Source organism: Leptidea sinapis, chromosome 23 (genome assembly GCF_905404315.1).
Source record: "Leptidea sinapis chromosome 23, ilLepSina1.1, whole genome shotgun sequence".
NCBI classification, from domain to species: Eukaryota; Metazoa; Arthropoda; class Insecta; order Lepidoptera; family Pieridae; genus Leptidea; species Leptidea sinapis.
Genome location: NC_066287.1, coordinates 8,484,517 through 8,705,254, shown reverse-complemented (window position 1 = coordinate 8,705,254; position 220,738 = coordinate 8,484,517). Strand labels below are relative to the sequence as shown.

General features: G+C 35.2%; 10 protein-coding genes and 1 long non-coding RNA gene across 41 annotated transcripts; 5 read left to right on the top strand and 6 right to left on the bottom strand.

Moving 5' to 3' along the window:
• The first annotated feature begins 2,697 nt into the window (after positions 1-2,697).
• On the top strand, positions 2,698-19,839 carry LOC126971276 (probable serine incorporator). Of its 9 annotated transcripts, none has more exons than XM_050817488.1 (13): positions 2,698-2,778; positions 2,854-2,948; positions 3,306-3,470; positions 4,865-4,953; positions 5,385-5,480; positions 6,105-6,283; positions 8,532-8,647; positions 10,789-11,007; positions 11,881-11,904; positions 13,045-13,180; positions 14,859-14,885; positions 16,514-16,676; positions 17,304-19,839. In XM_050817488.1, exons 2-13 carry the CDS (start codon positions 2,913-2,915, stop codon positions 17,434-17,436), a joined length of 1,383 nt encoding a protein of 460 aa, XP_050673445.1. In that variant the 5' UTR covers positions 2,698-2,778; positions 2,854-2,912; the 3' UTR covers positions 17,437-19,839. The 9 variants fall into 9 exon arrangements, with proteins under 9 accessions (XP_050673445.1, XP_050673447.1, XP_050673449.1 ...); XM_050817490.1 differs by having other exon boundaries at positions 2,700-2,778; positions 16,529-16,676; XM_050817492.1 differs by lacking the exon at positions 14,859-14,885 and having other exon boundaries at positions 2,700-2,778.
• On the bottom strand, positions 19,836-27,926 carry LOC126971278 (O-glucosyltransferase rumi homolog). Of its 2 annotated transcripts, XM_050817497.1 has the most exons (6): positions 27,576-27,920; positions 27,312-27,496; positions 25,682-25,870; positions 22,900-23,030; positions 21,972-22,119; positions 19,836-21,083 (listed from the first exon to the last, which is right to left on the bottom strand). In XM_050817497.1, exons 1-6 carry the CDS (start codon positions 27,703-27,705, stop codon positions 20,664-20,666), a joined length of 1,203 nt encoding a protein of 400 aa, XP_050673454.1. In that variant the 5' UTR covers positions 27,706-27,920; the 3' UTR covers positions 19,836-20,663. The 2 variants fall into 2 exon arrangements, with proteins under 2 accessions (XP_050673454.1, XP_050673455.1); XM_050817498.1 differs by lacking the exon at positions 27,312-27,496 and having other exon boundaries at positions 27,576-27,926.
• Positions 27,927-34,819: 6,893 nt separating this feature from the next.
• Positions 34,820-36,015, top strand: LOC126971291 (zinc finger BED domain-containing protein 4-like). Its single transcript, XM_050817515.1, has 2 exons — positions 34,820-34,932; positions 35,027-36,015. Exon 2 carries the CDS (start codon positions 35,071-35,073, stop codon positions 36,013-36,015), a length of 945 nt encoding a protein of 314 aa, XP_050673472.1. The 5' UTR covers positions 34,820-34,932; positions 35,027-35,070.
• Positions 36,016-43,066: 7,051 nt separating this feature from the next.
• Positions 43,067-61,644, bottom strand: LOC126971312 (isocitrate dehydrogenase [NADP], mitochondrial-like). The gene is made up of 10 exons (XM_050817532.1): positions 61,438-61,644; positions 61,098-61,175; positions 60,711-60,826; positions 56,173-56,317; positions 53,597-53,796; positions 52,108-52,242; positions 50,469-50,572; positions 49,213-49,363; positions 47,642-47,875; positions 43,067-43,767 (listed from the first exon to the last, which is right to left on the bottom strand). The coding sequence occupies exons 2-10, from the start codon at positions 61,165-61,167 to the stop codon at positions 43,615-43,617; spliced, it is 1,308 nt and encodes a 435-aa protein (XP_050673489.1). The 5' UTR covers positions 61,168-61,175; positions 61,438-61,644; the 3' UTR covers positions 43,067-43,614.
• Positions 61,645-63,378: 1,734 nt separating this feature from the next.
• Positions 63,379-144,305, top strand: LOC126971268 (NAD(P) transhydrogenase, mitochondrial-like). 11 transcript variants are annotated; one of them, XM_050817464.1, is made up of 24 exons: positions 63,379-63,550; positions 64,050-64,227; positions 64,439-64,593; positions 65,063-65,203; positions 65,281-65,403; positions 68,681-68,868; positions 75,183-75,338; positions 76,694-76,898; positions 79,078-79,284; positions 79,669-79,749; positions 81,377-81,522; positions 84,356-84,444; positions 84,928-85,012; positions 86,152-86,265; positions 87,361-87,527; positions 88,595-88,732; positions 89,200-89,417; positions 92,620-92,771; positions 94,354-94,507; positions 95,198-95,302; positions 95,880-95,999; positions 98,539-98,630; positions 100,215-100,416; positions 143,670-144,305. In XM_050817464.1, exons 2-23 carry the CDS (start codon positions 64,073-64,075, stop codon positions 100,359-100,361), a joined length of 3,138 nt encoding a protein of 1,045 aa, XP_050673421.1. In that variant the 5' UTR covers positions 63,379-63,550; positions 64,050-64,072; the 3' UTR covers positions 100,362-100,416; positions 143,670-144,305. The 11 variants fall into 11 exon arrangements, with proteins under 11 accessions (XP_050673421.1, XP_050673431.1, XP_050673422.1 ...); XM_050817474.1 differs by having other exon boundaries at positions 100,215-100,535; positions 143,790-144,305; XM_050817465.1 differs by lacking the exons at positions 81,377-81,522; positions 84,356-84,444; positions 84,928-85,012; ... (8 more) ...; positions 98,539-98,630; positions 100,215-100,416 and adding exons at positions 123,173-123,318; positions 127,559-127,647; positions 128,130-128,214; ... (7 more) ...; positions 139,108-139,227; positions 141,782-141,873 and having other exon boundaries at positions 63,382-63,550; positions 143,458-144,305.
• Positions 105,754-187,229, top strand: LOC126971270 (extended synaptotagmin-1). Of its 10 annotated transcripts, none has more exons than XM_050817480.1 (24): positions 105,754-105,895; positions 106,103-106,204; positions 155,434-155,631; positions 157,423-157,464; positions 158,436-158,576; positions 160,106-160,182; positions 162,417-162,483; positions 163,638-163,783; positions 166,228-166,348; positions 166,790-166,853; positions 167,954-168,060; positions 170,834-170,928; positions 174,198-174,246; positions 174,539-174,628; positions 177,137-177,223; positions 177,723-177,881; positions 179,377-179,529; positions 180,198-180,381; positions 181,508-181,594; positions 182,536-182,614; positions 183,523-183,615; positions 184,851-184,947; positions 185,551-185,691; positions 186,756-187,229. In XM_050817480.1, the coding sequence occupies exons 1-24, from the start codon at positions 105,893-105,895 to the stop codon at positions 186,840-186,842; spliced, it is 2,469 nt and encodes an 822-aa protein (XP_050673437.1). In that variant the 5' UTR covers positions 105,754-105,892; the 3' UTR covers positions 186,843-187,229. The 10 variants fall into 10 exon arrangements, with proteins under 10 accessions (XP_050673437.1, XP_050673436.1, XP_050673435.1 ...); XM_050817479.1 differs by lacking the exon at positions 155,434-155,631 and adding an exon at positions 107,815-108,012; XM_050817478.1 differs by lacking the exons at positions 155,434-155,631; positions 157,423-157,464 and adding exons at positions 107,815-108,012; positions 109,812-109,853.
• LOC126971273 (uncharacterized) lies at positions 117,764-120,670 on the bottom strand. Of its 2 annotated transcripts, XM_050817486.1 has the most exons (2): positions 120,285-120,670; positions 117,764-118,665 (listed from the first exon to the last, which is right to left on the bottom strand). In XM_050817486.1, exons 1-2 carry the CDS (start codon positions 120,457-120,459, stop codon positions 117,815-117,817), a joined length of 1,026 nt encoding a protein of 341 aa, XP_050673443.1. In that variant the 5' UTR covers positions 120,460-120,670; the 3' UTR covers positions 117,764-117,814. The 2 variants fall into 2 exon arrangements, with proteins under 2 accessions (XP_050673443.1, XP_050673444.1); XM_050817487.1 differs by lacking the exon at positions 120,285-120,670 and having other exon boundaries at positions 117,764-119,307.
• On the top strand, positions 144,310-147,059 carry LOC126971272 (putative nuclease HARBI1). Its single transcript, XM_050817485.1, has 6 exons — positions 144,310-144,794; positions 145,276-145,472; positions 145,603-145,735; positions 145,815-145,959; positions 146,239-146,632; positions 146,810-147,059. The coding sequence occupies exons 1-6, from the start codon at positions 144,567-144,569 to the stop codon at positions 146,811-146,813; spliced, it is 1,101 nt and encodes a 366-aa protein (XP_050673442.1). The 5' UTR covers positions 144,310-144,566; the 3' UTR covers positions 146,814-147,059.
• On the bottom strand, positions 146,859-148,278 carry LOC126971275 (uncharacterized). 2 transcript variants are annotated; one of them, XR_007730885.1, is made up of 4 exons: positions 148,142-148,278; positions 147,864-148,056; positions 147,095-147,209; positions 146,859-147,015 (listed from the first exon to the last, which is right to left on the bottom strand). It is a non-coding gene; the product is annotated as an uncharacterized LOC126971275 (long non-coding RNA). The 2 variants fall into 2 exon arrangements; XR_007730884.1 differs by having other exon boundaries at positions 147,864-148,219.
• A 3,169-nt stretch (positions 187,230-190,398) lies between the features above and the next one.
• Positions 190,399-193,047, bottom strand: LOC126971309 (nuclear cap-binding protein subunit 2). Its single transcript, XM_050817529.1, has 4 exons — positions 192,787-193,047; positions 192,490-192,707; positions 192,292-192,394; positions 190,399-190,701 (listed from the first exon to the last, which is right to left on the bottom strand). Exons 1-4 carry the CDS (start codon positions 192,853-192,855, stop codon positions 190,606-190,608), a joined length of 486 nt encoding a protein of 161 aa, XP_050673486.1. The 5' UTR covers positions 192,856-193,047; the 3' UTR covers positions 190,399-190,605.
• A 14,531-nt stretch (positions 193,048-207,578) lies between these two features.
• LOC126971316 (ras-like GTP-binding protein RhoL) lies at positions 207,579-219,986 on the bottom strand. The gene is made up of 5 exons (XM_050817535.1): positions 219,506-219,986; positions 214,206-214,320; positions 212,551-212,668; positions 211,758-211,836; positions 207,579-209,617 (listed from the first exon to the last, which is right to left on the bottom strand). Exons 1-5 carry the CDS (start codon positions 219,619-219,621, stop codon positions 209,494-209,496), a joined length of 552 nt encoding a protein of 183 aa, XP_050673492.1. The 5' UTR covers positions 219,622-219,986; the 3' UTR covers positions 207,579-209,493.
• Between the last annotated feature and the right edge of the window lie 752 nt (positions 219,987-220,738).

Sequence of the window (220,738 nt, the reverse complement as noted above, 5' to 3'; positions counted from 1 at the left end):
TAAATGTACCTATGCAAAAAAGTACAAGCTATAAGAGTATCACTTCTGAGTTTCGTAAGTCTCATGCCGTAATATTGTAAAGAAAAGCGATCGTTCAAAATAGGTCTGGAGTGTTAACTATATCCAACAGCAAATATTGGCAACCTATAAATAAGACTAAAGGGTGTGTCTAACAGTAGTAGTGTTCATACTTCATACCTCCAAATGCTATATTTTCACCATAAAACTTCCCTAAAACTGCCTTGTTTGCATATTTTCTGCTTACCCTTCGCCAACCGAAAACTCAAGCCAAGCGTAGGTACCGGTCGAGAGGCATGGTTGCTAGCAATTGGGCATGATTCTAATTCAGAGCTAATTTAGACATGGCGCATTTTTTACAAAAACACCCATGTCGATTTCTTTATTAATATCGCAGATAATAAGCTTTCAAATCCAGCCACTTAAACAAATTGTAAAAAACAGTCAGCTTGGTGTGAAATTTGACATTAACAAAAATACTTATATTGCAGAAGTCAGCCTACCTGTATGGCTGTTTTTAACAAATTTCAAAATGTTATAGTATGCAGTTTTCAAGTTACGTAAAAAGCAGCTAGTCTATTATGGCTGTTTTCTGTCAAATAGATATTTATTATTAAGGGTAGATGGCTTTTTTCAACACCATCCTGGCTGTTATGTTAAATATTACTTATTTTATAACACGATCTTAATTAATGTTGAGTAGTTCTACTTTATTTTACATGATCAATGTTCAGGCGTCTAAAAACGTGCACGGTGGTACTTCACAACGCGTCAATATATTAGTTATAATAAAATATCTCCTTCGCTAAGTGTATTGTTAAAGTAAGACTGCCGTATCCTTATTCGTTCATTCCGTTTAGTGATTATCTCACCGAACATTCCAGGCTTGTCCGTGGGTCGCTAGCCGTCCGGTACTACTTCAACGATCGATGCAATCAGGTATAAAGCCAAATTACTTCGAATGCTGTAAGCTACAGTTTTTTAAGAAGTTCTTTTCCAGCAAATATAACAACAAACCTAAAATACCAAAGAAAGATACGTGTAATATCTGCGATACATTTCGAATCGAAATAATAAATGCAGGAAGTAGCGATGGGGATGTTAACTCCGTAGAGACATACCCAACATAAATCTTCATCAGGCCGAAAAGAGCAAGATTTCAATTAAAAAAAGATATGAACCTAGATAAAATTTAAAAAAAAATCGAAATTATATATTCGATTTTTGGACTGGAGTACTTATTTAAAATGATAATATCAAACAAATTGTAGAAAACGGTTTAATGTAAGTACTCGTTAATTACAATAGAAGTTTCTTATAAAGAATGAATGCGAGCAACCACCATTACGTGTCTATAAAATCAATGTGACAGATCCAACCACAACATTGTGGGTAATGTTACAAAAATATTGACGCGTGTGAAGTACCGCCGTGCACGTTTTGTAAAATAAAGTAGAACTACGCAACATTCATTAAGATCGTGTTATAAAATAAGTAATATTTCACAAAACAGCTAGGATGCTGTTGAAAAAAGCCAACTACCCTTAATAATAAAAATATCTATTTGACAGAAAACAGCCATAATAGACTGGCTGCTTTTCACGTAACTTGAAAACTGCATACTATAACATTTTGAAATTTGTAAAAACAGCCATACAGGTAGGCTGAATTCTGCAATATAAGTATTTTTGTTAATGTCAAATTTCACACCAAGCTGACTGTTTTTTACAATTTGTTGAAGTGGTGGATTTGACAGCTTATTATCTGCGATATTAATAAAGAAATCGACATGGGTGTTTTTGTAACTCATTTTTTGAAAAAATGTGATATGCCTGTTTTCTGCATAACTAGATCGAATTAATTATCTTAGTTCTACAGAAAAGTATATAGTTATATCTATATATATATATAGCATATCATGTCTATCTAAGAAAAACATAGTGCATCCAAATTATTTCACTAGACATTTTAAAATTATTTAAGTTATAAGACGTGTAACATTACAATTATACCACTCTGAACTTTCGGCTAGAAACCTCGTTGCTATTGTAAGTCACGTGACCTTATTAGAGCCAAAGGTAACGCGGCAAGCAAGAACGCAGTCAGCTGCCGATAAGCTCTCTCTCACACTACGCCTTGCCTATAGCGCTACTCACTCGCACCTATACATAACTTATTAGATCACCTGGCAGGTAGAAAGTCCCACTAAAATGACCTGTCTTTTTGGGAATATTATTATTGTGTCATAAATAATGCCCTATAAAAATTTCAAGTTGCCTCAAATACATTTTTTACATATTTTTGCACGCGCCTAGCAATGTAAAAACCCCGACTAAATTGTCTGGCATATTTTTTTTTTATTTTGTAAACATAAAACTACAATATATATAAATTGCATGTTGGCTCAAAAATATTTTTTGACAAAAAAAAAATATATTTTTAAAAATTTAGGGGTTTATTTAGCCCCACTACTCACCAGCCAGGTCTGCAGTTCTGAGTTGGGGTATATCAGGAGAGGTATAGACCAAGTTTTCAGCTTGCCTCAAATACCTACCCAAAAATTGGTGCCAGCTCTCCTGCTAATGTCAAATTCAATAGTTCATTCTATGACGGCTTAAAGGTCTCGTGACCAGAGCATAAAATCTTATAAAAAAAACCTATCTTGACGTTTGTGACGCAAGTCGGTAAATACTAAAATATTACCTATTTTCTTTGTGAAATGTGAATTGTGATTTTGTTGACTGAAGATTACTTTGCAATGTAATAAAGTATTTTTTCTCAGTCCCTTTAATATTTTAAGACTTAAGTCTACTTATAGTAAAATATTTATTCCAGATTAAATTCCGTGTCAGTTAATCAGAAAACTATTATAAGGAGAAACACTAAAATTGAAAATGGGTGCAGTATTAGGTCTTTGTTCAGCAGCTCAGGTAAATTGGATCGGTAGTTTTATTGTTTTATTAACAAAATTAGTCATACATATCATTTTGAAGTTACAAAATGGTTGCAGATTAAAGCTCAAAGTTCTGAGAAGGCAGTACATAGTTACTGGAACAAGTTTTCATCTGAAAACGTTTCTATCAGTAACAATTCTATTACATATGACACATCCATCTTTTTTATTTTCTCTTAAAATAATTAAAATTTAGGTATATTTATCACAAACTTTATTCATAGTTGAAATAAATAATCTGTTTTATCATTAATCCTTTTTTTAAATCAAGGCAAAGCAGACTGCATAATATAATGTATCCTCTTTAATGCCTAAATAAATATTTGGATTACAGCTTGCATGCTGTTGTGGGAGCTCAGCTTGTTCCCTCTGTTGCTCAGCTGTGCCATCATGTTCCAACTCAGTATCTACAAGGATCATGTACACAGTAATGTTGCTGCTTGCAATGGTTGCAGCCTGTATTACATTGGCTCCAGGATTACATGAGGAAATGAAGAAGGTACCCTTAATATTGATCATTTATTTTATGTATAAAAGGCATTTATTTTCTCAAAATTGATTCCTTTAGAATTCTTTTTCATGTCATTTCTAATAATTACTAGATACTACTACCGCTTCAGAAACAAATGGCGCTCTGAGAGAGAAGAAGCGGTGCAAGAAACTCTCCCAGCATTATTTTACTGCGCTCTTTATAATAAAAATATACAATATTGTACAGTCATTTCTATCGCTATAAAATAATCACTATCTAGTCCCAGGCTGTCCGATCATTTAGATATTCAGCAGTGGAGTAATAGGATTTACGACAGAGCCATTTTTTTATAAAATATTTAAATTTATTTATAGATAATGCCTGAAAAGTGGCTGGGACTTTATTATAGAAGTGTATACATTTACCCTTAAAGCTATTATGTATCTTATGAAGCCTACTAGAATTAGTTACAAGCAATCCCTTATTTCTAGTGTTATTTATTTATTTATTTATTATATACGGGTGAACCCTTTTTACAATATTAAAACTATGAAACTGATACAATATTTACTTAACTAACAAATAATAATATTTAACTAACTAATCAACACATCTTAATTTCTAATTATAAATAAACATGGTTTTAGTGTGTCTTGCCACAGATAGTAAACTAGTATTATATAAATCAATCCAGTTTATCTTGTTGTTAGTAGCTTCGCTGAGCCTAAAAATAGGAGAGTGATGATACACACCTGTTAATAATAATAATGAAAATCACTATTAAGAGCAAAAAGGTGACGATTTTTGTGTTATATATACCAGTAGTAACCTGTTTGTAGTTAAGGCAGTGTTAGTAAGAAAGGTTTTGATTTGCAAATTCCACTACCATGAAAGTCTTAATTTTTTTGGGTTAACATATGTGACAACCTGTGACACACACAAATAAATGGTTTTCTATCCTAACAGAATTTTCAAAATTGGATTAGTATGTTACCCCCTAGAAGGTCACAAATTTTACCTCTATATAATATGAGCATAGATTATACCTAATATCTAGATGTTTGTTAGTGTTGAAGGTGTCCATGAAGGGTTTAATGAAAAATGAAGAACTACTTTAACTGTAAATTAACTATTTATTAAATGACTCTAAATAAAATTATATCTTAGATTGTGAAACACTGTAGTATAGAGAGTGTAGAAAACGGTGGTCTGTCAAACATACTGTCGAATATGGCTATTTTTTTTTAAATTGTGTTCTGTTTAATTGTCTATTCGCAACAGTTTAATGTCTCTATTTCTTGCCTGAAAAAGGGTGAAGCCTGAAGGTGCTGGTTTAATTTGGCACATTCCTTCTTTATATTTAAAACTTTGTCGTTACATCAAAATAATTCATATTTAAAGTTAGTGAAATAATTTTTCAGGTCCCATTTTGTGCCAATTCAACAGGATTGATTCCGGGAAGTTTAAAAGTTGATTGCGATAATGCCGTTGGATACTTAGCTGTTTATAGGTAATTATTTCCTCCGCTAGGTATCAATTCATATGTCAACTTTCACCACCATAACCAATAGTCTTATCTTTGAATTGTTAAAAATATAATAAAGTTTAAAGACTAAAATTATTTTATTGTTACATATTCTTATGTTACTAGACTATCACAGCACAATCGCATTCCTGAACTCTGCATTCAACTCTCGAGATATCTGTAGTTAAGTTTTGGTTATGATTAGTACTTAGTAGTCAATTAATATTATGATTAATGTGATTTTGCCCTCAAGTATTGTTACTGTCTCACCAATCTTGCTGTATCAATAATGTTCAAATTAATGCTCACTTTCATGTTGCAGCCTTTATCACACTTGCCCTGCAAGCCTAAAATAAGTAATAGTAATGATGTGTATTTTGATAATATGTATAAAACTAATATTGTGTTTCTTCTAGGATTTGTTTTGCAACATGCCTTTTCTTTATATTAATGGCGCTTATTACTATTGGTGTGAAGTCTTCTAAGGATCCACGAGCTGGAATACAAAATGGGTAATGTTGAGTTGTATTTTTAGACTGGATTGCATCAACTAAATTTAACAATAAATATCTTGCACCATTTGTCAATTTTTAGGTAACATCCTAACTTTCACTGTTAATGATAACTATCCAATCTTTGCCGGTTAAAGCTATGGCTTTATTTTTTATTTATTTATATAACCACACTACATTCATCATTACAGGTTTAACCTAATGTGACAGAGTAATGAACAAATAAAGTTAAGAAAGAAAAACATATTTCGTAAAAGAAACTTAATTAACTAGATAATATTACTCTAATTGAATACAAACTACACAATATGCAGCTCTAGTGAGTTCAATCATTGAACACGAGAATAGGTCTAAGTGTTCGGACATCGCATTTAGCACCTGCATTGTTGTTAATGTTGAATAACACATAAATATTTCACTCTTTTTTTGTTAAACTTTAACTACGCTATGGTAATCAATGGTGCAACACAATTCGCAGTCTATGTTAAAGTCAGCGTAACTGCTAATGTTAAATTTGACTTAAACCTTAACTATTACAGCTAATATGATGCAACCCTGCCTTAGTTTATGAATTTTATTCATTCAACAACATATTACATTTCTTTATATTTATGTGTGTTATAGATTTTGGGGTATCAAGTACCTCTTAATAATTGGTGGAATCATTGGAGCCTTCTTTATACCCGAAGGTCAATTTGCATCAACTTGGATGGTGTTCGGAATGATTGGTGGTTTTATGTTTATAATAATACAGCTCATCTTGATCATAGACTTTGCACATTCTTGGGCTGACAGGTGGGTTGGTAAGTATTGTTTAATATCTTAAACTATCAACACAATCAAAACAGAATCGTTTTTGAAGAACAGAATTTGTTGCATCATTTTACATATTATATTGTAATTGAAATGATTTGTAAATCGATGTAAATGTAAATCTTGAAATAAAAGAGTGGCATTGAGTTTCTTGCTATTTCTTCTCATTAGCTCAACCCTTTACGAAGTAGCGGTAGATTCTATAAGATTTTTTTTTTTGACAATCATAATTAGTGTCATTTCCGTGACCTACGTAAATAAACTGATTTTGATTTGATTTATCTTAAACTATCAACACAATCAAAACAGGATCAATAAAATGTGAACAAAGTCCAAATTTATATCTGATCATGTAAATTGTGTTATAACTTAAATTGTATAGACTTTTAACATCTTATGTCTCAAGGTGACGAGCGCAGTTGTAGTGCCGCCCAGAATTTTTGGAGTTTTTCAAGAATCCTGGGCGGCACTGCATTGCAATGGGTAGGGTGTATCAATTACTATCAGCTGAACGTCCTGATCGTCTCGTCCCTTATATTCATAAACAAGGCAGATTTAGTTGCTTAGTTTGGTATTTCTGAACTGATAATGTGTTATTGATGAACGCGAAGTAAAATTATTCTAAATTTAAAACGTTTAGTATAACATGGAGTAACTTTACAATGCGTTTTATTAATAAAGAGAGATTGTGTTTCTCTTACCTTTGTCACTACAGAGTACAGAATTACATGACAGGGGAAGTAATTTTAAACTTGGAGTAACTTTACATTCCGTTTTATTAATAAGACAGATTGTGTTTCTCTTACATTTGTCACTACAGAGTACAGAATTACATGACAGGGGAAGTAATTTTAAACTTGGAGTAACTTTACATTCCGTTTTATTAATAAGACAGATTGTGTTTCTCTTACATTTGTCACTACAGAGTACAGAATTACATGACAGGGGAAGTAATTTTAAACTTGGAGTAACTTTACATTCCGTTTTATTAATAAGACAGATTGTGTTTATCTTACCTTTGTCACTACAGAGTACAGAATTACATGACAGGGGAAGTAATTTTAAACATGGAGTAACTTTACAATACGTTTTATTAATAGGACAGATTGTGTTTATCTTACCTTTGTCACTACAGTATTACATGACACATAGAAGTAATTTTAAACTTGGAGTAACTTTACAATGCGTTTTATTAATAAGACAGATTGTGTTTCTCTTACATTTGTCACTACAGAGTACAGAATTACATGACAGGGGAAGTAATTTTAAACTTGGAGTAACTTTACATTCCATTTTATTAATAAGACAGATTGTGTTTATCTTACCTTTGTCACTACAGAGTACAGAATTACATGACAGGGGAAGTAATTTTAAACTTGGAGTAACTTTACATTCCGTTTTATTAATAAGACAGATTGTGTTTCTCTTACATTTGTCACTACAGAGTACAGAATTACATGACAGGGGAAGTAATTTTAAACTTGGAGTAACTTTACATTCCATTTTATTAATAAGACAGATTGTGTTTATCTTACCTTTGTCACTACAGAGTACAGAATTACATGACAGGGGAAGTAATTTTAAACTTGGAGTAACTTTACAATGCGTTTTATTAATAAGAAAGATTGTGTTTCTCTTACATTTGTCACTACAGAGTACAGAATTACATGACAGGGGAAGTAATTTTAAACTTGGAGTAACTTTACATTCCATTTTATTAATAAGACAGATTGTGTTTCTCTTACATTTGTCACTACAGAGTACAGAATTACATGACAGGGGAAGTAATTTTAAACATGGAGGAACTTTACAATACGTTTTATTAATAGGACAGATTGTGTTTATCTTACCCTTGTCACTACAGTATTACATGACACATAGAAGTAATTTTAAACTTGGAGTAACTTTACAATACGTTTTATTAATAGGACAGATTGTGTTTATCTTACCTTTGTCGCTACAGTATTACATGACACATAGAAGTAATTTTAAACATGGAGTAACTTTACATTGCGTTTTATTAATAAGACAGATTGTGTTTATCTTACCTTTGTCACTACAGTATTACTTGACAGGGGAAGTAATTTTAAACTTGGAGTAACTTTACATTACGTTTATTAATGATAAGATGGGATCTTTAAGCTGCAAAGTATATACTTTTACGTCTAAAGATTGTTAATGTGTCTCACTTTATTACGTGTATTAGGCATACTGAAATTAATTGTATATTTGTTTCAGAAAAATATGAAGAAACTCAGTCTCGTGGATGGTACTCAGCCTTGCTACTTGCTATGCTATCATGTTATGGCCTAGCCATCACCGGTATTACACTGCTCTATGTCTTCTATACAAAGGTAAATTTAATAGAATTATATTCAAATTCAAATAATTTTATTCAGAATAGGATATGACGTCACTTATTGAACCTCAAAAACTACAACCCATTCGAAAATCAACGCCTCAGACCTGAGAAGAACGGAGACAAGAAACTCAGTGTGCTTCTTCTTTTTTATACATAGTTCATTAATATATCTAGATAGACTATTACAGCTTTGAAAACATCGAAAAAAATTGAGTTTAGAGTTAACCTAACACAAAGTGATATACAAATCAAGCAGTATGTTATGTTTTTAAAGTGATAACCCTCACTTCTAGGATTAATACACAAATAAAATTTGAAAAACAAAATTTTATGAACGGTGCGGGATTCGAACCCACGACCTCCGGCGTTCCGTGCCGGTGCTCTAACCAATTGTGGTAACTCTCAGGTTGTGGCTTCATCTACAGGATTTACTTTACAGTTGATAACCTGCTCAACCCCGATATTTGCATATTAGGAAAATGACTTGAGATGTCGCTCTTGTAACTCTAAACAATATGTTATGTTACAATATGTTGGGTTATCAACTGTAAAGTAGATGAAGCTACAACCTGAGAGTTGAAACAAAGCAAACAGAATTTTATAGCGAGGCGGTACTCGAACGGTTAGCTCAATTGGTTAGAGCACTGGCACGGAACGCCGGAGGTCGTGGGTTCGAATCCCGCATCGTTCATTAAATTTTGTTTTTCAAATTTTATTTGTGTATACAAATCAAGACAAAGCTTGCGACACACACTAAAGTATTAAACCTGGCCTGTTTTCATCGGTTGTCTAACAGAGAATCCATCTATAGAGAAATGTAAACTATCTAGACTAAAATATATTAAGCACAGTTTTCAAAGTAGTTTATAAATTGAGAGCCTGAATTGATTAGAAGTCCTCCTTAGTCATTCACTGTAATGGCCTTTATATTATCCTTTCTAATGTTTGGATGATGGACCCAGTGCTCTGTGAATGGCTAGAAAATCTGGCTTTCCGTAACGACGTCACTTCATTGTCTTCTATCGCATTTAACGCGGGGCGTGTTCCGATGAACTTTTTCACCTGATTCCTGCCGCCGACATCAACCTTCGCACGACACGCCACAAATTAGGATATCATCCCTACCATCTGGCTCTGTAGTGTTCCTCCATGGTGCGGTTTTCAAGGAACTTTTTCCGCGTGCAACAAACCTGTGGAATGAGCTTCCTCTTGCGGTGTTTCCGGGATGTTTCGACATGGATACCTTAAAAAAAGCGTCTACACCTTCCTTAAAGGCTGGCAACGCTCCAGTGATTCCTCTGATGTTACAAGATAATGTGGGCGGCGGTGATCATTTAACACCAGTTGACCCGTACGCTCGTATGTCGTCCTCCTTTTCCATAAAAAAAATGTTACCTAATCACTTTACACTACACATTACATGAAGTAGGTCGAGGAATTGACACTCACGAATGTCAAGTTTTCTTTTTTTTTTTAAATATTTACCGCCACATCGTAAAGGGTTAATGAGAAGAAGTGCAAGAAACTCATTGCCACTCTTTTAAATCAACATTTACGGCTTCATCTTTTCACAAATCATTTAAGTTACCGTAAATGTAAAGTGACGCAACAAAAATATGTAAATTAATACGTAACCACAAGAGTTATTGAGAGTACAATAGATGCATCAATCCACACACACCGTAAATAAATAAAAAGTATTTTGCGAGCATTTTATTAGTGACTAGCTGACCCGACAGACGTTGTTCTGTATATAATAAATAAAATAATGTTTTTATATGAATTTGTCAATAATATATCATAACATCAAAAATTACTTCGTAAAATAGGGTGCATATTTGCTGTCGTAATGAAATTGTTTACAGCAGAACTGTCAAACCGTGCGTCAATAAATTCTCTCATAGAAATTATGAATGGACACATCAAAGGAAAAACAAATTTGTTGTTTTCATTTAATTTAGCAGCATTATCCTATTTATTCACCTTTTAAACCTTCTCTAGACTCCCACAAATAATTCAAGACCTAAATTAGCCAAATCGGTCCAGCCGTTCTCGAGTTTAAGCGAGACTAACGAACAGCAATACATTTTTATATATATAGATAGATTATTAATGTAATATTATTCCAAACAGCCGGACAGTTGTGACCTCTCGAAGTTCTTCATCTCAATCAACCTGATACTGATGGTAGGCGCCAGCGCTATATCGATCCTTCCGTCAGTTCAAGAGCACCAACCTCGCTCTGGTCTGCTGCAGTCCTCAGTGGTCTCGCTATACGTCGTGTACCTCACTTGGTCGGCGCTCTCCAACTCCGCCGCGGAATGTAATGCCAGTGTCACGGGAACTAATCAGGTACAATTTAAGCATTGTCATGTCAGCCATTGCCAACTTCTACTGTTTTTTTTATGAAAATACGGGACGAGAGAGAGATGATGATAATTGTTACGCCCTGCCCATTATATTGCAGTGCCGCTTAGGATTATTGAAAAGCCCAAAAATTCTGAGCGGCACTACAATTGCGCTCGTCACCTTGAGACAAAAGGTGTTAAGTCTCATTTGCCTAGTAATTTTACTAGCTACCGCCCTTCAGACCGAAACACAGTAATGTTTACGCATTACTGCTTCACGGCAGAAATAGGCGCCGCCGTTGTGGTACACATAATCCAGCTGGCATCCTGTGTAAAGGAGCCTCCCACTGTTGTTTTTTTGATGAGAAAAATATCACGATTTTAGCGTGACATACTCTTTGTTGTACGTAATTAGAAAAGCATTTAACATAATCACAAAAAACTTGTTTTGCGCTCGTTGATCCAAGATGCTGACTTTCAAAGCAACAAAAAGTAGACAACGAAAGTTGACCTGGGTTAAAACGTGTTGCCAGACAGGATAAGTATCCACACATCCCTGTTGCGTAGAGTCCGGGCTAGACCCAATTGTATTCTGAAATCTGAAGGCATTTTCGCATAGATTCGACTGTCAGCACCAGAACAACTACTGTATGATACATGTGCTGACAAGTTAGTTAGGAAGGTTTAGATTTTAAAATATCTTGTAATAACACAAGGTTTTAAGTTATTTTGTTACTAACACATTAATGGTTTTGGTTAAAATAAATATAGTTTTATTTATAAGTGATCCGCAGACATATTGTCTGTCTGTGTTCCAATATAATTATAATATGTATATTTTATAAGTTGGGTTTCATAATAAAACTTGTACAAGCAGGAGACACAAGAAGATTCTTATTGGGTATGTACTCATAGTGCAAAGTGTAATTCCCATTTTGTTTAGTTCACAATTCTAAATTCATCATCCATTTCACACAATTATGCTTATATTACGAGTACCGTTTTTATATCTGATAAGTATTTTTTTGTTTTATAAATGGTACACATATCTAATATTTCACTTTTCATAGTCATTGTGTTAAATAATGTTTTTGTATTGTTTTTGTGTAGAAACACATTTAATGCATTGAAAACACCAATTCATATATTATGTTCAATCATAAAATAATACTATTTAATTAATGTAGTCGTTATAGTTTATTAATTTTTATATTATTTTTGTTTTTTCTAATAAATATAATTTTGACAGGATAAAAATATGTAGAGAGTAGTAAATTCTGCATACAAAAAATTATGAAGCAATCGATTTTGAAAAAATTAATTACATTGAATAGAGCTAACTAACAACTTAACGTGTGAAACATAGTAATGAAGTCTTTGTTGTATAAAAATCGTTATAATATGTAAGTAGGTGCGTACCTACATATTACTGAGTGTTAAAAATGATAACAAATTGGGCTTGGTTCATTGCTTGCAAAAAATTAAAGCAATTTATCCAAAAGTTTTCGAGGCACTTCGTTGTATTGAGGACTCGATGACAATTGACAAGATGTCGTTTGCGGGGGAAAAGCGCATTGTTCATACAATTCGTCTCACGAAAGAATACTCGCAGGCGCGGCGCTGCAGTCACGCGAAAACCTATTTCCAGCCTTGTGATTAGATACTCTTTGGTCTTTGCAGATGTCTAATTCCATAAAATTTAAATAGTCATAATTCTTATCATTTATTTTTATTGTTTAAATTAATTTATACACATTTTAAAATATGTAGTGTATATATTTGTATATACAATTTCCGAGCAATTTGAAAGAATTTTTTAATGCCATTTAATTAAAACGGTTTAAATTCTTTCAATTGATTTTTTTTTGTGATGGAAGTATCGCGTTACGTAACGAAGCGATTTCCCCTTCCACAAGAAGTTGTCACTTCAATAATTAGTTCCATTTAATGCCGCAAGACCTTAGTGAGACGGAATCTAGGCGGCGATTTATAATGTAATGACCATAGACAATTGTTATAATTACATACAACCTCCGTGCAGAACTCATTCGACAAGCAACGCATCATCGCCGTGGTAATCTGGGGTTGCAGCGTGCTATACTCCAGCATCAGAACAGCCTCCAACTCCTCCAAGATAACCATGTCCGAGCATATACTGGCCAAGGAAGGAAATGCAGGTGATTGATTTATTTAACAATATTTTGAGACAAATGTGTTTTTTTTTTTCAAGTACCTATTAATAATCTCGAATTTGTATTACAATGTTGTGTTGTCACATTTATAATTATGTTATTTTTACCTTAAAAATAAATCCTACATTGTTTTTAGAATTCTCCCACAATACATACTAACAAACGCGCGATGCCATAGACTATGGGCTCGCTAGGGTCAGCCCTGTCGCACTGGTCAAATTTTATAAATTTACAGTTGCAATAATATTGAATAATTTATTTAATTTGGGTCAAACAATTTTCTATATAATATTATATAAATCTATTCACCTATTTCTCAATTTGAATACTAGATTCCCCAAATTGGAAGGCCTTATACAATAAAGGTTCACTGTCCCATTTATAATATTCCATGTTAAAGGCTCAAATTCAAATAAATTTAGTAATCTATTTGTTGCGCTAAAGCTGAGTACAGACTAGTTTAAACATATTTTATTGGTGCAGACAACGTTTTATTTGAGGATTATAACAAGTTATATGTAATAAACTTCTTGGAGTTATCTTACCTATAATTCTTCTTATTTCCAAATTCAGCAGTTAAGCAAAGCATTATTAACTTAGTAATAATAAACATCAATTATTGAAGTCATGTAAAAGTATAGTACATTGTTAACCGAGGGTCGAAAGAATCTATTCCCGAGGTATTTAGGCTATAGTCCGAGTAGGAATTGAATTTTTTACCCGTGTTAAACACTCTACTTTTCATTTCGAATATGAGGAAAATAAAACTATTTGTTTATCTAAACTATTCATAGATAATATGTAATAATATTAGTAGTACCTATTTAAAATTAATTGTCAAATTAGGACAATATATGTCGACTTTTTGAATTTTAAATATGGAACTCACCGCGTAATTGTTGCGGCTTATTCCGCTCAAAGAATTTGCGCTAAGTTCACACTGGCTGTTTAAAAAGTCACATGGCTGCAGCATTTTTTTTATTAGTTTTTCTTTTACATAAAACTCTTCACAGCTGACAACAGTTCTATTTTTAAAGTTCATTCCGGCCCTTAAGTGGAAAGTAATTTGAGTTTTGCCCTCTCTGTGTAGGGAAGCAGCATTTTCTACCCAATAATCAGATTAAAACAACAATACTTTCCGAGTATGAGAAATGAAAAGTTTACAGACATCATATTTATACGAGTGATTTTTTAAGTTGCAGTCCCATTATATGTTACAATTTTCAAATAATCTTAATGGTATAATAACCAATGTTTTTAAACACATCTGTTAATCTGGACTCACCTTAATCGAAAAAGTATGATTACTTAATAACATCTTGTCATCAGTTTTGGCCTTATTTTTCTACTTAATATTATAATTATATTGTATATAAATTGTGACGATGTAGATAACATGAAAATAAATAAATAATCTTATGTCTCAAGGTGACGAGCGCAATTGTAGTGCCGCTCAGAATTTTTGGGTTTTTCAATCCTTAAGGGGCACTGCATTGTAATGGGCAGGGCATATCAATTACCATCAGCTGAACGTCCTGCTCTTCTCGTCCTTGTCATTATAAATACAATCAGTGCGCTGGACTTGCCAATTTTATTAAATTGAAACTTTAATGATTACTAACACAAACTTATTTATTTCGGTCGATCACCCCCGGGGCGTAAGGAAATGGAGGTCTTATTGCTAATGAAGGTAATTTTACAAACGAAACGGGATCTGGAGATGGGTCATGCTTGATAATGAATGTCGCTTAATTTTAATGTAGATTCTATCATTTAATAACATTAGTAAACCTGAGAACACTACTTTATTTATATCGTTTTTAAAGTTATACTTCTTTTGGCGCGTCACACCGTCACGCAAATTCGACACCCCGATATTGGTTGATCGACTACAACATCATACTTCAACTACCATAAGCATATTTAATCTCATATGTCTACTGAACAATAACTAAATAAATTTAATTTAAAATTAAATAAATTTCAATATGTTTAAATTGCAAAATAGAAAAAAAATATTATTTCTATTTGTATTACAATAATTTAAAGAATATTTAAAACAAACTTTATTTTACTAAATTATGCGGTATAATATTATTTTCATTCGTTGTTTGTAATATAATATATCTTAATTACAATATTGTTCTTTCGACATTAATAAAATTGTCTTTTATTTCTTACGTTAAAGAAGTATAACTTTTGCGGGCGTACGTAATGTTCACACCCCCTTTTTTTTTTTCAATTTCATGTAGAAAACCTGGTATTTTGTGTCATAGCCTATACAACTTTTAATTAAATACAATATTTAATTAGATTATTTTCTCTCAGCTATTATTACATAGATGATTTTCATTTTGTAAATATCCTACTCTGCTTTTTTAGAAAATATCAAAATATTTTGTAGAAGTCTTTGCATCAGGAATTATTAGAGCTGTTGATAGCTAAAACTAAACGTTATATGAAAAGGATCAATCATTTACGCTTTACTATAAACAAACACAATAAAACCAAACACATAAAAATCACTACGCTAAATTAATTAAAAAACTATTAATAATATCTTCCAAGATAAACAGAGTTTATTATATATTTACAGACATATAAAAGTGGCAGATAAAACATTAATCTAAGTTGGGCATGATTTTTATCCTTTTTTTGCGACTAGTAAATGTATCTCTTTAGATAGTTTATACGTCTTGATAGACTGTGACAGCTGTGAACACTTCTACAAAAAAAAGTAATAAATTGGGCTTGTTGTCATACGTTTCCTAACAGCAAAAGGCACTATTTAGACTTATAAATTGTCTATGTCGTTCTATTAGCTTGTTTATCCCGCAACGCCATATTGATAGGCAACAGACGTCTACTTCATATACCCCGTGTAATTAACCAGGGACGGATTTGGCAACAAAGACGAAATTTTTCGTTGTATGTAAAGTTTTTATAAATTTTCGATTTAAAAAAAGTAATTATTAAAAAAAAACACTTTCGGTAATTATATCGGGTGATTTATCTTTAATATCTTTAAATAATAACGGATAACCGGTCCTGTGATACCTAGGCTCCTTATGTCTGCGCCACTAGGGCTACTCAGTTTTTAACGAATGTGTAATCTGTTACTCTATATATGTCTGTGTGTGTGTTTGGGTTGTCAAAATTTTTTCCAAGATGGCGGCAATCATTCTAATTTCACGTTCACGCTTGGGATTGTTCTAGCTTGAAGTAAATATGCTTGATCCTTTACGTATATCGTTACTTTAGTATCCATTGCTTGTGGTGAGGCTAATGCTTGCATGTGGTTTCGCTCACTGAGCGCAGGTTATGATTGTATAGAGGGCGACGGCGGTGAGGCGGGCAAAGACGACGGGGCGAAGGTGTTCGACAACGAGGGTGACGGCGTCGCCTACTCCTGGAGCTTTTTCCACGTAGTCTTCGCTCTGGCGACCCTCTACATCATGATGACGCTCACCAACTGGTATAAGTACGTATTACGTCTGAACTATTTTACAACAGTTGCCGATTGATGCCAAAAAAAATTGATGAAAACTTGTCTGATTAAAAAAGGACGTGGGCTTTTTAATGGAGTTTAATTTATATTTAGGAAAGTAGGTGAATAATTATTTTGCTATATTATAGTTGGGATATAATTATTATTAGCTAGGTTTTCTCGTTAATGCTATCCATTTAAAAACAGAAGATTTTTCAGTGCTTCCCCGTAGCATAAAAAGAATAGGGAAGTCCCAGGCCCACGGATGGCGAAGGAGGCGACTAAGGGCATTAACCAGTAGGAAGCTCCTTTGCACAGGATGCTGGCTAGGTTACGGGTACCACGACGCCTTTTCTGCCGTAAAGTAGTAATGTGTAAGATAATTGTTTCGGTCTGAAGGGTGTCGTAGCTAGTGAAATTACTGGGCAAATGAGACTTAACGTATTATGACTTAACGTGACGAGCGCAATTGTAGTGCCGCTCAGAATTTTTGGGTTTTTCAAGAATCAACAACAAGGAAAGGGGTATCAATTACCATCAACTGAACGTGCTGCTCGTCTCGTCCCTTATTGTCTCTATTATTAAGGTGGACCAGGAAACTGTACCTAATATATTTTGCAGCCCTAGCTCGCAGCTGTCCCAGGTGAACGAGGCGTCAATGTGGATCAAGATCACGTCATCGTGGCTGTGCGTCGGCCTCTATGTGTGGTCCCTGGTCGCACCCGCCATCTTCCCCGACCGAGACTTCAGCTAAGCTTACCCGTTATACTCAATACTTCTCTACCGCGTTCATTTGAATAAGCTTGTAATATAGACTATCGTGTATGTCCTAATACGTAGGCAACTGGAGACGATCACGCACATAATATTCAAACGATACACTATACATAACAAAATTAAAACGCTTCATCTAGTCACATAGACACGCGAAAGCAAACCGAAAGGAAACAAAAGAAAACGTGGCGAACTGAAAAGCGTGTCATGCCAGGACAAACCAAAGGCGAGGCGTGAGCGAGATAGATGTATTAGCTGGCTTTGTAGGCACAATGTCAAACAGAGCGATGCGAAGCAAGAAGCGAAGCGCGGAGTTTGTGTTTATTAACAAAACTTTTGACACGAGTGGCGTAACGCAACGCATCGCTTTCGGTTTGCTGTGCCTACTTTATAGTTTGACGTCTTCGCTTCTGTTCGCATTATCCATGCTTCCAGTTCGTTTCGGTTTGCATTTATGTTTGACAATACCGTTAAACTTCATAAAATGAAGACACGTGTCAAAGTAATTAAATCACAATAGCTTATATAATGTACAAAATAAAAGATTAAGGCTGGGTTGCACCAAATTACCTGTTGTAGTTAAGATTAAAGACAAATTTAAAGTTAACATAACACTGACCGTATCATAGATTGGGGAATGTGTTGCACCACGCATGGCATGGTTAAACTTATCATTTTCTTTTTCTAGACCTGATATTGGTCATTATATTATTACTTTCGTCTTCAAAACTAGTAGATTCCTCTATTAATTCTCGAAGTAGGGACATGATGTTATTTTAGAGCTAAACACATTAACGGCCTTACAAATAAAATTGGCATAAAGTTATAAGTAAGCATAAACCAAGAATATGTAAAATGTAAAATTAGACATTTTGCTCACGAATGGTTTGTTCGGACGTATAATGTTTCCCGCGTTTATTTGCAAGGCAGCTTGTCATTCGAAAAACTTCAGAATTATCGTGTTGTCAACGATATTGTAAACATTTTGCATTTTCTTTGTTTATCATCAGTTATATCTGTATACCAAGATTTGTAAGGCCGATAGGCTTTAGAATATTTTAGTTTGTCAAACTTTATACATCTGGCAGCTACTTAACATTAACAATAGCTTAACCGGCGAAATTTGGACGGTTAAGGTTAACAGATATAACGTCATCTAAAATCTCTTGTCAATTGGTGCAACTCATTTTTTGTTTAACCGGTACTTTAACATGTTTGTTGTGCAAAACCCAGCCTTAAAAGCCGATTTGCAACATATGCCGTAAATATTAAACTATGTAGATTCTGGAATCAGCGTGGTCACGAGAAAAAACTAAGCAAATATAAATTATTATCTATTAACTTTCAAATGTCGTAATCCTTCCTAATGAAACAGGCCAACCGCGGTCATAATTCTTCTTTTCTTATCTCTAATCTGTCTGTCTACAAAGTACATTTACTCTGTCGAAATATATAGGGTGTCCCAGAATGTAATGATAACCTGGCATCGGGGAAAAGGTCCTCTTATGATGAGCCAGATGCTGTTGCGGTCTCGTAAGAATCCAAAGTAGTTGTTGGGAAATTGTTACAATAGGGAAACTTTTTTTTTTTTAAGAAAAATATCATTGTTTAATGTGCGAAGAGTTAACGACTACTAGTACTAAAAAAATAATACAATATTTTGCGAGCAAGAATGACATCCTGTATATTACAGTATTTTCATCTCATTTCAAATTTATTGAGGCTATATAAGGTCACGGTTTTGACCATAGTTGATTATGTAAGAACCTGGTATCCATTAAAATTAACTTCTTTCACATTATAAATAATGAATTATGTGCCAGATAAATGATAACACTAGCTTATGTGTGTCGTCTCCTATATGTTATATACTGAATAATTATAGAGCTGCGATTAATTCAAGTTATAGGGCTATGAACAGTTTCAACTATTAATTTAGGCATGTAAGTTTTAGAGTAATAGAGGTTTTGAAGAAACTAAAATCTACATGTTCTTCGAAATACAATGCAATTCCAAATTGTTTAATGGATGAAACACCATTATTTGCATTAAATTCAGAAGTTAAAAATATTATGAGTCTTAAAACCACCTATCATATAATCTTTGTGTAGTAGTAGTATTGATATAACTCAATCTAATATAAGTAAAATAATTGAATATATTATGTGGAAGATATTTAATTGTACTACAAATTATAATCACATATTTTGATCTCATGTATACAACATTTATATTTAGCTTATATCTATGTGTCAGTCGTCATTTTCTGTAATTTAAATAGCTTCTGAAAATTTACATATTATTATATAAATCTAGTATCCATGAGTAGATTTTAGTTTAAATAATTATATTGTGTTAAAAATAAATGAAATGTTAAGATTCATTATGTCATGTTTATTTTAGAATTATGGCCTAACAATATCTACAGATATCGCGCGAGTTGAATGCAGTGGGGGCCTGAGGTAAAGAGCGGGAGCATCTCCCCCCCACTGTCCGCAAACCTCGCCTCGTGCACCTGCATTGTAGTGCTGTGCCGTCCTTGTCAGTTATCCTACGCTTACCGTGTTATCGCGTTAATACTAAAGTTGCGATCTCCTGTTATTTTTTTTTTTTTCATTTAATTTTAAAGAGTTTTTATTCATCGCCAAGCACGAGAAATGGCGAAAAATGTTAGACATGTGTGTTGAAGGCAGAACAAAAATTTGAGATATTATTATTAGTTTAAAATGATGAAAATGGTAAATTAAAAATATTTAAATTATTAAAACTCTCGTGAGACATTGTTATTAATACGTCTTTACTCACGATTTATCGGTTTAGGTACCGACCAGTTTCGGACCATTCGGAGGTTCTTCATCAGGGTGAGTGTAGTCGGTTAGCGATAACGTCCCGTCTCTTACTGGGGACTTGTGCTCGTAGTGCGCTATTGTGTGTGTGTGTATAATGAGCACGGTATCACTGACAAGTGTCAGCGAACGTTCACTATTGGTGTCCACAGGTGCTCAAAAGGCAATTAGTCATTACCAACACCGATAAATCATAAGTAAACCCGTATTTATTAATAAATTAAAAGCATTGTTTAAATTTATCAACACACTCATGATTATGGTCTTCAACTATAATTAGCTCACAGCACTATCGGCATTCCTGGTATCTGCATTCAACTCGCGCGTTATATGTACCTATGTAAGTACAAGGTGTATAATATTATAATCTTTTTACATCATCACTTTTTATAACTTCATATCTTAGTAGTTTGGCGTAATTCTTTAACAATCTTCTCCAATAACATAAAACGTCATTATCAGTCAGATTATCCCAGATATGGTTATAGCCCCTCTCCGCAATTTCCTTTGCCAACTCATTGTTTTCTTTAAAATAGTTAATGGAATTTGCTATTTCTTTTTCTGTAGCTTTTGGATTTATTGGCACATAATGCACCCAAGGCTTCAATGAAGGATAGAAGAATTCTATCCATTCATCACCAACATGAAACACTAGAGATTTACACAAGAAAAGATGTTTAAATCTAAAACTTGCAGCGACACCTCTGTAGTTGAAAAGATATTTATACTTGCAGTGGTCCTCAAATGACACTTCTTTGGCTGGTGCAGCGTGTAGAGTATCCTAAAAAAAGAGTGACAACTCAAGACAATTTCCTAATATGAAAATTATTTGGATTAAGTAGGTTTGGTTAGTTTTTTAGTTTAGTATACAACTTGTTAGTTTAAAAATTAACCTGTGACTGAATTTCAAACTCTCTCCTTGACGAAAATATGAATGAAATGGGAATTAAAAGTGTAAGTTATAATTACCACAACTTCGGAAATTTTGGTTTTTAATTAGAATTGGCAAGAAACTCAGTTTCACACTTTATTTATTTTTTATCAATATTTACAGCTTCATCATTTTTAATACACAAGTGCCCAAAGTGATGAATGTAAGTAAATTATAAAAAAAATGCAGTTATTGCATCCTCTGGGTAAAAATCAATTGTAAAGTAGATCATATAGTTACAAGTCACAACTAGGGAGTTAAATTCTCATTCTCATTATCAAAAACTCATTAGTAAATTTTTCCTTTGGTTGGTTTTATTTTTCACATTTTATTTGTGTATTAATCCTAGAAGTGAGGGTTATCACTTTGAAAAAACATAACAAATTACTTAGTAAGTACCTAACTTAACCTAAAGTTAGATAATTAATTACGCAAAGCATGGACACTACGTGGTCACACGAATTACCTTTCAAACTAATATAATTATAATACATAAAATTTGAACTTTGATAAAAAAAAACAACATGGCGCGTAACCGAAAATCGTGACGACATTGCTATAAAATTTCTCTCATACGTCGATAAAAAAGTTTCACTTCGAAGGTACTTTATACCTAATTCTATTAGAACGAGTACCGAGTGCTCTCTTATATATAATGTCCCACCAATCATAATGTATAATGAATTGTTCAAAGCAATTTTTATAAATAATAACATGTAATAATATTTAAACACTTACTGCGTCTGATTTCCAAGCTTGGTTTTTCGTGTATTGAGCATCAACAAGATCTGGCTGAGATCTCGATAGCAATACTAGTGCATCTCTCTCCTCACTTGTTCTTGATCCACGAAAGAATGCTTTGTCTTTCTTTGATTCCCATGGATATCTATAGATTATATCAATAAATAATAATCTAATATATAAAATTCTCGGGTCATGGTGTTAAACTTTGAACTCCTCCGAAATGGCTTGACCGATTCTCATGAAATTTTTAGTGCATATTGGGTAGGTCTGAGAATCGGACAACATCTATTTTCCATCCCTCTAAATGTTAAGGGTGGTCCACACGATTTTTTTTTTAAATTTGTTTAATTATGAGTAGGCATAAAAATACATACAACTTCAAATTTTCACCCATCTACGATCAACAGTTACTTTTGTATCGCGATTTTAATATCGGCAATACAACGTTTGCTGGGTCAGCAAGTATATCTATAGATATTAATATCAATGAATAATAATATATCTATAGATTATAATATCAATGATTACAATATCTGGTATTAAGAAATTTAGTGTTTATTGAGTGATTGAAGTGAAAATATTTATTTTGATAAGCTGATCAAATAGTGACACTACTGTTCTTATTCATGTAATTCTTAGAATTATTCCATATAAATAGTTTAGTTAAGACTATTTATATGGAATAATTCTTGACCGTGACCAGTATGGTGGATTTTTCACGCGTCATACTTAATTTGAACAATATTTTAACCATGAAAATAGTTTATCTATTTATTTAGATATCTTCAAATCAGTTGTTGCGCGTCTAGGGTGTCACAGGAGGGCAAGCCGAAATATACTAAGCTTGGTAGCTGTTGCAATAACAGAAACCTTTCTGTTTTTATTTTTGAGGTTTGAGAGTGTTAGAAATTAATGAACTTACTTATTAGCAGCTGCTGTTATAGATAATCTATGCTGGTCCCAACGACCAATGCCCGTTGGATATAAAGATATTGCTGGACCTCCTTCCCAAAAACTCCATGCTGGGTACATTATATCAATATATTCCTTCGTCTGTAATATAATACAAATTTGTATTATTGTGCGGATAGAGCAATAAAAATATTAAAAGTAAATGTTAACATTGTCTAAATTTTTCCATCTCAAACTCTTTCGAATACGAAGCAACTCGACGGATAAGTGATTAATGGCAAACTTATTATGCTAAAAAACTGAGTGGTTTATCTGAAAAATTTCTGTCAAGCCTATAATTTATTAAAAAATCAACCAAAATTAAAAACATACATTTAAAATATACCACGCTACGTGACCATGTATTAAATTAATGGAACATAAAATAGATTTTTTTTTCAGACAACCCACTTATGTTATAATATATTGATTTACTAATAAGATTGGTGAACGTCAATTCCTATTCGAATGGTATATTGCATGAAGAGTGGCGTGGTAGTAAGTACATAATAGTAACTGAAAGTTTTTAGAACTGGCCACTTGTATACAATATAACGACATTGTATAACCCTTAAATTTTGAAAATGGAACTATTCCCAATATTATTGAGTACCTATATATTATATTCATTTGTTTTACAATTTGGCAAATTGAAAAAGGTTTGTGTCACGTCATGAATTACCGCGAGAAAATTTTCGTGCAATGATTTTTTATGACTTTGTATATCATTTTAGTAACAAGAGAGGTATGATAGACTACGATTTGCCATTCGATAAAGCTCCATCTCGTACCACTGTTTACAACTGGTTTAATGAGTTTAGACGTGGTTGCACTAATCTCGCCGATGATCTGCGTGAGTGGATGAAATGATACAGCGTCGATTGGAGATAACATAATATGTGTTGTTCGGCGTATAACTGATGAAAGAGTGACCTTTCAGTACATTCAGACAAGCTAAGGCATCTGTGTGAGTCCAGTGCACAAAATAAACATTTAGCAGTCTCATAATTTGACCGACGAGCAAAAACTTCATAACGTTAATTGGTTGGTGAAATGGTTATAAGATTCATTGGGATGTAGGATGTTACTTCGTTTTCACTTCAACTTACTGTTTTTTTAAATAAGGTTTGCTCATTATTGGGGATGATAGGAGTATAGAACATCTTAACATTCTGTTGTCTGATGAGAAGTTCACATTACTAAGTATATTGGTTATTCTTTTTGGGATGTTCCTCAATATTTCGTCCTTTCTTTGTTCACTCGATATGGACTGGTGAAATCCATGCCCATTTGCAAGGTTCTTGTTCAAGAGTGTGTTCATCTTCTTAATCAACAATCTTCATATTCTTCAATTTTCTACCTTTTTATTCCTGCAAACCTCATGATCCCAATCTGTTTTGTGTGTGCATAATTTTAGTTGATTAGAGAAAAGTCTTTGACATGTTGTTTTTTTTGTGTTGTACTTTTTTTTTGTACTGATTTCCTTTGCCTTGTTTGTTGTTTCATATTTAATGGAGGATGGTGGTAGCTTTCTCCTTCGGGACTTCGCGGATCGGCGAGTATTGTGTTTTACAAGAAAACGCGACAGTAAAAAGAATTAGTATGCTGTTTAGTTTGTTAGTTACTAGATTATGTGATAGAAGTGATTGAATTTACTATAGGCCAGAAAAAATTGTATTTATGTTTTATCTTTGTTTGAGCATTGTTGTTCTCCATAAGGTGATTTTAACAGTGATCTCTTCTTTTAGATTTTGTTACTCACTTTTCATCCACTATGTTTTTCATGCCTCATAAGGCAATTTTTCTACTTTCTTTCTCTAGGTCTTTCTTTTGTTTTTGTTTTTTTTTACAAAAGTACATCCTTAGGATATTTTTCAGTGACATAGATATTTGAGGGAAAGTTATTATTTTTTAAAGTGTATCGTATTTACGCCATGTTCGTGAAATATTAATAAGGATCGGATTTTTTTTGTACTAACCTTCTAGCCAAGTCTCATCTTACTGATTATCCATTAATTCCACTTATGCATAATTTCAATTTTTCTCATGGTTTCGTTTAATACCTGTGCTATTCCTTTCCTGAGCTCGGCGGTGTACTTTTCATTTCGAACTCTTGTTTCCCTTTCTAGGTAATACACTCATGTTTGAAAGTTTTCGTAACTTTATTTTATAAATTTTGAATATAAATATATTAATTAATATATAATATATTAACATATAGATTATATAATATATATTATTTTCCTATACTTAGTTTTTTGTTTTCGGCTACCAATGGGCTCAGTTTTTGTTCAAATTTTCAGCTAGTTCAGAAGAACTTTCTTTTGAACAGAAGTTTGTTTTTTAAAACATTTCAGTTCATCCATTTTTTCCAAAATAAGTTACAATTGGGTTTCCATTTTCACTATTCATTGGAGTTTTCTTGCTGCTTGCTTTAAAGTGCAGAAGCTTTTTGTGGTTCTATTTTTATTCTATTAAAACAAGCCTTGGGCTCACTCTTATATCTAAATCCCATATTATTTAAGACTCAAACTGCACAAAATTTCATTCTGATTTTCCCTCACTTCTGTAATTATATACATAAAATTTTATTGGTTTGTATTTGTGTCAGATATGCTTAATATTCCAATTATTGAACCTTGGAATTACTGAATTTTGTTTGCCATTGATTTGAAATAATCTTGTGATTACAAAATATACTGCTAATCCTGAAATTTACACAAACCTTGTCAAAAACAAAATTTGACACCAACCTTGCTGAATGAAAATACTGGCATGGCATCATGACCCCATGTAGGATTGACTTGGGGCCAGTCTCTAGTGTTAATAGATAATTCCATATTTGGTAATTTGGGTGCCAATAATTTCAAATAGTGTTCAACTCCTGAACATCTTGCTGGAAAATGGCACTCAACTTCACGATAGAGTTTTCCTTCTATAATCTGAAATATGCCAAAAAGTTTTATAACAATACAAATATACATAATGTTTCTAATTTTATAGTTAACTAGTGGACCCAACAGACGTTGACCTGTACACATGTTTTAAATTTGAAAAATCGGTCCAGCCGTTAGGAGCAGTTCACTAACATGTATGTTAGTGAACTGGTTGCTGTACATGTGTACATGAGCAGGAGAATTATATTATATGGGCGGAATTGAGAATCTAAACCAATCTCAAATTCACTAAAACAAACAAAAAAGTCATCAAAATCAGTCCAGCCGTTTAGAAGGTAGTTTAATTGTGAATCTAAACCATTTTCGAATCCACCTGAAGACACACACCAATCTCAAATTCACTGGAACACACAAAAATATCATCAAAATCGGTCCAGCCGTTTAGGATTTAGTTCAATTGTGAATCTAAACCATTCTCGAATCCACCTGAATACACACAGAAAGTTTCATTAGAATCGGTCCAGCCGTCTACGAGGAGTTCAGTGACATACACATGCACACAAGAATTATATATATAAAGATAGTAAAAGTTTGGGGCTCAGTACCAATTGTGGCTGACAGATTAAAACAATATAGCAAAGAAAATATATCATCTTATTGCTGATAAGTAAATTAAACTATTTTTGTATAAGCTGTAATTTGCTATATTGCAATTATCAACCCAAAATGGTTTGATTATTAAATTTTAATGTTTAAAAATTATTTTACATTATTCTATTCAAAAAACAGGTTTGGTCATTGCACATTCCTATTTTCCATTTCTTTTAATTTTACAATTGTAAAGGTTTGTAATTGTGTTGATAGTTTAACTTATAATATCAAATTTAACACCAAAATATGTTGGTTTGATATCATTTCAACTTAAATTGACTGAGTGAGATAAAGGGGTACATAAATATTAAAGTTTCATGTGACATCTATGATTTAGGACCAAGAAAAGTTAGAATCACTTTGTACATACAAAAGTCTGATTAGCCTGTACTGCTTTATTATATTATACTAGCTGACCCAGCAAACATTGTATTGCCGATATTAAAATCGCGATACAAAAGTAACTGTTGATCGTAGATGGGTGAAAAGTTGAAGTTGTATGTATTTTTTAATGCTGACTCATAATCAAATAAATTTAAAAGAAATGTCAGAAAAAATTAAAAAACAAAATTTCGTGTGGACCACCCTTAACATTTAGGGGTATGAAAAATAGATGTTGGCTGGTTCTCAGACCTACTCAATATGCTCACAAAATTTCATGAGAATCGGTCAAGCCGTTTCGGAGGAGTACGGGAACGAACATTGTGACACGAGAATTTTATATATAAGACATTGCTTGATTAAATTATGTTTTACTTAGAACAATTTGATTGGGGTTAGATATTTTCAAATAAGATAAAATAATAAGTGTCTAATTCAGCTAATTCCAATTTACCTGATACTTGGTACCTTTCTTCATAGCATGTTCAACCATTTCCTTTGTTATGCCTCCTTTGAATGGTTGTAAATCATTTTTTATGACATTTTTATAACAAGAACAATTCACATTTCTACATGGCATATGTTCGTCATTTGCTTTTCTAATTAAATTATTAATTTTTGATGTCCATTCATTTATCTCTAAACAAATTATTAATTAAAGTTTAAACTTAAAACGCAGATAAACTTAAGTAATAAAGTAAATTAATTTGTTACAAACCTTTATTGTACATATTGTGTTTTGTTTTGGAACAGGAAGATTCACTAGCACATTGGTGGAAATCATCATCAGATGTTGTTACTGAAATTCCTATCAAAAGTAGAATAATGAACCTAAAATAAATATTCATGGCTCGATTTTTAAAATGTTTTCATAGTAACAGATTCCAAAAAGAAAAGAGGTTCAATTTGTTGCAGTAAAAGTAGTTTATATTTTAAAAATAATAAATGTAAACAAAAATAATAAAAGTGTAGACATTTTTTTTTTGGTTCTGTTCGTCCATCTGGACAGGCAAAGGGGTCAAAAGCCCATACAGCCAAGTCTTCATTTTTATTTTTCTATTCTTCACGTTACACAGCTTGTTCAAAGTCTAGCTAAGTATTTATATAATCTTCATCTTCATAAAAGTAGTATTTCGTGTTCTTCATGTTTCATTTTCTTCATATACATATAGGTTCGCATGAAAGGCCGAAGCCAAGTCTTTTATTGATAATATTCTTGTTTCAATTAAGATCAAGCTTAGCCCCTTATTTTTAATAATAAAATTTTATGATATAATACTAAAATATAAATCTCATATACGTTATAAGAAATATATACATGAATTATAAATAATAATGATGAATATTAGTTGAATATAATTATAAGATAATATAATACTAATTTAAGGTGTAACTACAAATATAATATTTACATTTATACATTAAAATTTACATTAAAGTTAAAGTCCAATAATAATTTATGGACGAATATGTTTTAAGTCTGTGTAAGGGATTGTGTCAAAAGCCAAGACGTATTTTCAAATTTCGCCTACCGTTGAAACTATAAATTTGTAAAGCGGCACGAAGCAGTTATAAGTTTTCAATAACTGCTGAAGTGAGCGCGGGATGTCTTCAGCATTCTTATAAATATCCAAGAGGCAGTCTATCAATGTAAATCTTTGAAGATTATATTGGGGACAGTCAAAGAAAATCTGATCAAGAGTTTGGATGGATAAATTACCGAATTGACAAGTTGGAGAATCTAAAACACCAATCCTAAATAAATGAGCACCACTACGAGGATGTCCCAGACGTAACCGACAAATTGTGGTGTAAAATTTTCTGTGTAAGTATTTTTTCTTTTTAACAAACCAGGGAGGAGAGATTTCGTTTTTAATGTCGGCTAACCATTTACCCTTTGTTTGAACAATTTGTTGCCAATAATTCTGAAAGTCTTGCAAGAATGTACCTTTAAAATGAGACAGTGCATCTGTGTGTGGTATGGGAATGTTCAAAGCAGTATGTATCTGATTACTATTCACAATAGATTTAGCAAGATAATCAGCTTGTTCATTTCCTTCCACGCCTATGTGTGAAGGAGTCCAGAATAAAACAATATCTTTTGTTAGGGATAAGCATTGATATTTGTCTCTAATATTGTAAATGATGAAATTAGTTGTTACATTACATTTAGGATATTGTAAAGCTTTTAAAACACTCATGCTATCTGTTATAACGATCCAATTATTATATGACTGTTCTCCAATATATTCTAGAGCAGCATATATGGCAGCGCATTCTGCTGTGTATATACTAGCCAAGGTATTTAACCTATGACCAAACCCACTCCGCAGTTGTATGTCATAAACTGCCATAGAGACAGCAGTATTACTTTTAGATCCATCAGTATAAAGTTGGTTATAATTTTGCCACTCTGACAGCATACTATATACATCTTCCTTATATTTTAATGATTCATTAATAATTATTTTAACAGGTGTATATTTTGAATTAAATAACATGGCCAAAGAATACTAGAAAATAGATTATGATCACAAGAAAAATGTAACAAATCAGAGATGCCTTCTACTTGATAGTAGGAATTATTGTCAGTTCGGTTAATATAGTCCTGTATCTTTAATAAGAGTGGATGATTATTAATAGAAGTTAATTTGAGAAAGAATTTTGTTTGTAGATATTTGAATCTAAGAGCTAGTGGGGGAATATTACATTCTACTTGTAATGATATAATAGGAGTAGACCTAAAAGCGCCTGTTATGATCCTTAAGCATTTATTTTGTATTTTTTCTAATTTATTCACTAATGTAATTACTCCACCATAACAAAAGAAGGCATACTCAAAATGGCTACGGACTAATGACTTATATAGTGTTAGCAAGATGTGTGGGTCTGCACCCCACTATGTACCAGCTAATGATTTCAGAATATTGCAGGCCTTTAATGCCGATTTTCTAATATTTCAACATATTTGTGCCATCCAAAATTACTTAAAAACATAACTCCTAAAAACTTTATTGAATTATCTATTCAAATTTCCTGAGTACCATAATATATTTTTGCATCTTTTATTCTTATAGAATGCTTTGAAAATATTACTACTTTGCTTTTGTCAATACTGACCTCAAGACTAAGATATTGAAAATAAGGCTCCAATTTTTTGAGTGCTACATTAAGATCTAACACAACATTTGATAAATTAAGTCCTGAACTATACACTACTAGATCATCAGCAAATTGGAGGTTAATTATATTATAAGGAGAAACTCTATTACCCAAAACAATATTTATTTGATTTATGTAGATTATAAAGAGCAATGGACTCAAAATTCCGCCCTGCGATACGCCTCTGTATGAATATCGAGGACCTATTAATTGGTTGACTCTAACAAAGTTTACGACCATGCAAGAAATTGAAAATCCAACTAACAATTTTTTCAGGGACATTTAAGGATAGAAGAATGGATGATAATTGTTCTAAATCAACATTATTAAATGCTCCTACAACATCCAAAAAAATACCAGCCAATATCTTATTGTCAATCTGGGCACTATGGATGTCAAGACATAAATGCTGTATACTCTCACAAGCAGAACGACCACATCGAAATCCAAATTGATTATTAGGTAAGAGGTTGTTACTTTCAATATAAAATATTAATCTCTGTTTTATTAATTGTTCAAAAATTTTACCAACACACGAGCTTAGTGTGATAGGATGATATGAATCAGCTGAACTAGAATCTTTCCCATGCTTTAAAATTGGAATTAGACAGTCTGTTTTCCATTCTTCTGGAATAGTGGAGTTCTTCCATAGGAGATTTAATATTTTTAGAAACTTATTTAAGTTAGAAGATTTTAGGAGTTTAAACATTTTATAGGAGAGCCAATCCAAACCGCATGCAGAGTCCTTTCTTGATGATAGATCGGCTTTTAATTCTTCAATAGTAAAAGGGTCAATCATAAAAGAGTTGGTGCTATTTAAAGGATTATTGTGAATAATTGTCAAATTTGGTACTGTATCTGGAGTATATTTGTGTAAAAATTTGGATATCCAATTATTGCTAGAGAAACAATTATTGGTGTTAACCTATTTATGGTGGAGCAAAAATCTGTCCAGGATTTACGACATTCAAGTCTTAATATACATTTTTTCTTTGCTTGAGCTTGCTTAAAATGAATGTAGTTTTGGATATTACAATTTGATTTGAATAACAGATAAGCCTGTTTGCAATCTTCTACCACTTAAGTACATTGCCCATTCCACCAGGGAAGTTGTCGCTTTCTTTTAGGTACATTAGTAATATTGTTACAGTGGTAGTTGGTTTTAGGTACTGAATTTTTTACCGCTCTAAGAATTATGGAACAGAAGTTATTGTAAGACTTCTGTAGATTACAATTATTTATATCAAATTGTTTTAACAAGTCATTTACTAAGTTCTCATATTGGTCCCAATTTACTATTTTCAGATTACTGTGTGGAGGAATGTTGGATGGAATTGAAGAAGATTCAGTTTCCGACACTACCATGGAAAATTTTGTGATTGTAGGCAAGTGATAGCTGCCCAAAGAGTCCTGATGAACTTGCCATTCACAGCACAGGAATAATGAAGATGATACTATTGTTAGATCTAGTCCATTTGGTCTCCAAGAATTAGTACCCACTGTAGTTGGTTGATCATTATTTAAGAGCATTAAGTCATTATCGTCCATTACATCCATGATGTCTCTACCTCTAGAATTGGTTCTATTACAACCCCAAATGGTATGGTGAGCATTAAAATCACCAGCAATTATTAGTGGTTTTGGAATACTATGTAACAGTCTATTAAATTTAGATTTGTCAAAGTTAGGTACACTGTTGCCAGGACTATAAAAGCTAACAATTGAGATGTTTGTTTGTATTTAATTTTGATTGCTACATTTTGCAAGGAGTTATCAGAAAATGTTTCTAACTTTTGAAAATAAATGCCATTTCTAACAAAAATTGCTACACCATTGTGGTCATAACCACAATCATTTCTTATTATTGTATAACCTCTGCTAGAAAACTGTATATTTGGTTTGAGCCAAGTTTCTGATATAAGTGCTATGTGTATGTCCTGCTCATAAAGTAGGTTTTGAAGCTCAAGTCTGTTACTCAACAGACTTTGAGCATTCCACTGTACTATGTTAAGTTTGTGACAGTTGAATGTGACGTTTTATTTTTAATTTGTATGGTATCTTTAATAGCTGAACTAATTGCGTGTAAGCTAATGCTTTGATTCTGTGTTTTATTTAGTGTAATGACTTTTATTATTGATTCTGTGATTAGGTTCATTGCTCCTGGATTGGATAAAATTAAATTAATGATGTCTTGTGTGTTCTGTGTCTTATTGAGTGATGGAAAGTTTGTTGGATGTTTAAATAAATCTGATAATGGTGTTTTACTTTTATTTTTACTATCCAATATCTTTTTTGGTTTTATAGGGCATTGACCTGATACTGCAAGATGGTTACCTTTACAGCGCACACATACTGCTTTGTCAATAGGTATAGTACATTCTTTATATGAATGATTTTCAGTGCAGATTGAGCAACGCTGAGCATTCTTACAGAATTTAGCCAAGTGGTCAAACCAAGGCATCGGAAACACTGCTTAACTGGCGGCACATAAGGTCGCACTGGTAGAGGCCACATCTTTAAGTGAACGTAATCTGCGAGTGAAGTAGATGACGCAAAAGTAATAATGACTGCCTGTGTAGGTTGTAATATAACAAAACCACTATCGGATTTGTTTTTTTTTCATTATACGCCGAACAGAAATAATTTTTTTTGTACCTGACAAAGATTTGAAAATTATTTTGTTGGACATATCAATGGGTACGGAGGAAATCACTCCAGACAATTCAGTGGCACCAGCTGGGATGGACGGCTTAATATTTTGTTCCCTTAAAAATGTCGTGTTGTCTAGGAATGTATTAGCCAAATTGGGTCGTTCAAACACTACTCCTATCTTATATTTGTTGAGTTTCTTAAGATATTTAATGCCTTTAATGAAGCGCGATAAGTAGCTACTAAGAGTTAGCATGTCACGACTACCAAGTGGCTGTTCAGTGACACTCTCTATGAAGACTATAAATTCATTACCGGCACCTGCGTCTTCCGGATATCGGCGACAATAGTCGGACACCCTATATGGCAAATAAAAGTCCTAGTGGTCTTCCAAAACTATACGCGAATCTGAGTATTCGCTACTTTCAGAGGTGGAATCTAAAATAGACTCACCTTTATCTCGTTCCGGCTTGGTTTTTTTCCGCCTTTTCGACATCTCTTAGCACAAACCTAAATCACTAAATATATAGACTTTTACTGATACTAAACAAATTAAATGATAAACATATACAAATACTTATATACTTTACAAAAATATGAGGATTATATACAATATAATAGAAATATTTAATTTTATAGTTAAAAAGACCGCCCTAAGCAATCAAGAGTTCCGCGCTTTTTCAAAAGTGTAGACACTAGAATAGGGATGGCGATCTGAGATCGATTAATCGAAGAATCGATTTTTCGAGCAGAAAATATCGATTTTTTAAATCGATATGAAGTACTGTGTCGATTCACTGAATCGATATATCACCCTTGAAAATCGACATTCGATTTTTTCTGTTTTGGTATAAACCATACAATTATTTGCATTTAGTTGAATGTGCCTGAATTATAAGAGTGCTGCCGGTTAAAGAGTTAACTACTCATAAACTCGCGAGATGGCTGTATGTTTAGTATCCTTTACTCGCCTCTCTTTAATAAAAAAGTTACGTTTGTAGTCTTTGACTTTATGTATTTATAATCTGTGACGATTGATATTGCATTATTCATTTGTTGTTGTCGTTTAATGAATACTGTTATTAGCGTAATATAAGTATTTTCATGATTGATTTTCATCAGATTTTCATGTAGTGTTTGTTGCGATATAATAACTAATTGAGAGTAGGTAAGTAAATAAGTAAAGCGCTTCTTATTTTTTACTTTGACGCTATTATTTTCAGTTTGTTCTGTTAGTTGTGATTATCATTTAAATTTACTTTTACACAGGAATAATCAGCATTGAAATAACTAATAAGTAATATGTGGAATTCTTATTGATGGAAGTGTTCATACTTCATTCACGATTACTTTATGTCCAATTATCTATTTAACGTCAAAGCATCAAATTATTCATCTTGTTTACAGAAAAAATAGTAAAGCTCCCATTATCATTTTAAAAATAAACTATCGCTTTTACTCTAATTTTATTTTAATCAAGTAATCGCCAGGCTAGGGATGGCGATTCTTTCCGAAAAATATCAATTTTTAAAGCAATTCGTATCTTAATTAATCGATTCACATTTGGTGCTATTTTTATATAAAGGTTACTTTTTTATAAAATGTTAAACTATTCTTTCATATAAAATATTCTTTTAAATTCATTAAGAAATTATGCTAACTAATCCTAATAGGATTTTGAATATTACTCGAAACTAGTGACTAATTACTTAAAATACCATTGTTTATCAAGTTTAATACATATAATAAATGAGGAATAAATATATTTTTTCAGCATGTCGGGTAGAAGTGATTTATGGAATCATTTTATTAAAAAAGACTTCGGAGGCACATGCAAATATTGTCACCAGGACGTAAAAACTAAGGGAAACACAACAAACTTGCGCAATCATTTATTAAGACGTCATCCAACAATTCAGACCGTAAGTCTCAAAAAGAAGAGTGAAAGTGGTGGTGGTAAATGTGGTAATGCACGAAATGATAATGGAAATGATCAAGTTAGTGAAACCATTTATATGTCACATTATTTGTTTTCCAATGTACTGAGTTCGAAAAAAATAAAAATCGATATTAAATAAATCGACGTAACTATGTTTTTTCGTTTTAGGTTGTTGATGACATGACTTTAGACATCGTTCCAGTTTCAGATTTGCAAAATGTTGATAATTCGGATGCTGAAAGCGTGGCTTCTTCTTCTACCAATGTATCAGTCTTAAAACAGCAAACATTGACATCTTGCTTAACAAATATAAAATCATTTGGAGGTAAGGCATGAAACTAAAATCTTTTGAATATTTTTTTATGAAAGTGAGATGCATACAGGATCAATAATTAAGACTTTATTTTATTTATTTTCAGATACTGGTATTAAGCGTGGTCAAATAACCAATGCAATAGTCTTCATGATCGCAAAAGATGGGTTGCCTTTAAATACTGTGGAAAAAACAGGATTTCGATATTTAATGAAAGTAGTGGCACCACTTTATAAAGTTCCAGCCAGAAAAACAATGACCCACATGATTGACGATAAATATGACATTCTTTCGACACAACTGAAACTAAAAATACAAGAAGTAGAAGCACTATCTTTAACTGCAGATGTTTGGACTGACTCGCATAATAGTCAAAGCTACTTAGGCTTAACTGGTCATTGTATATATAAAAGTAAATTATTGAGCATAGTTTTTGGTGTAACTGCTCTAACAGAACCACACAATGCTGACTACTTAGCACAAGTTATTATCAATATGACGGAAAAATGGGGCATCACAAGTAACAAAGTGGTAGCGTTTATCACGGACAATGGCGCTAATATCGTTAAAGCTGTCACAAATGTTTATGGCAAAAATAAACACATGCCATGTTTTGCCCATACATTAAACCTAGTAGCATCAAAACCATTTGACAATAAGGATGGACTGGAAGAAGCCAAGAATTTACTAACAGCTGTCAAAGATATTACCACATATTTTAAACATAATACAAATGCTGCTGATTCTTTAAAGAAAGCTCAGGGTCATCAAACAAAGCCTTTGGGGCTTGTTCAGTCTGTGTGTACCAGATGGAATTCTGTTTTTTATCAATTGGAACGATTTGTTGAGTTATCCGAAATAATTGCACCAATATTACTCAAGTATCCTAAAGCGCCAACAATGCTAACTGCACAGCAGTTAGAATTTATAAAAGATCTTATAAATATATTGAGACCATTAGAAGTAATAACTAAAGAAATATCGGGAGAAGACTACGTTACAGCCAGTAAAATTATACCCATCGTGTCTTGTCTGACTGAAACATATAATACAATGAAAATTCAACGGATATTGGTGTTAAAACAAGGACTTTAATTGTGGACGGCTTGAAGAAAAGATTTGGAAATGTTGAACAAGTTCATTTGTTAGCTGCTGCGACCATTTTAGATCCTAGATTTAAAAAAATTCATTTTACTGACCATGTAGCCTGTTCTCGAGCGATAAATAAAATAAACACTTCAATTTTGGATATTACACGACAATCACTTCCACAAAATAATAGTGAGGATGTCGACGCAATAGAAAGCGCTGATAAGGATATGAAAAACGGAATATGGGATTTTCATAAGTTGCTTGTGAAAAAGCAACTCTCTTTATGCAATGCACTTGCACAGGAAAATCAAGGCTTAAATGAAGAATTCAAACATTATTTATCGCAGGCAGTTGTGCACCTGAAGTATGATCCTGTACTTTACTGGCAAGAACAAAAGAGCTCCATTTATCATCACGTTCACCCAATCGCCATGATGTATATGAGTATCGTTGGATCATCCGTTCCTTGTGAGCGCCTGTTTTCAATTGCTGGAAACATCGCAAGTGATGAGCGTAACCGCTTGGATCCCAAAAGGCTTGACAGACTGTTGTTTTTAAAAAGTTTAGATATTGAGCATTGGGAACTATAGTTCCCAGTTATAATTCCCAATGCTTAATATTTAAACTTTTAACTCTTACCTTATTTTTTACTTTTTTGCAATCAATAAAAACATTCAGTATATAAATACTTATTTTTTTTATAGTTGATCTTATAGTTTGATACGGTAATAAAAATAATTGTTATTTTTGAATTCCCTGATTTTATTGATAAGATATCGTTAATTGCAATATTAATCTTGTTTTTAGTAAAATTGATACAAATTTACATTGTAAACGCAAACTTGAAAAAAAGATCGATTTTTTAAGAATCGATTTTAAAGGCCTCGATTTTTTCGTGAATCGATTCATTAGACTACGATTCGAATCGATTTAAAAATCGATCTTTTTCGTAAAGAATCGCCATCCCTACACTAGAACATCAACGTGAGGGTGACACTTTGACAGCAAATGTCAAATAGTAATTGCCGGGAATGCTGTCAATTAGCGTGGTCACTTCTTCTTCTTCTTGTTTTGTTGGCTCCGCGCGATAAGCGACTGAGCCATTGTCAAGAATTTTTTTCTTTATTTCTTTAACGGAGGAAACTTATTTACTTAGAAAAAAATTTAAAAATCTGACGAAATTTTTGATAGGAACAGGAAAGGATAGAAAATAATATATAATGGAAGTTTAATAGGATAAATGAGGAAAGAAGTTTATATACACAAGGTTTATCAAAGGTTAAGCGGATGTCAACAGAAGTAGGAAGTGGGATATGACACTGAATAAGACCCGGGTATAATGATTCCCGGTTATGTTTTGGGCATGATAAAAATATATGGTTCAGGTCACCCAACTCACCATATTCACACAGATCACTATTCACAATTCCAAATTTCGCCAGTTGAACAGGAGAGCAAACATGGCCCAAACGTATACGTGTCAAGATACATGTCCCTCTTCTGCTCAACACCAAACCTGAGATGGCTTTAACGGAATACAGTTTTGAATCAAATTTTCTTCCCTTTAACTTGCTAGAGATCAACCATACCAATCTCCAAGATTCCTGAAGGAAATGCTTTGGCAACGCACACAAATCATAGGCATTGTTATAATAATCTGCCATATCTCCGCATGAAATAGCTTCGTTGGCAAGCTGGCCAGATCGTTCGTTTCCAAAAATGCCAGAGTAAGCTGGTACTCAGAAAAACACCACTTTATAGCCTTTTTCATTACATGCCACTAGCAGGTTTCTAATTTTTAAAAGAACATGGTTAATCTGGGCAGGCTTGAATGGAAACCTAGTTTAAGCTTGTAGGGCACTCATACAGTCTGTAAATATAATGGATTTCTTAAGTTTGGCAAGAAGAATATATTCAATAGATTTAAACAGACGAAGACATTCTCCAGTAAATACAGATGATTCAGGTGGAAGTTTTGTTTTCTGGACAATATTATACTGAAAATGGAAAACTCCAACCCCAACTATACCATCTGGTGAGTGCTTAGAAGCATCACTATATATGTAATGAAAGTCCGTAAACACATTTTCTTTTAATATGTGTACATATTGAGGAGCTTGCAATTGATTTCTTGGAATTATTAGTGCTTTATATTTAGTATCAAAAGTAGGATAACAATAATATGTGCTAAACATCGGCGCTTGTATGGAGCAAAATGTTTGATAGCTTGTGACAAGGCACGGGGGAGATTAATGGGACCAGTATGAACAAGTATCTAAATTCTAAAAGGAGCTGAAGTTTATCACTTAAAGGATGATGAGAAAATTGCATTGCTCTAAATAAATATCTATCAGATAAAAATTGACGTCTTAAGTATAAAGGTGGTTCGGTTCAACACACTCTATTTGCATAGCGATGACAGGGCTAGATTTCATAGCTCCAAGGATGATCCTTAAAGCTTTGGCCTGCACACAATCTAATTGAATCTAATAAACTGCACTACAGAGCTCTAAAATGAAAGTGGCATAATCAAATAAGCTACGATAAGGTCGTTGTAAATAAGGCGGAAGGAAAAAGAATGGGCACCCCACCAGACACCGGTTAGACAGCTGATCATATTTAAGTTTCTGTCACATTTTGTAAAAATATTATCACAGTGAGGTACTCCAGTTAGTTTGGAATCTAAAAGACCTCCTAGGAATTTTGATTCAGACTTTACGGATAATTTCTATAAAGTACATTGAAATCGGACATGATTCTCCGTCTAGAAAATAGATAACCGCAGTGCTTTTACTAACAGACAATTCCAATCCATTGACATCGAACCAGTACCTTACTAGGAGTACCTAGTAGTTAAGCGATTACTAGCATTTACTACAGAACTGTCCTAGTCGTATAAAAGAAGATCATCAGCATATTGCAAAACAGATATATCTGAATTTAAGGATGCCTCTAAATCATAGGTATACACATTTTACAGCAATGGACTGATCCCTGGGTCAGGCCTCTCCATACAAGCCCTGATAGTTGAGTACCATAGTTTAGGTCTAATTTAATACATCTCTCAGAAAGCATATTGATGATAAATGTAATTTATAATTGGGGAACGTGCAGGTCATGTTATTTTTTATGCAGTACTAAAATCAGTACATTATCATACGCTGAGCTGATATCAAGAAAGGCCGCAAGAACTGGCTCATTATTTGAGAAAGCTAATCGAATATCCGACAGAAATATACCTATATTGTCTATAGCGCTCCGGCCCTTTCTAAATCCCAGCGGGTTGGCTGTCAAAATGTTATTATTTTCAATAAAAAATTCTAACCAATTTTTAACAAGATGCTCAGATATATTGGCAAGGACAGACGATAGCGCTACTGGAAGAAAAGATGAAATATTAGAAGCTGGTTTGTTTGATAATTTGGGGTCCCTAAAACAATCCGATTGGTGAAGAATTTTCCCAAGGAAAGAGTACGTGCTTCTCTTAACTTGCCTCAACGTTTAAAGGGACTGTATTGCAGCCAATAGAGACTACTTCGAATGAGCTTTTTATATTTATGTATTAAACTAATACACTGTAAAAGTAATCAATGCTGCAATAGAATTTTTTTTCTTTGTTTCTGTGTTAATGACAAGACTAGGTATTGACTAGTATGCGCAATTGGAAACTAGATACTATTTCGATGAAATTTTCAAAATAAACTAAGCTACCATTATTCATAGTTCTGTAGTACTTCTTCTCATATAAAAAAAGTATGAATAATGATAGCTTAAATTGTAAAAAGTATCTTCATAGATCTCGCTACATAGATCCATGATCCTAAGGCTGGTCCGGTCTTCATTTTCTTAATATTATATATAACTATCTTCTGCCCGCGACTTCGTCCGCGTGGAACTCGTTTATATCGTAGCTCTTTACAACGATGAAACGATTCGCTTGACAGACTAGCAGACAGGTTAATGAATAAGGTTTATTCGCTATTTTCGCTATGGTGGTAGAATTGGGCTGAGGTTTACCAACAAAGTGATATAACAAATTACAATGCATTATTGTAAATGCATGATATTACTGTTGTTTAAACAACAATATTGTTATTATTGTTGCATTAGCTATAGTACTTCCTTATCCACTACATTAGTGGTTCTGCCTTGAGGTGCTAGTATGACCAAACTGCTCGGCGAACTTACTCTAGAACAAGACACGTAAAGCTGCCCTTGTAAGAAGCAGTCCCCCCTTAGGTCAATCCCTGCCGTTTTTAACGACTTACCCTGTGATTTATTAATGGTCATTGCAAAACAGACCTTAAGGGGGAACTGCAACCTTTTAAATTCAAACGGGTAGTCAGATGGTATTAGAGGTATGCGTGGTATATACATGGATTCACCTCTAGCGCAACCAGTAATGACAGTGGCCTCTACCACATTGTTATGTAAAGCTTTTATACGCAACCTGGTCCCGTTGTACAACTTGGGAGGGTTCAGATTACGCAGTAACATTACTGGAGCACCCACTTTAAGGTCAGGTTTATGAGTTGGTAGTCCAGGCGGGTTGAGTGCATTCAAGAATTCCACAGGATACTGAACAGAATCATCCGTATTTTCTACAGAGTCCACAGAGTTGTATTGAAGTTCTGTGCTTTCAAACGCCTTCAATAAAGTGTCATTAATGACAGAAGCTTGGTCACTCTTAGGACTCAGAATAGCACGATCACGCAACCACTCCATGGGTTTATTGGGCAGGTTTTGGACAACTGGGTAAATTCGGGCTATTAGATCTTGAACGGTGTGCACAACTGACGCAAGTCCTGGTGGAATTACAATTTTGCCCTCAGTTTTCGGATATTCTCCATTTAGGTACTATTTTAAGCAAAAGATTGGAGAATTCCCCGGCGCACACGTCGCCCTTACGATGCACTCGCATGTTTTTTGTAATGTTTAGTTTTTTAATTAAGGGCCAATTATTTGACGCCTTAATGCATGCTTTGACTTCGTCAGCTCGAGTTCCCCTCGGCACTACGGGCAGAGTCTGACGAAAGTCTCCAGCTAATTAAACTGTGACCCTCCCATCGTGAAGTTGTTCCCTAGGATGTTTTTAAGGGTTTTATTTAACGCTTCAAAGGCCCCCTTATGCGACATAGTGCTTTCGTCCCAAACTAATAATTAATTTCGCAATCGCGCAACGCTGCGTTGCTTTGTTTTGGGATATTTCATAATGGAGTTTCAGTATAATTAAGATTTAATAAGTCTGTAAGTAAAGAAAGTAATTTAAGAGGCAGCCTGAAAGCCGTGTGAGCAGTTTTGCCTCCCTCCAGTAGTATGGCAGCGATTCCTGATGACGCGATAGCCAAAGCGATACCCCGGTTATTTCTTATGTTTGCTAATATTAAATTTATAAGAAAAGTTTTTCCAGTGCCACCAGGAAAGACATGTTCCCAATATCTTTTTCAATGCTGGCTAGAATTTGTTGATAAACTGTCTGCCTGTTCGTCTGTCAATAATTCCTCGTGATGCGATACTAACTACCTCTCCCAGGGCGCAAGGGTAATAATTTGTCTCTCGTAGATATTTGCAATTATCCAGGTTTACTGCGGATCTTTTTGGTTTAGGTAAACCGAATTGATCCAAATGTTTTCCAGCTTGTGCTAAAACTACATCTTCGATCAATATCAAGCATCTGTGAAACACCTCATTCATGAATAACTCCGCGCCATTTTGCAATTCTCTTTCAAGTTTCCGTTTAATGTCGTCCGAAAAACTGTCCGTATATTTTTCCCAAAGGATTAAGGGATCAGTAAGTTGACAAAAACCTATCATTATTGTGAACAGTTCGCGCAGCTTGAAAGGAGAATCGCACAATGCAGCTTTTTCTAAACTTGTGTACCAATGTTTATCGTCCTCTAGCAGTCCAAGGGTGTTACACGCTAATTGAAATGTTGGATGGAGGATACCGTTTTTAAATATTCGAAGGCCCTCTAACCTCATGTAGTAATAAGCGTAGGTGGTAGCACTCGGTGTTATTTGGATGTATCGTATAGACCCTACCGAGAAAAAAGGCAAAAAAACACGTTTGTTTTAATGGAAGCCACCTTAAATTGTTATTTTATTCTGTTTTTAGTATTTATTGATATAGCGGCAAAAGGATCTGTGAAAATTTTAACTTTCTATCACGGTTCATGAGCCTGGTTACGGACAATCAGATAGACAGACAGACAGATAGGCAGACGGACGGACAGCGGAGTCTTAGTAATACTGTCCCGTTTTTGCCCTTTGGATACGGAACCCTAAAAAAAATTGAGATACATACATATAACCAACTGTCAAAAAAATCTATCTAACCCCCTATTTTTATAGCTCAAAAAAAGTTTCCCCATACACACTTTGCACCCCTATTTAGCTTCTGCCTGCGACTCCGTCCGCGTGGGTCTTGTTTAAATATTGTAGCGCCATACAAAGCTCCAAACCCCCCATTTCATCCCCTCAGAGGATGATTTCCGGGATAAAAACTATCCTATGACCTTCCCCGGGTCACAAACTATCTCTATACCAAATTTCATCTAAATCGGTTCATACAAACTTTGCACCCCTTTTTAACCCGTTTAGGGGTGAATTTTTTCAAAACGCTGAAAGTCATTTTTGTAATAAGGAGTCCATACGCAAAGTTTCAAATCTCTCACTAATAATTTTACTCCATCCCCATACAAACTTTCAACCCCCATTTCACCCCTTTAAATGTGGAATTTTCAAAAATCCCTTCTTAGTGGATACTTGCGTTATGTAAATTACCTGTTATGAAAAGTAGAAAACAGCTTTCTAGGTTCAACGGTTTGGGCTGGGCGTTGATTTAAGTGAGTGAATCAGTCAGTCAGTCAGGACTTTTACGTTTATATATTATATAGATAAAGGCAGTACTTAATTATTTACATTGTTGCGGAAAGGAATGGGACGGGAGCCTCATATTCACCAATTTCCAATGATTAATTATGTATTTTTTCTTCTTTTTATATTAATTTATTGTGCAGGCATAAGTATTGTCTCTTAAATAAAACAATAAAAATAAAATAGAAAATTTATTCACTTTATCTTATGATCATCAAACATGATTTTGCATAATAAAATAAATTATAAAGACAAGGATTACTTAAAAAGCACTTAAGTAACATTTCTCTTAATATGTAAGTAGGTATGTTCACAATGCCTAATAATAAGCACCTTTGTATAGCACCTGATTATATTACAACTATCTCTTTGTATAGGAGTAAAAATTAATAATGATTTTAGCTGTATTTTCAATATGGAATTTATTACTACCTCTTCGAAACCATATTTTGTTTTTCTAAACCTACACCTGCACCACATTCGTAAAATAGGTGCAGATACACATGTTACTTATCCATATTCAGTCAAATAACTCATTGGAATCTTTTCGTTACCGTTCCTTGTAGGTACGTAACCGTACCTAGTAGTAGGTTACGGTATTAACACTTCGAATGAATACAATAATATAAAAAGAAGGTACCTAAATTAATATTCATTCCTAACTTTACAAATCTCGTTTAATATCAAAGATAGAATCTCACGGTTTATAGTGGCAAACATTATTTATTACTTAGATAATTTCCGCTCCAGTTGATCAGCGATCGCTTGCAGAAAATCTTCAGTGTGCAAAAACATTCCGTCTTTCGTGTTCTTTACGCCATGAATGCAAATCACTAAGTCCTTGGTCATCTTACCGCTGTCGATGCATTCCACGCACGCCTAAAATGATAATATTATTAAATTTCAATTAAATCACAATTAATTAAGTGACGTATTTATACATCCGCTTTGAAGTCATTGATCTTATCGACGTGTTAATGCAAACAAACGTTAAGTAATAGCTATACAGGGCTTATATCAAGCATCATCGTTTATAAAAAAAAACTGTACACTAAAGACTGCGATTTTGATAGATCACAAGCTATCTAAGTGGTTGTACCAACACGGAAGAAAGTTGCTTGAAAACCGCACTACAGTGGTTCCGCCACATATCTAGATGGTGGTGATGGAATCAGGTCAAACCAAGGTCAACAGCTCTTCGGAAGACACCCCATGATAAATGAGGTAGAAGACACACAATGAAACGACGTCTCTATGCAACGCCAAGTAATCTATCTTTCATTAATCACCGGATTCTCGACAAGTAGAGCAACTCTTGCCAATTGGTTCGAGCTGATACTGGGATGCGCCAGACTTGAGATGACAGCAGTACGCCATATGTGGAATTCCGATACTAAAGGCATTAAGGGAGGAGTTGTCGAAGAGTAGTGATACGACAAATGGTTTTTTAATGGCGCAAACTTGAGTCTTCTAGGGGTTAAATTGGTCAAGGTTCATTAAAGGCATAAAGGCATTTATTTTCTCAAAATTGATTCCTTTAGAATTCTTTTTGATGTCATTTCTTATGCTACTAGATACTACTACCGCTTCGGAAACAAATGGCGCTCTGAGAGAGAAGAAGCGGCGCAAGAAACTCTCCCAGCATTGTTTTTTATGCGCTCTTTTCAATAAAAATATACAACATTGTACAGTCGCTATAAAATAATCACAATCTAGTCCCAGGCTGTCCGATCATTTAGATATTCAGCAGTGGAGTAATAGGATTTACGACAGAGGCATTTTTTTAATAAAACCCCATTTTACCCCATTTCGCGACCTTCTGAATAGCGGACTCGATAGAAGACACAAATTTCTTCAGGCACCGGTCGACGATTTCCCGAATGAGACCGGCATGGACCGTGTATACGGCATCGCCAGTAGGTACCTACTGTCATCTGTATTGCAATGCAACATAGAACAATATACTTTCATTGCTATTACTTTTTTTTAATTATGATATGTTGGAAGTTCGTAAGTCAATCTTTTGTATTAATTTACAGATAAACTAGCTGACCCGACAGACGTTGTTCTGTGCATAATAAAGTCAGTAATATTTCATAACACCAAGAATTATTTTATAAAATATGCTCCCTGTTAATGACGTTCTATATTATGTATAGAACGTCATTGCTCCCTGTTGTTAACTATAATGAAATTGTTTCACAGCAGAACTGTCAAACCGTGCGTCATTAAATTCACTCACAGAAAATATGTCCATACAAAACAAATATTGGAAATAAAAATAATTATGGGTCCCAAATCGAAATAAAAACTATCCTATCTCTCAAATTGGACTAAACTGCACATGGTGTGCGAATTTTATTATAATCGGTTAAGTGGTTTAGGAGTCCATTGAGGACAAACATTGTGACACGAGCTTTATATATATTAAGAAGATTAATACCTGCATAATACTTTTGTTTTGGAAGATTGTGTGCGGTAGATTGCAAATATTAATATCTTATCGCTATCTATGATTTTAATGCTTTCAAAACAAAGTTATGTATACAATGCTATCATATCAGTGCATTTACATTTTAGTGCGAATTTATATAAATATTCATGTATTTAGCATAAATTTTGTCGACCTCCGCTGATAATCAAATTTAAAATGATTCAAAGTTCGTTTAATTCCTCTGAATCCTTTCGTCGCGGGAGCCGTTTTATAAATAAAATTATATTTAGATTTGTTGCTGTGACGTACCATCGCGGTATTTGCCTAATTTATCAAGACAGTGAAATAAAATATTTTGAGTAATACAATAAATTTCACAATAGCGAAACTTACAATAAGTTCTTTCCACTTTTTTTAAGATGACGCCATTTTGTTTTTTTCATTCGTGTGAATTGAACCGTGTCCCGAGAGGTCACCCCAGAACACTCGGACAGTAAAAACTGCTTTGCTTGCAGTACACTGCTTTGGTGTCCATTAGATACAAAGCATAAAGCTTAGATAATTTATACGTGTTGAGAGAGCCTCTTGCTGCTCGACAACCGATGAAAAGGCCAGGCACTTACTTACTACTTTAGTGTGTGTGACAAGCTACGTCTTACACTCACGTTTTGAATGTCACTTTGTGTTAGCGTGTGTGCATTGCTCAAGAAGAGGTTAACTAATAACCTGTGAGGCTCCTTTGCACAGGATGCCGGCTAGATTATGGGTACCACCTTTTTCTGTCGTGAAGTAGTGATGTGTAAGAATTAGCACGTAACTAGTGAAATTACTGCGTGAGGAGACTTCACATCTTCTATACCAAGGTGATGAGCGTAATTCTAGTGCCGCTAAGAATTTTTGGGTTTGTCAAGAATTCTGATACTGTATTGTAAATCCACACTAAAAAAAACCTAAATTTCTTTCGACGTATTCATAGCAGTCACCGTGGATCTAGACGTATAATGGTATATTATTCTTAAATCTAAAAATAAATGCTTCTAATATTACTAATCCTAGAATAAGTTAATACCAACAATATATAGGCAATGTTGCCTGAAATAAATAAATTTATTATTATAGTGATACCAACTTACTAGTGATACCAACTAGTACAAAAAATAAGGACTCCGTGTCACCTTACATAACAGTGTAGCACCAAAACAAGCCGATTAAAGTGTAAATACATAGCCCCCACGCACACACACTACTACAGGCCGATAGGCGGCCATTATGAAAATTGTCATCGTCCGTGACAGATCAGTTTGCGTCTAAATAAAATATTTTAAAATGCCGTCGTGCGTTGCGAAAAAGTGTTAAAACGATACTTTTTAAGTATTTGTGGCCATATATGATTATTTAAGGGAGAAAAAATTGTGTAACTTGTATCCCCGTAACCGCACACACACTAGCATAACGATGCTTCACTTGCTAATATCACGGCGCGGAGTCCTTCTTTTTTTACTCGTCCGTGCGTTATATACTTATGCCCCGACTTTAGTGTACATTGGAACAAATTAGCAACACTGAAACGACGATGGCGACACCCATCTGTATATTATTATAAATGACTAGCTGACCCGACAGACGATGTGTTCTGTATATAATAAATAAAATAATGTTTTTTTTATGAATTTGTCAATAATATATCACAAAATCAAGAATTGCTTCGTAATTGAATTAAATTGAAGAATTGCTTGTTTCACAGCATAACTGTCAAACCGTTGCGTCAATAAATTCGACGGGGTACGCATCAAAGGAAAAACAAATTTGTTGTTTTTATTTATTCCGAGCATTTTCCTATTTATTCACCTTTTAAACCTTCCCTGGACTTCCACAAATAATTCAAGACCAAAATTAGAGAAATCGGTCCAGCCGTTCTCGAGTTTTAGCGAGACTAACAAACAGCAATTATTTTTTATATATATAGACTAGTTGACCCGACAGAGTTTGTTCTGTATATAATAAATAAAATAATGTTTTTATATGATTTTGTCAATAATATATCATAACATCAAAAATTACTTCGTAAAATATGCACCCTGCTGTCGTAATGAAATTGTTTCACAGCAGAACTGTCAAACCGTGCATCAATAAATTCTATCATAAAAATTATGTATGGACACATCAAAGGATAAACAAATTTGTTGTTTTTATTTAATTTTGCAGCTTTTCCTATTTATTCACCTTTTAAACCTTCCCTGTACTTCCATCAACAAAATAATTCAAGACTAACGAACAGCAATTAATTTTTATATATATAGATGTAAGATATTGAGGTACCTCCTCGAGTGCGAGCGCGAACCGCGCCAGGTCGGGCGAGTCGTCGAGCTTGGCGCGATGCAGCAGGCCGCGGGTCCAGGCGTAGATGGAGGCCACGGGGTTGGTGGAGGTGGGCCGGCCTTGCTGGTGCAGGCGGTAGTGCCGCGTCACGGTGCCGTGAGCCGCCTCCGACTCCACCGTGCGTCCGTCGGGGCACATCAGCACTGACGTCATCATGCCCAGGGAACCGTAGCCCTGCCGTCAATCATTTCAATGTAGATGATTGTAGATCATACGAGTGATCAAATTTACCAATGAGAGGCTCCTTTGCACAGGAAGCCGGCTAGATTATGGGTACCACAACGGCTTCTATTTCTGCCGTAAAGCAGTAATGTGTAAACATTACTGTGTTTAAGTCTGATGGGCGTTGTAGCTAGTGAAATTACTGGGCAAATGAGACTTAACATCTAATGTCTCAAGGTGACGGGCGCAATTGTAGTGCCACTCAGAATTTTTGGTAGCGGCACTGCATTGTTATGGGTAGGGCGTATCAATTACCATCAGCTGAACGTCCTGCTCGTCTCGTCCCTTATTTAAAAAAAACGATATTTTTTATTTAATATTGAAGTGAAAACTTCTTTAGCAGAATGGAGCACTTTTTCTTGGGATAGGTATAAAATATTAAACTCGCGTCAGGACACGTGACCTGATCGAAAATTCCTCCTAATAAATCATAATAATAAATCCTCTATAATGTATGTGTGTATGTTGTCTGTTATACAAGTAGTAGTGTGTGATATATTTATTTTAATGTATTAAAGTCATTATATAATTAACAGCTTTAAGCACATCTTCTCTATATAACTGTGTTAAATTTCACGTTCATCTGTTCGCGAAATTTAAGAAATAGATTAAATAAAACACTTTTAAAGGATTCAGGTGTAACTCTATTTTTACATTAGTTTTTTGCGTAAAAGTTACATTTTATTTGTTCCGACGTTCTGTGACTTTTTCAGGGCGACTGAACCTATTAAAAGTTTTTTATTTAATGAGTAACTCTTGTGTTAGTCAAAATATTTACAGTTATCATTTTTTACCTGATGAGGTACGTTATCCAACTACGTTACAGTTTTAGGGCTCCGTAGCCAAATGGAAAAAAAGGAACCCTTATAGATTCATCATGTCTGTCTGTCTGTCTATCCGTCCGTATGTCACAGCCACTTTTTGCCGAAACTATAAGAATTATACTGTTGCAACTTGGTAAGTAGATGTATTCTGTGTATCGCATTAAGATTTTCACATAAAAAAAGTAAAGTTTTGGGGGTTCCCTATACTTAGAATTAAAACTCAGAAATTTTCAATGGTCTTCTTCAATGATTGAGGATTCAAATATCATTTTTTTCTAAACTGAATACTTTGCGCCGAGACATTTCCAAAGTAGTTAAATGTGTCCCCCCCCCCTTTATTTTCTAAAATAAGACAATGATAAAATTTCACGACCTCGATACCTACGCGGGGAGTGGGACAGGCCTGCCAATAAATAGGTAAATATCCTAAAATGTCTCAGTGTTGCGTTATAACCAGTAGGTTACCTGCGCGACGACGTCGGACTGTACGTCACCGTCGTAGTTCTTGCAGGCCCACACGAAGCCACCGGAGCTCTTGACACACTGCGCCACCATGTCGTCGATCAGCCGGTGCTCGTACCAGATCTTGGCGTCTTCAAACTGCTTCTTGTATTCACTGGTAATCATTTATAATAATTATTAAACGACAAACAATTAAAAGAAAACTATTATAACATGGGGCCAACCTTAACACAATAGATACATCAATTATATTGTTTATCTATATTCATTCTTTAAATCGTCTATTAAAGATTCTAAAATAGTTATCCTATTGCCAACATTAAAACACCCAATGTCCTAATAACCATTACATCATCCAAACGAGTGTTGTAATGAAATTCAGTACAACATTATATCATCCGTTTTCATAATAAAACTCCTTTGGATGATAATATTATGGTTACCAGAGGGTCTACTATCAACTTTTAATAAGCGATGCGATTCCGATGCAGTTATGAACGCACCTCCATTGATGTTTGATTTGACAGGAGCACAGAGTACATTTTTTTTAATTCGTTCTTGCGAACAGATTATAGCCCGGGCTTCTTTCTTATTCAGTATTTTGTTTTACAAAAAAGTCCAATAAAGTATGCTCATCTCATCTTTTATCAATAAAATTTTCCTTTTCTGTATGTTTTCACTATTTTTTAAAAGTTATTAACACGATTCACTTTCCTCTAAGGAAGTAGCAACTTTTTTTGAATCGCTCACTTTGAGACATAAGCTATCCAGTTTAGGTTGAAATATTATCTCATGGTACGAATGAATGAACGAACTAAATCAGTTTGCGATTATCAACTGAATCATTTTTGACATTCAATTGACATCATTGCGATTTAATCAGTTGATTTGTCGTCAACCTAAATTAGATAGCTCTAATCACGTCGTGGTACGAAATAGCAAAGCAGTTCATTTTAGGTTGTCAAATGAATCGCAATAAGAGTTCATGGTAAGCCCACAGGACTGGCTTTAAAGTTAGCAGTAAGCTATCTGTTTCAGAATCTTTTATAGAGGATTCCTATTATGGGTGTAGATAAAGACTTGTATGCAACTGTTGATAATTAGGTATAACATTATGTAATTGTTAGATCTGGACACAAAAAACTATTAGAAAAGAAATGAGTAACAAAAAAATTCTAAGCGACAATGTATACTTAACTGTCAGTTAACAGAACGACTATAATTTGACAGCAAAAGACCATAACTTATTATTTACTTACCCGTCGTAAATTTCTTGGAAGATATCCTTAAAGCGACCGTCATAAAATTTAAGGATGGTGTTCTTTGTTGACAAGTACAATGGCCATTTTTTCTGTAGAGCAACCTGAAAGTCGGATGTATAAGTTAATATGTATCCGCCATTATTGCTCGTACGAAGGTTATTTAATATCAATAGACATTGTAAATACAGTTCCAAGTTGTACAGCTGTTTTGTTTTATTTTTTTGAATGAGGTTATAATGAGAATTAAAGTAGATAAATACTACAAAAGATAATCAAATTCAGTTAATGAAATTTCATTATGTGGAGTACTTAATTTATATGGCAAAACAACATTTGCCGAGTCAGCACTTGTTTTTAAATATACATTCTTTAAAAATTACAATAGCGTATAAGCTTTTAAAAATATTATACCCAACAAAAATGTTGAGTAGCAAACCTATTCGGGACAAAACACTGCAAACACCAACTAATTAATCACACATACCAAAATAAACATAATAAATTAATATTACACCTCCTCTTTTTTATGTACGATACGTAGAACTTTAGCTGTCTTACGGCCGCTCCCAATATACTATCTACAGATAGAGATAAAATACTACCTTCTACTGTCAGTAATGAGCTATCAATAATCTGAAGCTGTCCCAATATACCCGATAAGTTATTCTTATCGCCTTATATTGGGACGCGTGAATTGCAATTTCCATACAAACTTGTAGAAGTTTGTATGGAAATTGCAAAACGAATGGCTTACCAGCAGTAGTGCTGGTAAGCCATTCGTCCTCCCATTGACAGACAGCGTATACGGATAAGGTGAATTACCGTCGATAAGTTTATTGGAACAGAATAGTCAACGATAGTTATGATATTTATCTCAAGTAGGCCACAACCGGAGATAGACTGAATATTGGGAACGGCAGTTATTAATAAACGCAATGTTAAGTACTCCAAGTTTATTACTTCTCTCTGTCATGTAATTCTGTAGTAACAAAGGTAAGATAGGACACAAAAAGTTTTAAAGGAATAACTTTAGTTCGCGTTTATTAATAACTAGCCGTTCCCGATTCGCTGGCCGTATTTTAAAAGGAAATAAATTAAACAATAAAAAATTAAGCAGTCATAAACCATTAAGGATAAATTTCGCATCGAATGATGGTAGATTCATGTCGATACGATGAGTGGTTTAGACGTGAAAGAGCCTCAAAGACCATTTTCATTATATATATTCTATATCTTAATATATATAAATTACGTGACACGTTGTTTGTCCGCAATGGACTCCTTTATGTCGATCTGGGAGCCATAATTAATTTATTTTCAATAATTGTTTTGTATGGACATATTTTCTATGAGAGAATTGAGTGACGCACGGTTTGACAGTTTCGCTGTGAAACAATTTCATTATAACAGGGAGCATTTTTTACGGAATAATTCTTGATGTTATGAAGTATTATTGGTAAATTCATAAAGTATAGTATTTTTTTATTATGTGCAGAACAACGTCTGTTGAGTCAGCTAGTATATATATATATATATTGATAACACAGTTTAACTCGCCAGATCGCCAAGGAAGGTCGACAACTTTTCACGTAATTATATGTAGGTAGTTATAGAGTAGATTATTATCCAAACTCACCTGGAAACTGGAATGTGCAAAGGCGCGAATAGACTCGTCTGTGTTGTACATGCCCATGGCGACGCCGGGTGACTTAAACTGGTACAGCAACTTGTTGGTCACGGCGCCGTCGTCTGCCGTGTATATCATCTCCACCTGTATGGAATTCAAGTGTAATGACCTAAACACATGGTCGGATTTGGTACAGTGGACCCAGCGCCGGATTTAAACTTAATGCTGCCCATGGGCACCGGGAAAAAATCCGCCCCAATACTGGAATTTTACATAAACTAATAGTTTATGTATTTTATTTTTCAAAACTAAAATAAATAATTTATTGCAGAAACTTTATTATATGTTATATATTCTAAAAACATGAATAATTATTCTTTTTTTTAACAATTATAAATTTGGCATTGAGGGTGACTCATAATTATATAACATCAATTTTTTCACAGGCAAACACGTCTGACTTTTTGAATTGCGATTTGGTCGATTAAATCTTCGCAATCTAAACGTTGAAGTACGTGGGATTGGATGCATAGAAAAGCTAAGCAATATTGAGCAATATTGATAAGACTAAAAAGAAATTAATCACTTTCAAAATTTTGCCGCCCTGGGCACTTGCTCCAACTGCCCCTAGTGGAAATCCACCGCTGGGCGCCTCGCCCCAGTAGATCTGGCGTCGTACTCGTATATTTTTCACGATGGCAATGCGACATACCTATCATCGAATATGGTCCGGTACCGAACCGCGTCCGTAGGTTCGGCCGGACCAAATCCGAACATGTGTTTATGCTATAAGAAAAGAGCTTGATGACAATACATAAAACGAAATACTTAATTGTCGTCTCCAATTTTGAATCACTGCCATGATACATCCATTTAAATATTCTTCACAAGACCGAGTCACTATTTTTATTTTATTTATTTATTATAATTAAATAAATTGTTCTACATGCCTAATAAAAATTTACAGTCTCAATCTCAAAAACAGAAACAAAGAGGCACCTTTAAATTAAATTCCTCTGGATGGCTCACTAGGAAACCCTGTGCAGAGCCAACCAGTGGTTACCGCCTGCTATGTAATTTTATTTAATGTTAATAATTTATGAAATAGAACTAAGACTGACACTTAAACAATATTTATCTAACTTTAAAGCATACCTATCTTATAATAAGAACTGTATAAAATTAAATAATAATAGATTAATTAATTAATATTATTTACACTACCTACCTGCTCGGGTCCTACTTTTTTTGACCCTTTAAGGGCCGGCAACGTTCAAATTAGGGTTTTTTTTTAAACTTGTGAACAAAATTTAATTTGGGTAATTAATCCCAAAAGTGAGGGATATCACTTTAAAAACAAATTGTTTGTTTTTAAAATCATTTAATTAGTTATTATGTTCATTTAAGGCATGTCAATTTTTTTTAACCATTTTTGTGTTCTAATTACATAGTAAAATTTTACTTTAAACTAAAACTGAATGGTGACAACTAAACTTACCTTTCCAGGTTTGGAGATGATGAAGTCTTGAGCCTTGTACTGATCACCGTGCGCGTGTCGTCCAATCACTATCCCGTGGGTCCATCCGGGAACAACTCGAGGTATGCTCTTGCAGAGAATGGGCTCCCGAAACACGGTACCGCCCAATATATTACGAATCGTACCATTTGGGCTAAGCCACATCTTTTTCAATTTGAACTCTAAACAACAAAACAAACATGCATGCAAACATAGTATATAGTTTTCCATAGTTACCCATATTTGAATGTTTTAAATATATAACAATTAACAACACAATTGAGACTGGGCAAAGGATAGCATTCCACAAGATAACAGCATCAGTTCGACTTTCAAATCTGAATCTCAGTCCATTTTATGTCAATAAGGGACGATACGAGCAGAACGTTCCGCTGATGGTAATTGATACGCCCTGCCCATTACGATGCAGTGCCACTCAGGATTCCTGAAGAATCCTAAAATTGCACTCGTCACCTTGAGACATAAGATTTTAAGTCTCATTTGCCCAGTAATTTCACTAGCTACGGCGCCCTTAAGACTGTAACTCAATAATGCTTACACATTACTGCTTCACGGCAGAAATAAGCGCTGCTGTGGTACCCATAATCTAGCCGGAATCCTGTGTAAAAAACCTTCCAATGGTGAAGGGGAACCAAAAAAACTATTACAAGCATTTTATTAAATAATATAATATATATCAATGGAAAATTTCTTACAGTAAATTGGTCGTCTACGAAGAAGCCTCATGACGATATTATTTCCTATTTAATTAAATACATTGGTTTCGTCTAGACTCTAGTCGCCACCGGTATTACAAATAAGGATTGCTTTATTTCTAATTTAATATTAAATGCAGATAATAATAAAAGTAATAAAAATAATTTAATAATTAAAAATTTTGGGGTATAAAAAATAGATGCAACCGATTCTCAGATCTACCAAATAATATATCGTACTACAATTATTATTGTATTCGATTGCCATCTTGCAACCCTATAGCGGTTTTGTGGATGGAACAGAATAATAATAAAATCGCGATACATAAATAGTTGTAGTTCGAAGAAAGGCTAAAATTTGAAGTTGCATGTATTTTTTAATGCAGAATCACAATAAAATAAATATAAACGAAATTGACAAAAAAATAAAAAATATATATTTTCACCCTTAGATATCATTTAAATGGTATGAAAATGGCCGATTCTTAGACCTACCCGATTTGCACACAAAAATTTCATATAGTTTTGTAACAAACACCGGGACACGAGAATTTTATATAATAATAATACGCCTTTATGGATTCCAATTATCTTTTAATACATATTTACCTAAAGACTACGCGTAGAGTCGAAGATATAAAAGTTATATTATTGGAACCCCTCTCTGGATAGGCATTCTCCAGCTCAGTCCATGTACTCGTATCTATCCCTTTTCTGTGCTTTACCTCCCCTTTATTTTCCTGCCGTTTTTATTATTTCGTCAACCCATCTGTTTCTTGGGCGGTCTCTTTTTCTTTTGCCAGATGGTCCTTCCCAAATTGTCGTTTCAACTGTCCATCTATTGTCTGTCTGAATCTTACCACATGTCCTGCCCACCGCACTTTTGTGTTAGAGCGTACTTAAGAGCATCTATTAGTTTTGTACTTTTGCTAATGTTTGCACTTCTAACCTTTTGAATTTTTCTTCTATTAAATGTAGATAAAAGATAAAAATTGGAAATGCCTTAATGTATGTAAACTGAGTTAGTAAGTCTTTTGTAGGGCGATGTATATGCTTATACAACAAGATCCCAGAAAATGTTCAAAACAAACCCATTACGAAATTTAAAAGAATTCTTAAAGCACGTTTATGTGGTAAAGGTACTTTATTTAACATAAATTACTTATGCAAATTTGATTATTTATTGAGTCTATATACCTCAATTGTGTTCAACCAATTCAACACGTGTACACGAGGCATCCTCAGAAGATGTTGATTCACCAAATTACAAAACAGCGGAATTTATCTATATATATATAAAAACGAATTGCTGTTCATTAGTCTCGCTAAAACTCGAGAACGTATGGACCGATTTGGCTAATTTTGGTCTTGAATTATTTGTGGAAGTCCAGAGAAGGTTTAAAAGGTCAATAAATATGAAAATGCTCGCAATTAAATAAAAACAACATTTTCATTTTTCCTTTGATGTATGTTTCCTTCAGAAATCAAATTGAAAGAATAGTTTAAAATGAATAACTAATATTTTTTTTATATTATATAAAAAGGAAACTTAATTTTAGCTAACTATAGTGGTAGATTACTTACAGTTGTAACTATCTATTATATTATAATATTATTTTTATATAAATTGATAAAATGTGGCGAAACCTTCATTTAATATAGATAGTCATGTGTATACGCGAACGAAGTCGTGGGTATCAGCTAGTACTTAATAACAATCACAACTTTGGATAATTATGTTATTATTTATACCTTTGTCACTACAGAATTACATGACAGGAAGAAGTGATTTTAAACTTGGAGTAACTTTACACTGCGTTAGTAAATGTTTTATTTGTCTACCTTCAACCCTTTGTTCATCAGGTGTTATCGTTGCACATTTGATGCCGACATTGTGTTTGAGGATGGCGTGCGCCGCGTCGATGGTGACCTGATCATCCGTGGCATCCCGGTGGGGGAGTCCCAAGTCGTAGTACAGGCACTCGAGCTGTTGGAAATTAACCCTGGTTATCCTTTCAAATTTGAAAAAATGTCATAAAGGATCATCTCGCATCAACTCACAAAATCCTCGATATGACCGGTCTGAGAAATTCAATTTTGAAGCAACCTACAATAAATCGAAATAAATCTGCAGATCAAACGACACAAATGGAGCTGGCGAAGCCACATACCAAAGGCAAACCTAAACTGAAACTCCCAAGAAAAATGCTGCCGTCACAAGTGAACTGCAAAACAAAGTCTTCAAACGACTGAGCGAAATTAAAAAAGATATAAAGAATCGAAAGGGATTGACATACACATTATACTCCCGCCGCAGCTAAGGGACATAGAAGCAAAAGTAAAGTCAAATAAACACAGGAAGTAGAAACGAATGTTTTACCGCTAAAATATCTTAACCGACAGGGGCTACCATCCGTCCGACTTTTACACTCCAAGATCTAAATTGAAAGGAATAACATTACGATTGATGATCTCAGTTAGGATGTGAAAAAGAATATCTTAAGAGGAAACAAGTGGCCATTTCTCCATACAAACGTTCTCGACTCTATTGTCCTTAGTTTTTAACCCTAGATTAAATTTATTTTTAAGTACGATCACTATCTGTGTCCTATCTGTTTTTATTGATATTTTTGTACTCCGAAATGTGCCTTATACATAAAGGCCGCAAAGAAAAGCCTACTATTAATAATACAAATCCGAGAATATAAGCGGAAAAATTTAAACAGTCCCGAATGTTTGCTTCCTGTTCTGTTTTCTAAATTTTGTTAGTATTTTTGGAATGATTTTTGAGAATTTTACTGTTTTACTTTTATTTATTTTACCACGAGCTAACGCACATATTGATAAATAAAAAATGGTCATGCAATTACCGGCTGTCGGGTATCTATTATTATTGTTTTATAATTCTAAGACTGACATCTATACTTAGAACGTACTTACACTTTACTTAGCTTAGCATTATCTTTGATTTCTTTTTATAGTCATTTGACAGCTGAAATCATACCGAGCTTAAGCTAAGACAGCCCAATGCAAATGTCAAGTTCGTATTTTATCACACTCATTTTACGTAAGTAAAGTCTAAGTAAGTTATCCCACTTACCTCAGTCTTGCCCGCGTTAGCGCGACGATACTTATATTGTTTTAGAAGTCATAAATGTGATAAAGGATCCATTTTATGTATACTATAATATATACTATATAATGGATACAAAACGACATAGCTGCCACCAGCATGATTGCTAACAGTAGAACCTCCATTCCTACTCTGTGTTAGAACTGATCGCAGATAAATCGCAAACTACGCAGGAGCATAATGAATAATTTCGGTTCAATGTTTTTTAATCAAAACATATTTACGACGCACCTGATAAAATAATTATCCTAGTTAAATTATTTATTGCCAATAAATATTGTACTAGTAATATGCGGTTTTAATATTTCGCACAGGCTTCTGTCGAGTAAGGAACCGGGTTATGGGCGGCCATATTCACTTACCAATTACAGTTCCCGTTTGGTTGTTTGTCCTCGTATTCCATACATTATTTTATTGTGAATTTTGAATCATTTGTGTGAATGTCGTTTCCTCTATGTCAAAAAACAAATTACCGTCCTATATGGGCAACATTTTTTCGATTATTAAATATATTATTATCTCTACTGAAAAATAAACTTGAAATAGCTACTGTTATCTACCTATCTCCCTCTCTCTAATATTATGTGCTGTATATTATTGGCCTAATTTTTTTTTAAATATGTTTGTCACTGTTTTGTGTTAGGCATTCTATTATTGTTCTTTTGTATGTAGGACAGATTGGATACGTTTTCTAACATGCCCCAGTAAACTGTTGATAAGTGCGCCATAATACCATTTGATAAGAAATGCGAATACGATAAGAATTATTACACAAACAAATGTTTATTACGCAGAAGTGCATAATACTTAAAAAGAATTATATAAGTATATATTACAACTGAAATTTTATCCGCGTTGACATTACAACAAAAATATATACATACCTAGGTACTTATTATGTGATAATCCAGCTAATAATCTATATTTGTTTACAAATTTCATAGACCCATTCAGCCGTTTTAGTGTGTTTTAATAAATCATCGAAACACGCAAACTTTCACATGTATAATAATAGTAAGTAAAAATATAAAAAAACGTGCATATCTTATCAAATAATATTCTCGGACTTTGTGAGTAATTTATATATTGCGTTAAATGACATTTAAAAATATGGACCGATAAGCGGGTTGGGTTCGCGACTTTTTAATTTAAGATAAGAACTTGTCCAGCCAGTTCCAGTTTACGTGTACCGTTACAACTTTTTTTGATTTAAATTTCGAATACTGAACATGTATATACTCATTCTGCGAGTGAACTTTATGGGGCTGTCGAACCTTTGTTCAATCATACATACCTACTATTAAACAGAAACGTATTAGTATAAATAGTACCTAGTCGGTAAAGCATCACAAACTTATTCTTACGCGAACGAATTCTATCTCATTAAATACTCAGTAAATATTGTGCTTAGTCATTTATACAGTAACAATACTTTTAAGGATGACTTGGATTTGGGTTATGTCATTATGTTATAGCTAAATAACGGTTTTTAGTAAGTAAAATTGTGGAATTGCGTGAATAATGAGGAAATTAGGGTAGAAAAAAATAGGGTACACGTTAGAATAAAAATAATTCAACAAGATATTTTTAAAAAACGCATTTTAACAATATGATGGGGGAGGATTTAATCCAAAGTGTAACAAGTCTAAAATTTAGTAACTCAAAGGTAAATATGAGTAGGTAATTGTTCCAGAAACTATAACCCACCATTACCACAGAGAAATAAAATCAATAAGTGAAAGTAGTTGTTGCTTCCAATATTTTTTCATAATTTACTCTTTGGAACTGAGGTATGGGAATAATCGCCAAAGAGTAGTGTATGTAAATGTAGTAAATTGAGGCCTGTTATGACATAGAAACTTATACCACTGTTATGGGCAGTTGATTCCACTTACAATATGATAGACCTAGACAATTCCATAAAAAAATACCCTCAAAAACAAATCAATATCTACATAGGTATATTATTTCTGAAGTACCTATGTTATTTGATAAAATGTATATAATAATTGATTCATCAATGGTTGCATCATTTTGTTTTGTTTAAAATGCCCGGATAACAAGCCTGTCTTGTTCAATGACCAATTAATGATTATTATCTTCAATGATACAGTTTGAATCTTTGTCCTACTTATGTCATAATAATCTTTGGATGTATTTATTGTCTTCTTAACAGTCACACTATATTGTTTGATTAGTATTTTGACTTAGAAATTTGATTTACTACTCTCTTGATTATAATTAATTAAAATATAACATAAAATCTAAGTTTATAAAGTACAATGAGTATGATATGTCACAATTTTAATTATATGCTGATGAAACTTTTGGCCAAAGCAAATCTTTTATTGGTTTTTTTTTTCGCTGAGAACATTGCAATTACTCATACTTACTAAAGAACTTTAGATTAACCATCTAACATCAGTGTCCTCCAAAGGCCATAAAACATTATATTGAGTTTTATTTAAACTGTCTTATTAATAAACACAATGTAAAGTTACTCCACATTTAAAATTACTTCTCCATGTCATGTAATTCTGTAGTGACAAAGGTAGGTAAAGGAAAAAGTTGGAATAACTTTACAAATAACACAGAAGGTATGCTGTGGATTGTTACTAAAGCTGAAATACATGACCACCTAGGTAGAACACAATCAAAGATAAGAAATAAAACTATCAGAGAGATACAAAAGCAAGTCTTGGGGCTCGTCAAAATGATTTAGTCACAGCCCTTATAGACATCATCTCCGGAAACACCTGATGTGCAAACACTTGGCTACAGAGTCGAGAGTGAGTAAGCAGGATGAATGGAATCTTCCACTGTGAAGCATACTCTGCATGTGTGAACTGATAATATATCTGATTATTTTCTAAGACGGATTGCAGATAGCTTCTAACCCATTTGAATAGCCTATGGAGGTGATTGTTGGATGACAGAAGTAATATTTTGAGTTAGTTAGTATTGGTAACAAGACCATCAACTCAAACCAAAATACAATATAATAAGAATATTTAATAACTTTTCAATTTACTCGAATACAAGAAAACCCCTGTTAGGTTTATGGGCACAAAATCTTGATTTAATTTTTAGTAATATTTCAAATTCCTCCAATTCAATGATGGCTTTAGAAGAAATGAGTTTGGTGAATGCCTCTAAGAATTATAGTAAAATATGAGATTAATTTAATAATTGTATCTCTTCTGTGCATGAATATCTGCCTGACTTAACTGCCGTTTATATTGCATACCTTAACATATGGAAATATTAGTTTTTCCTTAATTTTTTCCCAGATTATGCGTGTCATCTCATCTCCATCCATTTCAACCACCGGCTTAGAAGCCACAACTCTTTTGACAGTTCCATCTAAAATATTTAAAAACCAATGAATGTCGATTATACAAAAATTTAAAATGTGAAGATTTAACTTTAAAAAAAAATAAAAAAATATTGTAAAAATTTATTTCTCATTCGAATTGAATATAGATTGAATATTGATTTTTACATTGATACATTGCCGAAAATAACGTGTTTTGTTTTTAAACTAATAAAAATTTAAAATATGAACAAAAAGTTAGTGCCCTTTACTTTAATATGTATTCAATTAGAAAATATGTATTAAAAAATAAGTACTTACAGTTTCTTGTAGATGCCAACGCTTGTTCCGAAAATACTTTTATAAGTTTCTTACTACTGTTTAACGCCATAATATTTCCTAAAATTACATAAGTAAAGACGTTTTTTATTACTATTAGTACACTTTGCACACCATATTTAGATAAACTGTTATCAATTATCGTTCTATCGAATAAAGTGACACAAGTTTGTAATCATAGGCCAAAAGTCTACTTTTAAAATGATTAATTAAGCAGCATGAATTAATTCATGCTGCTTAATTAATATCAATGAACTTTTCCTTTATCAATGAAAACATTTGACAGAACAATAATCATTCATTTAAACCTACTTGTACCTACTTGAAAAAATAAAGGACCCCAAATATTGGTATTAGGTAAACTGTATAATAATAATTAGGCCACACCAACAACGGGCACGGCGCAACAAGTTGAAATTCGATATAATTAATATTTAAATTAAATAATAAATTCGCTATGTATGTCGTTGTTGGGCGTACTGACTACTGGGGCATACGAACTTGCCAGTCAGTAAACTAAAAACCGAATGAAAAGGGTATATTTTACTTTATCAGTATAACAAGTTCTCAAAGAGTAAACCAAAGCAAGCTTACACTTTACAAAGAGGGTATTATACAGTTAGTCTGCACAAATATTATGTTTCAATTTCGTAGAAAACCTGGAATGAAATTATTTCGTTTGTATTCTTAGACCTGAAACTATTTGTTTTGATTTGAAAATTGTAAAGGTAAATTTTGAATTCAGAGAGAAAGTCTCTAAATTAAGTTCATGTTCAAGTGTCGGTATTTTTGCCAGTCTTTATAACTGCGCTTAAAGGAGACAATACATTAGATCACACACTTATTGAGACACGTTTTGGAATACAGACTTAAGACAAAAAAAAAATCGCCTCCTAATATCGTTACTCTATTTATATTTTTCCAATCGAAAATGTGTTTTTTTAAAGTTATAGTTACATAAGTATGTAACTATAACTTTTTGCTAAATATTGTATTATTACATACACGTACTATGGAAAGTTCAGACATAGTGATACCTAGGTTTGCATAGCTGGAATTCAACAAAACATATCTAGGCCAGTAATGTAAGAAATGTCTTAGATCACGTAATTAACAGATAAAAAGAATTTAAGAAACACAATAAAATTAATTGATTTTTTAATTACCTATTAAATACTATTTTCTACTTGACGGAGGCGGAAGCGTCAAGTTTTCATTCCGTTGATTTATTTTTTGAACTGTAAACTTATTTAACGGCGTTGAGCACTTTTCTTGGGACGGGTATAAAATGTTAAACTCGTGTCTGGACACGTGACCACATCGAAAATTCGTAAGACAGTCGTTGAATTGATGAATGAAAGTTGATTTTTCTGAGAGATAAACTTTTTAACGTAAAATAATTGTAAAAGTTCTGAAGTGTTAATTTTTTTATGTAATATAAATTGTTATTTTTGTGTACGATAGCGCAATAAATGAATATTGTATTTACCCACATAAATGCTAGTAAGTACTTTTATACCGATAAATAAAGCAATTCGTGCCTGAAATTATTCCCTAACCAATCCAAACAATTCAAAAATGTACAACGTTAATGTTCAAGTTTTCACTGCTGCCGGAACTCCCGGATTGCAACCCATTATTTTTTATTTCACTAATTCCTAAAGCATGGAACTACAATATTCACCGACACACGTTCACGCCGAAAGAATAATCAACAAGTAAGCTAGGTTGGTGCATTGTGTAAGGTTTTTTTTTGCATATGCATCAACAATTTCATAGGATGGAAAAGTAATAATGCATGCGTAATAACAATACGTCAACAAATTCCACTTTCAAATAGGTAGGTATCCATCCGTATTCTGTGCTAATATAGACTATTCCAGATTCGCTCCCATGCCTTCGTAGATTAAAACTCATGCATGCATGCATTCTTTGATACAACGCTAAGCCAACCGTCCGATACCTGCATCGTTCACAAATATTAGTTCTACTCTCCAGTCGTGGCTTCGTCTACATTCTCTATGAGCCTATTCTATACACCACACGGCAGATCCGTCGGGTGTTACCGCTTATTAGTCCGGTAGCTACATCATTTAATTTGTATTAGGAATATTGGGTAGATTATGTTAAAAAGAATTCCTATTTAAGAAATTTGCAAAAGCATTTCTACCATAAAATTTGTCTTTATAGTGACTGGTTTAATCTTTGCCCATGAGAAGCCGCGGACCGCGGTGGCCTACGAGGATCAACGCCCCGCGCGTGGCCCACGCGCATTAAGAGAGGCGCGCCGTGCGGGGTGCCTGAGCGCCACGTTCGAATCTAGATTCTAGAGTAGGGTAATTATAAAATTATTTTATTTGTGCAGAGTGCCGGATAAGGTGCTGTCAGAACTCAGAAGTATTGCTTCGCAACGCTGGATGTGGATAGTGGTTCTGGTTGGTAATTTATGTGATGAATTAAAATAGTAATGTTGAGTTCAAACGTTTTATTTAAACATAAATACCTAGTCTCGCAATAAATAGGTACGTACGAACATACTCAAGAACTTTTTATTTATTGTTATAATTTTTTAGCTTCAGAATTCAGATACTGTGTGTAACTGTCACAGCACATTGTTGTTTGTATTCATATTTCATGTACTGATTTTTTTTTCAATTTATTTCTTTATTATTGTTGATGAATTGATCATGGCATTACGTATTATTTAATTAAAATTTAACGCTTGATGCTAATAATGAGTTATGTACGGAATGTTTTCACTTAAATTACTTTACAATAAGGTGTTATCTGTAAGTGTAATAAATAATGTGACCTCTATTAATAAGTATTACAAATAATAAAACATTATTGCAAATAATAAAAAGAAAAGTTAGTAAGTACCTATTATTAAAATATTTTGATTTGAAAAAAAAAAAAATCTTTGGCACTGCACAGTATGCGCATTGCTTGACTGAATCATGGGCTACACAAGAATTACTCGCGCTGGAGAACCATTAAAGAGAATATGGCAAAGAAGACAATTTTCTTCATCATCTCAGCCACCAGTCCAAGGAGTACCATATACTAAGCTAAGTCTTGGTGTACCAAAAGAGATTTGGGATACAGAAAGAAGGTAAGTAACATTCTATAAAAAATAACTTTTGTTATAATTTGTAAGTATCTAAGTATCACTAGGGTAAATTTCTCAACTCATAAGTACATTCTTCAGCTAGAAATATAAAATTTAGTTTCTTTATTGCAGGCACACTGATTATGGGTCCGAAGTTTGTTTTAAATCTAGCCTGTGACACTGATATTTACAAATATTTTTTGTTTTTTTCTAGGGTGGCAATAGTACCGGCTGTGGTAAATAAATTAGTTAAAAAAGGTTTTACTGTTAACATTGAGGAAAATGCTGGAGTATTGGCTAATTTTCCAAATAAAACATTTGAAGAAGCTGGAGCTCAAATCACAAATTTAAAACAGACATATGAATCAAGTGAGTATTTTCTGATGGTTATAATGTAATAATTACCACATGAGACCGGATATATGTTTCACTCCACTCCTGTGCACCAAATGCCAGATTGCTGGATTAGTGATATCCTGGCTGTTGAAATGCAGCACCTTCCTATGGCATTTTGCTTTTCATCTTGATATTCAATTATTTCTTCAGAAATCTGGGATTTTTTGTTTGATAAATGAAGCCTGTATGGTTAACTTCTTAAATGTAGTGCTTCGCCCCTGCCATGGTGCTGAATGGCTTTTTTCACTCACATTAACCCTTAATACATCCTTAATCATTAAGAAATGGAATCCTGCTAAACTTTTTCGGCACTCCTATCTACATTCTAACAAATTTTTTCTCCAAACAAATAAAAATCTGAAAGCTTTTAATTATGTTAATGCTGCCTCATATATCTAAACAGTTTCTTGACTTGTTGATAATATGTAAATTTTGTTTTCAGATATTGTTCTCAAAGTACGACCCCTAAGTCATGGAGAGGTACCTCATGTCAGAGAGGAGGGTACTCTCATATCTTTCTTATATCCTGCTCAAAATCAAGAGTTATTGCAGAAGCTGGCACAGAAAAGGGTTAATGCTTTTGGTATGCTTCATGTAAATATTTTTATCAGCATTTTAACTTATGATTGTTTTCTAAATTGAATTATTGTTTGATTTCAGCCATGGATTGTATTCCCCGCATAAGCAGGGCTCAAGTGTTTGATGCATTGAGCTCAATGGCAAATGTTGCTGGATACCGAGCAGTTATAGAAGCTGCTGCACACTTCCCAAGATTTTTCTCAGGTATCATTTATTTGTCTGAATAAAATTTTTTTAAAGGATTACAGCACATGATAAAAAAAAAACAAATGGTTCATAAGACAGTTTTTGTTATGTATTCTGGATTAGGATTTGCCCATACTGTCCCTGTTAAAGAAACACTGTATAATGCATGAATCTGTTAATGAAATCTGAGTTAGTTGAGACAAGTATACAAGAACCTTTTGCTGGGCTATATTCACCATTGTTATTTGTGTGTTGACAAGGCCTTCTGCGGATATTCATAAACTGAGGGCAAAATATAGATGCACACTTGAAGGCCTTAATGCATGAGATTTTATTTATAAGGGCTTTACTCACAGTTCGTCGCAGATAGTACCGACTAGCTTCAGACCATTGGGAGGTCTCTTTCTCTATGTGTTGGATCATAAAGATTGTCAAATTTTTATGTATAATTTAGTTATTTGATTTCTATCATTGAGTTCAATGTACTAACACATATTATGGATAACATATTATCGAAAAAATAACACAGCTCACAGTATACATTCTCAAAGTGATAATGTATGTGTTTGTAACATAAACAATTTTTTGTTCATGATTCTGTATGGGTAATTGAGGTCAATGAATTGGATGTGAGTAGTGTCAAGGTCACAATGTCTGTCGTATAAATCACTGATAATGTTTTTATAATATAAGCAGCTATAACTATTTTGATATATACTAATTGATTTGTCTGCCCAACTTATTTTTTTAGGGTTTATAGTGAAATGAAAAAGTGACCGTTACATTATATGTATATACTAGCTGCCCAGACAGACGTTGTTCTGTAGATAATAATAATAAAAAAATACTATTTTATAGGAATTTGCCAATAATATTTCAAAACATCAAGAATTATTTCGTAAAAAATGCTCCCTGTTGTTAAAATGAAATTGTTTCACAGCAGAACTGTCAAACCGTGCGTCACTGACTTCTCTCATAGAAAATATGTCCATACAAAAAAAAATATTTATGGGTCCCAAATCGAAATAAAAACTATCCTATCTCTCAAGTTGGACCAAACTGCACTCCATGAAATAATCCCCATTAAAATCCGTTCATTAGTTTAGGAGTCCATTGAGGACAAACATTGTGACACGAGATTTATATATATTAAGATATGTAATGTTTTATGAGCAATACTCTGTCTACCAGTATGTGAAACCATCGGATCTGTTAATGGTTATTAGTGACTAGTAAATCTGGAATATTTTGAGTAGTAGAGGTATTAGGCTACTGGCCCAAGCCAGGTAAATAAAGAAAAAATGTAAATTAGAATACCTCAATCACATAAAATATTTATATTCCCTCAACTCATATATTTTATAAGCTTTAAATATACTACAATATTAACTTATATTTTACAATACTAAATAAAGAAAATTTATTTTCTTTATTTATCCATATAAACAATTTCATTAACTTTATAGTTACTAATGTGTTCACATTTTACACAAAAAATACTTAGTTGTTATTAAAAATTTGTCAGCCACCCTCTTACTTAACCTCTCAGTAATAAGTAAATAATTTTTGTAAGGTGGACCTTTTCACGGAAAAGAGAGCGCCATAAGATTCCTTTTTAACCAACTTCAAAAAAGGAGGAGGTTCTCAATTTGAGTGTATTTTTTATGTTTGTTACCTAAGAACTTGTACCGATTTTGATGATCCTTTTTTTTATTTGAAAGCTGGTGCCTCCTGTGTGCTCCCATTTCATTTCGATTAAAAAAATAACATTAAGTGTAACTACATTATATATTGATTATTAAGTTGTAGAAGAATACGCAATCATTTGTTTAATTTTATGTGCATATTTAATTGTTTTGGAATAGTTTTTTTTTTGAAGTCGGTTGTTTTTTTTAAATATTTTTTACTGAAAGATTAACAATATTTTTGTTGAATCAGGCTATTTTGTTAATTAGGTTATTTATGGAAATCCATAATTATCCTTGGTTTTTATTGAGAATAAATTCCATGAGATATGGTCTCGTGCCAGAATTTGGCGAGTCAAACTCTCCTGAGGATGCGTCGTGTAGAGGCGAAACACGTGTCGAATTGATTAAAGACAAAACTTTGCGGAATTTACTCTCTATATAAATCACAAAATTTGGATAATCAACGATCTTGTATCTTTGAGTGTCAGAAAGGATATAAAATATGTAATAACTTATTTTTATGAAAATGTTACGAGATGCGCATGACGTGCAACTGATGGAAATTGATACGCCCTGCCCATTACAATGTAGTGCCGCTCAGGATTCTTGAAAAACCCAAAAATTCTGAGCGGCTCAATAATTGCGCTCGTCACCTGTGTTAAGTCTCATTCGTCCAGTAATTTCACTAGCTACGGCGCCCTTCAGACCGAAACACAGTAATGTTTACACATAACTGCTTCACGACAGAAATAGGCGCCGTTGTGGCACCCATAACTTGGCCGGCATCCTGTGCAAAGAAGACTCTAACTGGTCTGTGTATTTATCTACACCCATGCTTTAAATCCTCCATTAAAGATTCTGAAACAGTTAGCTTATAGCCAACATTAAAACACCCAATGTCGTAATAACCATTACATCATCCCAACGAGTGTTGTAATGTTGTACTAAATTTTATAACACAACTCCTTGGTTTTTTTCGATCCCTTCATGTGCAAAGAGTTTCAACAAACAGTCACATTCTTATTGCTCGATGCGTGGTATCTGTATGAATTTCAAAAAAAGAACATTGTCGTTTACGCGCGTTCCACACTACCAGAACGTGGCGTGCCGTAAAAAAAAGTAGGTTATTCGAAACCCCGCCATTTTTCTTGAAAAAATGAGCGATTCAAGTTTTGACAGCACACCGCCGGATATTTTAAACGCTGCAAAAGAACATAATATTCAAGTGAATTTTAATAATTGCACTATATAAAATGTAAATTACTACTAAAATAAATAATTCTTTCATTAATGCTTAGTTTATTTGTATATAATCAGTAATGGGATATTAGGTTACTACTAGGACTTGCTGTTTTAATGTTCAGAGTAAGCTAACTGTTTCAGAATCTTTTCGAGGATTCATATTCTGGGTGTAGATAAAGTCTTGTATACAATTCTTGATAATTAGGTATTAAAACACTCATGTGATACTATTATCAATAAACCCACATTCGTGTTTTAATACCCCTTATTACACAACAGTTGCATAAATAACTATAACCATTCTTGGCTCAATCAAACAACCAATTAGACTGATAAGTGATAGCTGTTACGGTAACTGTGATCAGGTCAAATGACGGCGGCTGGCAGGGTTCCCCCGTGCCGCGTGCTCGTGGTGGGAGGGGGGGTAGCCGGGTTGGCAGCGGCTGCGCAGGCGCGCTGCATGGGAGCAGCCGTGCGAGCCTTTGACACGAGGCCCGCCGTGCGCGAGCAGATCGAGAGTCTGGGCGCACAGTTCATTACAATGGACGTAAAGGTACGATATAATCACAATCTCTTTATTCATGTAGCTCAAGGAAATGACACTTATTATAGTATAATATAATATTGACACACTTTTACACTAATTATCTTGCCCCAAGTTAAGCATGTATAGCCTGTGTTATGGGTTGCAAGACAACGATATATTTAATACAATATACTTACTTTAACATAAAATTCATATAAACATACATAAATACATTTAAACATCCATGACTCGGAAACAAACATCCATATTCATCATATAAATGCTTGCACCTACCGGGATTCGACCTGGGACCTCTAGCTTAGTAGGTAGGCTCGATAACCACTCGGCTATACAGGTCGTCTTACTTATTACGCACGAACTAGTAAAAAAATAAGGACTCCGTGTCACCTTACATAACAGTGTAGCACCAAAACAAGCCGATTAACGTGTAAATACGTAACCCCACGCACACACTTACACTACTACAGGCGGATAGGCGGCCATTATGAGAATTGTCATGTCTGTGACAGATCAGTTTGCGTCTCAATAAAATATTTTAAAAATGACGTCGTGCGTTGTGAAAAAGTGTAAAAACGATACTTTATAAGTATTTGTGGCCATATATGATTATTTAAGGGAGAAAAAATTGTAAACTAGTATCCCCCGTAACCGCACCCACACTAGCATAACGGTGCTTCACTTGCTAATATCACGGCGCGGAGTCCTTTTTTTACTCGTCCGTGTTATTAAGATTAAGATTCATTTTCTTTTGGAACGAAGTTCCTTATAGGACGATGCGGAGGGGTACCCTAACCGGGAAAAACGTCCGGAACTTCTATTTAAGATAATGACTTCCACTTAATAGCAACATTACAAGGGATCCTGCCTAAAATCGACAACCGGTATCAGGCGTCACGCCAGCATTCGTCATAGGCAGGCCATTTGCCGCTCTTAATATACCAAATATCTTGGAGCCAAACGGTATAGTACCCATCGCGATGGCAAGTGTCCTGACGGAGTGACCCTAGTGCCTTAGGCAATGTGAAGGTCGCTGGTGTGGGACGCGACCTGCGTCGTCACTTCGGCTCCTTCTTATGTCCAAGCCACACCAGTTTGTACTGGGGCTGCTGCTTCGACTGCTGAAGACAGTAAACGTCGCAAATATATTGGTCTCAGTGAGTCTTACAATTCGTGCAGTTTGGGTAGAGACACTTGATCCGTGGGGCCCAGAGATGCGAAGAAAGCACAATGTAGTATCTACGCGCCTCGATAGGGCTGCCGAAAAACTGGCAGTTATTTCGGTCAACTGATCAGCCTAGCTATCTAGCTAGGTAGCTAGTAGTAATAGTTTAATTGTAATCATATTAAGAATGGTAAATATAATAATAAGCATTGTTTTACTAAAAAATTATTAACTGTGACTACATTGTAATAGTATGACATTGAATTGAGTTAATGAGAGATAATAGGTGAACGTCAAGGTATTAAATAAGAATACATATTTTATCTGTGACTTAAATTTATACAAAATACTCTCTATTAACCTTAATTTATACAAAGTAAGTTAATTAAAAAATAAATATTACGTATGTTGTCTTGGGTCAGGACGGACCATGGGTTATCAAAAATCCTGGTCAGAGCTTGACCTCTACGTATTATCTTAACAAATCTGAGAGCGTTATCAATTCTCCGCGTTCCTTTAAATTTGTGTCATTCTAATATGAGGAATTGGTTATAGACATGATGAGTTTAAATTTTTGAACTATTTGTCATCAAATTCAAATTTCGAATTGTTTAAGTCACACAATTGTTTGCAGCTTTATAAAGTATATTGTGTGTAAGTTTTATAAAACTCTCTCATTATAAATAATATTAAAAATATTGTATTATTTTCTTTAAATACATTTAATAAAGTTCATGTCACACTTAGATTTATGTACATACATAAATCTAAGAGTTACAGACAACTAAATATGTAATGTTAAAATCAAGCTTTCTGCATATATTTGTTTTATCATTACTAAATTATTTATTTTAACGTGAATAATTTATTTATCATTATTTTATTTATTTTGTTACGTTTCATTATTATTTTCACTCGTTGAATTTTGTCTCCTAGCGACTCACTTGGGCCCATTCCATATATGGCTCTGACAGCCCTCTTCTGCAGCACAAAGATGCAATATCTGCAGCATTACGTATAATTTCAGGCCATATTATGACGTGAAACTGTAACTAAAGTAAACGAGACGTGCGGTTCTCAACGGCTTTTTTGCACAGCGCGGCAAAATAAGATCTATACAAATGATTTGAGTTTTCTTTAGTGTTAATTCGACCACTATTTGTCTTTAAACAATTCGACACGTTCAGTCTCGTGCCAGATTTTGGCGAGACAACACGTCCTGAGGATGCCTCGTGTAGAGGCGAAACACGTGTCGAATTGTTTAAAGACAAATATTGGCGGAATTAACACTAAACAAAACTCAAATCATTTGTATAATTATGAATTTCCGCAAAGTAACGCCTACTTTAATAAATTTTCTAAAATAAGATCTATCCGACAACTTTTTTATTTCAGTTCCTCATTAAAGTTTATAATCTAATGTTTAAACCAGAAAGACTGTATCTCTGGCCCCCTCTTTATTTTACTTTATTCATAACAACAAAACCTGTTTGCGGTTTTACTGTTTTATATCTATGGTCATTAGATATTGGTAACTTAATACTAAATAGTAGTTGGTACCTGGTATTCAAATAACCTTGTTGTTTTATTAGTTTGATGCAACACATGTATCAGTTGGATCAATTTATTTTGCTCCGATATTTACCACGTTATATTTCTTCTCAAATAGTCCAATGTCATTTAATATTTTAGCTCGTGGAACATCTAAATGCAGCGAAAGCGGTAACGAAAGAAAAATAGGTTTGACCTTATCTTAGTTCATAGGTCCTCTTGGTCGTATCCATCATGACACACATATCTTTAGTCACTCAGAAAAAATATGGGAATTTGGCTCGAAGGTGTTGATTCTTCCCCCATACAGCCCCCACCTTGCACCTTCAGATTTCTACCTGTTTCGGTCTCTTAATAATTACTTAAGCCGTGTCAGTCACCAGTCAGTAAGAGAGACGACTGCCAAACGTACATAAAAACTCTTTTGTTCAGAACTCCAATAATTTCTAAAATTGTTGTTAAATGTAAATAAAATTTGAAAAAAAAGGGTTAATCTTCTGTTTCATATAAAATGCAAGGAAACTTTCTTCCCACCCTAATATGACTCAAATACCTACAGGGAACTATTACCTACCTATGCGCCTACAACTTTGTAAAATCAATAAGAAAGGACCTACTCTAGCGAGAGTTATAAGTAGATAAATAATTCAAAATAAACATTTTAATAGGTTACGTTAAAAAGATTTAGCTTAAAGTTCATGTGTAAGTAAAATTTTTAAATGAATTCAATATACGGTATTGTCTTTAAGCTCTCTTCAAACTGAGGCGAATAACGCGCGAGACGCGGGCGGAAGTCGCTCGCGCCGATTGTGCCAGCTAACTTGTATGGACGTGTTCAAATTGACGCGAGTAGTCGCTCAAGTTGAAGCGAAACAAGAGCGCGACGCCCGGCGGGATTGTTTAATCTCACAATGCATGATGTTTCTCTACTGAAGAACTAAAACAGACACGCGGGAAGTCGCGTCAGTTTGAGAGGCTAAGCGAGCGAGCGAATTTTTTTAAAACGCGTCACGCGTCCCGCGCGTTATTCGTCTCAGTTTGAACAGAGCTTTACTGCGTTAATATGATGCATGAAGTATATCTACTTAGTGTAAATACCTAGTTGTGTTTGTGTTGCACATCAAAGCATTTATCGCAATGTTAGTAATGAGTACAGCTATCACTGATATACAAGGCTGCACAGCTCATATCAATTCGTGACTTTTTGTTTATTGCCATTTCTTTTTTTTTGTTAAATACCGGCACTTCGTTGTTATCTTGACATCTTATCATTTATCTAACAATTTATTTTCCTGCTTATCTCTTTTGTTTATATGCAATGTTTGGCAATGGCTTTAAAATAAATATTAATTGCTTCAGTGAGTCAAAGTAATTAAAAAACTATAGAATTAAAGAGTAATTATGATGCAATTAATAAAAGATTAACAATTTAAAATTGTTGTCTAGTTTATTATTCAAACAAAAACAAATCTAATAGGTAACTATATTTACAATACTACTACTTAAAATTTACTTAACTTACTACATAAAATTAAAACTATTATTACGCGGAAGCGTGCCAAGTATACTGGCAGCATTTCCGCGTTGGATAGCAAGGTTGATTCGTTGAGCGAAATAGCTACCAGCGCTTGGATTCCCAGTAGCCTACTTGAGGCGCGAAGATAGTATTTTGAACATTATCCGCGGCTCTGGGCCCCACGGGCCAAGTGTCTTGACACCAAACGGCACAAAGATCTATGACTCACTGAGACCAATATATTTGCGTCCAGTCCAGTACCAACTGACGTCAAGTGGACATGAGAAAGAGCCAGAGTGTCGACGCAATTCGCGTCCCACACCAACGCCCTTCCCCGTGCTCAAACAACTAGGGTAATTCCATCAACATGCTTTTCATCGCAGCGGGTTATAAATACCATTTGGCTCTAATACAGCTGGTATATTAGGAGCGGCAAATGCGCTGCGGATGACTTCATTAATGCTGGCGTGACGACTGATACGGCCTGCCGGTTTTAGGCAGGATAACCCGTGATGCCCAAGAGCATCTACCTGAACGCCACATCTACTTTTATGTGGTTCCTTCAGTTTTATACCTAGCCGAATAAATAAATAAAATTGTTGTCTTAAATGTAATATTGAAATACTTACACCAAAATATTTGAGCTACATGAGCAAATCTATTATATTTGTGAATTTTATGTTAAATCCTAACATAATTAGTATAATAAATAAGTATCGATAACCAATACTATAAAACAGCAATGTTTACTGTTTTATCGATTACGTTGAAGCCCATCTCTTTGGAACATGAGCTAAATGTGGCTAAGTCCGATCTAGAAGATATTGGAAAGATCTAGCAGTTCAGAACAAATGTCCATTTTACATTTTTGGAATAAATAAAAGTGTCCCTAATTAAGACGAAAAAACATGTACATTTATCAATATAAATAAATAAATTATCAAATTATAATGCACAATAATTTGTTATAAAATAATATGCATTTTATCACTAAAATTATAATTTTGAAGTAAACTGTATAATAATAATATAATATTGACACACTTTTACACAAATTATCTTGCCCCAAATTAGGCATACAGCCTGTGTTATGGGTTGCAAGACAACGGTTTATTTAATATAATACATATAAACATCTATGACTCGGAAACAAACATCCATATTCATCATATAAATGCTTGCACCTACCGGGACTCGAACCCGGGACCTCTAGCTTAGTAGATAGGATCGCTAACCACTCGGCTATACAGCTATGTAAATATATGTGTATGGCTATACGTACTTAGGTAATCCATAACCTTAAATTTGGTACGTGCAAAAAAAACTAACTTGCGCGCTTTTTCTAGCTTAGCGAAACTCTAAGAAAAAAGAGATTGTATGAAACGAGCAGTCATTGATAGATTGACAGATGACGGCTATAATCTTATAAAAAACCACTACGTTTTAAGCAAAACTTAGCCGGATTATACTTCGTCCCCATAATATTGTAATAACTATATCAAACTTATGTCAAATCACTGCACGTTTCATACTAAACTATATTTCAATTTTTACTTAGGCAGTTCCGCCTTTTATTACCTACATTTCATATTTTACTTGTATCGCATATGTTGCTGTATGGTACCTGAATAATTGTAAAAATGTCAAGTTTTAGACTTTAGTACAGAAGATGGAGAATTGAAAGATTTAACCCCGCCAGGAATACTAAATGCAGCACAAATTGCAAACGAAAGTCTAAATACCTGCAAAATCTGGAGAAAAGTAATTAGCTGCTTACGATAGTTTGAAAATGTATGCAATACTTACATGTTTGTTTTTCCTCCCAAGTGTGTTGAAAAAGTGCGTATTTTCATACGCACGGTGACTGAATTCGTGAGCCACACTTACCCACTAGACACTCGGCTGATTTACGCCCTCGCTTACGGCTCTGGCAACAATCCACAGCCTCGTGTATAATGAGCAACTTAGCTCACTTGTATCATATTATACTATACTAACAACACTAGTAAACTGCCCTTGCTTCGCTTTTGTTATATATATGTTATATAAACTTATAATAGCATATTTATTTGGATATTTTATGTCGAACAGGAGGAGGGCGCTGGTGAAGGAGGTTACGCCAAGGAGATGAGTGAAGAGTTCCTGCGAGCTGAGCGGGCTCTTCTGGGCAAAGAGGCCCGGACTTCCGATGTCGTTATCACTACAGCCCTCATTCCTGGCAAACCAGCTCCACTGCTCATTTTAGAGGTATTTCTTACTTTAATCATGGACTAGTAAAAAAATAGCCCCACGCATACACTTACACTACTACAGGCCGATAGGCGGCCATTATGAGAATTGTCATCGTCTGTGACAAATCAGTTTGCGTCTCAATAAAATATTTTAAAAATGCCGTGGTGCGTTGTGAAATAGTGTAAAAACGATACTTTATAAGTATTTGTGGCCATATATGATTATTTAAGGGAGAAAAAATTGTGTAACTAGTATCCCTGTAACTGCACACACACTAGCATAACGGTGCTTCACTTGCAAACATGGCGAGGAGTCCTTTTGTTTTACTTGTCCGTGACTTTAATATAATAAATACTAAATATATGTACAGTTTGTTAGGAGGCGTTCTGTGAATCAGTAATGAAAGGATTGAAATAGAAATGTTCTTTGATTTATAGTCGTAACAGTATGTACGCATTTGTTTCAGGTATAAAAGTAAAACTTATTTCAATCTTTAGCACTGATAACTACCATTAAAATTAAAAAACAAATACTCTAAGCACCGAGGCCACCAAGGTCTACTTTAACATGACATTGGCTAACTTGTGGTATACTTCCACAGAAGGCACAGTAGGAAGAATAGAATAGAATCTTCTTTGTAAATGTACATTTAAATAAAATACTTTTTAAAGGATTAACTGTATATTTATATTAGGTTTTAGCGTAATAGTTACATTCAGTACCTCTGAAAACGTGCCCTGCATAGGTCGCCAAACGTGGGGTTGATAAAATAATTATAAAAATGTTACTTTATTTTACCAAATGTGTTAATGTCAAAATACAGTTACACTTAATTACACGCGTTTTAATCCTTAAAAAAGTATGTTATTTCAAATTCAAATATTTTACCTTAACGGAAAGATTTTTATACGCTTATTGTTTCTTATATTTATTATTTTATTTATAAAAAGAATATATATTACTATTATACGAAAGTCTCACTCCGCAAACTCAAATTAAGAAATAGGAACTCTTGCGTTCATACAATAAGGTGTAATTCAGATCGCACAGCGCTATTAACCTACATTTTTATTCACCCAGAAGTTGCCTCTATTTCTATCGCGTGACTCGTACCTCTTCTGTCGACATTAGGGTTGACTTAAAACTGTACCTACCTAGTATAAGGTGCTGGCAAACATGCTGAGCTAGGACCATTTTTGTAACGTATAGTAAAAATGTTTCAGTTTTGTTTTGTTTGTCTCTTTCATCAGTTTATTCTAAGTCTTTTTTGTTTATGTTTACCTACTATACGTTCGAAATAAACATTTTTCTGTCTTTATTTCTTCAAATACATAAATACGTACTCACTGTTGCTATTGTGTATATTTCAGGATGCTGTGCGTGACATGGCACCCGGTAGCGTGATAGTAGACCTGGCAGCCGAGATGGGCGGCAACGTGGAGACGACCAAGAAGGGGGAGATAGTGAAGGTACATGACGTGACCCACGTGGGACTCACCGACCTGCCCAGCCGGATGCCGGCGCACGCCTCCACGCTCTACGCCAATAATATATCCGCGTTCCTGTTGAGCTTAGGTATGTGTCGTGAACCAGCCCTTTCTATGTTCATTCAAGTAGTCTTTATAGGCTTAGAGCGCTTTTGCACTACGTCCGATCCGAACCCGTGAAAACACGGTCCGTAGAACTATTTATATTGTAGTTTACGCACTAGATCCGGCTTCAGGAAGCTATGTCACTATGGCATAAATGGAACTGCGCTCGATCTTCTGATTTCATATCTAAACAATAGAATTCAAAGGGTCGACGTGAATGGCAGGAGATCTCCTGGGACTCCTCTCAGTGTAGGGGTACCACAAGGGTCTATTCTCGGACCTTTCCTCTTCCTTATCTATATAAATGAACTTTCTAATCTTATAGAGAAAAACATAAGGAAGTATTGTTTGCGGACGACACTTCACTGATTTCCAAAGTGAAAAGAAACGAAAGTATGTATGACGAAGTGAACGATATTCTATCTGACATCATGTACTGGTTTAGCGCTAATAACCTATTGTTAAATAGCAAGAAAACGAAATATATAAAATTTACCGAACCAAATGTCAAAAATGTTGATGCAAGTGTTTTGTTAAACGGAGAGGTGATAAAACCGGTGGAATCTGCTATATTTCTTGGCTTACTCTGGATTCCAAATTACAATGGGGCCCCCATATTGAAGGATTGGCGAACATACTTAGTTTTGCAGCATACGTGGTTAAAAAGATTAGACACTTAACTGACATACGCGCGACTAGTATACTTTATTTATTTCCATAGTATTATGTCCTATGGTATATTGCTATGGGGCAACGCTGCCGATATTAATATTATATTTGTGCTGCAGAAAAGGGCTATTCGCGCTATTTATAACCTAGGTCGTAGAGAATCATTGAGAGCAAAATCGAAAGAAATTAACATCTTGACTGTTGCTTCTCAATATATTCTTGATAATGTAATGTATGTTCATAGGCACATAAGTGAATTTGCTAGAAACTGTCATAACCATAATGTTAATACCGGGAACAGACATAAGCTAATAATGCCTACTACTCGGCTAAGTAGAGTTATAAGCATTAGAAGAACCAGATTGGGAATGGAGGGACCACCCTTAGGCTATTAAATTATAAGTTTAATTACAATTAATAAACACAATATTATTTAAAAAAAATCCCGCTGAGTTTGTTGCGCCCATTCTTCCCAGGCCTGAGGCATTCATTTTGGAATGGGTGGTAGGTTATTTGACTTTCAATAAGTGATGTCACATCCTATTTTGAATAAAAAAAATTAAATTTAAATTTCCGTCAATCGTCGAAATAGTTCTACGACTACTTCTTCGGACCGTGTTTTCACGAATACGGATCGGACGTAGCGCTCTTAAGAAATAGACTTGTAAGTATTTTTACTGTATTTTAGGATCACCTGGCGTTGAGTAGAAACGTCGCTTGATTGTGTGTCTTGCAATTATAACGGGGAGTGTTCCGAAGAGCTATTTCACCTGATTCCTGCCGCCGAATTCCACCTTCGCACGATACGCCACAAATTAGCTCTTAGCGTTCGACAGTTCCATATGTACTAATTCGAGAAACGACAAATCGAAACATGACACGGCCGGCACATATGGCCCAAAGACGAAATACACACGACCTCATTCGATTTACAGCCTTATTTCGTTATTTGGAATTGCTATTTTCCTTTGAAATTATAATAGAATAAAAATCCGTTCAATCCTGTACAAATAAGAACAAAGACAATGGGATGTTGGCATACAACAGTTATCTTTACTTTAACGATGTCATAGTGAATTGCGCAGATTGTTTTTGTTTTAATATGTGTTAAGTTGCTATTTTATAATACATCTAGAATTAATATTCATATATTAATATCATATTAAGATATAATTATCTTTAGCATTATTATAATAGTATGATATATAGTTTTTATTGATATAAATTCGACTTGAAAAAGCGTCCATTCAAGTTTTATAAGGACTTTGAAGCGTCGTTTACGTCTGTTTTCATTATTGCTGTTATCATTTATATTGGAATATGTTGAAATATGTTAACTTTACTTGAAAAAATGTATTTAAGTAAATATATTAGTTAAATTGTCCGAGTGACGCATCGATCGTAAATCTTGGTATGTCTTGTTCAACTCTCGGGTTGTATTATGAATTAGATCAGACAACATTATCAACTTGAACTTGAACTTTATATTCCAGGTGCCAATGACCATTTCTACATCAACCTGGAGGACGAGGTCACTCGGGGCGCGATAGTCCTCAAAGCCGGTGAGCTGATGTGGCCCGCGCCGCCGCCGCCGAGCATGGCGCCTTCACCGACACAAGCAAAACCCACGGCTGTCGCCGCACCAGAACCATCGAACCCCTTCAACGACACCCTCAAAGATGCCTTCCTGTACTCCACAGGTACACATTTGCTGTACACAACTTTTTGGTAAAGAAAATGATAATGTAGTGTTGCAGTGGAAGGTTGTTCACATACTCAGGACTTTCATGGTTATTTTTTGTGGGCGTTGAGCACGACAGCAAGTAAAATATTGTATCAATATTAGCAACAAACATTACATTCTTGCTCGATAGTTCTTCCCTGACTGCCAGCTCGCCCGGTGCCCGCTCTCGTCCACACCGTAGCTAAGACGAATACTGAATCATCTTCATACTCACTTCTTGGCTCGACGGTCTTGACTACAAGATATATTTTAAGTGTTATCAAAGCTAAAACGAAACTGATGAATCATTATGTGTAGTATATAGTCTGCTATGATGTACATTTAATAAGGATGTTTTTAGGGCTGGCCAGCTTAATCGGTCTGGGTATTGCTTCGCCGAATCCAGCCTTCACAACGATGACAACTACTCTAGCTTTGTCAGGTAAGATACACGCAGATACATGAAATATAGGTTATTGTAAGAAGTAAATGAATTACACTTGATAATCACAAAAAAAATTATGTGCAAACAAAAATAATAGAGTTCATATTTAATCATTTAGACGAAGTCACATTATTAGCAAAATATAACAATATTAATAGGGTTTTATATAGTATTTACACAAACTAATACTATTCATTAAAATAAACTTGTAAGTTGTAACCTAGCTTTTGAATAAAAAACAAAATATAACAGTATACTATTAAACAAGCTCTGTTGCCTTAACTCCGACGCCGACTTGCCGACGCCGCAAGACGTTTTATCCACTGCGAGCAAGCGAGAAGACTGCACTGTTTTGTAAGCCGTGAACGTTGTTTTCAACAAAGTAACACCAATTTTGTTAATAATGACCACTAAAACATTGTCATTATTATTACATCTGGGTTTGCAAGGCATATTTGACCATGCCTGCTCCCCTCTTTGCCCGTCTGCATGATCCGAAATTGTGACATATTAGTACTCATAGAAGTCTTTCCAAATTAGCATAAATAGTAAACTGTACCGAGATTACAGTCTAAAGAGAAGGTGTACAAGAAACTGACGAAAGGTTTTTTTATGGAAAAGGACAACCTAGCGTACGGGACACCTAGTGTAAAGTGATCACCGCCGCCCACATTCTTTTCTTTAGTGTTAATATATAAGAATATATATTGAGTTGGCTCAGTGACCAACCTAAATAAAATTATATCAATGAAAAGGGAATGGGTCAATTTTTTTTTGTATAGAGAATTTACGACAATGGAGCTTTTTAACCCATAGGGTTTGAGGCCACCAATTACATTCATTTATCACTAATAAATAAAGGACTCGGCTGCCGGTAGATGGCGCTGTCCATGTTGAGTTTCTTTAAAGTTTATCATAATAACATGGTGTCAATAAAATCTGAAGAAATTATTTAGCTTTTTATCCAGCATATTCGATATTTTGAAGAGGAAACTCTTGATTCCGTTCTGATAGGACTCAATAATATTAATCGTGGCAGTTTAACGTAGTAGAATATATAATATATTGAAGTGATTCAATATTCATATTTCATCGTTGTAACCTGTAATTTGCAAAATGATAAATTTGATCTCGGAAATTTACCAGTGGGAGCCGGGACGCACCTTTGCACAGGATGCCGCGGCTAGATTATGGGTACCACAACGGCATTTCTGCCGTGAAGCAGTAATGTGTAAGCATTATTGTGTTTCGGTTTGAAAGGTGCCGTAGCTAGTGCAATTACTGGGCAAATGAGACTTAACATCTTATGTCTCAAGGTGACGAGCGCAATTGAAGTGCCGCTCAGATATTTTGGGTTTTTTCAAGATTCCTGAGCGGCATAAATTGTAATATGCAGGGCCAATCAATTACCATCAGCTGAACGTCCTGCTCGTCTCGTCCCTTATTTTAATTAAAAAAAGGGATATTTCTGAATAAAATATCGTGTGCGACCGTTTGAATGTTTACCAATATTCTTATAAGTTATTGTGGCGTAAAGAATTAATGTTATGTTCCTTCCGTCAAAAACTCTCCCTCGTGTAATGTCTACTTTTAGTTTAAACATTTTTTCTTGTTTTTGTGGCAGGAGTGGTCGGGTACCACACGGTGTGGGGCGTGGTGCCAGCACTGCACTCTCCGCTCATGTCCGTCACCAACGCGGTGTCGGGCATAACAGCAGTTGGAGGACTACTGTTGATGGGCGGTGGATATGTCCCCGAAACCCCTGTGCAGGTATCAACAACATATACTACACGGCCAAATTATCTCTCGACCTCGCTGGAAGGTAAAGCCCCCTCCCTTTCCCCTTTCAACCCCCGCGCTCGTCCTGTTGTGTCAGTACGGTTTGCAGTTTCATTATCGTTTGGTACATGTTGTGATATTTTCGTGCTATCACTGCTTTTGACTTTTGTTGTTAATAGTTCTGTAGTTTCTGTTGTTCTGTATCGCTAAATAAATACTCTTTGTATTATAATAATAATAATCAGCATAACAACACAACACCTTTACATCAATCTATAATACTGAAAAATTAAATCATAGTTTATTTATTAATAATAATATCCTAGTGATGCTTGTTTTGCACACCGTACAGTGACAATGTGACGTCATCGACGTCAGGTCTGCAGATAATGTAACCAGGTACAGCAATAATATTTATTTAAGTTAACATGGGACGAAACAGGTCCGCTTAATGTAAATCTGCCTTGATAATATAATGCTATATCTTTTTTTCGCCATTGTCGGTCGGCAGGTGATCTTCTGGTATACCTAACACATATATGGGCGGCGGCTATTGAAAGCAAGGGGGAAGGCCTAGCAGTTAGCCTGGATATAGCGAAGGCCTTTGATCGTTTATGACACAAGGCGCTCCTCTCAAAACTTCCATCATTTGGGCTTCCTTAGAAATTATGCAAGTGGACCTCCACCTTTCTCACTGGGCGCAGCATACAGGTTGTTATCGGCGGTTATTGCTCGAATTCCCAGGCCCGTGAACGCTGGAGTGCCCCAAGGCTGTGTGCTGTCCCCCACACTGTTTCTTCTGCATATCAATGATATGTGGGACACCTCCAACATACATTGCTATGCAGACGACTTCGAGACGGCCCACATTCTAGCGCTATACAAAGCGCATGTCGGGGACCCAGTGCTCTGTGAACGGCTGGATCACTTGGCGTTGCGTAGAGACGTCGCTTCTATCGCATTTCTCACGGGTCCTTATAAACCGTCGAATAAACATACACAATGGCTTTTATTTATTTGCCTATTAAAATAATAATATTGACACACTCTTACACAAATTAACTTGCCCCAAACTAGGCATAGCCTGTACTGTGGGTGGCAAGACAACGATATAGTTAATACAATATACTTAAACATATATAAATACAAATAAATATCCATGACTCGGAAACAAACATCCAAATTCATAAAATTTATATAATTGCACCTACCGAATCGAATTTCGGATTCGAATCCGGACCTCTAGCTCAATAGGCAGGGTCATTAACCACTGGGCTATGTAGGTCGTCAAATTAGAATGTTAAGTATTATTTTTAAATATTTTACAAAACTTACTATTGTTGTTTAGTTTTTGTTATTTATAATTTTTCTTGTAGTTGTATTCACCACGAAAGAATGGGTTTATTGAACACCTCGGATTCGTCTTGTGCCTACAAATTACTGTCGTTGTTATACGTACCCACGTATAACAACGGGAACAATACTGAAAATGTTTAGAATTGGCCAATTAGAAACATTGCTAATGAAAACGTTTTTTGAATTTCAATTTTAGAACTCTTTGGTAACCTAATGTAGTATTGCATTAATTTGACATTTGTTTTTGTGAATTGGCGGAAAACCTAAAACTCTTGTTACACATGAAAATGAACCTAACGCGAGAAAATTTTGGTCAATGATTTAATATGACTTTCGTTGTAGGCTTACTCAACAACAATGCTATGCTGCGATTAGTATTTCTTAATGAAGCTCCATCTCGTGCCACTATTTACAATTGGTTTAACGAGTTTAAGCGTGAATGTAGCAATCTCAATGATGATCAGCGTGAGGGACGTCCTTTGACAGCGACTACTGAAGATATCATCAGTGCTGTGCGACACATAATAGAGGAAGATAAGTGAGTGACCTATCAGCAGATACGGGCAAGCCTAGGCATTGGTCATATTCATGGGCATGAGTCAAGTTCAAAAAATATTACACGAAGATTTAGTCGTCAGGAAGCTTTGTACCAGATGGATTCCCCATACTTTAACCGACGACCAGAAACACCTTCGCATGGACTGGTGTCGCCAAATGTTAGATAACTTCAACGGCGGTGACTCAAATGCTGTATTTGACATTGTCACAGGTGATGAAAGCTGGATATATTGCTAAGAACCCGAAACCAAAAGACAATCAGCTCAGTGGGTGTTTCCTTTCGAGGATCGGTCAAATAAGGTAAAGAAAGGAAGAAGTCAAGGAAAAAGATGATTGCCTCATTATTTGGTCGGAAAGGTCATTTCGCGACAGTTGTGCTAGAAGATGGAAGGAGAGTTACTGCAGACTGGTATGTCAATCGCTGTTTGCCTGTTGTCTTGGAAAAAATCGACATCCCCCTACAGCCAATCCTCCTTCACCACGACAATGCTTCAGCGCACTCCGCAAAACGGACTGTTGAATATTTGACTATGGCAGGTGTCGAGATAATGAGTCATCCGCCATACAGTCCTGATCTAGCGCCTTGCTACTTTTATTTATTCCCAAGAACTAAAGATAAAATTCGAGGTTTTTTACGAGCAGAGATTCTTTACGAGCCCTGAAAATGCAGTGAAAGCGTACGAAAATGCCATAAAATAGACCCCTAAGGAAGAATGGGCCCACTGCTTTTCTCAGTGGTTCCATCGAATGCGACGATATGTTGAGAGTAACGGAGATTACTTCGAAAAACATTGGCAACTTTCTACATTAAGCCGTTTTTCATTTTCTAAACATTTTCAGTGTTACCTAGGTTGCGTAGTAATCGCTGACTTTGATTTCATTATTAATGTATTCTTTTTCCTCTTTACAGTGGCTCGCCAGTACAGCCGCTCTCATCTCCTTCGTGAACGTGTTTGGCGGATTCTTGGTCACGCAGAGAATGTTAGACATGTTTAAGAGGTAATATAAATCATTTTAAAAGTTTTTATTGAACAAAATGGTTCATTTTTAATGACAAAAAGCGACGAGACGAGCAAGACGTTCACCTGAATGCAGTGCCGCTCTGTATTCTTGGGAAACCCAAAAATCCTGAGCGGCACTACAATTGCGCGAGTCACCTTGAGGCATTAGATGTTAAGTCTTATTTGCCCAGTAATTCCTCTAGCTACGGCGCCCTTCAGACCGTACACAATAATGCTTTCACATTACTGCTTCACGGCAGAAATAGGCTCCATTGTGGTACCCATAATCTAGCCGGCATCCTGTGCAAAGGAGCCCCTCCCCAATTTGAACTCTATTGTATGAGATAAAAGATAAATATTAAGTTTCAATGTGCGATGTGACTGACACCATAGGCCACTCTGAGAAAATAAATTACTTCTATGACTTTTATTTCATTTTTATAACGTTAACATATTTTTTGTATTTTAAACATGTTTTTAGGCCAGGAGACCCGCCTGAATACGGATATTTGTACGCGATCCCCGCCGCAGCATTGCTTGGAGGCTACTTAACTACTGCAATGCAGGTACACATCATATTTAACTTATATAAATTGCATATATATATATATGTGTTATGATATTTAATAGAAAGTATGTACTAAGCAAATAAAAAGCATCGAGACTTCATAGTTTTTTAAAAGGAAAAACCAAAGATCAGGCCAAAACGAAAATATTATTACTCATCACTCATTGAACAAACAGAACAATAAACAATATAATATTTTGCATTACCATTACATTATTTATATTTAAATATATTTGCATATCTTGATTTTTATATTTAACAAATATCAGACCAATATCAAAATCTTGTAGAGAATGACTAATTTGTATATTGGATTTATTTTGTTTATTATTATTTATATTATTTCCTTGTACCTTCAATAAAAGCGCGTAAGACTTCCTTAAAGGCCGGCAATCCTGTGATTCCTCTGGTGTTGCAAGAGATTGTGGGCGGCGGTGAACGCTTAACACCACGTGACCCGTACGCTCGTTTGTCCTCCTATTCCATAAATATATATATCCAAAATATTCTACAGGGATATAACCACATCAATGTCGATATGGCGTTCAGGTAGATGCTCTTGGGTGTCACGGGCTATCTTGCGTAAAATCGGCAGGCAGAACCAGATGTCACGCAGCATTAATGAAGTCATCCGCAGGGCATATGCCGCTCTTAATATACCACCTGTTTTAGAGCCAAATGGTATTACCCGCCGTGTTTATGGCTTGAGCACGGGAAAGGGCGTTGGTGTAGGACGCGGCTTGCGTCGACACTCTGGCTCCTTCTCATGTCCACTTGACGTCAGTTGGTACTGGGGCTGTTGCTTCGACTGCTGAACACAGCAAGTGTCGCAAATATGTCTGTCTCAGTGAGTCTTACATTTTTGTGCCGTTTGGTGACACTTGGCTGGCGGGGCCAAGAGGCACGGAGAATGTACGAAGTAGTATCTTCTTGCCTTAATAGGGCTACTGGAAGCCTAAGCGCTGGCAGCTATATTGGTCAACTGATCAGCCTGGCGATCCAACGTGGCAACACTGCCAGAATTAATGGTACACTTCCCTGTAATGATAGGTTTTAATTTAATGTAATCATAGATAATATTGTAAATATAATTATAAGATTTCTTCTGTTTGAATAAATAAATGAGTATTCCTACAGGGTTATCCAGAAGTCCACCAGATGGCGTACTTAGCCTCTTCTTTGTGCTGTGTCGGAGCTCTTGCAGGCCTCAGTTCACAAACAACAGCTAGAAAGGGAAATTATTTGGGAATGGTACGTATATTGCTGCTATTAAAGGGTATAGGAGGTTTTTTTTCATATTTGTGTGCAATCGATGATTAGAAAAGGCATCCATAAAGAAAAAGACGTAGCTACAGACTCAGCCCAAGCTTAGCCCGCTCATTGTAATCTTGATGACTTAAGCATTAATCTTTTGATCATTGTAAAGGCATTGAGACAAGATGATCATTTAACATAACTCCGCCATCTTTATTTTTCATTTAAAACCTTAAGAAATTATTTTTATTTATGTATTTCAAATAATTGTTAGTTCACATCATAATTAACTATTAAGATCGATGGTGTAGTTATGTTTGGATCATAAAGACAGTTCTATGATCTTTGGTCATTAATCATACACCGCAAAGTATAGGCTGTATGATTTTGAATTGTTTTTATACATTTTCACCTTAACGAGGCAACTTGGGTTTTAGCTCGTCGAAAGTTTTGATGATTCTTTAGTAATATGAGGTTGCACATTGGTAAGCATGTTGCGAATAACCAACGTATATTTTATTATAATAACTTTATTGATGATCATAGGTTTGTAACCCGTAATAGTTTACATACACCAGTGAGAGGCACCTTTGCACAGGATGCCGGTTAGATTATGGTTACAATAATGGCTCCTTTTTGTGTCGTAAAACAGTAATAGCAATATTGTTTCAGTCTGAAGGGCGCCGTAGCTACTGAAATTACTGGGCAAATGAGACTTAATATCTTATGTCTCAAGATGACGAGCGCAATCGTAGTGCCGCCAAGAATTTTTGGGTATTTCAAGAATCCTGAGCGGCACTGAATTTTAATTTGCAGGGCGTATCAATTACCATCAGCTGAACGTCCTACTCATGTCGTCCCTTATTGTCAAAAAAAATCTTGTGAGCTGTATTGAAGTAGAAGGGTATTGGACGACTCGGCTGCATAATTTCATATTTATCTGTAAATCCTGCTTTTTCTCGAAATTATTATTTGTTTATATTCGTATTTTATATGTGTATTCGCAACATGCCTACATAAATCATGGTATTGAAACTACACGACTATTTTTTTGCGATGTGTATTACAAAAATATTTTTGTAATTGTTTAAGATCGGCGTGACCGGAGGGATAGCGGCGACTCTGGGCGCGTTGACCCCGAGCGCGGAGGTGCTGGCTCAAATGGTGGGCGTGGCCGGTATAGGCGGCCTGTTGGGGAGTGTCATAGCGAAGAAGATTGAGATCACTGACCTGCCTCAACTCGTCGCTGGCTTCCATAGGTAACTCACACAGATCAACTTATTCATATCATTCAAATATATATTATATATTTGAAGCATGTAAATTTGTAAAACAAAATAATTATGCATTTATTTAAGAGACCATTGAATTAAATCCTCGTTCTACAGAATTACTAGATAAACTGGTTTATGGCCACTGTCACGGAACAACATAACACTTAAATCGTATCCATGTAATGTGCATAAAGACCATTGAAATAAATCATACTGATTCTTATACTATCATATAAATCTGTAATCTCGTTATGTATGTCCTCTTATAACTCAAGGACAGCTTGAACGACCTAGTAATATTAGTAACTTTTATTATTTAGCCTAGGTTATTATTAGAGTACTCACAAATCTAATAGTACGAGATCCGACTGCAGGATTAGTGCGCTCATCGGTTATTTGCTAAAAACCAAATTTTTATGTATATTTATAATTAGGAGAATATATATCTACCAAGTTGCCTATCAAAATTTGGACATACCTGTTTACACCTGGCTGCGAAGAGGTGCGGTCAGGTGCACAACGGTAACCGTGATTTTTTGAAATCATTATGTAAATTTCCGTGATGTAGACGATATTTTATTTAAAAAACAAGTGAATGAAATTTTTCCCAAAAATCAATTAAAAATAATTTAATTAAAAATACTAGCGGCCAAATTTTGATAGGCAACTCTTTTTCTTCTCTTAAAAAGTATCTCGATACCTACAGATAACGCGCGAGGTGAATGCAGAGTTCAGGAATGCGATAGTGCTGTCATCTAACTATAATTGATGACCATAATTATGAGTGTGTCGATAAATTTAAACAATGCTTCAATTTTACCATTTAATACTAGGTTAAAATGATGAAAAAAATATTTTATTAGCTTTTTCATCATTTTAATCTAAAAATTAAATTTCAAATTTTTGTTGATGAATATGGCACAGCAATAGACTGTAGGCGTGCGGATTGCGGGTGGAGATGTTCCCGCTCTTTACTCCAAGCCCCTACTACGTTCAACTCGCGCGATAACTGTAGATACAGCATAAGTAGATTAATATCTGCGTTTTTATAGTTTAGTTGGTATGGCCGCAGTGTTGACCTGCGTCGCCACATACATGCACGACTTCCCCGCAATGGCGCTCGACCCAACAGCGACAACATTGAAGACTTCACTGTTCCTCGGGACTTACATAGGTGGAATTACTTTTACGTATGTATACCATGTCTGTTTTGATACGTTTAATATCCTTGCATTCATATTCTGATATATAAGCATAATTTTTGAAGTGAAATTTTTATCACATCAATACAAATCGTTTCTTCCATCTGTCGCATGTCACGGTACAGCCCGCCGCGGTGAATTTAAATCATTAATTTCAACAACTACTTTTGAATCTGGATGGCAGAGTATTCAAACACGTCAGATCTAAGCTCTCGTTCCCGAGTTCCGAGATCCTGTACATGAAGCTACAACCTGAGAGTTGAACAAAGCATACAAGATTTTATGACGATACGTCACACGAACGGTTAGCAGTTGGCACGGAACGCCAGAGGTCGGGGGTTCGAGTCCCGCATCGTTCATAAAATTTTGTTTTCTTGTATTATTTGTGTATTAATCATAGGAGGTATCCTATCACTTAAAAAAACATAACAAATTGTTTGGTGGATGTGTTGCAGCGGGTCGCTGGTGGCGTACGGTAAGCTGCAAGGGTCGCTGTCGTCGGCGCCGCTGCTGCTGCCCGGGCGGCACGCCGTCAACGCGGGGCTGCTGGCGGGGGCTCTGGGCTGCGGCGCCGCACTCGTGGCGCTGCCCGACGCGCCCGGCCTGCCGCTGCTGACGGCGGCCGCGCTGCTCAGCGGCGTGCAGGGGCTCACGCTCACGGCTGCCATTGGAGGTACCCACATTCTGCAAACGCCTTTCGTTCTTCGCCTCCTTTCTTTTTTTTTAATACGGGACGAGACGATCAGGACGTTCAGCTGATAGTAATTGAGACGGCCTGCTCATTATAATGCAGTGCCGCTCAGGATTCTTGAAAAGTCTAAAAATTCTGAGCGGCACTACAATTGCGCTCGTCACCTTGAGACATCACTAGCTACGGCGCCCCTCAGACTGAAACGCAGTAATGTATACACATTACTGCTTTAGAAATAGGCGCCGTTGTGGTACCCATAATCTAGCCGGCTTCCTGTTCAAAGAAGCCTCCCACTGGTAATCTTTCTCCGATAACGCCCTGTAAACCGCGCCTTTTAAACAACGCAACCAGTCTTCGCCAATGCCTTCACGGTGCACCCAAGCGTTTTGATACCAAGTAACCCACTCCGTTCACAACTCGCAAATTAACGCGTCGCGAAACGCATTGTGAAAAAGAGGAAAACTGCTTGAACCAATTGAACTACAAACAAGGACCGGATTAAGTTTCGGCAACAGTGCAGATTCATTGGGTCAGTTTCCTAGTCATACAGTAGAACTACTACTACTATTACTATATATGCTTTTACAGCAAGATCATAGCTAATGTTCAAAACAAATTTGTTACGAAATTTAAAATTTTTGCGTGGTAAAGGTTACTATAACATAAATGACTTTCTTAATGATACCACAAATAAGAAATGGACCGACCGCATTCAGACTATTAAATAATAAATTTTGTTATACGACATTACATTGCGCCCATATTTTTTTGAAAAAAAAAGAAGCTCATAAGTTTATTGCTCCCTTTCCTCTCAGTGTGTGGCATACATTTTCGAATGGATTTCAGACATGCGATCTTATTTTATTCATTTATCAAAGAATTATAACTGACATAGCCCAATTACACTAATTTTTTTTTAAATAAACAAGAATATAAAAAAAATATTTGAATAAAATTAAAATTACAATTAAAAATAGTTTTATCATTTAAATAATTAAAACTTTCGTAAGTCATTATTCAGTTATTAATACGGCTTTACTCTCGTTTTTGTCGGTGTCGGTACCGAATAGATTCGAACCGTTCGGAGGTCCTTCATCAGCGTGAGTGTGGCGGGTTCGCGATAACGTCCCACCTCTTACTGCGGACTTGAGCTCGGAGTGCGCGGCTGGACAGGGCGGGGTGCGCCGGTGATGACCAGCACAGTATCACTGGCACTGTATCACTATTGGTGTCCACAGCTGACCAGAATGTACTCACAATGTCCACTCCGTGATCATCAGCACTATGGGTCTTATTGCGAGACGCGTTTTGTAACACAGGTTTCCAAGTTGGTGGCAGAGCCCAACCCTTGTCTCTATAAAAATTAGGTCGACGGTCAATTTCTTTGGCTTCTAGCAACTTGCGAGACGGAAAGTTTTTATTGCGAGCCAATACTTTCACCTTATCGAACCTAATATAATGTGACGTGTCGGAGTTTAGAGCGTGCTCTGCCACTGCCGAGGTATTGCTATCTAACTTACGTACACTGCGTATGTGCTCTATGAGTCTGGTTCATATGTTGCGTCCCGTTTCACCAATGTAGCTTTTGCCGCACTCGCATGAAATTTCATAGACGCCAGAGCTCTCCAGAGGGTCCCGATCCTTAGGAGATCGTAGAAGACTACCAATCTGCGTCAGGGAGCGGAAAATTGTCCTAATGCATATAGCATTAAGACAATTTTCCTACGTTGTAATAGGTGTCCAATTTTATCTGTTACCCCTCTCATGTATGGTAGATATGTCGGGACCCGCTCCACATGTTGAGGCCGCTGTTTGATGGTCGGGTTTGCCAGTCGATAACACTGTGGCCAGTTGTGACCATTGCTCTCCAACACTTGCCGCACGTGTCTCAATTCTGACTCAATGAATTGCTAATCGCACAAACAAAGGGCGCGCGATTAATGAGAGTGCGTGGTACAGACGACAAGAGTGACGGATGGTGATGGGAATCCGCTTGACACACAACCTAATTTTAATAAAGACAACGAAGACACGAGTTGGGCTCTGCCACCAACTTGGAAACCTGTGTTACAAAACGCGTCTCGCAATAAGACCCATAGTGCTGATGATCACGTAGTAGACATTGTGAGTACATTCTGGTCACCCGTGGTGGACACCAATAGGGATACAGTGTCAGTGATACCGTGTTCGTCATCACCGGCGCACCCCGCCCTGTCCAGCCGCGCACTCCGAGCTCAAGTCCCCAGTAAGAGGTGGGACGTTATCGCGAACCCGTCACACTCACCCTGATGAAGGACCTCCGAATGGTTCAAAACTAGTCGGTAACGACACCGACAAAAACGTGAGTAAAGCCGTATTAATAGATAGTTTTGTCATGTCAAAAATCTGAAATAAAAACAATCTTAATCTAAAATTATAAATTTTCACAAAAGTGCAGGATCTGACCCATGAGGTCAGCTCATTTATGTTATGTCTCATTTGTCCACTTATTAAACTATGGTGCCCTTTAAACCAAAACACAATAATGCTTGCAAATTAATTGACGACCAAAAGGTGCCATCGGCTTAAAGTTTTTTTTTATGAAAATAAGGGAGGAGAGGAGCAGGACGTTCAGCTGATGGTAATTGATACGCCCTGCCCATTACTATACCCTAAAAAATCTGATCAGCAACTTCTAATTTCTGTTTTTCACAATATAAACGAAACGGCTCGCTCAGCGCTTGGGTGCGTCGAAAAAAAAATCGGTGCACATCGGAATTCGGAAGTAACAAAATCAATTGCATACTCGTATGAGAGCAAGTAAGATATGCATTCGGGGATTAAAGCCACGACCAGTAATTGGTCCGTAGCTTACTATCGTTATTAAATTGCCAAATTATGTTTTTGTAACATCTAGCCTACCTATTCCTGTGATTGTATAACTTTGACGAATCTTTTTTCTAAGTAAATAGTATGAAATATAGCCGCGGTTCGAACAGGCAGTCTTATGGAGTGCCTATCAGCTTTTAGCGTAAACTTTCTGGTTGGGTGTTCAATAGAAATTTGGTTATAGAATAACGGAATTAAATTAACTTTAACACTAGTGGTATATCTTAATAAAGGTTATTATTAAAGAAGGCATTGCCTTATTGCCTATGTGGAATGCACGCCCCTGAATTCATAATAATGTGATTTTTGATTCCAGGTGCTGACATGCCCGTGGTAATCACGGTCCTCAACAGCTACTCGGGCTGGGCGCTGTGTGCAGAAGGGTTCATGTTGAATAACTCCCTGATGACAATCGTGGGAGCGCTCATTGGGAGTTCCGGAGCCATCCTGTCTTATATTATGTGCAAGGTTATTTATTTAACAATAATTATTAATAATAATTAAAGAATCATTGAGAGCAAAATTCAAAGAAATTAACATCTTGACAGTTGCATCTCAATATATTCTTGATAATGTAATGTATGTTCATAGGCACATAAGTGAATTTGCCAGAAACTGTCATAACCATAATGTTAACACCAGGAACAGACATAAACTGATGATGCCTACTACTCGGCTAAGTCGAGTTAGTAACTCTTTTGTTATGTTTAAAACAAAAGTATTACGTTATTCAAAAGAATTGTTAAAAAACGTTTGTGTGGTAAAGGTTACTATAACATAAATGACTTTCTTAATGATACCACAGATTGGGAATGGAGTGAACGCCCCCAGGCTATTAAATAATAAGTTTAATTGTACAATATTACTTTGTAAACATATTTATTCGATGAAAAAAAAAGCCCGCTGAGTTTGTTGCGCCCGTTCTTTTCAGGTCTGAGGCATTCATTTTGGAATGGGTGGTAGTTTTTTGACTTTCAATAAGTGATGTCACATCCTATTTTGAATAAAAATATTTGAATTTGAATGAGATATTTTTTTAATACTTAGATTACATTTAGTGTTGGAATTCGTACGCGCTGGTTATGTTGCGTTCAGTGCTCAGCTGACAGCGAAGTTGATTGCGCGTGTACAATTATAGTACAATATCGTGATAGCGCGTCAGCGGACCGATGTAACTGTACGCGCGTACCAATTCATCAGCGCTGGACTGTACGCGTTTATATGTTTTCATTGTTTTATAGTAATATAAAGTATTTTATAAATTGGTTATAAACATTCCCATGAACAATCCATGTGAATGCTGCTCAAGGAAACATTTATTTATGAACAAATATATAAATGGTTGAAGCTTTCGTTTCTTCCATTCAAGACTGGATAATTCCTCGTAAGTCGGCAACGCTCCTGTGGTTCCAACTCTGGTGTTATCCAACTCTCACCAGAGTGGGCGGTGGTGATCACTTTACATCAGGTGACCTGTTTGCTCGGTTGTCCTCCTCTTCCATAAACAAAAGAAAAACTTGATCCAAGAACCACACGTGGATATAAGTATGATGGCAGTAATGCCCCGGCTTATATCTTGACACTGCTGTGGTCTTTTTTAATGACAATATATCACCCGGTTACAGTATCTCTGGGTCTGACGTCGATAACGTCACATCGTCTCTTTGGTACGGTGCGCAAAACAAGCATCACTAGAATATTATTATTAATAAAAATAAACTACGATTTATTTTTTCAATATTATAAGATGGATTTAAAATTGGTGTGTTGTGATGCTGATTATTATTATTATTATTATAATACAAAGTAAAAGTATTTATTTTTCTGATAGAACTATTAACAATAAAAGTCAAAAGGTAACAATGAAAACTTAAAAAACAAAGCACGAAAATATCACGACATGTACCTAACGGTAATGAAACTGCAAACCGTACTGACGCAACAGGACGAGCGCGAGGGGTTGTAAGGGGAACGGGAGGAGGCTTCACGTTCCAACGAGGTCCAGATATAATAGTAGAGTAGTGATAATTTATTTTGTCTGTGGACACAGGCTATGAACCGCTCCCTGCCGAACGTGATCCTAGGCGGTTACGGTGTGACGACAGGCGGGTCTGCGCGGCCCGCGGGCGCCACTCACACCGAGATGAACGTTGACTCCGTCGCCGACATCATACACAGAGCTTCATCCATCATCATCACTCCTGGTGGGTATTCATTAACAGTGTGATGAAACACTAAGGCTTAAATCTATAGAGCATACTTAGACTTTGCTCAGTCTTTACTTACGTAAAACTTAGCTGAGTGTAAGTTTAGCTTAATCCTTGTTTTTTTTTTATAGTCGAAATTATACTTTGTATTACTCATGCGGGAAAAGTAGTATCTTGGCGCTGGTTGTTGCGGTTGAAAAAGAGTCGTTTGCCCATTTTAAAATTACGCGTTTTTTCGTAAATGAAACTGTTGTTTGAGTGCGAAAAGTTTACTTATCACACGCAAATTATACTTGGCACACGCAAATTTTGATAAAATTGCTAAAATAAATATAATATAAGTTACAAAAGTTTAAAAACGAATATGTAGTCGGAAATAATACTTAAATCGTCGCATTTGTAACAGTATGTGCAACTCGTGCGACGTTGTCGACAACTTTTCGAACGAGTTGCACAATATACTAGAGTTTAAGCTAAGAGAGCCCAATGCAAATGTCAACTTCGCGTTGTATCACACTCAGCTAAGTAAACTAATTCATACGTTTTTGATTGTAAAAAGTGAGATATATATTATATTGTTAAGGGTAATTTCAATAATGATTACACATCAAATAAACATTAATATTTTAACATGTTTCGTCGCCAACTAACAAAATATTCACCTAATACAAAATATTTTAATTGCAGGTTATGGACTGTGTGTTGCTAAGGCTCAGTACCCCATAGCTGAACTGGTGAATATCCTCAAAGATATGGGCAAGAAAGTGCGCTTCGCTATTCATCCGGTCGCTGGTAAATAACGAATTTCTAGAAACTCCGCTATATAAAAAGATCGCTTTCGACTTGTCATTTTAAAAACTGTTATATTTAAAAAAAACATTACTTTCATTCACTTCAATATTTTGTGTGATTAAATTAGGAAATGTAAGATATATATAATGACAACTCTTTAACACTAACATAAGTATATCTTTGTGCTATTCTCAGAAGTCCAAAAAATAATACTATTGTTTGTCCACCAAACATTACAGTTAAAACTATTAATCGACGCCATACAACTACGTCCAGCCGTTTAGGAGGTAGTTGAATTGTGAATCTAAACCATTCTCGATACCACCTGAAGACACACAATCTCAAAATCACTGGAACACACAAAACAAACATCAAAATCGGTTCAGCCGTTTTGGGGGTAGTTCAATTGTGAATTTAAACCATTCTCGAATCCACCTGAAGACACACAGACAGTTTCATTAAAATCGGTCCAGCCGTTTAGGAGGAGTTCAGTTACAACAGATGCACAAAAGAAATATATATATATATTAAGATAATAATATATATAGCTTTCACTAGATAAAATTCTATCTGACAGGTCGCATGCCGGGACAGTTGAACGTGCTGTTGGCTGAGGCCGGAGTTCCTTATGACGATGTACTGGAAATGGAAGAGATCAACGATGAATTCCCGGAGACTGACCTTGTACTAGTCATTGGTATGTTATTGGTTATCACTTATTTCGCATGAGTATTATAAGAAAGTTTTCCTTTTTGGTTTATATATATTACTTATTGGATATATTATGTACTGTTCATCCATATGTTATCACATCATGTAATCGAACTTTCGTTATAAAAATATTAGCTTAATATTAGGCAAATTTTAATGAACAAAGCGTATTATAATAATAATAATAAATCATTTTATTTCAGGCTACAAGGCCCATAAAATAAATACCTTATAATCCAACATACATAGTTATATAACTTAAATCTACGTCACATTTTCGCGGCGATGTGAGGCGCGGGTTCGGTAACTTCCGGCGGTCGGCGACGTCCGCGATACTTGCGGAACACGATCCCCTTCGGCCACAGCTACACGTCCAGGAAGGTTGATATATGTTCTGTCGGGACGCGAACAACAAAAGAGTTAAAGTCTACTGCGTGACGCGTCACCAACTTTTCGACCCCCAACCGGAACCTTGTCTTCTCCACCAAGTACTGAACAATGTCGGAGGCCTTGGTGGTGTGGTGAAAGCGGGAGACGTAGATATACGTCGCTGGGACTACAGGACGCAGGAGCTGGTTCTGTCCTATCGGTGCTGTGCCACATTGATTATGACTAGGAGGCCTCCTCTTCTTCCGCTCCACCTTAATGAAGCCATCCTTGTCGATCTGACCCTGCGACACAGTTCTACAAGCGGGTTCCTTGCGGGCGTGCCCGCTTCCACTTTCTGTCCTCGGTACTGTCCGCTTTCCGGGTTGCTGGCGGATGGCAGCAGAATAGTCACGTTGAGGTGTTGACGTTACGACCGAATTATAAAGTTTCGAAATATATAGACGATAAAAATGTGTGTATACTTTGAAAACTGTAAAGGGACAATAAATATTGCTGAGTTTCTGTCAGGTTCTTTTTAGAAAAAAGCCTTCGAGTAGTCTCTTTAACTAATGGGCATCGGAATTGACTTTCAAAAGTTTACAATTTCCCAAGTGAAAAAAGAAATTTTATATTCAATATTTTCTTTGTTTAATTATACATATTATGTTCATTTGACATTTTACGCTGTAATCCGTATGTTAACAGAATTATAAGCCAAAATGGCTATCATAATATTTTTATTACATATTTTATCACAATTTCAATGGGTGGCGTTATTTAGGTTTATTACCTGATTTAACTTCACAACTTCTATCTTATCCTTCTCTTACTCTTGTTACACTAAAATTCTCAAAAAATATGTATTTTAATTATTTACCTACAAGCTTAATGAACGATTATTAATGAATATAAACATATTGATTGGTTCCGGAATTGGTAGGATCAGAGTTAGAGAGGTCTCGCACTATGTCCGTTCAGAGTCCAAATGAAAATACATATCTAGAAATCTCGGACAAACGGATATATATTCGATCTCTGATCTAAATGCAATTGAGCATTCACGTCGGTGATTCTGAATCCTTTCAATTGGCATCAATTTCTGACACTGTACGTACGAAGGCGCAGAAGAAGTAAACAATTCTAAGTGCTTCGTCTCTTGTTGGACCGACGTTTAAGGGGAGCTTTTTACAATCAACACGCAGTGTTACGTCAATTTGACGGGAAATTTTATAATTACTACCGAATGAGTGTGTCAATTTTCGATTTTATTTTACATCACATAAAGGATTCAGTTCGGACGCAGTGTGCGAGCGTTCATACAAATAATACTGTAGGTACACATTATCAGTTATGATTTGCCGTGTTTGCATTATGAACGTGTGTGATGCGGACACGCCGCACTTCATATATATGTGCGTATTGCACGGATGCTCGTTCAAGTCTTATGAATAATAAAATTAGTACACAAATAAAATGTGAAAACAAAATTTTATGAACTATCCGGGACTCGAACCCACGACCTCTCGCGTTCCGTGTGAGTGCTCTTCCAACTGAGCTCACCGTTCGAGTGACGTATCGTCATAAAATCTTGTATGCTTTGTTCAACTCTCAGGTTGTGGCTCTACGCTCACGACATTCACGCGAGAGGTCGTGGGTTCGAGTCTCGCATCGTTCATAAAATTTTGTTTTCACATTTTATTTGTGTATTTATCCCAGAAGTGAGGGTTATCACTTTAAAAACATAACATATTGTCAATAAAATAAGTTGACATTGCGCACCGGGTTTGAGCGCTCACCATAATGGTTGTTTCATTTCACAACCCATAAAGGCATTATCTCCAAAATAATAATAGTCTGCTAACTTAAAGCATTGCTAATTCTCACTCTGTCTTCTTCTATTGACTTAAGTCAGCATGAGAAAAAACACTCCTTAGCGACTGTTTAAAGTTAGCGGACCATTATAAATAAGGGGGTAAGGGAACTTCGGTCTGTCAATAATCTTCTCCGGAATGGAGATTCACGGGTGCGAATCAGATTCGGACGTAATGCGAAACCTCTGTAACGCGCGCATTAATGTAGACTTACTGAGAACCAAATATTTGATTTTAATGTATACTATAAGGGATGCAGCTGTCAATATGAAATATTTTGTCCAGGCGCTAACGACACGGTGAACAGTGCAGCGGAGGACGACCCCGAATCTCCCATCGCAGGGATGCCTGTACTCAAAGTGTGGAAAGCGGACCAGGTAACTTGCAACCTTTGTGATTTAATTGTCGAAAACTTAGATAATTTATACGTCTAGATAGAGCCTCTTACTGCTAGACAACCGATGAAAACAGGCCAGGTTTATTGCTTTAGTGTGCGTGACAAGCTACGCCTTACACTCGCGATTTGTATGACACTTTGTGTTAGTGTGCGTGCATTGCTCAAAATAGGGGTTATCTGTCAAGCTCATTTATTTCGACGTTTGTTCGACGTTTTCTCAGTCTATCTAGAAGTATATATAAATGGTATAATTTTCAATATTACATATTTAAATGAAACACTTTTAAAGGATTAAAACGCGTGTAATTGTAACGGTTTTACATTAGATGTTTGCGTAAAAGTTACATTTTTCTCTCTCAGTCCCCCTGAAAACGAGATCTGGAAAGGTCTTGAAACGTCGGGTTTAACTAAAATAAAAATGTAACTTTTACGCAAACATCTAATGTAAAGCCGTTACAATTACACGCGTCTTAATCCTTTTAAAGTGATTTATTTAAATGTGTAACACTCGCGTTAATCAAAGAAAATACAATATTACATATTATTAAAAATTAAATGCACAAAGGAAGAATTACATTTAGTTCATCATCTCTATACTGATACATCTCTTTTAATAAGATCTTATATAATATTTCAACAAACTTATACTAACTGTTTAAGGAGGTCTCGTGCTGACGGAAATATTTTTTAATGACAATAAGGGACTAGACGAGCAGGACGTTCAGCTGATGGTAATTGATACGTCATGCCTATTACAATGCAGTGCCGCTCAGGATTATTCAATTCAATTTTCTTTATTGTGAATTTCGGTAATGTACAGGTGTTGAACATATACGAAAATATATCAGCAGGCAAACTATGCTTGAATTACAGTATGCAACATTAATAAACTATTACAAAATGTTAAAAATCCCATCAGCTAAAATATCTAATGTTCATTATTATTATAATTATTATATGTCAAAAAACAGATGTATAACAGTTAAAAAATATCCGTAAGGTCATCACAGATTGTATAATATGTCTTAAGTATCAAAAACATGTTTAACTTTTTTAAACAACGGGATCTCCTGCGTTTCCATAATATCTCTGGGTAAGTGATTATACAAACGAGGCCCAGCGCAGAAGAAGCTTTTTGGAAAGTGGGCACAACTACTGAAAAACAATTAGACTAAATTCTTCATTCTATTCTCAAAATCAAAGTCTTATAAACTTTATTCAATTAAGGCTTCAAATAAGCGCTTTGGAATCGTCACTATATTGTTTTTTAATTACTGAATCTACCATATGTTCGAAAAAAGTAGAGCTCGTGAGAAGAACATACATGAAACTCAACGGTCACTCTTTTCAATCAATACAGTATTTTACAATGGCTGTAATATACAAAATAAATTAATTTGTAAGGTGCTACATTCAATATATCAATCGTTTTCAAAGTTAAAAAGCTTTATAAATATCAAACTCTAGCGTCCAATATCAATACTTTATGCATTATAGCTAATATTCATTATTTGGCGATCAAAATCAAAACAAATTTACTATTAGTTACTCTTTTTTTTTTCAGGTGGTGGTTATGAAGAGGTCCATGGGCGTTGGCTACGCTGCAGTCGACAATCCGATCTTCTACAATCCTAACACAGCCATGTTGCTCGGAGACGCAAAGAAAACTTGCGACGCGCTGCTCGAAAGAATAAAACACCTAAATCTGTAAATAATACCATTAATTGGATCTTGTAAGCTGAGCGCCGCTAATACTTACAAATACTTACAAATACTCTTGTGTATCAAGGGAGATTGTTAAGTGGAGATCACTATTATTAGGAAAATCTTGGCAATTTTATGCCTTTCATGAGTTAACTGACGTAAACAGGGGCAATAATTGAAAGTTTCATTTAGCCTTAATTTTGTATAAAAATTATACACAGCTCATGGTAGAGAACTGAACTGTAAAAATATTTTCATTACACTTGCTCAAAACGTGGATTAAACGTGGAAAATATATAAGTATAGCCACACATTACAAAACAATGGATAAACCTGCATGTTTATGTTAAATATATGGTGAATATTTATTACCGTTTCTGACTGGATGTTTGATAATTAAATTAATTTTCTCGCAAGTGTGTTGAAAAACGTATGAAACACGTGTGCATCGATCATGACACTCCCGGTTCCCTTATCGCGCTGTTGTCTTGTGTGTACGTATGTGAATTACCAATATAGCACACTAGTTTCATAAAGTAAGTACTATTGTACAATAGAAAAACTTAAGATAGGTAATGTTCTACTTAATATTTTAAGGCTGGATTTAGTGCTCGTCGGTCCGGCGTACGTCGGCCCTATGACGCGCTATGACAATACATTATTATGTTCAATGGGTCGCTAACCGAGCCAACGACCGTACGTTCGTAACATCGAAATAAAAACGTAAACAAAAAATGTTTACCGTCGGTCAAGCACTAAATCCAGCCTTACACTTAACTTTTTATTATATCACTCTATTGATGAATTTGTTCGGAAATCAAGTTTCATTATTATATTTGTATGGTAATAATTATTATTTTTTTAATTAGTTATTTTTAATTATAAAATAATAATTTAGTGCTAACAATTTATAGAGGAATTTATATTCATATGTTAAGAAACAACTTTGTACCACTTTTGCACAGTGTACGTGCAGAATGTGAGATTTTTGCATAATTAATGTTTTGCATAGAGAAGTGCGGAAACTGTGCAATAAATTTCAATAATTGTTTACATTCTTAGCAAGAATTTCAAAAAAAGACACGGAACGTCTCGTTAAAAAGTCATTGTCTGTGCTAAAAATCTATTAAATGCGCAATCTGAAAAGGGCCTACACCAAACTGGTTAAGAATGACTGAAAGAGAGAGAGAGAGACAGAGGTAGAGATCTTTAACTTTTATGAATTTAGGTAAAATTACTACTTATGGACCTCTTGCATGTAAAAGTGTGCTACTTACTACTAAAGAAAACTATAACTAGATGCAAAATTATATCTGGGTATAGGTGCCATTATCTATGAGACTGAAAAGATCAGTTTTACAAAATTTGGATCTTTTGTATATTATATTTTTATTATAATCTTGTGATATTTATCAACTTTTATGTAACTAAGTCACAAATGTACTATGAAATTATTGCGTCTTTATAAAGTGACTTACAAATTAAATTTTTTATATATTTATACCAAATTCTTCAAGTTGTAATAGAAGGTGTTATCTTTCACATATATATTGATGATATAGTGAAACTTATAACAAGATAATTGTGTAATTTATCAACAAACTCATGTAATTTTGAATCAAGGAAGGACTATGAGTTTGTGGGGTCTTGGCCTAAAATACTACTCTGGGTCCTGTCTAATCAATTGCCATTGTGTTATATTTACCTTAACGGTATAGTCGTAGATAATTTATACGTCCAGATAGAGCCTCTTGCTGCTAGACAACCAATGAAAACACTCCATCCAATGTCTTACACTCGCTATTTGTATGTCATTATGTGTTAGTGTGTGTGTGCAATGTTCAAAATAGAGATTAAGTGTGAACCTCACTTTTTTTCGACATTTTCACAACTGTCAAGTCTATTCAGACATAAATAATCTAATAAAAATTAAAAAGGTTTTTACTTATTTATATGACTGAAACGCACAAAAAGCTACTGAAAGACATTATTAGGAATTTCTTAATATTATGCAATTTGGGCGCTGGGATGTAAAGATTATATAACTTGTGCTACAGTTGAATTGGCCTCGTATAACTTACCCCTGGGGTAAATTACGAATGCCAGTTGATTTGGCATAAAATGTTTCATTTTAATATAATGGTTATATTTTATAATAATGTGATACAAACGCATATGCTCATGTTTCACATTAGAAGTATGGTAATTTTAATGTTTAACGATCCATTATTGTAAGCATTTTAAAATAAATTTCATAACTTCTTATAATATTATGTCTATGAGATTTATTTGTAATATGTATCACTTTAAGAATACTTACATTTCAATTCTGTATCTAGTTCTAAGTCTATGTTGAAATAATTGAAATGAAGCTGGAGATAGTATTTTCTTTGCTAAAATCAGTTGCTAAGGCTGAGTCCCTTCCAGAATATTACTCGTGCGTAATAAGGACGGTGTGTGCTCTAAGTTATGTATTCCCTCACAGACTCAATCAATATTTATCTTTTGAGTGGTTGGAGTCTTCACCAGAGTCACAGACTGTACGGACGGTACTTCTTTACTTTATGGTTTTATCGTATGTTGTAGCTTTATTGGCACTGACTTTCCTTGCGACTCTAGCCGGTTCGGCTCTCTGGTTTTATCTTGGTAGCCTGGCGGGTATTCTCAATTTCTTCGGCGTCTATATCAATATCTCTAGCGTTAGTCACTTAGATTAAAGTGGGAAATTTATAAATTAATTAATCTATTGTATTGCTGTTTTGTAATATGGTGCGCTATTTTTAATTGAACTGATTTATAATAAATGTAAAACTATAATGCTAAAAATATACTACATTATCATGAATTTATTGTTAAATTTGTTTCAATAAACAAGAGATTATTATAAAGAATTAAATGTTTTATATAAAATTTAAACTTGTCTTGTTGAAAATTTTACTTTATAGTCTTATAGAAAGTTTCTAGATATTTTATACATATAAACATTCCACACCAACATAATACGTAAAAGCCTATGCTTTAGCTGTGAGTTTATATGCTTCAGTTTCTAAATGAATTTAAAGTTAATATTATTTCTAAGTAGAGCATGAGTAGTTTGCAATAGTCCAAAATATCTATATAATAATATATTATTCCGTATTTAATAAATTTTTGTATTTACATTTCACATTTTGCTATATTTAATATAATGAAGAAAGTGCCTTATACTATATAAACACATTGTGTTAAGTTTTGAATAGTTTTTATGTATGTACTTAAATTTTATTCGTAATTTACACCTAGAAACATAATCTCTGATTGACTATAATAATTTTGGCGTATTTAAAAAAAAAAATTGTGTCGAATCAAATTATTTTCTGTAAAAATTTTCAATAAAATGAGTAATTCTATGGAATAATTTGTTTATTTTACCCACACATATAGAACGAGGTGAAAAGCTCATTATGCATATTGTCATGAATCCAAACTCCTGAGCCGATATTCAGACGAATTTTATTGATGTACTTAAAGAATTGATTAAGCCTCGAAGCCACAAATCATATTTTTTTCGTATATGATAACACCAAATGAAAGTTGAACCACATTGAAAAGCAGGCCTCAGATTGTGTACACTACAAAGATGTTAATCATAAACTCACAAATCTCAGTATATAATCGTATATAAATCACCAGAAACATCTGCAGCGTCAAACGCAGATGGCGTGATGGAATAACCAGCATACGTCGCGTCCACGATGCTCCACGCCTCACGCCAAGCTAAGCAGCAAATACAGTTTCTACTTTGTAGCACCCCAAGCCAGTGACACACTTTTGGATCTATTAAACATGAAAATATAAAATTTCAATAAAACTTTTTTAATAAAATGTAATGACATCGTAAACAGTACGTAGTTTAACATCATTTCATGAACACACAGACTCATATCCCAGGGACATTCGCCAGTGGTCTTCCTAAGGGATGGAAGTTGCTATATTATTTGAATACTGCGCAAAGCATTGCGCGACATCACACGCTGTTGTGCATTACGCATTGCAGCGCACTCGTTCCAGTGTGTGAAGAAAATTGATTAAAAAAAATACAACTGTAAATATAATTAAAGTTTCCCACAATATGCTCAGCATAATGAGTCTTATTACTCGACACTTTCGAGAAACTCACAAGTTATGACATGTCTTAAGGCAACAATTATTATTTATTATGGGATAATTCCAGATGTAAAAACTTATTACACGTTATTAAATTTACTACTATGATTTACAGAAAAGTAAAATCACATGATAGCATCTTAATGAACAATTTAATTCTCAAATTATGTGTGGCTAATAAGTGCTCAGCACTCAAATATTGACAGTAACGTGAACATATCACAAAAATGAATATCTTATAAATTCAAACACTTAATTAAATTTTGTACGTAATGAGGGTGGCGAGAAATAATTTACTCTTAAATATAGTTTTGTTAACAGTAGCTACGAAACTTTCTTGTTATCTACTACTTCTTTCATTCTATTTCGGTTTTAAAAGTAAGTGGATAAATTGAAAATTTATGTAATATTTTAAACCGAGTTTCGGCGTGCAATTAACATCAATGGATATAAAGTAATCATCATCAGGTAAGCTAAAATTCACCTGTATGGCTACAATTAGAAGCAGAAAGACCTTTGCAGATTCTGCCATGGGGCCAACGAGAACCCTAGACACATCCTACTGTAGTATGAGGTCTTAGCTTCCGTGAAAGCAACCTTGTTGTGGCTTTGAGGATGTAATTCAGGAAAAGTAAAACCAAAGAGTAGGGATGGTTACTTACGTATTCAGCAAAACTACGTAATAGCTAGCCTAATCTTTTAACTTTCATACAAGTCAGAGGCTTCTTGGCACAGACTGGCTTCCTACCCACCTGGGTAATATATAGACCTTATTATGCCGTGAAGCAGTAACTGCAGAAATTATTGTATTTGAAAGGCACCGGTGCTGATTATTAGACTTAACATAAGTGTTATCTCAAATTGACGAGCATAATCGCGATGCCACTCTGAATTTTGGGTGTTTCAAGAATTCTAATCCTGGGGCTGGGTATCGCTATCACTTACTATCAGGCATTAAAAATGTGGGAATTGTTAGGACGTGCATGTAGCACATGTAGTGAAATAACATATCTACGGATTAAGTGTTATCTAGAAACGTTACATAAATAAAAATCCATTATTTTGTTATAACTGCGAGAATATATAAGGTGTTTTGAAAGTTGTGAAGTTTCAAGTGTGATCTGTCATGAAGTTGTTTCTAACTCCTCACTATTCTTTGTTCACCCACTACATAACACTGACTCATGTCACCGGACACAATCACGTCACAATCACATTGAGTTCAAAGTGTTCAAATTTCAGTTTAGTTTGATAACGGCGTAAGTTCAGAACGTATGCGTATGTGGTGTGCGTAAATTTTTCTCCAAAAGCTAATTGGAATATTTCTTTCCCTTATTGGCACTGCGCAATGGTTGTTCTGTACTGATACTATCGTTTTTATTTATTTGTATAATGGTATGTATGCATATACCTTATTGAGTTGTACCTATAATGTAAATTATAATTTATTACTGCGATCATTATAAATAAACATGACATAATCAGTTGTTTGTTTACTTTAAACAAGTATTTTGAAGCTTTTACTATATGTATATTTGTTTAATTTTAAAAAATATAGACTTATGCACTCATTTTAGTCTTAATTTATTACGTTTCATTTAGGTAAATCCTGTCGATATGTCAGAAAATAGCAAATTTGCCCTTCCTGTAAGCAGTGATGGCGAAGCGAATGTTCTGTCAATGATATACAGATTTTTTAAAAAGGTAAGTAGGTTCAGAATAAATCACTACAATTAAAAAAAAATTAGATTCAATGCTATAAAATATTATACAGTGAATTCTATTTTTATGTATCATTATTTGTAATCTGTAATGTCTATAAAAGGTTACTGTATTGTAATGTAATTGTTTTGAATTCAATGGAACGAATAGGTTTCAATAGAAACATTGCCTTAATCATTTACAGTTGTCTATGACTCATAGGCAACTCGAAGCCTTGAAAATATAAGTGATCTAATGTGGTTGCTATGAATGTTAACCTCTTTTTTCTGACCAACCTTGTCAGTATTAAAGATACTGATGGGAAAAATTATGAGATAAGTAAGAACTCTATAATTAGCTTGACCTTAATAGGTCATAATGGGTGCCTTAAGAGTTATTATAACTCTTTTTTAACATGCTCATTCATTAAATTTTATATTTAATTGTAAACAAGTACCTAGGTGTGAGCTGGTGTCTTTACATCTGGGGCTATTTTTGTAATATTCTGTTTTAATTTTCTTACCAAATGGAATCATAGTCTGTTGTCAAGTCTATTCCTTTATGTAAGACACACAACATCTTCTGGCAGTTAGATTCAATTATGAACCCTATTACTGAAGAAGTAATGGTTAACTAGTGTGTTAGTGGATGTTTGCATCAATTGTAGATTGTGCCTACCGGATGGTTGTTGGTTATCCATCTGTTTTTCAGACAGACTTTAGTGCTTGGTTAGAATCTTGTGTGTCTGTCTCTATGATGTTGTCACTGAGGTATTTCTTCAATTAGCAAATGTAATCTTATCTTATATTCGTTTTGAGATAGCTTGGTGGCTTTCCACCACTTTCTGGCAAGTTTATATCCTTGAATGAATAGAGCCTCCATGATTGATAATAAATGTGGTAGAAGACACAAAATGAAGCAATGTCTCTATGCAACACCAAGTAATTTAGCCATTCACAGAACACTGGGTCCCCAACATAGTTCTTATCCTGGTACTTTTTTGATAGAGTAGTATGATTTATTTAACCCGATGTTTCATGACCTTTGCAGACTCATGTTTTTAGAGGGACCTGCAACCTAACGCAAAAAACTACAGCTACAATTACACGTATTTTAATCCATTAAATATCCTTAATATATAATATTAAAAATATGCTCATTTATGTTTATGTCTACAAATAAAAATAAAATATATATATTATACCTAAGTACTATTTTTGGATGAGGCTAACTCATCTGCTATATTTTAAATAAGCTCTTTATAATACTAAAGTTGGTATGTTTCCTAATTTGATTTTACTGATTAAACTATACATAATGTATTAAATTATCCAGGACACCGGTTATTTTATTAATTTTTATATTTCTTAAAGAATAAAATTATTTGTAGGAACCTTAGATCCTTACATAGATATATACCTTAGATAGACTGTGAAAACATCAAAAAAAATTGAGGTGGCTGTTATTCTCTATTTTGAGTGATGCACACACAGTAACACAAAGCACAATATTGAATCACTAGTATACAATGTAGCTTGTCATGCACACTAAAGTAACAAACCTGGTCTGTTTTCATCTTTTGTCAAGGGTTTGAACATTGCAACAATTTTCAGGTGACAATTGTAGGTGCTGTATACTTAGTTGGATATATGCAATGGAGTGTTGCTTGGTTGTTTTGTCCAGTCATCCTGTCAGTTCTCCGGGATCAGTGGCGTAAAGAAAATGAGTACAGGCGGAACATAGCCAAGGTTGCTGCAGTATCATCTGAAAGAGATGTTGTCCTAGCTAGGCTGGATGATCTGCCAGCTTGGGTTTGTATTTTATAGTTTTATCAAATTCAAATATTTTAATCAGAATAGGATTTGAAATCACTTATTGAACGTCAAAAACTACTACCCATTCGAAATAATATCCACAGACGTGAAGAAAGGGCGCAAGAAACTCAGAGGGGTTTTATCATCGGTATACATATAATATTGACTTGCAACCAGTAGCATAGTCTATGCCTAGTTTGGGGCAAGATAATTTGTGTTAAAATATGTCAATTTAAAAAAAAATATGGTAATGAAAATGTTTCTTCAGATCCAGATACATGTTCATCAGCTATAAATAAAAAATAGTGTAATATTGATCATATATTATGTCAGATTAAATAATTCTCCGTGCACATTAGTTAATGACTAACACACACGAAAGTATGTAAGAAATAATTGTGGTTAGAAGTTCCGTAGCGCATCGCTCGGTCGGTCTCCAAATAGACGGACTGACGAAGTTAAAGACTCGTCATCCAAATTCTCCACGGTTGTAAAAGACGCGAATGACAAAAATACAGATCATCAGACATGAGGGACCGACCCCAGTGAGAGTACACTGAAATACACTAAGGCTGAGATCTATAGAGCAAACTAAGAATTTGCTCAACCTTTACTCACATGAAACTTAGCTGAGTGTGATAAAACGCACTTGTCTTTTGCATTGGGCTATCTTAGCTTAAGGCGACACTAAATGCCAGCGACCTTGAGCGATATGAGTTCACCGCTGCCGGCCCGCCATCTATGTAACAAACCCAATATTTTCAAAATTCTTGCGTGGAAAACAGTTTATATGCTAATAAATGAACCTACTCAAAAAAGTACAAGCTATAAGAATAACTTTTATGAGAGAAGTGCCAAAAAAATTGTTAAACTTCAAAGAAAAGTGGTAGTTCAAAAAGGCTCGGCAGTGTTAACTATAACCAACAGCAAGCATGAGCAACCTACAAATAAGACGAGGAATAAAAATAGAAGGATATGTGTAACAGGTTTAAGTAGTGTTCATAGCTCCAAATGCTATACTTTCACCACAAAACTTGTCTAAAAACACCATGTTTGCGTGTTTTCTGCATACTCTTCGCCTAAGCTTAGCATAATTTCAATTGACTTTGAAAATGTAATGAAAGATTACGCTTAGCTTAAACTCAGCTAAGTTCTACGTAAGTAAAGTCTGAGTAAATTCTAAGTACGCTCAGCCTAAGGCTTCCAATGGTTGTTTGTAAATAATAATTAGTTAAAGAAAAAATCAGGTTGACTGTGTAAAAATACAAACAGTTCACACATCAACTAGAAGTCCAGTAAATTTATCAATACTCAGTAACAGTATCAAAGGACAAGACAATGAAATTGCACAACAAATAGAAGCTATGTTTGTATGGAGGACCTGTAAAACTTTAAGAAGCACTGTATAAGACATTAGAACCAATAAAACACCTGTTTATAGTGTATGAAGACTGACAGTAGATTAAAAAAATATCTATATAAACAAAAAAACTTTGTACCCCTTTTAAAAAATGCGCGAACGGATTGACGTGAAATTGAAAAGAAGTGCATTAAGCGTATTTTTTATATAAAATGCCTTATAAATACATTTAATTAATTAAATATGACACTGTTTAAATGAAACACCCATAGATATATTATAGAGGGTTTTTGACAAATTGTCTTCTAAAGTTCAAACTTAAAAATAAAATGGATTATGGTCTAATTTCGACCTCTGGGCGACCACTAGTCAAATTAAATTAAAATCATAAAATATATAATCTATCCTAGTTAAATCTAAACAAAATATGTTTCAGGTATTTTTTCCCGATGTGGAACGTGCAGAGTGGCTTAATCGGGTATGTTGTTTTATTTAACTGTAGTTAAGATAAGTGTGAATACGAAAGACCTGCTATTCCGTGTTTTTCTTATAATTTTTTTTTCATGTACCTAATAACTACTTATAATTGTTCCAAATAAGATAAATTTAATTTATATCTAAATATGGCAAATATTAATAGTTAGAACACTCCGTAGCTCCGCGGCTGTAGGTTAGGTAACTATTCGTATGATTTTGCCGCCATTTATTGCTGTAAAAGTCTTTAATTTTTTTTTAAAGTTGTGATAAATTGTACAAGGGATTTAATACTAAAACTTCGCGAGACGTATTAGTGATTTTGTTCTATATACATATATTCTGATCACGTTTGCTTTCTATATTCTGATCATGTGGTTATTTCATAACATAAGTTACTTCAAATTCAAATACTTTTATTGTAAATAGGATATGATATCACTTATTGAACGACTAAAATTACCACCCATTCGAGAAAGTATGCCCCAGACCTGAGAAGAACGGGCGCAAGAAACTCAGCGGGCTTCTTTTTTTCCTTAAAAAAATGGTTAAAATGTAATATCGTACAATAAAATTCATTATTTAATAGCCTGAGGGCGGTCACTCCATTCCCAATTTGTGGTATCATTAAGTCATTTATGTTATAGTAACCCTTACCACACAAACAAAAACTTTTATCAATACTTTTGAATTTTCTAGGATCTTGTTGTTAAAGCATACACATCGCCCCCATAAAAGACTTACTAACTCGACTTAGCCGAGTAGTAGACATTAGAAGTTCACGTTTGTTCATGGTGTTATCATTATGGTTATGACAGTTTCGCTTTAAATCGCCAATTAGCTTACTACACATGATATAATTTAGATTTAAAATTTCTGAAACTTTAAATCGTTCTTTATCATGTGACTACAAGTAGTAGATAGAGCCCAATTGTAATATCTATTTAGCAATAAATAACTGGCGTTGCTTTATAGATACTCCTTCAAGTGTGGCCGAATGTAAATCACTACGCCCGAACAATTCTCAAGGAATCAATTGAACCAGCTGTTGCTGAAAGCCTGGCTAATTACAAGTTACAAGGATTTAAATTTGAGAGAATGATTCTTGGCACTATCGTAAGTATAAACTGGGAATATAAGAAAAATAATAATTGTTTTTTTTTTTATTGGCTTTACAACTCTGGGTTCTAGCCTTTTTAGTCTAAAAATTATAATTGATGAAGTCGTCTAGTCTACGCCTGGTTACTTTTTACGTTTCATTTTACTGTTTTTCATTTATAATGGAATTTTATTTATAATTATTAGCAAGTATTTAGCCTCACGGCGCCATGATAGAGCTCATCTACAGTTTTATTTACGTGATAAAACGGGTAACGTTTTAGGTTAGAATTTTTTTATTATTTTATTGAAAACGGTGTAATTACAGTGGTATCATTATAGCTCTATCAATTACAATTTTTTTAAACTCAATTCGTGCTACGGGTTACCAAGCTTAAACCTATAAACTAATTATAATACTTTCAACACTTGGCATAAAGTTGAGGATAAACTTTCCAATATCGACCATCGATTTTACTGCCCATATTTTTTTTGTAGATAGTACTCACTAAAAGAAAGCGATTTAGAATCCATTGGCACGATTATTGATAAAATAAGATTACTACTATATCTAAAAAAATCAGGGATCCAATGGTGGTATTTATTTTGCGAGGAAATATCTACTTTACGAGATATGAATTTTTAAATATTTCATTGATGATTACCTCTTTATGAAGTTTGACTTTGACGGTTAGTGATTGCGATGAGAAATATTTTATGATTCTGTTCATTCAAAATAATAATAATTAAAGCCCGATCCCTGTATAGTTAAAGTTGAGCATATAAAATCTTTTGCCAGAAACTAAAGGTAGGTTAGGTTAAGTTAGAACGTTAATACATATGAGCCCGGCCGCAGGCCGAACCAAAAACCAGCATATTTTATTGTAATATTTCAGATAACATAATCTAGATGAGATTAAAGATTATCCCCCTTATTCATAATAGTCTGCTAACTCAAAGCATTGCTAATTCTCACTCTTGTCTTCTTCTATTGACCTAAGTCAGAATGAGAGAAAACACTCCTTAGCGGCTGTTTAAAGTTAGCGGACCATTATGAATAAGGGGGTATAAGTATACCAAGCTAAAACTTATCTGAAAACCAAATCCTTTTCCAGAAACTAACTCATATGAGCCTCATATGAATAAGTATTTGTTTTAATTGTTGTAATACAACCAGTATTTGTTGTAATACTTCAGATAACAGAATCTAGATGAGATTAAAGATTATAGGTTTCATCGGACATACGGAAACGAGAATAATATTAAATAATATAATAAAGTAAAACGAGATAATGGTAGGGAATGAAAATATCAGATTAAAATCGTTCTATTAACTAAATAGCGCTATTCGAACCTTAAAAATTTAACCATGAATATCTCCATAAGCATGGGGTTCCGCAGGGTGGGGATGGCACAGGGTCCGTACGGAACGCGAGAGGTCGCGGGTTAGAGTGACGCATCGTTCATAAATTTTGGTTACAGATTTCATTGAAGAAGTGCGGGTTGTCTCTTTAAAAATAACAAATTGTTTTATTCTGACGACCTGTATAGCCGAGTGGTTAGCGATCCAACCTACTAAGCTAGAGGTCCCGGGTTCGAATCCCGGTAAGTGCAAACATTTATATGATGAATATGGATGTTTGTTTCCGAGTCATGGATGTTTAAATGTATTTATGTATGTTTATATGAATTTATGTATGTTTAAGTAAGTATATTGTATTAAATATATCGTTGTGTAACCCATAACACAGGCTATATATGCTTAACTTGGGGCAAGATAATTTGTGTAAAAAGTTTGTCAATATTATTATTATTATTCTAACAGTAATACTTGTAGCTAATATAATATTATGATAACTGTATTATTTCCAGGCACCAAGAGTCGGCGGCGTTAAAGTCTACGATAAGAATCTCTCTAGAAATGAAATCATAATGGATGTTGACTTATTGTGAGTAATCTCTTAGTGAGTTATTAAATCTAGTAATAAGTTTTGTGTCACACTTGTGATAACCGATCACAGAACAAGATTGTGGAATGTTATCTTTGTATTATCATAAAAGTGAGGTAATAACTTGTTATTTGCGAATTATTCTCTCGGCTGAGATAAAAGTGATAGTGGTTTTGTAATCCTTTACTACCAGGTTGAATTCTGGCGCCTTGAGTTTATTTATTTTATACATTCTTTATGAAACTAAAGCTTGGTTACTTGCATTAGTTGCATGTTACAGTGGCAAATCATCCCGACACATAGGTGATATATGTGGGAAGATCTGGTGCAGTGTGCTAAGAAACCTCACACTGGTAAAATTTTATAAATAAACTAATGGAGCCAACAGACGTTTTCCTGTACACACGTCTTAAATTAGAAAAATCGGTCCAGCCGTTAGGAGTTCACTAACATACACGTGAGCAGGAGAATTATATTATATGGACGGAATTGAGAATCTAAACCAATCTCAAATTCACTGAAACAAACAGAAAAATCATCAAAATCGGTCCAGCCGTGTAGAAGGTAGTTTAATTGTGAATCTAAACCATTCTCGAATCCACCCGAAGACACACACCAATCTCAAATTCACTGGAACACACAAAAATATCATCAAAATCGGTCCAGCCTTCTAGGAGGAGTTCAGTGACATACACACGCACACAAGAAATATATATATATATCAATGACGTTCTATACATATAGACAAATACACGCCGTGTAAAAACAAAGCTTAAGTATGGAACATGCCACAAATTACACCATAATATACTACGACTGTTGTATCTAATCTTAGCCGCCTTTACTCTTGAAATGATTTGTAAATTGATGTAAATGTAAATCTCGATATAAAAGAGTGGCAATGAGTTTCTTGCTACTTCTTCTCATTAGCTCAACCCTTTACGAAGTAGCGGTAGATTCAATAAGAAAAATATTTCTTTTTTTTTGACATTCATAAGTGTCCGTGACCTACGTGAATAAACTGATTTTGATTTGATTTTGATTTATTCTTGGTCAATAAGCAGCATTTATTCAGTTTAGGTTCGATTCGGACAGTGACAGTTGACACACTACTAAGTTCTGAAAAGTGTGCTTACATTGTCTTTAAAGACTGTAAGTATATATGATTTTACACCATTATTCCAGAAAATGTACAAAACAAATGTGTTACCAAAAACTATTGTTAAAAAACGTTTGTGTGGTAAGGGTTACTTAAACATAAATTGATTTTCTTAACGATACCACGGATTGGGAATGCAGCGAACGCCCTCGGGCTATTTAATTATAAAATTAATTGTATGATATTATATATTCCAGCAAAATTAAGCGCTCAGGTTTGAGTCATACTATTTCGAATAGGTTGTGATTGTTTTTGACGTTCAATAACTGATTTTAAATCCTATTTTCAAAAAAAGTATTTGAATGGACATCGTGTATCACTTATCGTCACGTTCATATCACATCTTGATCTAAACTTTTGACATTCATAATTGTCATTTCCTTGACTTACATGAATAAAGATTGGATTTGATTTGATCGTCTAATCGCTTAATCTCATAAAAAAATCGCATTAATATTTACATTATAATATAAGAACGCTGAAACTGCCACACTGTATTTTGATTAATAATTATTATTCTTATCATTCTAATAATTATTTTAATGAGCGCATAGAAATATTGACGTTACAAATATATGCCGTTTTAAACCATGCTTTAGCTTATCTGTTGTTCTTTTGTATCACGAATATTTAATTATATCGTATTGTCCACTGCAGGAAGGAAAAACAATCAATACAAAACGAAACTGTATATTATTTTTGTCCCAGTTTAATTATTGAATACTTACTTAAATTTTTGATAACTGATAAGGTTAATTCCGCCAATTTTTGTTTTTAAAACAATTCGACACGTGTTTCGCCTCTACATGAAGCATCCTCAGGACGTGTTGTCTCGCCAAAATCTGGCACGAGACTGAACAGCACTAAAGAGAACTTAGATCACTTGTATAATTATGGATTTCCGCAAAGAAACGCCTAATTCAATAAATTAACTGATAAGGTAATAATTTTCTCAAAATTGATTAGGTACTTTAAAATTATTGACTAAGATGAAACAACGGTATAACTTCCCTTGTATTTTTTTTCTTTTATTTATCAAATGAAACTTAAGTATACCTGAGAAGAACGGGCGCGAACTCAGCAGGCTTCTGTTTTTAAACAAAATTGAGTAACAATAAAATCTATTATTAAATTAAGCCTAAAGGCGGGCGCTGCATTGTTTACCACATCAACATTTTTTAACAATTTATTTTGAATTTCGTAATACAATCAAATCAAAATCGTTTAGGTCAAGGAAATCACTTCTTTTCTTCTTTAACGTATTTCTTTTCCTTTTACATTTACCACAATTTCGGAAAATGTTGAGTTTTAATGAGAAGAAGTGGCAAGAACGTGTTTATTTGTACATATTCTTGGATTTTGTTGTTAAAAATTATTCATCGTCCAGCAAATATGATATGTTTCAAGTACTCATGTCGTGTCTATAATCAACATTTTAATTATTTTTAGTTACGCTGGCGACTGCGATATCTCATTCGTACTGCAACGGGTCAGAGGAGGAATCAAAGACTTACAGGTACCTACCTACTTCCGGCAGAAAAAAGTCAGTTGAAACAATTTTTAACCATTTAATGGTTTAAAAATTTCAAATTGCTCATATTTTCTGGAAATCTCCAAGTGAATTTGTTCATTTATGACTACTTTGTAATAAATAATAAGTAAAAGTTCTCAGTCTGAATGTTTGCGACATTCGTTATTTTTCTTCGTCCATTGGACAGGCAAAAGGTCCATAGAGCCATTTTCGTTAATATTCAATAACAACGTTATATTTATATGTGCGATATTAATAATTTAATTATTTTTATTCATTTATTTATTAATAACACGGCTTTAATTAATGTAAGTATATATTTAATGGTATAAATTAAATCTTCTTGTCTTTAAACTTTTTAGAATATTTGTTATATATATATACTGGATGTCCTAGAATAGGTGGGACAAACAAGGGCAAACGAAAATAACATATTTTACCTTAATAGATATACTATATATATGTATCTGTTCTTTATTCCTAGAGTTAATTATAATTAAGTATTACTTCAAACGCGCGTAAAGATTACACGCACACACTTTTTTTTATTCAGAATTTGCGTCGCATGTGACTTAGTTATTAAACAAATAATTGAAGTACTAAAATATCAAATACAACTCATACGTCATAACAATGACCAGCAGAGGGGCAGACAATTAATTTTTCTTCTTCTAAGTATTAATTAATAGAATAGTATTTTTTTTTAGATATTAATATTGTTACATGTAAACTAATTATTAAGAAAAAAAAAATAATATTAAAATTTAAATGTTCTCTCTTCTATATTTTATTCAGTTGTATTGTTTCATATCACTTATATTTTATTTGGTATTATATTAAATATAAAACCGAAGGCTGACCGTTCTGCCTTCAATTCATGATCGGTCTCCTTTTCCATTGTCCGTTTTTCGTGTCATCTAACGCATCACCTACAACGATCAACAGAAGCAATGAGATCCTATATGAGATTTAGATCACCTTGCTCCAATATATGCAAATCCCACACTAAGGGCGCTTTTAGTGTCACGCGGATTTGCTCACGCACGCGGGATTGGCCCGCATGCGTAAAATTTCACGCTGCGGATCATACGCAGCATGAGTTTCAGTTTTCTACGGGCTGCGTAACGGTATAGACGTGTTCAAAAATGATCAATGTCAGAAGAATATGTGTCGCTTACATACTTTACAAACGACGAAACAAGAAGACAAGAGTACATGTTGATCCCTTTCTTGAAAATAGGCTTCTTGCTGGGGCGTTTGTTACACATTTTGGAAAACTACAAAATAGTGAACGTAAATTTAAAAATTACTTTCGAATGTCCATTCGTTCTTTTGATGAACTGTTGTGTAAAATTGAGAATAAGCTACAAAAAAGCAGTTTACGAAGGATTACAATACAACCGATTGAGAGGCTCGCTATTACATTAAGGTAAGTTTTAAATTTTAAATATTTAATTTCTTGCTATGATTTAGTGGAAAGGGATTTGAACAGGTAGGATAAACGTACCAATCCCAAACCAGTAAAGGACTTTTTTGATTTCAAATTACTGTCATGTGTAAATTTACATGTGCAAAAAAAATATGGTCATGTACTCTGGTCAACTGCAAAAATGTTAAACAGAAAAATCAAATCAATGATATTTTCAGTAGTTGACCATCGTGGTCAATTATTGAGACATCATACAACACATGTTCTAGTAATTATCCAGTCTAAATAAACGGTATAATAATGATTGTTTGTTTGAAATATCGTAAAGTAATGCGTCATTGGTTATTAATTGTTGAAATTTCATAAAATCAGATTATTTCACTCATAAAATGTCGCCTTTAAAGTGGAATCATTCCTACCTTTCATCACACGCGACTTATAAAATTATATAAAGTTATAGGTTTGCACATGACAGTAATTTGAAGTCAAAAAAAGTTCTTAATTGGTTTGGGATTTCAACTACATACACAATCCTTTTTTTATCTGATAAAGTACACATGGCCACAGATCAAGTTACCCAAAACCAGTATAAATGGAACTCGCACCTTGCGCATTATCATACTTAGGTAACCCGTCGGAGTCCCGCTTATACTGGATTTGAGTAACTTGATCTGTGCCGTGTGTACAACCGCACTCATATGAATAAACAAACAATTAGAGAGAAACTGGAGAAAAAAAGTTAATCGTACTCATTTTAATAAAAAGAGTTTTATTCATAAATTAAAAATCAAATTTTACATCATTCATTTCTTTGTAAATTTGTATCCTGAGCGTTGACATTACTTTCGCCAGTAGATGATGTTGTTGCTGGGTTATAAATTATGTCATAAGACGTGATATTAAACAGGCGACTTTCAGTCGAAATAAGAGTTTCATTATCATTCACTGCAGCAGAACTAATAGCATTGTCGTTAAGACTGGAAGTATCCTGGATTATACTATTGGTTTGGTAATCTTGATTTATCGGTGACAAACTGTCAAGCTCAGTAAAAGCACTAGAACTTGTTGTAGGTATGGGGCTGTAGTATGCAGGTTGTGTTTGACTTTCCATTTCCATAACTATATTTAACACTTTTGTTCTGAACATTAGTTTTTGATATCTAGTGAATCTTTTTAATGAAGGCTGCAGAGACTGAAAGAAAGCCAAATCCTCACTTTCCAGCTCCAGTTGCTTAGACTTTAAGCATTCTAATAACTGTGCCTCAAATTCGGATGGTGCTTGCTTTTTAGATTTTACTTGTTTTTGTTTTAATGTTGGGTGAGAACTTTCTTGACGTGAAGTACCTGGTTGCGTGGACTCATTACGTGTTTCTAAATTACGTTGTGATGTTAGTTGAGAACTTTCTTGACGTGAAGTACCTAGTTGCGTGGACTCATTAGGTGTTTCTAAATTACTTTGTTCAGACATTTCTTCACAGAGTGACTCTTCTCCGGCAGTTTCCGTTGTACTGTCTAAGAAAGTCAAAATGTCATAGTAAGAATATTTCTTCTTCTTCTTACTCCCAGAGCCGGATGGCTGATTTTTTTCAGATATCTTGTCTTTCTGGTAAGTGTCCCTTGCTGTTCGCCAGCGTTGTTGTATTTTCTTGTCTGAAATGACAAAATATAATAAGTAGTTGGCAAAAGTACACACAGTTTCAGATCAAGTTACCCAAAACCAGTACCAATAAAATTTGCCATCATCAATATTAAGGTGAAAACTTCCGGAAGTCACTAGCGCTGTAAGTTTTTAATTTGTTTTAACAAAAATTAGCTTCATTAGATTCCTTTCATTTGTCGGAAATTTTACCATAGGGGTTAATTTATACAGAGGAGATTTCTTATAAAATATTAACAGCACAGTTATGTATCTCAAATCTGCTAAAAGTGGCCACTTTTAGCAGATATGAGATACATAACTATACTTCGAACATTTCATATGAAATCATAACTGCATAAATACCCCCCTATGATAAAATTTTCGGCAAATGATAGAAATCTAACGTAGCTACAGTACTGTAGTTAAAACGAATTAAAAACTTCTAGCGCTAGCTACTTCCGTGCCCTTTCACCTTAAGGGTATTTATTTTTCTTCTGAAGTAAAATTCGAGCGGTGCATGCCGTCTTATGTCTGATGTCAGCATTATTAATATATTATATAATCATAATATTATTAATATATTGTTTTTGTTTTCAGATATTTGGCAACTGGTAATACATTCACTGATCTACACTATTCCTACGTGATTGGAATTGCAACAATTAGCGAAATAGTAACACAAGTTTGTTACATAATATGGATTGAACTAAAGTCTGAATGTATTCCACAGCTTAATGGGATCAAATGGAAAGAAATCGCAGAGGGATTTCTCACATATACAAATTTTCCTAATTGCTTGGGTGCTATTGATGGAAAACATATAAGAGTGATTCGACCGCCGCACAGTGGATCACTATATTTTAATTATAAGAAATATTATTCTGTAGTGCTCCTCGCAATGTGTGATGCTGATTATAATTTTACATATATTAATGTCGGTACCAGTGGAAGTAACGCCGATTCAACCATCTTTAGAAGGAGTCATTTGTATACGAAACTGGAAAGTAACACGTTGGGTATCCCTGACCCGCAAGAGTTGCCTATTATTTGCCCCGAAGTAGCTTATCCATCTAGTGTAAGAGCAAAGTTGCCGTTCGTGATAGTGGGAGACGAGGCATTTGGTTTATCATCACATGTGATGCGGCCTTATGCTCGTGATAATTTACCTTACAAAAAGAAAATATTTAATTACCGTCTGTCCAGAGCTAGAAGGTACATAGAATGCACTTTTGGAATTATGTCAAATAAATTTAGAATATTTCACAGATCCATGACTGTCAAGTTAGATCTAGCACAATTAATAGTCAAGACGGCATGTGTACTTCACAATTTCATAAGGAAACGGGATGGATACATGGTCAGCCATACATTTGTCACAAATGGTTTTACGGGACCACTACCCAGGCAGCAGACTGAAAGTAGTAAAACGTCGGCAAGTAATATCAGAGATATATTTGCAGATTACTTTATCAATGAAGGAAAAGTCTCCTGGCAACACCGATATATAATTAATTAACTAAACTCAAAAGGTTTTAGAAGGTTTTTGATGTTATTTGTGAATTAAATAATTATGCTTATATTAATAAAGTAATGATGCTTGTATAAATAAAATAATAAACCAAACACATACCCGCCTCTTTTCTTTCCTCTTCGCTCAAATTTTCGTAGTTAGGTGCCAATTCCTTCAAAATATCTCTCCATGCAGCCTCTCTCGCGTCCCTGTTTTTGTATAATTCATTGCGTTTATCCCACAAAACGGGCCGCAGATGAACTTCAATGATTACTCGCTCTGTATCGATTTTCATTTCGGCAGTACAATACGGCGCGTGCGCCCCGTTCGACTCTAAAATGGGCACTGAAGTTGTAGGCAGTGCTTACGCATGCGGATACCCCGCACCGGGGTGGCGCCCCGCACAGCGCCCCGCGTCCCGCGTGCGTATATCACGCTTTACAATAGATACCTATATGAAATTGTTCTTTGCGGATGCTACGCATGCGGGCCAATCCCGCGTGCGTGAGCAAATCCGCGTGACACTAAAAGCGCCCTAAAGCTCGCGGGCGCGTGCCCTCACCTCCCGCCGGCCCGCTCGACGTCGCCTCACCCCGCGCGGCTCGCAGGGCCCCGCGCAAGTGCACGTTGACGATGTCACGCTCGTCGATGGCTAGACCTATCTTCTGCGCTACGGTGATGACGACATGGAGGAGATTCTCGCCTCCACTTTCCTCTACTCCGGTAATTTCTACGTCGTTCAGTAGTCGCTCTTGTTCGCTATTATTGAGTCGCTTCCGTAACGCATCAAGTGAACTGTTCAGCTGAGCATTTTGTTGTTGGACGTCTTCGAATTTAATTAAATTTGAGGCGTCCTCAAGATTTGACACCCGTTGTTCTATTGTATCTAGCCTTGTATTAAATTCAGATACCAATGATGACAGTTTTGTCATCTCAACTCTAAAGCCCGACAACTCTGAGCGCAACAGTTGAATTTCTCGAATTAGACACGGGGTCTCGCTAGGTTCAGAATCGATGGTGACATCTTCGCCATCCTGAGACCGGTTACAGTCTACCCTTTTATTGTTTGATCTTCCTTTACATGACTTACATACCCATTTATTACTGATTCTCGAATCAGGACTGATATTGTTGCACTGTCGGTGATATAGAATAGAACACTTACTGCACTTAGAACTGTCAGCCACTGCGAAGAATTTCCCACAATCAGGACACTTGTTAGGCATTATTTGTTTTAGAAACTACTTAATATAATAATTATAATATCAGAACGTGTAACACTTTCAAAACAAATGTTGTGGGTACTTTAAAATAATTCGAAGTGCAATATATTTAAATATTAAAATTTAACACAACACAGTTAGAAAACACCAATAATAACACTTTTATTTAATTAATTAAGAAGTATTAACGTTGTACTATACTGTATATATTATATACATGGGTAAATACAAAACATTTAATAAAAGTTTTGTTTTAAATGTCGCTACTACGTGCTCTGTGCAGTTACGCGGTTTTATTTACAATCTAATACTATTCATTTATTATACTATTTATTTACACAAACTAATACTATTCATTAAAATAAACTTGTAAGTTGTAACCTAGCTTTTGAATAAAAAACAAAATATAACAGTATACTATTAAACAAGCTCTGTTGCCTTAACTCCGACGCCGACTTGCCGACGCCGCAAGACGTTTTATCCACTGCGAGCAAGCGAGAAGACTGCACTGTTTTGTAAGCCGTGAACGTTGTTTTCAACAAAGTAACACCAATTTTGTTAATAATGACCACTAAAACATTGTCATTATTATTACATCTGGGTTGGCAAGGCATATTTGACCATGCCTGCTCCCCTCTTTGCCCGTCTGCATGATCCGAAATTGTGACATATAAGTACTCATAGAAGTCTTTCCAAATTAGCATAAATAGTTAACTGTACCGAGATTACAGTCTAAAGAGAAGGTGTACAAGAAACTGACGAAAGGTTTTTTTATGGAAAAGGACAACCTAGCGTACGGGACACCTAGTGTAAAGTGATCACCGCCGCCCACATTCTTTTCTTTAGTGTTAATATATAAGAATATATATTGAGTTGGCTCAGTGACCAACCTAAATAAAATTATATCAATGAAAAGGGAATGGGTCAATTTTTTTTTGTATAGAGAATTTACGACAATGGAGCTTTTTAACCCATAGGGTTTGAGGCCACCAATTACATTCATTTATCACTAATAAATAAAGGACTCGGCTGCCGGTAGATGGCGCTGTCCATGTTGAGTTTCTTTAAAGTTTATCATAATAACATGGTGTCAATAAAATCTGAAGAAATTATTTAGCTGTTTATCCAGCATATTCGATATTTTGAAGAGGAAACTCTTGATTCCGTTCTGATAGGACTCAATAATATTAATCGTGGCAGTTTAACGTAGTAGAATATATAATATATTGAAGTGATTCAATATTCATATTTCATCGTTGTAACCTGTAATTTGCAAAATGATAAATTTGATCTCGGAAATTTACCAGTGGGAGCCGGGACGCACCTTTGCACAGGATGCCGCGGCTAGATTATGGGTACCACAACGGCATTTCTGCCGTGAAGCAGTAATGTGTAAGCATTATTGTGTTTCGGTTTGAAAGGTGCCGTAGCTAGTGCAATTACTGGGCAAATGAGACTTAACATCTTATGTCTCAAGGTGACGAGCGCAATTGAAGTGCCGCTCAGATATTTTGGGTTTTTTCAAGATTCCTGAGCGGCATAAATTGTAATATGCAGGGCCAATCAATTACCATCAGCTGAACGTCCTGCTCGTCTCGTCCCTTATTTTAATTAAAAAAAGGGATATTTCTGAATAAAATATCGTGTGCGACCGTTTGAATGTTTACCAATATTCTTATAAGTTATTGTGGCGTAAAGAATTAATGTTATGTTCCTTCCGTCAAAAACTCTCCCTCGTGTAATGTCTACTTTTAGTTTAAACATTTTTTCTTGTTTTTGTGGCAGGAGTGGTCGGGTACCACACGGTGTGGGGCGTGGTGCCAGCACTGCACTCTCCGCTCATGTCCGTCACCAACGCGGTGTCGGGCATAACAGCAGTTGGAGGACTACTGTTGATGGGCGGTGGATATGTCCCCGAAACCCCTGTGCAGGTATCAACAACATATACTACACGGCCAAATTATCTCTCGACCTCGCTGGAAGGTAAAGCCCCCTCCCTTTCCCCTTTCAACCCCCGCGCTCGTCCTGTTGTGTCAGTACGGTTTGCAGTTTCATTATCGTTTGGTACATGTTGTGATATTTTCGTGCTATCACTGCTTTTGACTTTTGTTGTTAATAGTTCTGTAGTTTCTGTTGTTCTGTATCGCTAAATAAATACTCTTTGTATTATAATAATAATAATCAGCATAACAACACAACACCTTTACATCAATCTATAATACTGAAAAATTAAATCATAGTTTATTTATTAATAATAATATCCTAGTGATGCTTGTTTTGCACACCGTACAGTGACAATGTGACGTCATCGACGTCAGGTCTGCAGATAATGTAACCAGGTACAGCAATAATATTTATTTAAGTTAACATGGGACGAAACAGGTCCGCTTAATGTAAATCTGCCTTGATAATATAATGCTATATCTTTTTTTCGCCATTGTCGGTCGGCAGGTGATCTTCTGGTATACCTAACACATATATGGGCGGCGGCTATTGAAAGCAAGGGGGAAGGCCTAGCAGTTAGCCTGGATATAGCGAAGGCCTTTGATCGTTTATGACACAAGGCGCTCCTCTCAAAACTTCCATCATTTGGGCTTCCTTAGAAATTATGCAAGTGGACCTCCACCTTTCTCACTGGGCGCAGCATACAGGTTGTTATCGGCGGTTATTGCTCGAATTCCCAGGCCCGTGAACGCTGGAGTGCCCCAAGGCTGTGTGCTGTCCCCCACACTGTTTCTTCTGCATATCAATGATATGTGGGACACCTCCAACATACATTGCTATGCAGACGACTTCGAGACGGCCCACATTCTAGCGCTATACAAAGCGCATGTCGGGGACCCAGTGCTCTGTGAACGGCTGGATCACTTGGCGTTGCGTAGAGACGTCGCTTCTATCGCATTTCTCACGGGTCCTTATAAACCGTCGAATAAACATACATAATGGCTTTTATTTATTTGCCTATTAAAATAATAATATTGACACACTCTTACACAAATTAACTTGCCCCAAACTAGGCATAGCCTGTACTGTGGGTGGCAAGACAACGATATAGTTAATACAATATACTTAAACATATATAAATACAAATAAATATCCATGACTCGGAAACAAACATCCAAATTCATAAAATTTATATAATTGTAAGTAAGTAAGTAAGTATATCTTTATTTGGAACAAACACTACAAATACACGAGAACATTTACAAAATTTAATAACAAATAACATGAAAAAACTTATCTTAAAAATTACTATAATATACCTAATCTAAGTAAAACTAACATACATTAAAAAACTAAAGTAAGGCTTATTCTATATCAACATAATAAGGTGGTATTTGCAGTGTTATGTCCCAAAAAGGTTTGCTACTCAGCATATTAGTTGGGTATCACCCAACACTGATTTTCAGTAGCTACCTTCAATAAGCCGGCCGTCGCGATAACAGCCACAAGTGCTTCCATTATTAAATACAATAATTATGTAATAAATAAATGATAGTACTCAAAACATAAGGTAAAAAATAATATTATAGTAGACGGCTAGATCGTTACAGTTATTAATTAGATATATATTGATTATATAATATATAAAATTCTCGTGTCCCGGTGTTTCTTACCAAATTCCTCCGAAACGGCTGTACCAATTTGTATGTAATTTTGTGTGCATACCGGTTTTTTATATTTTTTATTCTATATGCCCAATATATAAATATATATACATACATATATAAACCTATATATCCATATATACATATACACATTAAATATATTCATTCAAACTATGAAAGAGATTTGCGGCGTGATTTTTTTTAAAACTACATATTAAGATGTATTTTGAGAGAGGCCCAACTGAAGTGTAAACAAATACGTTTTATATTTATTTCTAAAGGTATAAACACTATTTATATTACGAAGGGGAGGAGGTAAGTCATTCCATATTTTAGAATAATTATAACAAAAGCCTCCTTCGAATGCCGCTGACCGGTGTGGTGGTACACAGAGCAGGTAAGGAGAAGCTCTAGTGTGATACTTGCAAGTGTCAGCAGACCATCGTAACTTGGTATAAAGATATTGTGGAATTTTGTATTTTATAACCCCAAAAAGAAGAGTAGCGAAATGCAATTGTCGCCGATATTCCATTTTTAGCATTTTAGCATTATTTAGATATGGTGAGACATGTTCACGAGGAGGGATTTTAAAACAATATCTAGCGCAGGCATTTTGTACCCGCTGAATAAGATTTTTAGTTCTTGCTAAGAGCCTGTGACTTATAACTGCATCGGCATAATTGAATTTAGATAGAACTAGACTCTCACAAAGCTTGATACGTGTCCCTACATTCAAGTAATTCCGAATATTGTATAAAATTTTAAGTCGATAGAAACAGTTTCGGACGGTAGTGAGTGTATGCTTCTCAAATCTTAACTGTTCGTCCATTAATAAACCCAAGTTACGTGCTTCATTAACTCTTTCGATACTTTTCTCATTTATTTGAAGTAATGGATGCTGTTGGCCTATAATATCGATCTGATTTCTAGTTCCTAATTGCACCTACCGAATCGAATTTCGGATTCGAATCCGGACCTCTAGCTCAATAGGCAGGGTCATTAACCACTGGGCTATGTAGGTCGTCAAATTAGAATGTTAAGTATTATTTTTAAATATTTTACAAAACTTACTATTGTTGTTTAGTTTTTGTTATTTATAATTTTTCTTGTAGTTGTATTCACCACGAAAGAATGGGTTTATTGAACACCTCGGATTCGTCTTGTGCCTACAAATTACTGTCGTTGTTATACGTACCCACGTATAACAACGGGAACAATACTGAAAATGTTTAGAATTGGCCAATTAGAAACATTGCTAATGAAAACGTTTTTTGAATTTCAATTTTAGAACTCTTTGGTAACCTAATGTAGTATTGCATTAATTTGACATTTGTTTTTGTGAATTGGCGGAAAACCTAAAACTCTTGTTACACATGAAAATGAACCTAACGCGAGAAAATTTTGGTCAATGATTTAATATGACTTTCGTTGTAGGCTTACTCAACAACAATGCTATGCTGCGATTAGTATTTCTTAATGAAGCTCCATCTCGTGCCACTATTTACAATTGGTTTAACGAGTTTAAGCGTGAATGTAGCAATCTCAATGATGATCAGCGTGAGGGACGTCCTTTGACAGCGACTACTGAAGATATCATCAGTGCTGTGCGACACATAATAGAGGAAGATAAGTGAGTGACCTATCAGCAGATACGGGCAAGCCTAGGCATTGGTCATATTCATGGGCATGAGTCAAGTTCAAAAAATATTACACGAAGATTTAGTCGTCAGGAAGCTTTGTACCAGATGGATTCCCCATACTTTAACCGACGACCAGAAACACCTTCGCATGGACTGGTGTCGCCAAATGTTAGATAACTTCAACGGCGGTGACTCAAATGCTGTATTTGACATTGTCACAGGTGATGAAAGCTGGATATATTGCTAAGAACCCGAAACCAAAAGACAATCAGCTCAGTGGGTGTTTCCTTTCGAGGATCGGTCAAATAAGGTAAAGAAAGGAAGAAGTCAAGGAAAAAGATGATTGCCTCATTATTTGGTCGGAAAGGTCATTTCGCGACAGTTGTGCTAGAAGATGGAAGGAGAGTTACTGCAGACTGGTATGTCAATCGCTGTTTGCCTGTTGTCTTGGAAAAAATCGACATCCCCCTACAGCCAATCCTCCTTCACCACGACAATGCTTCAGCGCACTCCGCAAAACGGACTGTTGAATATTTGACTATGGCAGGTGTCGAGATAATGAGTCATCCGCCATACAGTCCTGATCTAGCGCCTTGCGACTTTTATTTATTCCCAAGAACTAAAGATAAAATTCGAGGTTTTTTACGAGCAGAGATTCTTTACGAGCCCTGAAAATGCAGTGAAAGCGTACGAAAATGCCATAAAATAGACCCCTAAGGAAGAATGGGCCCACTGCTTTTCTGAGTGGTTCCATCGAATGCGACGATATGTTGAGAGGAACGGAGATTACTTCGAAAAACATTGGCAACTTTCTACATTAAGCCGTTTTTCATTTTCTAAACATTTTCAGTGTTACCTAGGTTTCGTAGTAATCGCTGACTTCCTCCCCTTCATTATTAATGTATTTTTTTTCCTCTTTACAGTGGCTCGCCAGTACAGCCGCTCTCATCTCCTTCGTGAACGTGTTCGGCGGATTCTTAGTCACGCAGAGAATGTTAGACATGTTTAAGAGGTAATATAAATCATTTTAAAAGTTTTTATTGAACAAAATGGTTCATTTTTAATGACAAAAAGTGACGAGACGAGCAAGACGTTCACCTGAATGCAGTGCCGCTCTGTATTCTTGGGAAACCCAAAAATCCTGAGCGGCACTACAATTGCGCGAGTCACCTTGAGGCATAAGATGTTAAGTCTTATTTGCCCAGTAATTCCTCTAGCTACGGCGCCCTTCAGACCGTACACAATAATGCTTTCACATTACTGCTTCACGGCAGAAATAGGCTCCATTGTGGTACCCATAATCTAGCCGGCATCCTGTGCAAAGGAGCCCCTCCCCCATTTGAACTCTATTGAATGAGATAAAAGATAAATATTAAGTTTCAATGTGCAATGTGACTGACACCATAGGCCACTCTGAGAAAATAAATTACTTCTATGACTTTTATTTCATTTTATAACGTTAGCATATTTTTTGTATTTTAAACATGTTTTTAGGCCAGGAGACCCGCCTGAATACGGATATTTGTACGCGATCCCCGCCGCAGCATTGCTTGGAGGCTACTTAACTACTGCAATGCAGGTACACATCATATTTAACTTATATAAATTGCATTGTATATATATATATATATATATGTGTGTGTTATGATATTTAATAGAAAGTATGTACTAAGCAAATAAAAAGCATCGAGACTTCATAGTTTTTTAAAAGGAAAAATCTTAAAAATTTTAAAAGGAAAATATTATTACTCATCAGTCATTGAACAAACAGAACAATAAACAATATAATTATATTATTATTAGCATTACCATTACATTATTTATATTTAAATATATTTGCATATCTTGATTTTTATATTTAACAAATATCAGACCAATATCAAAATCTTGTAGAGAATGACTAATTTGTATATTGGATTTATTTTGTTTATTATTATTTATATTATTTCTTTGTGCGGTGTTTCCGGGACGATACGACATGGGTACCTTCAAAAAAAGCGCGTACACCTTCCTCTGTGATTCCTCTGGTGTTGCAAGAGATTGTGGGCGGCGGTGATCGCTTAACACCAGGTGACCCGTACGCTCGTTTGTCCTCCTATTCCATAAATATATATATATATCCAAAATATTCTACAGGTATATAACCACATCAATGGGCGTCACGGGCTATCTTGCGTAAAATCGGCAGGCAGAACCTGACGTCACGCAGCATTAATGAAGTCATCCGCAGGGCATATACCGCTCTTAATGTACCACCTGTTTTAGAGCCAAATGGTATTACCCGCCGTGGTGGCAAGCGTGTTTATGGCTTGAGCACGGGAAAGGGCGTTGGTGTGGGACGCGGCTTGCGTCGACACTCTGGCTCCTTCTCATGTCCACTTGACGTCAGTTGGTACTGGGGCTGTTGCTTCGACTGCTGAAGACAGCAAGCGTCGCAAATATGTCGGTCTCAGTGAGTCTTACATCTTTGTGTCGTTTGGTGTCGAGACACTTGGCTGGTGGAGCCCAGAGGCGCGGAGAATGTACAAAGTACTATCTTCTTGCCTCAATACTGGAAACCCAAGCGCTGGCAGCTATATCGGTCCAACTGATCAGACTGGCGATCTAACGCGGGAACACTGCCAGAATTATTGGTACACTTCCCTGTAATGATAGTTTTAATTTAATGTAATCATAGATAATATTGTAAATATAATTATATGATTTGTTCTGTTTGAATAAATAAATGAGTATTCCTACAGGGTTATCCAGAAGTCCACCAGATGGCGTACTTAGCCTCTTCTTTGTGCTGTGTCGGAGCTCTTGCAGGCCTCAGTTCACAAACAACAGCTAGAAAGGGAAATTATTTGGGAATGGTACGTATATTGCTGCTATTAAAGGGTATAGGAGGTTTTTTTTTCATATTTGTGTGCAATCGATGATTAGAAAAGGCATCCATAAAGAAAAAGACGTAGCTACAGACTCAGCCCAAGCTTAGCCCGCTCATTGTAATCTTGATGACTTAAGCATTAATCTTTTGATCATTGTAAAGGCATTGAGACAAGATGATCATTTAACATAACTCCGCCATCTTTATTTTTCATTTAAAACCTTAAGAAATTATTTTTATTTATGTATTTCAAATAATTGTTAGTTCACATCATAATTAACTATTAAGATCGATGGTGTAGTTATGTTTGGATCATAAAGACAGTTCTATGATCTTTGGTCATTAATCATACACCGCAAAGTATAGGCTGTATGATTTTGAATTGTTTTTATACATTTTCACCTTAACGAGGCAACTTGGGTTTTAGCTCGTCGAAAGTTTTGATGATTCTTTAGTAATATGAGGTTGCACATTGGTAAGCATGTTGCGAATAACCAACGTATATTTTATTATAATAACTTTATTGATGATCATAGGTTTGTAACCCGTAATAGTTTACATACACCAGTGAGAGGCTCCTTTGCACAGGATGCCGGTTAGATTATGGTTAGAATAATGGCTCCTTTTTGTGTCGTAAAACAGTAATAGCAATATTGTTTCAGTCTGAAGGGCGCCGTAGCTACTGAAATTACTGGGCAAATGAGACTTAATATCTTATGTCTCAAGATGACGAGCGCAATCGTAGTGCCGCCAAGTATTTTTGGGTATTTCAAGAATCCTGAGCGGCACTGAATTTTAATTTGCAGGGCGTATCAATTACCATCAGCTGAACGTCCTACTCATGTCATCCCTTATTGTCAAAAAAAAAATCTTGTGAGCTGTATTGAAGTAGAAGGGTATTGGACGACTCGGCTGCATAATTTCATATTTATCTGTAAATCCTGCTTTTTCTCGAAATTATTATTTGTTTATATTTGTATTTTATATGTGTATTCGCAACATGCCTACATAAATCATGGTATTGAAACTACACGACTATTTTTTTGCGATGTGTATTACAAAAATATTTTTGTAATTGTTTAAGATCGGCGTGACCGGAGGGATAGCGGCGACTCTGGGCGCGTTGACCCCGAGCGCGGAGGTGCTGGCTCAAATGGTGGGCGTGGCCGGTATAGGCGGCCTGTTGGGGAGTGTCATAGCGAAGAAGATTGAGATCACTGACCTGCCTCAACTCGTCGCTGGCTTCCATAGGTAACTCACACAGATCAACTTATTCATATCATTCAAATATATATTATATATTTGAAGCATGTAAATTTGTAAAACAAAATAATTAAGCATTTATTTAAGAGACCATTGAATTAAATCCTCGTTCCACAGAATTACTAGATAAACTGGTTTATGGCCACTGTCACGGAACAACATAACACTTAAATCGTATCCATGTAATGTGCATAAAGACCATTGAAATAAATCATACTGATTCTTATACTATCATATAAATCTGTAATCTCGTTATGTATGTCCTCTTATAACTCAAGGACAGCTTGAACGACCTAGTAATATTAGTAACTTTTATTATTTAGCCTAGGTTATTATTAGAGTACTCACAAATCTAATAGTACGAGATCCGACTGCAGGATTAGTGCGCTCATCGGTTATTTGCTAAAAACCAAATTTTTATGTATATTTATAATTAGGAGAATATATATCTACCAAGTTGCCTATCAAAATTTGGACATACCTGTTTACACCTGGCTGCGAAGAGGTGCGGTCAGGTGCACAACGGTAACCGTGATTTTTTGAAATCATTATGTAAATTTCCGTGATGTAGACGATATTTTATTTAAAAAACAAGTGAATGAAATTTTTCCCAAAAATCAATTAAAAATAATTTAATTAAAAATACTAGCGGCCAAATTTTGATAGGCAACTCTTTTTCTTCTCTTAAAAAGTATCTCGATACCTACAGATAACGCGCGAGGTGAATGCAGAGTTCAGGAATGCGATAGTGCTGTCATCTAACTATAATTGATGACCATAATTATGAGTGTGTCGATAAATTTAAACAATGCTTCAATTTTACCATTTAATACTAGGTTAAAATGATGAAAAAAATATTTTATTAGCTTTTTCATCATTTTAATCTAAAAATTAAATTTCAAATTTTTGTTGATGAATATGGCACAGCAATAGACTGTAGGCGTGCGGATTGCGGGTGGAGATGTTCCCGCTCTTTACTCCAAGCCCCTACTACGTTCAACTCGCGCGATAACTGTAGATACAGCATAAGTAGATTAATATCTGCGTTTTTATAGTTTAGTTGGTATGGCCGCAGTGTTGACCTGCGTCGCCACATACATGCACGACTTCCCCGCAATGGCGCTCGACCCAACAGCGACAACATTGAAGACTTCACTGTTCCTCGGGACTTACATAGGTGGAATTACTTTTACGTATGTATACCATGTCTGTTTTGATACGTTTAATATCCTTGCATTCATATTCTGATATATAAGCATAATTTTTGAAGTGAAATTTTTATCACATCAATACAAATCGTTTCTTCCATCTGTCGCATGTCACGGTACAGCCCGCCGCGGTGAATTTAAATCATTAATTTCAACAACTACTTTTGAATCTGGATGGCAGAGTATTCAAACACGTCAGATCTAAGCTCTCGTTCCCGAGTTCCGAGATCCTGTACATGAAGCTACAACCTGAGAGTTGAACAAAGCATACAAGATTTTATGACGATACGTCACACGAACGGTTAGCAGTTGGCACGGAACGCCAGAGGTCGGGGGTTCGAGTCCCGCATCGTTCATAAAATTTTGTTTTCTTGTATTATTTGTGTATTAATCATAGGAGGTATCCTATCACTTAAAAAAACATAACAAATTGTTTGGTGGATGTGTTGCAGCGGGTCGCTGGTGGCGTACGGTAAGCTGCAAGGGTCGCTGTCGTCGGCGCCGCTGCTGCTGCCCGGGCGGCACGCCGTCAACGCGGGGCTGCTGGCGGGGGCTCTGGGCTGCGGCGCCGCACTCGTGGCGCTGCCCGACGCGCCCGGCCTGCCGCTGCTGACGGCGGCCGCGCTGCTCAGCGGCGTGCAGGGGCTCACGCTCACGGCTGCCATTGGAGGTACCCACATTCTGCAAACGCCTTTCGTTCTTCGCCTCCTTTCTTTTTTTTTAATACGGGACGAGACGATCAGGACGTTCAGCTGATAGTAATTGAGACGGCCTGCTCATTATAATGCAGTGCCGCTCAGGATTCTTGAAAAGTCTAAAAATTCTGAGCGGCACTACAATTGCGCTCGTCACCTTGAGACATCACTAGCTACGGCGCCCCTCAGACTGAAACGCAGTAATGTATACACATTACTGCTTTAGAAATAGGCGCCGTTGTGGTACCCATAATCTAGCCGGCTTCCTGTTCAAAGAAGCCTCCCACTGGTAATCTTTCTCCGATAACGCCCTGTAAACCGCGCCTTTTAAACAACGCAACCAGTCTTCGCCAATGCCTTCACGGTGCACCCAAGCGTTTTGATACCAAGTAACCCACTCCGTTCACAACTCGCAAATTAACGCGTCGCGAAACGCATTGTGAAAAAGAGGAAAACTGCTTGAACCAATTGAACTACAAACAAGGACCGGATTAAGTTTCGGCAACAGTGCAGATTCATTGGGTCAGTTTCCTAGTCATACAGTAGAACTACTACTACTATTACTATATATGCTTTTACAGCAAGATCATAGCTAATGTTCAAAACAAATTTGTTACGAAATTTAAAATTTTTGCGTGGTAAAGGTTACTATAACATAAATGACTTTCTTAATGATACCACAAATAAGAAATGGACCGACCGCATTCAGACTATTAAATAATAAATTTTGTTATACGACATTACATTGCGCCCATATTTTTTTGAAAAAAAAAGAAGCTCATAAGTTTATTGCTCCCTTTCCTCTCAGTGTGTGGCATACATTTTCGAATGGATTTCAGACATGCGATCTTATTTTATTCATTTATCAAAGAATTATAACTGACATAGCCCAATTACACTAATTTTTTTTTAAATAAACAAGAATATAAAAAAAATATTTGAATAAAATTAAAATTACAATTAAAAATAGTTTTATCATTTAAATAATTAAAACTTTCGTAAGTCATTATTCAGTTATTAATACGGCTTTACTCTCGTTTTTGTCGGTGTCGGTACCGAATAGATTCGAACCGTTCGGAGGTCCTTCATCAGCGTGAGTGTGGCGGGTTCGCGATAACGTCCCACCTCTTACTGCGGACTTGAGCTCGGAGTGCGCGGCTGGACAGGGCGGGGTGCGCCGGTGATGACCAGCACAGTATCACTGACACTGTATCACTATTGGTGTCCACAGCTGACCAGAATGTACTCACAATGTCCACTCCGTGATCATCAGCACTATGGGTCTTATTGCGAGACGCGTTTTGTAACACAGGTTTCCAAGTTGGTGGCAGAGCCCAACCCTTGTCTCTATAAAAATTAGGTCGACGGTCAATTTCTTTGGCTTCTAGCAACTTGCGAGACGGAAAGTTTTTATTGCGAGCCAATACTTTCACCTTATCGAACCTAATATAATGTGACGTGTCGGAGTTTAGAGCGTGCTCTGCCACTGCCGAGGTATTGCTATCTAACTTACGTACACTGCGTATGTGCTCTATGAGTCTGGTTCATATGTTGCGTCCCGTTTCACCAATGTAGCTTTTGCCGCACTCGCATGAAATTTCATAGACGCCAGAGCTCTCCAGAGGGTCCCGATCCTTAGGAGATCGTAGAAGACTACCAATCTGCGTCAGGGAGCGGAAAATTGTCCTAATGCATATAGCATTAAGACAATTTTCCTACGTTGTAATAGGTGTCCAATTTTATCTGTTACCCCTCTCATGTATGGTAGATATGTCGGGACCCGCTCCACATGTTGAGGCCGCTGTTTGATGGTCGGGTTTGCCAGTCGATAACACTGTGGCCAGTTGTGACCATTGCTCTCCAACACTTGCCGCACGTGTCTCAATTCTGACTCAATGAATTGCTAATCGCACAAACAAAGGGCGCGCGATTAATGAGAGTGCGTGGTACAGACGACAAGAGTGACGGATGGTGATGGGAATCCGCTTGACACACAACCTAATTTTAATAAAGACAACGAAGACACGAGTTGGGCTCTGCCACCAACTTGGAAACCTGTGTTACAAAACGCGTCTCGCAATAAGACCCATAGTGCTGATGATCACGTAGTAGACATTGTGAGTACATTCTGGTCACCCGTGGTGGACACCAATAGGGATACAGTGTCAGTGATACCGTGATCGTCATCACCGGCGCACCCCGCCCTGTCCAGCCGCGCACTCCGAGCTCAAGTCCCCAGTAAGAGGTGGGACGTTATCGCGAACCCGTCACACTCACCCTGATGAAGGACCTCCGAATGGTTCAAAACTAGTCGGTAACGACACCGACAAAAACGTGAGTAAAGCCGTATTAATAGATAGTTTTGTCATGTCAAAAATCTGAAATAAAAACAATCTTAATCTAAAATTATAAATTTTCACAAAAGTGCAGGATCTGACCCATGAGGTCAGCTCATTTATGTTATGTCTCATTTGTCCACTTATTAAACTATGGTGCCCTTTAAACCAAAACACAATAATGCTTGCAAATTAATTGACGACCAAAAGGTGCCATCGGCTTAAAGTTTTTTTTTATGAAAATAAGGGAGGAGAGGAGCAGGACGTTCAGCTGATGGTAATTGATACGCCCTGCCCATTACTATACCCTAAAAAATCTGATCAGCAACTTCTAATTTCTGTTTTTCACAATATAAACGAAACGGCTCGCTCAGCGCTTGGGTGCGTCGAAAAAAAAATCGGTGCACATCGGAATTCGGAAGTAACAAAATCAATTGCATACTCGTATGAGAGCAAGTAAGATATGCATTCGGGGATTAAAGCCACGACCAGTAATTGGTCCGTAGCTTACTATCGTTATTAAATTGCCAAATTATGTTTTTGTAACATCTAGCCTACCTATTCCTGTGATTGTATAACTTTGACGAATCTTTTTTCTAAGTAAATAGTATGAAATATAGCCGCGGTTCGAACAGGCAGTCTTATGGAGTGCCTATCAGCTTTTAGCGTAAACTTTCTGGTTGGGTGTTCAATAGAAATTTGGTTATAGAATAACGGAATTAAATTAACTTTAACACTAGTGGTATATCTTAATAAAGGTTATTATTAAAGAAGGCATTGCCTTATTGCCTATGTGGAATGCACGCCCCTGAATTCATAATAATGTGATTTTTGATTCCAGGTGCTGACATGCCCGTGGTAATCACGGTCCTCAACAGCTACTCGGGCTGGGCGCTGTGTGCAGAAGGGTTCATGTTGAATAACTCCCTGATGACAATCGTGGGAGCGCTCATTGGGAGTTCCGGAGCCATCCTGTCTTATATTATGTGCAAGGTTATTTATTTAACAATAATTATTAATAATAATTAAAGAATCATTGAGAGCAAAATTCAAAGAAATTAACATCTTGACAGTTGCATCTCAATATATTCTTGATAATGTAATGTATGTTCATAGGCACATAAGTGAATTTGCCAGAAACTGTCATAACCATAATGTTAACACCAGGAACAGACATAAACTGATGATGCCTACTACTCGGCTAAGTCGAGTTAGTAACTCTTTTGTTATGTTTAAAACAAAAGTATTACGTTATTCAAAAGAATTGTTAAAAAACGTTTGTGTGGTAAAGGTTACTATAACATAAATGACTTTCTTAATGATACCACAGATTGGGAATGGAGTGAACGCCCCCAGGCTATTAAATAATAAGTTTAATTGTACAATATTACTTTGTAAACATATTTATTCGATGAAAAAAAAAGCCCGCTGAGTTTGTTGCGCCCGTTCTTTTCAGGTCTGAGGCATTCATTTTGGAATGGGTGGTAGTTTTTTGACTTTCAATAAGTGATGTCACATCCTATTTTGAATAAAAATATTTGAATTTGAATGAGATATTTTTTTAATACTTAGATTACATTTAGTGTTGGAATTCGTACGCGCTGGTTATGTTGCGTTCAGTGCTCAGCTGACAGCGAAGTTGATTGCGCGTGTACAATTATAGTACAATATCGTGATAGCGCGTCAGCGGACCGATGTAACTGTACGCGCGTACCAATTCATCAGCGCTGGACTGTACGCGTTTATATGTTTTCATTGTTTTATAGTAATATAAAGTATTTTATAAATTGGTTATAAACATTCCCATGAACAATCCATGTGAATGCTGCTCAAGGAAACATTTATTTATGAACAAATATATAAATGGTTGAAGCTTTCGTTTCTTCCATTCAAGACTGGATAATTCCTCGTAAGTCGGCAACGCTCCTGTGGTTCCAACTCTGGTGTTATCCAACTCTCACCAGAGTGGGCGGTGGTGATCACTTTACATCAGGTGACCTGTTTGCTCGGTTGTCCTCCTCTTCCATAAACAAAAGAAAAACTTGATCCAAGAACCACACGTGGATATAAGTATGATGGCAGTAATGCCCCGGCTTATATCTTGACACTGCTGTGGTCTTTTTTAATGACAATATATCACCCGGTTACAGTATCTCTGGGTCTGACGTCGATAACGTCACATCGTCTCTTTGGTACGGTGCGCAAAACAAGCATCACTAGAATATTATTATTAATAAAAATAAACTACGATTTATTTTTTCAATATTATAAGATGGATTTAAAATTGGTGTGTTGTGATGCTGATTATTATTATTATTATTATAATACAAAGTAAAAGTATTTATTTTTCTGATAGAACTATTAACAATAAAAGTCAAAAGGTAACAATGAAAACTTAAAAAACAAAGCACGAAAATATCACGACATGTACCTAACGGTAATGAAACTGCAAACCGTACTGACGCAACAGGACGAGCGCGAGGGGTTGTAAGGGGAACGGGAGGAGGCTTCACGTTCCAACGAGGTCCAGATATAATAGTAGAGTAGTGATAATTTATTTTGTCTGTGGACACAGGCTATGAACCGCTCCCTGCCGAACGTGATCCTAGGCGGTTACGGTGTGACGACAGGCGGGTCTGCGCGGCCCGCGGGCGCCACTCACACCGAGATGAACGTTGACTCCGTCGCCGACATCATACACAGAGCTTCATCCATCATCATCACTCCTGGTGGGTATTCATTAACAGTGTGATGAAACACTAAGGCTTAAATCTATAGAGCATACTTAGACTTTGCTCAGTCTTTACTTACGTAAAACTTAGCTGAGTGTAAGTTTAGCTTAATCCTTGTTTTTTTTTTATAGTCGAAATTATACTTTGTATTACTCATGCGGGAAAAGTAGTATCTTGGCGCTGGTTGTTGCGGTTGAAAAAGAGTCGTTTGCCCATTTTAAAATTACGCGTTTTTTCGTAAATGAAACTGTTGTTTGAGTGCGAAAAGTTTACTTATCACACGCAAATTATACTTGGCACACGCAAATTTTGATAAAATTGCTAAAATAAATATAATATAAGTTACAAAAGTTTAAAAACGAATATGTAGTCGGAAATAATACTTAAATCGTCGCATTTGTAACAGTATGTGCAACTCGTGCGACGTTGTCGACAACTTTTCGAACGAGTTGCACAATATACTAGAGTTTAAGCTAAGAGAGCCCAATGCAAATGTCAACTTCGCGTTGTATCACACTCAGCTAAGTAAACTAATTCATACGTTTTTGATTGTAAAAAGTGAGATATATATTATATTGTTAAGGGTAATTTCAATAATGATTACACATCAAATAAACATTAATATTTTAACATGTTTCGTCGCCAACTAACAAAATATTCACCTAATACAAAATATTTTAATTGCAGGTTATGGACTGTGTGTTGCTAAGGCTCAGTACCCCATAGCTGAACTGGTGAATATCCTCAAAGATATGGGCAAGAAAGTGCGCTTCGCTATTCATCCGGTCGCTGGTAAATAACGAATTTCTAGAAACTCCGCTATATAAAAAGATCGCTTTCGACTTGTCATTTTAAAAACTGTTATATTTAAAAAAAACATTACTTTCATTCACTTCAATATTTTGTGTGATTAAATTAGGAAATGTAAGATATATATAATGACAACTCTTTAACACTAACATAAGTATATCTTTGTGCTATTCTCAGAAGTCCAAAAAATAATACTATTGTTTGTCCACCAAACATTACAGTTAAAACTATTAATCGACGCCATACAACTACGTCCAGCCGTTTAGGAGGTAGTTGAATTGTGAATCTAAACCATTCTCGATACCACCTGAAGACACACAATCTCAAAATCACTGGAACACACAAAACAAACATCAAAATCGGTTCAGCCGTTTTGGGGGTAGTTCAATTGTGAATTTAAACCATTCTCGAATCCACCTGAAGACACACAGACAGTTTCATTAAAATCGGTCCAGCCGTTTAGGAGGAGTTCAGTTACAACAGATGCACAAAAGAAATATATATATATATTAAGATAATAATATATATAGCTTTCACTAGATAAAATTCTATCTGACAGGTCGCATGCCGGGACAGTTGAACGTGCTGTTGGCTGAGGCCGGAGTTCCTTATGACGATGTACTGGAAATGGAAGAGATCAACGATGAATTCCCGGAGACTGACCTTGTACTAGTCATTGGTATGTTATTGGTTATCACTTATTTCGCATGAGTATTATAAGAAAGTTTTCCTTTTTGGTTTATATATATTACTTATTGGATATATTATGTACTGTTCATCCATATGTTATCACATCATGTAATCGAACTTTCGTTATAAAAATATTAGCTTAATATTAGGCAAATTTTAATGAACAAAGCGTATTATAATAATAATAATAAATCATTTTATTTCAGGCTACAAGGCCCATAAAATAAATACCTTATAATCCAACATACATAGTTATATAACTTAAATCTACGTCACATTTTCGCGGCGATGTGAGGCGCGGGTTCGGTAACTTCCGGCGGTCGGCGACGTCCGCGATACTTGCGGAACACGATCCCCTTCGGCCACAGCTACACGTCCAGGAAGGTTGATATATGTTCTGTCGGGACGCGAACAACAAAAGAGTTAAAGTCTACTGCGTGACGCGTCACCAACTTTTCGACCCCCAACCGGAACCTTGTCTTCTCCACCAAGTACTGAACAATGTCGGAGGCCTTGGTGGTGTGGTGAAAGCGGGAGACGTAGATATACGTCGCTGGGACTACAGGACGCAGGAGCTGGTTCTGTCCTATCGGTGCTGTGCCACATTGATTATGACTAGGAGGCCTCCTCTTCTTCCGCTCCACCTTAATGAAGCCATCCTTGTCGATCTGACCCTGCGACACAGTTCTACAAGCGGGTTCCTTGCGGGCGTGCCCGCTTCCACTTTCTGTCCTCGGTACTGTCCGCTTTCCGGGTTGCTGGCGGATGGCAGCAGAATAGTCACGTTGAGGTGTTGACGTTACGACCGAATTATAAAGTTTCGAAATATATAGACGATAAAAATGTGTGTATACTTTGAAAACTGTAAAGGGACAATAAATATTGCTGAGTTTCTGTCAGGTTCTTTTTAGAAAAAAGCCTTCGAGTAGTCTCTTTAACTAATGGGCATCGGAATTGACTTTCAAAAGTTTACAATTTCCCAAGTGAAAAAAGAAATTTTATATTCAATATTTTCTTTGTTTAATTATACATATTATGTTCATTTGACATTTTACGCTGTAATCCGTATGTTAACAGAATTATAAGCCAAAATGGCTATCATAATATTTTTATTACATATTTTATCACAATTTCAATGGGTGGCGTTATTTAGGTTTATTACCTGATTTAACTTCACAACTTCTATCTTATCCTTCTCTTACTCTTGTTACACTAAAATTCTCAAAAAATATGTATTTTAATTATTTACCTACAAGCTTAATGAACGATTATTAATGAATATAAACATATTGATTGGTTCCGGAATTGGTAGGATCAGAGTTAGAGAGGTCTCGCACTATGTCCGTTCAGAGTCCAAATGAAAATACATATCTAGAAATCTCGGACAAACGGATATATATTCGATCTCTGATCTAAATGCAATTGAGCATTCACGTCGGTGATTCTGAATCCTTTCAATTGGCATCAATTTCTGACACTGTACGTACGAAGGCGCAGAAGAAGTAAACAATTCTAAGTGCTTCGTCTCTTGTTGGACCGACGTTTAAGGGGAGCTTTTTACAATCAACACGCAGTGTTACGTCAATTTGACGGGAAATTTTATAATTACTACCGAATGAGTGTGTCAATTTTCGATTTTATTTTACATCACATAAAGGATTCAGTTCGGACGCAGTGTGCGAGCGTTCATACAAATAATACTGTAGGTACACATTATCAGTTATGATTTGCCGTGTTTGCATTATGAACGTGTGTGATGCGGACACGCCGCACTTCATATATATGTGCGTATTGCACGGATGCTCGTTCAAGTTTTATGAATAATAAAATAAGTACACAAATAAAATGTGAAAACAAAATTTAATGAACGAACCGGGACTCGAACCCACGACCTCTCGCGTTCCGTGTGAGTGCTCTTCCAACTGAGCTCACCGTTCGAGTGTCGTGTCGTCATAAAATCTTGTATGCTTTGTTCAACTCTCAGGTTGTGGCTCTACGCTCACGACATTCACGCGAGAGGTCGTGGGTTCGAGTCCCGCATCGTTCATAAAATTTTGTTTTCACATTTTATTTGTGTATTTATCCCAGAAGTGAGGGTTATCACAATAAAAACATAACAAATTGTTAATTAAATAAGTTTACATTGCGCACCGGGTTTGAGCGCTCACCATATTACTTAGTTGTTTCATTTCACAACCCATAAAGGCATTATCTCCAAAATACTATCCCCCTTATTCATAATAGTCTGCTAACTTAAAGCATTGCTAATTCTCACTCTGTCTTCTTCTATTGACTTAAGTCAGCATGAGAAAAAACACTCCTTAGCGGCTGTTTAAAACGGACCATTATAAATAAGGGGGTAAGGGAACTTCGGTCTGTCAATAATCTTATCCGGAATGGAGATTCACGGGTGCGAATCAGATTCGGACGTAATGCGAACACTCTGTAACGTGCGCATTAATGTAGACTTACTGAGAACCAAATATTTGATTTTAATGTATACTATAAGGGATGCAGCTGTCAATATGAAATATTTTGTCCAGGCGCTAACGACACGGTGAACAGTGCAGCGGAGGACGACCCCGAATCTCCCATCGCAGGGATGCCTGTACTCAAAGTGTGGAAAGCGGACCAGGTAACTTGCAACCTTTGTGATTTAATTGTCGAAAACTTAGATAATTTATACGTCTAGATAGAGCCTCTTACTGCTAGACAACCGATGAAAACAGGCCAGGTTTATTGCTTTAGTGTGCGTGACAAGCTACGCCTTACACTCGCGATTTGTATGACACTTTGTGTTAGTGTGCGTGCATTGCTCAAAATAGGGGTTATCTATCAAGCTCATTTATTTCGACGTTTGTTCGACGTTTTCTCAGTCTATCTAGAAGTATATATAAATGGTATAATTTTCAATATTACATATTTAAATGAAACACTTTTAAAGGATTAAAACGCGTGTAATTGTAACGGTTTTACATTAGATGTTTGCGTAAAAGTTACATTTTTCTCTCTCAGTCCCCCTGAAAACGAGATCTGGAAAGGTCTTGAAACGTCGGGTTTAACTAAAATAAAAATGTAACTTTTACGCAAACATCTAATGTAAAGCCGTTACAATTACACGCGTCTTAATCCTTTTAAAGTGATTTATTTAAATGTGTAACACTCGCGTTAATCAAAGAAAATACAATATTACATATTATTAAAAATTAAATGCACAAAGGAAGAATTACATTTAGTTCATCATCTCTATACTGATACATCTCTTTTAATAAGATCTTATATAATATTTCAACAAACTTATACTAACTGTTTAAGGAGGTCTCGTGCTGACGGAAATATTTTTTAATGACAATAAGGGACTAGACGAGCAGGACGTTCAGCTGATGGTAATTGATACGTCATGCCTATTACAATGCAGTGCCGCTCAGGATTATTCAATTCAATTTTCTTTATTGTGAATTTCGGTAATGTACAGGTGTTGAACATATACGAAAATATATCAGCGGGCAAACTATGCTTGAATTACAGTATGCAACATTAATAAACTATTACAAAATGTTAAAAATCCCATCAGCTAAAATATCTAATGTTCATTATTATTATAATTATTATATATCAAAAAACAGATGTATAACAGTTAAAAAATATCCGTAAGGTCATCACAGATTGTATAATATGTCTTAAGTATCAAAAACATGTTTAACTTTTTTAAACAACGGGATCACCTGAGTTTCCATAATATCTCTGGGTAAGTGATTATACAAACGAGGCCCAGCGCAGAAGAAGCTTTTTGGAAAGTGGGCACAACTACTGAAAAACAATTAGACTAAATTCTTCATTCTGTTCTCAAAATCAAAGTCAAATAAACTTTATTCAATTAAGGCTTCAAATAAGCGCTTTTGAATCGTCACTATATTGTTTTTTAATTACTGAATCTACCATATGTTCGAAAAAAGTAGAGCTCGTGAGAAGAACATACAAGAAACGCAACGGTCACTCTTTTCAATCAATACAGTATTTTACAATGGCTGTAATATACAAAATAAATTAGTTTGTAAGGTGCTACATTCAATATATCAATCGTTTTCAAAGTTAAAAAGCTTTATAAATATCAAGCTCTAGTGTCCAATATCAATACTTTATGCATTATAGCTAATATTCATTATTTGGCGATCAAAATCAAAACAAATTTACTATTAGTTACTCTTTTTTTTTTCAGGTGGTGGTTATGAAGAGGTCCATGGGCGTTGGCTACGCTGCAGTCGACAATCCGATCTTCTACAATCCTAACACAGCCATGTTGCTCGGAGACGCGAAGAAAACTTGCGACGCGCTGCTCGAAAGAATAAAATACCTAAATCTATAAATAATACCATTAATTGGATCTTGTAAGCTGAGCGCCGCTAATACTTACAAATACTTACAAATACTCTTGTGTTCCAAGGGAGATTGTTAAGTGGAGATCACTATTATCAGGAAAATCTTGGCAATTTTATGCCTTTCATGAGTTAACTGACGTAAACAGGGGCAATAATTGAAAGTTTAATTTAGCCTTAATTTTGTATAAAAATTATACACAGCTCATGGTAGAGAACTGAACTGTAAAAATATTTTCATTACACTTGCTCAAAACGTGGATTAAACGTGGAAAATATATAAGTATAGCCATACATTACAAAACAATGGATAAACCTGCATGTTTATGTTAAATATATGGTGAATATTTATTACCGTTTCTGACTGGATGTTTGATAATTAAATTAATTTTCTCGCAAGTGTGCTGAAAAACGTATGAAACACGTGTGCATCGATCATGACACTCCCGGTTCCCTTATCGCGCTGTTGTCTTGTGTGTACGTATGCGAATTACCAATATAGCACACTAGTTTCATAAAGTAAGTACTATTATACAATAGAAACACTTAAGATAGGTAATGTTCTACTTAATATTTTAAGGCTGGATTAAGTGCTCGACCGACGTAGAGCGCTGACGTTGGTCAAGCGTAGCTGTAACAATGAAAAAAGATGAACGCGTACAGTCCAGCCTTGACGAATTTCTACAAGCGTACAGGAGCCCTATTACGAAAATCGAAATACGAAGTTTCGGTTGACGGATCGTACATTTTCCTATTACGAAAGTGTTTCGAATCCGATGATCGAAACGAAGTTCGTGATTAGACATTTTGTCTTTCGTTTACCTTATTCCCAAATTCACTTGACATTTACGTTTTCGTTGTTGGACATTGTTATGATCGTAACAACAACGTCACTTTTTACGACAGACATATAGGTTTCGTTTTAGATAAAATATATTTATTTTACTATAAAATGGCACGTTTATTAATATACGAAGAGGTCTTTTTAAACGAAGAAAACTTTGAAAGAGCAAGAGAGCGACGTCGTCTTCGGCAATATTTATTTAATAAACAAATTCCCGATGGGCAATTTGTTTTAAATTATCGCCTTAATCGTAGTTTATATGAAAAACTGTGTGAAGAGATCATACCACTAATGCCTCCTAATAAAAATACGAGAGGGATTGATCCCTCAATCAAGGTAAGTTATATTATTATATTGGATATACAGGAACTCGTTAGTTAAATCCTAATTGTAAAAGATTAATATATTGGTAGGTATTGTCTAACAGCCACTGTTATGTTATTTTTTTATATTATAAACATTTTAATTTACATACCTCTTAGTTTTTCCTTTATTTTTGGGTACAAATAAATATCAAATACTTTCTACACGATTCTACTATTTAAATTGTCAAAATTTCTAAGGCCCATTTAATCACAATACAATAATCACATATTCATTTTTATTTAAAAGATAAACATCTATAAAAACAATATAATTCAAATTGAAACTATTAAAAATCTTTGCTTTTACATTTTCATCAAAATTGCTTCTTCTATCAACAACAAAACTTTTTCTTCTGATTCCATTTTGTTTAAAAGCTTTTCTATTGAAAATTGTCCACAGGTCATAATATTTCTGTGTCAATATTCCAACCAACAACAATTTATACTTACAGATCCTTACTGCCCTTGCATTTTATGGGAGAGGGAGCTATCAGGGAGCAGTGGGACTAAATATGGATGGCCCTTTGGCACAGCCAACTGTGTCAAAGTGCCTCAAACAAGTAACCGAGGCACTTAATAGTTCATCCATATTAAGGACATATATTAAATTTCCCCAAAACAGACAGGAACGAAATTTTATAAAAGAAAGGTATTGTTTTACTTATAAATAATTTGACAATTAAAATATGATTCTCCCACAATGATAAGAGTGATGTGCTTGAGGATTTATTATATTTTTAAATGAAATTTCATTAGTAAAATTGCATTTTTGATTTCAGTTTTTATGAAAAATATGGGTTTCCTGGCATATGTGGGTGCATTGACTGTACTCATATAGCTATTGTGAGGCCACAAGAAAATGAAGAGCGTTTTTTTAATAGAAAACATTTTCACTCCATTAATTGTCAAGTGGTGAGCTGTCTAGCATAACATACAATATTTTTTTTATACATTTTACAATAATATATTTATTATTTGTAATCTATTTTAGATATGTGATGCAAATTGCAATATAATTAGTTTAGATGCCTCATATGGTGGAGCTACTCATGACTCATTTATTTGGCAGAATAGTGAAATTTGTGACCACCTGGAGAGTCTCACTAATACCACAGATGAGACCGCTATACTACTTGGTTCGTAGAAAAATTATTATTAAATTTTCATTAATATTATTGTTTCTTAACATTGTTAACATACAAAATTAGAATATTTCATGTTTACATACTTCATTTTTATGTGTTGTTAATTAAAATATAGATGTAATGTTATGTTTGATTGTATGATTAGTTTTAGATTGATTTGTTTGCTGCGTTTGTTATTCTTGTTTGTTTGTAACTGTCACATTAAGTAATACCTCTAATGATAGTTGCTATGTGTGGTAAATAAATAAATTAATAAATGAATTATTGTAGGTGACTCCGGCTATCCTCTAAGGAGATATCTGATGACCCCAATTGATGGAGCTCCAGATGACTCTCCAGAAGGACACTATAATGCCAAACATAAAAGAGTAAGATCCACTATAGAGCGCACTTTTGGGCAACTAAAAGGTCGATGGAGATGTCTTTTGGCAGCCCGGCAACTCCATTACAAGCCAGAAATGGCCGCAAAGATAACAATCGCATGTTGTGTTTTACATAACATGTGTGTTCAGTCGGGGTTAGATCCTGTAGAATTAACACAGGACGAACTTCATGTAGAAGCGGAAAGGCAAAGAAGGGTGAATCAACATGTTACTGGGCCACCATTAGAGCAGGGGCAGCGCACACGAAATGAGCTAATACAATTACTCAACAGAAATTTAAGGTAATCAAGTAGTTTTCCACTAGATTTAACTATAATTGCAATCTGCCTGTAAGTGATAATATAAGAAGTTGAGATGAAGACTACTCTGGCCAATATTCAACGAATTGTATTCTAAGAAATCATAAAAATTTGTGTTTAATCATGTAAATACAAATAATATTATTTCTTTTGTTGCAGATAAAGACAGAGGTTTTTGTACATATATATATTTAAATAAAAAAGGGACTAAAGTTTTTCAATTATATTTTTCAAATTATTATTCAATTCTTTTAATTCCTCCAGGATGCCTGCTAGGATATCCCTTTTATCTACTTCAAGGCGAAGGATTTGTTGCTTTATGTCGGGCTGTGACACACGTACCCGTCTGCGTGGCCGCCTTGATGCTGTAAAATTTTGGTAGAAAATAAATAACTTAACTACATAGTAATAGTGCTTGTTTTTTTGTCTATACCTTCTTATTACCTTGAATATTGTGTACTTCTGAATCAATATCAGGAGTAGCTTCAAGGGTCTCTTTGTTAGTAGAGGTGTTTGATATGGTTTCAGTAATTGTCATTGGTGTAGGCTGTTCTAAAGGCTGCAAGTGGAAATGAAAAATATACAATTGATTAAGCATTATATCATAAATAGTCATGCACAAATAACCATATGAATAACACTTATAAAACATATAATATTGATAATCCTTTATCTCAGATATAAGTAGGTTGGTATGTATATTATATTTCTTAGTATATTAATTACTCATTTTTTATACTATGTTAGTATGGTTAGTAACACATACTTTGAGCCCAATGGTTGTTTCCATGTACTGCTTAAAGAGGAGGGAGTTATTAGCAAATATATAGGTATATAAACATAATATAGTATATATCTGTGCAAATCATAAATAACAAGCATTACCTCAGGAAAAGCTGGCACATTGCAACCTGGTATATTTGGCTCACCAAAACCATGTCCCATTACAGCGATGACCTTTAAATCGTTCTGGGATAATATGCCAGCTGTTGGTGGCCCACCACCAGTGCCAGTGGCAGATCGAAGCGCTGCTGCATTGGCTTTTTTGGCCAAGTATTTTTTATCAGCCCACACCTTAGCACGAACATGCAATAATCATGCAAATGCAAATATAATGAGTAAATAAAAGCGAAATTTTCATAAATTAAAACAGTTACACATATTGTTAGTGATTATAAGTTAATTTAACTTAATATTTTAAATCGTTTATTACCTTCTTCCACTGCTGCACAGTTTTTACAGCACCTCCAAGGCTATTTAAATGGCTTGTGATATTATCCCACAATCTTTTTGATTGAACACGACCCTCTACGCTATGTATAAGGCCACGGGCTAAATCTGGATTTTTCATCATGAAATCCATAAGGGTTTCGATTTGAGTACCCGTGGCAGACATTTTATTTAAACTGTAAAAAATAGTTTAAAAATTATGTTTCTAAGATCTATAAGTAGATATTTTTAGTTTAATATTAATAATTAAATAAAACTTACTTGCTTAAAACTTTTATATTACTACTGAAAAATTTTAAACCAAATAACCGCGAAACTACCACAGATTAAATTAAAATATAATGACATGTAATGTCAAATTTAATAAAAATAGCATTTTTTCTTGCAGGAAAATAGATTTTTTCTTAAATAGATAATTTAAACGTAATATAAGGCAATTCCACTATTTAAATACATCTTAACATAACGAAAAACTTATTTTTAATTTTTTTAATTTGTTATCGGTTTTCACACGATTTATCGGTAATATAAGTATGTACATTAATATCATCTTTGTGTAATTTTTTTATGTCTATGGTTCCGAAACGAATTACGTCCGCACTATTCGGATCCGAAGTACTTTGGTAATAGGATTTAAATCGAAGTTCGGCGTTCTTTCGTTTCGGACCGAAACTACGTATTTCGATTTTCGTAATAGACCTCCAGGTACGTCGCGCTGACGACAATCGTCGGTCCTGCGTACGTCGGCCCTATGACGCTCTATGACGATTAATTGTGTCCAATGGGACGCTGATCGAGCAAACGACCGTACGTTCGGAACATCGAAATAAAAAACGCAAACAAAAAATGTTTACCGTCGGTCAAGCACTAAATCCAGCCTTACACTTAACTTTTTATTATATCGCTCTATTGATGAATTTGTACGGAAATCAAGTTTCATTATTATATTTATATGGTAATAATTATTTTTGTAATTAGTTATTTTTAATGATAAAATAATAATTTAGAGCTAACAATTTATAGAGGAATTTATATTCATATGTTAAGAAACAACTTTGTACCACTTTTGCACAGTGTACGTGCAGAATGTGAGATTTTTGCATAATTAATGTTTTGCATAGAGAAGTGCGGAAACTGTGCAATAAATTTCAATAATTGTTTACATTCTTAGAATTTCAAAAAAAGACACGGAACGTCTAGTTAAAAAGTCATTGTCTGTGCTAAAAATCTATTAAATGCGCAATCTGAAAAGGGCCTACACCAAACTGGTTAAGAATGACTGAAAGAGAGAGAGAGAGACAGAGGTAGAGATCTTTAACTTTTATGAATTTAGGTAAAATTACTACTTATGAGCCTCTTCCAAGTAAAAGTGTGCTACTTAGTACTAAAGAAAACTATAACTAGATGCAAAATTATATCTGGGTATAGGTGCCATTATCTATGAGACTGAAAAGATCAGTTTTACAAAATTTGGATCTTTTGTATATTATATTTTTATTATAATCTTGTGATATTTATCAACTTTTATGTAACTAAGTCACAAATGTACTATGAAATTATTGCGTCTTTATAAAGTGACTTACAAAATTAATATTTTTATACATTTATACCAAATTTTTTCAAGTTGTAATGGAAGGTGTTATCTTTCACATATATATTGATGATATAGTGAAACTTATAACAAGATAATTGTGAAATTGATCAACAAACTCATGTAATTTCGAATCGGGGAAGGACTATGAGTTTGTGGGGTCCTGGCCTAATACTACTCTGGGTCCTGTCTAATCAATTGCCATTGTGTTATATTTACCTAAACGTTATAGTCTTAGATAATTTATACGTCCATATAGAGCCTCTTGCTGCTAGACAACCAATGAAAACAGTCCATCCAACATCTTACACTCGCTATTTGTATGTCATTTTGTGTTAGTGTGTGTGTGTGCAATTTTCAAAATAGAGATTAAGTGTGAACCTCACTTTTTTTTCGACATTTTCACAACTGTGTCAAGTCTATTCAGACATAAATAATCTAATATAAATAAAAATGTTTTTACTTATTTATATGACTGAAACGCACAAAAAGCTACTGAAAGACATTATTAGGAATTTCTTAATATTATGCAATTTGGGCGCTGGGATGTAAAGATTATATAACTTGTGCTACAGTTGAATTGGCCTCGTAGAGAACTTACCCCTGGGGTAAATTACGAATGCCAGTTGATTTGGCATAAAATGTTTCATTTTATAATAATGGTTATATTCTAATGTAACAAACGCATATGCTCATGTTTCACATTAGAAGTATGGTAATTTTAATGTTTAACGATCCATTATTTTAAGCATTTTAAAATAAATTTCATAACTTCTTATAATATTATGTCTATAAGATTTATTTGTAATATCTATCACTTTAAGAATACTTACATTTCAATTCTGTATCTAGTTCTAAGTCTATGTTGAAATAATTGAAATGAAGCTGGAGATAGTATTTTCTTTGCTAAAATCAGTTGCTAAGGCTGAGTCCCTTCCAGAATATTACTCGTGCGTAATAAGGACGGTGTGTGCTCTTAGTTATGTATTCCCTCACAGACTCAATCAATATTTATCTTTTGAGTGGTTGGAGTCTTCACCAGAGTCACAGACTGTACGGACGGTACTTCTTTACTTTATGGTTTTATCGTATGTTGTAGCTTTATTGGCACTGACTTTCCTTCCGACTCTAGCCGGTTCGGCTCGCTGGTTTTATCTTGGTAGCCTGGCGGGTATTCTCAATTTCTTCGGCGTCTATATCAATATCTCTAGCGTTAGTCACTTAAAGTGGGAATTAATTAATCTATTGTATTGCTGTTTTGTAATATGGTGCGCTATTTTTAATTGAACTGATTTATAATAAATGTAAAACTATAATGCTAAAAATATACTACATTATCATGAATTTATTGTTAAATTTGTTTCAATAAACAAGAGATTATTATAAAGAATTAAATGTTTTGTATAAAATTGAAACTTATTTGTCTTGTTGAAAATTTTACTTTATAGTCTTATAGAAAGTTTCTAGATATTTTATACATATAAACATTCCACACCAACATAATACGTAAAAGCCTATGCTTTAGCTGTGAGTTCATATGCTTCAGTTTCTAAATGAATTTAAAGTTAATATTATTTCTCAGTAGAGCATGAGTAGTTTGCAATAGTCCAAAATATCTATATAAAAATATATTATTCCGTATTTAATAAATTTTTGTATTTACATTTCACATTTTGCTATATTTAATATAATGAAGAAAGTGCCTTATAATATATAAACACATTGTGTTAAGTTTTGAATAGTTTTTATGTATGTACTTAAATTTTATTCGTAATTTACACCTAGAAACATAATCTCTGATTGACTATAATAATTTTGGCGTATTTAAAAAAAAAATGTGTCGAATCAAATTATTTTCTGTAAAAATGTTCAATAAAATGAGTAATTCTATGGAATAATTTGTTTATTTTACCCACACATATAGAACGAGGTGAAAAGCTCATTATGCATATTGTCATGAATCCAAACTCCTGAGCCGATATTCAGACGAATTTTATTGATGTACTTAATGAATTGATTAAGCCTCGAAGCCACAAATCATATTTTTTTCGTATATGATAACACCAAATGAAAGTTGAACCACATTGAAAAGCAGGCCTCAGATTGTGTACACTACAAAGATGTTAATCATAAACTCACAAATCTCAGTATATAATCGTATATAAATCACCAGAAACATCTGCAGCGTCAAACGCAGATGCCGTGATGGAATAACCAGCATACGTCGCGTCCACGATGCTCCACGCCTCACGCCAAGCTAAGCAGCAAATACAGTTTCTACTTTGTAGCACCCCAAGCCAGTGACACACTTTTGGATCTATTAAACATGAAAATATAAAATTTCAATAAAACTTTTTTAATAAAATGTAATGACATCGTAAACAGTACGTAGTTTAACATCATTTCATGAACACACAGACTCATATCCCAGGGACATTCGCCAGTGGTCTTCCTAAGGGATGGAAGTTGCTATATTATTTGAATACTGCGCAAAGCATTGCGCGACATCACACGCTGTTGTGCATTACGCATTGCAGCGCACTCGTTCCAGTGTGTGAAGAAAATTGATTAAAAAAAAATACAACTGTAAATATAATTAAAGTTTCCCACAATATGCTCAGCATAATGAGTCTTATTACTCGACACTTTCGAGAAACTCACAAGTTATGACATGTCTTAAGGCAACAATTATTATTTATTATGGGATAATTCCAGATGTAAAAACTTATTACACGTTATTAAATTTACTACTATGATTTACAGAAAAGTAAAATCACATGATAGCATCTTAATGAACAATTTAATTCTCAAATTATGTGTGGCTAATAAGTGCTCAGCACTCAAATATTGACAGTAACGTGAACATATCACAAAAATGAATATCTTATAAATTCAAACACTTAATTAAATTTTGTACGTAATGAGGGTGGCGAGAAATAATTTACTCTTAAATATAGTTTTGTTAACAGTAGCTACGAAACTTTCTTGTTATCTACTACTTCTTTCATTCTATTTCGGTTTTAAAAGTAAGTGGATAAATTGAAAATTTATGTAATATTTTAAACCGAGTTTCGGCGTGCAATTAACATCAATGGATATAAAGTAATCATCATCAGGTAAGCTAAAATTCACCTGTATGGCTACAATTAGAAGCAGGCAGACCTTTGCAGATTCTGCCATGGGGCCAACGAGAACCCTAGACACATCCTACTGTAGTATGAGGTCTTAGCTTCCGTGAAAGCAACCTTGTTGTGGCTTTGAGGATGTAATTCAGGAAAAGTAAAACCAAAGAGTAGGGATGGTTACTTACGTATTCAGCAAAACTACGTAATAGCTAGCCTAATCTTTTAACTTTCATACAAGTCAGAGGCTTCTTGGCACAGACTGGCTTCCTACCCACCTGGGTAATATATAGACCTTATTATGCCGTGAAGCAGTAACTGCAGAAATTATTGTATTTGAAAGGCACCGGTGCTGATTATTAGACTTAACATAAGTGTTATCTCAAATTGACGAGCATAATCGCGATGCCGCTCTGAATTTTGGGTGTTTCAAGAATTCTAATCCTGGGGCTGGGTATCGCTATCACTTACTATCAGGCATTAAAAATGTGGGAATTGTTAGGACGTGCATGTTAGCACATGTAGTGAAATAACATATCTACGGATTAAGTTTTATCTAGAAACGTTACATAAATAAAAATCCATTATTTTGTTATAACTGCGAGAATATATAAGGTGTTTTGAAAGTTGTGAAGTTTCAAGTGTGATCTGTCATGAAGTTGTTTCTAACTCCTCACTATTCTTTGTTCACCCACCACATAACACTGACTCATGTCACCGGACACAATCACGTCACAATCACATTGAGTTCAAAGTGTTCAAATTTCAGTTTAGTTTGATAACGGCGTAAGTTCAGAACGTATGCGTATGTGGTGTGCGTAAATTTTTCTCCAAAAGCTAATTGGAATATTTTCTTTCCCTTATTGGCACTGCGCAATGGTTGTTCTGTACTGATACTATCGTTTTTATTTATTTGTATAATGGTATGTATGCATATACCTTATTGAGTTGTACCTATAATGTAAATTATAATTTATTACTGCGATCATTATAAATAAACATGACATAATCAGTTGTTTGTTTACTTTAAACAAGTATTTTGAAGCTTTTACTATATGTATATTTGTTTAATTTTAAAAAATATAGACTTATGCACTCATTTTAGTCTTAATTTATTACGTTTCATTTAGGTAAATCCTGTCGATATGTCAGAAAATAGCAAATTTGCCCTTCCTGTAAGCAGTGATGGCGAAGCGAATGTTCTGTCAATGATATACAGATTTTTTAAAAAGGTAAGTAGGTTCAGAATAAATCACTACAATTAAAAAAAAAATTAGATTAAATGCTATAAAATATTATACAGTGAATTCTATTTTTATATATCATTATTTGTAATCTGTAATGTCTATAAAAGGTTACTGTATTGTAATGTAATTGTTTTGAATTCAATGGAACGAATAGGTTTCAATAGAAACATTGCCTTAATCATTTACAGTTGTCTATGACTCATAGGCAACTCGAAGCCTTGAAAATATAAGTGATCTAATGTGGTTGCTATGAATGTTAACCTCTTTTTTCTGACCAACCTTGTCAGTATTAAAGATACTGATGGGAAAAATTATGAGATAAGTAAGAACTCTATAATTAGCTTGACCTTAATAGGTCATAATGGGTGCCTTAAGAGTTATTATAACTCTTTTTTAACATGCTCATTCATTAAATTTTATATTTAATTGTAAACAAGTACCTAGGTGTGAGCTGGTGTCTTTACATCTGGGGCTATTTTTGTAATATTCTGTTTTAATTTTCTTACCAAATGGAATCATAGTCTGTTGTCAAGTCTATTCCTTTATGTAAGACACACAACATCTTCTGGCAGTTAGATTCAATTATGAACCCTATTACTGAAGAAGTAATGGTTAACTAGTGTGTTAGTGGATGTTTGCATCAATTGTAGATTACCTACCGGATGGTTGTTGGTTATCCATCTGTTTTTCAGACAGACTTTAGTGATTGGTTAGAATCTTGTGTGTCTGTCTCTATGATGTTGTCACTGAGGTATTTCTTCAATAAGCAAATGTAATCTTATCTTATATTCGTTTTGAGATAGCTTGGTGGCTTTCCACCACTTTCTGGCAAGTTTATATCCTTGAATGAATAGAGCCTCCATGATTGATAATAAATGTGGTAGAAGACACAAAATGAAGCAATGTCTCTATGCAACACCAAGTAATTTAGCCATTCACAGAACACTGGGTCCCCAACATAGTTCTTATCCTGGTACTTTTTTGATAGAGTAGTATGATTTATTTAACCCGATGTTTCATGACCTTTGCAGACTCATGTTTTTAGAGGAACCTGCAACCTAACGTAAAAAAATACAGCTACAATTACACGTATTTTAATCCATTAAATATCCTAAATATATAATATTAAAAATATGCTCATTTATGTTTATGTCTACAAATAAAAATAAAATATATATACCTAAGTACTATTTTTGGATGAGGCTAACTCATCTACTATATTTTAAATAAGCTCTTTATAATACTAAAGTTGGTATATTTCCTAATTTGATTTACTGATTAAACTATACATAATGTATTAAATTATCCAGGACACCGGTTATTTTATTAATTTTTATATTTCTTAATCAAAGAATGAAATTATTTGTATGAACCTTAGATCCTTACATAGATATATACCTTAGATAGACTGTGAAAACATCGAAAAAAATTGAGGTGGGCTGTTATTATCTATTTTGAGCGATGCATACACAGTAACACAAAGCGCAATATTGAATCGCTAGTATACAATGTAGCTTGTCATGCACACTTAAGTAACAAACCTGGTCTGTTTTCATCTTTTGTCAAGGGTTTGAACATTGCAACAATTTTCAGGTGACAATTGTAGGTGCTGTTTACTTAGTTGGATATATGCAATGGAGTGTTGCTTGGTTGTTTTGTCCAGTCATCCTGTCAGTTCTCCGGGATCAGTGGCGTAAAGAAAATGAGTACAGGCGGAACATAGCCAAGGTTGCTGCAGTATCATCTGAAAGAGATGTTGTCCTAGCTAGGCTGGATGATCTGCCAGCTTGGGTTTGTATTTTTATAGTTTTATCAAATTCAAATATTTTAATCAGAATATGATTTGAAATCACTTATTGAACGTCAAAAACTACTCAAAATAATATCCTCAGACCTGAAGTAAGGGCGCGAGAAACTCAAAGGGCTTTTATCATTTGTATACATATAATATTGTCTTGCAACCAGTAGCACAGGCTATGCCTAGTTTGGGGCAAGTTAATTTGTGTAAAAATATGTCAATTTAAAAAAAATACCACATCCAGATACGTGTTCATCAGCTATAAATAAAAAATAGTTTAATATTGATCATATATTATATCAGATTAAATAATTCTCCGTGCACATTAGTTAATGACAAACACACACGAAAGTATGTAAGAAATAATTGTGGTTAGAAGTATCGTAGGCAAAATATCGCGCGGTCGCTCTCCAACTAGACGGACTGACGAAGTTAAAGACTCGTCATCCAAATTCTCCACGGTTTTAAAAGACGCGAAGGACAAAAATATAGATCATCAGACATGAGGGACCGACCCCAGAGAGAGTACACTGAAATACACTAAGGCTGAGATCTATAGAGCAAACTAAGAATTTGCTCAACCTTTACTCACATGAAACTTAGCTGAGTGATAAAACGCACTTGTCTTTTGCATTGGGCTATCTTAGCTTAAGGCGACACTAAATGCCAGCGACCTTGAGCGATATGAGTTCACCGCTGCCGGCCCGCCATCTATGTAACAAAGCCAATATTTTCAAAATTCTTGCGTGGAAAACAGTTTATATGCTTACAATCATCGTTATTCACTACTAATCTGAATAAATGAACCTACACAAAAAAGTACAAGCTATAAGAATAACTTTTATGAGAGAAGTGCCAAAAAAATTGTTAAACTTCAAAGAAAAGTGGTAGGTCAAAAAGGCTCGGCAATGTTAACTATAACCAACAGCAAGCATGAGCAACCTACAAATAAGACTTAAGGATATGTGTAACAGGTTTAAGTAGTGTTCATAGCTCCAAATGCAATACTTTCACCACAAAACTTGTCTAAAACACCATGTTTGTGTGTTTTCTGCATACTCTTCGCCTTAAGCTTAGCATAATTTCAATTGACTTTGAAAATGTAATGAAAGATTACGCTTAGCTTAAACTCAGCTAAGTTCTACGTAAGTAAAGTCTGAGTAAATTCTAAGTACGCTCAGCCTAAGACTTCCAATGGTTGTTTGTAAATAATAATTAGTTAAAGAAAAAATCAGGTTGACTGTGGAAAAATACAAACAGTTCACACATCAACTAGAAGTCCAGTAAATTTATCAATACTCAGTAACAGTATCAAAGCACAAGACAATGAAATTGCACAACAAATAGAAGCTATGTTTGTATGGAGGACCTGTAAAACTTTAAGAAGCACTGTATAAGACATTGGAACCAATAAAACACCTGTTTATAGTGTATGAAGACTGACAGTAGATTAAAAAAATATCTATATAAACAAAAAAACTTTGTACCCCTTTTAAAAAATGCGCGAACGGATTGACGTGAAATTGAAAAGAAGTGCATTAAGCGTATTTTTTATATAAAATGCCTTATAAATACATTTAATTAATTAAATATGACACTGTTTAAATAAAACACCCATAGATATATTATAGAGGGTTTTTGACAAATTGTCTTCTAAAGTTCAAACTTAAAAATAAAATGGATTATGGTCTAATTTCGACCTCTGGGCGACCACTAGTCAAATTAAATTAAAATCATAAAATATATAATCTATCCTAGTTAAATCTAAACAAAATATGTTTCAGGTATTTTTTCCCGATGTGGAACGCGCAGAGTGGCTTAATCGGGTATGTTGTTTTATTTAACTGTAGTTAAGATAAGTGTGAATACGAAAGACCTGCTATTCCGTGTTTTTCTTATAATTTTTTTTTTCATGTACCTAATAACTACTTATAATTGTTTCAAATAAGACATACATACTTATATCTAAATATGTCAAATATTTATAGTGAGAACACTCCGTAGCTCCGCGGCTGTAGGTAAGGTAACTATTCGTATGATTTTGCCGCCATTTATTGCTGTAAAAGTCTTTAATTTTTTTTAAAAGTTGTGATAAATTGTCCAAGGGAAGTAATACTAAAACTTCGCGAGACGTATTAGTGATTTTGTTCTATATACATATATTCTGATCACGTTTGCTTTCTTTATTCTGATCATGTGGCTATTTCATAACATAAGTTACTTCAAATTCAAGTACTTTTATTGTAAATAGGATATAATATCACTTATTGAACGACTAAAATTACCACCCATTCGAGAAAGTATGCCCCAGACCTGAGAAGAACGGGCGCAAGAAACTCAGCGGGCTTCTTTTTTTCCTTAAAAAAATGGTTAAAATGTAATATCGTACAATAAAATTCATTATTTAATAGCCTGAGGGCGGTCACTCCATTCCCAATTTGTGGTATCATTAAGTCATTTATGTTATAGTAACCCTTACCACACAAACAAAAACTTTTATCAATACTTTTGAATTTTCTAGGATCTTGTTGTTAAAGCATACACATCGCCCCCATAAAAGACTTACTAACTCGACTTAGCCGAGTAGTAGACATTATAAGTTCACGTTTGTTCATGGTGTTATCATTATGGTTATGACAGTTTCGCTTTAAATCGCAAATTAGCTTACTACACATGATATAATTTAGATTTAAAATTTCTAAAACTTTAAATCGTTCTTTATCATGTGACTACAAGTAGTAGATAGAGCCCAATTGTAATATCTATTTAGCAATAAATAACTGGCGTTGCTTTATAGATACTCCTTCAAGTGTGGCCGAATGTAAATCACTACGCCCGAACAATTCTCAAGGAATCAATTGAACCAGCTGTTGCTGAAAGCCTGGCTAATTACAAGTTACAAGGATTTAAATTTGAGAGAATGATTCTTGGCACTATCGTAAGTATAAACTGGGAATATAAGAAAAATAATAATTGTTTTTTTTTTTTATTGGCTTTACAACTCTGGGTTCTAGCCTTTTTAGTCTAAAAATTATAATTGATGAAGTCGTCTAGTCTACGCCTGGTTACTTTTTACGTTTCATTTTACTGTTTTTCATTTATAATGGAATTTTATTTATAATTATTAGCAAGTATTTAGCCTCACGGCGCCATGATAGAGCTCATCTACAGTTTTATTTACGTGATAAAACGGGTAACGTTTTAGGTTAGAATTTTTTTATTATTTTATTGAAAACGGTGTAATTACAGTGGTATCATTATAGCTCTATCAATTACAATTTTTTTAAACTCAATTCGTGCTACGGGTTACCAAGCTTAAACCTATAAACTAATTATAATACTTTCAACACTTGGCATAAAGTTGAGGATAAACTTTCCAATATCGACCATCGATTTTACTGCCCATATTTTTTTTTGTAGATAGTACTCACTAAAAGAAAGCGATTTAGAATCCATTGGCACGATTATTGATAAAATAAGATTACTACTATATCTAAAAAAATCAGGGATCCAATGGTGGTATTTATTTTGCGAGGAAATATCTACTTTACGAGATATGAATTTTTAAATATTTCATTGATGATTACCTCTTTATGAAGTTTGACTTTGACGGTTAGTGATTGCGATGAGAAATATTTTATGATTCTGTTCATTCAAAATAATAATAATTAAAGCCCGATCCCTGTATAGTTAAAGTTGAGCATATAAAATCTTTTGCCAGAAACTAAAGGTAGGTTAGGTTAAGTTAGAACGTTAATACATATAAGCCCGGCCGCAGGCCGAACCAAAAACCAGCATATTTTATTGTAATATTTCAGATAACATAATCTAGATGAGATTAAAGGTTATCCCCCTTATTCATAATAGTCTGCTAACTCAAAGCATTGCTAATTCTCACTCTTGTCTTCTTCTATTGACCTAAGTCAGAATGAGAGAAAACACTCCTTAGCGGCTGTTTAAAGTTAGCGGACCATTATGAATAAGGGGGTATAAGTATACCAAGCTAAAACTTATCTGAAAACCAAATCCTTTTCCAGAAACTAACTCATATGAGCCTCATATGAATAAGTATTTGTTTTAATTGTTGTAATACAACCAGTATTTGTTGTAATACTTCAGATAACAGAATCTAGATGAGATTAAAGATTATAGGTTTCATCGGACATACGGAAACGAGAATAATATTAAATAATATAATAAAGTAAAACGAGATAATGGTAAGGAAAGCAAATATCAGATTAAAATCGTTCTATTAACTAAATAGCGCTATAAAAATTTAACCATGAATATCTCCATAAGCATGGGGTTCCGCAGGTTGACGATGGCACAGGGTCCGTACGAAACGCGAGAGGTCGCGGGTTAGAGTGACGCATTGTTCATAAATTTTGGTTACAAATTTCATTGAAGAAGTGCGGGTTGCCTCTTTAAAGGTATCAAATTGTTTTATTATAACTGTATTATTTCCAGGCACCAAGAGTCGGCGGTGTTAAAGTCTACGATAAGAATCTCTCTAGAAATGAAATCATAATGGATGTTGACTTATTGTGAGTAATCTCTTAGTGAGTTATTACATCTAGTAATAAGTTTTGTGTCACACTTGTGATAACCGATCAAGATTGTGGAATGTTATCTTTGTATTATCATAAAAGTGAGGTAATTACTTGTTCTTTGCGAATTATTCTCTCGGCTGAGATAAAAGTGATAGTGGTTTTGTAATCCTTTAATACCAGGTTGAATTCTGGCGCCTTGAGTTTATTTATTTTATACATTCTTTATGAAACTAAAGCTTGGTTACTTGCATTAGTTGCATGTTACAGTGGCAAATCATCCCGACAAATAGGTGATATATGTGGGAAGATCTGGTGCAGTGTGTATAGTTTAATTGTGAATCTAAACCATTCTCGAATCCACCTGAAGACACACACCAATCTCAAATTCACTGGAACACACAAAAATATCATCAAAATCGGTCCAGCCTTCTAGGAGGAGTTCAGTGACATACACACGCACACAGGAAATATATATATAAAGATTATTCGTGAATTTACAATGACGTGCTACACATATATACATATCACGCCGTGTAAAAACAATGCTGAAATATGGACCAAGCCACAAATTACACCATAATATGTTACGACTGCTGTATCTAATCTTTGCCGCATTTACTCAAATTGTTTAAAATATTTTATATATTATATTGTAATTGAAATGATTTGTAAATCGATGTAAATGTAAATCTTGATATAAAAGAGTTGCAATGAGTTTCTTGCTACTTCTTCTCATTAGCTCAACCCTTTACGAAGTAGCGGTATATTCAATAAGAAAAATATTTCTTTTTTTTTTTGACATTCATAAGTGTCCGTGACCTACGTGAATAAACTGATTTTGATTTGATTTTGATTTATTCTTGGTCAATCAGCAGCATTTATTCAGTTTAGGTTCGATTCGGACAGTGACAGTTGTCACACTACTAAGTTCTGAAAAGTGTGCTTACATTGTCTTTAAATACTGTAAGTATATATGATTTTACACCATTATTCCAGAAAATGTACGAAACAAATGTGTTACCAAAAACTATTGTTAAAAAACGTTTGTGTGGGTTACTTAAACATAAATTGATTTTCTTAACGATACCACGGATTGGGAATGCAGCGAACGCCCTCGGGCTATTTAATTATAAAATTAATTGTATGATATAATATATTGCAGCGAAATTAAAAAAAGCCCGTGAGTTTCTTGCGCTCAGGTCTGAGTCATACTATTTCGAAAAGGTTGTGATTGTTTTTGACGTTCAATAACTGATTTTAAATCCTATTTTGAAAAAAATAATAATTTGAATGGACATCGTATATTCGTTTATCGGACGCTTATCATCAGATTCATCTAAAATTTTGACATTCATAATTGTCATTTCCTTAACTTACATAAGTAAAGTGATTTTGATTGGATTTGATTTGATCATCTCATCGCTTTATCTTATAAAAAATCGCTTTAATATTTACATTATAATATAAGAACGCTGCCAAACTGTATTTTGATTAATAATTATTATTCTTATCATTCTAATAATTATTTTAATGAGCGCATACAAGTATTTACGTTACAAATATATGCCGTTTTAATCCATGCTTTAGCTTATCTGTTGTTCTTTTGTATCACGAATATTTAATTATATCGTATTGTCCACTGCAGAAAGGAAAAACAATGAATACAAAACGAAACTGTATATTATTTTTGTCCCAGTTTAATTATTGAATACTTACATTTATTTTCTCAAACTTGATTAGGTACTTTAAAATTATTGAGTAAAATGAAACAACGGTATAACCTTCCTTGTATTTTATTTCTTTTATTTATCAAATGAAACTTAAGTATACCTGAGAAGAACGGGCGCAAACTCAGCAGGCTTCTGTTTTTAAACAAAATTGAGTAACAATAAAATCTATTATTAAATTAAGCCTAAAGGCGGGCGCTGCATGCCTTTTGCTTACCACATCAACATTTTTTAACAATTCATTTTGTATTTCGTAATACAATCAAATCAAAATCGTTTAGGTCAAGGAAATCACTTCTTTTCTTCTTTAAAGGATTTCTTTTCTTTTACATTTACTACAATTTCGGAAAATGTTGAGTTTTAATGAGAAGAAGTGGCAAGAATGAGTTTATTTGTACATATTCTTGGATTTTGTTGTTAAAAATTATTCATCGTCCAGCAAATATGATATGTTTCAAGTACTCATGTCGTGTCTATAATCAACATTTTAATTATTTTTAGTTACGCTGGCGACTGCGATATCTCATTCGTACTGCAACGGGTCAGAGGAGGAATCAAAGACTTACAGGTACCTTCTTCCGACAGAAAAAAGTCAATTGAAACAATTTTTAACCATTTAATGGTTTAAAAATTTCAAATTGCTCATATTTTCTGGAAATCTCCAAGTGAATTTGTTCATTTATGACTACTTTGTAATAAATAATAAGTAAAAGTTCTCAGTCTGAATGTTTGCGACATTCGTTATTTTTCTTCGTCCATCGGACAGGCAAAAGGTCCATAGAGCCATTTTCGTTAATATTCAATAACAACGTTATATTTATATGTGCGATATTAATAATTTAATTATTTTTATTAATTTATTTATTAATAACACGGCTTTAATTAATGTAAGTATATATTTAATGGTATAAATTAAATCTTCTTGTCTTTAAACTTTTTAGAATATTTGTTATATATATATACTGGATGTCCTAGAATAGGTGGGACAAACAAGGGCAAACGAAAATAACATATTTTACCTTAATAGATATACTATATATATGTATCTGTTCTTTATTCCTAGAGTTAATTATAATTAAGTATTACTTCAAACGCGCGTAAAGATTACACGCACACACTTTTTTTTATTCTGAATTTGCGTCGCATGTGACTTGGTTATTAAACAAATAATTGAAGTACTAAAATATCAAATACAACTCATACGTCATAACAATGACCAGCAGAGGGGCAGACAATTAATTTTTCTTCTTCTAAGTATTAATTAATAGAATAGTATTTTTTTTATATATTAATATTGTTACATGTAAACCCTAATTAAGATAAAAAATAAAATATTAAAATATAAATGTTCTCTCTTGTATATTTTATTCAGTTGTATTGTTTCATATCACTTATATTTTATTTGGTATTATATTAAATATAAAACCGAAGGCTGACCGTTCTGCCTTCAATTCATGATCGGTCTCCTTTTCCATTGTCCGTTTTTCGTGTCATCTAACGCATCACCTACAACGATCAACAGAAGCAATGAGATCCTATATGAGATTTAGATCACCTTGCTCCAATATATGCAAATCCCACACTAACACGTCAAAATATGGAGGCTACGGATCTCCTCTCACAGCTGATGAGCCAGTACTAGCCCGTTTCCTTCTTCTAATATAAAAAAAAAAACAAAAATTACATTTATTAGGTATTTTTCAAAAAAAATTGTTTATATAGATCCACGGAATGCTGCGTGTAGTTATGAAGCCTCTAATCTCCAAGATGCCCCTGGTCGGTGGTCTTCAAGTCTTCTTTCTGAATAACCCCCGGCTTGACTTCAACCTTGTTGGCGCCGCGGATGTCTTCGATATGCCTGGGTTTAGGTAATTATATTGGACATTTTGCTTGTAATAATATAAATAACGACACAACATAACACCAAGAGAATTTTAACCGAGCAGGACGTAACCTGCCACGAGAACTCAACCAAAAACAATATATTGTGTACCTATATTATGCGCTATGGTCATGAAGTACCTTTACATACAATAAAAAAATTAAGAATTATGTAATAGCAAGAGCAATAGGCAATAATATGCATTTTTTGTTTACACTTTTCAAAATTTTTTTTTTCTTAACTATAGAAGGAAGAGATTTAAGATTAAAAACGTTTTGTTGCAAATTTTATAGGTTTTAATTCTTAGAAACTAAAATTATACATTAGTAACATTTTTAACTTAAAAAAGGTAAAACAATGAAAATAGACATTTTTAGTTTAGTGTAAAAAAATCAACTAAAATGTATTACATGTTATTTAATTTTTAATAACTGGTATTGCCTCCTCGAGCTCTGATTACAGCTTCGAGCCGGTTTGGCATACTGAACACTAGGTTTCGGAGCCGATGTTGGGGAATATTCTCCCATTCTTCTACCAGGGCCTGCTTTAGTGCCCTGAGGGTAGTAGGTGGTGGTCTGCGATTTCTGACTAGCCTCCCAAGCTCATCCCAGGCGTGTTCAATCGGGTTGAGATCAGGACTTCTTGATGGCCAAGACATCACGCTGATACCGACCTCCTGAATATACTCTTGTACGATATGAGCCGTGTGTGGCCGGGCATTATCATGCATCAGCATCGATCCATCACCCAAATTTGCTAAATACGGCCCTGCATACTCATTGAGAATCTCTTGAGCATATCTTTGCCCAGTGAGGGTGCCATTTTCTATGGCTACTAGCTCTGTGCGACCTTCTGAAGGTATGCCAGCCCATACATGTACACTGCCTCCACCGTATTGGACTCTTTCTGAGATGCAGGCTTGAAGGTATCGCTCACCAGGTCGCCTGTAAACACTTCGCCTTCCATCAGAAGTGTAAAGGGAGAATCGAGACTCATCTGCAAACAAAATTCTTGACCATTCTTCTTCATCCCACTGCATGTGTTCACGGGCGTATCGCAGTCTCGCTACTCCATGCTGTCTCTCGAGTTTTGGGCCACTCGCTGGTCTTCGGGGTTTCAAATTTGCTTCAGCAAGTCTTCTTCTCACTGTACTGTCACTAATATAGTCCCTCCGGGTCTGAAGTAGCTATTGCTGGACTTCAACTGCATTTTGGTGGCGATTTCTTAACACAGTGGAAATAATATAACGATCTTCTCGGGCACTGGTACACCTGGGTCTGCCATTACAAGGTCTCCACAGATGGTGTCCAGTCTCTTCGTACCTTCGCTTTACCTTCTGGACCGTTCGTACCGTCACACCCACCATTCTTGCAGTGCGACGCATACTGATGCCTAGTTCCAAAAAAGCCATGATCCTAGCACATTCTTCAACTGAAAGAGGCGTGATAAATAAATGTTATGTGCCTTTTAGCATAATTTTTTAAAACAAGACCCATCGATCTTGAAAAAAATTTAAAACAGAAAGAAAAATGAGAATGGTAAAATTGTAATTCGGAAACGTCCACATTGAAAAAGGAATGGTTTTGTTTTTGAAGTTTTTTTCCCTTTTTATTTCGAAAGTATATCTTGTGAACTTAAAACGTTATCCCAATTTTAAAAGTGTGATACTTACTTTTGAAGGCCAGTGTATTATCCGAAAATTACGTCGCTTGTTTACGTAGTAATTGCGAAAATCCGCCGACAAAATAACTCAAAGTATTTAAAAAATATTAAAAATAGCCAATCGACGCGGACACCTTAAACGTCTGCCATTTTGCCGCGCTTGGTGAATGCGGACAGTGACGTCATAGTCCATTACAAACAAACAAACTAGCGGATTGGTTGACAATTGACGTTTATCGTGATTGTATTATTTCAAATTAGCTCAGACCAATAGCGTCACCTTCCAATATTTGAATGTCCTAGAATAGGTACTAAATATTCATTAAAAAATATTTGTATCATTCACATCATAATATTGGCGGTCTGCTCAAAAAGCTCCTCGTAGCATTCTATGTGAAAGAACATGCGCATTGCAAAATACCACCCGCATCACGTTGACGTCTGGCATTCCACAACCGCGCGTTTTGCAAGAAATTTCTTGCCCCTTATAGCCGCTTTGTGAAATCAATTACTGGCTGCTGTTTTCGCGAACCGAACTAGGAACTATCAAAAAAAGTACCTTAAAGGCCGGCCACGCATTTCTTTACACCTGTCGTTGCGGATGTCCATGAGCGGCTGCCTCGCCACTCCCTATCTCGTGCGCCTCTTGACCGTTTTCCCCCTCTTATAAAAAAATGGTACGACGTCATTACACAACAAATATTGATAAAATAATGCAATAGCTTTTTGACGACAAACTTAACAATGTGTAATATATCTGATTTGCAGCGACATACTTCGTCGATGCATCGTGGAACAAGTTGCACGGATGATGGTGCTGCCGAACAAGTTACCTATCAAACTCAGCGATGAAATACCTACTGTAGATCTGCGTATGCCAGAACCGGAGGTATGTTATAAATTAATGCTTATGCATGATGCATCAGAATAGTTGAGCATACGCACACTAGCTGTGCTCAACATACTGCAGCTAATGTTTACCTCTTAGATAATTTACACGACAAGATAGAGTCTCTTACTGTTAGCCAACCGATAAAAACAGACCGGGTTTAATACTTTAGTGTACGTGACAAGCTACGTCCTACACTCGCGATTTGTATGACACTTTGTATTAGTGTGCGTGAATTGCACAAAATGGGGGTTCACTCTAGACTCAATTTTTTTCGACGTTTTCACAGCTGTAGTTCATCTAGACTTATAAATGATCTAAGGTTTACCTAAATACGTTACTCTAATACGTCACAGTAATCACAATTCAATATGGCGACTACCGGACGCCATGTTATATCACGCTTTTGACCGTTTTAAATTTAAAAAAACACTGTTTCAGGGAGTACTTCGAATTCACCTAGTTCAAGCTCAGAATCTCATGAAAAAGGATGTTTCTATGTTAGGTAAGTATTCTAAGAGTTCACACCTACTACAGCAATTCGTCAACATGAAGATGCTCGTAGAGCTATATTCAACAGAAAGCAATAAGCAAAGTTCCAGTAGCAGTAGAACTATTGCAACTCCGCAAATCAGCAGGCACTGGTACTGGTCTGTAGCAGTTTGCAGCGTGGGTATACTGGTGTTATAACAGGATGTTTTAATTCGTATTGTGAGGCATTGTGGTGTAGCAGCTGATCATCAGGTGGACCGCCAACTTACTTCCAGAAAAAACTAAGCCATAGCAAATTAATATCTTCAATAGCAGCTAAGGACAAAATGAATCAAAAAAAGATCAAAATGGTTCATCTAAATAAGAAGGTACTAAAAGTTACATAGCCGGGTTAAACATGTCGTCTCACAGGTGACTTATAGACTATAAGAGAGTAAGTTGTAAGACAGGAACAGTGGATGTGGAACAAAGCGTAAATATTGCCTGCAATTATTCCAATGAAAGTGATTAAATTATTAAAATATTTTCTGAGCCAGAATGTATTTGTCTGAAACAGCTTTAATCACTGTTTGTCGGAGTTGGTACCGACTTGTATCGGACCATTCGGAGGTCTTTCATCGGGGCGCACCGTGTTTTAGGCAAATAATGCCTACATTTCATTGGTTAGTCGTTTTTGGCCAAAATTGGCCGATATTCTTAATTTTTTCATATTACCGTCATGCACACCATTACTGCACAACTCAAAAGACCCTTGGTGTTGCAAGTATTGTATCGCATGGACTTAGTACTTGAAACATTCATATTAAGTACCTTCTTATTTAGATTTCTATAATTTATCTATCGTGGGGCGCATCACATCTGCCCCAAAAGATTTCACTTCGTGATGACCACGACCGCTCTGGCAAAAGTGTAACGACGAAGAAGAATTTATCTACATTTCATGTCGTAAAATACTGTACAAGTCATATTGCTACTTGATAATTAAGGCTTCCTTGTACATATTTTCCAGGGAATAATCAGTTTAAATGATCTAATCGACAAATTTGGCATATTTTATAGTTTTTATTTGTGATCAAAATGGGTTCATTGAATAAAAATGTTACTTACTTGTAGGTAAGGGTAAGTCGGATCCGTATGCGATCATCACAGTGGGAGCGCAGCAATGGAAGACGAAACATATCGATAACGACGTTAACCCCCGCTGGGAGTACTGGTGCGAGGTAATAATCGAAGTCTCATTTTTTCTGTACCTTTTAATAGCACTGGTTTTGGGTAGCACATGTAGGTTTAAGGTGCGTCGGGTACCACTACTAAAATATTTTGCGATTGGTGAGTAATTTGTCGATTTTATTTGCAACAATAACAGGAATAACTGCCTGTTGATAGTGATTGCGCATTTGATTAAATTAACACATGCAGCTGAACTAACATATATTATTAATATATATTTTTTTATATTGAAGGCTCTAGTCAAGATGTTTTAACATACATTGTTGAACTTATAAGTCGGTCACGTTCCAATGTTGCAAACGAACATGGTAGACGTATTGAATGTCGAGAGCGTGAGTGAGTCACAATACAGTAATAGAACAGTACTTTAACTTGAATCGACGCACGCACACATACACACAATTTTCACCGCCGCTAAGCAATCTTGGGAAGACAAAACTATTGAGTGCCACGCCGTACGCCACCGAGACTGGTCGTTGTCCGAGTTAAATTAGCTGCGCTGCGCTGTCCGCGTCGGCAATCTTTATATACCATCCCCAGTGCTCCGCCCAGTCGTAGGTATAAATTTCAAGGCGAACGCTGAGTTACGCTACTGTTCTATTACTTGTTGCGCTCTAGGCAAGTATAGGTGCCCCTCTAGCGACTAAATATCTACAACAGTTGCTTTAAAGGACGTGCTTATGCAATAACTCAAGCGAAATAAAATATTCGAATCAGGATCTATTTATTTATCACAATCGATACTTTTGCTAACAACTTTAGAATTTCTTGAATGTTAATTCCGCTAAGTTGTTTCTTCTTTGTCGTTGTTAACACTCAAGAAAAACTCATAACATTTGGAAAATTATAGATTTCCGCAAAATAACGCTTAATTCAATAAATTTTCTTCACTCGTATTAGAATAGTACTGAATGAGTGGTTACATACTTATTTACTCAATTTATAATTTTAATTCATTCTTTATCTTTGTTTGTATATACCCGCGCGCGCCCCGTTGCAATCTTGTGCCCTTAGGCATGCGCCTGTTATGCCTTAGGGATAATTCGCCTCGGCATGCATGCTTGTTTGCTCTCATAATCAAGAAACAAAATGGATTAACCAAAACATTGTATAATATCAAAAACATGTCAAAATGACAGTGCGTTATTGACATTTGCTTAACGAATGACATTTCAGAACATTTGAATGGAACTTCGAGGAGATATATCTTGACTAGACGCCCAGGGTTAGGTTAGGTAACACTGAAGAGCATGGTGGCATTAGAATCTAGTATTTTGTAGATTATTAATAAATCACGAATTAATTAATAAATGATCTAAAAATAAGAGGTTCTCCCTAAATAGTACTAGTTTTTAAGCTAATTAACAAATTATATAATTTGAAAAATGCAAACTTTAACCAAACAATTATATTAGTGTATTGCAATACAAAGGCCTAAACACACTGCTAGCAAGGCTTAGAGTTCACAGCCATTCTACTGCAATAATGGCTTATGGGCCTAAATTTTACTGGATATGTGGGCGCCATTGTTATATTTCTTGCTCGTATATATAATTGTTTCTTTCTCTTTGTGCAACCATTCTCTAAATAAAAATGTTCCGAATTTAAAATAACCAACCTTTGCTTTCTCTTTGCATTTTAATGACGAATGCTTTATTTTGCACCAATAGCAATAGATTATCGCTTTAATGAGCCGAGTTAATTAGTGACTATAATTTCCCCACTTGTGTAAAGGCACGTGTAATGCAATCGTTGGGTCAAGCATTGGAAATCGAAGTGTTCGACAGAGACGAGGGCAACGATGATGACAAGTTGGGCAGGTGAGTGGTGGCGGGGTGAATGCAATGGTCGGTGACAGATGACAGCTGACATATTTTGACAGGTGACAGGTGAGGGTAGGGTTGAGGTTGTGTGTAATGCTACGGTGGAGCTGCACTTTATAATCAATAAAAAAATTACTGGCTGGTACGGGTAGATAATTTAATCTAACAGTGGATGCGAAACAGTACTAGTTTTTATTTTACCTTCTTGTGTGTTTACGGGATTTTATTGTGAATTGGGATAGGTGAAGACATATGCTCTGTTATTACGTAGCAGCTTATATGGGTTTTATTCTGCACTGTGAAATTCCGGTGACATCACGGGTATATCAGGATTTTTTGAGGAGTTGGGTTATTTTAAAAGGAATATTTATCCATCGAACTATTAAAATTAAAATTTAAGAAATGAAGATGAGATATTTGAACTGAAATTTGAGAGGCATTCATTTTTAGATTACATTATTACCACGCTTTCCTTAACGATACTTTACGAGAGAAGAAATGTATTTACGTGTATATTGCGTGGCAAAAGCGCATCAATAACTGTTGAATTAAAATTAATTGTACTTTCTTCTTTTGTAACTGCTTTTGCAATTAGTAACACTTCCGCTACCGAAACAAAATAATAACAATATGAGAGAGTACATTTACTAAATATGTACCAAAAATATTGATATTGTTTATTTTAACATTTTTTTGTTCCTTAAGATAGCTTATATATGCTTGATGTGATGCCTATTATTGTAAAGTGTGTTAATTTTTATATTAAATCTATATTATTCCTTATAGTATTTATTTTATTGGAGAATCACAAATTAATGTTATTATGATGAATATTTTCACTATATATGGTAATGTTAAAAATTGTTGATAATGTTGTGTTTTATTACCAAGGTCTATGCCTGTCCGGGGCAACAATTAACTGTCTGTGATTTGTCCAAAGGCCCTTATAAGCTCGAGAAAGAATCAGGTGCTCCAGTGCGATGTGTGGGATTGGGACCCGGGGATGGGCATACAGAACGATGATTACCTCGGCAGGTCCGTGTGATACACATCACGTGTTCTGTGTTCAGTGCCTCCGCTCAACGGATCTTAACGTCTACCTTGTCGCAACTCGCGAGCTGTCGTACAAGAGTACGTATACCGTTAGGACCTTGGCATAGTTTGGACTACGTTATACGAATTAAATTTGTTACCAAAATTAATGAACGATGCGGGACTCGAACCTCTCGGGTTCCGTCCGAGCGCTCGTACCAAGCGAGCCAGCCGTTCGTGGTATGAATTATTCAACTCTCAGGATGTGGCTCCATCTACAGGATCTATTTTACAGTTGATAGCCTGCTCAACCTTAATAATTGCTTATTAGGGATGTCAAGTAGCCAATAATGAAGTACTTACAGTAACAAACATAGTGAGTAAGGTTTCAGACACTCTGTTTCTTTATCGTAAAGGATTATAAGTCTATTTACGGGAATAATACGTTGTGCTAGTTAGCTTAAATATACATTGCCATATGCATAGCATGCAGTTTATGGAACTCATTGTAAAACGGACAATATTAACAAGTGAAAACAAAACAAACAAACAACAAAGAAACAAAAACAAAACAATGTAAACAGTTACAGTTTTGAGTACATAGTTGTGTACCTATATATATGCGAAAATATTTGAGACAAAATTAGTTACATAGATATTTTTTCTTTCTTGACCGTTATGTAATGACGTAATAGATAAAGGATCCGATACAAAAGAGAAATTTAAAAGTGTACCTACGCATTAGCATAATACACATATATTAATTCAAAATACATATAGCAACACGTTTATTTGTACTCATATTTCTCTTGCCCTTTTTAAAAGCTTTAGTCATGAACATAATTGATCGAAGATCGTACACAATAAAGAATTTATTCACGTTTATATATTTAATAGAAGGGATAGGAACTCTATTTCTTTTCTGTAACGTTACGTCAGTACCTTGTATGATGCAGATACAAGGAATGTCAGTTCTCGTTCGTAACGACATTTTTTGACAGCAAATGACACAATACAGTAAGCAATCTTGTGAAGACAAAACTATTGACTGCCACACCGTGCGCCGCTGAGACACGTCCGCGTCGTAAATCCGAAATGTAACGTTCTGTATATACCAACCCTAGCGCTCCGCCCAATGGTAGGTATTAATTTGAATATTACTTGTATTGTGATAATGAACTCTATTACACTGGCATGGTCGAATTTATTAAGACCAAGAGACGTGCGTAAAATTTTATTATATTTTTTATATTTAGTTACTACGTTACGATACGTCACAAAATTGATAACTTAGTCCAAACTAAGCTGTAGGCTTAGGTATTATAACCTAGCGGTTTAGTCTTTCACAGTCAAGTACTTCAATGTATGTACAGCATGCATCTAATCTGTTCCTTCTAAATAAGCAATCTTCAGAAAAATTATGTTACCCTAGTAGTTCTCTTATGCAATGCAAATAGACGTTAAGATTCGTTCCTCGTTTATTAATTTTTGGTTGCTAATCCCGTGTGGTTATTTTGGCATTAAATTCATACGACCCCAGAAGACCCAACGGGACTTCGTTAATAATAACTATATGGGTTTTATTAACACTGTGTTATTTTGTGTATGTATGTATGATATTGAGTGAACACGTGTGACAGTCTATCCTGAGGTACCACGTGAGCTCTGCAAGTGTTCAGCTTTTCGACTGGGATCGTGCTGGGAGGGATGAGAATCTCGGCAGGTGTGTCACTGCCCGACTTGGAACCTCACTGTAGTAGAAGCATATTATACACGTTACATGTCTCATTTCAATCTGAGAAACTCATTATTTGTGATTCAGAGTCCTTCTCTCGTTAGTCACAATTAAGTGCACCCACACCAACTTCTGTACTTATAATTAATAAAATGGGCTGTAAATTAACACGTAATTAGTAATATATGTATGAGCATTAACACCACTCAAGCTCATTGTAATAATTTTAATGCAAGCCAGAGATCATAACTTTCTCGTTATTAGTAACTGCATGTTTTGAATTTCCGTCCTATTTTCGCATGATAATCCATTACTATTTTTAACTCGATTGGCTAACCTTATCTTAGTACCATTTATACAAAGTTATTTTATAGACTTATGGCAGTGAGAAACTCAATAATAAATATATATAGTATCTACGAAATAAATATATTTAGTGATAAAATTACTCATACAAATGATTTGAGTTTTCTTTAGTGTTAAATCTGCCAATATTTGTCTTTAAACAATTCGAAACGTGTTTCGCCTCTACACGAGGCATCCTCGGGACGTGTTGTCTCGCCAAAATCAGTCAGGAGACTGATTTTGATGTTTTGATGTGTACTTGTGCGTAATTGTTTAAAGACAAATATTGGCGGAATTAACACTAAAGAAAACTCAAATCATTTGTATAATTATGGATTTCCGCAAAGTAACGCCTACTTAAATAAATTTTCATAAAATTACTCGCCACATTCTAAAAAAAATTCACACTACCGTCTATACCATACAAAAGTGTAAGCATCAACATAATAAACATTTACTAATGCAAATTACACCTTATCACCTTAAAGCAAGGTTTAATTTACAGAATGCATAATAATTGTATATAATTCAAAGGATAGTTAGTGATATTTTGTTGTTCGATTGGGTTTTGTTTATATAACAGAATACACAATGAAATAACGTTGTATATAATGTAAATAATTTTGTTATAAGAATGTACTAAATATATTCTAACAGTCTCGGTGTTCACCTATTCACGTATCACAATTAACCACAAACTAACCTTAGTAATGTATAGCAAAACCACGCTTTTATTTATTTTTCATCTCACTGCATTGTTTCAAATTAATTATTTGTGTATAGTTTGTAACTAAACAGCGTGGCGCTACAATGGCGATATTAAATGAATACACGGGTAGAACTACTTAACCGTAACCAAAAAAAAATCTAAAAATTTTAATAAATAATTGAAATTTTCAAAGAAACAAATTATTTGTTTGATCAACAAATTTTATAATCCTTACGTGGGCGCTATTTAACACAAGTTCAGAATAGGTACAGCGCCACGTGGGACAAGTAGGCTAGCCTGAGCTAGCCCGCGGCCACTAGATTACATAGGGTGTTCTGAAATGAAATTATGATTTTTTTATTTATTTATGTATTTTTTTAGTTTTTTTTTTTTTGATAACGGTTACCCGTGTGTTCATTAAATGTCTACGTTATAGCTTCACGCTTTAAACAATATTGTAACACATATTACTATGACTTACAGGTGTTCTCTTGATATATCTCAAGTTGTTCGCGCCGGCCGTCTTGATACAGTAAGTAGAATTTTTACGTACATTGTACATCAAAGTTAGCGAGTAGGTACTATATAAGGGTGTAGTTTGTTTCCGCTTCAATACAGCCGAGTAGAGGAATCATATTTAGGGACACCTATGCCACGTCTACGATAAAGGAAAGTTCGAGAAACAAACTTAACATATTTTGATACACTGTAATTTATCTAACATGAAGGTAACAGCTAATGAATGAAGTATAATCCTGTAAGTTTAATTTTTTGTATATAGTTCATGTATTAGTGTGCGATATATAATAGTTATTTGATTTTAGTGGCAAACATTGCAACAAGCGAAGCACGGCAAAGTCCATTTGCGTTTGTCCTGGCATCGGCTGTCATCAGACACGGCGGATCTTAAAAATGTGAGTAAACCAGAGAAAAATACACAAAACTTTTATACAATACACAAAATAATTTTGTAATATGACAAGATTAGTTTCTGGGTACGTTTACAGAATAGAAAATACAAGTGGAAGTATTCTTAAGCGGCTCTACCCTATAGGGAGCAATGTCGCCATACTCACATCTTTTCAAATGAAATTTAGTTTTAATAAACAGGAAACAATAATACAATTTGTTACAAATTATAATGCTCAACATTAAGTTAACTGCTCATGAATTTTAAACGTCAAAATCATTAATGTTGCACAATATATTATGATTATTATATTTTTGTCGTGTTCAAGGCGTGTTATCATAGAAAGTACCTAACCGCTACTGAGCTAATTAAGCGTACCGCCGCATAATTAATGTGACACACTCTCGATATCTACGTGTCACTTGTACTTGTACATTCTATTCTGTGGTTACGATACTAAATATATATATATATATATATTGTACTAAAGTCTGTGGGAATATATTATTTAGTCTTGTATTAGTTGCAACCAAATATATAATGCAAATAATACACAACTAAATATATACCCACAGATTTTATTATAAATAATCAAGAGCTGGTTGCATTGGCTGAATTTCCACGAGACCTACCCCCTAATTCATAATGGTCCGCTAACTTAAAGCTGCTAAAGAGTGTTATTTCTCATTCTGACTTAGGTCAATAGAAGAAGACAGAGTGAGAATTAGCAATGCTTTAAGATAGCAGTCTATTATGAATAATGGGGGTAGAATTTGACACAGTACACCCTCTTCACACATATCATATTATCATATCTTACACCCACACACACCATCATACCCATACCCATTCTTAGAAGTTATAGGTTTATTTTAATTTCACTGTTGTAAACTTCTTTAAGCGCGACTTGTTACCCCTAATTAGAATTTTTTTCTGACGAAAGTAACGCTCGGTAAAAAAGTCAGTTAAACAATTTTTTAAACGTTAAAATTGAATGGTTTAACAAAATGTTTTAATTTGCTCAGAATTTTTTTTTTTTTTTTGTTTATTTACTAGTACTTTTGTAATAAATAAAAAAAATTCAGAAATTTTCTGACGTTTGCGACATTCGTTAAGTTTTATTTTTGGTCGAATATGAATGAATAATAATTGGAAGAAGAAATCCAATTTTTATTCATTAATATTCAATGACAACATGTGCTAAAATCTAACCTTCAATTTCTTATTCTCAATAATTATTTTATTTCATGAGTGATTATTTTAAAATGTCAAAGTGGTATTAATGATTTCTTTAAAGAATACTAGCTGACCCAGCAAACGTTGTATTGCCGATATTAAAATCGCGATACAAAAGTAACTGTTGATCGTAGATGGGTGAAAATTTGAAGTTGTATGTATGTAGACAAATTAAAAAAAAAGTAAAAAAAAAAAATTAAAAAAAAATTCGTGTAGACCACTCCTAACATTTAGGGGGATGAAAAATAGATGTTGTCCGATTCTCAGACCCACTCCAAATTTCATGAGAATCGGTCAAGCCGTTTCGGAGGAGTTCAAAGTTTAACACCATGACACCATTAGATAGAATAAAATCGGTGGATTTATAAAAACATTTTATTAAGTTTTACTTCATTGTGTGCGTATAGATTATACTCACACACTCCTTTTTCAATTTAAGAATTCGATTTGACTATATAATTGTGTCTGGTATCAAGGAGAAGTCACTGACAGCTGAAACACAGTAGGTACATACTATTTCAGCTGTCTTTGCTACCTGTATGTAAATAATAATATACTTTAGAAACATAATAGATTTAATTATACAAATGATTTGAGTTTTCTTTAGTGTTAATTCCACCAATATTTGTCTTTAAAACAATTCGACACGTGTTTCGCCTCTACACGAGGCATACTCAGGACGTGTTGTCTCGCCAAAATCTAGCACGAGACTGAATTAAGTGAGCCGGAAGCCGCTGGTTTATACCTTCGTCCCACGAAATCACGAGCTGTGATTGGTCGGCTGTTGTGACGTATTACCCCCGGAAGAGATACGCAACAAAGGTGATGGGACTAAATTTGTTTGTTCATTCAACAATGTAAACATGTTATTTTTGTGTTTTATTATTTCTAATAAGATAAATTAATTTATCTTATTAGAAATAATAAATATCAGTCTCGTGCCAGATTTTGGCGAGATAACACGTCCTGAGGATGCCTCGTGTAGAGGCGAAACACGTGTCCAATTGTTTACAGACAAATATTGGCGGAATTAACACTAAAGAAAACTCAAATCATTTGTATAATTATGGATTTCCGCAAAGTAACGCCTACTTCAATACATTTTAATAGATTTAACGTGAGATTGCCTTAATTGTGGTGCATTTTCCACAGAAGCTACAGTAGGAAGAATAGTATGATATTGTAGTATTAAAGAAATTAATATAATTTATTATTACTATTTAATTGTATAATTGATTACTTATTTATATTTTTTTACATAAATTACTGTTAACAGGCTCTTATTGAGACCCAACTCGTGAAGAATGCTGAGTTGAGCGCAGCAGTTCTGTCTGTCTACATCGACTCCTGCAGAAACTTACCGGTGAGTTTTATATAACTTAACATGTTGTTATCTTTATCATCATATATCATGCTTTGATTTGTCGAGTTATATTCGCATGAACCAAATAATGATAGTATTATATGCAACACTTGTATATGGAGGGTCAAAAAACGTGAGCCGCAGAAGAACATGGCAAAGGTACATCCATACAGCCAACTCGGGAAATGTGAAAATTACAGAATTTAAATATCTTGGCAAATAATATTAACAAGTTTTTTTTTCTGTTGCTATTAACATTTTAAGTCTAATGATTTAAACAAAATATTTAACTAATTTCACTATGAACCTACCATACATAACCTAGATTTAGTTGTCTGTGGCATGAAAATAACTGTGCTTTTTTGGCGACATTGTAGTATGATAAACAATGCTTTTAGTCCATAGAGTAAAAGACTTCTTCAAAGATTCAATAAAGAATGGTTGTATACATGTGTGTGGAAGTAATCTATAATTATGATGTAATTATGCTATGTGACAGAATGCGCGTCCGCAGTCGAAGCCTGATCCATACCTGCAAATAACGGTTGGCAAGAAAACAGAAAACACAGCAGTGCAGATGAGAACTGACAACCCGGTCTACGAGATCGGCCACTCTTTCTTGGTGCAGAACCCCGAAATCGACATGCTCGATATTAAGGTAACACTAAATATTATTGTTTCGATTGTATTTTAAAGTGAAACTTTTATTACATCGCCTAAAATGATTTCGTCCATCCGTTACATGTTGCAATACAGCCGGCCCCGTAGTAGGGGTGAAGTTGTATCATTAAAAGTCTAAGACTGCATTTAGTTAGCTCGACCGACGGTCAGCGCTAACGTCGGACGAGCGTAGCGCGTACCATCGCGCTGATCATGTTGCGTTTAGTGCTCAGCTGACAGCTTAAATGCGCGTGTACAATTGCGAAGAAAAATGAATCCATAACTCTAATATGTGCATAATACTTATGCAAACGATTACGGAATAAAAGACGGAGAAGATAATATGTTTACCCAATTATTATAGTTCGTCAAAATGAAGGAGAAATTTCTACAATATATTCGAACATACCAGAACACGAATTTTTGTTTACGATTCTTGCTGACGGTGTTACACACGCATGTACGATCGGTCACTCGGTCGACGTCGCACTGAACGCATTAATACCTATATCGCCATAGCGCGTCAGTGGACCGAAGAGCTCGCGTGACGAGAACGCGTGGGTTGGTGTATTTCTCACCGCGGGCGCTCTATGAGCTAGCCATTTACCAAACTGTTGCCGCGCTGCCAGAAATGAGATTTGGTATTTACTTTCGATTAATAAAAAAACAAGACAACCGTTACCGGGGCCCCATCGGTGTGAAAGAGCTGAGTGGCAGATTGAACAAGTGAATAGATGCTGACGCTGAACTTCGATTGTCTATAATTTAATATTTTTATAATGCACTTTCGCTCCAGTCTTCTTATAAGTAACACGTCATATTTTAATATCATTGTAATTAGTTTTGTGTAATAAGTAATAATTTTTAAAAAGACCTTTTATGATCGTCCGAACATAACTCAACTAAGGGATTTTTTATAAACTAGAACTAATTATAGTAGGCTTCATAAGATACATAGTACCTTTAAGGGTCAATGTATACACTAATATAATAAAGTCCCAGTGGGAGGCTCCTTTGCACAGGATGTCGGCAAGGTCATGGGTACCACAACGGCGGCTACTTTTGCCGTGACGCAGTAATGCTTATAGCATTACTGTGTTTCGGTCTGAAGGGCGCCGTAGCTAGTGAAATTACTGGGTAAATGAGACTTGACATCATATGTCTGAAGGTGACGAGCGCAATTGTAGTGCCGATGAGAATTTTTGGGTTTCTCAAGAATCCTGAGCGGCATTGCATTGGAACGGCTGAACATCCTGCTCGTCTCGTTTATTATCATAAAAAATACAATATATTTATGTAATATAATAATATAATATGTTTATTTAATAATGAAATAAAATGTCTCTTTAAAGTCTTACATTGAAATAAAACTAAAATGTACAATTTATTTTTCTTGTGAAATTTATTTTAAAATTAAATGACCGTTTTTCGTTTAAAGGGAAGTGCGGCATTATTGTTTCTATAAATAACAAATTTTACTGGATTTTTTAAAGGTTTTGGACCAGAAAACAGGAAGCACCTTGGGCCAACTCACATACACGATAGTGTCTCTGCTGAGGCAGGCCGGCCTCACCATGGTCAACCAGCCCATCAGCCTGCAGAAGTCTGGACCAGAATCTAAGATTATATTAGCGTTGCAACTTAAGGTAAACTTTTGATATATTAATACTGGGTTGCACCAACAAACATGTTAAAGTACCGGTTAAGCAAAAAGGAGTTGCGCCAATTCAAATATTTTAGATGACGCTATAACTTTAACTGTTAACCGTAGCTGTCCAATCTTCGCAGGATAAAGCTATTGTTAATGTTAAATAGCTAAAAAGCGACCTTTCAAAGCTTCCAAATAAATATTCGATATTTACTTGAAATTTAACTTTAACTATGTCAAGGAATACAATGATGCAACACATTCCGCAGTCTATTATTGTACGTCATTGACTTCGACTTATGAATGTTAATATTCGGCTTGCAGATGTTGGTATTTATTTTAAATGATACAGGTGAAATAATAAATTTTTTGGGGAAACAAAAGTAAAAATATGTAATAAAATAGCTGAAAACTTTGACTATATAATATTATATAACTTTGATGTAATTACCTAGGTTCTAATTTAAACTGTGTTATTAATAAACGCGAAGTGAACTTATTCCAAATTTTAAAAAAAATTGCTGTATCATACCTTTTTCAGTTCAGAATCACATGACAAGGAGAAGTTATTTTAAACTTGAAGTAACTTTACACCACGTTTATTATTAAGACAAAGAAGTTTTTATTTTATTATTTATACATAGCACTATTTCAATGTATCTTTAGCTACTGAAAGAAGCGATCAAGGAGGAGGATTATGAAGAGGACGATAAGCCTCCGACGCCTACGGTGGTGACTCCCCCCGCCCCCGCCGCGCCGGAGAAAGTAATCCCCGCCCCAGAGAGTGTCACCGTCGCACCCGCGGCGCCCGAAACTACTGACGGGGCCTCATCACCTATTGTTGGAACAGGTACTCAAATTGAGTTTACCCAAATAGTGGTCTCCTCTCGAGTCTCCCTCAGTAAACTCGAACCGACTACCGGAACGAGCGAAAGTGCTCAGCTCGCCTAAAGAAGTTTATTGTCCAATAAATTAGATCGATGGCATATCTTTATATGAAAGTAGCCCCTGTACTTTTTTTTACACCTTGGGTTACATTACTGGACTTTTAGTAGGGATCCCTAATTATTTGAAAATGTAATATAGCCTATAACAGCCGAGGATAATGTAGCTTCCCAACAGTGAAAGAATTATTCAAATCGGTTCAGTAGTTGCGAAGCCTATTCAATGCAAACAAACAATCTAATCTTTCCTTTATATAATATTAGTATAGAAGTATAGATAATGGGCAGAAGTGGTCTCCTCTGGACTGTCACTCAGTCGACTCGAGCCGATTACCGGAACGAGCGAAAGTGCTCAGTGCGCCTAAAGAAGTTTTTCGTCCAATAAAATAGATCGTGGGCATATCTTTACATGAAATAATGCTCAGAAGTGGTCTCCTCTGGACTGTCACTCAGTCGACTCGAGCCGATTACCGGAACGAGCGAAAGTGCTCAGTGCGCCTAAAGAAGTTTTTCGTCCAATAAAATAGATCGTGGGCATATCTTTACATGAAATAATGCTCAGAAGTGGTCTCCTCTGGACTGTCACTCAGTCGACTCGAGCCGATTACCGGAACGAGCGAAAGTGCTGAGTGCGCCTAAAGAAGTTTTCCGTGCAATAAATTAGATCGTTGGCATATCGTTATATGAAATAATGGGCAGAAATGGTCTCCTCTGGACTATCACTCAATCGATTCGAGCCGATTACCGGAACGAGCGAAAGCACTCAGCACGCCTAAAGCAGTTTTTTATCCAATAAGTTAGATCATTGGCGCATCTTTACCCATATGACATAATGGGCAGGAGTGGTCTCCTCTCAACTATCACTCAGTCGACTACCGGAACGAGCGAAAGTGTAAATACACTATAATTTCGCAAAAAATGATTATTTTGCGAAAGAATAGTGATTATGTTAGCGAGTCCAGCAAGCACTTGGCTGCTTTTTTAAATACAATAATAACTTATACTAACATATTTGTACTTTTCTTATTCCAGTTGAACCGGATGCTAAGAATTTAAATGGAAATCCTGAGAAAATTTCCGAGAAACCAGTTCCTGTCGAACAAATAATTAAGCAAGTTGGTAAGAAATCCGTACTTATCAAAGTGTTAAAATTAATTTGTACGTACTACAATCGCGTATGTGATATTAAGGCTGCTTTTCCAATAGACTTAATAGTATGGTATGCAGCTGTGCTCCGAAGATGTGAAAGCTTAACTATGAAACTATGTGACCAATTTCCACTGATGCGATGTGATTTTTTCTAAACTAGCAGTTTTGAAAATATTACAGTGTATGATAGTACTTTTTATTTGTTCAAATCACGTGTTGTACCTAAAAAACTATAAATTGACATCGGAATTTAAACCTAACCGTTCGGTTAATATTACTCCAAATAACAAAATTTTTGTTTCCAACAATGTAGAAGAGAAAATAACATCCTACACTACTGTGCTCTACACGTCCCTTGTTGTCATAAAAAAGATATTAAACGATTTGCTATTAGCGACTACTAAACATCGACACCGCCCGAAATCTAATATTATTATACAAATGATTTAAGTTTTCTTTAGTGTTAATTCCGCCAACACGAGACATGTATTGCCCTACTTCTACAAAACGAAGTGACTACTTTATGTTCTCTAAAACTAAACTGGAGCTGATGACTCTTACTGAGAATTAGCAATGCTTTAAGTTAGCAGACTATTATGAATAAGGGGGTAAAAGAATATTTTAAATAGTCAATCTATTTAATTAAGAAAGAGATCCAATTTTTTTTGAGTTATCTTGAGTGTTAATTATAATATATTTGTCTAACTAACTTTTGAGTCTTGTGTCAGATTTAGACAACACGTCCTGGGGATGCCTCGTGTAGAGGCGAAACACGTGTCGAATTGTTTTAAAAACAAATATTGGCGGAATTAACACTAAAGAAAACTTAAATCATTTGTATAATTATGGATTTCCGCAAAGTAACGCCTAATTCAATAAATTTTCTAATATTATTATTGTAACCTCCGCAGATACCCCGCATGAAAGCCAGAAGTCTCCAGTTGAACGTGAATCTCCTAAACTTGTTCATAGAACTTCTTCATTAACAACGTGAGTCGACATTTTTTTTTACCCATTTTGCCCATTACAATGCAGTGCCGCTCAGGATTCTTGAAAAACTCAAAAATTCTGAGCGGCACCACAATTGCGCTCGTCACCTTGAGACATAAGATGTTAAGTCTCATTTGCCCAGTAATTTCACTAGCTACGGCGCCCTTCAGACCGAAACACAGTAATTCTTACACATTACTGCTTCACGGCAGAAATAGGCGCGGTTGTGGTACCCATAATCTAGCCGGCATCCGGTGCAAAGGAGCCTCCCACTGGTATGTGTAAGGTAATAGTTTTACAATTAAGTTTATTACTGTAACGTGCGAGCCCTTCTTTCATACGTGCGGTCGTTGCATAATAAAATATTATATGTTCTCTGGAATATTTTTTTAGAAAATCATTTTATTTCACTATATATATATTTATTCCTATTAAAATACTTTTACTTAATGTTAAGTATAAAACCAAAAGCTGACCGTTCTTTCTTCATGATTTAATCTCTTTTTCTATTAAAAATTCATTGAATTAGGCGTTATTTGCGGAAATTCATTATTTTTTTTAGTTACCTTGAGTGTAAATTCCGCTAATATTTGTCTTCAACCAAATCTACACGTGTTTCGCCTCTACACGAGGCATCAACAGGAGATGTTGACTCGCCAAACTCTGGCACAAGACTCAAAAGTTAGTAAGACAAATATATTATAATTCACACTCAAGATAACTCAAAAAAAAATAGATCTCTTTCTATATTTTTTAATCTTTACGGTCAACCGCATAACATTGAGTTCTTATGTGCGAATAAGAACTCCTTGTTACATTATTAATTTATTTAATATTTGGTTGTCTGCACGTCAAAATTTATATTTCAATGTTTGACTATTTATTACTTTAAATCCTCTTTGTTCTAGATCGGCTGGTGAAGCAGGCTTGGGTCGCATTCTATTATCACTACGCTATAGTATGCAGAACCAAACTCTATACGTCGTCGTACATAAAATCATGTGAGTACTGTCTAAGTATAGGACACTACAATATGAGTCGTGTAAGGCTGGCAACGCTCCTGTGATTCCTCTCTTGTTGTATGAGAATGTAGGCGGCGGTCATCACTTAACTTCAGGCGACCCGCTCCACAGTATATATCAGCTAAAGCAGTATGGAAAGTACCTACAATCGTTAGATAGACGTGCGACGTCCGCTTATCGGCCTTGTTGGGGTACTTTTTGGCAGGCCAAAAAGTATCCAACGCAGCTAAAGAAGTTTTCACAGTAAACAATTTATAAACACAATGAAACGAATTATTCTAAAACGGATACACAAATAAGCGCTTCTGATAAGGCTAAGATCAAAATACCACACACACTTGTGTCTGCTTTGTGGAAGACGATTGAAGGGTATCATATTTTTCATGCATTTAGTCGTTTTATCAAATCAAATGAAAATCACTTTATTCAATATTCTATACTTACTTATTCTATACTTTATTCGTATATATTTCAAAGGTTGTTTTAATTAGAAGAAATGGCAAGAAACTCGTTGCCACTTTCAAAATCAACATTTACAGCTTCATCATTTCAGAAATCGTTTCAGTTACAATATATTATGTAAAGTGATGTAACAAAAATAGTCAATGCCGTACACAAGACGCTCAGAAAAATGAGTTAATGTAAATTAATAAGCAAAAACACAAATGAAATGTACTATGTGATTCAGTTATCTGCAATCATCATCATTTGCCAATGTTTTTTAAATGTTTCTCACTCATCTTCACATTTAAAAATAGAAATATATTTATTTCCCATAGTGGAGTGACAAAAACATATTTTTGACAAACAGGCTTTGACATAGGGAGAAGAACTGATAAGAAACTACCAGCCCATCTTTTAAATCATATAACAACTTAGCCTACTTAGTTAGTAGTTACTATTATATTATTTTAGGTGGCCTTTTTTATGAAAATAAGGGACGAGATGAGCAGAACGTTCAGCTGATAGTAATTGATACGCCCTGCCCAATACAATGCACTGAATGCAGATCCGCTCAGTATTCTTGAAAAACCCCGAAAATTCTGAGCGGCTCATAAATGTTAATTCTCATTTGCCCATTAATTTCACTAGGTACGGCGCCCTTCAGACCGAAACACAGAAATGCTTACATTACATTACTGCTGATAAGGGTGCAGTTATCGAAAATTGTTTTTAAGTCTTTATTAGTTGTGTAATTAATGTGTATACTCCAGGAACATACCGCTCAAGGACCCAACGAACGTGCCGGACCCATATGTCAAGTTGTACTTACTTCCCGGACGTTCCAAGGATTCCAAACGCAAAACTTTGGTAAGTCGTAATATGAATCAAACGAAATATAATTAACCGCTTCTTTTGTTAATGCAAACATTTGAGATTGAGATTTATAAAATATTCGTCAAAAAGTGTATTACAGTTTATGACGTTTATAATAATTGAAAACAGTGTAATATGTTATAATTGCCGGTAAACATTATTACAGAAATGGGTAGATTAAATATGGTGGACCGGGCTTGGCTTGTTGTGAAAACTCAATAAATGAGAATTAGCTAGGTTGAGTTTTCAGATTTTTGTTAAAGACTAAAGTGCCATTGAAGTCGGTCCAGCTCGGTTAGGGAAATAAGCCATGACAGATAGACAAGTTTTATTGATATAAAAAAAACAGTTTACAAACTTTATGCTAAACATATTGTTCTCGATATCACTAAACATTTTATGGCGAGATAGGTTAAGGTATAAATCTGGTACAAGGCCGGTGGTAGTCCAATATGGTTGATCGCAGCCGTTAGCCGGTCCGGAAATGACTCATATTCGTCATATCCGGGTTGGGTATATCTATGACGATGTGTGAAGCCATGCAGATCTAAATAAGACAGAATATGACATATGGGTTGTTGTTTGTGTATAAAACAGGTAGCGAAGGACAGCTGCAACCCGGAGTACGACGACCAGTTCGAGTGGGTGATCCCCTTAGCGGAGCTGCACTCCCGACACATTGAGGTGACCGTCGCCACTCACAAGGGCTTCCTGGGCGGCAGTCCCGTCATTGGACAGGTAACAGGCCCCTACTACTATTCGCAACAATAAACAAATTATCATATACAAGTACTTATTAAAAAGATTTTCTAATAATAATTGTAAGATTGTGTATACTAAGGCCAACGAGACGAGATAAACAATGTAAACAAACGGACCGTTACTGAGAAATAAATACGGCTAATTCAGACTATTTCGATCAATCATCTTTGTTTAATATAGACCGGTTATACAGCGATTAGAATAGGAAATCCATAATTTGTATATAATTTATTTAATAAAAAATTCGTTGAAAGCCCTGATATTTTGTTTACATTCTTTATCTCGACTCGTTGGCCTTATTATAGTTTATTGTTAACTGTGTCAACAAGTGAATGTATAGACTTAACATTACCACCTCTATATAACAAACTCTATTATGACTTATGTGGTATAAACAAATAATTTTTTATACCCTTACACAAAATTTCAAGATAATTTTTTATAAGAGAAAAACTGACAAGCCTTGTAGGACCCCGCCAATGCACCGCTGCTCTAGAATATTCGAAAACCCAAAATTATGAGCGACATCGCAATTGTGCTCGTCATATTGAGATATAAGATGTTATCTCGGCCGCAGCGGCACTGACACCGCTCTGGACGAAAATATAGATTTAAAACATTGACGTACTACAAATAACTCCCAATCGTCTTTTAAAAGGTGTTTATATCAAAAATAACATTAACATAGACAGATATTAACACCCAATATATATATAATATATTAACACACAATTTACACATTATTGTTAATTTAAAGGGGCACTTACCTGAAATGCGACACTCCATCCTTTTTACGCTGGGATATGCTGTTATTTGGACAGTTTTTTAACTGAACACTTTGTCATTTTGCGGCGTTGTATTCAAAGCGCGTTCGACACACAACTGAACAGAAACTAAATAGACGCGTAGGCATAGTTTTGTTTCAGATAATTTTTGAGCGTAATTGTGAGTCTAGTTGTCAAAGCAACACACATTACAACAATGAATTATTATATTGAAACAAAATAATTGTTTCTATCGAATATTTTATTTATTTACAGGTTTTCATTCATCTCAACCAATATGATTTTCGGGAGGCGACGACGATGTGGTTCGACTTGATGCCGGAAACGTCGCCAAGAGATTAAACGTCCTAGCTGCCAATATATAAAGTATATATTGCTTTGGCTACTAATAATAATTATCGCTGTTTCATAGTCTTGTTTACATTTTGCACTTTTGATTGTTTTAGAGTATATTAAATATATTTTATAATTGTTACAAAAAGTAACCCGCATATCTAGTCACGGAGTTTATATTGTTCATATTTTATACAAAATTGCATTTAAAAGACATGTCCTTATGATCTATTTATGTATAACACTGATAAACCTACAACTGAACCATATTTTTTGATATGCACTTATTTTTATATTTCGTTTTTACTTATGTTATATGCAATAGTATAAGAGTAATTTTAATAATGCTTTAGTGTATGATTTTAATATGAATCTAAATAAAAATGTTCGCTTAAAGTGACTTTTATTTGTACGTTTGTATATTTTGTACATTTATTCTTAAAATATTTCCCCTTCCCTAATATTGCGTGAAAGAAAGCAGCTTCAGAAGAATATAGTTAATTTAATCTAATCATCATTGTAAATATAGATAAGCATGTAAGTATGATATAGTAAATAATAAAATTAAAACTAATAAAACCTGCTACTAATCTTTGAAATTAACTAAATGAAGTTTATTTTTTATACTTAAAATGATCACAAGTAATTCCTTTTATAGACAAATGTTATGGGTAAGGGAGCCCACGATGCTAAATGGGGATTTACTCGAGCGTCGTAGAGACTTGCAAAGCTTAGATGATAAGAAGAAAAAAATGTTATATGATATATACCTTTTCATCGGTGGGGGAAGCTATAGATTATTTAATATGTAAAAAAAACTGTTGCATGGACATCCTCGAGCGCGTCAGATATTGATAGCATCAATGCCCTACGTATTTTTAATAATGTACGTATGTTAATCTGATCGTTTGCATGATGCGGGTGGTTGCATGTAAGGGTTGAAAATGAAAAAAATAATAATCGAGCGCGTCAGATTTTCTAAGGGAGTGTTAAGTGCACCAAAAAAAAATTCTCATTCACTAATCTGACGATTTCGATGGGACGCAAACTCGCGGCCATTTTCATACCTAATGTGCAAAAAAAATTCGCCATTTTGAAATACTCAAACGCGTCAGATTAAGATATATATGGTTTATCTTTATGTTCTAAACGTACTGTCTCATAATCTGACGATTATCTAAAGGGATTCGCCTAATCTGACAAAAAAAAATTAGAAAAACGGTTCACCCTAAAGGCCATTCCTGCAACTTCCCGCTAATTCCATTCCTGGGCGCTTAAAATTGTACTTATGACATTGTTGAGCTCAAAATATAATTTATGTGATATTTTGAGCTCGCTGAGTTAAAAGAAATAATATTTCTATGCATTTGAGCTCTCCCAGCTCGAAAGTCTGATAGAAGTTTCATAGAACACTATTTTTGGAATTATCAAACCGCTATAACTTTTGAATCGATCGGTTGGCGGCATTCGACGCAGTTTTATCATCCTCATAAGTAATTTTCTAGTTTTAATTGATCGAACCAAAAATTTCGGAGTAATCCCGAAAAAACACGTTATTGGGTTTCTTTCGTTCACGATATCTCTCGAACGAAACGAATCAACCGATTTTGACCAGCTTGGTTGCGATCGACGTGGTTTGACTCATCTGTCGATATACCAGCAACCTCAGTAGACAAAGAATCAACAGTACCATGTGCTTCAGAACACTCTCCAGAAACAGGAGCATTTGTTTTTCGGAGCTATTTCCCGAAATTTCCGGTGCATTATCATGTTCCACTACACTTTGATCTTGTAAATACCGAAAGTCTCGCGGTATTTTAATTGCAGTAAATAATTTATAGCACTGTGCGTGATATAAATCCATGATGATTCCATCGACCTTCGAGGTTATCATATGTTCCTCGAGACTTTCGGATAACGGGCTGGCTCCGATGATATTCCAAAATATTTACACATTTTTTTAATGTTTCTACTGTAAATTTAATTTTTTTTTTGTAAGGTACTTTCACCACAAAATACACGTTTTAAATTAATATCACTCATATTAAATATTTATAAACTTTAATTCACATAAATAATATTAAAATAGCAAAAAAGCCAAAACGTTGGAAACAGGTTGTAAACAGTATGCCACGAACGAGTCTTTATGATAAGCTGTGATGGCATCATGGCAGCAGAAACCAGAATGGGGACGGAGTGAGAGAGTAATAGAAACGCGGAGAAGGTAGGCATCACGCAGCTGCATGCATTTAACTTTATCGACGAATTTTTGTTATTTCGGCTTGCGGAAATCGTCAGATTATATATTTTTCATTATTCTCGAATTATTTCCTTCAAAATAAAAAAAAAAAATAGCTACGCTCGAGAATGTCGAGATGACGTTTTTTTTTTACAACTTTGCTGCCCTCCCCTTTCATTACGTCACTCTCAAATTGTCAGATTAGTGGAATATACACTTTTTAGGATGTAATTAGCTCACCCTACCTTAATCTGACGCGCTCGATAATTTCTGATGATCAATTTTTTTTTACTAATCTCATCCTGTATCCTTCACGGGCGGCCTTATATATGTTCCTCATGTTTGGTGGAGGGACTTAACCAGGTACAAGGTATCCCCTGTAAATTAATCTCCCGCGCTTTAGTAAGTCCCGAAATCCCCGCTTGGGCTCCCCTACTATTAGGTACACTTATAACTGGTGAAACTAATATGATTATAAGTTTATCCCGGATTATTATTATGATTGCGTAGCTCAAGTTATTTTTCTAAAACTTGAGCTATCTGCGAGTAAAAGGTTCGTCAAAGTAAAACAAACAAATAGACAGATGAATATTGGAAGAAGTCTTGTTTCTGTGTAAATGTTCATTGAAATGAGTTTCGTTTTTATAGGTGCCATACTGAGAGTACTTAACTAATAAAAGTAAATACCAATTCACTCATTTTCTCGCCTCTCCTCTACACCTGTGTAGAACTACTGTAAAGCCGCCGACTTAGTTTACTTTTTAGTTATCTTATTTTATCTCAAGTTACCTTAAAATTGTCACCAAAATTTATGAACGATGCGGGTCTTGAACGCGCAGCCTCTCGGAATCCGTCCGAGCGCTCTTCCAACTGACGCAACCGATCGATTGACGTATGGTTCGTAAATCTTGGTGTGTCTTTGTTCAACAGTTGATAAACCCAATTATTGCATATCAGGAAATCGACTTGAGATGCCGCTCTTTCAAATCTAAGCAATTCATCTTGTTATTGAAATGGTAAAAGCAAGAATTGGATTAAAACATCAAGCTGGGCTCGGAAATTTTGAATTGCGATTTAATATAGAAATTGGCTGTTAAAGAACATAAATTCTTAGCAAACACCTTGCTCTCTTTCGAATGTAAGGAATTAGATTTTTCTGTACTAAAGCAAGGTATACAACTTAAAGTACATATAGGGTTGTCCCAAATAGATCTCAGAATTTAAAAAAAAATATATATTTCCAAAAAGGATGATTGGCAATCCACATTCCCAGGTATTTGATTGACAATAGATGTGTTGTGCTTTATAAATATTAATAAAAGGAGACTGATTTCATTTGTATATTTAAGAATAATAATAATGTAAAAGGTTTGATTATATCTGAAATCTCAGTTCAACAATAACATTTTTTCGTTTTCATTCTGAGGGTGATTGCTTGAAGAAAATTTTAAATGGTAAATATGCTTTTATTTGCATACATTCACAACGATCACAAAAATCAAACTATTTTTATATGAAACAGTCTTATAATCACTAACGTTCTAAAGTATTGGGGACAACCTTCTGGGCAATAATTTTTCCGTAGCCGCCGCGACCGCCGTCATAATCAGTTCGGTATTCATCTCTAACCTGCAACAAAAATTTATCTCGTGATGTAGAATTATACTGAATTGTTATTGGTATGGCTTTTTTATGACTATAAGGGATGAGAAGAGCAGAACATTCAGCTGATGGTAATCGATACGCCCTGCCCATTACAATTACATTAGAAGCTGTAGAAAATCCTTGACTTATATCTAGAGGGACTTCAAAGTTATAGAGTAGAAATAGCAATATATTTCTTTACCATAGGGAGTGACAATAACATAACATATTGAAACAACACTTGGGAGACGAACTGATAAGAAACTTCTTTAAAATCTTTTAAATCATATAACAACTTAGCCTATTAAATATAATATTATACAATTTTAGGTGGCCTGCGCAGTACCAGACAAGAACCATTCATTATTATCTTTACATAATCTGCGCAGAACCAGACAAGAACCATGCATCATTATCCTCTACACAATGTACTATTCTATTGTATGTCTTCTTTGTCAAAGAAGCTATAACATATTTCTTGAATCTAATTTATATATTATTGTAAATTATCTCTGAAGGAGCCTTAGAGTTAACTCTAACTTAATAAATGGCACATAAAGTTAATTTTTCTTCTTATTTGAATGAATCAAAACACAAATTTTCTTGAATTCAATAATATTTATTCTAACAAAGATTATATTCTAATTATTGTAAGGAAAGGGTTATGATGTTTATCAACTTGAATTCTTCCCTCAGCGAGTCTTGTGATCTCATATTATGAATTGCTTTATAAGCCCTCTTTTGGGGCACAAAAATACAATAAACATCCACAGGATTTCCCCACAATAACAAACTATGTGACATAATGCTATCATAAAATATATACATCCGAGGAATGTTTGATTTTTAATGGTCAGTGTGTCAACAGAAAGAATAAATCTCTATTTTTTAAATGATTAACACCCAATTCTACTAAAAGTAAATTATTTTCCCTAGACTGTAGCAGACTACTTGTAACATAATATAAATATTTGTATTATAAATAATGATTTCAAAAGAGCAATTATCGAGTTTCTAGGTAATTCTTCACAACAAAAGCAACTTAACAAATTGGTGGTTGTATAAAAATTTAATTTGTGATTCAAAGGTGTTTTTGAACCTACTTGAATATAAATATTTGTCAATGACTAATGTTTTTATTCCCATACATTTAATAGCCTAACAAGTATTCATAAACCTTGCATTTTAAGGCTAAAGATAATACTCTTAAGTCCAAAAAGTTTTTTAGTTGCTTACAGTAAGGGGTTACTGCAAGATGCATGGAACATTTTTTGAACATAATCTAGTTTATTTAGAACAATATGGAAATGCATTTGCATAATAAACAAATACAAAATTCATATTATTTATTAATTGCATCCATATGGAAAATATATTATCTTATCCATGTAAGAAAACTCAGCAGGATATTTTTTGCAGCTTTCTATTTTACGGCCCAATATAGCACAGTAAGGCAATAATTTGTATTTTTTAAAAGAATTTTATACTATGCATTATTGTGACTGAACTAACTTGAAGCTCAAGTGCGTGCATTTCTAGTGGCAACACTCAAAAACACAAAAACAATATGCATACCTGTCCTCCAGTTTTACCACGTCCATATTGTCTTCCTTCAATGAAACCAGCATCCCAATCACAGCGAATAATTCTATCATCTAATCTTGTTCCATTTACGTATCTGAAAATATAAATATTATTAATAATATTTTACCAAAACTCAAAATACTTACTGAGTATCTAGAAATAAACTAAGTGGAAAGAACTAAAAATTACCTTAAGCAATCCTCTGCATCAGCTCGTTCATAATATTCAACAAAACAAAAGCCACAAGGTGTTTTTTTATATTTATCTAGTCCCATTATAACACGCCGTAAATCACCACATTTTGAAAATAGCTCGTATATTTGCTCCTCCGTTGTATAAAATGACAAGTTTCCGATATATAACGTTGAAGACAGCCTTAACAATTTTTCTTGCTCAGTTCTTGAACCCTTTAAATAAAATTATTTACAGGTCTTTTCAATATAGATAGCAATAAAATACAGTGGAAAAAATAAACAATAACAGTACCTTAAAGTGTTGATCTCGGTAAGAACTAATTTCAATAGAGGAACTCATAGAATCATAGGTTCGTTTCATATTGACTAAATTATTTTTAAAAAGAATATGTACTCATCAAATTGGGTATTGAATTAACCAAAATGTTAGCCTTTATACGACCTGTGATAAAATGCAATAATATTTCGTATTAGAGCATAATAAAATAAAAGTTATTATGCAGCACTTATTAATTCGTCACGTCAAAACAAAAATTTTGTATCAGTAGGTAGGTACAGAAATAGAAGTCAGAAATACATTGTAATGTAATGTCATGTGTCAATGTCACTTTCTTATTATACGCCACAGTGTCGGTACACTTGTATCTTTTGTCAGTGTAAACTTATTCAGCCGTAGGAACACGCACATTCTAGTTTGTATTGCATTTGTTTTTTTGTATAATAAAGTCTGTCAGGAGGTGCACATATTTAATCCGTCAGTCTCTATGTTCAGAAGACTTCTGCTAGAAATAGCCGATAATTGGCTTGAGCACTCTGGGGTTGAATTGTGTTCATCTATAGGATAATTATTGTATTCAGCTTTATATCAAATCTAGAACACATTTCAAAGCATGTTGTATTCACTTTCAGCAGGCGCTCGCCCCTTCATTTATTTATTTATTTAACCACTAAAGCCCCTATCCTTACAGAGTGACCTATTGCGATCGAGGCTTGACTTAAATTTAAGTATTTAAATTAATATAAACATAAATCTTAGAGCTACTACTAACAATCTGTACCAACTTTACTAGATTATTACTATACTAATTACTATTACTAGAACATACAGTAAAAGGCGTGTCTCGCATAAGATTGGTTCTCGCTCGCGGAATTAAGAGCAGCTGCTGTCGCCTTCGCCTTGTAGCGCGTCCATCCGGTACCCACAGACCTATTCGCTCCACTATGGCTGGATGACTCACCATACCACGCAAAATTTTCCATAAATATATAACCAGGAGTACGTTCCTCCTAGTTTCTAGTTTATCATACCCAACCATGCCAAGAATAAAAAGTGTAGGATATAGAAGTGGATATCCTGGGTATACTTTGTAGAGTTTTAGATATATAAACCTAACAAATTTATTTTGTATTCGTTCCAACATGAGCTTGTATTTGGCTTCACGTGGATCCCATATGATAGCATTATATTCTAAATGACTACTCACCAAAGCCTCATATAGAACTCGTATAGTGTTGATATTTGTGAAATTTTTCACTTGTCTCATGACAAATCCAAGGTTTCTGTAAAATTTCTTACAAATATTAACGATGTGTTCACGGAAGTTACAATCCGCATTGAAACGAACTCCAAGATCTTTGATTTTGTTGACACATGTTAACATATATGTCTCTTTTACGAGTATACAATATACAGAGTGTATCCTGTTTAGCGAACCTAATAAAAAATTTAAAAATTGTTAATTTCAGTGAAGCCGCCGCTAGCTTTTGGAAAATATGTATTAATATCCTGTCGGAAACCGTAGGTACCTCCTGGCAATCGCTGACCATCTGTAAGAGCTGCACCACGGTAGTGCAGCTTCCTTGTCATTAAGTAACAAGTTTCTCGCCAATTCTGCTCATATGGGGGGGAAGATGATGTCAGGCCTCGGTGGTGTATATTCTTATAATTTCTAGAAGATATACATCAAGTAAATGCTGAGATAGAGCCAATAGCGTACGCTCAGGTGTGTGGCACTGGGCTACTGGCGCGCATCATCCAGTCCGATCATACACGTCCTCGCTGCCTCTAGTTCTGCCGACGTACAGGCTAGGGGTGGATCCATGTGAACTTTCAGGTGGTTCGTCTACCCCGGGCAATGCTACAGTCCCTTATGAGTGACTTTCTAGATAAGGGAGACAACCCCGACAGAAAAACCGAAGTGTAGCCTTAACCGGCTACCCCAGACCGTAAGCCTGCGGTCATGTTTTGCAGGAACGGGGGTCTGAGCTTCGCCACTCGGACCGCGAGGAAGGTAACCTCTCAAACTAATCCCCCAATCCTACAGTGAGGCACGCGCTAATAGGATGAATGACTGATGGGTTAACTCAGTCTTTAGCGACCAACTTCGACCCACTAGGCGACGTGTCGTTGAACCAATGCCTTCTCTCAGGAATAGGCGTCACCCTGAGTGACTACTAAATTCAAAACTAATATGAACGAAAACAAAACTACCTCACCCAAAACCAATCAAAAAACCCTCACTCAACAAGTATTCCATTCCGGACTATTTAATAGAACACGCTCAGCTTCTCTTAGCGATATGTCTAAATCTGTCAACAAATCAGAACTACAATCAAGAGACACAGAGACTATGATAGAGATATGACTGATAACCCATGCACCCAGCAAGCACCTCCACCCTGGCAGCGGGTGCCAGGTACTAACAAGCGGAAAAGAACAAGCGATTCACCACCAAACAGCACTCCCGTGCCAGTATCAAATAGGTTTTCTCCTCTAGCCTTAAATGAGAAGAACTCCACACCGAACCTAAAAACGAATAAGCCTCCGCCTATCGTTCTATATGGAATAGAAGACGTAAATTAATTGTCTAAACTTATAGAATCAGTATGTGATGCCAAACTATTTAAAATAAGGATAGCAAACAAAAATTTACTGCGAGTTCTTGTAGATTGCCCGGAAACCTACAAGGATGTGATATCGGCAATAAGGGCCAAAGGTTTGATAGGTCACACGTTTACGCCAAAAGAAAAGAAGGCATATCGCATAGTAATAAAGAAACTTCATTATACCACACCTCATAGTGAAATAATCGATGCGATAGAAGCTACTGGTAATAAAGTCCGTGGAGAAATAATTAACGCCCGATATGGTCCAGACAAAACTCCATCTTTTACATTTTTCGTCAATTTGGAACCAAATAATACAAACTAAGCAGTGAAAAATATAGAGTATATCCACCACCAGCGAGTAATAATAGAAGACCCTCGAAAAGCGAAAACAATTGTTCAATGCCAGCGCTGCCAGCAATATGGTCACTCCAAAAATAACAGCATGCGGCCCTATAGATGCGTTAAATGTGGGGAAGGACACAAGACCGCTGATTGTCCAAAGAAAGATCGCAAATCTGCAGCAAAGTGTGCTTTGTGCACATGCGACCATCCTGCAAACTATAAAGGCTGTCAGGTTTATTTGGAAATCGCGTCCAGAAAGGCAAACCAAAACAGAAAACACCCTGCTCGACCTTCTATGAACGACATGAAATTAACTAAACCAACTGAACCACAAGATCACCCCAACAAAACCTCGCTAGCACCTAATCCCACCCAACTCCGTGACAAGCGAAGCTACTCTGATATTACAGCAAATAGAGGCAGCCCTAACACTGACTGTGAAACTGAACCCAACCCTCAACAAAGTCGGATTGAACAAATCTTAATAAAACAATCCGAAAAGATAGACCAACTCATTCAACAGACAGGTACTCTCTTAAACCTATTGACGTCGGTTGTCTCTAAACTACATTCGTAATCCCCCTACGTATAGCAACGTGGAACATCAATAGGCTGTCATCGAACATACTTGAACTTGAACAAGTAATTAAAAATAATAATCTTGACATAGTTCTTATCTCCGAGTCACATTCCTCAAAAAATAGTCTCTACCGACTGAAGGATTTCAACATCTACTTTACGCCTCATCCTGACATAGGCAAAGCTCATGCGGGCACCGCAATAGTGATAAGATCAAACCTTAAACATACCGTGCTGGAGGCATACTCTACCCAACATATTCAGGCTACTACCATAAGACTTGATGACCGAGCAGGTCCGATTACATTGTCCGCCGTTTACTGCCCACCTAAGCATAAAATAACCTATCAAATGTTTGAAGACTACTTTTCTCACCTTGGAACCAAATTCATATCAGGAGGGGACTGGAACGCTAAACATACATATTGGGGTTCTCGCATGACTCTTCCTAGAGGCCGAGCGCTAAGCTGCTTTGATAGTCTCCACCTCACTCCAATATCCTCGGGAGAACCGACGAGCTGGCCAACAGATATTAACAAGACTCCAGATTTGTTGGACTTCTTTGTAACCAAGGGGATCAGCCATCTTTACTCCACTGTAGAATCGAGCCTTGACGGTTCATCTGATCATACGCCGGTAATCCTCACCTTAAGTACTTCAGTCATTCATGCCGAGCCATCTGACTCCTTATCTAGTGGAAAAACTGACTGGCATGGCTTTCGTAATTTCTTGGACGAATATATCCAGTTAAATACTAAAGTATATATAATACTTAATACTTAGTACTTATACTTAATACTTAGTTAACTACTTTGTCACATACTTATTGTACTGTTAATAGTATTCCTTTTAATTGGCGTATCTATTCTGTATAATTTTTAATATACTCTTTTCATTTTGTTAGCTGTAAGGAATCATAAATAAATAAAATAAAATAAATAAATAAATGTTCCTATGAAAACTCCGGAGGATATTGACAATGCTTGCTTGTACCTCACAAACCTGATCCAAGTATCGGCGTCGAAAAACTCACCAGTCTCCACTCGCCCTCCAAAGATGTCACTACAATCAGCAGATATTAAAGAAAGCCGACGAGAAACGAAGACTACGAAGAATCTGGCATCAATCTCGCCATCCTGCAGATAAAACCGCCTTCAACCGAGCAGCAAAACAGCTAAAGAAGCTATTGCAACATCAGGCAAATTCTTCATTCCGAAATACTCTCGAAAGATTGTCACCTCAGGGAAAGGGCGAAACGTCGCTTTGGAAAGCTGCTAAATCCTTTGCAAAGCCGCAAGAACATCACGCTCCCCTCAAACAATCAATCAATCATGGACTCGAACGGACGCTGAGAAAGCAGAAGTATTTGCCAATTATCTTGAAAATGTATTCAAGGTGAATGATGGTGACGATGAATCTGTGATTGATAAAGTACTTGGACAAGATCTCCAGCTATGCCTGCCTCTCTGACCCACATCTCCAAAGGAAATCGCGTATGAGATTAGACGACTGAATCCAACCAACAAGGCACCTGGATTTGATTTAATTACTCCCACAGTTCTTAAAAATCTTCCCAGAAAATGCATAACATTTCTTGCCTCACTCTTTAATGCTACCATGAGAACTTCAGATTTTCCCATAATCTGGAAAGTATCGGAAATTATTATGATTCACAAAGCTGGAAAACCTCCTCATGAAGCTTCATCATTCCGACCAATAAGTTTAACTCCAGTGATATCAAAATTATGGGAAAAAATATTTTTAGTCCGCTTGAATGAACTCATGGTAAACTGCAACATCATTTCAAAGCACCAGTTCGGGTTTCGGAAACAGCACTCGACAATTGAGCAGATGCATCGGGTTCATCACGAAATCAGACGCTGCTTTGAAATGAAACTTTCCTGCTCTGCGGCATTTTTAGACGTTCACCAAGCATTTGACAGAGTCTGGCACAAAGGGCTATTGTGCAAAGTTAAAGACAAACTCCCACACTATCTCTACCTTATCATCAAGTCCTACCTGAAAGACAGGCTTTTCCAAGTGAAACAGAGAGATGCCAGATCTACGCTACAAGAAATTGAAGCCGGCGTTCCTGTGGAACTGTGTTTAGTACTTGGTCCCGTAATGTATAGCATATTTACTTAAGACTTACCGGTATCTGAAGACGTCACCGTAGCAACATATGCCGATGATGTAGCCTACCTTTCAAGCGATGAAGACCCAGCACAGGCTAGTAATAAGCTCCAACACCTTTTAGACGAGACCCATGCATGGATGAATAAATGGCGCATTCAGGCAAGTGCTCAAAAATCGAACCACATCACCTTCTCGTTAAGAAGGGGAAATTGCCCTCCTGTCAAACTTGGCTCTGATGTTCTACCAGATTCTGAGAAAGTGAAATACCTAGGCTTTAACTTAGACAGAAGATTCACCTGGATTTCTTACATAAAGAAGAAACGGGATGAAATTAATCATAGGTTCCGAAACCTTCACTGGCTCATGGGTTGAAACTCTGTCTGGTCTACTGACAATAAGCTACAATGCTGTATTGAAGCCCATCTGGACCTACGGAATCCCACTGTGGGGCTCTGCCAGCAAAAGCAACATCGTGCTCATCCAACGTGTGCAAAACAACATCCTGTGTACCATCACAAGTGCCCCATGGTTTTCCAGAAATGACGAGATCCATCAATATCTTGGCGTTCCCAGTGTTCAGTCGGAAATTGATAAATTCAAAAGGAAATACGGTGATCGCCTCTCGGTTCACCCAAATACCCTGGCTAATGATCTCCTAATCCGTCCCAGAGCGATGAAAAGGCTGAAAAGGAAGGATGTGTTACAGGAAGGCAGATGAGACACTGGTCTCTTCGTCTAAACGTCATACTCACCCAACTCATCCGCTTCTAGTCTTGTGACTGATCGCAGATCCGACTTAGATAAGAAAAAAAAATCTGCTCATATGCTTCACTTCGCCTCGGTAAAAACTCTACTGTCTATTGGGGAACCTTGATGCATGATTTTCCAAATTTTGATGTGAATGAAAAAATTAAATGGACTGACTCAAGCCTGATTTTCGTTTTGTTTTTAGCCATTGCTGGTTCAACGACTCTAAAGGAGGGAACGGAAACAAGGTCCTGTCCGAATGTGAGGTCAACAGCAGGTCCAACAGCGAAGTTGTGAGATCTTCTGTCTGGAATTAGCGTCAGTGCAATAACCAATTATATCAGCGCAATAACCAATTATATCATACGCTAAAACGAAGTTGTGAACAGAGACATTTCCCGCATGATCAGTGGTACGTAGCCCAAACATTGGGAGTGGTGGGAGTTGACATGGCAAAGAATCATAATCTCTGCTATGGGGATCTGCACTTGGATTTACTGAAGTAGCCGGTCAGTCTCTACTCTCTCTCGTGTTACCGCTATCAGACCAATACATAGATTCGCAGATAGTTATAGCAGTCTACGCGCAATCATGATTAATTAATCTGCCAATCAATCACGCTTCCTTGTGCGGTGTTTCCGGGAAGATACGACATGGGTACCTTCAAAAAAAGCGCGTACACCTTCCGTAAAGGCCGGCAACGCTCCTGTGATTCCTCTGGTGTTGCAAGAGATTGTGGGCGGCGGTGATCACTTAAAAACAGGTGACCCGTACGCTCGTTTGTCCTCCTATTCCATAAAAAAAAATCATATAATTATATTATTGAAATCAATACAAAAACAAAAAATATTGTTTGAAATTACATATTTTATAGGAGAACCGAATTCACCGACATACCGCAAATGGTTGCGAAACTGAAGTGGCAATGTGCAGGGACATAACTCGATAGACAGATGGCCGTTGGGGCAGTAAGGACCTCGAAAGGCGACCACGTACCAGAAGACATAGTGTTGGTAAGCCCCCAGAAAATGGACCGACGATCTGGGTCAAGGCCATTTAATGGGCAGAGCGTAATATATAACTTAGGTAGGTGTCTTGCTTGTTCTTCTCGTCACTTTTCTCATAAAAACAGAAAACACTATACTGACGTTAATAATTATTACTTGTCCTGATTGACTGACTGACTTTTAAATATTGCACAAATCTTTCATAAATTATAACGTATCTAAATGGTGCGCTTGCGTCCCGAATTTTTTGAAATGTGAACTATTCGTTTCGGCGGAAAACGAAAAAAAAATAAACATTTTCGAAGTATATATTTTGATTTATGTCCACATCATTTGACATATGTTACTATGGCTACTTGTACTATTTTAAACTTAGATCATTAATAATTAATATACGTCGTATAATTAATATTGTTTAGTAGTATAAATTATCTAAGTATTTTATTTTATACTAAAATATTCTTATTTCTTTGCTTTAGCACCAAAATAGTGGAACCGTTACTTTAGCTGTAATAAGACATTAAATTTTTGATATTCTCGAACATTTCGCAAAAAATTATATTATTTACAAATGGACTTTGGTTCAACGCGTGGTTGAGAGAGGTTGTTGAATTTAGGTTATTTTTTTGTTAACGCTGATCGTGGTGTTTGTGAATCTCAATTTTATTGTTAGTGTTGTTTTGGTGGTGGTATAACTATTTTAGGTAAGTATATGGTATTTTTCTAATGATAAGTGGAAGTGAGTATGGAGGAGCCGCCTGATGATACCCCCAGACAAATCAAGAGCATTGAAAAGAACGGCAGAGATGGAGATAACTAAACCTGATGGCAAGAAGATAAGGACACCGGCAGAATCGATCCAATCAATTTATTTGAAACCTAGTTTTGACTCTGACTCTAACCTTAAATACTCTGATGAAGACAAAGGCCCATTCTCTGTATATGTCTCTAAAATTGAGCCAAATCCCGCGTCGGGATACGCATTGAAAATCCTTAAATTTGCACAATTCCTCCACAAAAATAATATAACCGGTATTAAAGAGGGAGGCATTAAGAAACTTGGTTGCAATAAGATCTCAGTTGATTTTATTTCAGCTGAAAAAGATAACAAATTCTTAGACTTGGATATTCTAGAATGTAACAAATGTTCTGCGTATATTCCGAAATTTCAAATATTTCGTATGTGGGTGGTCCGCGATATACCTACAGATTGGTCCCTCGAAGAACTTATTCAAGGCATAGTGTTACCAGTAAATTGTGGAGAGGTAATTCGAGCGAGAAGGCTAAATGTTAAGGTTAGGAATGATGGCATTACCACATGGGTACCTTCCAACTCAGTGGTACTAACTTTTTTGGGCCAATCCCTACCCGATAAAGTTTATTACTACCATGCTTCTCTCCCAGTTTCCCTTTACCAGCTTCCCACGACTCAATGCCGTAACTGCTGCAGATTTGGACATATAGCCAAACAATGCAGATCTCAGCCACGATGTTATAAATGCGCTCAACCTCATTCCGGACATTCATGCACAACTAATGACTTGGAGGCTTCCTGCTTCCTTTGTCGTGGTGGAAGTCATATGGCCATCGATAGTAAATGCCCCGAACATGCTCGCCAAAAATCGATTAAACTTGTTATGTCACAGGAAAATATAAGTTATTCGGAAGCCTGAACCAGGTTTAATAAACCAAGACGACTTTATTCTGAGGTCTCCAGACCTCATCCCCCCCCCTGATACTCCTCAAACTTCTCAATTCCCACCGGCGACCTCCACTCCCCGCACTTCTTCAACATCTTGCAAGAAGACATTCCTACCCCCAACTAAACCTAAACCAGTTTTTGGGAAATCCTATGACCGTCAGGCTCACCAAAATATTATCTCCTCTCCCTCCTCTTCCCAGCCAAACGGCCGTGCCTTGCAGGTATTGCCATCCATAGAATCAACCCCTCTCCCCACTCCAAATGATAATCTTGCTGAACTACTTCTTTGCTCTCTTATTAATATGCTGTCCAAATTCTCGGACGCCTTACCGAACAATGTCTCTGCCCTGGTTGAACAGTTACTTGAAGTCCTTTCCCGCAATAATGGCTCCTATAGGTCTCCAAATTCTCCAATGGAATTGTAGAAGCATTCGCCGTCATAAACATGATTTGTCATATTTGATTAATCGACACAAATTGTCTATCCTTGCCATTTCGGAGACGTGGCTCATGCCTGGGTCCCATTTTAGGATTTCAGGCTTTTCTTGCCTCCGGGATGACAGGGATGATGGTTGGGCAGGTTGTGCACTGCTGATTAATACATGTATGACATTCTCCCAAATTATTGTGCCTATACATAATCCAGGTTTACATGTAGTAGCTGCCAGAGTTGCTAATATATCTTTTGTTTCTGTTTATATTCCTCACCCCAATTCTAACATCATTCTCGAACTAAATACTATTCTCTCCTCAATACCTAGCCCCATGGTGGTATTAGGTGATTTTAATTGCCGACACACCATCTGGGGTTCTCATTTTATTGACCCATCTTCCTCGTTCCTCTTAGATCTTCTTGATGACATAAATTTATGTATCCTCAATGATGGATCTGCCACTCGTAGAGTTTCCCCAGCACAAAATATCAGTGTGCCAGACCTTTCTCTTGCATCTCCTTCTCTAGTCTCCCTCTTATCTTGGCTAGTGCTACCAAGTTCATTGGGTAGTGACCATTTTCCCATTATTATTTCTTATTCCCATCCATCTCCCTTTTCTCCCTCCCAACCTCTCCTCAAATACCGAGTCGCCAATGCCAATTGGCATCAATTTTCATTGCTTATGGACTCAGAAAGTGACTCTTTTACAGAGATAATAACATCTAATTGTCTCCAGATGTATGAGAAGTTCATATCGTCAATTTTACAAGCTGCTAATGCTTCAATTCCCATAAAAAATCCTGACCGAAAATTAACTTCTTCCCCTCCTTGGTGGGATGCTGAATGCTCCGCCATGGTCCGCTCGCGAAAAGAAGCTGAGAAAATATTCTCCACATCTTGTAGCATGGTAGATTTTATTTCCTTTAAACAGATTTCTGCTCGCACATCAAGACTTCTTTCCAAAAAGAAATCCTTTGGCTGGCGTCAATTCTGTGAATCCTTATCTCCTCGTTCCCCCCTTTCCCTCGTTTGGAAAAATATAAAAACGTATCGTAGAGGTTTTGACATGCCGGACATTTCAAACAATGACCTAAACTCTTTTATTAATGACTTCTTTTACCATCTAGCTCCTCCCTACGTCCCTGAATCTGATTGCCTTTTTACCCCCGATCCGATTTCTACCCTTTCCGACTCAGACAAAATGAACGATCCTTTTTCCTTCTCCGAACTAACATCTGTTCTTGATCACCTTAGTGATTCCTCTCCTGGCGCGGATGGTATACCTTATTCCTTCATTTGTAAATCCTCTACCACTAGCAAAAAAGTCCTTCTTAATATTCTCAATTCGTTCTACTCCTCCTGTGTAATCCCGAATTCTTGGAGAACACAAATTATTATACCCATCCTTAAACCTGGCAAGGACCCATTGGTTGCTTCCTCCTATCGTCCCATTGCTTTGTCGTCAGTTCAGGCCAAAATTATGGAAAATTTGGTAAAAAACAGATTAGAATGGATAATAGAAAATAAAAATCTCCTTTCTAATAGCCAATATGGCTTTAGGAAAGGTAAGGGTACGCTGGACAACCTAAGCATCCTTACTTCTGAAATTCGTTTAGCATTTTCTAGAAGCGAGCATGTTGTTGGGGTCTTTCTAGATGTCTCAGCGGCATATGACAACGTTCACCTTCCTCTACTCAGGCAGAAACTGCACCAGCTGAGTATTCCTGTTAGGTTGATCAATATCATTTGTAATATGTTAATGGGTCGCTCTATTTCCGTCCGCCATCAAGGAACCCTCCTCCCACCTCGAACTGTCAGGAAGGGCCTCCCACAGGGTTCGGTGTTAAGTCCTATCCTATATAATATATACTTCTGACCTAGCCCTTACTGTTAGCCCATTCTGCAAAATTCTTCAATATGCTGATGATATAGCACTATACTCCATCTCATCTTCTTTTAACTATTCATCATCTTGCTTGAATTCTGCTTTATATTATCTGAATCAATGGCTCTTAGACCACAACCTCACTCTTTCTGTTCCCAAATGTACTGCGGTTATTTTTTCCCGAAAACGCACTATACCGGTCATAAATCTCTCAGTAGGTGATGAGTCAGTCCCGTTTAAGGATAATGTTAAATTCCTAGGTCTTTTTCTTAACTCTAAGCTCTCCGGTATTCACCACTTGAAGTACATTGTTAAGAAATGTGAGAGGGGTGTAAACGTTATGAGGGCCCTTTCGGGGGTACGCTGGGGTGCCCACCCATTTTGTCAAAAACTTTTATACAATGCTATCGTTCGTAGTCATTTTGATTACGGTAGCTTTCTACTTGAGCCGTGTAGCAAAATAGCCCTGTCCAAATTAGAGAAAATCCAGTCCAAATGCTTACGAATCATAACTGGTGCTATGAAATGTTCTCCCGTCAACGCTCTCCAAGTGGAGTGTGTAGACCCACCTCTTCACCTTCGCCGTCAGTACCTAGCCGATAGATTCCTAACTAACGTAATCCAATTTAGCGCACACCCCCTTCTTGATATTCTGCACTCTTTGTCTCTAACTATTCAAACTTCTTTATATTACATTCATTGCTATGCAGACGACAGCACTGGTGATGCCATATACACGGGCCATGCAGGTCTCTCTCGGGAAATCGTCGACCAGTGCCGGGAGAAACTTGTGTCTTCTATCGAGTCCTCTCTTGAGAAGGTCGCGGAATGGAGAAAATTGAACCTTGTCCAATTTAACCCCCAGAAGACTCAAGTTTGCGCGTTTACCACTAAAAAAACCCCATTTGTCGTATCACCGCTCTTCGACAACACTTCCCTCAAAGCCTCGCCTAGTATCGGAATACTGGGTCTCGAAATCTCGAGCGATTGCCAATTTCGTGGTCATCTGGAAGGCAAAGCCAAATTGGCTTCAAAGAAACTGGGCGTCATTAATAGAGCACGGCAATACTTCAAGCCGGCCCACATACTAGCGCTCTACAAAGCGCAGGTCCGGCCACACATGGAGTATTGCTGTCTTCTCTGGTCTGGCGCACCCCAGTATCAACTCGATCCATTTGACCGCATGCAACGCAGAGCAGCTCGAATTGTCGGGGACCCAGTGCTCTGTGAACGGCTGGATCACTTGGCGTTGCGTAGAGACGTCGCTTCATTGTGTGTCTTCTACCGCATTACCACGGGGGGTGTTCCGAAGAGCTGTTTAACCTGATTCCTGCCGCCGAATTCCACCTTCGCACGACACGCCACAAGTTAGGATATCATCCTCACCATCTGGATGTGTGGCGGTCCTCCACAGTGCGGTTTTCAAGGAGCTTTCTTCCTCGTACTACGAAGCTGTGGAATGAGCTTCCTTGTGCGGTGTTTCAGGGACGATACGACATGGGTACCTTCAAAAAAAGCGCGTACACCTTCCTTAAAGGCCGGCAACGCTCCTGTGATTCCTCTGGTGTTGCAAGAGATTGTGGGCGGCGGTGACCCGTACGCTCGTTTGTCCTCCTATTCCATAAAAAAAATGGTCTCATAAAGATCTGTCTCCGTTAATTAATTCTTATACTAAATTTAAAGCCTTTCCAGTTCCCATTTACGAATCAGCCTTATGCCCAGTCTTTGAAGTAGAATATCAGTCTCTCATTTTCCAACCTAAAATTTTCTTTGACTTTGAAATTACTAAACACTGCCCTGAAGCCAATAGAAAATTTAATTCTATTCTATCTTCTGAGTGGTCTGATTGGGTGACGTTGTACACGGACGCATCCAAATTATCCAATAATAGCTGGGTCGGGTCTGCAGTTTGGATCCCTAAGTTCCGTATAATTCTAAATTACAAAAGTCCCCCTCAGAATTCCATCTTTACTGGCGAATCAATTGCCCTGTCAGAGGCGGTGTCATATGTTGAATCACATAAGATCAACAAGGCTTTAATCTTGTCTGACTCATTAAGCTGCTTGTTGGACCTAACAAAAAATCCTTTCAAATCTTCAAACAACTTCACAATTAATTTAAGAACAAAGGCATCCCTGTACAGATGTCACATAATGGGAATAGAAGTTGCATTAGCTTGGATACCTAGTTATCTAGGGATAACTGGCAATGAAATTGCAGACTCGTGCGCTAAAGACGCGATTCAGTCTGGAACATTAAAATTTAAGTACTGTTTTCCTCGAGATCTACGCGCTATGTCTAAACACTTTCTGGCTGATTCATGGAATGCTTTATGGCAAATCACAAAACAAACTAAAGGTAAATTCTATGGTTCTATCCAACCCTTTATCCCCTCTAAGCCCTGGTTCTTTCCTCAAAAAAAACAAAATAAACTTTTCACTTCTGTCATCATACGACTTCGCTTGGGATTTGTCTGTTCCCCAGTATTTTTGGCCAAGATCCGGGTAAGGGACCATTCTATATGTGAATGTGGCCTTGAGGAAGGTACCCTTGAACATATTTTTTTCTATTGCCCTAAATTGTCAATTCGTTTATATGACCTTCTACCGAAGGATATCCCTCGCCCCATCAACATCCCTTTTCTTCTTACTTTATGCCATTCCCCTTTCATAAAGATTCTGTACAAATTTATCTCCCGCAATAATATTAAATTGTAATTTCTATCCTCCATACTTTCTACGCTTCTATTAGGCACATATTCACTTACATTCACACATTTCTCCTTTAAACTTAGATTAGATACTAACAAGAAAGTTAATATTGTTGTGGGGTGTTTATTACTAACCGTACTAACTGTTGTTGCCTATTCTTCATTTCACAAAAAAACCACAGCTATTTAAACCGATCATTTCCTTTTAAATCAGCTCTTTATATACTTCAATCAGCTAAATTAAAATAAAAAATCTCTCCACCTTGACGTTGGCCGAATCGTCGACATTCAGTCGACGGAGCCAGTTATAAAAAAAAAATTACAAATGTGAACATTTCCTTTTCTTTGAAAAATATATGAAAATATCCAATCTTCACTTATTATAAGCATATACAGAATATTGAATTAGGATACTGGGGTCTTACCATTGTGTCTTACTATGAAATGATCATATCAATTTGGTATATATTTTTAAGACAGACAAGTTAGTATGCAATATGAATGGTCTCCATTCATGTCCCAAATGGATAAAATAAGGAATAGATGGTTTTACATGAAATTCTGCATGAAAAACGTATATACTTACCACCGCGGTTGGAAATGAACCCATATGAGAGAAAATTACTTGTTGAAAGTAACATAGATAAATAAAATCATGGTAACAAAATAACTTTATTGGTTGTTTAAATAAATAAGTAGATATCTATATGAAATTGATTATACAAAAGAAAAATAGCAAATGTACCTTAACGCTTTCTATTTCATACTTTAAGTAGGTATCTATGTCAATAATTTTTAAAAGGTAAGTTTAATAGTATTAAGTAATAATAATCTAATCTTGGCCTTTTGCTATAAACATTACTTTACACACATTACTTTTTATACAAATAATACTTTTAAATAATTATCAATATGGTGACTCCAAAATATTGCGCTTAAAACAATAATTAGTAATTTGAAATACTTAGGTAGCAACGAGAATGACGTACTAAGAGGCGGGACTGCCTAAGTAAAAATTGAAATTTAGTTTAGTATGAAACATACAGTGAGTTTTGCCTTAAGTTTGAAATAGTAATTACAATATGGCGACGAAGTATAATCCGGTTAAGTTTGAAAGCGAACAGTTGCTTATAGCGTAGTGGATTTCGGCTATCTCCTTTTTTTAGAAGATTATAGCCGTCATCATGACTGCACGTTTCACACAATCGAGTGAATCGCTTTTTTCTTAGAGAGTTTCGCTTAAGCCTGTAGCTCGGTACCAAAATACAAATTATAGGTAATTAATAATATTTATAATAAGTATTTAAGTAGGTATTTACTACCGTTTTGAACTCGAACCTTAAAGAATCGAAGATACACAGTACTTACCTAATTTATCTAATATAACGCTAACCTTATATAAATATATATATCTCTTTCTTTGACTTTGGTATGTTTAATTTCTGGTGTTTTTTAAAGCTTATGTTTATCGCTATTGATAAGAAATTATAGATTTACCACTAATAAATTATTAACAGCACAGACAATTTTAGAATACGCTATCTCAAAGTATTTTTTTGTTACATTCTGACCGTTTATCGAATTTGCACGGGTCACCTTGTTACGTTCAATAATTGTTAAAACCGTTGTTTACCATTCCGACTCGAATAGACCATAAACTATACATATATTATTTATTCTCATTAACAATTAGTAAGTACCTAGTATGTACAAGCATAATATTATACATATTTTTATAATATATATCTTTCGTAGCTGAGGTCAACCATAACGTAATCAAATTGTAAGGGTACCTACCTAGTAGCTATAAAACCGTTTTGACAGATTATTACTCTATAATCTATACCTAACTATATGTAGGAAGGTACGCCTTTCTACTTAAAGTTAAGCTTTTAGTTACTATGTTAGTTACTATGAAGATAACGGCTTTAAAGGGAGGGCAATACGTATTGTTGACAGCTTAGATTGAAGAATTGTTGTCCGCTGCGCTCCAACTAGATACTACATTTTATTTTATTTACTAGATTTATTACGGTAACTGTTAGATGCTTGTGTGCGTGGCATTTTAACACACAATGGCGTCTTTAAAATTTTGTAACTTTATACGCTTCGTGTTATTTTACAGTGAATTTAAAAAACGGAACGGAATACTTACTGCTGATATAATCCCAGTATTTTTACAAAGTATTACTACGCAACCCGGAATTTTAGTTCAATAGAACATGTGGCACGTCAACGTCAAACATTGTTCGAGATTGACTCGAGTACGCTCACTTAGACGTAGTATTAATAACCGTACTTTGCGAGTACGCCTGCGGTATTTAGTTGGAGCGCAACCAATCCTTAATCTAAGGTTGACAGCAATGTTAATATAAAAATTATAATGTGGAGAAGACGTTAAGAATACAAAAATTATCAATTGCACTCACTACGTTAAATATTTTAGGTTTGTCAGAGGAGCGTAGCGTTGTCTTTAATAATCTGCTGGAATGTATCGTTATAAGTGACGTTAAAACTGGAACACAACTTGAATACAAGCGCATGGTGAACTATAGATAATTATAATAATCACAGGAATTGACAATTTCGTTTGGTAACGGGCTTTTTGCGGAGAGCGGCACGCACACCTTCTTCGAACACCTCATGCATGTTGATTCTCTCCAGCGCGGAACATTCTACATACTGAACAGCTCTGAAACAAGTTAGTTTAATAAGTTTAATGTACATTGAGTTTAGTGTAGCAATGAAACTCAACTCAAAAAATATTGAATCATATGTACTTAGTAGAAAAACTCAAAAAGAATATCAAGAAGTACAAAATTTGAACGCGGTCTCTTAGCCCTCAAATAGAAAAAAAAATCCCAGAAGAAAAATATCCTCAGCGGCTGTTTCGAAGCGTGGTATAATATATACTACCAACGCTTGGTGGCGTGGGGCTACTAGAACTACTTAAACTTAATTATAAAAAATAATCAAAAAATTAAAATAAATTATTAAATTTTCGTTTATGTTACCTACTGGCTGGTACGGAACCCTTCAGGGCTCCGACTCGCACTTGGCCGCTTTTTTATATTATAATTTTATTGGGTATTGTTTTTAATTAATTTAATGGAATTTTTAAAGAACGACCTTATGCTTAGTTAAGGAGAGCTAAGAAAACGGTCATCTTTTAAAAATGCAGACTGCAAGCCATGTTTCATAAAGTTTATTTTGTTTTTCAGGCATTTTAGTGAAAAAAATCTGAATAAAATATTGCAATAACATAGTTTCTTGTCTCGCAATTTTTAATTTAGACCGATAATTGTTTTACTATTGATATATTATATAACCAGTGATTAATTGTTTTATAATTCAGAAGAAAAAAAATCGATTTCAGTAAACTGAAAAAAAAATTTTTTTTATATAAATTTTTGATGGCGCAATTTTTTTTGTTGTTTTGAAAAAGTTTGAAAAACCTGTATACTCATAAAATATGGTTCACTGTTGTATAATGCACATGGGGTTTAAATTTATCGCAAATAGTCACCCCTCCTTAATTTAAAATAATATGCAGAAAGCATTGCTAAGAACATTGGACTAAAGCGAACAGACGTAACAAAAATGTACATAAACATTATAAATTATTTTATAGTGAAACTATGAAATATGAGTCCAATTGTGTTTGTATCTCGTTATACACAATATCGGAGAGAGATAATGAGGCCGATAGCACAGCTGCCGACATTTTGTTGCGATATGGAATGCCAAATAACAATACGAAGTTATAATATCTAATCTCGTATATATTTAAATGTAGAATTCTGTTAAATTTTACAAGTGCTCACCAGTATAGGGTTATTCTGCTTAATATTATTCTACTATTTATATATTATATTTTCAAGTGTTTTTTTTTTAATGTAACCATATGACGTTTGACATAAAATTGACAGAATGCTAGAAACATCGTTATAAAGGGTGTAAGGAAAACTGAATTTCGTTTAAACCAGCAGCGGTCGGAGTTATTTTATTGATAAAATACACATAGGTAAATAATTAATTTATTATTTCCTACACAAGGATGTGAGAAAACTGAATTTCTTCGTTAAGAGCCATCACGCCTAATATTAAAAGTTCAATAAAATTAGCCATGTATACTTTTTGAGAATTAGTCAATGTTTACTTTGTTTTCAATACCTACCAAAGAAGAAATGATGACTCATATCAGTTTTTATTGTTTGTGAAAAATTTACGGGTCGTTTTATAATGTTATCAATTGTTTTATGTAGTCACTAGGGACATATTATAAAACAGAGTCCTCTGCCGCGTCTGTCTGTTCGCGATAAACTCAAAAACGATTGCACTGATTTTCATGCTCTTTACACCAATGGATAGGATGAAAGCGTGGTTCTCGAGGATGGTTCTAGTTTATAGTTTGTTAAAGAACGCCTTTAGTAAAATGCAGCGTATGTAATAAATATAATAATATTGACACACTCTTACACAAATTATCTTGCCCCAAACTAGGCATAGCCTGTACTATGGGTACAAGACAACGATATATTTTATAATATTTTGACATAAATACATATAAACATTCGTGACTCGGATACAAACATCCATATTCATCATATAAATGATTACACCTGGATTCGAACCCGGGACCTCTAGCTTAGTAGTCAGGGTCACTAACCATTCGGCTATATGGGTCGTCGAAAAAAAATGGATTGGCCGTTGTGATTGAGCGGTAGTAATCGCTTTATATTAAGCAAGTTTATAGCCATTCTCATACATAAATAAATACCAAAAATAAAGTTATTTATATGCACGGAAATTGTAAACCATAAGTAACTTACCGAATTTTCTTTCGAAGTTGTTTTCCCTCTTGTGTCGTTATTACAGCTTTATCAGTCGCCCTCAAGTCAATTTTTGTAGCTGAAGTTTGAAAAAACAAGGTTTTAGTATACTAGTATTGTCATTAAATATAGTTTTCGAATGTGAAACATACAGGAAAGTACGAATATCCATCAAAATAAATTGTGGACATCCATTAAAACTTACACGCATTATTATAAATGCAGGATTATGACTGAAAAACGAACTCCAAACCTTCAAAGTTGAAGTTTCAGTAAATCCTAATGAAGCTTTTGTTTTAAAATGAACAATTATTTCTCCATTTAAATAAACATCATATTGATTTAATACAAAAAACACTAAACAGTACAAAATGAGACAAAATAGTGATCTAGTACCACTTACCACAAGTTTTTGGCCTTAAAATCCATAACACTACCATATCAAGTAATATCTTTATTTAATAATAAATAGCTATCAAGAAGATTGTCATCAACATCATCATCATCAGCCGGAAGACGTCCACTGTTGGACAAAGGCCTCCTCCAAAGATCTCCACGACGATATATGTCATGTTTTTCTCTGGGGGGTTTTTTGCCATAATCGCCACGCTCGGCAGATGGGTTGGCGATCGCAGTAAATGTGGCTTCTCGGAAGGATGCTACCGCCCATCCTCCGTTCTATGTATCCCTTAGTCGCCTCTTACGACACCCACGGGAGGACATGGGGTGGTGCTATTCTGGTGCGACACCACACGTAAGAAGATTGTATCTAGATGGTATTAAACGTACTCACCAACAAGTACTATTGGTACCGAATGACTAAAGTGTTTCAGCTCGGGATACCATTTAAGGACAACATTGTCATATGAAGACCGGCTCCCGACAGAAAAGCATACCAGGAAACAATTTGTCTGAAAATGTTATTGTACATGTATTTAATAATGTGGTAAGTATATAAATGAAATAGCTGCGGTGGAAAATTACTACTAGTGACTACTTCTTATGTAGGTATATATTAAATTTAATAACATAACATAAAATTAAAGTATTACTTTTTTAATTTCAGGATTCTGATAAGGTAGGGTCCTTATTTGCAGGGGCCAGAACAATATATTTGTAGTGATAATATGCTCTCATAATATTAGCCGCCAGTGTAGCCCCACGCTCTATTATAAATTAACCTATCGATTGTATTAAAATTGATCAATATTTAGTCATATTGGATGCCATACCTACTACTAGGGCTTAAAAAAAGAAATTATCAACGTTTTGGCGCATGAAATCGTATGACAAATAATAAATTTGAATTTGGAATCTGGCATATTTTTAGGATTGTTCCTTGAGTTTTCTCATTTTGGCGCCAATACATTGTAGAATATTAAAATGGAGTGGGGTAATAAAGAGAACCGAATCGCTGTGATTGCATAACATACAGTAGGTACGGAGCCAAATGCAATTTTTAAGACTCCAATAATACGCTTGGTATTAGTAAAATGATTGTGTACCGGGCTATTAATAGGTACAATGAGACCTCCTCTGTTTGTGACAGTAAAAGATCTGGCCGTCCATGTAGTGTTCGTACGAAAAAAGTGGTGAAAGCAGTAAGGGAAAGAATTCAAAGAAAGAAAAAGATTTTATCTCAAGTGATGAAGACGGCACCTATAGCCATGTCGCGCATCTTAAAAGATGACTCAGGACTTGCAGCCACAAGAGACGTACTGGTCATTTCTTAACTGATAATTTAATAAAATAGGGTGGTAAAATCGAAACAACTACTGAAGCGGTACGCAAAGGGAGGTCACAGAAAAATTTATATTACGGATGAGAAATTTTTACAATTGAGCAACATTTTAACAAACAAAATGACCGTAATTATGCTCAAATCTCTAAGGAAGCTTCCCAATTAGTCTTCCACTCTGTCGAGTGCAACGTGGGCACTATCCGACTTCAGTGATGGTTTGGTGAGACTGACTGAGCTATACTTTTGTGAAAAAGGTATCAAAACATCGGCAAGTGTTTCAAATGTGTCAAGATACCACTCTTAATCCTGGTGTCCTAACAAATTCACTAAGGTTTCTACTCGTTGCTTGGCCACCCTGCACATTCTAGGATTACATGATTCACGTCTTGGTAATAAGGATACTTACTGCAATTCCCTAGCATTTGTTTTTTTTATATGAAAATAAGGGACGAGACGAGCAGGGTGTTCAACTGCTGGTAATTTATACACCCTGCCCATTACAATGCAGTGCCGCTCAGGATTCTTGCAAAACCCAAAAATTCTGAGCGGCACTATAATTGCGCTCTCCACCTTGAAACATAAGATGTTAATTCTCATTTGCCCAGTAACTTCAGAAGCTACGGCGCCCGTCAGACCGAAACAATAGTTCTTACACATTACACACTTACATACAATATATTAATAATATACAGAATGCACATACTAACAGAGGTATAAGACAGCGGCCGCAGTCTCTCATAGTCTTCCTGTCCCGCAGTGTCCCACAGTGCCATTTCGACTTCAACGCCATCAACAGTTATGTGTCCGATGTAGTTATCGAATCTAGACGAAATACACAATCACAATAATAAAAATCTTGTTAAAAAACATATTAATTTTTTCCTCACATAAGGCTCCATCACGTTATATATATTATATACATATAAGTGTAGCTAAACTTCAACAACATAATTCTAACCCAAGTAAAAAGTCACTTTCGTCCAAAGAATCTGGAACGTTCTGAAAGCGTCGGGTTTAAAAAAAACTCAGTGGCAGTCGCCACTCAACAATACGTTAACAAAACTGTTGTGGGTTTTGTAAGATTAAAATAATGATGTACACTGAAAATAAAATTAAAAAATAATACATAGAAATACAGAGTTATAGACATTTAAGAGTAAGGATCTTCTGTCCGTATCTCGCAAAAAATATAGACATACTGGTGTGACGTCACATTTTAATATATCTCAGTCTATTCCGAAATATTAAAATATCATATTATGTCATAGCTGTTTTGCTATTTGATTTATTTATCTATCTGATTAGTTTTTTTTTAATCATTGTTTTTCTTTTTAAATCCAATTTTCACGATGAATAAAAAAATATAATACATACATACATACATTAACACATTAATGTACCTAAGTCATGCGGATAAAATGACCAACATTTACATTATAAAAAACACCGTTGGATAATGTTTTCAGCTCGCTTATTCCATACACAACTAATACATTTAAATAAAGGTATTGGACCAAAGATTTGATATTGACTTGTGAAGTTTAGGTGATCCACATCATTTTCATTGTCTGCAAGTATTGCTCTTTTACTCAACCAAATGTGATTTATGAGGCTAGCTTTTTTGAAATGAAACTACTAAAATTCGGCGGACATAATGTTAATTCATAGATTGCTTACAGGAACACACCTACGGAAAGTTCATAATGGCTTCGAGATATCTTCATAAAATGGTGGATTAAATCTTTAAGTTTTGTCACACAGCGCCACACAAATTTTATAATAATATTATATATATATATTTATAATTATTTTATATACTCAAATATCATAAGCTGATGTTATTACCTAGCAATAACAACATTGTCACAGATAAGAAATTTGTTGAAATTGACTGCATGCTACGAACAAAAGCAAAACCTGGTTATCTACATCGAGATTCCCTGAACTGACACGAATTCGATATAAAATGTCATTCTTGTTATAGATTCACAGTTCATTTGGTTTCGATAGGAAGATATAATACGCTACAATTTAGGATATCATCTCCACCATCTGGATGTGAGGCGGTCCTCCACAGTGCGGTTTTCAAGGAGCTTTCTTCCACGTACTACAAAGCTGTGGAATGAGCTTCCTTGTGCGGTGTTTCCGGGACGATACGGCATGGGTACCTTCATAAAAACCGCGTACACCTTCCTTAAAGGCCAGCAACGCTCTTGTGACTCTGGTGTTGCAAGAGAATATGGGCAGCGGTGATCACTTAACACCAGGTGACCCGTACGCTCGTTTGTCCTCCTATTCTCCTATATCTCTGTGTTAACAATAGTTGAAGCGCTTGTCATGTCTCATGGAGTAACATTATCAAGCAATCAATTTTCTTAACGACCTGTTGGGCACACTAAACTTATATGTGCGTAAAAATAATATTTACCACGTCAAAAACATTTTAAAAATATCTTTACAAATTTATTCAAGTATAAATTTGTTATTGCCAAAAAATGAACTAATGGTTTACTATAATTATGTACCAATAATTAAGCGACGGCTTCCAGTGCTAAACATTGGCAAAGAATATATAATAAGTGCAAGGCATTGGCGCTAAGACGTTAATACATGCCAGTGACCTTGCTCATAGGGCGTGGGCCGGTGACCAGGGTGCACGAGTCGTATTCAAAGGTTAAAATAATTATTAATTAATAGTAATTAATAACTAAAAAAATAAGACAACCACCCGATGTAATTTTCTTTTCGACATTTTTGGAAACAAAAATTAAAAAGTTTCGAGTAATATTAACCGAACGTTTAGTTTTTAACCGACTTCAAAAAGGAGGAGGTTATCAATTCGATCGGTTTTAAATTGTTTTTTTGTATGTCGTTTTTTTACGCTGAGATTTATGGTCCGATTTACGTAATTTTTGATGCGAAATAGATGCTATTTGGTCCCATAAAAAATTAGTTTTCATTACCATTAGTTTTTATTAACCAGTAGTTTTCATTTTATGAACATTTATATGAAAATTTTCGTCTAGCTGGATGACATAATTGTTTTATGTAGACGCCTTTTTTTTGGAGTTTTCATTCAGGTTGATTATCTATTATTATTAACTGACACTAAAACGTAAAAAATAAAAACTATGTTTAAAAAAACCGACTTCAAAAACTGAAAAGTATCAAATAACTAAATATTTAATTTAATACATCTCTTATGCAAACCTTAAGTATTAATAAAATACTATTATTTATATGTGCTAACATATTGATAGCCTTGAAGTCGGTGCCTAAAAAACTAAATATTCCGAGGTCAATTTACAAGTTTTTAGTTACAACATGTGATTTGAACAAATAAAAAGTAGGTACAATAACCAGATGTATCGTACACTATATTATTTTTTGGACTGCTAGTTATGTTAATTAAGAGACAAACGGTTATAACTAGAGTGAATTTTCGGTATTCTAAGTCAATTCAGATTTAATCTTCATAATAAAAAAAAACTTTGTAGTATCATTTTATTATAATAAACATGTCGAACGTCAGAGGCACCCCTACTTTGCGTACTGAACCTCCAAAGTGTTCAAGCAGTAATCTGGCCTCGCGAATCTCATTTTACATGCCAATCAGCAACGGTCATTGACTACAGAATGCGTTGGACCTTGCTATGTGTTAACAGTGTCTGTCTTGGAACGCGAGGAAGTCTATAAGTAGGTGCGCAGCTCTTAAGGAGGAAGTTGGAGGCGCTGACAATACAACAATAATGTTTCGTATTCCACTTTATAAATAGTTTGTATGTTTTGTCTTGCTACCCGTAGTGGCTGACCACGTCACATCAACATCCAATCGCAACAGGAAATATGCAGCAAATACATTTCAATCATTTTAAATGAGATATTCATTCCTATTCGGCAATAAAAATGTACTTGCACGTCATATTACGCGAGTACATAATTCCCAAAAGTCCGAAAATGAGATGTTAACTAAATACTTAGGTAAGTACTTATTACAGATTTTTTTTAGAGATAAAGGGACGATAAGAGTAGCGTACGTTTACCGGTAAATTTAAGAAAAAAGATGGTAAAATTCAGAGATTTATAAAAGCCGGAGGCGCGCAGACCCGAATTAGTCTCATAAACCTGTTGTACCTATATGAGCAACATTAACCCTCGTGAATCCCATAAAACACGGAAGTAATGGTACCTAATAGAGGTTAATGACCTAATAGTTAAGGTTTAAGGGGTCTGAGGTCATAGATCAAAGGCAATATTGACCCACTTTTACACAAATGATCTTGCCCCAAACTAGGCTTAGCTTGTGTTATGGGTATCTATAAGACAATATTATCATCATCACCAGCTGGAAGACGTCCACTGCTGGACAAAGGCCTCCACCAAAGATTTCCACGACGATCGGTCCTGCGCTGCTCACATCCAATGTATTCCGGCGATCTTGACCAGACCGTCGGTACCATCTTGTGGGGATATATATAGACAATATATCTAATACAATATACTTAAACATACATAAATACTTATAAGCATCCATGACTCGCAAACAAACATCCATATTCATCATATAAATAAATGTTTGCACCTACCGAGATTCGAACTCAGCTCTGAAGCTCAGTAGGCAGGGTCACTAACCACTGTGCTATTATATGTCTTGTCAATAAAAACAATGCAATCCGCAAATAGCTTGCACACCCTTTTCAAAAGTAGCCTAACATAATCTCAATTAAAAATAAACTACTCGTTTCCACGCTTGGGGAACCCTTAAATAAGTATGCGAATTTCTAATGCAGACCCCTTTGAGACAAAATGATAGGTCACGTTAGTCCAGTAATTTACCTAGCTACGACGCTCGGCCCTTCAAACCGTAGGTCGGGAAAATACATAACCTACATATTATCGTGGTAGTTATTCCTACTTACTATTATCATGCCTACATATTAGATGCAAGATATAGTATTTTTACTGTTTACAACGTCTACACGAACGACTAATAAATAATATTTAAATATCAAGTTTTGTTTGTAATTATTCAGTAATGAAACAAATTGTGAATTTAAAAGAATTTATTTTTAACAGTTTGTTAATGATTTAAACAACCATTAGCTAATGATCGTTTACAAGGTTTGATTTATTTAAAATAAACATGATCTCATGGTAAGCAGTCGATAGACAAATACATCCGTAAACAGAGACCGCATAGTCGAGACTTATGTCGGAACTTGGAACATACCTATTACCTACATTGGCATTTTAAGTATTATCTGATTTTTATGTTATTACGTATTAAACAAAGTTATCATTAATATTTATTTAGGTATTTGCGTTGATTGATATTCAGAACTTTAATTTTGAAACAGACATGACATAGGTAACTAATTGGATTTTTATGTTTCGATTAGTTGTATGTTTATATCATGGTAAACTTGGCTAAACTGCCAAGAAATTATTTATTATTAGGTACCCTTGATTACTGTAACCAATGTTTTAAATACTTGCATGCCACTAGATTAGCGTTTTTGTCATTGAGCCACAGAGCAAACATCCTACAAAACCGGCGCGTCTATTATTTTTTTGATTTTATTACGATAGAGCCGCATCTCACCTGACTAATTTTAATCTAGTACTAATAATTCTGTATATTGACGATGTTGACGCATCGGTAAGGTAAATCTTATCAAGTCTAGTAATTTTTCAGGTACCTACGTAACTATTTAACGAATCATGCACTGAGTCACTCGAATTAGAAGCGGTAAATAAGTCATAATGGGAAAATATCACACCAGCAGCTTCTATGGTCATTATTTTTCCGTTTTCCTGGCCACAATTGCAAAGTAAGATAACAATATTACCACATCGCATCACCTGCTTGGTGCTAATTTAGTCACGCACGGAATGTCTGTTACTGCGCGACGACCTGTTGACCTATACCGCTCATTCTTAAGACTTGTCGCATTTCAATTACGATTCACAACACTTTCGAGAGCTCGACTACAAAGCGGTTACTTACACAGTCGGCACATATTCCTTAGGGAACTCATTTCTTGTGTACACGTAGAGCAGACACGTCTTGCCAACCATACCATCTCCTACCACTGTTATCTTTAGTCTCTTCGCCGTCCCCATGATTCGGACAGCGGCATTCGAAACACTCACAAATACCACTGAGTCTACTGTGTTTAGACTGTTGCACTAACAACGTTGCATATCGAATTGTACCGATAACTATGTTAAGACAAATCGGTCCTTGACGGCTGTTATCAACCAGTGATGTAATGATCTTATCACACTGGTAGAAGCAGCGATAACGGTATTATTTAGCGACGCGCGCGCACTTGTTCGTGGATCAATGTAAAATGCTCGTAAATAGTAGATGCGAAATGATTCAACGGCTGAGTAGCTCGTATTTGTCACAAGTAGGAATAGCTGCGTCACACCGCAAACTCGTTCGCATGTACTGGCTGCGAGTAGCGACAATCGACGCGCCTGACGCCCCATCGCTCACTAATGTATTGATAATAATTAATTCAATAAACGTCCGTTGCCCAAACTCTACTTCAAAACAACGCACGATTGTATTCCAATACAGTCGTAAGGCGTCAGTTGAGGATCCGATAGAGAATTTATTATAGCACTAGGTAGATGCATTTAAGTCCTATCCTGTATACATAAATAAAATTGCTGATAATTAGCTCCTTACGATTCAGTACTAACATTTAATCCATGAATCGATGTAAAAATAAGCACAGTTGCAGGTAAGTATGTATTTTATTATTTCGAAAGAAGGTACTTGTAAAAAAGCATAATTATTTCTAGGATTAAAATATAAAGTAGTGATTTATTTCAAAAGTGGCGTATTACTAAATTTGATTCAACCAATTTGTAGGAGCTTCATTAACAATATAACTACCTACCTATATTTAACTTTTTGTGTATAGATATTGAACAGTATAAATGTATGTGCGTATACAAAATATATCCTTTGTATGTTAATTTATTGCCTTTTATAAGATTATAAATAGATTCTCCTACAAATTCGAATATTTTTATTCAAAATCACTCAAAAACTACCACTCATTGAAAATACGAGTGCCTCAGACCTGAGAAGAACGGGCGCAAGAAACTCAACGGGCTGTTTTTTTTTATAAAAAATATGGATTACAATGTAATATCGTACAATAAAAAATTATATTTAAAGTGCTTAGGGCGTTCGCTTGATTCCCAGTCTGTGGTAGGTATAATT

Excerpts from the sequence above, each read along its gene's own strand:
- LOC126971291 (XM_050817515.1), top strand. The coding sequence starts at position 35,071 with ATGATCGCAAAAGATGGGTTGCCTTTAAATACTGTGGAAAAAACAGGA.
- LOC126971268 (XM_050817464.1), top strand. The coding sequence starts at position 64,073 with ATGGGCTACACAAGAATTACTCGCGCTGGAGAACCATTAAAGAGAATA. Across the intron at positions 64,228-64,438 it reads ATTTGGGATACAGAAAGAAG|GGTGGCAATAGTACCGGCTG; the intron begins GTAAGTAACATT and ends GTTTTTTTCTAG. Across the intron at positions 92,772-94,353 it reads TGTCTTATATTATGTGCAAG|GCTATGAACCGCTCCCTGCC; the intron begins GTTATTTATTTA and ends CTGTGGACACAG.
- LOC126971273 (XM_050817486.1), bottom strand. The coding sequence starts at position 120,459 with ATGAAAATCGATACAGAGCGAGTAATCATTGAAGTTCATCTGCGGCCC. Across the intron at positions 118,666-120,284 it reads AGAGGAAAGAAAAGAGGCGG|ACAAGAAAATACAACAACGC; the intron begins GTATGTGTTTGG and ends TTGTCATTTCAG.
- LOC126971276 (XM_050817488.1), top strand. The coding sequence starts at position 2,913 with ATGGGTGCAGTATTAGGTCTTTGTTCAGCAGCTCAG. Across the intron at positions 4,954-5,384 it reads GGATACTTAGCTGTTTATAG|GATTTGTTTTGCAACATGCC; the intron begins GTAATTATTTCC and ends TGTTTCTTCTAG. Across the intron at positions 14,886-16,513 it reads AGGTCTTATTGCTAATGAAG|GTTATGATTGTATAGAGGGC; the intron begins GTAATTTTACAA and ends CACTGAGCGCAG.
- LOC126971278 (XM_050817497.1), bottom strand. The coding sequence starts at position 27,705 with ATGAATATTTATTTTAGGTTCATTATTCTACTTTTGATAGGAATTTCA. Across the intron at positions 25,871-27,311 it reads AGAAAGGTACCAAGTATCAG|ATTATAGAAGGAAAACTCTA; the intron begins GTAAATTGGAAT and ends GGCATATTTCAG. Across the intron at positions 21,084-21,971 it reads AAGCTTGGAAATCAGACGCA|GATACTCTACACGCTGCACC; the intron begins GTAAGTGTTTAA and ends CTCTTTTTTTAG.
- LOC126971312 (XM_050817532.1), bottom strand. The coding sequence starts at position 61,167 with ATGGCGTTAAACAGTAGTAAGAAACTTATAAAAGTATTTTCGGAACAA. Across the intron at positions 49,364-50,468 it reads TTCCAAGAAATTTACGACGG|TGAATACAAGAAGCAGTTTG; the intron begins GTAAGTAAATAA and ends AATGATTACCAG. Across the intron at positions 43,768-47,641 it reads TCGCGCTCGCACTCGAGGAG|GCGTGCGTGGAATGCATCGA; the intron begins GTACCTCAATAT and ends TTATCATTTTAG.
- LOC126971309 (XM_050817529.1), bottom strand. The coding sequence starts at position 192,855 with ATGAAACGAACCTATGATTCTATGAGTTCCTCTATTGAAATTAGTTCT. Across the intron at positions 192,395-192,489 it reads GATGCAGAGGATTGCTTAAG|ATACGTAAATGGAACAAGAT; the intron begins GTAATTTTTAGT and ends TTATATTTTCAG. Across the intron at positions 190,702-192,291 it reads GTGGTAAAACTGGAGGACAG|GTTAGAGATGAATACCGAAC; the intron begins GTATGCATATTG and ends TTTTTGTTGCAG.
- LOC126971316 (XM_050817535.1), bottom strand. The coding sequence starts at position 219,621 with ATGGGGACGGCGAAGAGACTAAAGATAACAGTGGTAGGAGATGGTATG. Across the intron at positions 214,321-219,505 it reads AAGGAATATGTGCCGACTGT|ATTCGATAACTACATCGGAC; the intron begins GTAAGTAACCGC and ends TATTTCGTCTAG. Across the intron at positions 211,837-212,550 it reads GGTACCAATAGTACTTGTTG|CTACAAAAATTGACTTGAGG; the intron begins GTGAGTACGTTT and ends TTCAAACTTCAG.
- LOC126971270 (XM_050817480.1), top strand. Across the intron at positions 163,784-166,227 it reads TTCGATATGCCTGGGTTTAG|CGACATACTTCGTCGATGCA; the intron begins GTAATTATATTG and ends TCTGATTTGCAG. Across the intron at positions 170,929-174,197 it reads AACGATGATTACCTCGGCAG|GTGTTCTCTTGATATATCTC; the intron begins GTCCGTGTGATA and ends TATGACTTACAG.
- LOC126971272 (XM_050817485.1), top strand. The coding sequence starts at position 144,567 with ATGGCACGTTTATTAATATACGAAGAGGTCTTTTTAAACGAAGAAAAC. Across the intron at positions 145,736-145,814 it reads ACTCCATTAATTGTCAAGTG|ATATGTGATGCAAATTGCAA; the intron begins GTGAGCTGTCTA and ends AATCTATTTTAG. Across the intron at positions 145,960-146,238 it reads TGAGACCGCTATACTACTTG|GTGACTCCGGCTATCCTCTA; the intron begins GTTCGTAGAAAA and ends GAATTATTGTAG.